The sequence below is a fragment of the Eubalaena glacialis genome, chromosome 6 (assembly GCF_028564815.1).
Source record: "Eubalaena glacialis isolate mEubGla1 chromosome 6, mEubGla1.1.hap2.+ XY, whole genome shotgun sequence".
NCBI classification, from domain to species: domain Eukaryota; kingdom Metazoa; phylum Chordata; class Mammalia; order Artiodactyla; family Balaenidae; genus Eubalaena; species Eubalaena glacialis.
Genome location: NC_083721.1, coordinates 9,195,140 through 9,427,542, shown reverse-complemented (window position 1 = coordinate 9,427,542; position 232,403 = coordinate 9,195,140). Strand labels below are relative to the sequence as shown.

The 232,403-nt window shown below is 43.1% G+C and overlaps 3 protein-coding genes and 2 pseudogenes across 15 annotated transcripts; 4 read left to right on the top strand and 1 right to left on the bottom strand.

Moving 5' to 3' along the window:
* Positions 1 to 39,121: 39,121 nt before the first annotated feature.
* On the bottom strand, positions 39,122 to 176,032 carry SETD4 (SET domain containing 4). 13 transcript variants are annotated; one of them, XR_009701237.1, is made up of 14 exons: positions 175,759 to 176,032; positions 174,010 to 174,179; positions 170,313 to 170,408; positions 166,240 to 166,277; positions 164,012 to 164,100; positions 162,060 to 162,489; positions 159,770 to 159,944; positions 158,198 to 158,279; positions 157,188 to 157,268; positions 154,523 to 154,646; positions 153,267 to 153,433; positions 134,096 to 134,317; positions 94,751 to 94,895; positions 39,122 to 39,173 (listed from the first exon to the last, which is right to left on the bottom strand). XR_009701237.1 is itself a non-coding variant. In XM_061192871.1 (12 exons), the coding sequence occupies exons 2-11, from the start codon at positions 174,080 to 174,082 to the stop codon at positions 153,299 to 153,301; spliced, it is 1,323 nt and encodes a 440-aa protein (XP_061048854.1). In that variant the 5' UTR covers positions 174,083 to 174,179; positions 175,759 to 176,032; the 3' UTR covers positions 133,798 to 134,317; positions 153,267 to 153,298. The 13 variants fall into 13 exon arrangements, 8 of the variants coding, with proteins under 8 accessions (XP_061048854.1, XP_061048856.1, XP_061048855.1 ...); XR_009701236.1 differs by lacking the exon at positions 39,122 to 39,173 and adding an exon at positions 45,904 to 45,936; XR_009701238.1 differs by lacking the exon at positions 39,122 to 39,173 and adding an exon at positions 67,606 to 67,670.
* Positions 69,774 to 70,183, top strand: LOC133093137 (large ribosomal subunit protein uL14-like; annotated as a pseudogene).
* A 7,514-nt stretch (positions 176,033 to 183,546) lies between the features above and the next one.
* On the top strand, positions 183,547 to 189,430 carry LOC133093136 (carbonyl reductase [NADPH] 1). The gene is made up of 3 exons (XM_061192870.1): positions 183,547 to 183,983; positions 184,559 to 184,666; positions 188,734 to 189,430. Exons 1-3 carry the CDS (start codon positions 183,695 to 183,697, stop codon positions 189,168 to 189,170), a joined length of 834 nt encoding a protein of 277 aa, XP_061048853.1. The 5' UTR covers positions 183,547 to 183,694; the 3' UTR covers positions 189,171 to 189,430.
* A 1,294-nt stretch (positions 189,431 to 190,724) lies between these two features.
* On the top strand, positions 190,725 to 196,450 carry LOC133092908 (carbonyl reductase [NADPH] 1-like; annotated as a pseudogene).
* Positions 196,451 to 224,752: 28,302 nt separating this feature from the next.
* Positions 224,753 to 231,986, top strand: CBR3 (carbonyl reductase 3). Its single transcript, XM_061192869.1, has 3 exons — positions 224,753 to 225,183; positions 227,022 to 227,129; positions 231,500 to 231,986. Exons 1-3 carry the CDS (start codon positions 224,895 to 224,897, stop codon positions 231,934 to 231,936), a joined length of 834 nt encoding a protein of 277 aa, XP_061048852.1. The 5' UTR covers positions 224,753 to 224,894; the 3' UTR covers positions 231,937 to 231,986.
* The last annotated feature ends 417 nt before the right edge of the window (positions 231,987 to 232,403 follow it).

Genomic DNA, 232,403 nt, shown 5'->3' with positions numbered 1-232,403 from the left:
ACCTTAAAAAGAGTCTATAGGACAAAATTCCAGGGCATGGCTAGGGAAGGGCAGAAGGGCTTCTGCATCCCAGGTCAGAGTCCTACAGCAATGTTACAAAGATCCTAGCCTTTGTTATTTCTAGCAAATTCTGTAGAAAGAGAGGGTACAAATATTTGGGCGTCTTCCTTTTATATCACCACCCTGAGAATCTTGAGTTTCAAATGGAGAGTCAATGGTGGGGGTGGTGATGAGAGAAAGAACGAAGGAAAATGTCATTCTAAAACATTCTAGAGCTTTCAGGACAAAATGCAAATGTGCCAAAGAATATCAGATAGAAATTGGGCCTATCTACAGTTTTGCAAAATGAATAAGGAGATCTCACAAATATCCATGCGTTTCATATCTTTTACAAATGATGTAGCCCCTCCAACCATCTTAAACACTGTTGGAAATTTCCAACTAACTGGGAAAAATATAGTTCTCAGCCTTTCCTCAAGATATCTGAGGAAGTGAGACTTGACACAGGTTTTCTGAGGTGTGGCAAAAGCCACGTCATGTTTCCGAAGGAAGATGGGAAGAGGTGTGTCCTGCCCAACCACACAGAATTTCTCGGCTGAGAACAGCCACTAGATCTGTGGCCCGGCTGTGAGCTGCCAGAGGATGCTTGCTTAAATGCTAAAAGGACTCCAGTCACGTGTTTTTCCTGTTTTGATAATTACTCGTTCATTTGAAAAGAAAAACAAAACAAAACAAAACATGAGCATCCATCTCACATGTGAGCCTACATTTAAAATCAAGCTTTCATGATGCATCTTTAGAGAACTAAAAATCTAACAATGCAAGGATAGAACCCTCCTGCAGAAAGACTAGCATCTTCCCCAAAAGCTAGCAGACTGTTCTTTCCAGCACTAGAGCTCAAAGTTTATTTCTTTGTTTCCTTTAAAAACTTCAACTTGAAAGAATATACATGATATTCTGAATTTGCATTGCAATCAGAACCACAGAAGTCTAAACTCAAGCTTTAAATAAAAGTGAAAAATGGATATGTGGCCGGCTTCTCCTGCCCCAGATCAGATGATTGAGAAGATGTTCAAGAACCTAATCCCATGAAATATGCAAGGTGCTGTCATGCATCCAACTCTCTTTTACTCTTTCTGAAGACCCCACCTGTATTGCTTCATCTCCTCTACCTGAACCAACTCCAAGCCAACCCAGAGCTCTTTTCTTCTAAGTTTACTGAACCTCGATCTTTAACCCCCTGACATTTTCTTGCCTTGGCAAAAACCCTAAAGCTTTCAGGGTGGTTAACAAACAGTAGGTGTCGGCCTCCAAGGTTAAGAATTCACGCTCCCAGGTGATAATCATCAGTATATTGTTCTGGAAAATTAAATACACCTGGGCCAAGTTTCTTAAGGCTGTACTCTTTGGAGATGTTTCAATTTTTTTAAAAAAGAAGCAGTTCAAGAATGTGAAGTTCATTGTTCACATATATTTTCCTAGACTTCTTTTCTTTTCTTTTTTCTCTGGTATTTCATTATGTGATTTGGGCTTTCCCCAGATTTTTACCTACCCTGGGCCTCTCTGATAAGTGAAAAATGTGCTTGCACTCTGCCATCTTAGTAGGGGCATCAAATGACAAAAGAAACTGTTCATTCGAGAAGGCCTGACTGCACTATCATTAGATTCAAGCAATCTATCTGCACAGTTCTCCAACAACAAGAATGACTCGGCTGGTGGGCGCCCTCACTCAAGAAATGCTGATTTAATCCTTCTACGCACAAAACATTAGGCTCACATCATGTCTCCAGAAAACCTATCAGGATGTTCTGGTTCTCAAGGAATTCACATCTGTTGGGATAATGGACTAGAATAGAGGTGAGCACAGGTTCTACCAGAGGAGTGGACACCCATGGTAGAAGGAAGGCTGAGGAATGCATCACATGATGTAATCACCAGTTCACCAGACGATGGAGATGCCATCATGGCCTCCCAGGCAGAGAAACCAGCAGAGGCAAAGGTACAGAAATGTGAAAGGACATAGGGATGTTTCTAGGTGGCCAGACCAAGCTGTGGGGAAGAGAAACAAAAATGAAACCTAGGAATATCTATGAAAAATGGGTGATGAAAGCTTTGGTGTGTTGGCTTTATTCTGCATTAAGAGGAAGACAAAACACAAGGAGAGCTTTCAGTCTGACAAGGGATTGAACAAGGAGCTGTAATAGGAAGCATGACCAATATATTTCTCCTCTGGCTGTAGGAGAAGTGTATGAGGGGGGAGAAGAGGGCAGAGAAGAATCTTTTTCAGTTGAGGACAGCATGAAGGGAGTTCAAGAGGAAGGTGGCCTTTGAACAACATTTTAAAGGAGGAGCAGGACTCAGACCATGAGTGATAAGAAACAGTGCCCTGATCAGAGCAGGGGCACAGGCTGGCCAGTGGGCATGGCCCGTTCCAGAAGGAGCATGGGATCTGCCAGGGTTGGCCGAGGCTGTTGGAGGCTTAGAGCAGAATATAAGCAGGCAAGTTAGACTAGATCGTGCTGTGGAGGCCTCTGAATGCCACGTTAAGGATACTGTTCTGAAGACAACAGCAAGCCTGCAGGGTTGGTGATGTCCAAGTTACCCCCTCTCTTGCAGTTGGCTGTGATCACGTGGGATGTGATCAGAAGTGCTGGACTCATGTGTCAGATCTTCCCATCCAAGCTGCCAGAGTGCCTCTTCATTGCCTTTTCCTTTCCAGCTGGTGGTGATGATGCTGAGCTCAGAGTATCCTTGAAAGCCCAGTGAACATGACTGAAACTCCATCAGCCTGAATCCCTGAATGAATGGCTGTGTGCACAGATCCATACCATGACCAGCTTACTCACCCAGTACTGTTACGTGAGCAAAAACTAACCATCTATTAATTGTGTGTCATTTTATGCTTTGAGATCTATTTGTTATACCAGCTCTGCCTACCCTACCTAACACTGGCCCCAACTGGCAATGGGGACAGAAAGAGTCAAGAGACTTGTGGACATTAGTCCTCCAGACGTGGCTACCAGTTTTAAGTGCAGGTGAGAGTCAAAGATGGAGCCACCATTTCCAGCCAGAATGGAGGGGAGGATTGAGAGGCCATTCATCTGAGTTACCATGGAAGGAGGAAAAGGTTTTGGAAGAAGGTAATGAGATTTGGGACCTGTAGAAATTGGGGTATCTGCAGGGTCCCCAGTGGAGCTGTCCTGTAGGCAGTTAGGAACACAGGCAAGGAGCTGGACCATGGAAGCCTGGTAGAGCCACACAGATGCTTCCAGAACAGCCCGTGCTACCCAGGAAGCCTCTCTGTGTACTTCCCTCAAATGTTGCAAATGTCTATGTATAAAATAGACAAGGACCTACTGTCTAGCACAGAAAACTCAATATTTTGTTATATTTTGTAATAACCTATAAGGGAAAAAAGGTTGTTTTGTAATAACCTATAATGGAAAAGAATCAGTTATATATACACAACTGAATCACTGTGCGGTACACCTGAAAGTAACAAAACATTGTAAAACAACTATACTTCAATTTTTTTTAAATACTGCAAATGTCAAGGACCGCAGACTGTATTAATCAGTTATTTAAAATATTACTGATAACCTTTTAAGGTGAACTCTAAATGAGTTATGGGTGCTAAATCGTCTTGGGTTAGTAAAAACTCCAGCTCTGCCACTTACTAGCATACCAAGAGATGTCACCTCTCAGGGCCTCCATTTTTCTTCTGTATAAAATGGGGTAATGCCTCTGCCCTTGCAGTGAGGAATAAATGGGCAATGTACCCATTACACAGGGCTCAGCGCCCATACATGCGATTACTGTAAACAAATGACAATAAGTACAGCATTTATTGAATTATTCTAAGTGTGCTACTGGATCCACCCACTTAATCTTGACAAACTCTGGTACAATCACTTTCCCCATTATACAGAACAGGAATCTGAGACCAGAGAGGTTAAGTAACTTGCTCAAGATTACACAGCTAATGGTGAAGCTGGGCTCCAGCCCCAGCAGGCAGACTGTGGCACGTGGGCTCTTCCCTGCCACATGACACAACCATCCTGGGAAGGCACAGTCCCCTCAGGAGCACAGTGTCCCTCTTCCTTCTCGTTCTTTCCTAAGTCATGACCTAGGAAGCATCTCCAGCAGTTGTAAGCACTTGCTCATTGCCTCTATCAAGCAGTTCATCAAGGCAGCTGGCAGTTCTCCGCAGGTTCTAAGTGGTTATGAGAACTTTTGATTTATTCTTGAATAGCATGTTCACAGTAATGGAGAAAAGTCAAGAATTCCCAAAAACAAATGCCAGTCGGGCAAGATAACAATCCCAGGGCTGGGCTTCCCTGGTGGCGCAGTGGTTAAGAATCTGCCTGCCAATGCAGGGGACACGGGTTTGAGCCCTGGTCCGGGAAGATCCCACATGCCGTGGAGCAACTGAGCCCGTGCACCACAACTACTGAGCCTGCGTGCCACAGCTACTGAGCCTGTGCGCCTAGAGCCCGTGCTCCACGACGAGAAGCCACCGCAATGAGAAGGCCGCACACCGCAATGAAGAGTAGCCCCCGCTCGCCGCAACCAGAGAAAAGCCCGCGCGCAGCAACGAAGACCCAACGCAGCCAAAACTAAAATTAATAAGAAAAAAATTAAAATTAAAAAAATAAAATAAACAATCCCAGGGCTTCTATAATGCTCTTAATTTTCCAAAGCATGTCCGTGATCTTCATCTCACTTCCACCAAAGGAGATTGGAACTCGAGCCATTCAAAGGTTCATGGAGGGAAACAGAGGACACTGGCAGAGAAAACGTGAACTGTCCCTCTTGAAAGAGGCTATTTGCTGTACCCATTTTTCCCTGTCTTAGCCAGGACCATCGGGAGCCCAGGAGGACAAGCATAGTAGGGGGGAAGGGGAGATGGGTCATTTCGGCTGCTTGGCTTGGGCCGCAGGACCCACCCCACGTGGAAGGGCGCCTCCCCAGAGGTTGCTGCTGCTGTTCTTCCCATGGGTGTCTCTTCTCCAGGCTGCTCTACTGCGGGTTTCGTTCTGGGGGACAAGATCAGACTGGCGCAGAGGCTCTGCTACAACTTACTGAATGTTAAAGTACCATGAGGTTAAAACTGAAGCAACACGCTGATGCTCGAAAAAACTTCACGGCTTGGGGCAGCTCAGACCCCAGTGCTCGACTTGGTAGAGTGTAATTTCCCACATGGGGAGACCCGGGATGCTGTGCTGCCGCCGTGTTACTGGTACGACACTCCAAGCAGTTGCAAAGCCGAAACGCCCAGGGTACTTCTTGGGAGTTTCTGACCCTGTCTGCAGGAAGCTTAACAGGACCCAGAGGCCTTGAGCATCTCGCTTGATCCGCGCACCCTTGGCCACCTCCCAGCTCTTACTGTTAGCGCCTGCGGAAGCCACGGGCACTGAGAACTTTCCTCCACGGTGCACAGACGTCCCCAGGCTCCCTTCAGGATTCCAAAGAGCTCACGGACCTTCTTCTCCCAGTTACATCCCTTATTCCTAAGCCTTGGTGCCTATCATACCCTCCTTTAAAAGAGGGGAGGGGTATATTATATTTTAAAAACCCCGAATAAAAAAGGGATCAATCAACATATTTCTTAGAAGTCCTTCCAAGAGTCTCCGGCCTCTCCAGCCACAGAGGCTGGCTGTTGCCTTCTTCTTTGCTCAGCCTGCAGCTCATTTAAGGATCATTAGAGATGACTCATGTTCCAGTTCTTAAAATCAAACTTCTGACAAATCCAAGACTCTGAATTTATCCAAATGGTGGAAAGATGCTTTTACCACCCATCCACCAAAATACCTCCCATTCAGATCAACATTATGGCTGATTCAATCCTCTTAAATTTTAAAAATATTCTTACGCCTTCACCATCAGGGCAGAAGCCCTCAGTGTTCCTCACACAGGCTCAGAGAATTCCATTCACAGTGGGGTTATTACTGACCAGGGTTCTTGGCCTTCCTTTTTTTTTTTTTTTAACATCTTTATTGGAGTATGATTGCTTTACAATGGTGTGTTAGTTAGTGCTGTATAACAAAGTGAATCAGCTATATGCATATGTATATCCCCATAGCCCCTCCCTCTTGCATCTCCCTCCCACCCTCCCTATCCCACCCCTCTAGGTGGTCACAAAGCACCAAGCTGACCTCCCTGTGCTATGCAGCTGCTTCCCACTAGCTATCTATTTTACATTTGGTAGTGTATATATGTCCATGCCACTCTCTCACTTCGTCCCAGCTTACCCTTCCCCCTCCCCGTATCCTCAAATCCATTCTCTATGTCCGCATCTTTATTCCTGTCCTGCCCCTACGTTCTTCAGAAGCTTTTTTTTTTTTTTTTAGATTCCATATATATGTGTTAGCATACAGTATTTGTTTTTCTCTTTCTGACTTACTTCACTCTGTATGACAGTCTCTAGATCCAGCCACGTCTCAACAAATGACTCAATTTCGTTCCTTTTTATGGCTGAGTAATATTCCATTGTATATATGTACCACATCTTCTTTATCCATTCGTCTGTCAATGGGCATTTAGGTTGCTTCCATGGCCTGGCTATTGTAAATAGTGCTGCAATGAACATTGGGATGCATGTGTCTTTTTGAATTACAGTTTTCTCTGGGTATATGCCCAGTAGTGGGATTGCTGGGTCATATGGTAATTCTATTTTTAGTTTTTTAAGGAACCTCCATATTGTTCTCCATAGTGGCTGTATCAATTTACATTCCCACCAACAGTGCAAGAGGGTTCCCTTCTCTCCACACCCTCTCCAGCATTTGTTGTTTGTAGATTTTCTGATGATGCCCATTCTAACTGGTGTGAGGTGATACCTCATTGTAGTTTTGATTTGCATTTCTCTAATAATTAGTGATGTTGAGCATCTTTTCATGTGCTTTTTGGCCATCTGTATGTCTTCTTTGGAGAAATGTCTATTTAGGTCTTCTGCCCGTTTTTGGATTGGGTTGTTTGTTTCTTTAATATTGAGCTGCATGAGCTGTTTATATATTTTGGAGATTAATCCTTTGTTCGTTGATTCGTTTGTAAATATTTTCTCCCATTCTGAGGGTTGTCTTTTCGTCTTGTTTATGGTTTCCTTTGCTGTGCAAAAGCTTTGAAGTTTCATTAGGTCCCATTTGTTTATTTTTGTTTTTATTTCCATTACTCTAGGAGGTGGATCAAAAAAGATCTTGCTGTGATTTATGTCAAAGAGTGTTCTTCCTACGTTTTCCTCTAAGAGTTTTATAGTGTCCTGTCTTACATTTAGGTCTCGAATCCATTTTGAGTTTATTTTTGTGTATGGTGTTAGGGAGTATTCTAATTTCATTCTTTTACATGTAGCTGTCCAGTTTTCCCAGCACCACTTATTGAAGAGACTGTCTTTTCTCCATTGTATATCTTTGCCTCCTTTGTCATAGATTAGTTGACCATAGGTTTGTGGGTCTATCTCTGGGCTTTCTATCCTGTTCCATCGACCTATATTTCTGTTTTTGTGTCTGTACCATACTGTCTTGATTACTGTAGCTTTGTAGTACAGTCTGAAATCTGGGAGCCTGATTCCTCCAGCTCCGTTTTTCTTTCTCAAGATTGCTTTGGCTATTCGGGGTCTTTTGTGTTTCCATACAAATTGTGAAATTTTTTGTTCTAGTTCTGTGAGAAATGCCAGTGGTAGTTTGATAGGGATTTTATTGAATCTGTAGATTGCTTTGGGTAGTATAGTCATTTTCACAGTGTTGATTCTTCCAATCCAAGAACATGGTATATCTCTCCATCTGTTTGTATCCTCTTTAATTTCTTTCATCAGTGTCTTATAGTTTTCTGCATACAGGTCTTTTGTCTCCTTAGGTAGGTTTATTCCTAGGTATTTTCTTTTTGTTGCAATGGTAAATGGGAGTGTTTCCTTAATTTCACTTTCAGATTTTTCACCATTAGTGTATAGGAATGCAAGAGATTTCTGTGCATTAATTTTGTATCCTGCCACTTTACCAAATTCATTGATTAGCTCTAGTAGTTTTCTGGTAGCATCTTTAGGATTCTCTATGTATAGTATCATGTCATCTGCAAACAGTGACAGCTTTACTTCTTCTTTTCCGATTTGGATTCCTTTATTTTTTTTCTTCTCTGATTGTTGTGGCTAAAACTTCCAAAACTATGTTGAATAGTAATGGTGAGAGTGGACAACCTTGTCTTCTTCCTGATCTTAGAGGAAATGGTTTCAGTTTTTCACCATTGAGAATGATGTTGGCTATGGATTTGTCATATATGGCCTTTATTATGTTGAGGTAAGTTCCCTCTATGCCTACTTTCTGGAGGGTTTTTATCATAAATTGGTGTTGAATTTTCTCAAAAGCTTTTTCTGCATCTATTGAGATGATCATATGGTTTTTCTCCTTCAATTTGTTAATATGGTGTATCACATTGATTGATTTGTGTATACTGAAGAATCCTTGCATTCTTGGGACAAACCCCACTTGATCATGGTGTATGATCCTTTGAATGTGCTGTTGGATTCTGTTTGCTAGTATTTTGTTGAGGATTTTTGCATCTATGTTCATCAGTGATCAGTGTTGGCCTTCCTTAATCAATTGAAACTTACTAGAGGCCAAGCAAGAAATACAAACAAGGCTTTACTGGGGCCGCTGCTGCAGGAAGGGGGAGCAAAAACAAGTAACATGTTCCCTTACTTGCTCCCCAAGGGAGGAGAAGCTGGTTCCTCATATGGGATGAGGGTAAGGGCGGGTTCAGTGTTCCTCATATAGGATGAGGGTAAGGGCAGGTCTGGGGGTCAGGCCAGAGGAGTGGCTTAGGGGTTTGCCCACCCCTTTGGTGGTGTGTACAGGGGTATGCACAATACCCTGCTTTTGCTCCCGGTACTCTGTTTTTGCTCCCAGCTCTTCCAGAAGTGGCAGTTGGGTTTTTGGTCTTTTTCTTTCTTGTTGTCCATAATTTGCCCCAACTGCACATGGACGCAGTTATTCTTAGTCCCTTATAGTTTCTTTGTATTTTGTTGCTTGAGAAGACGTTTGTCCAGGTGCAAGCATGCCGCAAAGGGTCCCAGGTCCCAGCCTGTCTCAGGGTTACCAATTCACAGTCTGACAGAGTACTCCTATCATGGGCATTTTTAAAAAGCTGACCAGGGGCTCGGGTACGCACATCTTGATGGTGAGATCCTTTGATTCAAGCTCTTCGTTTTGCTGGTGGGAAAGCCAGGCCCATGACATTAAAAGGCTTGCCCAAAGACACATGGCTATGAAGGAAGCCTCCAACATGACACGGATGCTCAAACAGCTCTGACCTTTGCTCTAGATCTAAAGGAGGGAAATCACTTCCTGTTTATTAATTCCTCTTAGGTAAACAATCATTTAGTTCTCTCGTTGGTAACAACTTCTCTCCTTACTAAAGAAGACTTCATGGCAGAGCGAACTAGGCTCAAAGAGGGAACAGCATTTGACTATGAACAGGTGGAAGGGAGGCTGTTCCAGGCAGCAGAAACAAAGGCATGGAGATGGAACTTTCTGAGGTACATAACAGGTCACAGAGTAAGTGGTTCCTTGGAGTGGAGCACAGGCAGATGAAAACGTTTTAAAAAATTGTATCCTTGTAACTATTTTTCAAAAGTAATTACCCTCTCATTACATTAATACATATACAGAGATATAAGTCCCATCATGTGTAATTCTATCTAATTGTACCTTCAAGAAGTCTCCACCCCAAAACATTGAGGGGGAATCAAGTTTTGCTAATCATAGAAGGTAGATCGTAGAAGGTAAAGAAGAATTTACCAATCATTGGAGTTCTTCATAAAAGGCATGAGCTGCCGGGACTTCCCTGGTGGTCCAGTGGTTAAGAATCTGTTAATCGTAGGAGGTTTTGCTAATCATAGGAGGTAGATTTCACGTAAAGAAGAACTTACCAATCATTGGAGTTCTTCATAAAAGGCATGAGCTGCCAAGACTTCTGTGGTGGTCCAGTGGTTAAGAATCTGCCTTCCAATGCAGGGGACGTGGGTTCGATCCCTGGTCAGGGAATTAAGATCCCGCATGCTGTGGGGCACCAAAGCCCACGTGCCCCAAGTACAGAGCCCACAAACTCTGGAGCCCGCACGCCACAACTAGAGAAAAGCCCGCACGCTGCAACAGAGAGCCTGCATGCCACAACTAAGACCCGATGCAGCCTAAATAAATAAATTAAATCAATCAATAAATAAACACAACTGCAGGATAAGTTAAAAAAAAAAAAAAGGCATGAGCTGCCAACAAAGTAATGAGCTCCCCATTGCTTGATGCATTCAAGAGGGGGCTGGATGACCACCTGACTGGAAGGTCAGAGAGATTTTTGCTTTGGTGGGAAGTTGGCAGGAGGACATTTAAGGAGTCTTCCAAGCAGAACAGGTGTGGTCTTTGGGTTAGAACTAAGGATCCCCCTGAGTTTAACTCCAGCTCTGCTCCTTAGCAGCTGGGTAACTTGGCAAAGTAGCAAACTTCTCTGTGCCCCAGTTTCCTTCAAGATAAAGTGGGAATAAATACCAGTACCTACTTCTAGGGTTGCTGCAAGAATTAAATGAGTTCATCCATGTCAAGTGTCTGAGACATAAACAATGCTTGCTAAATGTTGGTTGTCGTTCTTGTTATGAAATTGTTATTATTACTGGTACTCTGAGATCTCAGCCTCTTTCACTCTCCAGCATCATGAGGCCCCATAAGCAGATGCTACTGAAGTATACACCCAGCCAGGTGTATACTGGCTGATGCCACTGAAGTGGCTACACAACACAATGTGACATCCATCCAAGCACAAACCGTGTACCAAATACCCAGTTTCCTTCTAATCGTTCTTTTTCTTCTTTCTTTTTTTAATTAAAAAAGTTCTTATGAAGCAAAAAGAACGGTGAGACTCAGGTTTAAACAACTGGATTAATTTCTAATTACGTTAACACATAGCAATGTAATTCCCATTATGTGTGAGTCTATCTTATTAGTTGGAATTCCAATGTTTTTCCACCCTCAACCCTTTGAAAAGCACTTCTGGTGGGGAGAGTGGAGACTCAGAGAAGGGACCCTTCCTGTGTTCCCACCCTGGCTTCCTGGTGCTGCATTTTTTGGGAAAGTTTCCCTTGAACTTCTATGCACCTCATTCTATCCCCCTGCAAATTTACACACAGAGCACCTTTGTGAGCCCAAGACTGAGGCAGGGAGAGAGCACAGAGAAGGTCTGTCAAGCCAAACAAGTTGATTCATGTGCAAAAATCCCCCAACTGCGTTTACAGATTAAATTGGAAAAACTTCAGCTGCTTCTGGTTGAAAATTCCACTGAAACCCTTTACTGACTGTCTGTGCCTGTAGCACATACAATTCCCAGTGCCTGCACAATAGTCTACACGTGCAAACGCATATGATCAGAAGTATGTGAGTAGCGTGTGGCTTCAAGATGTCTGTGTCATCTGACGGCCTATGGTTTCCTGCATATTTGCTATGTAAACACATCCCTATCTATTATCGTGCTGTAGCCCACAAAGTTTAACAAGGTCTGCGGGGTGGGGCACTTGAATTTTGAACTTAGCAACACTAGATGCTTGAATGCATCAAGCAATGGGGGGGACTTACTTTGTTGGCAGTTCATGCCTTTTAATGAAGAGCTCCAATGATTGGGAGGGAATAGTTATAGATCTGCACTGTCCTATGTGACAGCCACTAGCCACTTGTGGCTTTTGACACTTGAAATATGGCTAGTCCAAATTATGATGTGCTATAGGTATTAAATGCACACCAAATTTCAAAGATTCAGTACCAAAAAAGAGTCAAATAGCTCATTACTAACTTTTTGTGGTATTTTTTATTGAAGTATAGTTGAGTTACAATGTTGTGTTAGTTTCAGGTGTACAGCAAAGTGATTCAGTGATATATACATACATATATATGTATATATATATATTAAATATATTCTTTTTTATATTCTTTTCCAGGATAGGCTAATACAAGATATTGAATACAGTTCCCTGTGCTATACAGTAGGTTCTTGTTGGTTTTCTATTTTATATAGTAGTGTGTATATGTTAATCCCAAACTCCTAATTCATCCCTCCCCCCCATAATAACTTTTTAGATTGATCATATATGTTACAATGATAAATTGTCTATACTGGATTAAATAAAATGTTCTTTAAATGTCATTTGTTTCTTTTTACTTTTTTAATGTGACCACTAGAAAAATTTAAATTGCACACAGGGCTCACATTATATCTTGACTGTACCGTGTTAACTCAGAGTATTTATTAAAATCAGAATCTCACAGAAGTGGCCCAGGAATTTGCACAGTTAATAAGCACCCAGATGATTGAGATCACTGCCATTTGGGGACCCCTGACATAGCAGGCAGTGATGTGGACGATGAGTCATAACACCTGGATTCTAAACTTGATTCAAGTTCCTCCTCATCAACAGAATGAAGGTCTTGGATTAGACCTAGAAAGTCATATGGCTTAAGGCTTCCAATCCCATTACCCACTGATTATACGTCCATCGACCCATAAGATCCCCAGAGACTGACTGGACCCAAATGGATAACAACTTCATGCTATTTTTAACCTTATGAACTATTCATTTCATTCCTCCAAGAGGACTCTGACAAAAGATGTTAAACCAGTCGTCAGAACTTTTAAAATTCATCCTCCAAACAGCAAAAGGGTTTTCACTGGGGAAAAGAAATGACCCCTTCAAAATATTTCTAAAAGTAACCAATGAAATAAGTGAGCAAGGCCATGTGGTTTTGGAGAAGGAAAGACAGGAAGCAGAGAAGGAAGTGGGTAAGATCCACCCCCATCTAAACCCTGAGTGCACTTAGGGTAAGGGTGCGGGAGAGTCTCCAGATCCCTGGCTACAGAGCACACTAGCAGGTGGGCTTTAGATTTGAGAGGATAGAATTTCAAATAAATGTTGGCTGACTCGTGTGTGAGGACAAAGTCCACCAGACTGCCTAAAAGGAAAAGATCCTGGTTTGAACCTTTTCCTTAATCAATGTAAGAATCCTCACTTTCCTCCATCACTTTATTAACACAAAAAAGAAAGGCATAAAGGGCCAGCAACAAGCTGGTCAATGCAAGGATCTTCTATGGCTGGGAATATCCAGCACACATGGAAGGATTGTTTTCTCCACTAAATAATAATGATCCAAGACATAGGGCTGTGACAGTAGATGCCATGCTGAATATCAAACACTTGTAGAAGACATCAATTCCTACATCTGGCTTTGCTAAGGGCTCTCATATTTTCAGCCTCAGACCTTCCTAGATTACATTTTCGTGTTAGTTTGATTCTCAAGCTTGACCTAAATGTTGGCTTCTTCCCACGCTCATTAAACTGGGGCTGGCCTGCCCCACAAGACCTTTACCACTCCAGCCAGACAATTCTTGCCATCAGACAAGAGGAGGAAGACAAACAAACTTATAAGAAGTGAAATAAACTGAACTGGGACCCAAATTATGAGCTAGCACCATGAATAAACACACACAGAGATTCCAGGTAAACTGTGGTTCTGTTTACAGTGGAACAGGATGTTCTTTCCTGGGACATCTCCTCCTGGCTTACCTGATTAGCAGCTCCACGTTCATGCGATCCCCTTCTCAAAAGTTTTCTTTGCTGCATAGGCAGGTAATGGTTTTTTGCACCAGATGAGCTTAGTTAAACAGAGGCAGGGTGATCTAGGTAATCAGCTACATACATTGCCAAAGAAGACCCCTAATAATATCACCAACTGCTATGGCCATCACCTCTTCCTCTGCACAGAAAACAATGAATAGTATCCTTTCTGCTGTCCTTGGATCCCAGCACAGAGAGGAACATCTGGCTATGATTAAAATACTGGTGGTAGAGATGCCGGGTCACCAGGAACCTAGGTTAATGAGCAGCCAAAAAGCTTCCTGGAAGAAGTTGGCCCAATAACTAACTCTTGGTCACCAGCAGAAGTGATTCTGAGTAGACCTTGATGCTTGGTCTGAGCCCAACTCAGCCCAGCCCAGTCTGCCATCTACAGAGGTTGTAACTGAAAACAGAAGTTGTCTTTCACAGAAGGTATCTAAGGCAAGGAGGCTCTGCTTCAGTTACCCTTCAGGAAGTACAAGACCAGGTGAAACAGGAATTCTCTCCACAGAAGACCACACCAATGTGGCTCCTAAGGGCTCTACCATATATATCAGCAGCACAAGCAGAAGAAATGGCACCCAAGGGAGGGGACCTGGGAGGGGAGGTGGCCCTTGTTCCTGGGGGTAGCGTCGCTCTCCAGGAGACTTGGGTGGCACTGGAGAAATCTCTGTAGGCAACTACCCATCTTCAGAGGAATAAAATGGCAGCTGTCACATGGTAACTAAGCCTGTGAGTAATTGGGAGAAAGGTTTCTGAGGGTCAGGCTCCCATAAAAAAGCAAGAAAAATATGGTCTATACAAAATTAAACCTCTTTTAAACTCCACAAGTTGTGTGGTCTTAACAAATTCAAACCTTTTCTGGGACGCAAACATTGTAGACAAACTGAAAGACTGTGGGTTCCTCCAAAGGGCAGCTCAGATATCTCTTCTGCTCTGATCTCCTTTTAGGATTAGGCAACTTAGCTTGTTTAATCTGAAACTTAATGGAACTGAAAGATAAACCTCTCAGGTGAGTAAATGGGATGCAGAACAGAGATCATTAGCTGTCATGAGAAACCAATGCCAAAGGCGTTAGGCCCGTGGGTTCCATCTGTCCAGAGGATGGCCAACTTCACAAAGGAAACAGGAGAGTATTTGACTCTGGGGTCATAAAGATGTGGATTCAAGTCCCAGCTCTGCCACTTGTGAATATTATAAATTTTAACAAATTAGGTGACCTCTCTGCACCTTGGACACCTTAACTATCAAATGGGGATTCTAATAAACATCTTGCAGGACTTTTTTGAAGGTTAAATAAAATATATAAAGCCCCTAATGGAATGCTTGGCATATCAGAGTTGCTTTTTTTAAACAAAGTAGCAATTACTATTAACCAGCCAATTCTAAACAACATCCTTTATACATAAAGAAACAAATGTATGGTTACCAGGGGGAAGGGGGGTGGAATAAATTGGGAGACTGGGATTAATGTATATACACTACTATATATAAAATAGATAACTAATAAGGGCCTACTGTAGAGCACAGGGAACTCTATTCAATACTCTGTAATGACCTATATGGGAAAAGAATCTAAAAAAGAGTGGATATATGTATATGTATAACTGATTCACTTTGCTGTACACCTGAAACTAACACAAATAAATAAATAAAAGCATGAAAACAAATTAGAGATTGATCCCACTGATGGAGGTTCAGGAACAGTAAGTGTGTTTATAAAGCCATGGAATTTGAGAGATAAACTCTCCAGATTACATGGTCCAACCCCCTTACTTTTTGCATATGGAACTGGGGCTGTTAAGTGTCAAACTAAGGCCACACAGTCAATGGGGGACAGACTAGAACCAAAATCCACGCTTGGCTACTGTTGTGGGTTGAATTGTGTTCCCCAAACAAGACATGTTGGAGTCCTAACCCCAGTACTTCTGAATGGGACCTTATCTGGATATCAGGTCTTGACAGAGGAAATCAAGTTAAAATGAAGTCATTAGGGTGGACTCTAATCCAATATAACTGGTGTCCCTAGAAAAAGGGGAAATTTGGACATAGAACAGGGAGAACACCATATGAAGATTGGAGTTATACTACCACAAGTCAAGAAACTACCAGAAGCTAAGAGAGAGGCCTGGAAGAGAACTTCCCTAGAGTCTTCAGAGGGAGCATGGCCTTACCAGTACCTTGGTCTTAGACTTCCAGCCTCCAGACCTATGAGACAATAAATATCCATTGTTTAAGCCACCCAGTTTTTTTTCATTGCAGTATAGTTTATTTACAATGTTGTGTTCATTTCTGCTGTACAGCAAAGTGATTCAGGTATACATATATATACATTCTTTTTTTTATATTATTTTGCATTATGGTTTATCATAGGATACTGAATATATTTCTCTGTGCTATATAGGACCTTGTTGTTTATCCATTCTATATATAATAGCTTACATCTGCTAACCCCAGCCCCCACTCCATCCCTCCCCCACCCCCTCCCCCTTGGCAACCACAAGTCTGTTCTCTATGTCTGTGAGTCTGTTTCTATCTCTTGGGTATGTTTATTTGTGTCATATTTTAGATTCCACATATAAGTGATATCATATGATATTTGTCTTTCTCTTTCTGACTTACTTCACTTAGTATGATAATCTCTAGTTGCAACCATGTTGCTGCAAAAGGCATTATTTCATTCTTTTTTATGGCTGAGTAGTATTCCATTGTATATATGTACCACATCTTCTTTATCCATTCATCTGTCCATGGACATTTAGATTGTTTCCATGTCTTAAGCCAATCAGTTTTTGATACTTTGCTAGGCAGCCTGAGTAAACTAAAACATCAACTTCCCATAGACAAAGCCATCATGCTAGTCATTTTCAAGTTCTGCTATGTAGGACCCCAGGGACCCTGGGAGACAGTGATATGCTGGTAAATGTTTAATAAGTGGGTCTCAGGAGGAGGTGAGAGGAGACCTGATGTGCAGTATTTGTCAAGTTCCATGGTGTAACTACTCTCACCCTGGTTAATTTCAAGCTACCCATGTGAGATCAGTGAATGCAGAGGTGGGAAGAGCTGTAGCATCATCAGCTCTCATGAGCCAGGATATGCTCCCTGGGAGGCACCTCAGGGGCTGCCATGGGACAAGGGAAAAACCAAAGAGGCAGACCAAAATAAGCCCTGTATGTATGGGAGTAATGCTACTCAAAGGTATGAAACCATTGCAGTAGACCATGATCCTCAGAGGAATACATCCAACTTCTATTTTCAACCTGCAGTCCCAGTTAAGTGTCTGCAACCTTCACCAACCTCTGGAGCCCCAGGTAAGTGTCTGTCCAAGGGCTTTAGCGGCCACCCCAAAGGGTTTTTTGTCGAGGTCACCCTCCTCATTCCTGGCCTTTACTCCCTGCCCATTAGAGGTCATGCAGTTTTTCACTGACCTAGAGATGAATATCAAAAAGAATATCTTTCTTTCACATTCACCAAAGGGCCAAATTCTTTACCAAAAAATATCTCTTTAGGGAAATAATTCTAGAACAATCTATTCACAGATTCTGAGTCCTTAATCTAGCTGTCCAGTGTGACAGAACTGAGACACTGTGAAAAGGTTTCCTCTTACTGGGGCTGTTCTCCAGGTCGATGCTTTTTAATAATAACGTTGATGTCTCGAGCCTTCGCAGACCTGTTCAACCAACAAGACTTGGCATTTCTGGTCATTTTATTTAAGCTTCTTTGCCAAGATGATGGATGCATCTCACAGTTCAACTGTCTCTAACAGAATAAATATATAGACTCAGCACAACAAACAATAATGGTGAAAATAGCACAGTAGAAAGAGCGCTGGCTTAGGAAAGAATTCCTGTGTTCTAGAACCAGCACTGTTGTTCATGAGTGTTATGAAGTCTTTTCACTTTTCAACCTCTTTATCTGCAAAAGGAGGGAATAGGGAGTACTAATCTCTGCACAGGTGTGTCGTGTGGATCGAATGAGATGCCAAACACGTTAAACACATTATCATTTGTGTTTTCCACTTACCTGCTTTGTTCTAATGATTTAGGTAAAAGGGTTTATATGATTGATTAATATGAGACAGTATTCAAAGTTTCAGAGTAACTTTCATTGTAAAAAGCAAACTAATCAAGAAAAAGGTAATTCCAAAAGTACTACTTTTTTGTTTAGTTTGAGAGATTACAACCAGATCATTTCTTTTTAAAGGTGAATATTTTCTTTAGGAGTGTGTTCCGACCACCATGCCTTCCAGCCACATCATCACTAGCTCCAGCACACCTGGGCATGTTAATGGGTGGGATACCTCGGTGATAGCTCACCACAGTAAATGACAGCTTGAGGCCCAGGAACAAGCACCGAAATGGACAACAGAAAGTATAGAGAAAACTCAAGAAGAACGAGGAACCCATCTCTCTCTTCTCATTTGGTATACTTCCCTGTGTACGTGCGCGTGTGTGTTTGCGTGTGTTCTCCCAGATTATCTCAAGCAAACTGAATCACCAGCAACTTAGAGTCCAGCGGGCTGACCTCTTGCTGCAGAGCAAAAACTCCAATGCATAGAGTTTTTTGGTTTTCCTACAAGGAAAGAATGAAGAAGATGGTGGGGATGTATCGTTAGAATGCTGTTGTTTAAAGGAGAAAAAGGAATCAAATGAAAGAGTCCCAGGTTCCCTGTCTGGGGGAATAGAGGAATAACAAGGGGAATGTAATAGTAAAAATTAATAATAATAATAATAAAATCACTGTTGGCTCCAAGAGACTCTCATATTCCACTCCAATTCTAAAATTGGAAATAAAAAACTGGAGTGCCACTGAGGCAGGGACTGTAGGTTTGTGAGTTACACGCTTCAAGCTGCATGTGACTTCACCAAGAGAGTAAAGGCAAAGGCTCTAGAAGACACAGTGAGGGCCCCCAGGATGGGAGGGAGATGGGGAAGGCTCAGGAAAACTCAGCAAAGGTAGTCACAACTATGGGTGCCAAGAAGAGGATGGAAAGAACAAATTCCCATCAAAGGCAAGGTAAGAGGGTGCTTTCTACAAGAACAGGTGGTCACTGTGCCAGATGTTGGAAAGAAATTAGGGAAGAGAGACAGAGGACCGAGATACAGCCAATAGTTTTGTCAACGAGGTAGCCATTAGGATTCCTTGGTGGCATATTTGTAATAGAGTGGTGGGGACAGGAGCAACTAGTTGGTGGAACAGTCACTGATAATTACACCTTATGTTGCCTCTAAGCACACACAAGTAAAGAGAGACCCGACTTGAGAAGGCAGATTAGCAAAACTAGGAGGCGATATGGTAGGGAAATCTTCAATCCAAACAAACGTGAGATACGGGGGTATGAACTGTATGGACAAAGGCTGGTTAATTGCAATGGGATGGAAGAGATTTGAAGCGACCCAACCTAGAACTTGAAGGAGTCACTGGGGTGGGGATAGGGTAGAAGGAACTTGGGGGCAGGCCGACCCAGCCTCCGAATCCAGTTCCGCAAGCAGGGCCCAGGGTCCAAAGGGGTTGGCAACAGCCAACCACGAGTCATCCAGGGGGGCAGACAGTGTGGGGACAGGTGAAGGAAGGGAGCAGTCTGTCCACGTGGTGAACTGTAAAGTTTTCCAACAAATAAACTAAACCAGGAGCAGGAAGGAAGCAGGAGCAGGAGCTACTCAAGGAGGTGGGGAGAAAGACAGCCAAACAGCATCAGAGAATCGGGACAGATAAATGGGATCCTGCCAACGGACCATGATTCAGGGGCAAGACACCAGCCCCTGGGGAGGATGGGCGAGGGCAAACAGAAGGGGCCCATCGAAACAGGAGTGGGCGGATTGAGTACTGGGCAGATTCCTAAGAGAGGGATCAGGGCCCCGTCGCTGCGTGGAAGCCAGTGGCAGACCTGGATGTAAAGCAGATCTAGAAGGGCAGACAGAGGGACCGGTTGCAGCCCGGAGTGCTGAGCCAAAACCCCCTCAGCTCCTTCCCCTAGTGGGGCAGAAAGGGCCTAGACCTGAGGCTCAGGAGAGCCCAGTTTCATCCAAAAGATCTTAGCAGAAGAGGGCCACCAAGGATGAGAATCAGGCAGGGGCGAGAGAAGGGATGCTTTAAGATACAGTGGGCCTCATCTTAGAAACAGGAACAGAAAAGGAAGACGGTAAGGGAGAGTCTAGAGATAGTCATGAAGAGTATTTTATGGGGAGGAGATCAAGGAAGATATGGGAAGGAATCAAATTCCCAAAGAATGCGTGTCCTTGCTCCCCCCAGGCCTAACCAGTCACGGACCCAGAGATATCACAGAACAATCATTCATCAAACACGGTGCACCCTGGAATCACACCAAACTGGAGTCTGATCTGCTGTGTGAGGTCCAAGGAATCATCTCTAGATTGTAAAGACCAATAAATACCCACACGAGTCCCCATAAGAGGTTATGAGGGCTCCTTCTGCAGAAATTAGTTTTTCTCAGTGCCCCCTCACCTATTCTGAGATCCTTTTATGGTTCTAACTGAGGGTCAAGAAGTGAGTTTGAGAACTTCACACAGGACAAGGTAACCCCGTTCCTTCTCCTCCGAGGTTGCCAGCTCCTCCCAGCGGCTGGTTTCAGTTTCACGACTCTTCTTGTTCAGGATAATAGCTAAGGTGCCTTTCAGTGAGATGACTGAAAAGGGAGATCTCTTCCTAGCCAAACAAAGGCTTCCAAATCATCAATTCCTATTTTAAACTTTTTAAATGAACCCAAACTCTTAAGTACTAACAACAACTCTTTAAAACTTTCTGACTTTAGGTTGTCCCCTTAAAAATTGTATGCTTGATAAGTGAAGTAAGTCAGACAGAGAAAGACAAATTTCATATGATATCACTTATATGTGGAATCTAAAAAAAGATACAAATGAACTTATTTACAAAACAGAAATAGACTCACAGACATAGAAAATAAACTTATGGTTATCAAAGGGGAAAGGGGGGGAGGGATAAATTGGGAATTTGTTCATTAACAATCTGTTAATGAACAACAAGGACCTACTATATAGCACAGGGAACTATATTCAATATCTTGTAATAACCTATAATGAAAAAGAATCTGAAAAGTTTTATATATATACATATATATGTATATAACCTGAATCATTATAAATCAACTATTCTTCAAATTTTTAAAATTGTACATTTGGTTTTCCTTTAAGGGGAGAATATTTTGGATTTGCTTTTGTCAGCTTCCAAAGAAGGATCTGCACCTTTACATTAATATCTTAACCAAAAGAATAAAACATTGTGATACCTCAGCTGCTGAGTCCAGGAAGCTGGGGATTGCTGAGGAATAATCCAGACAGAACTTTCAGAGGACGAGGAACTAGCACCTGGCAGTCTCCCGTTTCTTTCAAGAGATTAAATCATACCTCCCCAGGTAATCAGACTGACCTTAATAAAAGTTCTCAGTAAAGAAATGAGGAGGACACCTTGACCCAAAAATCTCTGGCCCATGTGTCAGGAATGTGGCAGAGATAAGTGAGGACAAGATTGGTTCCCAACTGTGGTTTATTTTCAAATCCAGTAAAACATAGAACGTGGGTCATTTGCAAATTCCAGTAAAAACAATTCAAACATGAAGTTCCTGGGACTTAGGTACACGTATTTTTGTTTGCATCCTCTCTTTTTTCCCCTCAATGTCATGTATGAGATGCCTGAATGTAGACTCTTTTTTTTTACTCAGTAAATGTATTTATTTACATGGGCTCGAACAAGACACACAGGCATCCAAAACAAAGGAGATAATGAGATACTCGTATTTCTTAAATCAATACAGATGATGTTTTGAAAACATGATTTAGCTACTGGGAATATTTGAGTTCTTGATAAATCTCATTGATAAGAAATTTCAAAACACTTACAGAGAGAAACTCGTCTGTTTCCATGGTTTATAACCCACACACTGATATAGATTGGAAATTGCTCTCTCCATTCCTCCCCTTGCCTCCACCACCTTGCATAATCTCACCTGCCCAGAAGTCCGGAGTGCAGGTGACAGTTAGAGGGGAAAGGACACGGCAAGCCGCAGCTGCTCTGGCTTCACCGGCATGGGTTTACTCCACCACATAGTACACAGTCTGATCTCCCTCTTCCCCCTGTCTGTTTCCACAGTCCCTTCTGCTGGTTGCCTCCACAGGAATCTCCACTCCAGTGGTCCTGGCAGCATCATGGGCCTTATAATGGGGTAGCCCTGGGCTCGAATCCTAACTCCAACATGGAAAAACTGTGGGATAGGGAGGGTGGGAGGGAGACGCAAGAGGGAGGGGATATGGGGATATAGGTATAGGTATAGCTGATGCACTTTGTTATACAGCAGAAACTAACACAGCATTGTAAAGCAATTATACTCCAATAAAGAGGTTAAAAATAAATAAATAAATAAAATACATGTAACATAAAAAAAAAATGTAATGACAATTCTCAGTTCACAGGCAGTACAAAAAGAGGTCACATGCTGGATCTGGTCCAAGAGTTGTAGCTTGCTAACCCCTATGTTACTGTATACCTGTTACAGTTCTAAGGATCCATAAATATTAAATCATTCTAGCGATCCTAAAAGAAAACAAAAGAAAAACTCTGACCCTGAGCCAGCTATCCAAACTCTGAGCCTCAAGTTTCTTGTCTATAAAATGGGCTTATGACACTCACCACTTAGGGTACCCATGAAGATAAAATAAGATCATATATGGGAATCCCGGGACATAAGGGGGTGCTCTGTGAACCTCTGTTCCCTTCCTTCTTTCCTCCTCAGTTTACTTATAAACTTGCACTAAATGAACATGCAAGGAATAATTTGAAAAGACCTTGAGGTACTTCTTGTCCTCCAAGAAATACACAGTGAGTTACAGTATCTTACAGAATGTTCAAAGAATAAGAAAAGTGCTCAAGAGGATGAAGAGGTTTCCATGGGGAAATGAAGGGAAACATAACTTCCTACCTGGAAAGGCACAAGGAGAGACATGTTTAGATGCTACCAAATCTACAAAGCCTGGGCACGGAGTGAACACAGGACATCTGCATCAAGTTTGGATATATTGGAATGTTCCCTGCCCTCTTGGATCTCCCCACAACTGTTTCTTCTTCTGCAAAATGAAGATAACAGTACGTATCTCAAAAGATTGTAGAGAGGATTAACTTCAGGTAATGTGTGTAAAAAACTTAACACAATGCCCGAGTATTAGTTTTCTATGGCTGCTGGAATAAATTACCACAAACTTAGTGGCTTAAACAACACAGATGTATTATCTTATGATTCTGAAGATCAAAGTCCAAAGTCACAGACATAGAGAACAGACTTCTGGTTGCCAAGGGGGAGGGGGGTGGGAGAGGGACAGACTGGAAGCTTGGGGTTAGTAGATGCAAACCGTTACACATAGAATGGATATACAACAAGGTCCTGTTGTAGAGCACAGGGAACTGTATTCAATATCCTGGGATAAACCATGATGGAAATGAATATAAAAAAGAATGTATATATGTGTATAACTGAGTCACTTTGCTGTACAGCAGAAATTAACACAACACTGTAAATCAACTATACTTCAATAAGTAAATAAATAGAGATTAAAAAAAGTCCAAAGTGGGTCTCACTAGGCTAAAATCAAGGTGTCATCAGGGCTGCCTTCCTTCTAGAGGTTCTGGGTAAGAACCTACTTCCTTGCTTTTCACAGGTTCTGAAGGCAGCCTGCACTCCTTGGCAGGTGGCCCCTTCCGTCGTCTTCAAAGCCAGCAGTGTAGCATCTTCAGATCTCCCTCTGACTCTGCTCTTCCCACTTTCTTCATAAGCACATTTGTGATTACCTTGCACCCACTTGGCTAATCCAGGAAAATCTCCCTACCTCAAAATCTTTAAATCAATCACATCCACAAAGTCCACTGTGCCATGCAAAGGGACATGTTCACAAGTTCTATGGATTAGGATGTGGACATCTCTGGGGCCCATTATTCTGCCAACCACAGTATGATTTGTAGTATGTTCTCAACACATGGGAGCTGCCATGGCAAGAAGGAGGAAGAGGCAGCAGAAGCAGGAGGAGGGGCCTAAGGAAATTCATTGCCTAAATATTGAAAACTCGTTCCTAAGTGAGTTCAAATAAAGCCACAGATGACTCATCCGAAAGGTCTGTGAAGGAAAGCTAGGGATATTTGTGGTATGTCATCAACTTTCAAAGGCTAGCAGCATTAGAGGTAACAGCCAACTCTTCTTTAGTAAATATAATATGTCGGTACCATTTAAAATCATCACCATGTGTGGTGATGGATGTTACCCAGACATATTTTGGTGATCATTTCATAATATATGCATGTATCAAATCATTATGCTATGCTGAAACTAATATAACTTTATATGTCAATTACATCTCAATATAAATAAATAAATAAATATCATGAGAATCTTAAGGGTATTTTTCAACTCAGATCAGCATTTAAACTAGAAACCCAAGAGCCACAAATTGAGAAATCTGGCTTAATGGGCATCATCCATCATCACGCTGGGAAACATCCTTCATTTGCCTATGAATTAATAAATGCTCAAGGCATAATTTCATGCCAGAATGGCAGGAACATAGTTTTTCCTGGGCTGAAGCAGGCTGAGGTGGGTCTGGCACTCTGATCTGAGACACAGCTAGAGAATCTGGTACATAGAATGAGCAGCATGTGTCCTAAATCAGCATTCACAGTCCCAATCCAACTCTTGACCGGTCCTCTGTCAGGATTAAGAGCCCTGAAGAGTGGCAGAAGGGCAAGTTGTCCCGTTGCCTAAATGAAAATAGATCCATGTGCTTTGAACTCCCCAAACACAGGTGTAAAGTTAACTCTTAAAGTTTTATTTGATGATATAAATTTAAGAACCTGACCACTTGCTCTGTTGCTCCCATGGGCGTGCACTGGAGTACACAGTGCAGACACAGCAGGCACTTTGAATTCACTCAAATGCCCATGGTCAACTCCGATGCAATGCCCAGGACTATGCTCTGAAGACGCAGGAAGACGAGATCTTAAATTAGAAGATCTTTGAAGGCAAATGGAGGTGGCCACAAGCCTCTGCTACAAAGCTGCTTCATAGGGCCCCTTGAGAATCTCTGACTTGATGAGTCCTGATATGCTCCCAAGATAAACAGGGACTTATGTTCCCCTAGGAAACAAAATGGATTGACATGTTGGATGGAAGTAATTAATAATTATCTCTCTCAGTGCTGAAGAAGGCCTGCTATTATCCTGGCTATCTTTCTGACATTCATCCATGAGGAAAGATGAGGATGATTACAAATAAAAACAGCTCATATTTATTGAGCACCTATTTTCTGCCCTGCATTGATCTTAAATTTATTAGTTCATTTAATTCTCAACAATCAGGTGAGTTATTATTTTGCCTCCTAGATAACTGAGGAACACAGAAGTTAGATTCCTTGTTCAAAATCTTATAGCAAAACAAACAAAGATTCAAACCCAAGCCCTCTGGGTCCTAAGCCTCAACTCCAAACCATTCAGCCCTATTTTTCTCAAGAATTAACAGATTCATTCATAATTGTCCTACTTACATTTTTCAACAGAATCATTTTTGTCTTAATATACTTTGACCCTATTAAAGTTAGCAGTGCCAGGCATTGGGATTTTCTTCTGTTTTGCCTTTCAGAGCAAGGACACAGGCCCATTCAATGCTTTAGTATAATGCTACCCAAAATCAAAGAAATATGATCTTATTTATTTTAACAAAGACAACACTTCATAGTAGAAATAAAAATGGTCTTCTTGCTCATTTACTGAATCACTGCCTTGCCCATCTATTGGCATCACCAACGCCGGGCCTTCAGCCATAATGTGGTTACCTTAGAGCACACAGATGGTGTCTTTATCTTCTAGATGGTTTTCCAAGATGCCCCCAGCGTCTGACACCTCGCTCAGGCTAGACTTCCTCTCCAAAATATGCATGTTGTAAATTTCTCAAATATCTCATGGATTGCATGGGTGGTGAAAAACGGGAGCTTTGATCATAGAACACACCCCAACAAAAAATTTTTATTCTAAAGCTAGAACATTGTTAAGAACAAAGCTGTATAAAGGGTTTCCTCTCACAAATAGAAGTTGATGGAAAAAAGCGGTTCCAGTAACTGGGCTATAAGCCTGGACCCCTCAACTAGGTTGGACTGTCACCAATTTACATGAAGGATTATGTCATCTTTGGAGACTGTCCTGGACAGTCTTGCCATGGATTTGGCTGTCAGCCTCTTAACCCTTTCTCCATGTTTGGGAACTTCTACCTACACATACTGTTTACCTTCATAGCCTATCAATATCACCACCGAAGCTGAAAATGCCTCCACCCTGCCTGCTCCTACATCTGGTGAGGAAGGCTGGTCACATGACTTCTCGTGGCCAATCAGATGCTCTGGCTGGGTTTTTGCCCCCGGACTGAGTGACCCAGGTTTATTTTCCTTCACCACACTTATCACTATGTTTATGAGTTCATTTATTTTATTTCCCCAACTGAATGTAAGGCTCCATGAGGCTTATATTTACGCTATATTCCTAGTACCTAAAATAATACCTGGCTCACAATAGGAACAATACATTTCTTGAACGAGTGAATAAACGGATGGATAGATAGAATAAATGGATACATGTGCAAAGGAAGGTGAATTTACCATTCCCTTTCCCACAAGATCATGCATCATAAAGAAGCTCATGGATGCATTCCTTCATGCAGACATTACCATTGAGAGAAAGAAGACACAAGGGGCAAAACAATATCATGCTACTGTTTTTGTAGAAGGAGGCATTCACCCCTTCCACTTTGCAACCTGTTCTCCTGAGCAGAACTGTACACATTCTTTCCCCTGGCAGTGCATAACCAAAAGGACATTTTTAAAAGGGTAAATATCACCATTTTGAGAACCGCAACTTCCAAAACTGCCAAGAAGAAGAAAATATTACAAAATGATCCAAACATGGCAGATAGGAGGCCACCGTTGGTCACCTTAGAGGACAAGGAGAAGTGTTTAGGAACAGTTAGGCAAAAAAAAAGTCTCAGTACTTTTAAAGGGAAGAGGATTTATAGAATATATAAATCAATACTTAACATCAATCCCTTAAAAATCCACAGCAGATTAACAGTTATCATAAAATCTGCATATTTTAACGCACATATGCCCTATCCCACCTTACATTTCACTCTCCATGCAGGATATCCACGGCCACCGCCACAATTACCTTATGACATATTTTCTAGAACAATCACCATCATAGATGTCCTCCACTTGGCAAACCCTAACTTGTGTATTATAAATTGCAATATCCAGAGCTAAAAAAAGTATCCCAGAAATTATGAGAATACAGAATCATCAATCACCCTTTTCGTATCAATATATGTCTATCAAAGTAGCTCGTGATTTCATTTTTCTTTTAGCAGCCTCTTCATACTGCACATTGGAACTGCTCCTAAGCCAATCACTCCACACTCTTCAAATTTCACAAAAAGATGGAGATTTGGACTACGTGACAAACTTAGTATGTTCACCTAGTTCCCCTCCTGCTCCACATCCTTATAAAAGATAGAAGAGATGGTTTTTTAAATAGTGAAGCCATAAGAGCGGTGAAAAACAAGAAACAGTACCCAACATTAACTAGAAATTCTGACACAAAAAGCAGAAAGACAAAAATCAGACAGGATTAACTTGTTGGAGAAAAATACAACCAACACTTGTGCAGAAGAAGTCTGCTACAGAGAGGGGTCGTTACACTGTCCTCCAAGCTCCAAGGCAATGGATCCAAGAAGCAAGAGGGGCAAATCTGGCAAAAACAATACTGGATCACTGCATTTGCAGCAGCTACGTCTTTTGGCTTCTCCCTCCTCCCGCCTTGAACTGAGTGGTGACCAACAACAGCATATAGCACTGGTTAAAGTGATAGACTGGGGTGCTCAGGCCAGAGAGGCATCATTCACCTGAAGCTATGGCAGAAAGTGGCTTGACACTCACCAAACCCACCTGCCTCTTCCTGGGCACAGGAAAGCTATATTTGCCAGCTTCCTTTGTACTTAGGTTGAGGTCATGTAACTAGTATCTAGCCAATAGGTGGCAATGAAATGTACCCCTTCCAGGCCTGCTTATGAAAGTCCTGTACAATCATCCTCATTCTTTCTTCTCTGAAAGTAAAGGATCCAATGAAGATCTGTGAGGGGCCCCTGGAAGATGACAGTGCTCCAAGATGGAAAGAGCCGGGATCCCGAAATCAATAGAGAGAAAAACAAATCTTTATTGAGTTACTAGGGTTTGGGGGTTATTTCTTACAGCTGACATGAGTTCTCCAACAAATCCCATAGCCAAGGAAACCCTGAGAGGATATGGAGGAGCCACAACAAAAAACACTGCACCAGCATCTCCATCAGGGTGCTTCCAGGAAATGGATGGCACACTCAAAAAGTTGATCAAAGAGATACTCGAAAATGGACTATTTCAAGAGGTAAGGACAGGGCCAAGGGAATCATCCAAGGATGATGAAGCTCCCAGGGGTCAGCACCAGTGGAGAACCATGGCCTTCCCCAGTCCTGAAGGGGGAGGGATGGAGCAGTTACCAGAAACAAGGAAGAGCTGTAGCTTCAGGGGAGAAGTGTCCCTCCAGGACTTCTGACTATAGATAGAAAACACCACCTCTGCCAAAACCAGGATGACAGAGGGAGGACAGGAGAGAAGGGGAGATCAATACTCCAATCTTTCCTCCTGTCCTCTAGATTCAGCTGGAGTGTCCCTTTGGCTGAGCCAACTGGAAGGCAGTGGGCAAGGGAGCCCAGTGATGCAGAGATCAGCCTCCTGGGGGCCCAGAGCAAGGCTGATTAGGACAGAGCGTGGATGTGGAAGACACACTGAGAAAAGCCCGAACACCCTCTCAGCAGCCCATCCTGCCCAACCCCCAGCAGCCCAACCAGAGATGAGCACCTGTAATCAGAAACGGCATGCCCAGAGGGACAAACTAAATGAAGATGAGATGAGCAGATAACAAAGAATCAAAGACTTAAGGAAAGAGCAGCACAGAAGTCATTATGAAGAAGAAATAATACTGAAGGCAACAGAGTTTATAGTGCAAATAGAAGAAGGATTAACAGATTTCATGTTGTGAAAAGATACAAGTGTCTATCAGATCTATAGATTAAGAATCAGCTACTACACAAGAAAATCTGAGAAATCTTAGAAATTGTAAGAATTGACTCAGAAAATAAAACACTCAGTGAATATATGGAGTCAGAGAAAGTTCACAGTTAAATAGTAACTTGTTGACCTGGATAATTGAGCCAAGGGATTATTTAAGAATATATCACCGAAAGGGAAAAATGGAAAAAATATATTTTTAAAAGGTATGAAGTGCCAATATCCATCTAATGAAAATTCTAGAAATAGAGAACAGAAAAAATTCTAGAAATGGAAAAGAACAAGTAATAAAGAAACAAAAAGAAAATTTCCCAGGGCTGAAGAAACATGAATTAAAACTATTCTTCACTTTCCAAAAGACCTACTCTTTGATTTTTTTTTTAACCCCACTGTTGTAAAATTCAGAAGTTCAAAGATAAAAAGAAAATCCTAAGTGCTTCATGAGAGAATAAAACAGGCTACTTAAAATGAATGAGTTTCTGAGCAGCATCAAATTTCTCCTTGACAAGACATGATGCTAAAAGACAATTGAGTAATACCTTAAAAGTTCTGAGGGGCAATTACTTTGAACCTAGAATCTGATTCCTACCCAAATTAACATTGAAAAGGAAAAACAAAATAAAGGCATTTTTCACAGACATTCAAAGATTCACACACAGGCCTTCTCTAATAGATTTAATCAAGCAAGAAAGAGAAATTAATTCAAAAGAAAGGAAAATGTGGTGGGACCCATGGATCAACAGTAAACAGAAAAACTAATAAAACAGAGTTTGCTTAGAAATATCTTTTAAAATTTTTTGATAATAATCTACAACTTAAAAATCCCAGAAGATCTCAACATGGGCGGCAGCAGGGTTGGAGAGTAGAGAGAAATTAGTGAAAACGATCCTAAAGTTCTAGTTTTGTTTGAAGTGTGAAAGAAAAATAGATTAGTTAATTCCAAACAATTAATTTGGAATCAATATTTCAAATATTAATTAACCTAACAATGGGAAAAGGAGCCTAACTCTAGATATGAGATTTTATTAAACAAAAGCAAATAATACTATATAAAATTTTTGAAAATCTCAAGGGCGTGGTTTTCTATAAAAATATGGATTAATCAAAATTGATCCAAGAAGAGGCTGAAAATGTGAATAGATGAATACCTTTATAAAAATTTAATAGGTAGTCAAAGCTTGAATCCGTAAAACAAAAAAATGGCACCAAGACCAAATACTTTTATATGAATTTCTGTTCCATGAAGAAACTGATAATCCTTAAATTATACATCTATCTGGAAGTACACAAAAGTAAAGAGAATCCAGACTCATTCTACACAGCTAACATCAATTTGATTCCAAAACCAGATGACAAGGTTAGCACAAGACGAAAAAAAAAAAAAAAAAAAAAAAAACTCTTCTTACAGTAAAAAAGGATGTAAAATCATGCAGCCTATCACAGAAACTATCATATTTAATAATGAAAGATTAGAAAGTTTCTATTAAGATTGAAAACAAGACAACCATCACAGCTACCATCCTTCATTGTTCCATATAATAGGTCCTATTTAAAAAGAGAGAAAAGTAAAAGAAATAAGAGGTATAAATGTGGAAAAAAAATAAAAATTTTCCTACATGTAGACAAATTGCTGTCCCAAGAGAATTGAAGGAAATACTATTAAAAAATAATATCAGATACAAAATCAATACCTTTATTATACACAATCAATAACAAATTGAATGCCTCTGATATTTTCTTCTAATACTTTCATAGTTTCATTTTTATATTTAGTTATTTAAGCCATCTATAATTTATTCTGGCATAAGGTATAAAGTAGTTGTCTAACTTGAACTTTGTAGAAATACCATGAATAATAGCAACAAACAGATATGTAATAGACCTAGAAATAAACCTAGTGGAAAATGTACAGGAATTAACATTTTAAAAAAAAACTACAAAAATGGTTTTGTCCCCTGGGTGCATATTGGAATCACAACAAGACTAATTAAATCAGAGTTTGTAGGGTTGAGACCCAGGGTAAAAAATCTCTATTACAAAATGTAATGATATTGGTTTTTTTAATAAAGCAAATGCAGTCATTATGGATGGGAAGATAAAAAATTGTAAAGATGTCAGTTCTCCCCAAGTTAATCTATAAATTCAATGCAATCTGAATCAGCATCCAATGGAATTTTTTATGGAATTGGCAAGTTGATTTCAAAGTTCATCATGAGAAGAAAATATAAGAACTTTGTTTTGAAAAGATTAAAGGGAACTACTATTAAATACCAAAACATACTTCAAATCTGAGTTAATGAAAAGAGTGTGCTATTGGTACGGGAATAGAAAAATAAATCAATAAAATAACAGAGTCCAGAAACAGTCCCAGATATACAACATTTTTATAAAGTTTCAATTCAATGGGAAAAAGAAGGATAAACAAATAAATGGTGTTGAGACAATTAGATATTTATTAAGAAAAATTAAGCTAGACTTCCCTTCTGCGTAGAATACTCCAAAACAAAGTCCAGATGGGTTGAAGGGCTAAGCATTTAAAAACAAAAAACAAAAAAAAAAACTATAAACATTAGGAGAAAATACAGAGAATTTATAACCTTGGAGAAAGTCATTCTTAACCAAGACAAAACCAGAATTTCCAAAAACGAAAATTAAAAGATCTGCTATCAGGGCTTCCCTGGTGGCGCAGTGGTTAAGAATCTACCTGCCAATGCAGGGGACATGAGTTTGAGCCCTGGTCCGGGAAGATCCCACATGCTGTGGAGCAACTAAGCCTGTGCACCACAACTACTGAGCCTGCGCTCTAGAGCCTGTGAGCCACAACTACTGAGCCCGAGTGCCACAACTACTGAAGCCCGCGTGCCTAGAGCCCATGCTCCACAACAAGAGAAACCACCGCAATGAGAAGCCTGCACACCACAACTAAGAGTAGCCCCCACTCGACACAACTAGAGAAAGCCCATGCGCAGCAATGAAGACCCAACGCAGCCAAAAATAAAATAAATAAAATAAATAAATTTATAAAAAAAAAAGATCTGTTATCATGAACATTTAATGTTTTCATAAGAAAAGACTCCTTAAGCAAAATTAAAATACAAGAAACAGACTTGGAGAAAATCTTTGCAACAATTAATGAGAGTAATGTCTAGACTATTTAAAGAACTCATACAAATCCGTAAGAAAAAAAGAATTAAAAAAAAAGAAAACAGGAAAGGATGTAAACCAGAAATTCCAAAAAAATATATATACAAGTGTCCAAAAGAAAACGAAATGCTCTGATAATCTGGAAACTACAAATTAAAACAAGAATAACACTTTATTCTCCCATCAGCATGGCAAAAACTTAACAGACTGATAAATGCAGTGTTCATAAGAATGAAATATGGGGGAAACTGGCCTTTTCATACATTCTTGGTAAAAGTACAAACTGATAATATGTATAGCTGATTCACTTTGTTATACAGCAGAAACTAACACAACATTATAAAGCAATTATACTCCAATAAAGATGTTTAAAAAAAAAAGTACAAACTGATAAAGCTTTTCTGGTAATAATTTTCAGAAATCACAATCATTACCTTTGAACCAACAATTCCTAAAGAAACACTCACATGTGTGTTATATATATAAAGATATCTGATGGAATATTGCATGCACTAGCAAAAAAAAATTAGAAACATCTTTGGGGGAGACAGTTTAATAAATCATGATCATCAGTTTAAAATAGTGGGCTTGTATACATGATAGAGAAAGATGTGAAAAAAATGTCCTAGAATATTTATAGAGTACTATCACTTCTTTATTAAAACATGTATATATCTATGAGGGTAGAAAATCTACAGAGAAAGAACTGGAAGCGTGGTTGTATCCCTCCACTTTGGCTATCATGGCACATCATATTCAACTGTATTTATTTGTTTTCATGTCTGTCTCCTCCCTAAGCTATCACTTTCTTGCACTATGTTTTATTTATTTTTCTCTCCCCAGAAAGCACTCTGTAAGTATCTGTTAAATGGCTGCCTGGCTCTCTTACCTCAGCCCTGTCCTACTCAGCATTTTAGAGGTTAAAAGGATGATACAATCCAATATTGCTCAGTTTCAATCCCAGTATTGCCATTTACTATTTGTATGACCTTCGGCATGTACCTAAACCATTGAGCCCCAATTTTCTCATCTATCAGGAGGAGAAATAATGCCTTTGTCATAGCACTGTTAGGAGGATTAAGTAAGAAAATATATGAAAAGTCAGAAGCACAGTGCCTGGCGCTGTTCTTACCACTGTGAATCAAATTGCTCCAGACTGAGTGGTTTAACTCAACAACAACAATTTACTGTGTACACGAATCTGATCTTGAGCAGGGCTCAGTAGTGACAACTCAGCTCTGCCCCACCTGGAATAAGCTGGGGCAGCTCTACTGGGGCTGACCCATCACTTCCAAGGTGACCCTCTCACTTGGCTGGCAATTGTTCTGGCTATTGGTTCCTCCCCTATGAAAGCTTCTCTATAGGGCAGCTTGAGTTTCCTCTCAACATGGTGGCTGGATTCCAAGAATAAGCATCTCAAGAGATAGGAGGCAGAAGCTGCCAGTTTCTTCAGGCCTAGGCCTGAAAACTGGCACAATGTCACTTCCCCATATTCTACTGGTCAAGCAGCTACAGCGCCCAGATTCAATCTGCCTCTGGACACGTATTACATGCAAAATATACTCACTCCTCCCAAGACGAGCCAAAAGTCTCATCCTTGTAAGTCATGTCCAAGTATAAATGAAGCTCTCTGAGTGTGGCTCTTCTTGAACAACTCACTGAGGGTTGTTCAACACCATCGGAATACTACGAACTATAGAGACCAATTATCTTCACCCCTACATACGGACACATACTCCACACACAGTGGTGGGACAAGCAAAACAAAAAAACCACAATAGACGCTCCCATTCAAAAAGGGGAGAAACAGGAGGCTGCAGTCAGCACTGGTCCAAAGCAATTCTGCGCTCCAGCTGCATAGATGGTGCAAGTTTCTTTCTAGGGCCCAGGACTCTCAAGTGGCTCTTGGCTGCACGCTCTGGACTCTTGTCTCTTTCTCTGAGCATCCTTCATTTTCTGTAAGAACACTTGGTGATTCTGTAGCCTTCCCAACCTACTTCCTACCCATAGAAGTTGGGGCTCTATTTCTGTCTCTTTCAATCCAATCTGGTGGTGCTTCCAGTCAATAAGTGTTTACAGTCAATAAATAGAGTCTCTTATTGTTACTGTTATTAATAACATGGATAAAGATATAAAGACACCTTACCAAGCAGGCAACTCTTACAGTATTTTTGCAGGATAGAATTAGATAGGTAAACAGAACAAGATAAAATATGATAAGGGTAAATAAAAGTCCTGCATTTAGACTTTAAAAATCAATTTCATAATTACAGGATGGGGAAGCTTTGGTTTGTTGGCATGCCTGTCTGCCCGACTAAGCTGTAAGCCTTTTGTGGGAGAAAATTGAGGGGATTTAGGTGACAGCAAGCTCACAATGAAACAAAAGCATGAAGAGACACACACTGTAAGTGGCATCCTGACAATGTAGCTTAAGATCAGGATGGTGAGGGAAGTAAAACCACATAATAGGAGTAACTTTTGAGAAAATGAGTGGCTTCGCCTGGAGAAGAAAAAACCTCAGGGAAGTGATACAAACTTAGGGGCAGGTTAGCAACCTCATATGTCTGAAAGGCTGTCACGTAAAAGAAGAGATAGACTTGACTCCAGAGGACAGAATTAGCTTAGATGGGTGGTAGCTCCTGGAAAGCTGACCTCCATCAGTACAAAAAACACCAGAGCCATTGCTCTCAACCTTGGATGTTTACTGGCATCATGGGCAGAGTTTTAAATAATACTGATGCCAGCACCCTCCCCAGAACAATTCTATCAGAGTCACTGAGAGTGAGCCCCAGGCAGTAAGGATTTTGTTAAATTTACCAGGAGTTTACATCGTACTGCCGTGATGGTGTATGTTGGATTGACCTAGCTGAGTGAGCAGACTCACAAAGAACTGACTTACCCATCACCAGAGGGGTTCAAACAAGAGTCAGTATTGTGATTACGGAGAGATCCTGCACCAAGTGAGGGAGCAAATGAGCCTTGAGACCCACTCCAGGACCCAAAGATTCAAGGGTGGAGATGATTTGATCTCATCAGACAACAGAGGACTCAGAGATTCCTCACTGCCAAGGGAGCTGTGCCCACATGTTCGGGCCATGGTTTTTTCCTCTCTAACCTCCTGGAACAGATAGCTGTATTCGCTCCCCTCTATAATGGGGGTCTCTCAGCGTGGACTTCCTTGCCCAAATGGAGTTTGAGTCAGGGAATAACCTGTTTGGAATGGTTAAGAAAATGGAAAGTTTAGGGGAGAGTGAGAGAGAGAGGAAAGGAGGTACTTAAGCCCATGACCTGGGTATTTGAAATTCTATGACCTTATTTCCACAGAGGCTCTCCTATCTCCTCAATTTCTGCCCACTGAGTCCCCAACCCAACTCCAGCTCTTTATATCAAGCTGAACTGTTCTCTTTTTTTGAATCGCATTCTCTTCAATGCGGATAGCTAGTGTTGCCCACAATTTGCTGTTGGCAAAGTCCTCATGAGGTATTCTCAAAAGTCAGAGACTGGAGCCTGAACTACCTAATTCTCCGCCCCCTTCTGAGCTCTCCAGTTCTATTTTTAGACCTTTCTATTAATGAAGTGCACTAGTGTATTAAAACATTCCAGCTGTGTTACCAGCAGCCCAGAATAAGAAATAACCATTTTGGGGCTTCCCTGGTGGCGCAGTGGTTAAGAATCCGCCTGCCAATGCAGGGGACACGGGTTCAAGCCCTGGCCAGGGAAGATCCCACATGCCGCGGAGCAACTAAGCTCGTGAACCACAACTACTGAGCCCGTGCTCAGCAACAAAAGAAGCCACCGCAATGAGAAGTCCGCGCACCGCAACGAAGAGTAGCCCCCGCTCACCACAGCTAGAGAAAAGCCCGTGTGCAGCAACAAAGACCCAATGCAGCCAAAACTAAAAATAAATAAAATAAATAATTTTTTTTTACAAAACACCATTCACTTTATTAAAAAAAAAAAAAAAGAAATAACCATTTCTTTTAGCAGATCATACATCTACCAAAATGGTATTTCACAAACAGAATCCTTCTTAATTTTCTTAAACCTCCCATCATGAAAGAAGACACCACTGCAGCCCTGCATCCCACACACCAAGAGCAGATATCTAGCGTATGTCAGGTGAATATCTTATTTTTCCACATGAACTTGCTTAATTGTTTTTCTATTTTCAGATATGGGTCTCCCTCACACTGAGCATTGACCAAGACAGGTGGCCAAAAAGAAATTTTCTTGTAATTTGAATACAGATTAAAGAGGGGAAAATTGTTATAAATCACAGCACTGTCTTCTGAAGGCCAAGTGCATATTATAAAACTTTCCCGGTCCATTTCAAGCAACCGTTGAGCTCATCAATGCTTTATTTGTGAAAGCAAATGCCTGGCCTTACAAAACATCTATTCAAACATCAATGACTCAGAATTCTGGGACTTTCCTGCTTGTCTGGGAATTATGTTTATGATACAAATGCCGAGTTAATAAAAGCCCGCCTTTCACACGTCAAAGACCTTTACAATCTTAAAGAAAGAGGAAAAACGAAAAAAGCTGTACTTGGCTGCTCTTCTTTTGCTATGTAAATGACATTTGTGAAGTTTCACTGTATTTGAAAATAACCAATCAGAGGATTTTTAGGGCAGTGAAACTACTCTGTATCCACTACAACGGTGGATACATGTCATGATACATTGGTCCAAACCCATAGAAGGTACAGCACCAAGAGTGAACCCTGATGTAAAGTATGAACTCTGGGTGATGATGACATGTCAAGGTAGGTTCATCAACTGTAACAAACGTACCCTCTGGCCAGGGCTATTGGTAGTGGGGAAGCCATGCGTGTGTCGGGGCAGGGGGTGTATGGGAAATCTCTGAACCTTCTACTCAATTTTGCTGTGAACCTAAAACTGCTCTAAAAGGTAAAGTCTATTTAAAAAAATAAATAACCAATCCTGTTGGAAGAAGGTCTTCCTTAGTGCACTCATGGGCTCTGAAAGAATGCTTCCTTTTGAAACACAAGAAAGTATGGGTATATCGGAGAAGGTTACCTTTGGAAATGGGAGATTTTAGGGTACATTGTTACTCCCTTGAGATGTTTACACCTGATGGTCTCCCGACCCTGACATCTCTTCCCCCAGGTCTTTGCTTGACTGATTCCTCCCTGTTACACTGAACTCAGTTGAAATGTCATCTCCTCGGAGAAGCTGCCCCTCCTCTCCTCGCTCCCTCATCCACCTAAAATAGCCCTCTCTTGGTGTCACACCAGCATGTCCCCCTTCCATCACTGCACCCCAGTTCTCCTCGTGTGTAGTAGTTCTTTGTCCCTCTCTTTCCACATTAAAATTTTCCCAGTGCATTCTGTAATATTCCCCAAGAGCCAACAAACTGCCAAAGTGAGGTGTCTGCCTACATTACCAGGACGCTGCCCAGTTGATACAGAGGAAGTCAGACCAGCTGGCTGCCACACGCTGTTTTCATGGGGCGCCAGTGGCCTCCTTGTGGCCTGCTACCAGGTGGGCATCTAGGGAAGGAGAGACCCAGGCAGCTCCATCACTGCTGGGAGAGTCTCAAGGAGGAGGTGCGGACAGACATGGCTGACCCAGATGTAGTACTATTCCCTGTCCGTAAACAAAATGTCCTTACTGCTAAGAGTTTCTGTGAAAGACTCTCATCCCTGGCTTAAATGCAGTCTTGTCTCCTCCAGCTCAAGCTAAGAGAATTGTGCCTGAAAACCATGGAAGTTGCTGACCCAGGAAGCTAGCGGGGGCTTGCCAGGGGCCAGTGAATCAAAAATATAATCACAGGGACTTCCCTGGTGGCGCAGTGGTTAAGAATCCGCCTGCCAATGCAGGGAACACGGGATGGAGCCCTGGTCCGGGAAGATCTCACATACTGCAGAGCAACTAAGCCTGTGCGCCACAACTACTGAAGCCCGCACATCTAGAGCCCGTGCTCCACAACAAGAGAAGCCACCGCAATGGGAAGCCCGCGCACCACAACGAAGAGTAGCCCCTGCTCGACACAACTAGAGAAAGCCCATGTGTAGCAACGAAGACGCAACGCAGCCAAAAATAAATAAATAAATAAATTTATAAATATATATACATATATATATATAATCTCATCACAGATGAAAAGTTTAGGATGTTGTTTCTGTTCCAAAGGAGATCATCATCTAACAGGGCAGCTACAAACTCCCCAACCCCGTATCACAGTGACTAAGCCAAAAAGAACTCTGAGAAAGACAGATGGGAGCATTCTCACTGGAATCTTATAGATAGATACATGAACTAGAATCGTACACATATGGAATCACCTATACTGCTGTATTATTCACTATGTATACTATACATAGTACGTAATATAACAAAATACATTATATTCTTATATTTTAATTGTACTTACAGAGATGATTTTTATATGTAGAATGTAGCCTCCCCCTCTCCCTCTCTCCCTCTCTCCCTCTCTCCCTCTCTCCCTCTCTCTCTCTCTCTCCATATATATATAAAGATTGGCCAAATCTTAACCCCTCTCTGCATCCACATCCTTGACCAGACCATTTTTTTCTTGCATGTTGACTTTGGACTTGGCCATAGGACTTGCCTTGGCCATGGCATGTGGGTGGAAGGAAAGTGTGCCACTTCCCAGCCTAAGCCTAAGAAGCTCCCCTTGTTTCCATTTTCCTCCTGCACCTCTGCCACCACCTGGAGAAGAACCTGCCTCAGCTTACCCCGTGGCTAACCTCAGCCCCAGGGGAGGTCTTAGAACAGGACCATCCTAGCCACATCCATAGGCACAAGAGCAATCAAAATTAATTATAGTTCTCAGTCAATGGCTTTTGGGGTGCTACTATGTGGCATTACATGGCACATGAGAACTGACACATAGGAGATGCGGATATTTCTCCGTAAAGGTCTGAAGCACCCAGCGTACATTTGTCAGTTTGTCCTTTCTTACTGCTCTCCACATCAGCCTTCCAATCCCTCAACTGACATTTTTATGTTTTGAAATTACAGAGGAGTACAGAGAAATTAACAGACACCCATGTCCCCAGTGCCCATAACTGCTTATCATTTTAACATCCATCATTATTTACTCCCAACCATTCTTGATATACAAGATTACCCATAAAGTTCAAGTCTGCTCTGAAGACGAACCAACACATCGCTCCACACTTTCCCAACTTGCCATGTTGTCCACAACATTGGTCTATTTGGAGGTTGGCAGGAGCTGGAAGAGGACTGAAGGAGGGCAAAGAACAAGGGGGAAAACATCATTCAGAAGTTAAGAAACTGCACTGTGCCTTGGTTAGGATCAATAGAATCTACTCCTTACAGAGACATCACGTCCTGAGATACTTATGAAGATTGCAAAATGGATCAAACATCATCACTCCCTTGGGAAAGTGGCTTAAAAACTCAATGAGGCAATTTATAAGCTCACAAGTCTCCCAAGCAATCAGTGGAAAATTTATTTGGAGTTTCCATGATTTGTTTGCCAACTCCCAAGAATACACACACACACACACACACAGCAGCATCCAGACTTCTACAGCTCAAGATCTTAACCTGGTTAGGTGAGACTTGCTAAGTCCCCTTGCTGAGATGGGACTTGCCTCTAATATGCTTTTTCCCAAGATCCATTTTCTGTGTCATCTCCCGTCCCACATTCTACTCCTCACCACTAAGCTACCAAAAAGTACGCAGTGGCTACAGCCATGGTGGAGAAGCCAGGAGACACATATGTTCCCAGGGGATTTATTTGGTTTCATCAGTGCATTAGAACACACACAGGGGAGAAAAGTGAGCAAGCCCAAGGGAAAAGTTTCTTTGATCTTCAGTCTGGAAACAAAACATATTGATGTGAAGCAATGAAAAGCCAGAAATGGCAAATGAGAAACCACAGCTTGACTCTCAGAATTAAACATCATTATCAAGTTGTTGTAGGTCCCCGATGGCCCCTAAAAGCTCCATTTCAAAACAAACCAAAACTATGGCTGGAGCTGAAGAGGCTCTTATAATAGGTGAGTCCATGGTCTGGGTAAGAGAGTCTATGTCTTACTCAGCTCCCCTCACCCAGAGGCATTAACACCTGCAAGCTTCACCCGAAATAACTCATCGCGGCCACTCTTTTTATCTTGGCAGCCTCTGGGAGACTTTCGCCAAGGTTCTGGGCTCTTTCAGTCAACATGACCAATTCCACATCCTTTTATTAATCACTAACCATTTCCCCTTGTAGTCAGCCCTGAAATCCCTGCTTTGATCTGCCTGACATGTCACATGGTGTGTGCTTCTGAACACAACCTCTCCCATAGCTGACTAAGAACCGGCAGGCCTGGCAGACACACACACAAGCAAAGGAGACATTTCCTGGAGACACTAGAAAAAGGGGAATTCTACCAGGAAATCAATGGCCATAAGCAGAGAATTTATTTTGTTCGTTCCCTCTTTATTTATTGATTGATAGCCCTTTGGTATATGCTGAAAAATCAAATTTCAGTGGCTATCATAAATGCCCTACATCCCATCCAATTAGAGGGTCCATAACTTATTTAGTTCAAGAATTGACTGTGATTCTGAAAGTAAATTCTGATGAGCTGAATTAGGTGCTTAACCAAGAAGACTCACAGACAGGCCTTCTGGCAGCTTCCGTTAACTTTTCCAAAGGCACCAAGGCGTCTGCTGCTCCTAACCAAGTCAGAATGGCTTGTGATGAGATGCCTGTCTTGTAACCAAGACAAAGGACATGAGCAGATGCCCTTCATCCAGATCCGCTTTCTTCCTTGGACCACTCTCTATATAAACAGCCTTTATGATATATCAAATTGGCATAACGATAAACCAGAAGCATTTCCAAAGGCACACATACAAATCCATTGTCTCCCTGAAGCCTGACAGCAGATGCTTCCAGGGAAATCTGAGGGTAAGCACTGTACTGAATTTAACAAAAAATAATTGAATTTTTGGAGCCCACCCCAAGGATCAAAAAGAAAATAGCCATTACCATCAAGCATCCGGTCTTACATGAGCTGAAACTGGCCACGTGATTAAAAACATTAAATAACAAATGATTTGCCTTTATTAAGTATTTAGATCATTTCTATTTAACAAAAATGTGAACCTTTTTTCTTTGCACAGCTTAAGATGCAGGTAAGCTAAAGCTCATCTTTACTTCCTCTTGGCAACCCCTACACATACAAGTCAGTCTTGCCTATTCCCCTGCAGTAAAAAAATACCAAGTCGACTCTGCTTCTGCTGAAATTGCTGTCTGGTGCAAAGATCAAAGGGGCCTCTTCCCCCTGCAGATTACTCGTCTATAGTTCCCTGGCTTCTCAGTGTGGTCTCAACTGCTCCCACTCATCCCGGGCTGCTCCAGAGTTAGCAGCCGCCTAGATCTTCCAGCTATACAACTGGGCTTGTAATGACAGTAATTGCTAGTCTGTCAAGTCACCTCCAACCAAGAAGGAAAATGCCCTCCAGACACACTTCTCAGGCCCACCTGAAGAGATAGGAATGAATTCAATAAAAGAAAATTATCCAGTCCTGTTTATACAATGCCACTAAGACCAGCAGGCTTTTTTTTCTTTTTGTTAATAGGGATATTAAACACTGCTGGGCCACAAAGTGGGGCAAAGGTTTTATGTCTGTTCCCTCAAGTGTCCATGTCCTTGACTTGCTTTGACCACCAGAAATCCACCGAGAAGCAATAAGTCCTTGAGCATTTCACACCTCTCCAAGGTGCTGTTGGGCTGGGGATGCCTTTGGGAGGATACCTGCGCAGGCGAGGGGCCACCTGGGTTCTTATCCAAAGTGGAAGATGTTTCATCTCATTCCTTCTCTACCTCTTCTGTTTAAATTTGATCCTTTTTTGTTATTGTAGAAAGACAGGATTGGCATGGCCAAGACCTAGGATGTAAATGATTGTTTTGGTCTTGTTTCTTACCAATAAAGCCAGTTGGATAATTAGTCTGAATAAACATTAACATGAACCTTTTAAATATATTATCCATTAGGATCTATACAACTTCAGAGTTGTATGTATATGCTAGATTATAATGTTTTATGATTCCACAGAGACAGGTTTAAAGAAGTGATATCTTAACTAGTAACCAAATGTATCTCATTCATTAAGTTAATCAAGTAATGTGCATCTACTTTAAATTTACGTAGGATATGTCCTTGGAGACGGGTGCTGACTAGAGTCTTTTGTCCCTCAGTTCCACTCTCGCCCTTCTTTATTCTCCCATCTGGCCTTGGGGCAGAAAACCTGAAAACCACATTTCCCAGGTTCCCTGGCCAACCAGGCCCCTGTTGGGTTCTACCAATGGGAGGCACCAGCAGCAAACCAGAAGGTGAGTGGAAGGGAGATGCTATTTTTCCACCTTCTTGCGGTGCTTCTGGCAACGGTGGCAGCAGCAGCAAAGGCAGTGCTGTGGCTTCTGGGTTTCTGCTAAGTCAGCTCAGTTTTAGCAACAACACTTTTGTGGCCAGGAAAACCAAAGCTGAGAGTCCCGCCATGTTCCTTGTGGCTTCTTCAAGCCTAATGCACTACCATGTGTAAAACAGATAGCTAGTGGGAACCTGCTTTATAGCACAGGGAGCTCAGCTCGGTGCTCTGTGATGACCTAGATGGATGGGTGGGATGGGGGGTGGGAGGGAGTTCCAAGAGGGAGGGGATAGATGTGTATGTATAGCTGATTCCCTTCGTTGTACAGCAGAAACTAAGACAACATTGTAAAGCAACTATACTCCAATAAAAATAATTAATTAATTTCTTTTAAAAAGCCTAAGGGGATAGTGGCTTCCCGCAGTTACTGATCTTTAGGTAACCTTGCCTCCTCATTTTCCCTCCTTCATCCCTCTCAAATCATGTACTGCATAGTCTCTGTATGAAGCACACCTCATTTTATTGCACTTTGCAAATATTGCATGTTTTACAAATTGGAGGTTCACAGCAGCCACGTGTTGAGCAAGTCTATCGGCGCCATTTTTCCAACAGCGTTTGCTCGCTCCACGTCTCTGTGTCACATTTTGGCAATTCCTGCAATATTTCAAATTTTCCCATTGCTATTGTATTTGTTATGGTGCTCTGTGATCAGTGATCTTCGATGTTACTATTACGACTCACTGAAGGCTCAGATGATGGTTAGCATTTTTTAGCAACAAAGTATTTTTTAATTAAGGTATATACATTGTTTTGGGGGGTATAATGCTATTGCACACCTAAAAGACTACAAAATAATGTAAACATACCTTTTATATATGCACTGGGAAACCAAAAAATTCGTGTGACTCACTTTATTGCAAGATTCACTTTATTGCAGTGGTCTGGAACCAAACCCACAATATCTCCAAGATATGCCTGTATCAAATTCCTTCTTTGAGATACCTACAGTGGTTTCTAACAGAAAATTGCACTGATTGGAACCCGATCGATTCACCTTGTCATACAAAACATTTATCCCCGTAAACTGCATTTGCAATGAAGCAAATTTTAACCAGATGTTTAAAGATGATGCTAAAGTCATTTCATTCAGTCTGCCAAATCCATGGCAGAATTAGGAATAAAAGTTTAATTATATAAATTCTCCTTCTAAGACTCCATAAAATAGGCAGTGAGTGGTGCAATCCCTTTTCCAAATAGCTTTGGTTTGGATTTTATGCTTGTTGGGTTTGGGTTTGTCCATGTGGGTCACGTGCCGGCCTGCTGCGGGATCTCAGGATTGTCACTGAGCTTGCACGGCTATTCCCTGACCTAACGAGGCAGATATTGGATGCCAGAGCTTTGATCCACGCACACGCACAGGATATAGACATAAGAGCTCCCCAAACCAGCTGGAGAGAGTCCCCGTGGGAATACTCCACGACATATTAATCAAAGTCAAATGGCAGAGCAAATTGAACTGGTTCATTAATTATGAAAATTCTCTCACAAAGTGACATCTTGTTAACTATGTGGAAGCTTAGCACATTTTCACAAGGTCCTTGCTGCCTACTCAGATCTAAAATGTTGCATTTAGTAATAAATAGACGAGGATTTTTTCCTTGTTGAAGAAAAAAAGCTCTTTTATGCCTAACCCACATCTAAATATACACTTGTGTGCTTCCCTATGCCCACTATGTTGTGGATAGAGGTAGCGTACTGATAAAAGAAAGTTTACAATACCAGAATGTGTTTTACAAAGATGTATAGGAGGAATTAGGAAAATAGATGTTGATTATTTTAAAACCTCTAAATCCATGTCAACTGCCCATACACCTGGGCTTACTGGGAAAATTCAGCTGTCGTACCAAAAGCTGGCCTTATTTCTCTATGAATGCTGGCTAAAATAGTGAAAAGAATCTGTGCCTTCTCTCCACTATCATTCAAAGGAACTTCAGTTCCTTGGGTCTTTTCCTCCTTCAACATGTGGGGATGAGTAGTTTAAGTGACTAAATGTTCCCTTTCAATATTCAGACCTTTTACATAAACTGAGACAGTCATTAGACACAGTTTGACTTACCTCCTATAAGTCTCTTACCTCTCTATAAGATGGGTGTCTCATCTACCCAATCTTATGACAAGGCCTGATCACTGGAAATCCTTTCTAGATCAGTTAGGTTACTGATTTGGCTGCTGTAACAACGGCCAAAGTAACAGTGTCTTAAACTGAGAGAAGTTTATTTCTTTCACATAATGGTCTAATCATAAGTATTTGAAGAGTGCTATGCCACCCCATATCATCAAAGTCCCATCTCTGACTTCCTCCTCTGTCATTCAAAATACATGGCTTCCATTTTGCCAGTTACTGATACGTGTACACCTAGGCCAGTCCACAGAGGCCAAATAACAGCCCCTGTCCACAGCCCCTCAAGGTCAGATCCCATTGGCCAGAACTTAGCTTCACGGCACTCCTCACGCAAGAGAATATGGGAAAGTCTTTGTCCTGGGCTGCCGATCGCTCAACAATACTAAAGAAGGAGGGCAGTGACTGGCCACCTCTGCCGCACTCTCCCTTTTGTTAAGGTGCAGTGTGTCCCTAAGTATTGGCACAGGGAAGGCACAAAATAGATAATTGTTAAATGAACAAATAAACAAATGAGTGGATGAAATCCTTAAGGGAATGCTAATTTAAAAACAGATATGAGGACAGATTGCTAGGATGTCCATGGTTCATTTCTTCATCACTCTCTCAGAAGTGAAATTTAGGTTTAATTAGATAATTAAATTGACTTAGAAATCGTATATTTGTATGTCCGAATCAGAATAGCGATATAAATACCCAATGATGACTCCATCAGATTTTTCTCCAGAATTTCACAAACTCATACGGTCATGGAACCCTTTTGTCAGAGAATATCCACTAACAATTCATGAGACATTCATGAAAAACATTCTCCTGCCCAAAATCTTAGCAGAAAAATAGAATTCAACCATTCATCTTCTCAGGTAGGACCTTAAAGAAATCATTCTATACACAGCAAAATATATATTTTTTAAAAGCAACAACACACAGCAAAACTACTCTGTTTGACATCATAATGGTGGATACACGCCATTAAACATTTGGCCAAACCCATAAAATATACACCACCAGGAGTGAACTGTAAGGTAAACTATGGACTTTGGGTGATTTTGATGTGTCAATGGAGGTTCATTAATTGTAACAAGTATAGCACTTTGGTGGGAGATGTTGATGGCGGGGGAGTCCATGCATGTGGAGGTGGGGGGGTATATGGGAAATCCCTGTACATTCTGCTCAGTTTTGCTGTGCAGTAAAACTTCTCTAAAAAAAATAAAATCTATTTCTGAAAAAAGCAAAAGAGAAGTCTTTTCAGAGCACACTAATAATAGTTCCATGGTATCTTGCCATGACTGCGAATGACTAGACGGGTTGACCTACCACCTTACGTGACATCCTCTTCTCCCCAGTGATTTCCCAACAATCATGGAAGGTTACAAATGGCAGGGACCTTCAAATGTCATCGAAGCCATCCGTGTTCAGATCCTGATGTCACCACAGGACTGGGAGAAAACAACATCAGAATGAAACTTCATGACATGACCTCATTCGTACCCAGGGTCTGGATAACATCACTTCCACTTTAAATAAACACTGAAAAGGGAAGATTATCCAGACAGACGATCTTAGATGCACTATATCTGTGGACTAGGCAACTGCAACCAACAGTCCCAGGAAATCTGGCATTTGTTTGGAAAACACGTCTGGATTTTGAAAGGGCTCTGCCTAACACCTTCAGTGTACGCCCAGAGGTCTTTGAGGAAGCGCACTCATAAAGAGGATGCGACTGTGTGAGGAATTTTGATTGATGCCACTTACATGCTGCAACTCTTGCTCAAAAGGGAAGTTAGTCCAGTTCCCCTCTGAAACAGCTTCTCGGCAGCAGGTGGCCACCAACCACTCAGAAAGCAGGCATGTGAACGCAGCTGTCTTGAAATTCCACTGTTTTGTAATGATTCTCCCTTAATCCATTAAAAGGGCAGGAGAGGGAGGGCACAGAAGGTCGATTTTTAGCAGACAATAGTCTCTTGGAATTACAAAACTCAATATATCATGGAGAGACTGGTTCTTTTCTCCCATTTCGAAGAATTGTTATAAAATACTTGAACTAACTCAAAGCTCAGCGTTGGAGACCCCTCTGTAATTAGCATGGTTTGGAGCAGGACAGTTGAGGAGGAAGTCCATTGAAAATAGTTTGGAGTAATCTATTAGGCAACTCTCTACACTTTTCCACCATAATTTTCATTTTTCCCCTAATGAGTTCTTTTTTTCTCTCAAGTTTCTATATTTAGTCTGGAAACCTTCCAGACTGGGAGATTTTGTTTTATAACTTCCTTTTTAATTGAACTATAGTTGATTTACAATATTGTGTTAGTTTCAGGTGTACAGCAAAGTGATTTAGTCATATATATATATATATATATATTCTTTTTTCAGATTCTTTTCCATTATAGGTTATTACAAGATACTGAATATAGTTCCCTGTGCTATACAGCAAATCCTTGTTGTTTATTTTATATATAGTGATGTGCATCTGTTAACCCCATACTCCTAATTTATCCCTCCCCCCTTTCCCCTTTGGTAACCGTAAGTTTGTTTTCTATGTCCACCAATGAATTCTGAGTCTCCAGAAATTAGAAAAGACTATTTCTCAATTTACCTGGGCAGGAATCCATTTTAATGTAACTAAGTCTGGAGACTGAGGGAAACTAGATAATAATAGAAATAATTGTGCTAATTTTAAAAAGAAAAGAAAAAGAGCAAGGTTAATGTTGGTTACGGTAAATATTAATGAAAAATATGTGTTATTCAAGGTAGTCACTAAAAGGATGGAAATATTTTCAAATGTGATTCATTCCAATTGAAACAGGAAGGGAAGCAAAAGACCAGCATCTGACAAGGCAGTGAACCTCACTAAGTGACAGCAGCTCTGCCCTGTGGGGAGGAAGCCGCCCGCCTCCCAGTGCGGGGCTGGACCAGCTCACTCCAACCAGCAGCCTCTGGAGAAAGAGTCATGGAAACACACACACACACACACACACACACACACGCACACACACACGCACACACAGAGACAACAGCAAGCCAGAAAGTGTGAAAGAGAGAGGGGCTACACCAACCCCTTCAGGGCCACGGCAGCCAAAAGATATCCTTCAAGAAGGAAAGGAATCACGGAAAAGAGCTGAAGGTGGAGGCGCTGGGGGCAGTCCTAGGCCCTTCTGGTTTTGCGCTGCCCAGCTGGAGCAGATTTTTGTTCAAATAAACTTACAATTTTTAAAAAGAAAAAGAAAAATAGTTAATGGATAACTTCGGTCAAAATCTTGTTGGGAGAGAGTTAACCAGTTTTCTGGATTCAGGGGTCCTGAGACAAAAGCCTAAATGTCATCAGCAGGCAATTCAGGTAAGGAAGCCAGAACAGACTTGGAATGAAAGGGAATGGGGGCCCCCAGGAATAACACACTGTAAATGTTCAGGCCTTGGGGATTTGCAACTTGAAGAAAATGGCCAGAAGTTACTTCTGAAAGCTAGGAAAATGTACAGAAAACACAAGCATCTAAAAAAGCAGGGTTGTGAAGTGCGAGAAAGGGATGACCTTGGCTTCTTTGAGTCTATGTGCCTACTTTTAATTTCCTTCACTAAAAAAAAAAAAAAAGTTTGTGTAATGATACTTTTAAAACCCGTAAGTAGAAAACCTAGCTGGGAAATAATCAGTGTGAGCTGGCAGAGCACAGATACAGTAAGACCCCTACATACGAACCTTCACGTTGCAAACTTTCAAAGATGAGAATGTGCGTTCGCATGTCCAATCACTAAGTCAGTTCACGTGCCTGGCGTACACTGTCACGCGTGTGCATCCTCTACAAGCGGTTGTGCTTTTGTGTACTTACATTGTGTAGCTTACTAATGAAGACCTGATGGAACTGGAGGCCCAGAGAAAGGACGAAGAGAGACAAGAGGAAGAAGAAGTAACTGAAGAACTGAAGAGATTCACGATGCAGGAAATGGCAAGGGGATTTTCTTTATATGAGGAGGCACTGTTGGGATTTCCCTGGTGGTGCAGTGGTTAAGAATCCACCTGCCAATGCAGGGGACGTGGGCTTGATCCCTGGTCCAGGAAGATCCCACATGCTGTGGAGCAACTAAGCCCATGTGCCACAACTACTGAGCCTGCGCTCTAGAGCCTGTGAGCCACAACTACTGAGCCTTTGTGCCACAACTACTGAAGCCTGCGCACCTAGAGCCCATGCTCCGCAACAAGAGAAGCCACCGCAATGAGAAACCCACTCGCCGCAACTAGAGAAAATCCGCGCACAGCAACAAAGACCCAACGCAGCCAAAAATTAATTAACTAATTAATTAATTTTTTTAAAAGAAGGAGGCACTGTTAGTTTTTGAGGCACAGGACCCAAATGTAGAACGGTACGCTAAGGTTGCAGCAGCCGTTCAGAACACAACCCAGCGCTACCATGTCATCTTTGACGAGAAAAAAAGAGCTACTACCCAGACATCACTGGATTGTTTTTTTCAAGAGGGTAGATAGAATTGAATCCAGCAAGGAACCAGAACCTGTGCCATCAACGTCAGGCGTGAGTGAAATTGCAGCTTGCCCTCCATCTCCTATGGCTGATGACCCTTCAGCTCTACCATCTCCCACCTCCTCTCCCTCCTCCAGTCAGTAACTCTTGTTGCCTGTTCACTCGATGCCAGCCCCTGGATGCCAGCTGTTGTACTGTACTACTGTACTTTTCAAGGTACTGTACTGTAAGATTAAAAATGTTTTATTTTTTGTGTTTGTTTTTTATGTATTATTTGTGTGAAAAGTATTATAAACCTATTACAGTGCAGTACTACACAGCCAATTGTGTTAGTTGGGTACCTAGGCTAACTTTGTTGGACTTACGAACAAATTGGACTTAACGAACGTGCTCTCAGAACGGAACTTGTTCGTATGTAGGGGACTTACTGTATTCTCCTATTTATCTAACTTTCCTGTAAAAGAAGCCACGGGCTCCACATTACAGAAGGGTAAACGGGTGCCGTTTGTTTTAATTTTTTCAAGATTTTGATTTAATCTAATCAAGATATTGTGGTTTAGGGGGTGGAGTCAACTACCCTAGGAAGGCAGATCCAGTTACAGACTTGAGGTGCACTCAGATCTAGACCCTTCCTCCTGACTTGACTCAGCTCAGCATCACCATCCGGCCGCACTGGGCACTCCACCAGGAGACCCTGCAGATCCTCAATGAACTCAGTACCTTCCCTTCTCTCACCCTCTTTCCTCTTTCACTTTCATCTCCCTTCTCCTCTCAACCTTCTCTGCCACTGTCTTCTGCATCTCAGTTAATGAGGTCACTACCCATCTGATTTCCAATGCTAGGACTATTCAGGCACATCCCTGACTAAATAACTCTGCAACCTCCCTCACCTATAGGATAAAATCCAAACTTTTCCATCTCCATTGAGAAGAGCCTTTCATGTTCAGGTCCCCATCTACCTTTCAAACCCTCCCTACCCTATGCTCCCAATTCACCCAAGTGTCCTGCAAGACTCCACACCCGATCACGTTCCAGTGCCCTTGGACATACTCCCTTCATTTGGGGCACCCTCTTACTCTCCTTTGCCTCAGGAACTGCTGTCCCACTTCAAGGTTCTGCTGAAGCATCACCTCTTCTGTGAAGACCTCCCTAAGTCCCCAGGCAAAGTCTGTCAGTCTGTCTTTCATCCTCTTGGGTTTATAGAATAGCACTTGCCCTGCTGACTGCTAACCATTGTGTTTTTGAGACTCTCTTCCCCAGCGAGCTGTTAGAAGGCATGGAGATCTCTTATTCATCTTTGTGTGTGAGCAGTAAGCACCTTAGTCACCTTTCCTAACATTGCAACATACACATACACACATTCTGCTGTGTTTTCACCATAGCACTAATGTATACACACTTTGCCTGTTTATTTATTATGTGGCTCCCTCCACTAGAATACGAGCTCCATGAAAGCAGGTATTTTGGTCTATTCTGTTCTCCCCTCTACCACCAATTCCCAGAATAATACCTGGCATGTGGTGGACGCTTAATAAATATTTTGATGAATGTGCATCCAAAATGATTAGAATGGTGTCTACACATTCAACGTATTCATTGTTGAATGAATGCAAAAGTCCCACCTGCCTCTTAGAACTTTCCTCGGCTTTCTTCCACCTTTATTCACCTCCTCTGAACTCCTACAATAGCTACAGCGAGGTCCCACTACTCTCAGTACTTTGTTCCATTAATGTATTTTAATCTTGTCTCTCTAAGGAGATTATAAAAATTCCAAGGGCAGGCGCCACATCTTTTAAGAAAGATAATGTTAAATATAACTGGTGCCAGGTGCTTCCAAAGTGATTTATTGTATCACTTAATTATCTCCCAAACATCTACAAAATTAGTGCACTATTCTGATTTGGCATATAAGGTAACTGAGGTGCCAACGTACCCACATTCTCAAGGCCTTTAAGTAGCAAAATCAGGATTCAAACCAGGTTTGACTCTAACTTCTGTGTTCCTTCCACTAACCCACATTGCTTCTGAGTTAATGTAGCTCACTGTTAACTTTTCCAAAAACATAGAAAAGCCAAAAAAAGAAAAACAATCACCCACAAACTCTTCATCCAAAGACAATCACTATTAACATTTATTCTATGACTTGGTCTTTTTTATTCTACACATTTTTAAATAGTTGTGGTCATACTATATCTAAAAAATGGTTATACCAACTTTCTAATTAAGATTTTAAGTTTGTGTCCCATATTTATAATAAATGTTAGGATATGATCATTATTGTCTGTTTATCCATGAAGCTAAACATTTTTCCAAGGTTTTCTTAATGTGTACTTTTTCCCTTTGTGAATTATTTATTCTTTCCCTACTTATCTAGTTGAGGTCTTAATAATTTTCTTGTACATTTTATAAAGAATACTTTCTGAAAATTGTTGAGACATTAGATTTTTAAAATTTTAACCAAAAAAAATTGTAACTATGTGAGATGACGGATACGATGGATACGTGTACAAAGCTTATTGTGGTGATTTGTTCACCACATGTACATACATCTAACCCTTATGTTGTACACCTTAAACTTACACAGTTTATGTACATCATATCTCAGTGAAGCTGGAAAAAAAGAATACTTTCTTACCCATTTTTTCTGAGTTATTTTCTACGCTGTTTCTCAATTCTCTTACCCAATAAGTGCCTAGCATTGTGCTGAGTGCAAAATGAACGCGACAAAAGGGTGCTGATTAATCACTTAAAATTATTTACCCAACCAAGTGATCGTGGTTCACATCAACAGTAATGTCATATTGATATCATGTCTTCCTGATATGAAACAATAAGAAAAGCACTTCATCTCCATGGTCTTCTTCCCCAAAATCCATAACTCCAGTCTCATCATGAGAAAACATCCAACAAACTCAAGTTGAGGGACATTCTGAGAAATGCTTGACCAGTTCCTTCAGAAATGTCAAGGTCTTGACAGATGAGGAAAGACTGAGAAATTGCCAGAGACTGGAGAAGATTAAGGAGACACAATGACCAAATGTAACATGGTATCCTGGATTAGATTCTTTATAGAGAGAGGGCATTAGTGGAAAAGCTAGAGAGATCAGAATAAAGCCTGTAGTCTGAGTAACAGTACTGTACCAATGTTAATGTCTTAGTTTTGATAAGATACCTTGTTAGATGAGATGCTGAATTAAGGGAAACGGGGTAGAGAGCATACAGGAAATCTCTGTACTATCTTTCCAACTCTTCTATAAATCTGGTTATTTCAACATAAAAATTTTTTTCTTTAAATGATTCACTCTGGATACATAACTAGTGTCATTTCACAGAAGAGCACAACTTTACCTGACACAACCTTAGTTCTTTCAACAACCTTAAATGCTAGAATAAAGAACTATTTATTGGCTTCACAATAAATTAGAGGATAGCTGAAACCCAGAAATATAACGTACTGCATGTGAGTTTGCCAAGATGGAAAAGAGACACAGACAACACTTAAAAGTGTGGCCAGAGGCTCAAAGAAGAGATTAGCTGGGGAAGAAGAAGAAGACAGAGTAGAAGAGATTGATAACTTCCATATGCCACAGAATTCCCCCATTTCATTGCCAGGATGATGGTGAGGGTAGCACTGTCTACAGAGACCTTCATTTCCAAATGTAAATATTGTTCATGTATTAGCACCCTGGGAACACAGCAGCTATAACGTGTTTGCTGTATTTTTAAATATTCAGTACAATTATAGAAGACAAGAAAAATAAATGGGGTGGCTGAAACCCAAAGGGTATATTACGTAGATGGTAAGTAAGCTAGTGGCTTGTGCAAGGCAGATGAAATTCATTGATGTGTTCAGTAAACAATGTGTTAGCCGTAGGTAGTGAGTAAGCATATAGCATAATCCAGACGATATGTATATCTTGAAACAGTATAGTCATACAGGATGTATCCAAATATTTCTCTTCTTATAAGCATATCAATCATTTTAGATTAGGGCCCACCCTAGTGACCTCAATTTTTTTTTTGGCCGTGCCTTGAGGCAAGCGGGATCTTAGTTCCCCGACAAGGGATCGAACCCACACCCCCTGCAATGGAAGCATGGAGTCTTAACCACTGAACCACCAGGGAAGTCCCGACCTCACTTTAATTAATTACCTCTGCAAAGACCCTATCTCCAAACATGGTCACAACATGAGGCACTGATGGTTAGGATTTCAACATATGAATTCAACTGGGATGGGAGACACGATTCAGTCCATAACACTTGACTTTTCCAACGTCTAGATGCCACCTGCATTCCTTGGCTAATGGTCGCCTCCTTCATCTTCAAAGCCAGCAGTATAGCATCTTCAAATAGACATCCATCTCTCTGACCTCTGCATCCATCATCACATCTTCTTCTGTAACTCTGATTCCCCAGCCTCCCACTTTCCTAAAAGGACTCTTGTGATTACATTGAACCCACCAGATAATCCAGGATAGCCTCCCCATCACAAGCCCCTGTATCACATCGCAAAGTCCCTTTGCCATGTAAAGTTACATATTCACAGTTCTAGGGACTAAGACGTGGGCATCCTTGGGTGCCATTATTCTGCCTAACACAACCAGTCAGCAGGTTGATTGCGGACCTACAGCTACTGGTTGGACATCTTTCCAATAGAGCAAGGATGTGCTGGTTACAGGCACCTTTCATCTACTGAACACCTTGTTTAACCTCAGCTCTAGTCCTTGTAAGCACACCATGGACAGGCAAGGCTGATGCAGCAGACGGACAGTCAGAACGTAGCCCAGGGTTCCAGAATCCTGGAATTATGGTCTTTCCACCCTGCAGGCACTGGATCCTAAGTGCGTTCATCACCCCATCAATTTCTCCTTGCTTTTCACTGCATGTCTTGAATTGGTTGAATAAACCATATGATTTGAGCATCTTATGTGGTCTGTGAGCCCTTCTGTTCCGTGACAGCCTGCCTGGTAGGGTCTTAGAGGCTGCCACAGCATCAAGGTCATTTTCCACACATCATCAGCTTTCACACAGAAGCGGATTGCTGGGTCTACAGAACACGGTGAAATCTGATGGAGAAGGTATGTAAGCCTTGGGCTCAGAGAGGGTGGAGTTGGGTGGAATCCAGCAATGAGCAGCACAGGATCCCACGAAGGCCTCAGCAACAGAGGACTGGGGGTGACCAAGAATCCACCACGGAGGAGGAAGACCCTGCCGGCCAACTTCCCCGGGCACGCTGCCCAGACCAGCCCTGTCCAACAGTGCCCGAGGCTCATGCCAGGCCAGATTCCAGGGCATTGTGTCATTTGAGGCAGTTAGACGCACCAATGAACATTGAATAGTGTGGGAAATCTGACAGTCAGTATACCAACAGGACGGCCAGGAAAGGAACAGTGAACAGAACTCCTGTTTCCTCTTTTGTGTTGTTTCTGAGCCATAACTTCCATAATTTGTGAAATCCAAAGCACAAAAAGAATGTTAAAAGACCTGTGCATACATAGGTTTAAAACACTTTCTGCCCTTTTCCCAAAATACCAAAATCAGAAGCATTCCAGATTTCAGGAAGGAAATACATATTTAATTTAATTTATTTTTTTTAAAGGAATGCCATTTGAAAAACATTAAGAGGTGCTCTTGTATACCAAAAGCTGACTTTTAGAAATGAATTTATTTTTACTTTAAAAAGGCTTTAAAGAGTAAATATCCTTTTAATTCAATGTCAATCTTTTAAAAATTAAAAAAAGAGCTTTTCTCAATAGTAATTGTCACATTTCAAACCCCTACATTTTGGATTTTTTTGGAAAATGAAAATAAAATGTGTCCTATCTGGTGAAGACATGTGGAGTGTTACAAGGACCACCCCCAAAACTCTGCCCTTTAGATTCCAAATTCTAGATCAGGACGAGCCCTGCGTCTGTCATCTACATTAAGCCACCACAGTGATTGGAATAAAGTGTTTCCTTGAGTGATGGGCATCCTTAATAATTCATAGGTGACCACTCACAGGTCCCTCCAAGTGACAGAAGACCCTCTCAACCCTATAAAGCTGGGTAACTGAGCCCATATAATAGGGTTATGAAAAGCAACCTTTTCTGATAGAACCCTTCAGAGTTAAGTTTGCAGGAAATACATGCTACTGGTGTACGACCAGGAGAAAAATAGTTTATTTTCAAAACAGAACAATCCAGGTTTCCTACCCCTAATGTTTTCTTATGTGAAGAGATGCTACATGAGAAACACTCTCCAGACTTCAGGTACAATCCTAGTATCAGAATCCCCTGATCCAGCCCCGAGTTTATAACAAAAAAGAATACCAGCATATAACAAATAAAACATATAACGAAAAGGATGGAGAATTCTTCCTGAGAAAGTTTGCATTCTGCTTTCATATCAAGAATACATGTGTCCTCCCTTTAATTCCAATTGCAGATATTTATTCTAAGGAATTAATCAGAGATGTGAAAAATGTATATCTAACAATATTTATTTCAGCATCATTTCTGAAGTAAATTTGGAGCAACCTAAGTGTCCACCAATAGGAAAATGATTAAACAAAGTGAAGCACGGGCAAAAGATGGAATAATACGTTACCGTTTAAAGTTGGGTTTTTGAAGAGTAATAATACAGGGGTATGTTCATGATATAACGTAATAGGAAAAGAAGGATATAAAATTATAAACACAATCTGATTTCAATTTTGTTTCTAAAACAGTAAGGATTATTATTTTCATGATACTTTCCTGTTTTTTCCAAGTTTTCTACACTGGAAATGTATCACTTCCATAGTCGAGGGGTGGGGAGTATATATTATTCAAAGAAATGGATTTATCCCAGAAAACTCTTCCTTTTTAATTCTACTGTTTTTTTAATTCTACTGTTTAATTCTACTGTTTTTACAATAGCCCAGCACATGGATGTGAAAAGTGGCTACAATGAAGGCTGCAATGACCACAACCCTGTGGGCTGTTTCTCCCCAGGCCCCAGCATCCCCCATCTAAGACTGCGTCTGCACCCCCAGGGGAAACACTACAGACAGTCCGGGGAACCAGCCCAACGATTTCGGTTACTTTGATAATTCAAAGTTTGACCACAAGGCAGCATTAGTAGAGCGGGTCCTGTCTATTCAACAGCAGACGATCCTGCCCCCCAGTAATCACAGATAAGCAGTTCAACAAATGTACTCTCCTCCTAAACAACACTTACAAGGCTCTAGCACACGTGTGTTGACACAGAAAGTGCCATCAAAGTGTGTATGTGTGCAGGAGCCTGTGAGCAAGAGAGAAGGCCAGGGAGAGAAGAAGGGGGAGGGAGAAAGAGAAGGGAGGGAGAAGGGGAGGAGAGGGAGAAGGGAAGGAGAAGGGGGAGGGGAGGGAACAAAAGGAGGGAGTGTTCACACCAATGACTCAAGTCTGTGCCTGGCTAATTTAAAAATTAGCTGACTCTAAAATTTTCCTAACATTTCCAGGATAGGGAAGAACTCAGAACTAAGAACTCTAATCCCGACTAAAGGAGAATAGCCCCTTCTGTTCCTTCTTCCAACAACTTAACACGAACATCGCCAGCTTTGTCTGTGTACACAAGTCGTCTAGAGCACTTGAAACTGGTGCCCAGCGAAAAAGGAGAATTGAGCCCTTCTTTCAACAGGATTCCCTAGCCCGGACTGCAGGCGTTATCTGCATGCATTAATGCGTATGCAAAGTACCGCCGATCTAGCACGGACAGCGAGAGACATCTAGTGACAAGTTGAGTGAAAAACAGGACAACATACAGACCACAGAGAGGAAGCAATGTGCCATCCACCTGCAACTGTACTTTATTCAATAAACTGTTATTAAACATCTAATGTGCTAGGCACCAAGCTAAGTTTGGGGGAATACGAAGAACAAGACAAACAAAAGAAGAATTTTCCATCATTTGTATCACATCTGTATCAGAATTTTCCATAATTTGTAAATATCCCTCATTAGAAAATGTCTTTCTTCTGCTGTCTCTATTTATGAAACACAAAACAAAGTCCCACATTCAAAACAGAGCATCTCTCAAAGGAAAGCCAAATTATTTGCTTTCCCATGGTAAGACGATGATTTTCCAAAAGCTCTAGGATTAAAAGAATATTCTGTCAGTAATTCCAAATTTGCAATCCTTGCAAAAGGCTGGGTTTTTTCTTTGATTTTTATAACACTTTCCCCATATTCCCTCTCCCAACCCAGAGGGCTGAGCAGAACAGAAATAGTGCTTTTAAAGTGAGTTTATATAAATTTTGTTCTGATGAGTTTAGAAATTAATTTCATAACATTCTTTACTTTAATCAGTTCAAGCATCAGGCTTACAAACTAACCAAAAGAAAATATAAAACTAACATTCTGAATTCAGGTCTCCTTAATACTATCAATAGTTTGTACACGGAAACTTCTCTATACTAAGAGTGGAAAGGTATCTCTGTGTGCATGTGTGTGTGTGTGTTTAATCTCTGAATACCTCCCATCACTAAGAAATATCAATATGTGGAAATTCTAAGCTGTATTTTATCTTCAATTATATCATAATGTATTGCACATATAAAATGGTACATTGCAAATCACTCCATCATACGTTTCTTTTCCTTATAAGAGAAGGAAAACAGTTCCGTACTCTGTACCTCGAGCGCTAGAGAGGTTTGTGAGCAATCATAAGAAATGTTGGTACCTTTCTTCCAGGGAGGGCCGAAGGCAGTCCAAATCACCAGATCTCGTAAGACCCATATAAGTAAAAGCAACTCAACTTAGAGCTTATCCTACTTAGAGGTTTTGGTGAATAAGAAATACAGGATATGCTATTCATTTTAAAAGCAAAGACCAAGAAACATAAAATTATTCCGTAAATGCAGTAAGTGAAAATAAGCTTCCCTTCTACGTTATGCACATTTCAGGAAAAGACATAGTGATGGGGATGGGGGAGTCTGGAAAAAAGACAGATTATGAGACCAACCTGGGTCTTACCATTTGCCATGTGCCCTGAAGGCAGGATGGCTTTCCTTGGGAAAAATCTCAACCCTTTAGATGAAAAAGATGAACAAATCTGGCCAAAATTTTTTAATTAAAAAATATGTTTAACTGTTGCCATTTGATATCTTTTTGTCCCTCTTCATTTCCTTCCCAAATCACCAGAGTCCCATTGCATGCAGCCCTCCCAAACCCCTGCAGCCTACAACAGGGCATCCTGGCTGAGCCTCTGTGATCTGTTTTACAGCCCTGCTTCTCTATCCCAGCAGCCTGTGACATTTCTTTCCAGACCTGCATTGCAGTAAGTGCAGACCCCTTGCACGGTACCTGCCTGCAGAAAAGCCAAGGTGGAGAGCACACTACACTTCCTACCTGTCACAGCTGAACCCCTGCCACCATCTCTTTCTCAACAGGTATCTTCCACCTGGCTTTGAATTCCAGCACCACACCAGGCTGAGCCCGCCCGGGGAGGAACTGAGATAGGGCTTGAGTCACACCTGTTTGACACACACACACAATCTTTGATAATGATAATTTTCTGAGATAACTGGTCAACACCGCTAGGTCAGAAGAAAGGACCATGTGCTTCCAAATGAAAAATACCCAGAGAAATTACTGAGAGAGGTATGGTAATTAATCACATTGGCAGATTTAGAACTTACTTTCAAACAGGCTTTCTCTCGTGCCTCCGTTCACGACAGCACTTGCAGGTCCGTATCGGGACAGCCCAGCGGCCCAGCGACACCTGCGTTCAGGCAGCCCTGGCTTGTGCTCTTTTCGCAGCCCCTAGTAGGGACCATCATGCTGCCCCTCCCCCCAGGGCTGCACCCAGGTCTCTCTCAGCCCTGCAGCCTGCTGCAGGCTAGCCATCGCCCCGTTAGCCCAGGACAGTCCCAGTTTACACCGGTTAACCTGTCATAATGATTATTAGCACCTTCTTTTATTCTGAAAAGAGTCCTGGTTTGGATAATAAATTTCATGGTAACTCACCTTTCGGAAACATTCTCCCCACCAACACACCTTTCCTATCTGTGCAACTGTACAGTCGGCTGAAAAATGGGACTTTTGCACTTGTGTACTCCCGTGATTATATGCCCTGGGCCCATCCATGGTTCCCAGAGGCTGACGTGGGCCGCTTCTAGACCATCTACTGGTCCAAGATAGACAGATCACACATGTTCTCTACCTTCCCCTTTCCAACAGGTTGAACTCTAATCACATCAGATACACTTGTGCATGGATATTCATCAGGGACAAACTCTAACATATGGGGTCCTGTTGATTGATCTGTATTAGAAAATAAGATAACGTAAGATAATGTAAAAATAAGATAAGATAATGTAAGTTAGGGAGGATACTCAGTTGTAAGTCATCATCTGTGAAACCTTTTACAGAGGCTTCATTCAAAATTTAAATAGGATAAAATTCACAAACATCATGATTTGCTCATAATCGTTGGTGACTCCAAAGAAGGTCACAGACCTTCTTCAAGTGACTAATGAGAACTGACATTCAAGTGTCTTTAATGTATAAATGTCATCATTATTCTGTCCAACTGTGGACATGTACCTACCACCACTTGGTAGACACCCAAGGAGTACTTGTTGATTCATTTGTTAACAGAAGGGGAACCACTTCTCAGGCCACATTTGCAGGCAGCACTGCAGGGGTGAAGAGCTGGGGCAGATGGTCAGACATACCTCTCTCTGCAGCCTGGCTCTACCCTCTTAATCCTCTTCTACTTTGAATAGTCTCTGAACCTCTCTGAGGCTGTTTCCTACTCTGTGAAGTAGGGATAAGAATCACCAACCCCCTAGCATTGTTATACTACTGCACCTAACAAGTGAATGGATAAAGAGGATTGTGGTATACAATGGAATACCACTCAGCCATAAAAAAGAACGAAATTTTGCCATCTGCAGCAACATGGATGGACTTGGAGGGCATGATGCTAAGTGAAACAAGTCAGACAGAGAAAGGCAAATACTGTATGATATCACTTATGTGTGTAATCTAAAAAGTACAACAAATGAGTGAATATAACAAAAAAGCAGCAGACTCACAGAGAACAAACTAGTGGTTACCAGTGGGGAGGGTGGGCAGGGGCAATTTAGGGGTGAGAGAGAACATAGCCAGTATTTGGTAATACATAACTGTAAACAGAAAGTAACCTTTAAAATGTATACAAATGTTTTTAATTAAAAAAAAAAAATACTGCACTTAAAGCGTTTGATACAGTGCCTGGCATCTAATAAGCTTTCAATCATTATTTTTATCCAACAAATGCACATTGTGCTTATTAAGTGTCACACTCAGTTCTGAGCACTTTGCAAATACTAATTCATTTAATCCTCATAACAACCCCATGATATAGATAGTAAATATTAGTACTATCTCCATTTTACAGATAAAAACTGAGACAGAGAAAGTTTAGGTCCCCTGCCTGGGGTCCCACAGTTGGTTACCACCCAGTCAGACTGCCTCCAGACACTAATCTCTTCACCGGTATGCTAGGCAGCTCTGCTAGTTTTCCACACTGGTTGAGAGCACAGATGGTATCATTAGGACCCACTGAGGCCAGCCGATCAGTGGAGCTGAGGTAGGAGGTCCACAGTAGCGTCTGGTACACAGACTTGGACACAAGGACACTTACTGTCACCATGACACACCAGGATGGTGACCCACTGAGATAATCAGTAGCCAGATAACTCTAGCTTAAACCCAGATGTGTCCTGCATCAACTTCTATTACACTTTTTTAAAAGACTTCTGTTTTCTCCTTGCATTGATCTGAATCAACACGGAATCAACCTCCAACAGCACAGGTTCTCCAGGTAAAGAACCAATGTCAAATTAATCCTTCAAAATGGAAGTGTTTTGAAGGGCTCTGCTGCTTTCATTTTAGAAAAGACACATAACTCAAACTTCACGTCAGAGATACAGTCAGTCAAAAAACAGGATTTACTGAGGGCTAGCAGGACCTCCTGAGCTCACGTAGGTGAGGACCTTTGATGTTGAATTGTGTCCCCCCAAAAAGATACGGTGGAGTCCTAACACTTAGTACCTCAGAGTGTGACTTTATTTGGAAACAAGGTCTTTACAGAGGTCATCAAGTTAAAATGAGGTCATTAGGGTGGGTCCCAATGCAGTATGACTGTGTCCTTATAAAAGAAGGGGAAATTTGGACACAGAAACAGGCAAACTCCGAGGGAAGATGATGTGAAGAGAGACAAGGAGAAGACAGCCAGCTACAAGCCAAGGAGAGAGATCTGGTATGGAAGATTTCCTCACAGCACTCAGAAGTAACCAACCCTGCTGATACCTTGATCTTGGACTTCCAGCCTCCAAAAGTGGGAGAGAATAAATTTCTATTGTTTAAGCCTCCCAGCTTGTGGCACTTTGTTACAGCAGCCATAGGAAATTAATACAGACTTTGGTATCAGGAGTGGAGTGGCTTAAACTCAGAAACCTAACTGGCAAAGAACTGAGGGGCACCCATGAGACACACAGTGAGCTGATGTGAGTTAGACAGTGGGCAGACGGGGCACCAGTGACCCCAGGTGAGACCAGAAGACTCTCTTCCTTGGCCTCGATTGGAGGGGGTAGGGGGACCCCACATGCTCTGAGCACTGAGGGTCACCTGCCCAGTGGAGCCAGGAGCAGTCCTTACTGTCCCCATCCAGCTCAGTGCCCCTGGCCATTCCAGCCAGGAGCAGACATGTCTAATCTCTCCATGTCTAAACTCTCCAGGTCAGACCCCTGTCTCCTTCATGTTGAGAGTCCTCTCGACTGGCCTGTGGGTCTCTTGATGCCTACTTGACTATGAAGAGGGACAGCCTCAGCTCCTAGAAGATGGGGCAGGCATATGTCAATGTGGGTTCCTCTCTACTTAAATTAACCCTTCACCTAGTTGGTACAGAGGTGTAGCCAATGAAGCCAGTTGAAACTGAGGGTGCTACCCCGTAAAAGCAGAAGTTCTTCCCCATATACTCTTACCTCTGTCCTTGACCTCAAGCCTTGCCTAACAAGTAACCTACTGGCCTGTGTACTCCAACGCCTCTGTGTTGCCTCTGATCATTTGTCTGATGAACACGTCACTCTACCCTTTAAAATCCTAACCCCTCTGCACCCTCAGTGATTATAATTCCGGGTCCGGTGCCATGGAATGGAGGCACAAGTGTAGCAGGGATGGTTTGATCTCTGTAAAATATTGCATTTACATTCAACATCATCTAGAGCTGAACCCTCCAGATTTGGAGAAATCACTTCTCTTACTGAAATTTAATTACTTCTGTGATTTTGGTCTACCAGAAAAAAATACAATGTACAGAATATAAATAAGAAACAGAACAGGCAGTGCCAGATATCTGACTGCATTTTTCCTAATATAAAACATATAGGTCCTAATTCCCTTCAAACATCTCTTGCCCTGTAGATGAAATATAGATACCTTTATTTTTAATAAACAAAGGGGAAAAGGATCCTTTATGCAATATTTTCTTGGAAATACCAAATATCTAGCCATGTCAAGGATCCAATAACCTAAAATTAACCAAATAAAGCCTTAACCATTCCTACTGTAGTCAAAGAATATTCAATAACATGGAGGAATTATTTGCACATCAATGTTAAAGGGAAAAAAGCAGAATTCAGAATTATGTATTTGTAATATATATATATATACATATATATATATATATAATCACACAATGATTCTATACATGTATAGAAAATAGAAAAAAGGAAATGCTTCAAATAATGGTAATTATAGCTGAGTGATAGATACCAGGTGCTTTCTGCACCTTTGTGTATTTTCCAGATTTACTAAAATAAGTTTGGATTACTTTTTTTTTTTACTTTTTTATTTATTTACTTATTTTTGGTTGCTTTGGGTCTTCATTGCTGCACGCAGGCTTACTCTAGTTGCAGCGAGCGGGGGTTACTCTTCCTTGAGGTGTGCGGGCTTCTCATTGTGGTGGCTTGTTTTGTTATGGAGCATGGGCTTTAGGTGCGCGGGCTTCAGTAGTTGTGGCACACGGGCTCAGTAGTTGTGGCTCATGGGCTTAGTTGCTCCGTGGCATGTGGGATCTTCCAGGACCAGGGCTCGAACCCGTGTCCCCTGCATTGGCAGGTGGATTCTTAACCACTGTGTCACCAGGGAAGTCCTGGATTACTTTTTAATCAGAGAAAAATGTTATATTTTATTCTGTTTATTAATAATACACATACTTTATAAAGTATATGAATACCTGATTACTTTGTGCATGTAAGCAATATTAGCCCATTAGGTAAAATTTTATAGCCAAACACAAAAGTCATTATGAGTTTTGTGTCGGACCCCATAGAAGCACACTATACACACCTGTAAATAACAATTAAAGAAAATATATAGGTTGTTATCACTTGAGCAAGTTTAGTTTTTGGTAACTGATTCTGTTTCCATTTGCCACGAGAAATATATCCTCTTTATCTATGTCCTCCCTTGCTTTTTTTAGGTGTATAAAATGACAGCTTATGTGAAAATCAAACTGAGGTCAAATTACCAATATTCTGTGTGTGGCTGGAGGTCAGAATTACCTTTGTAAAGAGCCCTGAGGCCCAGAATGAATTTCTATTTATTCAGCAGTCTACCTCCCAAACTCAGCTAACAAAAAAAGAAGAAAAGGGCAAAAGGTTCCCAAGCTCAGAGTTCAGCTTGTGTTTGCAAATGACCAAGAAAAAGAAAGATGGAAGCAGGCACAACCAGAGAGAATAGGGGCCAGAAGTTCCTTGTATTTGTAAAGGCAAATGCTTGATTGGTTTGATTCAGCTTGAATCATTTCAGTTGCATGATATTAGAGAGAAAAGAAAACTCTACACTGCCAGATGATGAAGAGACCCTTGATGTGCTTTGTGGGCTCCCTATATGTGTGTATGTATGTGTGTGTGTGTGTGTGTGTGTATTTCTTTTTAATTTAATGGGCACCTACTATGTGCCCAGCACAGCACTAGAAGCATAGATGCCGTGACAACTAACTGTGGCCCTAAACCCTAGGAAGAGTCTGGCCACTTCTTTCTCACTTGTTGACCATGTTCTCTGACTATTTTGGGTTTTACTACATGTTATAGAGGCTTAATTCCCCTTCCAGAAATACCTGCTAAGTCCCATTGGTTTAATTGTGTATAATGCTTGTTTTGGCTTCAACAAAGAGACATCTGGATTATGGATTTCTGCAAAGACTGGAAAGTCAAGCCCTGCACGATACAGCCCACGGAGCACTGCCTTTCCCATCATTATCCACCTCCCCCGCTCCTACTCCATGCTGCCTCACTGAGGTCAGTGATTCTAGTCTATTCAGGCTAATAGCATGTCGTTCTTAGTGAGCTGCTCCTAAACAGTGTTGCTTTTGCACACCTCTTGCTACTTTTATCTCATTTGTGCTTTACAACATCTTTGAAAGACGGATGGGAAAAGAAATATAAGTTGAGACGTAGAATGTTCTAAAACCTTGCAACTTAACACCAGTTTCCACTTTGATGCTATTTAGTTCCATAGGCTGCTAGCTTTCTCCTTGCCTTCTCCAGCCTCGTCCCATTCCCACCCATTCTCTGTTATGGCACCAAAGGGCTTTTTCAGAAATGCAAATCCGACCATGATATTCCCCAATCTAATCCTGCCCAATGGCTCTATGTCACCAACCAAGAACAGTTGGAACTACTCAGTGTGTCTTCCTGGCTGCTTCCCTCCTACTGGGGCCAGTGTTTCAGCCCCATCAAAGCTTCTGCATGTGCGTTCTTCCCACCTGGACCACCTTCACCCCACCTCATCGCCAGGAGAGAAACTCCTACTCATCCTCCAAGGGCCAGCACAAGCATTCCATCCTCCATGAAATGTGTTTCTTAGAAACACTCAGCTTTTAATAAGGAAAGACATTTGAGTCAGTACCTTCTTTGGAGGAGACAGGAGAGTGGTCTTGACCTTGGAGAGAAAGTTACACTCAACCTCAGATAACCTGCATCTGAGCTTTTTCTTTCATCCAGTTCCCGTAACTAATGAAGAAGTGGACTCGGTACACCAGGATGAAAATCACGTTGATTTTACTACTAAAGCCCTAGGAAAATAAACAAGTCATAGAACCAGTCAGAGCTGGCAAGATCTCACAGGAAAATGCTCATGGAAACAAAAAATACACTTTGATATCTTCTGCCCTTGCAGAATATTTTTTCCACAGAAGTGTGTCTTTCACTATCATCACTATCCCCAAGAACTTGGGCGAAATAAGATGGTTGGATTTAGGGCCCACCCGAATCCAAGATGATTTCATCTTGAGACACTCAATTTAAGTACATCTGCAAAGACCCTTTTTCCAAATAAGGTCACATTCACTGGTTCCAGAGGAATGTACCTTTTGGGGGACCACCATCCAACCTACTACAGACAGCATGCCTCACTCTGATTGAAACCTTATCACTAACACCCCAGTTCTGAATCCTGGCTGACCACACTGCTTTCCAATTGTGGTTTCATTCCCAGGTAGCATGACCTCTCTGGAGTTCTTGAGACTTCAGCCTCTCTGCAGTTATATTTCTTGTGAAAAATCAATGGATTGGAATTCTGGTTATACACTTGAGTCTCATAATTGACTCAAGTGTATAATTTCACTTGAGTGAAATAATTGTGTATCTGTGCTAGAGAGAGAAGAGCCCACCTCTTAATGTGTCAGCCCAATTCTATTCCTGAGCCTGCAGACCTGGAGCCCAATTGAAGCCTGGGAAATTAAGGTAATTTTCCTAAGGTGAGCCATCTAGGGAGGCCCCTAGAGAGACCGCCTGCCGGCCATTCCACAGATGACCTTCCCTTGTGCCTGGCCAAGTGAGGACATAGAGGCAGAGAGGGCCCGAGCTCCTCGGGGAGCCAGTAGTCCGTCCAGGTCTTTCCACCCAGTTTTGTGCTGACCAGTGGTTTGGCCCTTTGAGTCAGTCTTCTGGAAGATAAGGAGTGGGGCCAGTCAAGATGGCAGAAGAGGTAGTGAAGAACCTTGAAGACCATCCTGAGCCCTAATGAACCATCTCAGTGAGCAATGCCCACTGTCCAAACACAAGCAGCCAGGAAGCCATGTCTAAGAAGCACATACCTCCTGAAGTGGAATTTGACATGCAACCTCGCCTCCTGGAGCAGGTGATGCCATATGCCAGCTGAAATCATATTTTCGAAGCTCTCCCTTAGCTACTATCTAAAAAGTCAGTAGAAACAGATCTACACAGAGCCTTTTTTTTAACTGACGTATAGTTGATTTACAATGTTTCAGGTGGACAGCAAAGTGATTCAGTTATATACATACATATACTTTTTCAGATTCTTATCCATGACAGGTTATTACAGGATATTGAATATAGCTCTCTGTGCTATGCAGTAGGTCCTTGTTGTTTATCTATTTTATCTATAGTAGTACACAGAGACTTCTTAACCTATTGTGTGTTACTGGTTTTGTTATTGCTGTGGGTATTTCTGCATGATTTCCAACGGATCTGGCTTCTTGGAGAAGCTGGTAGTTTTCCAGTGATTAGAACTATTCTCCATGAGAGGAAAAGGATGATAAACTAAGATCTTAAATGTCACGGTGACACTATGTGTGTGTCCTCAGAAAAACATTTCTGCTGAGAGATAAAAATCTTCTGGATGCTTTTATCTCTGAGCTTCTGGCAACTGTAGAAATTCCCTCATGGAGCACGTGGTCATTACCAGACCACAGACACTGAAACAGGGAAGAAGGACCTGATGTGAAAGGATGGAGGTAAGGGCAGGTTTGTGGGACCTGAGAGACAGAGCTAGCAGCAAGGAGCTTAGTGGCTCTAACTGAAGCCATCCTGGATTATGCTTTCTGAAGTTAATTTAACTTAAATTTACGTTCTTCTTTATGTGTGAGGTACATGGGCCTATACTGAGTGTCCTGCCTGGCTTCCCTTCATTCTCTGTGCCAAAAATCAGCCTAAATGCTGTGTCTTCCCAGTCCCCCATCAATTCTGGCCAACCAAGTGGAAATGCAGAGGCAAGGAGTTCCAGCATGATCCTGTCCGGTCTCCTCCGAGTCACCTGTGTCACCAGACATGGATGAGAGATTGTCAAAAGTGACAGTGGTTTCTGGAGGCAAGAAAATGGCTTACCAGTATGAAGGGGCCAGGAAGAGGGCTATGCACGTTTTGAATTTCATTTCAGACCTAACCTTCCCCTCAGTCTCTGCCTAATAGAAAAGAAATAGTGAAAGACTCACAGACTTAGAGAACGAATTTATGGTTACCGGTGGGGGGAAGGGTGGGGGGGAAGGGATATTTAGGGAGTTTGGGATTGACATGTACACACTGCTATACTTTAAATGGATAACCAATAAGTCCCTACTGTATAACACAGGGAACTCTGCTCAGTTTTATGTGACAACCTAAATGGGAAAAGAATTTGAAAAAGAATAGATACATGTATATGTATAACTGAATCACTTGGCTGTACACCTGAAATTATCACATTGTTAATTATAACATTGTTAATCAACTATACTCCAATATAAAATAAAAAGTTTAAAAAAAGAGAAAAGAAAGAGTGAAATATTCTGAAAAAGATAAGCAGTGGAATCATTAAGTGCTTACTTTTAGGAGCAGTGTTCTAGAGACATACCCTCACAGCTCTTCAGACAGGAAATAGCAATATAATTTCAGGAAATATCAATGATCTTCATGGCTTAGTATTTCCTGTAAAGGCGTAGAGAAAAGGGTGGGAAATGACATACTCAGCTTGCAAAAACTGCACTTCTAAAAAAAAAAGAAAGAAAAAAAAAAAACAGCAGCTTCTAACACATGCCAATTCTTACTTATCTAAAGGCTTCAAAAGTCAACCCCAACGTGAATAATGAAACATCCTTGGTTGAGGTTACTGTGTTTATTTTGGTTATTTACAATATTCTATCACACTGACACTCCAAATGCTAAGTTTCCTACAAGGATTTTGGAATATGTCATGTAAACCAACGACTAGTTTATAGTAGATATTTTTGCTACATTGAAGAGTTTTTCATTCTCAGGTAACGATCAGACAAGAGCCTTAAGTGACAACTTTTTTAAAGCTGTCTGCCTTTTTAATGGAAGTTTTCTTTTTTGAAGGTGAAGTATGCTGTTCTTTATGACAGCTTTGTTGACACCAACAGAAATTCAAAGTAAAGCTCTGAAAGTGAATCAGGTAGATTACCTACATGTCCTTGGAATTCAGCTCGGCTTATGGGAAATTTGTCCATTATTTTCATATTCCATTTCCCAGGAAAACATAGGCCATGATCAACAGAAGCTCATTATCCCAAAGCAGCCAATCAAGGAAGCATACCCTGTCACCAGGTGAGATATGGCTACATCTGGGTCAACATCATGAAGAAGTACATTATCAACGTGTAAACATGAGCAGTTTCAGGAAGACAGCCTTTGCATTCCTGCCTTGTGTTTAATCGAAACCAGGACACGGAACTCACGCTTCCAGACAAAAGTCAACTCTGCTTTGACCCTTGCTTCCACCAAGTTCACCGACACTTCAGGAAAGCAGAGAGTTGCCTGGATGAAACCAAAGAATCTTCTGGCAACCCCCAAATCCTGCCCCTGACAGCAGCCTATACAAAGTGAGTCTGAGAAATGTAATACATCTTAGGAATGCACCTGAAAAACAGCAATATTATATCCACCAGGGGAAAAGTCTTCCTGGGGATTAGTGTGGGCTCTGAAACTTGATTCTTCCCAAGCTTTCATAATTGTTATCCCAATTAATGGAACTGCAGACACCATTCTTCTATTCCCAGGTACAATCATGTCACGTTCTTCTGAAGCTCACAAAGCCATTTCCTTCAACACTGCCCTCCGGGAGGGAGTCTTGAGGTTAATGACCCTCCACAGAAGACTATCATTTACGTACTGTACAAGTGCATTTTCTTTGCATTTCAGTCATGCCCTGACCTTGGAGAGGACGATGGAAAGGGGGATGCCTCATTGCCTTCCCATTTATAAACTGATTATTTTCCTATTGGCACCTTCATTCTGCAATCACTGACATAAAATCTTTTACCAAACAAAATGTAAGAAATGAGAAATCGATTGGATTTCTAAAGTTTGCTTTGAACTCAGCCATTAATAAGAGGTTCTTTTAAGAAGAGAAGTCTATAGAAGTGACTCCACACCAGAACCCAGCTGTGCTACTTTCCGAGGAGATGCGGCCACATCCAATCAAAGCGTAGAAACTCTTAGTCATTTTTAACTGAATTGACAGAGAAGTACTATTTTTCTACCCAAAAAAAAAAAAAAAAAGGAAGGAAAGAATGCTTTCACGTAGATCTACGCAAGCTAAACTTACACCAAAAGCTCATGCAAGGTCGATGAATAACAAAGTTTTCTGCTCCCACCACAGACTCCTTGCCATGACGTGGCCCTCCCAGACAATCTTCCCCAGAGGGCAGCTCAGCTGCTTCCTTTCTCTTCTGTAGGTCTTCATCCAAATGCCACCTTCTAGGCAAGGCCTTCCCTAACCACCTGTTGACAATTGTAAAGCCTCTGCCCTACCATGCCCACCTGCTTTCTCCACTCAACTTTCCTTTATAGCGCTTCTATATCTGAGATTCTTTACATTTTATCTAGTCCTTTATTCTGCTTATTGCATGTCTCCCCTCACAAGAAGGGATGCTCCATGAGGACCAGAAGATAACAACCCCTAAACAGAAATCATCATAGAGCAGACACTCCGTAAATATAATGATATAAAATGTTTAAAATGGAAAGTCAAAATAAAATCGCCCAGCTTTTTGTCGCTTTCCGGCATTCAAGATGTCAAAGCAAGGACATGGTGGGTCCTTTGGTGTGAAATTCTGGATTTCCTTGGGTGTTCTGGTTGGAGCCGTGATCAATTGTGCTGACAACACAGGAGCCAAAAATCTGCATATCATCTCTGTGAAGGGGATCAAGGGACAACTGAATAGACTTCCTGCTGCTGGTGTGGGTGACATGGTGATGGCCGCAGTCAAGAAAGGCAAACCAGAGCTCAGAAAGAAGTGGTAATTAGACAACGAAAGTCCTACCGGAGAAAAGGTGGTATGTTTCTTTATTTTGAAGATAATGCAGGAGTTGTAGAAAACAGTAAGGCGAGAAGAAAGATTCCGCCTTTCACAGGACCAGCTGCAGAAGAACGTGCAGACTTGTGGCCCAGGATTGCATCCAATGCTTGCAGCATTGCATGATTCTTTGGTGTATTTGTAAAAAACTAAAAATAAAAATAGTTTGCTCCGCCCCAAAATAAAAATAAAATAAAATAAAATAAAATCGCCTGCCACGAACAAATAACCACCTTCTCTCCACTAAGGTAGACAGTATGGTGAAGCCATTGCCCAGTGAGCCGAGGACGAAATAGGAGGAGAAACATTGCTCATGCCCTGGCACATTGGATACTAAGCCTTGTGCCTTCCATTTCACCTTGGAGCCCTGATCCCTGTGCACACCTCCACCTGAGAGACTAGAGGGAAGAGGGGAGACATTCCCTCTGGTTTCCAGCTTGCTTGTCAACTCACTGGTGAGTTGTATCCAGGACTGACTTCACAGGAACGCAGCCTGCATCATCCCACAAGCCTCCACACTCGGAAGGGGCCCTATGTTTGGTTTAATGCTCTGCTGTCCATACCTTGAAATTCTTAATAATTTTACCTTCCAATTTGTCTTTTATAAGTGAAATTCAGTGGGACAATGGAAGATGCGTATGAGCAGAGGAGAGTCATGAAATAAAGGAAAAACCTTCATATTTTAGTACCTTTAACGGCACTTTTCCCTACTTTTCAACAAGCAGCCCCATTTTCACTTTGCACTGGGCCCCCAAAATTATGTAGTCGGTCCTGGTTGTATCCATGTTATTTCTGGAGAGCAACAAAAACTTTCTAAGGTAGAGGAAATCCATTCTGTCCTATATGGTCTGTTCTCCCAGCTTGAAAGCAATGGGGTCATCTTTTTGGCTGGCAATGACCCCCATCACCAAGCTTAGATTCAATTAAAGTAGAAATTAAGGATAGCATTTGAGGCAATGAGTTGATTTTGGAAAGAAAGAAAAAAATAAAGAAAATTCTGTTATAAAAATAATTACTGAAAATGTTAACAACAGTAGCTTGGAAACTCTTTTTGTTGTCTGAGAACTTTTCAAAAAGTTATTTATTGAAATCATATGACTATATCTACTACAACTACACCATGTACGAAAAGAAAATGGTTTAATCCACCTCTTCCTGGGGAGAGTAGAGATTAGTGACGTTACCCAAGGCGTCTCAAATACTGGAGAGAATTTGGCCATTCGACAATGACGCAAATTAATAAAAGGCAATGCGCATCTTTATTTTCACAACTTCCTAATTTTGAGAAAACTCTATGAACTCACAGGTTAAATTAAGAAAAAATTTAAACGAGCTGCTAAAAAATAAAAGTTAGATGGGTCATTCATAAATTAAATGATCATGACACCCAAATTTGGTAACTTGCAAGAAATAAAATAGTTTAACCTCATATTCCCAAATGAGTAATATTTTTCTAATAGCCAGCCCTTCCCTATGTCTCTATTTCCAGGATGCTGTCAAAGAAGATGCAAGACCTGAGCAGTAAAATCAAACACCTGTAGGGGCCAGACACATAACACAAATGTGTGACTCAGATTAGATACAACATAACAGAGGAGATGGGACAGTAAGAACTGCATGTGTCCCTTATAAAGAGGTGTTTCATTTCATTTTGTTTTGTTTTGAAGGGGGCCTGTGTTAGTCTGGGTCTTCTGAAAAGCAAAAACCAAAAGAGGATTAAATGTACGAGTAATTTATTAAGAGAAATACCTATGAAAGAACATGGGAAAGGAGCCAGTCTCCAAGAGGTGACGGACCGTGATGCAGGTCTGACGTGAGGGAAGGAGAGAGGGAAGGAAGGGAATTTGCATGGATGCCTCCTGGGCTGCCTGGAGCTCTACAGAAAGTTCACCAAGGCCACTGGGGGAGGCCTGAAGCCACCGTCAGAGGCGTCCCATCTCTCCCAGAAATGGACCTGCCTCAGTTTCCTGCCTCACTCAGCCTTGGAAGGCATGGCCTCAGTACCAACCAGTGATGGATGTCAAAGCTCAGAAGCTGGGGCTTCTGAGAACCACTGGAGATACGAGGTCATTCTCACGGCCCTCAGGGTGCCCATAAAATACACCTGCAGACCCGCAGGTTGAGACTCTTCCTGGGCCCAGGTTACAGTTACTTTCTTCATTCTCTTGCCATCTCTCCCTTGATGAACCACTGCTGTCTTCCTGTATCTATACATCTCTTCAGATACAAGGAGAGTTTAGTCATCCAGTTCAGGGACATTGAAAGGATTCATCAGTTGAAAGACAGGACTTGCACTGCCAGAAGCAAACATTTTCAAAACCAGCTGTCCTTATAGATCTCTCGGAAGTCAGTCACTGAAGTTGCCTTCAGGCCAGAAAATTTGGATCAGGTGTCAGATTGTTCCATGTCCCCACAGAGGTCACGGTGCCCTTTGCTGAATGTGGTTCCAGAGCCAGATAAGTTATGTAGGAACAAACAGCATTTTTTTAACCAATTAATTTTATACCAGTTTTTGAAACATAAAGGAATCTCTCATCCTCTTCTTTTTATACAGAAAAGTGTTCCCCTTGGGAAAGTTCCAATGATCTCACAGTTCCTCCCATGGATACAGAAATAGCATCAGTGTTACACTTAAAAAGTTGAGAAGACAAAACTCTGAGCACTACCAGACCCAGGGCCTGTGAAAGTATTAGCAGCAGTGTTGCCACACAGCAGGGCTGAAAGTATCATGGCTGTATTCCCCAAGGGGGCCTCAAGTTAGCAAAATTATTCTGCTGAAGGCTGCAAGAAAATAAAGAAGAAAGCTCCCTGTAAATACAGAACCAGTGAAGAGAACAACAACAAAAGGGCATCCTTTTAAAAACACAAATGAAATATGAAACACGAAGGAAGATTAACAGCTAAGCCTTCACAGGGGGGAACCAGAAAAAGAGGAAACTTTGTTGTTGATATGTCCAAAATGCCACCTGAGAAAGCTGAGTGCAAGGGGCTTATCATGGGGAAACGATGGTCTTCTTCAAGATCTTTTCTCTAAAGGATCCAATGCCCCTAAAATAACATGGCATGCATTTTGGGGAAGAGATGAGTAGAGAAATACTTTGTCAAGAACTAACATGGGGTGATTGCCAGGGAGCAAGCAGACGACTGAATAAAAAGGGGAATGACAGTTATATGAAGGTACAGATTAAAGAAAAATCAACTAAGTGTAAACTTAATACATGTACATTTTATTGATATAAGTTATGCTTCAATGAAGTTGAAAAATCTTAACAGAAAAAAAAAAACTAACATGGGGTATAGAAGAATAAAAATGTGAGACTTGGGTGTGAGCCACATTTTACTGATATTGTTAACCAAGTGTGTGGTTACACTGTGTATTCTAAAAATGGAATCGTGACATGATCTGTGTGTTGCCTTTCCAGGTGATGTGTCTTCTACTAGGACATTCAAACATCCTCAAATCCATCCTGACCCCCAGCAAACAGCCTGCCCTCATGTTTTCTTTCAGGAAATGGCAGCCCTGTCTATTCTGGAAACCTATCCATGTTGGAAACCTTCTCTTCTCCAGCCTTATACAACCATCATCAAGACCTCTCAGTTTCACTTTCTCTTGACTCCGTCTGCTTCTTGTAACCGTAACCTCCATCCTGGTCTAAACGAAGGTCACTTTTTTCCTACTCTCCAGAGACAGCCATCCAACTGGTCCCCTTGATTCGACTCTTTCTCCACACCCCCCATCCTTCTCCAAAGAACAGCCAGTGATCTTCCCAAGACATAAATGGCTCATATTGTTCCACTGTAGTCTCAACCTCTCCAGTGGCTTCCAATTCTGCTTTAATTACAAAGACCCTCATCCTCAACATGCCCGACAAGATCTTCATGTGTGTAGCCCCCCCTTGCTAATACATCCACCCCATCTGCTCAGTCCCTACATAGCAGCAACGCCGCCTTCTTCCGGTTCTTCAAATACTGTGCTCTTCGTTGCCTCGGAGCCTTTGCAAATACTGTTCCCTCTGCCCCCATCTCCTCACCTCTTCCCTCCTGCATTTCATGGAGTTCAGAAGGATTTTCCTCAAGAAAGCCTTCCCTGCCACATCCTTAACTATCCCGTCCCAGAATAACTGAGGTCCTTTTCACACTTTTTGTAGCATGGTTGCCATTTTAGTGTATTTATGGGATGATTTGACTAATCTCTGTCTTTATATCTAGAGTGAGGCCAGGAACCATGTCTGTTTTCTCAATTATTTCCCTTGTGGCTAGTCCAGCACCTGGCACAAAGGTGAATAATTGTGTTGGATGGATGGATGGATAAGTACAAAAAAATTATAAATGCATAAACCAAATACATCTTTCCGGGGCAGAAATAAATTTCCAATGTAGATAAACGCTAATGGGTAAATATACCACATTTTCAATGTTCTAATTGTTTTGAATAGGTAATACATTTACATGCTTCAAATCTAAAAGATATCCATTGAGAAGATTTGTTCCTACCCTGTATCTTTCTATTCCATTCTTCACCACCCCTATAAGGCACCCTACTTCTACTAGTATCTTATATCCTTGTATCTTCACGCAGATACAAGCAAATACATGTTCTTAGTTTCACTTTTTCTTACACAAAAGAGAGCATACCATACACACTGTCAGTTTACCGAGAGCTTCTTACTCTTCTGTACAGGTGGATGGTAGTCTGTTTATTTAACCCTTCCCCTCCTCTCTTTCTTTTCTTTTTTTTTTTTTTTTTTTGCTCTTTCAAACAAGACTGCCATGAGTGACACTGTGCATGTGTCATTTTGCATGTGTCCAGGCCTGACTGTAAAGTCAACTCCTACAGAAGTAGGATAGCTGGGTCAAAGTGTAAATACACTGGTAATTTTGCTAGATTGCCATCTATATGCATGTTAAAGTCTCATTTTAGAAATCTATAACTTCGAAAAAAGGTAAGTTAGGAGATAGTGGGGTAAGCCTTAGAGCCAGAAATGTCTGGGTTTGAATCTCCAGTCTATTATTTATCAACTATGTTAGCATGGGTTAGATAACCTCTCTGAGCCTCAGTTTTGTGGCTTCAAACAACTCCCAAACCTCCATCTGCAGCTGAGACTCTCCTCACTTGTCCAACTGCCAACTGGATACCTCCTCCTGTATGCCCCACATCCTTAAGTTGCAAATATTGAAAACAAAACTCACGATCTGTCACTTAAACTGGATTCTATTCGTGCATTCTCCAGTCATCCAGAGACACAGAGACCTGAGGGTTTTCTTCTGCTCTTTCCCCTTCTACCCACAGTCCCAATCCAGTCACCAAATCCTGGTCATTCTTCTTCCCCAATCTTCCTGGAATCTGTTTCTTCCTTTATTCTCTTTCCCTCTGTCCCATTGTAGCTGTTCATAGCTTCCCAACTGGACTGTTACAAAAGGGACCAGGCTAGTTTTTCTGACTCCGGTCTCAGGGCCTCTTAGGACAATCTCGCTAACCAGCTGTCAAGTGATCATTCTAGAACACTAACCAGGTCTTGTTTCTCCCTGGATGAAAGCCACTTGTTTGTCCTCCACCTTCTGGGGGCAGGTGTCTAAATAAACAGCATGTAAACCGTATGAACCACAGCCTTCTCTCAGCTTCACCTCCAGCCCCTCGCCTGGCCTCTGGCTACAGCAAACTTCTGCCTTCCTCTGGGAACCCATCTCACCCAAACAGATTTCTCTTTGCACAAGGAACTCTTCCTGTATGTTTTTCATTCATTTATTCATTCAGCAAATATTTCTGAGTGGCTAAGATGTGACATTTATCCTTTAATTTAAAAAAAAAAAAGATGTCTGGCATGCCTCAGACTACTGGACCCCCAGAAGCTTCATTGGTGCAACAGATCCCTGAATTTCCATAGGGTAAATCTCCCAGCTCTGCTACACAGGTGTCTTACTAAGGCAGTATTTCTCAACATGGCACTATTAAAATTCGGGGACAGACAATTCTTTGTTGAAGGGTGAGGGTTGTCTCAAGCATTGTAGAATGTACATCCCTGGACTCTAGCCACTAAATACTAGTTACTCACAATCCCCCATTTTTAACAACCAAAAGTGTCTCCAGACATTCTCAGGTGTACCCTGGGAGTTAAAATCCCTTGATCGAGAACGCCTGTATTAGGGCATCTATGATACTTGCAGCACCCTGATCAGTAAGTCCAAGTAGCATGATGTCATTAATAGGTGGGCAGAATGATGTTTGGTAGAATGTCAGGATGAGTAAGGTCCCAGCAGACATGTAGACAGCGAATGTATACTGCTGCCCTTGCCATGTGAAGGCCAACCACTCTAGATTCTCCCCGTTGATGGGGATTGAGAAGAAAGCATCTGCTAGATCAGTAGTCCCATAACCAAGTTTGAGAATGTGTGTTGATCTTCAACATTCAACACATTCAACACATCTGGTACAGCAGCTTCAAAACGGATTATCAACTGAGTAAGTTTAAGGTGGACTAATAACACCTGCCCTAATTCATCTGGTCATTACAGGGATGCAATGGGTAAATTGAATGGAGATATTATAGGAACCACCACTTTGCATCCCTTATGTCTTTGATGGCGAATATCTGTAATTCTTCCCTAGGATACAGTATTATTTCTGATTACCTATCTTGGATAATGGGGGAAGAACAGTTTCAGATAGTTTTATTTGGCCCTTCCTACCATAAGGTCCCACCCTCCACAAGTCAGAAAACCTGTTGGGAGTTCTGCCAACCATTAAATATATCTATCCTATTTGGGAATCTGAGAAATAACCACAGGGTAGTTTTGTGGACCCAAAGACCCATTATAAAATGGACTTTGGGGAAGACTTAATTTGTCACCTGTCCTCCTAAAGCTGCTAATCTAACTATGGGACCAGTATGTGGCATTTCAGATACCTTGGTACTACTGTCAGCTTAGACCTTACATATAGTAGTTCTCAAAAAGTCTGGCTAGTCCCCATTCCCTAGCACTAGTTACTTCGGGAAATATCTACAGATCCCTTGAAGGGGAGGATTCGAGGAATAAATTTTCATGTACACTAGTGAGAAATAGTAATGTTCTTCTTCAAGAGGACCTCAGCCTCCCTTAGAATCTACAGATTCTAGATATGTAAACTGACTTACATTTGAACACCAAGCAAGAAGCCATAATTTTCCACTGCAGGGACTGATGATAACATTCTGCTCTCCAGCTTTCGTTTTTGTTATTATTATACAATTTTAACAAAACCCTAGTCAGCTGTCCATCTGTCTCCTGTCTAGAAACACCACAATCTGTTAGTCATTGCCACAAATCTCGGAAGGTTAAGGCACCCTGACTGCTACTCTGTGGTGCTTCCAGTTATAATAAGCATGGCTACCTTTGCCTCTGGTGGTTAAGAGCTGCCACCTAGTCTTTTAATTGTGGAATCTCATTACCCCCATTGACATTAAGGAGTCTATGGCAATGTTTATCACCATTAAGCTCAGCCTACAGAAGACAGACACCAACCTCTCAAAGATGTCAGTGAGCCCTTAATTTGTGACTTTGTATTGCCTTCAGAGGAAGTGTCCTCCAGTCTATTTCAAGAAACAGAGTTAAGTGGAGGGTTCTTAAGTTTTACATAGTAAATCCATTCTAATATTCCCAACTCTTTGAGCCTACCCTTTCTTCACACTCTTGCACCTCCACTTTATCAACTGTAGGCCATCATCCTGCCTAAATGTCAAGGAGCCACCCCTACAGACCAGCTCCAGGTGACCATGACAATCTAACACCCCCAAGACCCACTCCTACACATCTTTGCTGGTGCACATTTGACAGTTCCTGTATGTCCTTTGACACATAGATTGTTTTCCTTGGAGCAGAGAGCTGTGATCAGACCTGACTCTGGCTATTGACCCAGGAGACAACAACGGATGATAGGGACCGACAGTGAGAAAAACAATGGTCAGCTGTGAAGCATCTCCTCTGGGAGGTCATAGTGTGATCCCCTGGGAAGGGGAGGTTGATCTCTTCAAGTCATTGGGACAGCTTCTGCCAGCCAGGAAGCTTCAGGCCATTTGGGATCCAATATTCTCAGTCTCAACCAGGCACATGTCACCATCCAAGGGTCCCACTTTTTTCCTCATCAGGGAATTTCCTTTGACATTGAGGAGCCACTAAGGCTGTACATTTATTCAAGATGTCCCAGCCTCCTCCGGGGCGGTGGCCTCTTCTTGCTGGTCAGGCTGCATGGAGAGTGGCAGCTGCAGTAATCTGACGTCGTGACCACAGGAACAGAGCAAGTCATTGCTGGCGCAGCTGCAGCCAGTAGGCAAGAGGGAGGTGCAGATCTGGGCGGGTACAGAAGCTGAGTCTGGCACAAGCCCTGAACACTACCCTTGCATTTGGATTAAATAACGTCAATGAGTTGGATCTAAAGGAGGTCATTTCAGCACAAACACAAGATACAATAACATGCGAAATCTTTTCTTATCCTTTTCAAATTCATGTCCTTAGATTTTTTTATTTTTTTAAGAAAGAAAGCTGTATAGCAGCTAAGATGTTGACATTTCCTTAATACATTCATTGAACTTCAGAAACTAACCACAGATTTTCAGGGAATTCTACCTGTTTAACCAAGAAAGTTAAGGTAGGAAGACAGAAATGTTTTAAATTATAAATTCTATGCCACTGGGCACAGTCTAACAGTTCACTACTGCTATTCTGTCAGATGGATTTTTTCTCTAACTAGTCAAATTGCATAAATTCTCCACTTCTATTTGTACTTTGTAGCCAAAGCTCCTTCAGCTTCTTACAGCCTCACCAACTCTCCAGCTGAAGGACGTCTCTGCAGGGCAACTCTACCTGTGTACTGGGGGGGAAGAGTTGACTTGTCCGAAACTACAATTTGGTAAAATACAAGACAAAGGGCTAGAGAGAAAGGAAAGAATTTTTTTTTAAGTCTCCCATTTGTACTAACCGTGAGCCAAATTGAATTTGAGGGACTTGTGTATTTTAATTGTAAAATGTACTATATCTGACTTCATTACAGATTCTGCTCTTAAAGTGACATCATATTTTATCTGGATTAGGAAAATTGTTCTTTAAAGATACTGCAGTGATGAGGAATATGGGATTAACAAACTACTATACATAAAATAGATAGGCAACAAGGATTTACTGTATAGCACAGGGAACTATACCCAATATCTTGTAATAACCTATAATGGAATATAATCTGAAAAAAAAAAAAAAGACTCACTATGCAATATACCTGAAACTAACACAATATTGTAAATCAATTATACTTCAATTTAAAAAAAAAGATACTGCAGCAAATTTTTTATTGCTAAGTGTCCTTTTGTGATATGAAGAATCACGACTTATTTTATCTGTTTTTTACGTTCAAATCTATCCAAAAATCTTTCAGGACAATATCCCAGTATTTCACATCGAACTTAGGGCATAGTATCCAAAACATGCTTCACTTTTGTATTAAATGAATAATACAATGCAATACAAAGCAATACAGACCAAAATCAGGAGCAAAAACAAAAATGCATTCGATGGCATGAGGGCAAATTTGCCGTGGCTGCAACGTCTCCTGTTACAGCCTACCCAACATTGCTGTCACCATATCATTCTGGTTTTGCATTCAGTAAACCAGCAGTCACGTGGCATTTGGATGCCGAGACAGGGCAAAGTTTAGAGCATAATCTTTCATTTTAATCTTCCATCCTCATGAGATGTGACGCATATGCAGCTATCTTTGGACTGCTCGACTTCCAAACGTCCACTCCCTCCCTGCATGGACACAGGCCCACAAAGGAACGAAATTGATAGCTCTGAAGTAGAGACAGCCCACACAAAGTTAACCAGCAATAGGAATATGGAGTGGTTTGGGGGTTTTTTCCCCCAATAAGAGTACCCTCTGTCAACATGAATCTTTAGACGGGATCAGAAAGGGACTCCCTTAAACATCCAAGCAAACAACAGCTACCCTTGGTTCCCAGCCACAGCGCCCTCTGCTGGGTATCGAAGAGGGTCCCCCAGAAGCATACTTTGCTTTAGACTCAACTATTTTTCAATTTATTCACTTTCTGGAGTAAAATGAGGAAGAAAATTACGCAGTTAAGAGCCATGTAGGAAAAAAGACCTCACACAACAAAGGTATCCACTAAATGCTTGGTGAATGAATGAATGAATGAATGAGTCGATGAACATATCTGAGCATGACATGGCACAACAAGCATTTTTTTGAACCTCAGATCCTATGTAACCAGTCAAAGCTTTGGTCAGTTAAACTAAGCAATGTCCTTTTTTTTTTTTTTTAATTATTATTATTTTTTTGTTTGGCTGTGTTGGGTCTTTGTTGCTGTGCGCGTGTTTTCTCTAGTTGCGGTGAGCGGGGGCTACTCTTCGTTGTGGTGTGCAGGATTCTCATTGCGGTGGCTTCTCTTGTTGCGGAGCACGGGCTCTAGGTGCATGGGCTTCAGTAGTTGTGGCACGCAGGCTCAGTAGTTGTGGCACACGGGCTTAGTTGCTCCGTGGCATGTGGGATCTTCCCGGACCAGGGCTCGAACCTGTGTCCCCTGCATTGGCAGGCGGATTCTTAACCACTGAGCCACCAGGGAAGTTCCAGCAATGTCTTTTTCATCTCTTTCTAAAATACTATAAACAGCTATCACACTTATTTTAAAAGTAATAATACTAAAATATGGAAAATAAGAAATGGAAGTTCCCAAAGTCCTATTCCTTAGAGGTTATCTCCCTTAACAGTTTGCTGCATATTCTTCCAGGTTTTTTTTCCCATGCATATATAGAATATACGTAAATATTTTTAATAAATGGGGTTCTAAACTGCATACTATTCTGTAAGTCACTTTTTTTTTTTTTGCCACACCACGCGGCTTCCAGGATCTTAGTTCACCCACCAGGGATTGAACCCGGGCCATGGCAGTGAAAGCACCAAGTACTAACCACTGGACGCCCAGGGAATTCCCTGTAAGTCACTTCTTAAATCTAAGTCTCTATTACAGACATTTTACATGTCAGAATATATAGTAACTATATCTCACTTCTCTGAATGCTAAATAATATTCCATAAGTCATTTAACTTACCCCCTATAGATGAAGTATAATTGTAAGGTCAAAAATATAGGCACTTTTTAAAAATAGATATTGTCAAATTTGTCTCTAAAAAATTATACCACCGTCATCAATACTGAGTACTGTTAGCCTTCTTAATACGTGTAATCTCATGGAGAAAATGCTATTTCATTGTTTTAATTTGTATTAATTTGATTATCAGTAAGGATAAGCATCTCTTCTGCTTATAAGTTATGTATACTTTTTCTTCTATGAATTGCTTTTTCATAACCTTCGTCCATTTTAAATTGGATTGTTAACTGCTCGCTTACTGATTTGAGGGCACTTAGACACTTCTTATATTAACCTTTTTAAATTACATATGGTGAATATTTTTCCCAGCTTGATATGCTTTTTTAAAATTGGGTTATATAGCTTTTAGTTATATAGAAGAGTTTTGTTTCACTGTTATCAAATATGTCATTCTAAACCATTTGACTTCTGGGCCATATGTCATTTTTTTTAAACGCTTTGCTCACTCCAACATAATGAAAATATTTCCTATGCGCTTACTAGTATTTTAAAGATTTTTCTTAATGTTTAGATCTATAATCATTTCAGATTCACTTTTGTATGTGATATAAGTTAAAGATATAACTTTCTTTTTAAATGTTTTATTTCTTAAATCTTAGCTTATTTTTTAATTTTACCAAATTACAGCCAGATGTGTAAACATAATTCGTTGAATAATTTATCCTTTCTTCACTGATGTACAATGCCTCCTTTATCATATACCAATTCTCCATATACAGTTGAAGGCTTTATGAGCAAAGACTAAGGTTTTCAGGAGAAGAAGCAATTCTGCCCAAGACTGCAACACAGAAACCCTGGCTGAGTCTCCAGCCTGCCTGGTCTGCCCTGTGGAGTCTGGACTCAAGACAGTAACATCAGCTCTCAGTATCCTGTTCATCTCTTGGTCTGCTCCTGGGCCAGCATCTCACTCTTTTAATTACTGTAACTTTATAGTTCATTTTCACATCCAGAAAAGTAAGACTCTCCTTCATTCTTCTTTTTGAAAAGTTTCTTGACTCTTCTAGAGCATTTGCTTTTCCAGATTAACTTCAGAATCAAATCTGCAATAGTACAATCATATACATTCTGCCTTGGAAGACTTCCTCTCTTCCTGCATCCAAAGTACACTAACTAGGCCTCTTTTGTGTGTTGGCCATCGTATGTAGGGACCACTTTTGCAATGGTTCCCAGCATCAGAGAGCCGCAATCTAAGATGTCATAGACTAATAAATAATACATTTCCACTGCAGCGGGGGAAATAAAGAATGACCTGGATGTCCAAAGAAGGTCACCTAACCCAGATTTCATGTCAGAAAAGTTTCCATAATAGGTGATATCTAAACATTGAGATAAATAATCTTAGGAGTTGGACAGGAAAAACAGACAGAGGAGAGTATTTTGGGAAGACAGAAGAGCAGGGCAGTGAGGAAGAGAAGGCACATTGAGCCACAAGACCTGAAATGTCCAGTGTGACTGGAACATGGCGGCCACGACCAGGGGCCTAACAAGCTCCATGAAGGCATCTGTGTTCTTTCCCAAGAGCAATGAGCTGCCTTAAAAAGGGTTGGACAGAAGAGAGTAAAGGAAATGAGTCAGAGACACTGAACAGTCATTGAGTGCCCAAGCATCCCCTCTTTTCCCAGTGAAGTGCAGCACTGTCACAGGGGGCAGTACCATTGACCAGTTCTGGCCAATGGGCTGTGAGTGGAAGTGATCGATGGCATTTCCATGCCAAAGCATTTAAAAGCTGACCCTCCCACCCTGGTTGCCCCAGCAACCTGGAAGCCACATACAGAGATCTTGGCTTCCCAATATGGAAGTGGCCTGGATCACCAGGTACCTGAGTGGAGGACAGTGCCCTGAAGACTCGCCTGACCCACACCAGAATTTTCATGAGCGAGAAAGAACTCTTTATTGTGTAAGCCATGGAGTTCTAAGGTTTATTTATTGCTACAGTATTGCTACAGTACAGCCTGGTGCTAACCTGACTAAGAAAGTCTCCAAATACAATCTGATGACAGGGGATCCAGCTTCTCAGAGCTCCCCAACACCACTGAAAGTCCTTGTCTTCAGAAGCTGAGAATACTCCTTCCTCTTTGGGGGAGAAAAGGACTAATATCAACAAGGCCGTCGCTATGCCTTCTTGGGGGCTTACAAGCTACTCCGTTGATGAACACTTCGCTCTACTGAGCAGGCGTGAGATGCTTCCTGCACAGAGAACGTAAGTGATCTGCAATTTTCCACTCTCTCTCCCCTGCTTCATGGTTCTACCTTTCTTTCTTATGTCCCTTTGTTCTTTCATCCCTGGCCTTTTTCCTATCTTTCTTCAGCAGTGAGATGGTGCTGGCTGATAACTCAAGGGTGGCCACGTGGCAGCACAGTCACAAGCAATGTCCTTACCTCCAGCCCCGCTGCACCTCCAGGAGGGAGGACAGACTCCCTAGCACTGCTGCTGCAGGCACAGCAACCCAAGTTCAAATCCAGCCCAGTCTCTTTCCTCTTTGTATGCAGTTTGAGAGTTTCTTAACTTCTCTGAGATTTCATTTCCTATTCTGCAAAATGAGGATAGTGATACTTACTTGAGAGTCTTACGGGGATTATAGGAAAAAACAAATGTAACGTTCCCAGCACAGTGCCTGGCACAGAATATGAATTTCCTACAAGTCTGTTTCCTTTGCCCGTTCTCCTGAGGGAGAAACCGACCCCTCTCAGATCTCCATGGCTTAATCCTACATCTATCTATGTCGGCCTTTTGATGGGCAAAACTGCATTCTTAGGTCTGTGGAGGATACAAATGATCAGACAATGTAGCTGAGGAGGCAAGACATACTCATAGGGAAAAGTTAACAGGTTAATTATTAATTAGATGTGTAAATACCCGAGGGTTTAATATAAGCCATAAGCGCTAAAGAAATCCAGAGAAAGGAGAGACGTGCTTAGGCTCCTGGGATTGAGGCTAAGGATTCAGCACAGGGAGGCGGGGATAAAGAAGCAGCTCCTGCTTTCCCGAAGGCCGGGTCTCCCATCACTGGGTCAGCATCCACTCTAGTTTCTAGTTCAAGATGGGCTTCAGATTGATAGTTGTCCCAATGATGACAGAGCTGGAGAGAGATTCTCGGACAGGCTCTGTCCACTCACAGCAGATACATCTCTGGGTACTACCTATTGATTCGGGAGGGTATAACAAATAAACTTTCTTGAATGAATGTGCCCACCCTACAAAAGATTTTAGAGGGTCCCCTCTGTGTAAGGTACAAGGGTGGTCACTCCAAAGGCTATACTTGATATCAAAGGCCGGGACCATGCCGGGTACCCCTGCCAAGCCAGAAGCTAACACCAGCACCAGGCACCCAGAGGTTACTTACAGACTGTCATAGGAGGTTCCCATGGCTCTGCAAACATGCCTACAAATGCCCTCAAACTTAATAGGCGGGGTCAGCTCCTGATTGGGAATGACACCGTCAGCTTACTCAGCTGCACGTGTGCTTTAGCCTGGACGCACAGTTCCTTTCAAAAATCTCACAAAGGTGGGGATCATTTAGTAAATGTATAGAAATTTCAAATCACTATTGTGTGAACCTGGAACCAACATAGTGTTGTAGGTCAATTATACTTCAATTTTTTTAAAAAAAGAGAGAAAAGAAAGGATGTAATCACAGTATTCTAATAGGTTCTGTCTGCAGTGAACAATATTTACATAATTAGAATGTTGCAAACACTAATTATTGGCATAATTAAGAGTATGATAATTTGGGGGAAAGAATGAGGAAGGAGAGGTAGAGGTATTAAATCTTCATCTCCTATGACACTGATAAATTTAAAAATTGCTTTTTTCTTCTCTTTTTATTGTGTCTATACAAGACAGTAAATGTTAACTAAACCTACTGTGGTTGTCATTTACAATATATATAAATCAAACCATCACACTGTACACCTTAAACTTATAGAGCAATGTGTGCCAACAGTTTCTCAATAAAACTGGGGGAAAAAAAACTAACAAAGCTCCAGTCACCACTCCCAAAGGAAAACATGAATTTTAGTGTGATCCTATCACATTAAGTATGCAAAAATATGCAAAGTTGCATATCAACATAATATGTCCACTGGCTGAAGACTCTCACATCAAATGGCATATTCAAAGGCCAGCATAAAAGCAAAACAAATGAATAGTGACTAGGTTAAAATGTTCACTTCTGCTTCTTTTCAGAACCCTCTGGGTACATGGAAATGTAAGGGAATAACAGGTTGATTGTTCTTTAGACTTTAAGGTAAACACAGGCCAACAGTGTGACACAGCTACCAAAAAAAAATGAGATCTTAGGATGGATAAATTAACAGAAGTATAGTGTCATAAGCAAAGGAGGTGACAGATCTCTGTACGTGAACAATGTGCGGGGTCTACATTGTTACTGGACCACTCCCGCAGGAGGTGAGAGTATTCTCCCTTCGCTCAGAAAGCAGTGAGGACATTCAGGCAGGAGACAATAAGGCAACGGAAACACCAGTGTCATCTTTAAACATTGCAAGGACCTCAGTATGAAGAGAGCTGGATTTTTTTCATATAGTTTCAAAGGGCAACTGAGACCAAAAGACAAAATTGAGAGGGAGACAATTTTCAGCCAAATGTGAAGGAGACCTTTCCAACAATGAAGGCTGTTCAAAAACTGGAACAGTCTCATGAGGTGGTGGGCCTCCTTGCACTGAAGCTTTCCTACAAAGGTGTCTTCCCACTTTTTTGGCTGCATGAAAATTTAGAGGAACATGATATTCTTCAAGTTTCAAGGCAGGTTTTGTAGAAAGCATCCCTTAGGACAGAGAGTTTCGGTTGGGTGGCCTCAAATGACTGCAAAGAAGCTAACCAAAAATTCTTGCTTCCTCAGATATTATTTTCCCCTATTACAAAGGTTAAGAATTTCCCGGGTCAGATTTTAAAGGGGCATTTAATCGGGTCATTAAAGTTCAGTCCTTTTCCCAACTGGCAAGTCCTGTGCTCACTGGCCTTTGTGCGGTTCTGCCCTCTCCTCTCCCACCCCAAAGTCACACCCGCACTCTTGCTAAAAGCTGTGGACTCTAAGCCTCATCATTTATAATGCAGAAAGGGAATCATTGATTTTGTTCTGATTAGTCATCATAATGCTTTTCTCTTATATGTACTTAATCACTGTGGTTTCTCCAAGAATGGAAAGCTTTCCTTTCTATGGAAGAATCTAAATAGCTCTCTAAACAGACAGCAGCTGAGCAAACAGTGCAGAGAATTTCGGTGCCCTGTGATGAGAGCCACCACACCCTCAGCCAAGGCCAAGCAGCTCCTGGCACGGCAGCCAAATTACAAATAGCTGCGGAGTGATGCCTTTTGATCAACGGTGGATGCTTCCATTTCTTAAGAGAATGTTCCATCCAGCTTTGTGGTTAGTCACAAAGCCTGAAAATGATAAATGTACTAGAGAATCAGCCAGTGTTTCCCTTCCAGGACTAGGACCAGACGGAGGCCGGGCAGCACCGCTGCAACAGGAAATGGCCATACAGCTGGCCCCCTGGCAAGGGGCCGGCATGAAATACTTCTCCCTGGAGTCCTCACTTCTCCGCAGCGTTCGCTGCCCACCCTGCCTGGCCCGCTCTGCCTGTCTCTGCCCAGTGATCAGGCCTTTCGTACTTTGCAATCTTAAGCACAGGAAACGCACAAGTCAGCACCCACAAAAGCGCACATCACCTCTTGCTCCTAAGGAGAATTCCCAGCAGCTGTTTAACAGGGTATATGCCCACTCACATTATCTAATTGCTGAGGCAGGATGAGATGGGGTGGGGGAAAAAAAAAAAAAGGAATGAATGACTCCTGTGAGATTGCAGACTGTTGAATAATAACCAGTTGGCATTCTTCCCTTAAGTAATGTTCTAGTGTCAGCAGGGGAGATGTAGGTTTGAGAAGTGTTGCAGCCTCCTCGTGTTCTAGGGGAAGAGGGCTGGCCAGGGGCTTTTGCTAAATAGAGAGGCTCCTTGGGGCTGGCGCTGGGAGGAGTATTTCCAGCTCAAAGCACCAGGGTATGCTGCAGCAGAAGGAAGGGACAGAAGAGTACAGTGTCTTCAAGGCCAAGGCCACCTGAGGTCTGACTCTGGGCATGGTCAGCCTTCCAGAGGAGGCCACAATGAACTTGGAGCCTGTCTCCTTGGGGGCAGGACTGCTTGGCTTCTTGTTCTGTGGGAGAAAGTATGAAGCCTTGTCTTTAATTTGCATTTTCTCATTAAGTGGAGTCAAGCCCTTTTACATCTGTGGATATTGTGGTTGCCTTGACTGGGTAGTGTCTTTACATTCCAAATTCCAAATTACCAGCTACAAACACACTTTTATTTATTTGCCATTTGTCTTTACACAACCTGGAACACACTCAAAGGAAGCTGAGCCTCATGCTGTAAAATCATTATTTTTCCCAGGTTATGCCCAGCTCAGGCTACAGAACCCTGACCGCATTACTAAAGTTGGGTCTACCCGGGCCAGGTCTTACTGCTGAACATTGACCAGAGGCTTTTAAATATAGGACTTGGTGAGGGAAGTTTATAGCAGTACAATTCTACCTCAAGAAACAAGAAAAATCTCAAATAAACAACCTAACCTTACACCTAAAGCAATGAGACAAAGAAAAACAAAAAACCACCAAAGTTAGCAGAAGGAAAGAAATCATAAAGACCAGATCAGAAATAAATGAAAAAGAAATGAAGGAAACAATAGCAAAGATCAATAAAGCTAAAAGCTGGTTCTTTGAGAAGATAAACGAAATTGATAAACCACTAGCAAGACTCATCAAGAAAAAAAGGGAGAAGACTCAAATCAATAGAATTAGAAATGAAAAAGGAGAAGTAACAACAGACACTGCAGAAATACAAAGGATCATGAGAGATTACTACAAGCAACCATATGCCAATAAAACGGACAACCTGGAAGAAACAGACAAATTCTTAGAAAAGCACAACCTTCCAAGACTGAACCAGGAAGAAATAGAAAATACGAACAGACCAATCACAAGCACTGAAATTGAAACTGTGATTAAAAATCTTCCAACAAACAAAAGCCCAGGACCAGGTGGCTCCACAGGCAAACTCTATCAAACATTTAGAGAAGAGCTAACACCTATCCTTCTCAAACTCTTCCAAAATATAGCAGAGGGAGGAACACTCCCAAACTCATTCTACAAGGCCACCATCACCCTGATATCAAAACCAGACTAACATGTCACAAAAAAAGAAAACTACAGGCCAATATCACTGCTGAACATAGATGCAAAAATCCTTAACAAAATGCTAGCAAACAGAATCCAACAGCACATTAAAAGGATCATTCACCATGATCAAGTGGGGTTTATCTCAGGAATGCAAGGATTCTTCAATATACGCAAATCAATCAATGTGATACACCTTATTAATAAACTGCAGGATAAAAACCATACAATCATCTCAATAGATGCAGAAAAAGCTTTCGACAAAATTCAACAACATTTATGATAAAAACTCTCCAGAAAGTAGGCATAGAGGGAACTTACCCCAACATAATAAAGGCCATATATGACAAACCCACAGCCAACATCGTTCTCAATGGTGAAAATCTGAAACCATTTCCTCTAACATCAGGAACAAGACAAGGTTGCCCACTCGCACCACTATTATTCAACATAATTTTGGAAGTTTTAGCCACAGCCACCAGAGAAGGAAAAGAAATAAAAGGAATCCAAATCGGAAAAGAAAAAGTAAAACTGTCACTGTTTGCAGATGACATGATACTATATGTAGAGAATCCTAAAGATGCTACCAGAAAACTACTAGAGCTAATCAATGAATTTGGTAAAGTAGCAGGATACAAAATTAATGAACAGAAATCTCCTGCATTCCTACACACTAATGATGAAAAATCTGAAAGAGAAATTAAGGAAACACTCCCATTTACCATTGCAACAAAAAGAATAAAATACCTAGGAATAAACATACCTAAGGAGACAAAAGACCTGTATGCAGAAAACTGTAAGACACTGATGAAAGAAATTAAAGAGGACACAAACAGATGGAGAGACATACCATGTTCCTGGATTGGAAGAATCAACATTGTGAAAATGACTACACTACCCAAAGCAATCTACAGATTCAATGCAATCCCTATCAAACTACCAGTGGCATTTTTCACAGAACTAGAACAAAAAATTTCATAATTTGTATGGAAACACAAAAGACCCCGAATAGCTAAAGGAATCTTGAGAAAGAAAAACAGAGCTGGAGGAATCAGGCCCCCAGAGTTCAGACTATACTACAAAGCTACAGTAATCAAGACAGTATGGTACTGGCACAAAAACAGAAATATAGAGCAATGGAACAGGACAGAAAGCCCAGAGATAAACCATGCACATATGACCATAAAGGAGGCAAAAATATACAATGGAGAAAAGACAGCCTCTTCAATAAGTGATGCTGGGAAAACTGGACAGCTACATGTAAAAGAATGAAATTAGAACACTTCCTAACACCATACATAAAAATAAACTCAAAATGGATTAAAGACCTAAAGGTAAGGCCAGACACTATAAAACTCTTAGAGAAAAACATAGGAAGAACACTCTTTGACATAAATCACAGCAAGATCTTTTTTGATCCACCTCCTAGAGTAATGGAAATAAAAGCAAAAATAAACAAATGGGACCTAATGAAACTTCAAAGCTTTTACACAGCAAAGGAAACCATAAACAAGACGAAAAGACAACCCTCAGAATGGGAGAAAATATTTGCAAATGAAGCAACTGACAAAGGATTAATCTCCAAAATATACAAGCAGCTCATGTAGCTCAATATCAAAAAACAAACAACCCAATCCAAAAATGGGCAGAAGATCTAAATAGACATTTCTCCAAAGAAGATATACAGATTGCCAACAAACACATGAAAGGATGCTCCAAATCACTAATCATTAGAGAAATGCAAATCAGAACTACAATGAGGTATCACCTCACCCTGGTCAGAATGGCCATCATCAAAAAGTCTACAAACAAGAAATGCTGGAGAGGGTGTGGAGAAAAGAGAACCCTCTTGCACTGTTGGTGGGAATGTAAATTGATACAGCCACTATGGAGAACAGTATGGAGGTTCCTTAAAAACTAAAAATAGAACTACCATATGACCCAGCAATCCCACTACTGGACATATACCCTGAGAAAACCATAATTCAAAAAGACTCATGTACCACAATGTTCACTGCAGCACTATTTACAATAAACAGGACATGGAAGCAACCTAAGTGTCCATCAATAGATGAATGGATAAAGAAGATGTGGCACATATATACAATGGAATAGTACTCAGCCATAAAAGGAAATGAAATTGAGTTATTTGTAGTGAGGTGGATGGACCTAGAGTCTGTCATACAGAGTAAAGTAAGTCAGAAAGAGAAAAAAAAATACCGTATGCTAACACATATATATGGAATCTAAAGAAAAAATGGTTCTGAAGAACCTAGGGGCAGGACAGGAATAAAGACAAAGATGTAGACAATGGACTTGAGAACACGGGGTAGGGGGGAGAAGGGTAAGCTGGGACGAAGTGAGAGAGTAGCACTGACATATTTACACTACCAAATGTAAAATAGATGGATAGTGGGAAGCAGCTGCATAGCATGGGGAGATCAGCTCGGTGCTTTGTGACCACCTAGAGGGGTGGGATAGGGAGGGTGGGAGGGAGGCTCAAGAGGGAAGAGACATGGGGATATATGTGTACGTATAGCTGACTCACTTTGTTATACAGCAGAAACTAACACAACATTGTAAAGCAATTATACTCCAATAAAGATGTTAAGAATGGTTCTGAAGAACCTAGGCACAGGACAGGAATAAAGATGCAGACGTAGAGAATGGACTTGAGGACATGGGGAGGGGGAAGGGTAAGCTGGGACGAAGTGAGAGAGTGGCATGGACATATATACACTACCAAATGTAAAATAGATGGCTGGCGGGAAGCAGCCGCACAGCACAGCGAGAGCAGCTCGGTGCTTTGTGACCACCTAGAGGGGTGGGATAGGGAAGGTGGGAGGGAGACACAAGATGGAGGAAATATGGGGATATATGTATATGTATAGCTGATTCACTTTGTTATAAAGCAGAAACTAACACACCATTGTAAAACAATTATACTCCAATAAAGATGTTAAAAAAAAAAAGTCCCCCCAAATAAATAAATACAGGACTTGATGAAAACAGCAGAGCTAGTAAACCCTCCGTGTAAACGGAAAGCTAAATTCTGTGTATATTGATTCCCTTAGGAGGTGACTTAGGCATTAGTGATTTCCACAACTAAGACTCATGTTTAGAATATACTGATATCAACAAGGGGTGAGGCCCGGAGCAATAAGGAGCTCCCTCCTCTCTCCTTTGAAGAGAGGAAAGGAGTCGGCCTAAGCAAGGGCAGAATCTGTAGAGAGACTGGAGGGGGAGGAAGAGCGGGAGGCAGACGGGGGCTTTGTTCGTGGCATAGAAAATCACATCCCAGCAGAGAGGGTGTCTGCCTTGGGCACAGGTGAACATCCTACGGACACAGATGCTGAAGGCAGCCAAGGAGAAGCAGCAGTCAGTCCTCACAGAGACCCCTTCCCAGCTTCTCTCCACATTCTGCCCTCCTTCCTTCCTCCTCCAGAGCTTCATTGGGAAGCAGCTGCATCGTGGAGAGGTGGTGAAGCTCCTGGTGCCTGTGTTCTGTCTCTGGACACAGCGGGGAGGCCTCTGACTGGGGTCAGGGCAACGCGCCGGCTGCACTGGTTCAGCCCCACCTCTGTGCCAGTTTTCACTTGCTCCACCTGGAGAGCAGCCCCATCCTCTGGTCTGGATCTGTCCCCATGGACCCTGCGCATCCTCTTCTGTGTACCCTGCATCCCAGGACTGACACTGGGCTGTCACTTTCTTCTTCGCAGGGACCTAACTCTTGGTGTCTCCTTATGAGCTGCCCCAAGTCTTCTTTCTGTATCGATTATAGACCTTCATCAATTGCTTTGGCAGAGGTTGGCTTCCCGTAGATTGATAAATGCCCACAGCAACTTTGCTGAAAACCTGAGTAAAACCCAGAGCTCTGGCTCACTCTTCATCCTCTGTCTTCTGTCTGACAACTATATCCTCCACTGCAGTCAGTGCCCTGTGTGTTCTAGGAGAGGAATCACTGGGAAGAGGCGTTTCTCAACTGGGTTCCAAGCTGGAAACGGTTCCCTTCAGCTGGAACCATAAATACCATGACATGTTGGGAAGGAAAAATCGACAATAGCTGGCAATGAGATGTGAAGGGGGAGGGAGGATTCCTGCACGACTCCCCAACTTTGAACTTGGATGACTGGGTAGATGGCAAACGAGGGCAGGAAGACAAAACAGAAGGGGGTGTGAGTGGATATCCATGTGGGATCTCTCCCAAAGGTAACAGCTACCTGGAATATTGTTAATCATCCCCTTGCTTCATCATATATGTGCAGTGATGTGATGGTAAATGTTTAAAAATCAGCTCTCCAAAAATTAAATATGTGCACATATCCTAATAAGTTTGTTATAAATTGTTTGATACAAAGGATGTATAGCATACAGTTTACAAATAATAAAATACATAATATCTTTATTATAAAGCTCTAACATTCAATTGATTCTCACAGAATATTTTTGATTTTTGCCAAACTTTCATAATTGCAACCAACCTATGGTTGCAACAGATGAACCAATGTAGTTTCAGTATGAAGGTTGGTTGATACTTTCGTTTACATTAACAAGAAGAAAGCAAAATGACAAAGACACATGGTAGAAAATCACTTTTTTATCAATTATGTGAGCAACTTCTTTGTTGAATCGGATAATGGTTTTCAAATACTGGAAGGCTGTTTCCTCAATTTCTGTGCTATTCACAATGTAACAGCCGCAGACATGACAAACATTTAAGTTTAATCTGTTAATCATTATTAACATTTAGTCCGTCATTTTGTTATATCCAGACAATCAAGAAAGCAATCACGGGCTTCCCTGGTGGCGCAGTGGTTGAGAATCTGCCTGCCAATGCAGGGGACCGGGGTTCGAGCCCTGGTCTGGGAAGATCCCACATGCCGCGGAGCAACTAGGCCCGTGAGCCACAACTACTGAGCCTGCGCGTCTGGAGCCTGTGCTCCGCAACAAGAGAGGCCGCGATAGTGAGAGGCCCGCGCACCGCGATGAAGAGTGGCCTCCGCTCGCCGCAATTAGAGAAAGCCCTCGCACAGAAACGAAGACCCAACACAGCCAAAAATAAATAAATAAATAAATAAAAATAATATGACTAATACTCTTATTTAAAAAAAAAAAAAAAAAGAAAGCAATCACGCCCTGATTTGTAGCACTGGCCAATTTCTTTCATATAAATAGTGGCCCATTTCAAGCTACCAAGGTGATGTCACTGAACACTGAATTGGAAAGAGACCATGGTAGCATGCCAGTTTATAGGATTTTTACCATACAGATGCAATAGATATAATAACCTCAAAAGCATAGATAATAGTAAAATAAGTAAGATAATTAGGAGGTGATGAGTTAGAGTATTTATTACCATTCTCTTTGCTGTAATTATTTTATTGTAAGCTTATATAATTTAATTTTTAATAACAGCTGTGTTTAACAACTGCCTTGCTAAATTCCTGAAAATTTAACTATTGGATCTCGCAAGTCAGTTCAAGCCGGCTCTGGCATACCCTTGCGTGAACGGCCCAACGATATGCTGTTTAATTTCGTGCTTTATAAAAATGGTACCATGTTGAGATTCCCTGGCGATCCAGTGGTTAGGACTCCGCGCTCTCACTGCCGAGGGCCCAGGTTCAACCCCTGGTTGGGGAATTAAGATCCCACAAGCTGCCTGGTGCAGCCAAAAAAAAAAAAAATGGTACCATGTTGTAGGTAATCTTCTGGGAGTTGCTCTGTCACTCACCATCATGTTACTCTTGTCTAGGGACACTCAGCACTATCGTGTCCCCTTGTTCTCAGCTCTGTCACAGGAAGTAGAATCCTGAGGACCACAATCCCCAGAATCTCTTGCCAACGGGGTTTCTGTTCTATGACCAACGACAGGTGGACGGTGGTACAAGGTGGATTTCACTCTGCCTCGGGCAGCGATGGTGTCTGTGGTAGCCATAGTGGCTTCCTGCAATGTTCTCGTTTCCGAGGAGCACCCCCATCTCTGGATTTCGCCCCCTCCCATCCCTTCCAACAATTTTGTAGGACCTGATTTCCTGTACTAAACCCTTCCGACTGGAAATATATAGAATGGTTTCTGGGCTTAGGATTAAAAGACTGGGATTAATCCACGTTGAGGCATGTAACCTAGGACCATCTTTTCCACTGTGGTATAATATGCCATGCTGTGACGGTATCACATAGAATTCTCCATAGTTAGGCTGCATTTTATATCCTGCCTGCCCACCTTTGATAATTTCAATACAGCCAGTGTGCTCAGAGGATACTACCACGGGCAACAGGAGATCACGCCCTGGTGTTGACCCCCACGGTTCTGAGGCTCACTCACTGGACTCAACATTCCTGCCCTTACCTCCTTCTCCATCTCCTTCTGTAGGTGATCCACTGGATCCTGCTTTCCAGTCCGTCAACCTTGGCCAAACATGCTCTCATGTACTGAAGGAGGGTCTACTGGTGATAAAGAAGTCTGGTTCCTGTGGGCCAGTACAGGCTCCCAGCTACAGCATGGGAAAAAAATCACATAAGAAAAATGTAGCTTGGGTTAGCACATGTAAGCTTTTATATATGGAATGGACAAACAACAAGGTCCTACTGTATAGCACAGGGAACTATATTCAATAACCTATGATAAACCATAATGGAAAAGAATATTAAAAAAAAGAATGTATATATATGTATAACTGAATCACTCTGCTGTATAGCAGAAATTAACACAACATTGTAAACCAAATATACTTCAATTAAAAAATATTGAAAAAAAACATAGCCTATCTGCTCATAGTAAATTACCTTGAGACATAAGTTGACAATAGCATGACATAATTGGCAACAGCCCGCCCAGATTCACTAGTTAATCAAACCCAGCCAGGACTTTTCCAGAGTGCCCTCCCTGTTCCCATACAACCTGTGCTGAGCTGCTCAGGAGATAAGTTAACTTATTTCTGGGAAGAAGAGAGAAATATTCTCTCCCCTTGCCTATGGGTTGAAACCCTATTCACCCTTCAAAACCCAGTTCAGATATCTCCTCCTCCGTGAAGCCTTCTCAAATGCTACCCATCTGAAATACCCTGCTCTGTATCCTCTGCACCTTGTGTATAATTCTTTACACCCTTGAGGGATGGGATAATGTCTTCCCCCCAGACAAAAAACGGGCTTGCTTATCACTTACTATATGAACAGTGGATTCCCCAAGCTCAGCATTCCTCGGCTATGATACAAACCCACTGCACACCTAACATCCACCTGGACCCTGTGGGGCTTGGAGGACAAGGGGAACCCAGGCCATCATGATACTCATTCAGTTTGCTCTGCCATGAATAATGAAGTCCCTTGTATCTGACCCAGAACTCTGTCTTCTGCCAGCATCCAGTGAACCAGTAAGAGGCTAACTCATTAGCTTGTGAGTAAAATCCCAGATCCAAGACTGAGTCTGTGTCTTATCATCCTTGGGGCTCCAGAGTCTACTACAGGCCTGATTAGTACAATATATGTTTGGAATTTCATCAAGTTGAAAGGACTAGATCAAATACCGGGAACTTTTCTTCTACTGAGTACCAGTGAGCCTGGAGTCTCTCAACTTGGGCACTATTGACATTTGGGGCTGGATCATTCTTTGCTGGGTGGAGGGTGGGAGGCGCTGCAGGATGTGCACTGCAGGATGTTTAGTAGCATCCCTAGTCTCTACCCACTCTCCAACTGTGGCAGCCAAAACTGTCTCCAGACATTGCCAGCTGTGCCCTGAGAAGGCAATACCACTCCCCTTTCTCCACCAGCGAGAACCACTAGTGCAGCCTACCCAAAGGGTAGGGGTGAGAGTGGGAATAGCAAGCAAAGGGGCCATCGCTAAGTTATAATGTAGCATAGTCTAAGGTTTTAATGCACCGGACAGAGATACAAAATATTACACAGAGATATAAAATACTGCACTGCCTTTTCACAGCTAACAGTAGACACAACTGTGTGAGCACCACAGGTGCCCTGGGGGCATCAGCTAGATCACCTCATTCACACCCTCCAGCATTTCACTCTGTAGGAACCTGAGGCATGGGTGGGGTAAGCGGCTCACCCAAGTGGAATAGTTTGGACTTGAACCCAGAGCTGAGGGTTTCCAACACTCTTGTTCTTAATTCTTAGCCTCGTTATAATCCCACAAAGAAAGGAGGGGAGACAGACTGGGGCTTAGAAATAAGGAGATGGGAAATCAAAGTTGACCTTAAGAAAAAAAAAAAAAAATCAAAATTGCATGTCAACACCAGTCTCTTAAGGGTTAAAAATACATAACCCTTTAGATATTTTAAGTGGGCAAATAAGTGCCAGAATCTGTATTAACATGTACTTTAATTCCCACATAAAATGTTTAAGTACAAGCCCTCATGAGCTGCTCGCTTTTCTGCATCCAGAAAAATGCTAAGCATCCAGTCCAGAAAGGAGAAAAGTGCCAAAGGCTGTTTTAACGCAGCAAACGCCCTGCTGAACTTCAGTGGAGCACCTCTGCCATCTGGTGGCGAGTTGAAGAACTGTCCTTAAAACACGCAAAGCCACTTGGTACTTTGCGATGCGTGTTTGAATGAGTGCCCACCTCGTTCCCAACTGAGTCAGACAAGAATTGATGCTCCAAACTGGCTACAGGTTGGTACCAGATTTTGGTAATCTGGAGAGCAGAAAAATTACTGATTACCTATGGAATTACAAAGCTTGAGTAACTCCTAAGGAAAAACACTATTTTGACTTTATTTTAAACTTTCCCTGAGAAGCTAACATTCCCCTCATCCTTAATTCTCAGAAATGTTTTCAATGCGCTATAGCGTTGTGTTTTGGAGGCAGAGAAAGACAGCAAGAAAGAAGGAGGGGGAAAGAGAAGAAATGAAAGAAAGGGGACATCACTGCCATATTTGGTGCCGAAAACCACAATTCTATTAAAAACATGCATATTAGTCAAAGATTTTTCAACATCTAAGTCAGTTTCTCTCAGGAATCCTAAAAACATCATTAATCTTTTTATTAAGAAATTAATGATGACTTCTTAGCTAAAATAATAAATTTACTTAAAAGTGGGATTAATGCCCAATACTAAGATACATCTACATAACTCATGTTGATAAAAATAATTTCCTCCCATTATTTTATGTTTCAAATAGAATTGTCTCATGTCTTCATTCCTCAAATCTTTAAACTGTTCTCTTCCTCTACTCAGTAATATCATAGAAAAATCTATAATACATTTTCTTTAATCTAATGAGTATTTTCTTGAGCATCTACTATGTACCAGGCATTGGGATATAGCAGTGAATGAGACATATCCTTACCCCATGGGGCTCACAATCTAACACGGAGAAAGGCGATCCACAGGCTCTATGTAACGTGTTAAGCACCATCTCATTTAATTTTCACAACTCTATGTGGTGGGCCTTATTATCCCCATTTTACATATGAGGAAACTGAGGCTCAGGGAGGTTAAGTGGTTTGTCCAAGGACTCAGAAGACTAAGTGGCAGAAGCAGGATTCAAAATCAGATACCACTTCTCCAAAGCCCAGCTCTTAACACCTGTACAATCCAGCTACACGTTTTCAACAGCGAAGCAGGCAGCGAGCACTGAGAGCTGATATGTTCAGGGCACGATGCCAGGCCCTGTGGGGTATAGAGGAGGTGCCTCCAAGAGTTAGAACAGCATCTGCTTGCAAAGATTAGTACATGAGGCTTCCAGGCCCAAGAGCACACCTCTCCACTCACCAGCACTCATTAAAAATAACGAAGGATCCCAAACTCCACTCTAACATTCTGGGGGAAAAAAATCATTCTTAAAATTATAATTTAAAATGTATAATAAAAGTGAAATTCAACAAAAAGATTCCCATTAAGAGGATCATCAACAGATCCAGCAATTTCCCCACAGAGGGAAGAAAAGTCAGGTTTTGGACAACGGATATCGTGGGGGGCTTCCCCTCCCCCACCCCATGAATTTAAAGTCATGATGAAGGACAAGGGCTGGAATTTTCAGGTGGCCAAATACAGCACCTGAAGTGGAGATCTTGCTTCTGTACCAACAGTGCATTTTGAAAGGCTCCGTGATGTAGAATGTAAAAGGAGGAGTGAGAAATTACAAAAGACACTTCACTTGAACAGACGGAAAATCAGCACTTCTGGATATCACGTGCCTCTTGGGCAGGTATCCTAAGTCTAGGCTGCATCTCACAAAGACCCGAAGCTGACCTCGGAAGCGAAGTCCCGCTGCCTACACCGCTGTTAAAGCCCATTCCCCCCGGCCATTTCTGGCAAACCTCTGATTTCCACTTCTTGTCTGAAACACACTGTTTGCTTGGCCAAAGCCAAAAGACCTGAGAACCTCCCAGGGCAAATGTTGATCTAAAGAAAATGTCCTAAGTGATCGGTGGTATTTATCCAGGTATTATTTCCACCACCTGCGCTGAGTTTACCAAGCAGGTGGGGAGAGCTGCTCTCTCCCGTACGTTCCACTTGAGTTGCCTGGATACCATGTGTTGTGTTCAACAGGGAACATACATGTAATTGTTCCTCTCTTCACTTAAACCATAAGGATTCCAAATTAGATCGTATCGCTGAGCCACAAGAAGGAACCCTGTGCACATGAACTCTGTGTGGCTGGCCGGAGCTGCCCTCTGAAACCAGAGGCAGCAAGCTTTGTAATCGAGAAGATGTTTCAGGGTCTCCCCAAACCAACCAACATTCAAGAATCCCTCCTCTTGGCAGGCGTCAGTTTCGGTGTGATCACTCCTAATTGCTGGTGATATTAAGGAATGGATCTCTGAGGTCTGATTCCCTTTCTGCAGCCAAATTGCTAACGCACATTAAAAACACCCTCATAAACTGTCATTTGTGGGCAGAACCATCAGTGCCCATTCCAAGACATACTTGGCTTCCACAGACTGGAAAAAAAAGAAGAAATCGGAAAAAAATAAGCCCAGAAAAGGACGCAATTATAATAAATGTAATACAAGGAGTAAACTTCAAAGTTGCAGCTACCATAGAATCTTTGGCAAATCTTAAAATAAGATAATGAAACTTCATGGAAACGTTTTAAGGTATCTTTTCACGAAATCAACTTTTATTCTTTTGGTTCTATTTTCATTTCATAGCACTTATCACAACTGTGATTCATGAATTATGCACATAATTTTTTTATTTGATGTCAGACTCCCCGGTTATTCTGTAACTCCCTCAGTGGAGGACCCAAGACTGATTTGTTTACATTCCCTATGCCCCATATATGGATGCGCACATAGTAGGGGCTCAAAAAAATATCGATGCTATCTTTGCAAGAGCACTGCGATTTCATCATCTTGATGTGTCACCTAGCTGTTTCAAAAGCACTCTGCATCATTTCATAGTTTTGTTATTATAGTTAAGCAAGATGTTGCAGGGGTAAAGGGTACATGGTACCTCCCTGTATATATATATATATTTTTTTGCAACTTCCTGTGAATCTATGATTATTCAAAGTCTTGGATTTCACCTAAATAGTGGAATTTCCATTTCGATCTCTCACACGCATGATGTCACAGTGCTCTTGGCTTCCTGGATTTCACCAGTGTTTTCTGGGTTTCCCCAACTCTACTTGCAACAATCGGACATGCTGAGCAGCCGAGTGATAGCTAGAAGCTCATCTTTTTTTCCCTCCAACCCTTGACAGAGCACATCCCTCTGTACAACAGCTACCCCTCTGAGACAGCCAGCCAAAATGCCAAGTCTGATGCCAATTTTCATATCATTTATCCTTCTCTGTCTTCTCCACACAGAGACCACCAAAAGGTTATCCCATGGCAGTAATTTTCAAGAAGAACCAGCTGGAATACCAAGGCTCAGGGAGAGATGTTATGTTGCTAAGCCAATCATTCCCTCAAGATTGTTAGTTGGCAATAAAATCCAGAACGTGTGTGTCCGGATTCCAAGTCGGTGAGCCACACACTCCTAACTCTTCTTTTGCCGCGTCCGTGGCAGCCTTGTGTTACACAAAGAATCAGGCCACCACCGAGCTGCCAAGAGCCTTGGAAAACTGTACAAAGTGCATTAAAATCAACAGAAAGGCTTCCCATGTCCCAGTACCTGGATAACTTCTCACCCCTGCAAGTTCCCCCAAAAGCCACTGGCTGAAGTCTGACACACTGGCTTGAATCGCACAATCAGATTCAAACTTTTAAACAAAGCACTGTGCAGATATTCACTTCCCCGTGAGCCTGGGAACACAGCCCAGCCCCACTGGACGTGAGGACAGATCCCGTATCTAGGGGCAGAGGCGAGTCAGGAGTGCAGAGCACTCTCAGAAGTTGAGTGTACCAGCAGCCTCCACCAGCCCCAAGCTGAGCCCACTCCGGTTCTTCAGCCTCCTAATTAGTGACCTTCTCCAGCAGAAAACAAAAATTCCTGCCTTTAACATTCACATCAATCTCTGTGAGTCAGAAGGCAGAGGCTGTCTGGCTCTCCAACACCTTCACAGGCTCAGAGCATCGTCCTCTATCGACCCTTGTAAAAGCAGATGGCAACAGCAGAAGTTCAAGGAGAAACAGCTTTGAAAGCTACTCCAGCAGTGAGACCGGGCTACCAGGAAAGACAAAAAGAAGTGAAAGCCAGTTTTCATTGCCTCCTGGACCAAAGTGGGAGAAGAGGGAGAGAGGGCCAGGGGGAGGAGAGAGAAATGATCTTCATTATTAAAATGCTTGAATAAGGTAGCATGATCAAGACTGATATTCTCACTGCCAGGCAGTGAGTCCAGAGAAAGACAAATGTCCCATCCTCTCATGGATTTTTTTTTTTGGCAGAAAAGTAATGTCCATTGGTATAGCATTTTTAAATCAATAAAGTACTTTCACATAGAGAAACTCACAAACTCTCAGCAGCCTTGAGCTATTATACCCATTTTGCAGATGAGGAATCTGAGACTCATAGCAACACAGAGTAAGTGGAGAACCAGGACAACCGTGGGAGGGTCAGCAGTCAGTAGGGAGATGAAAGAAGCAGGTGAGAACTGCCTTGCTACCCTTTGGGGGAAAAATAGAATAAAACATAGTCCCCAGATCAGGGGGTGGGGGATTCATCTCCACCTTTGTGGTGGGTCTAGGACTCCAGAAATGACTTCAGAGAGTTAGTTTATTCTTATTCTGACAATTCAAAAAGAAGAGTCCCTAAGCTGATAATTTCTCATCTCAGAGGTGATTCATAGAACATTGTCTACAAAAAGAAATCCACTGAGAAATGTGAGATGAGAGAGTTATAAACAAAGGGCCCCAGCTGCTACTTGAATCGGTTACATGCCTCAAATGGGACAGGAGCTTAGGCCAAAATATTAAAGGGCTTTACAGCGGGGCAGCTCACCTTGAAGTGACTCTGGAATACGACCTGGTCATGGACGGAGACGCAGAAGCTCAAGCCAGGGCCTCGATGACAACAGGAGGTCAAGCCCACGACTCAAACCTCTGACCTCAGATAATGAAAGTCAGGTGGGCCACACCCTCTGGTGCTGATGGAGAAGCCCCTCTGCTCCAGGTTTCATACAGCACCCACTTTCTAAACACAGAGACACGCACCTCTGATTTCCACGTGCAAACAGATGTGGCCTTGGGGGATGGAGAAGTAGGGAGGAGAGAGGAAAGGGTGCTGCAGGAGAAACTGGGCCCTGAGTGCTGACCTACGCTCTGCCCCTCAGAGTCCTGTCCTAACATCTCACCCTCACCCTAACCCTAACCCTAACCTGACAGAGTGGGGATGCAAGGTCAAGCTTGGCCGGTGCCCCTTGAATATATAAAAGTAAAGCTTGGTTCCATGACCTTGGGGAAATGAGTTTTCTGTCAAGCTCAGCCTACAACTGCCTTTAGGAAACCTTTGACAAGGGTTTTCTTTGCCACGTCCTGCTGTGCTCTCTGCAGCCGTACCGGTGTCCCCACAGGCCTTTGAGGAGGTGGGTACCTGCTCATTTCAAATGTACTGAATCCTGTTGACCTGTCCCAGGCTGGGCCACTTGGACTGCATTTCCCCCTTCTGGTAGAGAATTTGGGGACACACTGCCCTGGGCAGACGCTGAGAGCAGAGTGCACTCCCCAAGTGTAAGCACCCAACTCCACCTGGAGGCTGAGAGAAGGGATGGAGCAGCACCACTGCAGAAGGCCCAGCCCCCCCGCCTGGTCCCAGGGTGGGTGGCCCCATGGAGCGGCGACCACCGAGCGGCCCCCCTACTGCTCTGGGACAGAGAAATAAATGTCTGTGTCGTTGAAGGCGCTCAAAACACACACAAACAGGATGGACGGATGGGGCAGCCCAGGACAGAACTTTCTTTTGATGAGACTTTGGATTCTATGTCATGTTTTAATCCACAAGAAATTTGGTCTCACTTCATGCCCTGTGAAATAACAGAGCCTCCCTCCATTTTCCCAGCCTACTCTTCTGAAGTTTTATTCCAGATTTCTCTTTTCATTCTAAAAGTTATAAGGAGGACTTCCCCGGAGGTCCAGTGGTTAGGACTCTGTGCTTCCACTGCAGGGGTCCCGGGTTCCATCCCTGGTCGGGAAACTAGGATCCCGCAAGCCATGTGGTGTGGCCATGAATAAATAAAGATATAAATAAATGAAATTTTTTAAATAAAATAAAAGTTACAACAAATTAGGCCCATTGTGTTGTCCTTTCATTTATTTTTTGAATTGTGGTAAAATACATATAACATAAAATTTACCAGCTTCACCATTTTTAAGTCTGCGATTCAGTGGCATTCAGTGTATTCACATTGCTGTACAGCCATCACCACCATCCATCTCTGGAACTTTTTCATCACCTCAAACAGAAACCCTGTTCCCATTAAACAATAACTCCCCACCCCACCCCCAGGCCCTGGCAACAACCATTCTGCTTTCTGTCTCTATGAATTTGATTCCTCCAGATATACCTCATGTAAGTGGAATCATACAGTATTTTCCCTTTTATGGCTGACTTCCTTCACTCAGCATAATGAAAAGTAACCTTGTGGTTCATCCATGTTGCGGCAGGGGTCAGGATTTCCTTCCTTTTTAAGGCTGGATAATATTCCATTGTATGGCTATACCACACTTTGCTTATCCAGTCATCCGTCCATGGATGCTTGGACTGCTTCCACCTTTTGGCGGTTGTGAACAATGTTGCTATAGACACGGGCCTACAAAGTCTGTTGGAGTTCGCTGCCCTTCCTTACAGCCGCCCAAACTGAGATAATTAGAAATGAACAGGGCATCAGAGAAGACTGTTGGTTTACTATTACGATGTCACTGCCCAAGCCCATCTGAAGCTTGGGCCCAGGGGTCTGTCTCAGCAGCTTCCAAGGCCCCAGTTCCTTTTCAGTGCCCCACACACACGTGACAACCAACACCACAGGCCCAGCCATTGAAAAACACAGACCCCCAACCTTCACACAACCCAACCCTCACACACACCCAACCCTCTCACGGCCCTGATACAGCAGAGGCCCTGTTGTCTCTGGGGACGTCATGGAGCAGCCTCCCACCTGCACTCCAGGACTGCAGCACTTCCCAGCCTCAGGGCATCATCCCCGGGGCCCCAGCATTTCCAACCCTGTCCCCAGCCCTCTCTAAACTGAGTACTTTTGAAAACCAAACGCACCCTGCCTCTGTTGCGTGGACAAGGGCAGCTCCAGGTCTCCTGGACACAAAGCCCTGCTCTCCCCTCGGACATCAGAACTAGAGAAAATATACCCCAGTAAATCATCCTGCACCATGAAGGGTTTTGTGTCCTCTCTGACTCTGGCCTCTTCGGTTCTATTTTTATTACATTAGTTCACTTTGCCTCCAAAGGGAGGAATCGATTAGAAAAACACATTTTAAATATCCTCATAAGATTCTCCCGCTGTCCTTGGGATATAGATGCTACAGGAAGAATATGGAGAGAACTTTTTTAAGGAAGGAAAATGTGTCTAGAAGCTATTCTGTGGGTTGGATAGAAACAGGCTGTGCAAGTCTCATTCACAACCATAGCCACAGTGAAAACAGCTGGTATATAGTTGGTGCTCAATAAATAACCGCTGGATGAGTAAATGAATGAATGTTGGAAGTCAATGGAAGGATGACGGGAGAGAATGGGTACCCCCTTACGCATCCGCCTTCACCTTCAATCAGCCAGGGCAAAGTGCTGCTCAGGATGGGGAGCTTCAGGGAAAACAGGGATCAGTCCGATGGCTCTTGGCTCCTGGCTCGTCACAAGAGCATGGGCCAAGGTGAAATTCACAGGCAGGGGACTCCACGTGCACCTGCCCGGCTCACGGACCTTACCCAGCCTTCCTCTACGCGGCGGCCATGTGAAATGTAAGGACAAGTGCCATGAGAATCACACAGATTAGTCAGGAAGAGCAGTGAGTCTTCCTGGATCCTCTTGACAGTGGGATGGATACCTGCGGTGACAAGAACAGGAGGGGGCGGCAGACGTCAACCTGGACTTCACCCAGCCCCCTAGGGAGGCAGACTCTTCACTCACCGCGCAATAGACAACCCACCTTTCACACTTCAACCTGGGTAGGTAAGCATCAGACGGTCAAAGGGGGGAGAAGGATGCTTTCCCACCCTTTTCAGGAAGATTAGGGAAGAAAAGTCCTTCTGCCTACAGTATCTGTACATTGACTGGCTTTGCCAAGCCTGTGGATGGTGATGGCCACAGATTTAGACAAGATGCACAAGACAAAATGACCCAGACATCAGAAACCAGGCCTGTTTCTCAGCAAGGTACTGAGGAAGGAGATCAAGAGACCAATCAAGTTTTTGTGAAGAAACGTGATCAGAAGCAAGGGGAAAGACACCTTCTGTGCCATCTCTTTTAGATGGGCCTTTTTCTGCGACAGGCCTGCAGTTTCTGTCATCTGAACCAGTGCATTTAGTTGTAACTCTAAAGACCCCTGGCTCTGGATCCAGCAGACTTGAACTTGATACAGGAAGACTGGAAACCATCCTACCAGGAACCAGGAAGACAGGTAATCTACAAGGAGTACAAAACTGTTGCCACCTCTTAAAGAAAGGGTTGCTCTCACTTTATTTAAAACACTAGGGCAAATGCAGAAATAATTACATGCAGTAAAAATACTACTCCCCATTTCAACACAGCAACTGAGACCCAGGAAAGTTTGTCATTAAGGCCCATAAAGAAAAGAAAGGCATATCAACATTGAGGTTTTGTGGTGAGCGGAGATGAAGCCTCCCTAGAGTTTGCTGGTTCTGTCTCACCCGGCTACTTTATCCCAACATGGCTGTGGTTTGGTCTTCAAACAACTTGAAAGATAAGCAAATACCCTTCCTCCCAGGTTACATTTGACTGCCCTCAGCATCCAGTGTGTTTCATGAACGCCAGCGGTATAGTAGAAAGCCACAATTCACCCACACTCAACCACAGAACCTCATCTAGAATAAACCATAACTGGGGCAGAAGATCCCACCCAAACAACAAAATCAAATTTGATTAAAAGGTGATACAGCCAGCCTCTTTCAGCCACTGATTTTTTGATGTGGGAAATGTGAGAGTTAGGGAAATCAGACGGGTAATTCAAACCACTATAAAACACAAGCAGGCATCACAAATGATGTCTTACCATCAGAAACAAACACTCTGAAATGGATTGATAGACTAAATGTGCACTGTCCAATTGAGTATCCCTAGACACATGTAACTATTTAATTTAATTTTTAGTTAATTAAAATGAAATAAAATTTAAAATTCAACTCCTTAGTCATGCTAACCACCCATGTCAAGTGCTCAATGGCTACATATGGTTAGTGGCCGCCATATTGAATGGCACAGGTATCAAACACTTACCAGGAAGTGTTATTGGACAGCACGGAACTAATTACTAAGAAAGGGAGAAGGAAAGGAGTTTTAAAAAGAAATAAAAGCGTTTGTTTTGTTTTGTTTTTAATCAGAAACTTCACTATCTACTGGGTACCTCTCTCAGAGATTCCTGAAGGCGTACTCAAACACAACAAACACATGGATGACTTGATATGCAACTCTAGGACTACACAAGCCAATGCTGCCCCCATAAAAAGGTAGTAACGGTACAAGTGCCATGGGTAATTATTTTTGTAATTTTCATAGCTTTTTTTTTTTTTTTTTTTTATAGCTTTTTAAATAGACTGAGAACGATGCTTTCAACAAAAGGTTGGCTGGAGTTCTCACGCTCATTTTGGTAATGTGTTCTGCATATTATTATCTTTATATTTTTGTTGTGAAAAACTAAAACAATGAAAGCTTCTAGGTTACTCACTGTAGCTCATTTTTTTGGCAAACATTAATACTGTATTTCAATTTTTTAATTTTTTAATGCCATTTACCCAAATTTTTCATACTAAAAATTCATTTCAAGGAATACTTTTCCCTTGCATTGAAAAAAAGAGTTTGTTTCCATTTGGATCTTTTCACCAGGTAAGTTTTCTCTCCCTGGAGTTCCCAGAATAAAATAAAGATCAAGTCATTTAAAATGAAACTGGGTCTGCTTTATTCATTTGGCCCAGAATGGCCAAGGAAGTAGGTGACAAGCTGAACTTTGTTTATCCCATTGGCTTTTCATGTCTTGTGGTCAAACTCTCAAGATTTCCAGCAATCCACCCAATTTTCCCTCTGTTCATGGTTAATGGGATAACAGGAAAAACATAGGTTTTGAAATCAAATACCATCGATAAACTCTGATTTTGAGCAAATTATTTATTCACACAGCGCCTGTTAACTCACCTGAAAATGAGGTTCATAACAGAAACATCACAGGCTTATTGTAAACATTGAGTCAATGTGTGTAAATCACCTAACCTAGTCCTCAGCACACAATAATTAATCTGTATTAGTATTATAATTGTTATTGTTGTTGTCTTTCTTTCTATGGCATTGCTTTTAATATGTACTGTGTTCCTAAAAGTGACCCTCTTTAGCTTGGTCTTGGAAATCCCTCCTCTGATCTGCCCAAGGAGCATCCTAGCTAGGCACAATCTAATGGTCCAAGGTCTCTCCCAAACTCAGTTCCAGCCCTGCGGTGCACTTCAGTCCAGACATTGAAACAAAGGAACGTCAAGAGAAAAGTAGATTCTTTGAAATAGGTAATAAATATTGATAAACTTCTGTAAGTCTGATTAAAGAAAAGAGAGAAGGCATAAATAAAAAAGATTAAGGGGGCTTCCCTGGTGGCGCAGTGGTTGAGAATCTGCCTGCCAATGCAGGGGACACGGGTTTGAGCCCTGGTCTGGGAAGATCCCACATGCCGCGGAGCAACTAGGCCCGTGAGCCACAATTACTGAGCCTGCGCGTCTGGAGCCTGTGCTCCGCAACAAGAGAGGCCGCGATAATGAGAGGCCTGCGCACCGCGATGAAGAGTGGTCCCTACTTGCCACAACTAGAGAAAGCCCTCGCACAGAAACGAAGACCCAACACAGCCATAAATAAATAAAATAAATAAATAAATAAATAAAAATTAAAAAAAAAAAAAAGATTAGGAATGAAAAACAGAAATATAGATGTCCAAATTTAAAAGATAGAAAATTATGAACAATTTTTGCTGATAATTTGAGAACTTAATTAAAATAAATAAATATCCAGAAAAACACTAATTGTCAAAAATGAGTATAGAAGAAATAGAAAATCTGAATGGTCCTATAAATATTTACAAAATTTAATCACTAATTTAAATTCTTTCCTCATCTGAATGATAAATACATGGGGTTTATGATTCTATTCTCTCCACTTTTTACGATCAAAATTTTCAAATATACGCAAAAGTAAAATTAGTAATAATAATAATTTCCCACATAGAAATGTTTTTGCAGGTAAATTCTATCAAACACTCAAGGAAGAGGAATTCTACTCTCTCATAAAATCTTTCAGATACTAGGAAAAGAGGAAAAAGCACAACTCATTTTTTACACTAATAAAATCTTGAAGTCAAAAGCAGACGAGGATGAGATGAGAAAGGAAATTTTAGGCCAGAGGAGCTACCCTGGGAACTGGTGTGTGTCCATGCAGAGGTTGAACTCCATGGTGAACTTGCCCTTCAATTAAAAGAAACCCACATTTCACATTAAAAGCTTTATCATCCTTCACCTTTTACACTGTGATTTATTGTAATTAAGCTCCAATCCTTCCATTAACACCTGATAAATCCACACACTTGAGGGTTGTGTTGTGGACGAAAGTGAAGAATAAAGCCTGTGCTGCACCCACCACCCTGGCTCCCACAGACCCAGAGAGCACATGAGGGGCCTCTAGCCTGTGTGTTCCAGGTGGAAATCATAAGCAGAGTGAGGGGTGAGGATGTAGGTGACTCCTATTGGCTTTGCCGCTGCTCAGGTCCCATCTCCAGGTGACTACTCAATGAAATGATCTGATGTGGACAAATCTTATGAATCAGCCAGGGACACCCCACAGCAGCCCCACGGCCATAGCTCAGGACAGGCGGATGCCTTTCCCCTCCCCCTCTCATCAGACATGAAGCCCACTCCTCACTGTCCCTCCGACAAAGGTGTTACATAAGAAACATCAGAGGTTTGAGCTATCAACTACTTCACTCCTCTGTTTCTCCTGCTGGCATTGTGACCTCATTCGTATCATTAGCCCAACTATACAGTGTCTTGCTAATAAGTGAGACCAATTTTAGTAACTTCAGGAACTAACATTTTCTTGCAGTCAGTAATCTCCCATTTTCCAAGGCTAGATCATTTTGAACAGAACCAGGTAAGCGCAGATGGGCATGAGGTATTTAAGGGACTGTGAGATTACCAGGCTGATTGAGGTAGAGAGTAATTTGGGGAGTGCTGAAAGGTAAGTTTAGTTATACCAAGCTAGACCAAGATGAGGGTGATTTTACTTGTTTGAATAAGCCAAGGGGTTTTCCAGCTTTTTTTTTAGCAACAGTGCAATTTTTATAGATTCTTTTTTTTAGAAAAGATAGTGAGGGTTCTTTGGGGTTTTTTTAAATTTCTTTATTTATTTTTTTGGCTGCGTTGGGTCTTGGTTGCTGTGTGTGGGCCTTCTCTAGTTACAGCGAGCGGCGGCTACTCTTCATTGCAGTGCACAGCCTTCTCATCGTAGTGGCTTCTCTTGTTGCAAAGCACGGGCTCTAGGCGCGCAGGCTTCAGTAGTTGCGGCACGCGGGCTCAGTAGTTGTGGCACACGGGCTTAGCTGCTCCGCTGCATGTGGGATCTTCCCGGACCAGGGATCGAACCCGTGTCCCCTGCATTGGCAGGCAGATTCTTAACCACTGTGCCACCAGGGAAGTCCAGCAACAGTGCAATTTTGATGAATGAAATTTTATGTAGGTCTTCAATATATAAAATCAATCAAATCAGAGCTGGTCTTCTTACAGTAGGAGGATGGAGATTCAGGGATTCACCCACTGGACCTTCTCGTATCCTCTGAGTCAGCCCCACCCACAGACCCTAGACCCCAGCCCTCAGCGCTGTGGGCTCTGGGCACACGGCTCAAAATCCACTGCCATGAGCCCTAAATGTCAACTTAAAACCTTCGCCATAAGGTCATGCCTAATTTAGAGGCAGGAGGTTTATGTAAACCAAACCCTTCATTTTACCAATGAGAAAACAGTGGGAAGAAGGGTCTTCCTGACTTGTCTGAAGTTCACAGCTATTCAATGGCAGAGGCAAACATAGTATATATGCACCCTGATCCCTACCTCCTCCTATTTCTACCACATCGCACTGATGCAATTAAATAGAATTGAATTTTTTTTTTTTTCTGGCTGCATTGGGTCTTCGTTGCTGTGCGTGGGCTTTCTCTAGTTGCGGCGAGCGGGGGCTACTCTTCGTTGAGGTGCGCAGGCTTCTCAATGCGGTGGCTTCTCCTGTTGTGGAGCACGGGCTCTAGGCGCGCGGGCTTCAGTAGTTGTGGCTTGCAGGCTCTAGAGCGCAGGCTCAGTAGTTGTGGTGCAGAGGCTTAGTTGCTCCGAGGCATGTAGGATCTTCTCGGACCAGGGCTCGAACCCGTGTCCCCTGCATTGGCAGGCGGATTCGTAACCACTGAGCCACCAGGGAAGTCCCAGAATTGAAATTTTTGAACTTGCATCCACTAATGACTCCTATATTATTACCTATCCCCATACCTGAATGATACGTGTACATACTTCCGCACAGTTCTAAGGATATGTGTAGCAGAAGTCCTTGCTAGGCTGTAGATGAAGCTTGTGGAGATGGCTGGACCACCCAGACAGGTGTCATCCACTAAGTATCATGGGGGCCCAAAGCCTCCCAGAAATTACCTTAATATCTGTTGAAATTGGGGGCAGGAAGAACAGGGTCAAGCAAGGAGAATCAGTAGAGGGTAGGAATAGGAGAGACTGTGAGGTTCCCTAGGAAAGAGCAACCATGCTGGATAAAGGGATGGATCTTAGGGGCCAATTTCACCAACAGGACCTAAGGGATAGAGGGGAATGGCGATTCCAGGTGTGACAAATGCGTCTGCCTAGATGCTGCCCCAAACTCAGTCACGATGACAGTGTGTACATGACTTGGGAAAGAAAAAGGGGTATGGAATACAAACACTTAAGAAAACTGTAAGTCCTAAAAGAGCCAGCACCCAGCATCTCCGCAGAAGGACCCCCTCCAGAAAACAGAGGTTGGAAAGGTGTTCATTACCAGTAAGAGGGGAGTGAGCCTCAGGACATGACAAGACCCAGAGGCAACAGACACTGTCTTCTTCCCCCACTCCTACTCGCCACCCCACCCGCAAGCAAGTATCAGCAGCCTGAAGGAATCTTAGAGCAGACTCGGAGTTCCAAACAGCAAGCTCTCTCTGCAAGTCCAATGTATAAATATACAGAAAACAACATTAATAGGCCCTGCTTGTGTCCCATGACAATGCCTGGGACCAATCACCAGGGTGGGAAGGATAAGGTACCATGAGTGGCACACACCTGAGTCAGATGCCCAAAGGCCAGCCAGCAACACATGATGGGGGAGGAATGGCAGGACCCCAAAGGCGAAGAGAAGCGCTATTGTTGAAGGGATGGGTGCGAAACAGACCAGAACAGCAGATATCTACCAAGACTCTTAGCTTGAGAAATTTCTAGACCATTACCTCAAGATCAAGAATTAAAGGTTGGAATAAGCTGAAGTCATTTTAGAGACAAGTATCTGAAAAAGAAGATGCAAAGATGAAAATTGGGACTTCCCTGGTGGTGCAGTGGTTAAGAATCCGCTGGCCATTGCAGGGGACACGGGTTTGATCCCTAGTCCGGGAAGATCCCATGTGCCGAGGAGCAACTAAGCCCTCGAGCCACAACTACTGAGTCCACGTGCCACAACTACTGAAGCCTGCGCGCCTAGAGCCCGTGCTCTGCAACAAGAGAAGCCACTGCAATGAGAAGTCTGTGCACCAAAACGAAGAGTAACCCCTGCTCCCCGCAACCAGAGAAAGCCCGTGCGCAGCAACAAAGACCCAACACAGCCAAAAATAAATAAATAAATAAATTTATTTAAAAAAAAAAAAGATGAGAATTTAATAAGGTAACTATCACATCTGAGGGGATAACAAAGAAAAAGACAAGTAGCTGAGCCAACCGAAGACAAAAGTGCAGGAATGAAGATAAAAGGAATAAACTAAAGAATAATCAAAGTGACCATGTGGTCTCACCTCCTAGCGCTACGTACATTGTTTCATTTTATCCTCCTAACAGCCCTGCACTGTAGAGTATCTCCCCCACCACCCTGTGAGAGCTGAGAAATCTGGCTTTCATAAGGTCAAATATACCAAGGTCATTCAGCTGGTTATGCGGCAGAATTGTTCATCAAACCTAGGTCTGAAGACCCAAAACCTCTCCCACCGCCTTTCACGTCTCTCTGCCCCCTCACGCCCACTCCCAGCACCCTCCTACACCACACTGTCTCCCTGTAGAGCCTGGGTGGGCTCTTCAGGGGACACCAGGCAGGAGGGAGGACTCCCCTACGGGGGCATGGGCATCATCTGGGCACTGATGGCTTGGCCATTAAATGGAGGCATGAAGGCCAAAAACAAAAAAAAAACAAAAAAAAAATTGGGGAGCTGGTGCAAACATTTTTGAACACACAATAATAGTCATATTAGAGGCTAGTGAATCAATCACTACTTAGGGTGAGTCTCTTAGGGTGAGAAGAGAGTTGGGAAAGCAGGAAGTGAGTCTCAGACATTAATGCTGAAAGCACCTCTGGGTCCTCATCCAGAGATTTGGATTCTTTGGGCCTGAGGTGAAGCCCAAGAATGGCAGCTTCAACAAGCACCAGGGATTCTGAGGCAGAAGAGCGTTCAGAAACACTGGTGAGAGACCAGGGAGAACTAAGGATAGCAAAGTGTGGTAAAAATGGGAGAAAGATGTACGTGTTCTAATACTGTGAGAACTGGAAAAGAGGAAAAAGAAACGTGCCCAAGGCCACCGCTAAACCCACTTACCTGCATTTGAAGATGGATGTAGTCTTTGTCCCAGAAAGGGAATATTCTGGAAGAGCCAGGCAACTGATAAAGGGAGGGGGGAGGGGGGAGGTACCTCCTGCATCACTAAGTGGCAAAGGACCAAACCTAAGCTAAGGCTTAAAATAATTATTAATACTTGATCTAAGGTTATAAAAGAGTAAGGAAAGAAAATAAGAGGAAAGAATGCACTAAGTCAACGTTATTGATTTACACTCTGAAAGAAATGCCAGAACTATTATTTAGATGTCAAAATAACTCCAAGAAGAGTACAAGGCTGTTTTGATCATTTGAAACCAAATACCTGCCTTCTTTGAGATGGGGCTTTCAGACAGAGAGCCTCCTTAAATACCACTGCGATGTTCTGAACAGATCACATTTCCCCTTCAAAGGTTATACCACTTTAAATTATATGCAATTTCAGAAAGAACAAGTCATTGTCCTACTTTGAGTCCCCGTCTCTTAAAAGCGTGTTTTGACTAAGATTAATTTATAGCCCAAGGAGATTTGGGGAAAGGAAAAAGCCTTGAAATTGCAAGTAAAAATAACTAAGAATTCCGGTCGCTTCTTAAATATTGAGTGACGTTGTTTGGGGAATAGGACCAGAACTGCACAGAGCTACAGGTAAATGGGCCGACTGTGGGATCTGCAGTATCCAGTAGACACTTGAAGGGGAAAATTCTAGCTGGCTGGCGTGCTCAGGGAATAGCCTTAATAGGAACCTAACATAGGGCAATCTGCTCATCAAACAGAAGTGAGAGAGTAGGAAAAAGGAGGGCAGAGAGAGAGAGCATCTCCTTGTGCTTGTTTGTGTTTTCTTTCTCTCCAGGCATATATCCGGAGAAAACTGTAATTCGAAAAGATACATGCACCCCAATGTTCATTGCAGTACTAGTCACAATAGCCAAGACATGGAAGCAACCTAAATGTCTATTGACAGATGAATGGATAAAGAAGATGTGATATAGATATACAATGGAATACTGCTCAGCCATAAAAAAGAATGAAATTTTGCCATGTGCAGCAACATGGATGAACTTGGAGGACATTATGCTAAGTGAAATAGACAGAGAAAGACAAATACTGTATGATATCACTTATATGTGGTATCTAAATTTAAAAAAACATACAAATGAACTTATTTACAAAACAGAAATAGACCCACAGACATAGAAAACAAACTAGAGGTTACCAAAGTGGAAAGGAGGGGAGGAAAAAATTAGGAATTAGGGATTAACATATACACACTACTGTATGTAAAACAGATAATCAATAAGGACCTACTGTCTAGCACAGGAAACTATACTCAGTATTTTGTAATAACCTATAAGGGAAAAGAATTGAAAAAGAATCTATATATCTGAATCACTTTGCTGTACACCTGAAACAAACACAACATTGTAAATCAACTATACTTCAATTTCAAAAAGTAAAAAAGCATCTCTTTGTGCTTTTTTTCTGTGTTTTCTTTATGCATGTGAACAATCTCTTCGTCTTTCACTTCCATAACACTTGCTCTACCAAATCAATAAAACTCATTATTAAGTGAAGGGACCCCAGAAGACCCTACACAGCCAATAGAACTAGGGTTCATTCACCCACCAAAGGAAGAAAAACTTCTCATACTTCTCATCTTTTGCACGTAGTCACTTTGGTAATTCCATTTTCCATCATTTTTTTTGATTCTTCAGATGCAAGTTACTGAAGGGAAAAGATGTTTTCGGTGGGATAGGGGATTAAGTACTTGCATTGTGGCTTTGATCTGTTGGAGCATTTCCTGAGTCCTGGCCCAACACTTATTTCCTTAATAAGAGGATCTATTAGCCTGCCTGGGCTGCCATAACAAAATCCCACAGCTAAATGGCTTAAACAACAGGCATTTATCTTCTCACAGTTCTGGAGCCTGGAAGTCCAAGATCACGGTGTCAGTAGGTTTGGTTTTTCCTGAGGCCTCTCTCCTTGGCTTGCAGACTGCTGTCTTCTCACTGTGTCCTCACACGGCCTTTCCCTGTGCACACATCCCTGGTGTCTTTACCTCTTCTTAGGAAACCAGTCCAACTGGAATAGGGCCCACCCTCATGACTTTATTGTATTAGTGGAGTTTTCCAAAGAAACAGAACCAGTAGGATAGAAGAAGAGACTTATTATAGTAATTGGCTCACATGGTTAAGGAGGCCAGGAAGTCCCACAATCTGCTGCCTGCAAGCTGGAGAACCAGGAAGGCCAGTGGTGTAATTCTGTTGAGTTGAAAGGCCTGAGAATCAAGGGGCTGGTGATGTACGTCTCGATCGGAGTCCAAAACCAAGAGAACCAAGAGTGCCAATATCTGAGGTCAGGAGAAGATGAATGTCTCAGCTCAAGCAGAAAGTGAATTCACTCTTCCTCTGTCTTTTAGTTCTACTTAGGCACTCCATGAATTGGATGATGCCCACCCACACTGGGGAGGGCAATCTGCTTTACAGAGTTCACCAATTCAAATGCTAGTCTCCTCTAGAACACTCTCAGACACATCCAGAAAGAATGTTTTACCAACCATCTCAGCATCCCTTCTCCGAGTCAAGCTGACATACAAAATTAACCATCACGCTCATTTAGCCTTAATTATCTCCTTAAAGATCCTATCTCCAAATACAGTCACATTGAGGGTTAGAGCTTCAACATATGAATCTGTGGGAACACAATGCAGACCATAACAGAGGATATACCAGAAATATTAACAGAACCAACTGTTAAAATGCTGTAGAATGGGGACTTCCCTGGTGGCAGTGGTTAAGAATCCGCCTGCCAATGCAGGGGACACAGGTTTGAGCCCTGGTCTGGGAAGATCCCACATGCCGTGGAGCAACTAAGCCTGTGCGCCACAACTACTGAGCCTGCGCTCTAGAGCCCGTGCTCTAGAGCCAGCAAGCCACAACTACTGAGCCTGCGTGCTGCAACTACTGAAGCCCACGAGCCTAGAGCCCGTGCTCCGCAACAGGAGAAGACACCGCAGTGAGAAGCCGCAATGAAGAGTAGCCCCCGCTCGCCACAACTAGAGAAAGCCTGCGCGCAGCAATGAAAAACCAACACAGCCAAAAATAAAATTAATTAATTAATTTTTTTAAATGCTGTAGAATGATGGAGAAGTTTAAGGTATTACTCTCTTTTAACTTGACCCATAAAACCATCAATGTACAAATACCATGGGTTAAACCATACCCCTGAAATAAATCAACTATCTATCTACCTATCTACCTACCTATCGACTGATCGATAGACAGGTAGATAGATATAATAAAAGCACTACATTTATGGAAAGTAAATTCTCTTCCTAACCTCTATCTTTTAATATAATTTAAAGGGGCTTCCCCTCCACCAGAAACCCTTGGATATTCATTTCAGATCCAAATGATAAAGTAAGTCAAAATAAATATCTTAGAAACCATCTGTATTTAGCTTCTGATGGGAAAAAATGCAGATACAGGATTTAATAAATAAGAGACAAGGGCTTTTCACGCAATGTCCTTATGATCTGAAAAACTGCTGTTCTTAAATTTAATAGCCGTTATTATTTCAATAAGCAATGAGACAATCCAGAAGGCACTTAGTCCAAGATCATAAAATCTATGTAAATCATCAAATGTGACTAGCCAATGAGGGAATTACAGCTTCTGGCACTGAATCACTATTGGCCCATGGTACTTATTATTTTTCTTCATCAAGATGCATGACTCTACAACTCCCTGAGGACTGACAAATAAATATCTGTTCTGCAAATGAGATAACACAGCCAAGAGGCAGGTTATAACATGGGATCATTGAAAGGAGGGATAAGTTCCAGGAAACAGCCTTAGGTTGTACTAAACAGCATCTTAAAACACATTTAACCAAAACCTACTGAGAGATTTTTTCTGAACCTCAGAGTGACCAACCTTTTTTGCAGCTCATGACATTTCTATCAGCTGCCCCACACCTGACATCATCAAAGTAAAAACGTGCCAGAGCCTTCTTAACCAATACTGTTAGCTTAAATTGCCCATATATCTTTTCATTCTTTATCATTTTCTCCCTGTTTCCAGCATTGTGTTACTTTCTTTTAAGTCCCCAAGCCATGCTACTTTGTATGACTAAATCTTCATGCAATATGTCTGAACTTCCATGGAAGTTTTCTTTCAACTTCTCTGCTGCTGGAGTGTTACGGTGATGAAGATCTACTAATAATTATTAGCAAAATGGGATGGCAGGGGGAAAGGTACAGTTGTGAGGGAAACACAAGAAGGAATAATCCATAGAACAGATTTCTTTGTAGTAAAGATATCTGTAGATTTATGATATATTTTACCATAAGATATCTGATTCAACACAAATATGACTGGTAGCAGCATCATAATTGGGGAAACCCTCACTTAACACTTCCTCTAAAGTGGGAAGAATCATGGCCAAGTGCTTTCTGTCAATGACATCCAAGCTCTGAAGCGCTTCCACAGATAGGACCTACTCTGTCCAATTTCTTTCCTGATTGCTGTTTCCAAAATATTAACCAAAACAGCATACTATAGGTCAGGACCTATATTCTCCTACTGCCTAAAATAGTAAATTGTATTTTACTTCAGTAAGGAATATTTAAGGTGAGCAGTACAAAACATTATATTATATTAAATTGTCCAGAGGAAACCATATGCTCACTTGGTTTAGAGTGAAGACGGCCTTAATGGTTCCCTCAGGTTGACTTAAGTTTAGACAACCTTATTCCTCGCTCTAGGGTCCGGCCTCCTATTACTTAGAGCATTTTTTCTAGAAAACTTGTCATTGTAAATTCTTTCTCTGCCACTTTGAGAGATATATAATCTTTTTTAAAGCCTGTTGCTAGTTTTACAACCCAGGGATGTCTTTCTCAAGGACCTGGGAGCCATTCCCTTAAAATGTAATCATCAAGGAAGAGAGTGCCCTATCTCCCAGTCTCTGTTGGGAGGGTGGGAGCCTAATTTGATGGTCTTAATCACAGAGAAAAACATTTGCAAACTCAGGAAATAACTCAGTGTGCTCGACACATCCCATTGATCAACCTCCCTGCTAACTTCCTCCAGTATATTTCCACTAGCTCATCCCAGCCCTTTAAACCCCCCCTGCCTTTTACTGCAGTAGAGTTGAAGTCAGACTTAGTTCTAGCCTCTCTCCCCTGTTGCAATAGCCTTGAATAAAATCTCCCTAGCCTGTTTAACTTTGTACACTGCAATTTTTGCTTTGACAAGGGTTTATCATTTCTGTAACTCTGCTCTTCATGGAAAAAAGGTAAAAGCTCCTTTTCTTTCAGCTTCAAAGAGTTACTTATTTCACAATTAACAAAGGATCCATAATTTCTTCAGGGTATAATGTCTATAAGACATCTATTGCAAATTGCTGGCAAGCTGTTTGAGAAGTACATATATATCTGTTTATAGGGACCTCTACTGATATTCTTCATCATCATCATTATTCAACAAATAGTTATTGGAAATTATGCCTGGTCCTAGGGATGCACTGGGAAGCATGCAGACACAATCCCAGCCTGCAGGAAACTTCATTCCAGCATCAGTGTTACAAGGGTAGCAGTTTGGAAAGCATTAATATGCTTTTCTCTTTGCTCTGATCTTTGGAGACATCCCTCTGCTTGGGAGGGGAAATGAGAATTATATAAGGAAAGCAAAGAGATAGGCCAAGGTAACGTTCACCTTCATGCATTAAAAATGATGATTTCGCAGCAAGAGATAACCTTTCAGGCTGGGCTGCTGACCAGAGAAAGGATGCCCAGCTTTCCCTGTTTCCCCATTAGTGTATCAAGAGCCAGGCCTGGAGGACTAAACCATGGAGTGTTTATAAGGGAGACCTAGACAGGACCTGCCCCATCTGGCCCTGGGGGAAGTGTGGTGAGGAGAAGGGAACCAAGAGGCAGGAGGTCAAAACAACTGCCTTGGTCCATTCTTGCTGCTATAACAAAAATACCATAGATTGGGTGGCTTAGATGACAAACATTTAATGCTCACAGTTGTAGAGGCTGGGAAGTCTGAGATCAGAGTGCCAGCATAGTCTGTTTCTGGTGAGAGCTCTCCTCCTGGTTTGCATCCATCCATTTTCTCGTTGTGTCCTCACACAGCAGAGGGAGAGAGAGGAAGCTCTGGTCTCTTCCTCTTACAAGGGCACCAATCCCATTATGGGGGCTCCACTCTCAGGAGCTCATCTAAACCTAACCACTTCTCAAAGGCACAAAACCATCACGCTGGAGGGTAAGGTTTCAACGTATGAATTTGCAAAGGGGCACAAACACGCAGTCCAAACCTACAAGCCAACAGGTGTGCTATCGTTCAAGTGAGGATACCCAGGACAGGGAGTTCTGGCTTTACTACGTGTGTCAGGCTATGAAGGAGCCACCTTACAGGCTGCCCCATATTCCAATCCAGGGCCCAGACACACCCTAAAAATTCTGGCAGCACAGAAAGCGTGGTCATTCTGAAGGACGCCTTGAAGACCAACTGTCCTGGGCCACACGGATCCCTGGCCTGGGGTCAGCTAGAGTGTCAAGCTCAGGGGTCTGCAGACAGCAAAAGCCAGCAAGGGAGAAATAGCAGATGTGTCCCAAAGGTACTGCCTGGGCCCAAAGAACAGACTGCAAGTTCACCAGTTCCAGGCAGGAGAACCACCACAGAGGGCAGAACACTAAACACACAACGCCCCTCCCACCCAAAGCCATTTTAGGCAAAAGACCAAGAGAGACTATTGGAGCAAATTTCACTTTGGGCTATTGCCTAAAGGAGCTCTTTAAACTCAACCGTGGCCTTTTAAATTAGATTGGATGAGACGATATAAACTGGACGAGACTAAAAGCAAAATTTTACCCAATAACCCGTCAGGTGGGCTCACGGAGGATCAGGTCATGCAGCCAAAATGAAGGCATCACATTTTCTCGGCAGCGAAATTGATGCCCCTGCACAACAGCCAGGCCTGGCTGCACACGGAGGTACACGTCATCCTTCCAGCAGCCCTCGGACATCAGTGCTCTGCTTGCCCACATTTACAGATGAGGAAAGGAAGGCACAGGATGGACATAGACTTTCCAGGGCCACAGAACTAGTGAGTGGTGCACAGGACCCAAACCCAGGTCAAGGCTGGGGCCCAGTCTAGAGCCCATGCTTACAACCCATACCCCACACGGCCCCTGATCAGAGTACAGTTAAGCAAGAGGCCCACGTCATTAAAGCAAAAGGAAGATACCATACAAAGCTTTCATATCAAAGCATCAAGCAAAAGTGCTCTTCCAGCCAGCGAAGCTAAGTGACTTCAAAGTGCCTCGTGTCAGGTGACACAATCCGCCCTCAGAACTAAAAAACAAAAAACAAAAGCAAACAAAGAAACACAGCAGCAGCAATAATTAAAGGTGAGATGAGAACAGTTAAAGAGAAAAAGCAAGCTGGAACAGGTTTCCTGTGAGAGTTGTATTTTGAGGGAAGGAAAGGGAGAAGAATGATTTTTCTTTCCATGACTGGATCAAACTCTGAGGTCTGAGTAAAGAAATGACCTTGAGCCACAGCAGAGAATTATAAAAGACAATTTCCAGTAAGCATGCTAGCTCAAATTAATGATTTACTTTTTATTTTTAAACTCAATTCAGTAGAGATTTACATGCATTAGGTTACGGTGATTAACATTTGAAACTTGACCTTGAAATAATCTTTACATTGTAAATTCTTAATGATCAAAACAATGTTCTCAGTGATTAAAACATATTAGTAATTAATGATTAAAGGAGAATAATTGCAAATATACACTCCTAAAATCTCAAGGCTTTTAAACCATTTGTACAAATGACTGGACATTTTTTACATTTACAAAAAAAAAAAAACCTCCATCTGATTCTCATTTTCATCATCAATCCAACAACAACAAAAATGGTACTTCTCTGCCTCTTCTGTTGTCTTGCAAACTAGAAATGTACACAACTACCTTCGATCCCATCAAAGCCAAAGAAAGAAAATTGTCCCCTAATAATCTGTAACATTAAGAAATAATCCCAAGAACTTTCTTAAGTAAGGTTGATAAAAGGTCAGTGGTTTTGATGATCACTTGTCTTTAAAAAAAATCACTTTGTAACACAGTTTAATAACATATAGTCAGGACACCGTCTTCGAGCTCCACCTAACAACCACGAGTGATGCTCAAACTGGTAACAGGACAAGTGGAACTTACCTAGCCAACTGGACTTGCCTGAACAATTTTTCCTGAGTAATAAGGTTTCAAGAAATAATTATATCCCATTACAAAGAGAAAAAAATTCAACCAGGTATCGGTCCCGTGTATTTTAAGCAATCTTTCCCAGTGCTGCGGCTTTCCTTAACTTGGATGCTCTTCCCTGGAATAGGTTTCCTCCCGATAGAAGGAACCCGCAAATGTGTACAAGCCAGCGCTGATTGTGGCTTCCACTGGCCAAGGACCAGGACAAGGGCCTCTCAATGCATTGGCCTCCCAAGGGCTGATCACACCTAGCCAACTCTCTTGGAGAAGATGAAAAAGTATCCCCTACACTCTCCTTGTCTGTGAGGTCCCATCAGAAGTGACAATGTTTAATGGAAAAAAAAAAAAGAAAGAAAGAAAAGGCAATTTGCTGGGGCATTTGATTTATGTAATTTCCTGAGTTGCCAAACATTACTTTTAGTAATTTACTTTATGTTGATCACTAACATATTTTTTCAATATAAAGGAGCGATATTTGAAATGTTACCTATGTTAATTTTCTACTGCTGAATAACAAATTACAACAAACTTAGTGGCTTAAAGTAACACAAATGTATTATTTCACAGTTTCTGTAGTCCAAGATCCAGTACCCTTTAACAAGGTTCTTTGCTCAGGGTTTCTGCTATGGACTATGTTTGTGTCACCCCAAAATTCATATGTTGAAGCTCTAATCATCAATGTGATGGGACCTCTGGAAGGTAATTAAGATTAGATGAGGTCATGAGGGTGAGGCCCCCATGATAGGATTAGAGCCTTGTAAGAAAAGGAAGAGACCAGATTACATAGCAAGAAGGCAGTCACGTGCAAACCAGGAAGAGGGTCTTCACCACACACAGAATCCACCAGCACACTGATCTTGGACTTCCAAGATCTCGAACAGTGAGAAATAAATGTTTGTTGTTTAAGCTACCCAGTCTATGGTATTTTTGTTATAGCAGCCTGAGCTGAACAAGACAGTCTCACAAGTCTGAAATCAACTTGTTAGCCAGGTGCATCCACATGTGGAGGTTCAATGAGGGAAAGATCCACTTCTAAGCAGCCTCGGGTTGTCGGCAGAATGCACTGCCTTAGAGCTATAGGACTGAGGTCCTCATTTTCTTGCTAGCTGCCAACTGGGGACCACTCTCAGCTACTTGAGGCTATACTCTAGCCCTTGCCACACGGCCTCCTCCACAGGTCCCCTCACACTTCAAATCTACCTCTTCAAGAAGGACTTGGTCCCTTTTGAGGGCTTGCCTGATTAAGTCAGGCCCACTCAAGATAATCTCTTTGGATTAACTCAAAGATAACTGATTTGGAGTCTTAATTATATATTGCAAAATCCCTTCACTTTTATCATATAGCATAACCTAGTCATGGTATTCATAGTCCTGTCCACACTTAAGAAGGAAGGGGGATTATACAGAGTATGTACACCAGGCAGCAGGAATATGGGGCCATCTCACAATTCTATTCGTTTGGTTTTTCTGGAGAACCCTGACTAATACACCTGTTCATTCTGTGAGTTACAATTCGGGCTCGACAGTATGTCTCTCCAAATTCAATCTGTCCTTTATATTACCCACGTTCATGCAAGGGGCAAAAACGGTAACCCCTTGAGGGTTTTTTTAATGGTCATGACATCCTAAAGAGCCCTGGCAGAGCTATATTCCACATAACCTTGAGACTGTACTTGGTTTGTTTTAAACAGAATCCAGTGACTGTCTAGTCCCTCTGATGATACCTTTCTGCAGGCACAATATGTCTTAACCCAATGACAGAGAGAGTGGAAGAAAATTTAAAAAACAAGGAATGCTCCTATTGCAGAGGATACAATAATAGCTATCAGATAGATATTTTTAGCTGCAAATAACTGAAAACCTAACCAAAAGGGGCTTAAACAATAACAAAGACATGTTACTTCACATAACAAGAGACCTGGAGACAGGAGGTCTCCATACTCATAAGGAGTGTGTATTCTTTCCTTCACATAACAAGGAAGGAGACAGGAGGTCTCCACACTCATAAGGAGTGTGTATTCTTTCCTTCTTTATACTCTGCCATCCTCAGGGTGTTGACTTGGGATGACTCCCTTCATAGTCCCAAGGAGGCTGCATAGATCCAGGCATCATGCAGAGATGACAACATCTAGAAGCACAAAGGGGCTATTCCTTCTCACTTGCCTCTTTCAACATTTTAGAATGGAGGCTGAGGAGATCTACATTCTGCTGTAAAATACAGTGAAAAACACCAATACTTCACAACGTCTTTCAAAGAAAAGAAGAGGAAACACTTCCAAACTCATTCCACAAGGTCAGTATCACTCTGATACCAAAATCAGACAAAGATATTACAAGATAAGAAAACTATAGACCAATATCCCATAGGAATACAGATACAAAAATCCTCAACAAAACATTAGCAACATAGAAAAAGGATTATGCTCCATGACAAAGTGGGATTTATCCCAGGAATGTAAGATTAGTTGATATGAAAGTCAATCAATGTAATACACCTTATTAAGAGAATAATGGACAAAAACCATGTGATTAGACATGGAAAAGGCATTTGGCAAACCCCAATACCCTTTCATGATAAAAACACTCAATAAAGTAGCAATAGAAGGGAACTTTCTCAACCTGATAAAGGGTATCTCAAAACCCCATAGTTAACATCATGCTTAATGGTAAAAGACTGAAAACTTTGCCACTAATATCAGGAACAAGACAAGAAGGCCCCTCTCACCACTTCTATTCAATATTGTACTGGAGGTTCTAGCCAGGGCAATTAGACAAGAAAAATAAATAAAAGGCATCCACATTAGAAAGAAGTAAAACTTTCTCTCTTTGCAGATCACATATATAGAAAATCTTAAGAAATCCACAAAATAAACTATTAGAGTTAATAAAGAGTTCAGCAAGGCTGTAGGATACAAGATCAATATACAAAAATCAACTGTATTTCTATACAGGGCAATGAACAATCCAAAAATGAAAATAAGAAAACAATTCCATTTACAATAACATCAAAAAGAACAAAATAGGTAGGAGTAAATTTAACAAAAGAAGTGCAAGACATATATAATGGAAACTACAAAGCATCCTTGGAAGAAATTTTTAAAGATCTAAGCAAGTGGAAAGATATTTCATGTTCATGGATTGGGAGACTTAATATAGTCAAGGTAGCCATGATAGTCAGTTTTATGTGTCAGCTTGACAAGGCTATAGTCCCCAGTTATTCAATCAAACACTAATCAAGGTATTGCTATGAAGGTATTTTGTAGATGTGGTTATCCTCTATAAACAGCTGACTTTCAGTAATCGAGATTATCTTAAATAATTCGGGCGGGCCTGATTCAATTAGTTGAAAGTTGTAAGCATAGAACTGAGGTTTCCAAGTAGAAGATATTCCACCTGTGGACTTCAATTTCTCCTCATGTCCCAGAGTGCCAGCCTGCTCTTTAGACACCCTGCCTTGCAGACTTCAGACTTGCCTAGCAGGCCCCACAACTGCAGGAGCCAATTTACTGCTGTGTGTGTGTGAGTACGTGTGCGCCTCCTACCAGTTCTGTTTGACTGATAGAACCCTAACTGATATAATGTTACAGTCCTCAAATTATCTACAGATTCGACACAATCCCTCTCAAAATCCTTGCTGGCTTTTTTGCAGGAACTGACAAATTGATCCTAAAAATCATATGGAAATTCAAGAGACTCAGAATATCCAAAAAAAATAAAATCTTAAAAGGAAAAACAAATTTGGAAGGCTCACATTTTCCAATTTCAAAATGTACTACAAAGGTACAGTAATCAAGATAGTATGATATTGGCATAAGCATAGACATCTAGATCAATGGAAAAGAATTGAGAGTCCAGAAGTAGACCCGTACACTTACGAGCAATTGACTTCCAGCAGAGTACCATGACAATTCAATGGGGAAATTATAGTCTTTTCAACAAATGGTGCTGAGACAATTAGATATTCATACACAGAAGAATGAAGTTGGGGGACTTCGCTGGCGGTCCAGTGGTTAAGACTCCACGCTTCCACTGCAGGGGGCACAGGTTCGATCCCTGGTCCGGGAACTAAGATATCGCATGCTGCGTGGCACGGCAATATAAACAAATAAATAAATAGAATGAAGTTGGACCTTTGCTTCACACCATATACAATAATTAGTTCAAAATGAATCAAAGACCTAAATGTAAGAGCTAAAACTATAAAACTCTTAGAAGAAAACAGGTGTAAATTTTTGTGACTTTCAATTAGACAATGGTTTCTTGGATATGAGACCAAAAGCACAAGCAATTAAAGAAAAAAAATAGATTGGACTTCATCAAAATCAAAAACTTTTGTGTTCCAAAAGACACTATCAGGAAAGTGAAAAGATACCCCACAGAATGGGAGAAGATATTTGCAAATCATATGTCTGCTGAGGGTCTAGTATACAGAATATATAAAGAAGTCTTACAACTCAACAATAAAAAGCAAATAATCCAATTTAAAAATGGGCAAATGACTTGAACAGACATTTCTCCAAAGAAGATACACAATGGTCAATAAGAAACATGAAAATCTGCTCAACATCATAGGCACCAAGGAAATGCTAACAAAAAGCACAATTAGATACTATTTCATATTCACTAGGACAGCTATAATCAAAAAGATAGACAGAACAAGTGTTGGTGAGGATGCAGAGAAACTGCAACCCTCATACATCGCTGGTGGGAATTAAAATGACGCAGCCGCTTTTGAAAACAGTTTGGCAATTCTTCAAAATTCCACTTCTACATATATACCCAAGAGAACTGAAAACACATGTTCACATAAAACCTCGTATAGAAATGTTCATAGTAGCAATGTTCGAATAGCCCAAAAATGAAAATAACCCAAATGTCCAACTGATGAATGAATAAACAAAATATGGTATATCCTTATAATGGAATATTCTTCCACATAAAAATTAATGAAGTACTGATATATGCTAAAACATGGATGAACTTTGAAAACATTATGCTAAATAAAAGAAGCCACTCACAAAAGGCCACCTGTTATATGATTCCTATTACATGAAATGTCCAGAATAGGCAAATCCATAGAAACAGAGTAGATTAGTGGTTACCAGGGGCTGAAGGGAGGGGAAGTGGGGAGTGACTGCTAATAGACCAGGTGTTTCTTTTGAGGGTGATGAAAATGTTCTGGGATTACATAGTAGTGATAGTTACACAGCTTTGTGAATATACTAAAAACGACTGAATTGGATAGTTTTAAAAGGTGAATTTTATACATAAATTGTATCTCAATTTTTAAAAGGACAGTGAGAATTTGAAGTTCCTAAGAGTGTTCCCCAAAGGATGTGAAGAGAAAGAGGAAGGGAAAGGAGGAGGAGGGGGGTGACATGATGAGAAGCACGGGTTTCTCTGGGGGTGGGGTGCAGTGGGTGAGAAAAGTTTGTTTTGCAGGAGAACTTATGGAAAGGAATCGGGAATCAAAGACAGAGGTCCAGGAGAAATCAGGAAGGGGCCTCAGGGAAGGAAGGAGGAGTGGAGGGGTTTAAGAGGAACTAAGAAGGGAGAGCAAGGCACTCCACAGAAAGGAGAGGAACCTGGGGAGGGATTTGGTGCCCAAGAGACTCAGATTGGACAGAAAAACATGTTTGAGGAAGAGAGTTCTTCTGGGCAAAAGAATGAGAGAAACAGAATTTTCTTAGGAGCCACCATGAAGTATATTCGTGGATCCATTTAAGATTCTTCCAAAAACTCTAGTAAGACGGAAACTCCTATTGGGATTGTGCTTCCTTAAACAGCACATCTCAGGCCACAGATGTGAAAACAAAACTTGTCAGGGATATATTATATCTAAACTATTACGAGTCCAAATTGATGGAATTTTACTGCAAAAATCATTTAGAAACAGATTCTTTACTCACTGCTCTTCTGAAAGGTGAGCAAATCAATCTCACTTCCTAGATGTGTCAGATGGGCAAAATTACACAACAAGAAATACAGACGAACTGACTCCCTGACAGGCCTGAATGGAAATTCAATCCACTGCTTCTCCATCCTAAATTCACTGTGCTTCAATCCACTATTTCTTTAAAGTTGCTCAGTACAATGTTGGACACGATTCCTCAAAGTCTCAAAGCCCTGCACATTCAACATCAATTTAAAAAAGATGTAAGACATTGGCCTTTTTCTTTTTCTGTATTCAAAATATAGAATTTATGCTCCTGTAATCAGAGGATGTAAAAAACTGTGATGCTGTTTTGTAGTCATGGCATCAATCATGAGAATTCACAATTTTGTGTGCGAGGATTTCTCATATTTGATAAATGACTTCATTATTGTGTACTACTGGTTATTTGCTTTTCAGATACATTACAATTGTTGGAAACATCCATTAGCCAGTATTTATCCACATTTTAGGGATTGATTAAAGTGAATCAGTGTTTGGGGAACATAGAGGAACCACCTGTGCTCTGAAGACAATGAAGACATCCAGTAGATCCTTTGGGACGAGAACAAGAATCTGGGGCCACCTATTACTGTCATTTGTTTTCTGCAGGTTTACCAGTAAGCTCTTCACTTTTACCTGAAAGTAGCTCAGAAAGCAAAAAAAGTCAAGGGGAGAGTACAGACGCAATCTAATGTTATAATACAAGATCACCACTTAGATTGTGTCTCTAGTTCATCTTTGCTTTTGGTTTCCATCTTAATTTTTTAATTGGGGTCAGCAAACTTTTTCTATTTATTCATAGTAAATATTTCAGCTTTGCAGGCCTGAGGGTCTTTGTTGCAACAATTCAATCAGCCTTTGTAAGAACAAAGCAGCCACAGACATTGTGTAAATGGATGGGTTTAGCTGTGTTCTCATAAAACATTTATCAAAAAATGAGCATCAGGCCAGATTTGGTCCATGGGCCATATTTTGTCAACCACTGGTTTACACTCTACTAGAATCAAAAGTCATGATTTATGCTTTACAATTGATATAACTGTTGTGAATGATTATATTTCATATTTCTCCTACTTCAGGCAAATCGTGTATTTTTTTTCTCTTTGCACATTGCCAAATCACATGGCAATGTTATGTCACAGATTTGGAGGTGCCACATTTTAATGGGAAGGGAACGTGGTGATATGGAGACAGATACACATCACTCCAAGTCTTCCCAACTCTATACTACGGCCTTTCTCCATCCCTCCTAGCTGCAGACACACAGTTGAGCTCCCAAGAATACAAGATGATTGGGAAGAGTAGAACAACTCTTGGGTAGAAGCTGCGAAGCGATTATAAAAACCCTCTGCTTCTCTCCCACAGTCCTTAACTTCCTTCCCTCTTCTCCTTTTGGAGTAGGATTTTGCGTGGTAAGATTTGATGAGGCGTGTTCTGAAATTAGGTGTGCTTTTCATTGGGAGCCAAGGCAGGGCCCCAGGGGTGTGAAGTGGAACACTGGCTTCCGCCGTGTGACAGCAGGTCACAGGTCCCTCCCTGTCTGCAATGCCCTTTGGTGTGCGCTCACCCCGCCTCCACCTGATTATAGATGCTGGAGAGGCTGCTTGTTTCCTTGAAGTCTTCTTATCCTAATTCTAACACGTTCTCTGTTTCTCCATGATCCACTCCGAAAATCTCACCTCAAAGGATCAGTCCAGCAGAGTGGGGCTTGCATTGCCCTGGCCACTCCCGTTCCAACCCGTGCAGCTCTAGACAGCCCCAGAACTCCTAGCGCCTGCTCTGCAAGCTTTCATATAAAAGCCCCCACCACCACCACCACCCCCCCGGCTTTGTCCTACTCTTTGATCTCTCTCCAGAAAATGTAGCTGTGACTCCCGTTTCCGCTGCTGTGTACCACCGGGGTGCTCTGGCTGGAGAAGCCCCTAATTTTTCAACAGGGAAACCACCTTGCATATTAAGTTCAACCTTCACATTATCCCAGGCAGCCCGAGGTGTGCACAAATAACTTGTTATTAATAAAAATGTAACAGCTCTGATATAAAATTATTCTTTCAATAATTTAGAGTGGATTTAATGTTACTCCTGAAATAATGTCATTTTTTTAAATCAAGAAATAATGATGCACTTTCCCAATTAAAAAAAAAAAAAAAGTTGGCTTAAAATGAAGGAGAGATAGTTAACTACTGTCCCACCACTCACAACCCAAAAGCCCATGATACAGTTGACAGTTGTGGGAACTACAATTTATACTGCTCATGAGGTGTGGTTTTATAGTTTCTGTTGTTCTCTTTTGAATTTCACTCAGGGATATATTTTCAGTAAGAAAGACATCAAGGACAAGCAAAGAATGTGTCGGCAGCCTCTGCATCACCACGGAACAGAATGCTACCACGCCCCTCCTCAGAGCAAGTCAGCGTGCTAGAGAAATCTGCAAGCTGGCTATATTCATTATTCTTTACTTTTTTCCAATACGATTATTTCAAATTTATTTTCAGGCATGTATCACCAAAAAAAAAATCAGACAGCTTGAATACGACTGTGTCCCTTATAAGCAGGGGAAGCCACCTACAGATCAAGGCCATCACGTGATCTCTCCCTACTAATAGCATTCAAATATCTGTGAATTCCATTTATCATGATTTTTAACAAAATGGTCTTTATTTAAACGTATTTATTGTAGCACGTGCCTACTGAATTATCTGAGGAATACAGAAGGAGAACAAAATCAATACTCATTTTTTTTAAATCTGTACCATAAAATACATTTTTTAAATAATTTTCAATAATCACATTAACAATTTTTTGCCTGCAAAGTGAATAGTTTTTGAGATCGTCACATGGCTGCTTTATTGAACATGTGGATAAATGTATTTATAAAAGTCACCCAAAAAAGCACAGTGTCATCTGCCTTATTTCCCTGCAAGATTTTTTTGTATTTTCCAAAAATCTGAGTCCACTCATGGGATGTGTCGTTATATCAGATGTATATATATCTATACAGCCTGGATGTGAATGTCATCCATTATATGTATGGTGGGTTGAAGGGTGTTGAAAGGGATCAGAATATGCCACCCCAAAATACGCCACTTTGGCATAAGGACTCTTTTGCGCTGAAGGCAACTGAGACACAGCAGATGCAGGAGGAACTCTGCACTCCTCCTTTTTGCCTAAAATCAGGGCATAAACTTCCATTTGTAAAGGTGTCGTGTGTCCCCCCCACCCCCCCCACCCCCCACCCCCCGCAATACCAGGAAGAGGAGAACAACTCTTAATACCCAGAGATTCCTATCACTGGAGATTGCCAACTTGGTCTGCATAACAAACCTTACTAAATAGCCCTCATCTTCCATTAGTTTCCCCAAACATTCACCTTCCCACAATTTACCCTCCCCCCAGAAGTACAAACCCCTTTTCCTTTGTCTACTCTTTTCTCTACAGTATATCACCTTTTAAAAAAAATGACATATAAGCTCTGAAACCTAACTACATTTTGGAGTTTTCATTTCTTTTCTGTGTGGCCCTTATGTTAGGGAAAACACTGACTGAAACTGCCTGCCCTGGCCAGGCAAAGACAGCAACAATTTGCATGAGTTATTTTATGACAGGAGATCCTAGTGAGGAACACGGAACTAACAAGCCAACACGAACCGGAAGAATACGGGAAAGGTCAAAAGAAGAGAGGAGATGCCAGTCCATATGTCCTACCAAACTCCCAGAATCCTTCTCACTGGAATCCATCTTGGCTGAGTGGTTGCGTGTGCCACCAGAAAGGACCCTGAGTCAGAATGATTGGCCAGAGACAACCCAGAAACTAATCCCATCACCATAAAACCTGAGACTTCGAGCCACGTGGCAGAGCAATCCTCCTAGGTTCCCTTACCCTGCTGTTCTCCTCCTGGGCGCCCCTTCTCAATAAAGTCTCTTGCTTCGTCAGCACGTGTGTCTCCTCAGACAATTCGTTTCCGAGGGTTAGACAAGAGCCCATTCTCGGGCCCTGGAAGGGGTCCCCCTTCCTGCAACACTTACATGCATGCAAAGTAAATCTTTCTCCTGTTAGTCTGTCTATTGCCAGTTAATTTGCAAGCCTCAGACACTGAACCTAAGAGCGCAGAGGAAACGTTTTTCCCTCCTCTACTGTGTCCTCACCGCCCCCTCATAAGAAAGGTCCAAGTCCTAAGCGCCAGTACCTATGAATATGACCTTATTTGGGAATAGGGTTTTTATAGATGTAATTATGTGAAGAATCTCAAGATGAGATCACCCTAGATTAACCAGGTGTACCCTCAATCCAATGCCAAGTCCTTTTAATGGAAAAGAAACAGAAGCAGATACACAGAGAGACACAGGGAGGTGATGTTGGCCCTAGCGGCAGAGATTAAGGTGATGCTGCTACAAGCCAGGGAACCCCAACGATTGCCAGCAACCACAGGAGCAAGGAGAGAGACCTGGAACAGATTCTGCCCTAGAGCCTCCAGAAGGAACCAACTCTGCTGACACCTTGATTTCAGACTTCCAGCCTCCAGGACTCCTTCCTTCCTCCAGGACTTCCGACTTCCAGCCTCCAGGACTCCTTCCTTCCAGGACTTCAGACTTCCAGCCTCCAGGACTCCTTCCTTCCTCCAGGACTTCCGACTGCCAGCCTCCAATATTCTTTATTGAGAGAATAAAATTCTATTGTTTTTAAGCCACCAAGTTTGTGGTAATTTGTTACAGCAGCCGCGGGAAACTAAAACATATGTGTTGGGGCAAGAAAAAAAAAAAAGTGTTGCCACAGCGCAGATCATACTTGCTCTAGGTTTTAAGAGAGGGAAAGAACAGGACCTCATTATTGTTAGTCCAGGCCCTGGGAGGAGAGCAGATGTATTAGGGCCAAAAGAGCTTGTCTGCGGTTGGAGCATGCCCAGTGTGATACCGAATACCAGGTACCAAATACCTGGTAAAGTGAGTGCAAGATACCAGGTAAAGAACTAAGCCTTGTTCAAAACCAGTTAGCAGGAGACGGAACTCTCCAACAGAACCACCAAAGAAAGTACATATTTGATTAGATCTAGAGCAGGAGTCAGCAAACTTTTTCTGTAAAGGGCCAGATGGTAAATATTTTCAGCTTTGTGAGCCATCTGGTCTCTGTCACAACTACTCAACTCCACTGTTGTAAACTCTGCCATAGAGAATCGGTAAACAAAGAGATCCAGCTGTGTTACAATAAAACTTCTTTAACATACTCCTGGGTATATACCCAAAGAAAGTGAAAGGAGATGTTCAAACAGATACTTTCATATCCAAGTTCACAGCAGTGTTACGCACAAGAGCCAAGAGGTAGAAACATCCCAAGTGTTCATCAACTGATTAATAGATAAACAAAATATAGTATATACAGACAGCAGAATATTATTCAGCCATAAAAAAGAAGGAAATCCTGTCACATACTACGACATGGAGGAACCTTAAGGACACGATGCTGAGTGAAATAAGCCAGACACAAAAGGACAAATACTGCTTGATTCTACTTACATGAGGTATCTAAAGGAGTCGAACTCTTAGAAACAAAAGTAGCATGGTGGTTCCAGAGGCAGAGGGGAGAGGGTAAAGGGGAGGTGTTATTCAATGGATATAGAGTTTCAGGTCTGCAAGATGAAAACGTTCTAGAAATCTGTTGCATGACACTAAATACAGTTAACACTATTGACCGTACATTTTAAAATGGTTAAGATGGTAAATTTTATGTTATGTTTTTACCACAATAAAAACAAAGCAATGATGCAAGGCGAGTTAAGTTCTGAAGATCTAATGTGTAATACTGTGACCACAGCTAACAGTATTGTATGTGTTCTTCAAATTTGCTAAGAGGGTAGACCTTAAGTGTCCCCACCACTAAAAAAAAACAGGATAATTTTAATTTTAATTTTAAAAAAGATGGTAACTGGGCTTCCCTGGTGGCGCAGTGGTTGAGAATCTGCCTGCCAATGCGGGGGACACGGGTTCGAGCCCTGGTCTGGGAGGATCCCACATGCCGCGGAGCAACTGGGCCCGTGAGCCACAACTACTGAGCCTGCGCGTCTGGAGCCTGTGCTCCGCAACGGGAGATGTCGCGACAGTGAGAGGCCCGCGCACCGCGATGAAGAGTGGCCCCCACTTGCCACAACTAGAGAAAGCCCTCGCACAGAAACGAAGACCCAACATAGCCATAAATAAATAAAAATAAAAAAATTAAAAAATTTAAAAAAAAAAAGATGGTAACTACGTGAGGTGATGGATATATTAATTAGCTTGATTGTGGCGATTCTTTCATAATGTATATCAAATCATCAAGTTGTACACCTTAAACACATACAACGTTTAATTGTCAATTATACCTCAATTAAGCAGGGGGGAGCAATGAAGTACTGACACATGCTATAACAGATGAACCTCAAAAACATTATGCCGACTGAGATAAGCCAGACACAAAAAGACAAATGTTATATGATTCCACTTCTACGAAATATCTAGAATAGAAAATTACAGAGACATAAAGTAGATGAAAGGTTACCAGGTGCAGGGGGGGGCGGGAGGGAATGGGGACTTATTGTTTAATGGGTACGGAATTTCTGTTGGGGTGATCGAAAAAGTTTGGAAATAGATAATGGTGATGGTCACACAACATTGTACTCAATGTCACTGAATTATACACTTAAAAATGGTTAAACGGCAAATTTTATTATGTTACACCTATTTTACCACAATTTTTTAGAAGTTTGCATTTAGAAAAAAAATTTTTATTTACAAAAATAGGGGCTGGCTGACCCCTGATCCAGAGTTTTCTGTAAAATGTGTTCTTCAGTCTAACACTCTCCCAACTGTAATATGTGTTCTATAACATGTGTGTGTTATGAATCCAGAATTATCCCCGTGTCACAGATTCGAGGTGGGAAGCTCTGGGGTCCTCGTCATTGGTCTGTGCCATTTCCTCATAGGTACACACTTATACACATGTGGAACATGGAGAAAGGCAAATTTATGTTGGGTTGTGTGACCTTAAAAAGCCTCCAAACTATGTCATTTACACTCTGCTGTGTACCTAAGAGGGCCTGTCTGATACAGTATGAAGACTTACGGGTTGGGAGACCTGTCACCATTCACTTCCTGGCCCTCAGATGCATCATTTCTGCTCTCTGGGACTCAGTTTGATCAGACGATTCTCATTTGCTGGTTACATGATGTCCTGCACCAGAGAAGCACGTAGCCTCCAATGGAGCCCGCGTGAGAGGGCATCCCAGCATCCCAAGGATGGCCGCCACCATCCTTAGTCGTATTTTTATCCAGAAGAATAAACATCCTAGTAGAAGGAGACATGAAATGCGAAGCTTGAAGTCATAATTCTATGTACAAGAACCCGCAAACCGGTGCAGGTTTATTAGACGGCTAATAAAAATAAATCATGGTCATGTCTTTAAAATGACTTCTCATGTGTTGTGGTTACTTCTCGGCATACTGTAAATTAGCTGTGAAGGGCTACTTCCTGCCGGGATTTTTTTTGTCCCTCAAATATAAAGGGTTATAAGGCTAAAGAATGCAGACACGCATCATGTCTGCAGAAATCGTAAAAAAAGATCAAATGTAATATTTTCTTTCAACATAGACAACGGCTTTGAGATTTTCCATTCAGGCAGCCTTGAACACAGCCTCCAGCATTTGCCAATTACTCCTGACAAATACCATTTGGGCCTGAGTGATGTTGTAAGTGAAATAAAACAGTGGGAGGAAAAAAACCAGAGCATGATAAAAGGCATTTTTTTTTGGTCTGCTGAGAACTTACTGTAAGTTATACATTCACAGGGGAAGGCCTCGCTTCCTGCCAGTGACAGGCCCCATGTGATCGAGAGTTCTAAGGTGACTTTTGTTTGACAGTAATAGGAAGAGAAGACAAAACTCAGTTTTCATGTCCCTTAAAAGGGAGTCAGCTCTTTTTTTCCCCTCACAAAGAAAAATATGTCTATAAACAAAGGAAAGGACACCAGGCACTGCCCCACATCCCATTCTGCATAATATGAGCTAATGGGTGAGAACAATGCCGTGAAATCAACCTGGCCAGAATGCCCTGGGCTGCCAGCACCTCCGACTGGCTGGGATCTGAGCTTGGAGCATGTCAGAACCTGCAGGGAACCCAGGCCACAAGAAAGAAAAGGCACAGCCAGCACTCAGAGTGCCGCTGTCTGATCCTTCCCACGCCCCATCTCTCCCGAAATCTCCTCGGCTCCTGAGGTCCTTCTGTCCCAGAACCCATGGGTGGCCTCAGATAAGCAAAGACCAAATCCATCCCCAGCACCACCACTGCCTCATTCTTCAAGGCTCCAAGGAAACTCATCCCTCCACTCAACCTTAGTGCTGTAGGGAATCAGAAAGCAGCTCATGGAAATGGCCAGAAAGAAGCTGTAGGTGTATGAAGACTCCTTTATACTCCTAAGTTAACACCATGGCCCGGTCTGAAAGTCCCTGGACTCTTCCACTCGAGGCCCACCAGCCCCCATGCATTTGCAGTGGCTCAGTGAATTCAGAACCACACCGCTGCACGGGGATCTATTTTTTCCCCGTGAATGTGAACCTCAGAAATGGATGTTAGGGAGACTGGGGTTCCACGGCTGACTGCCCAGCAGCCGCAGCAAGGGGTGTGGGTAAGGAGCTGGGTGGCTTCCGTCGGGCCACCTCCCCTGGCACTTCCGAGGAATTTGGGAACAGCCGTCCCCCAAAGTCAAGGGGGCAAAACTATGATAATCTCCAAGGATCTGGCTTCATGGGTCCTCCCAGCAGAGCCCCAGGGCCCCGCGAACAGCGCCCTCATGTCAAGGATGGGCGTCCCCCAACTGCGCCAGATGGCTTGCTGATGGTCAGACCGACTGGTCCAGGAGACTGGGAATTCTCTACCACAGTGGCTTGGACCTCAGAGCCAGCCACACTTCGGCGGCACTGCTTCTCTAGCTCCCAGTAGGTTCCGGGCAGGGCCTGAGACTCTGCATTTCTCACAAGCTCCTGGTACTGTTGATTCTGTTGGTCTCCAGACCAGCTTTTAAGGAGCAGGGTTCTAGGGCAAACCACCCCAATAAAACATGCTGACAGTGCTTCGATAGCTTCCTGAGGGACATTTTCAGTGGCAGTGGCCTCCCCCATAGACTCCTGCCACTAGCAAACTATAAAAGAAAGATGATGAATTCTAACAGTTGCTCACTGCCAATATTTTGTTCCTACTGGTATGAGAAACACTGCCTTGTAAATACAGAGACAGAATATTTCCTTTTTCATACAATTTCGGCTGATGGCTGTGTCCATGTGCGCCATGGCTCCCAACCTGGGCTACGGTGTGGTCCCCTGGCCTGAATATTGAACCACAACAATCACAGAGAGCTCTTTATCCCAACGTGAATACTCTGAAGCAGGATCTGTTTCCCAAACAGCCAGCCACCGCCAGTAACGCAACTCCAAACAGAAAAACTGTCATCTGTAGTTTACTCCTCCAAATAAGGGGAAGAACTTCAATACCATGGTAAGGGCCTCATCCAGGTCTTGCTAGCACGCTCTAGATGAAATGCCCAAGAGAAAACAAACACCCACTCAAGACAAGGCTGGGATGTGTATAAATAGCAAGAGGGGTGGAAGGAGAAGAGAGTGAGAAGGGAGAAACCGTGATCAGAGCTCCCCTGATCTGCAAGTTGAATTCATCTTGATGGAAGGACAGATCACAGAGGCACTGGGAAAGTCCAGTGGACCAAAGAGATCGTTTCAAATGAGGCCCCCCCCCACCACACTGTGCAGTCACTAGGTGATGTGTGCTGGGTCACGTCACTGCCCCAGCCGTGTGGGATCTGGAGCCTGTCAGTCACCTGTAGACAGAGCAGTCCAAGGACACCCTGGTGTCGTTTTCACTCTACTTTGAAGCTCTGTCCTCAGATCAAACGCACGCCTCTAACAACAGACAGGCAGCCCTCCCGTTGGTTGGGGAGAAGTGGCTCCTTTCCAGCTCTCCACCAAATGGACCACTTTCTAATTCTAGAAGCATCTGGCAGAAGAGGAGTCATAAGAGTAGCCCCCTTTCTTTGTGTGGGTGGTCAGTTTAAACTCCAAAGCGACCCTTGCTCTTTTTGCCTGTAAGTCAGGACCTGTCTCCCTGCTCCCAGTGATGATAGAAATTAAAACCTGCTACCCGGTGTGAAAAATTAATTAAAACCTGCTACCTGGTGTGAAAAATTCTGGCCAGGTCCCTTCTCTGGCAGCTATCACCTTGAACTATTGTTTATCTGTCTGCGTTTCTCACCCAAGGAGATCCAATGGCCCACAAGAGAATATGAACTCTGCATTTTATCCCAGTAGCAACACATAGAGTTCTTTTTTGCCTTGTCTGGATCCTAACATCTGAAGAAAAAAAAAATGACACTCCCTGTTGCCTGATTTTGACGGTAGCCTCAAGGACCTCGTCAGCATCCTCAGCCCAGCGGTCTTCTTGCGCCATCCAGTGTTCAAAGATGGAAGTGTCTCAAGCTCACTGCAAAGTCCCACAGATTCAGAGATCCGTTTCATATTTTTCAGGCATCAACCATAACACTTGGGACACTTACAGGTATAGCTTGTTTTTAAGGGAGACTTGTGAAAAGAATTAAAAAGTACTGAGCCCCTGTTGTGGTCTGGCCACTCATATTTCACTGTCCTGGCTAAACTGAATGTTAAAGCATTGGTGCTTTGGATTAATCTGTACTCAGCATGGATTGGTACTATTTTAAAAATTATTTAGGCAGCATAAACTTGTTCAATGGTACAGCAACTGGCATTCTCTCTCCTGCCTCCCAAAACTATTGTAATTGTGGGCTTGAAAATCCAGAATGTTCCAGCTGGGAGAAGTTAAAGGAGCTTGTTCCTGTAGCCCAGAGACTCAGAAAGGAAACTCTGGTGAAGAGCAAAGTCACCTGGGAGCTTTAGGACCCCCAGGATATTGGCACACCCCAGACCAATTAAATCAGACCCTCGGGATGGGACCCCGGCCTCTGCAGTTTTTAAAGCTCTGCATGTGAGAAGGAGATGACATCAGCAAGGTGGAGGGCTAGGAGGTCCCAATGTTCATCTCCTCACAAGAATAAACAACTGCAAACCAACAAAAATAGCTCAGGGAAAGCTCTGGAATACAATGAAGAAGCATCAAAAATCCTGCAGAGCTCAAAAACCGAGGATGGCCATGTAAAAAAGTACAGGAAGCATTTTACCTGTGTTACCCCATCCTCAAGTCAAGAGCATCTGAGTGCCAGGGAGATCACCCCCAGAGGAATTCCACTTCCTGGAGAAAAGGAAAGCAGAAGCCCAGCGCCTCACCACTGTGTACGTCTGCAGCCTTTGCTACTGAGGTCTCCCCTAGTCTACACCAACGCTGATCCCAGCTGACAGAGCTGCCCGGAGTGCCCACAACCATGTCCCCTCCCTAGGGCTGGAGCTGTCACTGGCCTCAGAGGCCCCAGGCACTGCTGTGCCCCACTCTCTGGGATCAGGACCTCACAGCGCATCATCGTATACATGATGGGAGCCACGGCTGCCCAGAGCCCTGCTCTCAGTCTCAGGTCACAGCTTTGTGCCACCATTTCCGGGGCAGCCTCTGCTGCCCTGAGCCCCACCCTCTGGGTCCCAGGTCACACTCTGACCATTACCAGTACCACACTGTTACTGCCCTGAGCCTCACACCCAGCTCCCAGGTCTTGGCTCTGAATCATCACTGATGGGGCTGCCCTGAGCCCCAACCCCACGACTCAGGCCACCACTCTGAACCATCATTGCCAAGCCACACTATCAGTGCTCCCAGGCCTGCCCCTCGGTCCCAGGTCAAAGCTCTGAACTGTCATTGCCAGAGGCACTGCCACTGCCCTGAGCCCTGCTCCCTGGATCCTAACACAAGGTTTTAACAAGCCACCACCAGGTAGGTGCTACTACCGTCCTACAACTGCCCTCTGGGGTCAAAGTTGGGACTTCAACCCACCATCTGCAGGCTGTGCTGCTACTGCCCCCTGCCCCCTGGGGCCGAGGACCAAGCCATTGCTGCACCTTGTCACCCCAGGGTCTGTGCCACTGCTGCATCACCACCCCCCGCCAGCCAGAGTCACTGTGGTGAGACCCAGAGACCCAGACCTTGGTTCCACAGGCCATCTGTACATGCCCACACCTTAGACACAAGGGATGCTGCCTCAGCAAGTGGTCCCAGGACTCCAGCTCCACTTCTACTGTTTGCCAGCACACCAGACCAGAGCCAAGAGGGATCCCATTGGCTAGAACTTCCTCCCATGGGAAAAGCAGAAGACCCCAGCAACCTTCACCTCCAAAGTTCCCAAAAGCCTTTGTTGCCACTCCTACCCATAGGACCTTTGCAGTCTTGGCCACAGAATATTCCAGCAGTCTGCACCTACGATGACCTCAGCTGACAGAGCTGCATGGAGACTATGCTGCTGTGTCTTCCAAGAATGAAAGACACTGTATCCCACCAGGCTAGCACCCTTGCAACCACATTTAGGTGAAAGTCTTTTCCCACTGAAGCCAGTCCAAAAAGTGAATGCACCCTCAAATGCACAGACATCAATGCAAAGCCATCAGAAACATGAAAAAGCAAGGAAACATGACACCACCAAAGGAACATAATGATTTTCCAGTAACCAATCCCAAAGAAATGGAGATCTGAGAGTTATCAAAAAAAGATTTCAAAATAATTATTTTAGGAAGTTCAGCAAGATTTAGGAGAACACAACTTAACGAATTCAGGAAAACAATAAATGAACAAAATAAGCTCAACAAACAGACAGAAATCATTTTTAAAAAGAACCAAACAAACTCTGGAGCTGAAGACCACAATGAATGGAATGAAAAAATGCAATAGAGAGCTGTTGAAGCTCTCAGGCAGAATAAGAATCTGTGAACTCGGACTTCCCTGGTGGCACAGTGGTTAAGAATCCGCCTGCCAATGCAGAGGACACGGGTTTGATCCCTGGTCCAGGAAGATCCCACATGGCGCGGAGCAACTAAGCCCATGTGCCACAACTACTGAGCCTGCGCTCTAGAGACCACGAACCACAACTACTGAGCCTGCGTGCTGCAACTACTGAAACCCGCGAGCCTAGAGCCCGTGCTCCACAACAAGAGAAGCCACAGCAGTGAGAAGTCCGCACACCACAACGAAGAGTAGCCCCCGCTCTCCGCAACCAGAGAAAGCCCGCGCGCAGCAACAAAGACCCAACGCAGCCAAAAATAAAATTTTAAAAACTAAAAAAAAAAAAAAGAATCTGTGAACTCGAAGATAGATTTCTTAATATTATCCAGACAGAGGAGAAAAAAATTAGATTGAAAAAGACTGAAGAAAACTTATGTGAATTATGGGATACTATCAAACAAAACAAAACAAAACAAAACAAAACAAAAGAAGAGAGAGAGAAAAGGACAGAAACATAGTTAAAGAAATCATAGCTGAAAAATTCCTAAATCTGGGGAGAGACACGGCCATCCAGGTACATAAAACCCAAAGGTCCCCAAATAGATATAACCCAAAGAGATATTCACCAAGATACATTATAATTAACCTCTCAAAAATCAAAGACAAAGAGAAATTTTAAAACAGAAAGAGAAAAGAGACTCATCACATACAAGGGAATCCCAATAAGGCTATCAGCAAATTTCTCAGCAGAAACCTTGCAGGCCAGAAGAGGGGATGACACATTCAAAATGCTCAAGGAAAAAAACTATTCACCAAGAATACTTCATCTAGAATAACTGTACTTCATTAATGAAAGAGAAATAAAGACTTTCCCAGAAAAACAAAAGCTGAGGGAATTTATCAGCACTAGACCTGCCTTACAAGAAATGCTAATGGGAGTTCTTCAAGCTGAAACAAAAAGACACTAATTAGTAACATGAAAACATGGAAGTATCAACTTTACTGGTAAGGGTATAGTAGAATTCAAAATACCCTAATACTGTAATGGTGGTGTGTAAGTCACTTTGAACTCTAGCATATAGGCTAAGAGACAAAAGTCTTAAAAATAATTATAGCTACAATATTTTGTTAATGGATACATAGTATAAAAAGTTGTAAAGTGGGACATCAACAATATAAGTTGAGGGTGTGAGCAAGAAAATGTGTAGAACACTTTTATGCAACTGAAGTTAAGTTATAAGTTTAACAGTTATAACAACAAGATGTATTATGAAAGCCTCATGGTAACCACAAAGCACAAAGTATCTATTGTATAGATACATAAATGATAAAGAAAAAAAGAATCAAAGCATACCACTATATAAAAAATCAACTCACAAAGAAAAACAGCAAAAAAGGAAGAGAGGAACAAAGAAACTACAAAACAATTAGAAAGAAATTAATGAAATAGCAATAGTAAGTCTTTGCCTATCAATAACTACTCTAAACGTAAATGGTTTAAATTTTCTATTTAAAAGGCAAAAAGTAACTGAATGGACAAAAAAACAAAACCCAACTATATATACTGCTTAGAAGAGAGTCATGTAAGCTTTAAAGACATAGGCTGAAAGTGAAGATATTTTATGTAAGTGGAAACCAAGAAAGCTGAGACAGCTATACCTATATCACACAATATAGACTTTAAGTCAAACATTGTAATGAAAGACAAAGAAGGTCATTATATTGTTATAATGATAAAGGGGTGAATTAATCAAGAGGATATAACAACTGGAAACATATATGCACCCAGTATTGAAGCACCTAAATATATTAAACAATTATTAATAAAGCTATTAATAAAGGCAAAAAATAGATAGCAATGCAATAATCGTGGGTGATTTCAATACCTCACCTTAAACAATGGGTAGATCATCCAGAGAGAATCAATTTTAAAAATAGACTTGAAAGACACTTTCAATCAAATAGACCTAATAGACATGTAAAGAACATTCCATCCAACGTTCTTCTCTAGCACACATGAAACATTCTCCAGGGTAAATCATGTTAGGTCACAAAACAAGTCTTAAGAAATTTAAGCAGACTGAAATCATATTGAGTATCTTTTCCAACCGCAATGGTATGAGACTAGAAATCAGTAACGAGGACAGCTGGAAACTTCACAAATACGTGGAAATTAAACAACACACTTCTGAACAACCAATAGGTCAAAGAAGGAATAAAAAAATATCTAGAGACAAACAATAATAGAAACACAGCATACAAAAACTTATGCAACGCAGCAAAAGTGGTTCTAAGAGGGAAGTTTATAGCAATGAATGCCTACATTAAGAAAAAAGATCTCAAATAAACAACCTAACCTTACTCCTGAAGGAACTAGAAAAGGAAAAATAAACTAAGCCCAAAGTTAGCATAAGGAATGAAATAAAAATTAGAATATAAATAAAGGAAATAGAGATGAGAAAGATAATAGAAAAAGATCAACAAAACTAAGAGTTGGTTTTTTGAAAAGATAAATAAAATTGACAAGCCTTTAGCTAGACGAAGGGGAAAAAAACAGATTACTCAAATTAATAAAATTATAAATGAAAGAAGAGACATTATAACTGACACCACAGAAATTCAAAAGATCATAAGAGACTACCATGAACAACTATATGTTAATGAATTAATTTAGAAGAAACGGATAATTTCCTAGAAACACACAACTTACCAAGAATGAAACATGAAGTAACAGAAAGTATGAACAGACCAATAATGAGTAAGGAGATTAAATGGGTAATCAAAAATCTCCAACAAATAAAAGCCCAGATGACTTCACAGGTGAATTCTACCAAACATTTAAAGAAAAATTAATACCAATCCTTTTCAAACTCTTCTAAAAAACTGAAGGGGGAGGAAAACTTCCAAACTCATTTTACAAGACGAGCATTACCCAGATACCAAAGCCAGACAAGGACACTACAAGAAAAGAAAACTATAGGTCAATCATCAAAGGATGAACACAGATGCAAAAATCCTCACCAAGATACTAGCAAACTGAATTCAAGAACACTCTGAAATGATCACAAACCATGATTAAGTGGGATTCATCCTTGGGATGCAAGGATAATTGAACATATGTAAATCAATAAATGTGATACATCACATTAACAGAATGAAGGATAATAATCAAATGATCATTTCAATAGATGCAGAAAAAGCACTTGACAAAACCTAACATCCCTTCATGATAAAAACTCTCAACAAATCAACTATAAAAGAAACGTTCCTCAGCATAATAAAGGTCGTATATGAAAAGTCCACAGCTACATCATACTCAATGGTAAAATTATAAAGCCTTTCCTCTAAGATCAGGAACAAGACAAGGATACCTACTCTCACCATTTCTATTCAACATAGTACTGGAAGTCCTAGCCTTAGCAATTAGGTAAGAAAAAGAAATAAAAGGCGTCCAACTCAGAAAGGAAGTAGCAAAATTATGTTTGCAGATGATATAATCTTAGACATAGATAACCCTAAAGATTCACCAAAAATCTGTTAGAACTAATAAATAAATTGCAGGATACAAAATCAACATCAGAAATCATTTGCATTTCTATACACTAATAACAAACTATCTGAAAGACAAATTAAGAAAGCAATCCCATTTATAAAAGCATCAAAAACTATAAAATACTTAGGAATAAATTAACCAAGGATGTGAAAGACCTGTACTTAAAACTATAAGACAGTGTTGAAACAGACTGAAGAAGACACAAATAAATGTAAATATATTCCATGTTCATGGATTGGAAGAATTAATATTATGAAAATGTCCATACTACCCAAAGTGTTCTAGAGATTCAGTGCAATCCCTATCAAAATTCTAATGGCATTTTTCACAGAAACAGAAAAAAAAACTACCCTACAATTTGTATGGAACCACAAAAGACCCTGAATAGCCACAGTAATCATGAGAAAGAAGAACAAAGTTGGAGGTATCATATGTCCTGATTTCAGACTATATTACAAAGCTACAGTAATCAAAAAAGTATGGTACTGGCATAAAAACAGTCACATAGACCAGTGGAACAGAATAGAGAGCCCAGGCGTAAACCCACACATATATGGTCAACTAATTTTTGAAAGGGTACCAAAAATCCACATTGGAGAAAGAATAATCTCTTCTAACAAATGGTGTGGAGAAAACCAGATATCTACATGCAAAAGAATGGACCACTATCTTACACCACACACAAAAATTATTTCAAAATGGATCAAAGACTTAAATGTAAGACCTGAAACTGTAAAACTCCTGGAGTAAAACATAGGGAAAAAGATCTTTGACAGTGGTCTTGGCAATGACTTCTTAGATAAGATATCAAAAGTACAGGCAACAGAAGCTAAAATAAACAAGTGGAACTGTATCAAACTAAAGAGCTTCTACACAGCAAAGGAAACAAGCAATAATTTTAAAAGTCAGCCTACAGGATGGGAGAAAATATTCACAAACTGTGTATCTGAAAATATACAAAGAACTCATACAACTCAATAGCAAAAAAGCAAATAATCCAATTTAAAAACAGGCAAAGGACCTGAATAGACCTTTTTCCAAAGAAGGCATACAAGAGTTATATGAGAAGGTGCTCAACATCACTAATCATCAGGGAAATGCAAATCAAAACCACCTCACACCTGCTAGGATGGCTATTATTTAAAAGACAAAAGATAACAAGTGTCGGTGTGGATGTGGAGAAAAGGGAACCCTTATACACTGTTGATGGAAATGTAAACTGATACAGCCTTTATGGAAAACAGTATGGCGGTTCCTCAAAAAAGTAAAGATTTAACTACCCTATGACCCAGCAATCCCATTCCTGGGTTATATCTGAAGGAACTGAAATCAGTATCTCAAAGAAATATGCATACACCGATGTTCACTGCAGCATTATTCACAATAGCCAAGATATGGAAACAACTTAAAATGTCCTTCAACAGATGAACGAATAAAGAAAATGTGGCACATATATACAATGGAATATTACTCAAACATAAAAAAAGAATGAAATCCTGTCATTTGCGACAACATGGATGAATTTGGAGATAACCCAGATCGAGAAAGACAAATACTTATGTTATCACTTATATGTGGAATTTTTTTAAAAATCCAATTTCATAGAAACAGAAAATAGAATGGTGGTTATCAGGGGTTGGAAGGAGGGGGAAATGTCAAAGGGTATAAATTTTCAATTATCAGAAGAATAAGTTCTGAGGGTCTAATGCACAACATGGTGACTAGTTAATAATATGGTATTATGTACTTGAAAGTTGCTGAAAGTAAATCTTAAGCATTCCCACCACACACACACACACCCCCAGGCACACAATGAGTTAACTGTGTGAGATAATAGATGTGTTAATTATCTTGATCTTGGTAATCATTCTACAATGTGTATGTATCAATATATCAAATCATAACGTTGTACATTTTAAATACATACAATTATATTTGTCAATTATTCCTCAATAAAGTTTTTTTAAAAAGGCTCCACATGTGATTCCCTTGAATGGTTAAGGCTGCGAACCGCTGGTCCCACCTTCACTATCTGAGGCTCAAAGGCCAGTCACCCAGGACACTGAGTCCCAGAGATGACCTGAGAATCGAAGGTCTGTGCTGCCCATCTCCAACATGCTCTATACTTGACCGGCTTCCTCAATGACATCCTGAAACCCCCTCTCCTCTTAATCAGTTTAGAGTCTCCCTTTGTGAAAAGGGCAAAGTTAGAACTGCAATTACTTACTGCCCTAATAACTGCTTAGTAGATGCTTTGCAGTCCTGGGTTTTGCCTCACCTCCTGATTCTAGGCACCAGAAGGCGTCCAAAGGCTTGTGGCCAGACCTGCAGAGCTGGACAGGGACCCTTGAGATCAACAGGGACCCTCACCCCAGGACAAATTCCTCCGGAATGGGAGAAGCCTGCCTGGCGGGACCATTCTCCCCTTCTTGCCCCTCTAATAACACCTGCTGCCCTTTATGGGATGTGGGTCTTCACGGTGAGTGGGAGAGGCTGGAAAACTGAAATTCGACCATAAAAAGTAAGGCTGCAGGGAGAGGGCTTGGCCCGCAGGGACTTCCGGGCAGGCCTTCTTTCTCCTCAAAGCTCGGTGCTGCCGGTTCCTTGTGGCCAATGAGGTCGCCCATTATAACACAAAAATGAGACACAACAAAAACTGCTCTGAGGTGGCCCATCCCTACCCTGCACCCTAGGCTGCCCATCTTTGGAGGCAGAAACAGGTGTGGCTGACAGGTGACAGACTTGAACTCAGACACTCCTGGGGTCAAACCCCAACTGTATGGTGTGGGATAAGTCCCCTGACCCCTCTATGCCTCAGTTTCTTCACATCTAATAAAGACGTAATACGTGCGTCTCAGAGCCACCGTGAGACCAGAGGAGGGGCTGAAATGAGGACAGAGGCCAAACCCAGGAAGGACTCAGCTCCAGCGCGTCCCTTCTCCAACCCTTCTCAGGCTGATGCTACCGTTTGCTTCCCTTTCTCCTCCAACAGCCCCGCTCCCACTTTCTGATTCTTCCCTGGAAGAATACAGTTTGGGGAGTTCATTTGGGACAGTATCTGGATCTTACACTCTGGAAGGAGGATGCAGGAAAGCAGAAAGTCTGCTAGAAACAGCAAGAAAATGTGGGTTCTGATGCTAAGTCCATGGCCCAGAGCAAGCTTCTCACTGTCTGGGAGCTTCACCCACAAAATGAGGGGTCAGAGTGGATCACCCCGAGGACGTCTCTCACCGCCACCCTCTGATGCTACACATATTCAGAGGCCCAGGGTCAGAGTCACACGATCGAGGCTCAGGTCTGTCTAACACTTCACCTCAAGAACCTGCGAAATGACAACTGAAGCCCTGGGACCAGGGACCAGGGCTCAGGGTGAGGGCGCAGCCCCTCCTCTGGCGTCTCTGGGTCAGTGGTTTGCAGACAGTGCGCCCTGAAATCACCTGGGGCCTCAACAAATACACATTCCCGGACCTACCTCCCAGAGGCTGACTCAGTGGGTCTGGACTGGGCTCGCGCACCCTGGCTGTTTCCTGATGCCAGGGTCAGGGGACCCCACTGTGACAAATGTGCTCCTAATAAAGGCCCCTCCTGCCTGCGATGGAGCGCAGCCTCACCGCCACCCTCACGTCACTCCGCATTCCTTCTCTCCTCGGAGCCTGCTTCCTTTTCTCTAAAACGTGGGGGTCAATGTGAAGTCAGGTTCCCTGGGCCCTGAGTCTGCTCTTCCATGGACTAAGGCGTCTCTGCTTGTCAAGAGAAGGCCAGTGGTCAAGCCAGGAGGGAGCGTGCTTAAACAGCAGGACCGCAGATCCCAGCCCTCCAAATGCCTGTCCAAGGGCGACCACTCCAGCTCCACTTTGAGTCCACGTGGTCCTAAGCAGGTGAGGGCAGGTGCCCACCTAAGCCTGCCCGTGCTTCACACAGTCACAGCGGCATGAACTTTAGGAGAGTGGGGTATGGAGGTTGACCGAGGTTTGAATCCTAGCTGTGTGACCTCAGCAATAACTCTACCTTTCTGAACCTTTGTCTCCACATTTACAAAATCAGGAAAGTTATTACCGCACAGATCACTGTAAGAATTAAACGAGGTGATAAATGTCACGCGTGGGGCAGAGGACCTAACGCTGCCAGGCCTCTACCATCGTCATCAGACTGACAAACTCTAGCCCTGCCTGTGAAAAAGTGTTAGCTGAGCATGAGAAGAGGGATAGAATTGAATTCCCTGGCGGTTCTGTGGTTAGGACCCTGCACTTTCACTGCCGAGGGCGCAGGTTCAATTCCTCATCAGGGAACTAAGATCCCACAAGCCGCACAGTGGCGTGGCCAGAAACCAATTTAAAAAATTAAAAAAGAAAAGGGATAGAATTCTCCAATAGGTACTAACCCTACTTTTTTTTAAAAAATAGCTTTACTGAAATACAACTCACATGCCATACCATTCACCCATTTAAAGTATATAATTCAATGGGTTTTACTATATTCAGAGTTGTGCAACTATCACCACAATTTTAGAACATTTTCATCAACCCAAAAAGAAACCCCCTACTCTTTGGCTGTCACCCTCCAATCCCTCTAGCACCCTGCCCCACGCCACAGCACCTGCTAATCTACTTTCCATCTCTACAGATTGGTCTATTCTGGGAATTTCATGCAAATAAAATTCTATGTGGCTTTTTGTGACTGGATTCTTTCATTTAGCATAACGTTTTTAAGGTCCATCCATGTGGCATGTGTTGGTACTTCATTCCTTTCTATGGCCGAATGATATTCCATTTTATGGGAAGACCACATTTTGTTTATCTATCCATTCATCCACTGATGGACATCTGGGTTTGGGGCTGTTATGAATAATGCTGCTATGAATATTCATGCTCATGTTTTTGTGTGGACATATGTTTTCAATTCTCTTGGGTATGTACCTAAAGGGGGAATTGTTGGGTCATAAAATAACTCTATGCTTATCAACCTCTTGAGCCACTGCCAAACTATTTTCCAAAGGAAGTACACCATCTTCCTTTCCCACCAGCAGTGTGTGGGGTTCCGATTTCTCCATATCCTCAACAACATGCGTTATTATCCACTTTTTTATGATTGCTGTGCTAGTGGGTGTGAAGCGGTAACCTTACATTTTTCTTAAATCTTACTATATTTCTGTGAGCAGGTTTTTTTAAATTTTACTCATAGCCTAATGTTAAAACTACATGGAACAGAAAGAAGTTAAACAAGAAAATATCCCCTCAAGGAAAGGTTACAACAAAATGATGAAGACAGAGAAATGCCCTCTGCAAGGTGAGCGGGAACAGCCCTGGAGAGACAGCAGATGGCACTGCTGTACATGACACATTGTATCGTTGTATGTGGTACAATGATCCTGGTGTATGTGGTACAATGACACCGTCGTATGTGGTACACTGCATTGTTGTATGTGGTGTGACATTGTTGCCTGTGGTACAATGACCCTGGTGTATGTGATACAATGACACTGGTGTGTGTGGTACATTGGCAGGGATGTAGAAAAGTGCATCAGGCCTTCCTCCTAATCTTCTTGTTCCCTTTAATTCACACGTGACTTCCTGGACCTGTAAAACAAAGCTCTTTTCCAAGTAAACCAACATGGTGGCATTCCTGACAAAGCTCTATATTCAAATGTCAGCTGACAACCCAAAATAAGTTTTGTTATACTTTCCTCCTCGGGACAAAACTTACTGCGGCCCAACACTAATCTACCACAGAATATAGCTGCTGTTTACCAACTAAAGGAGGAGCTAAAATAAGTCCCCCATTTCTGTGCCCGGACTCCCCTCCAAGGGGGTGTCCATGTGTTTCAGTGAAAGCCATTTTCACAGCATTACAGCGCTGATTTCCTGAAAGTCATTGACAGTCTCCGCCTTCAGGCAGAAGCACTTAAGGTGCCCCAGTCCGAGGAGAGTCTCCTCTATTTTTAGCTTGCAAGATTTCAGGAATGCCTCAAATCATCCTTCACTTCTTGGTGTCTGCCCCCTCAGGCCAAGGCAGCAGTTGGAGGTTTACCACCCACAAACTCCGGAACCAGATACCAACAGGTGGGTGTACTACGAACCTCAGGCCTGCCCAAGGCCTAGGAGAGAGAAAACAAAAAAGGGGAAAGGAGAACAACGGCAGTGGTGGGGAGGGGCGGTGCATGGGAGAAGGGAGCAAACAGTTCTGCTGGTAAAGGACAGTGCAGGCTGCCCCCCCTGTGTGGGCAGACGCGGGGTGCTGGCCCTCACAGGGACTGGCAAGGGCGAGCCTAGGGAGGCGGTGTGTGGCCTCCCTGGGGTTCGCCCTGAGGGCCAGACTGTCCACAGGAGCCACGCGTTTCTTGCAAAGAGTCTGAATGCATTTATACACCAAGTGTCATCTGCAAAGTGAAAGTCTTACACTGCTGTTTTCTTTCTTTTTTTTAATTAATTTTTATTGGAGTATAGTTAGTTTACAATGTTGTGCTAGTTATACATATACTTATATCCACTCTTTTTTAGATTATTTTCCCATATAGGTCATTACAGAGCATTGAGTAGAGTCCCCCGTGCTATACAGTACGCCCTTTTTTTTTTTTTTTTTTAAACATCTTTATTGAAGTATAATTGCTTTACAATGGTGTGTTAGCTTCTGCTTTATAACAAAGTGAATACAGTAGGCCCTTATTATACTGCTGTTTACAAATCAGAGTAGATCTGTCATGGATGATGAAATAGCTCTCATTTGTCAATGTCTCTGAGTAGTTGCTTCTTGTCATTGCCCATTTTTTCTAACCACGGACAACTAAAGCACAAGTACCACATGGGTCTGCGAAGTTTTTCCTGTTGGGGGGCGAGGGGCTTTAATTTCTAAAGGTATAAAGCACTCTCAAGTAACAATTAATATATTTAGGTCCTAAATGTCCACGAATACGGGACAGGAAAAATAAATGATGCTGTAGTGCAGGGTCAGCACCCCATGGCCCGTGGCCTGTCTTGGTAAATCAAGCTTTACTGGAACACAGCCACGCGTGTCTGCACATTGTCTATAGCTGCTGTGCACTACAGTTGGGACAAAGACCATATGGCCCAGAAAGCTTAAAATATTTACTATTTGGTCCTTTACAGAAAAAGTTGGTGAATCCCTGGTATAGTGTATCATGAAACACACTACAGCTATTAAAAAGCAGAGTCAGGGGGGACGTCCCTGGCGCGTCCAGTGGTTAAGACTTCGCCTTCCAATGCAGGGGGTGCGGGTTCAATCCCTGCTCGGGGAGCTAAGATCCCACATGCCTCATGGCCAAAAAACGGAAACATAAAACAGAAGCAAAGACTGTAACAAATTCAATAAAGACTTTTAAAACAATGGTACACATCAAAAAAATCTTTAAAAAAAAAACAAACAACAACAACAAAGTCAACCTCAACTGCATCCATGAACAGGGAGAGATGCTCAAGATACAATAATGAAGATGTTTTATTTCTAACTCTGATCCCTGAGGTGAGTGGGCCCCGTTCACTTGTTTTTGTTGAGCTTCACAAGAGGAATTCGCTTCTGGGGAAGGCTCAAAACAGGGCAGGGAAGACAGGACTCTGGGCAACAGAAACGCCGGGGCTGGGGCAGCCTCTGCCCCCCATGACCCATCCAGGGATCCCCGAGGGCTGAGGAGCGTATACACCCCCTTCCCACGCTAGTTCTGAAAAGGATAAAAAATACTCCTAGGTAAGGACAGAGGTCAAAATATGACCATGGCCTTAGGTCAGTTTCCCTACACAGAGGCCCAGAATCAAGCAGACGTCCCCACTGAGGCACGGCTGCGCTGGGTGGAGCTGGGTTCCCCCAGGGGCGAAACTGAAAGAGCTGCGCAGGGGGCCCAGCCCTTCTTCCCAAACGGGCAGTCAGGTAAGCCCTGCCCAGCGAGGTGCGGGGACCCGCCCCGTCCTCCTGGAAACCCCCAGAAGCCTCCTGCAACGGCCAGCTCGATGCGTCCACGCCGGGAAGGCACGCGGGCCGAGACGCTGGGCCCACGGAGCACAAGGGCCAGCCCCTCGCTCGCCGGGCAGGACCCGCTTCCACCCCGGGACCAGCCACGCTGCGCCTGCGCGCTCGCGCCTTCCCGGGGAGGGGCTGGCGGTGGGACCCGGCGCGGCCACGTCAGCCGGTGCAGGGACCGGCTCCCGGGATGTTTCTCAGCACGGCTCTCACATCGCAGGGCGGCGAGAGCGAGGCCGACCCCGTCGCGGACTCCCCAACGAAACCTGCAGTGCAGCCGCGCGCCCACCAAGGCCTGTGGGCGAGGAGGGCGAGGAGGGCGAGGAGCGCGGCCGTCGGTGAGGATGGGGGAGAGGCGCGTACCCGAGTCCGGAGAGCACGGGGAATTCCGGACACTGACGCCCCCGAGCTGTGACCCGTGCCCCCCGAAGGGTCGGCTGAGGGGGCACCGTCGCTCTGCCACACGCTAGGTGTGGGATCTCGGGCCGTTTCTTCCCGTCTTTGTTTGTAAAATAGGGCGGCTGTCAGGCTTCCGTAAAACTCCGCGCATCAAGGCCCGAGCACAGGGCGTCGACCCAGCGACGCTAACGTTTAATAAACGTTACTGCCGTATGTTTCAACAACGTCCAGTTTTTATAATACGCACGTATTTGCTTCTGGGATATATGATGACACCCGCTCTGACCCCTTCACAGTTGTTAATTGACAGGCATGAAAACGCTGTGAAAAGTATAAATCCAGAGCCAAGATCTAAAAAGTACTAATTAAAGCACACTTTATATAAAAACTATACTCAGAGTGCCGTCAACAGCCTAAAGTGCTTATATTTTTTTTAAAAAAAAAGAAAAAAAAGGAAAGCAAAGCCTTAATTCAAAATGACCAAGTGAGCACAAAACTTTATCTCCTATTCCTCCCAATACCCCCATTAAAATGAAGAAAAGGAGCAGAATAAAAGGGCTATTAAACACCCACCACAGAGAATGGGAAAGGGACACGGGCTGACCAGAGATTTGAACACATTCTGGGAAACTGTAAACAGAGGGAGGACTGGTGAGGCTCCACGAGTCTCCTGCTCGACAAGGACGAACTCACTCCCTGTGCACAGAAATCACAGGGAGTCGGGCTGGAGGGGCCCTCCCCGTGAGCTAATCCCTGGTCCTCAGCGGGCAGGGGAGGCGCAGACGGGGAGGGGCAGCGCCACCCGGGCCTGTGCCGCAGGACCCCCGTAACAATCTCGTTTCCGGATGGGCAATCAAGGACGGAAGATTCGAAGTGCGTCGCTCTAGCTCAAAGCGGCGGGGGCGGAGCCCGGCTGGGAGCCAAGACTGCTGGGCACTGCCCCACACTGCCCCCTCCAAAGCCACCCAGCCACTCACCACCACATGCCACAGGCCCCTCAACCCTAACCCGCTGGCATCAGAGCATAGAGCAGCACGACGTCTTGTGCTTTTACGGCCGCTGGGTCAGGTAAGAAGCAGGACGCCCAGAGGAAGACCACAAACGGAGCCCCGGGCTGACGCCGGCTCCCTCCCAGCCTCGCCCTCCCGTGACAATTCATACGTTCCTCGGACGTCTTCCTCCAGGACTGCTATTTGCTTTGACAGCAACAGAAATGCCGATGGGACGGAGTCCCCAGGACCTGCTCTGCCCCTGCAGATGCCCTTCGACGTCCCCAGGCGGCCACCACTCCACCCCACAGACAGAAGCAGGAGGAGCAGGATTACGCAGATAACTGTTTAATAGAAACCGTTCATTGACTGTAAATGAGTCTATATAAAATAAACCTTAGTTTAAAAATGTTTAAGAAGTCACACCCACCATTAGAGGTGATCACCTGCACTTCGGTGAAGTTACGTAAAAGCTGTCTGCAAACTGGTTAGGGTCTCAGCAGAGGCCTGGAGAATCTTCAGCTCTTCTGTCCACAGTGTTTCTACCAAAGTTAGTTGGTTTATCAAAGCCACTTCTTCATCTTTCATATGAGAAACCTGGAAGTTATTTTTAAATGATTTTCTTTAGTGTAGTAAAATATACATAAACATAAAATTTAACATTTTGACCATTTTTATATGTACAATTCAGTGACACTAAGTACATTCACAGTGTTATATAACCATAGCCTCCATCCATCTCCAGAACTTTTTCATCATCCCAAACAGAAACTCTGTACCCATCAAACATTAACTCCCCATTTCCCCCTCCCCAAATCCCTGGTAACCTCTACTCTACTTTCTGTCTCTATAAATTTGCCTATTTCAGATATCTCATTTAAGTGGAATCATACAGTACAGGGTATTTGTCTTTTTGGGTCGTGGTTTATTTCACTCAACACAATGTCTTCAAGGTTCAATAAAATTATTTTTTTTAATCCTAGTAATATTTTCATTCAAATAAGCTAATTCCTCATTTTATTAAAACACTTATTAAATAAAAGGGAAAGACGGGACTTCCCTTGTGGTGCAGTGGTTAAGAATCAGCCTGCCAATGCAGGCGACACGGGTTCGATCCCTGGTCAGGGAAGATCCCACATGCCGCGGAGCAACTCAGCCCGTGCGCCGCAACTACTGAGCCTGTGCTCCAGAGCCCGTGGGCCGCAACTACTGAGCCCATGCACCGCAACTACAGAAGCCTGTGCACTCTAGGGCCCGCGTGCCACAACTACTGAAGCCCACGCGCCTAGAGCACATGCTCCACAACAAGAGAAGCCACCGCAATGAGAAGCCTGCGCACCGCAACGAAGAGCAGCCCCTGCTCACTGCAACTAGAGAAAGCCCGCGTGCAGCAACGAAGACCAAACCCAGCCAAAAAAAAATTTTTTTAACTAAAAAAAATTAAAAAATAAAAGGGAAAGAGTACCTTAAAAATCTATTACCAAGAATTCATGCAATAATTTTACCCATTAAAAGGTGTAGACACATGTTAACAGTCAAAACACGGATTACATCAGTGTTCATTTATTAAGGCATTAACAACACCCTAAGAAGGTGGACTATCCCTATCCAACAAGTATCAGTACAAAACAACTTCTTCATCAAAACACTTCCTTAAGAAAAGAACACAATATTCTAGAAACATACCTTTTGAAGCACAGCCTTACTCTCCTTGATGAAATAATGGCATATTTTCTGGGCTATGTCCAAACTTGTCTTCTCATTTGTATCTGAAATTACTTCCCCAATAAGTACTTTTTTCCAGCATGTCCTAGAACCAAAATATTCAGTAAGGTCATTTCAGCAGGTTTTCAAAAACAAAGGCGGCTTTTCCACTTGAACACTTCTATTTTTCCGGAAACATAATAAAACTCATTCCATCAGCACGTTCCCTCAAACCTCCCACCACATGCAGGTCCTGTGTTGGAGCAGACAAGGTATACAGGAAAGAAGAAGGAACGCTGAGGATAAGAAGCGAGGGAACTGGCGCTCTCTGCAGGCTGGGCCTGAGTTTTATTAGCACCACAATCCTGCGTCTGGCACATGAGTAAGAAGAGTCACGTCCACCAGCCACGGGAAGAGAACAAGGGACAGACAGGAAGGTGAGTCCACAGCCAAAGTACTACTGACTAAGGAGCAAAGGCAGAGGTTTCCCTTTTCTTCAAATGACAGCCTCTCCTAAACAAAATGGCAAACTGAACAGGACATGTTTCACAAAGTAAAATGCTCTGCAGATGGAAAGAGGAATCTACAGTGAAGCCTTTCTCTACACGCAGGTCCTTCCAATTTTACACTAAGGAAGTCCGTAGGAAATGGGGCTCAGTGGGCTGGCGGGGCCAGCTTTCTGCAGGGGAGGCAAGAGGGGGCCGCGACCAAGGTGCCGAGCAGGAGGGGCTGAGTCAAGCCTACAGGCCGGCGAGGAGCACTAACCAGGGAGGAAGGGGGCGGGGGGACAGATGCTGGATGCACAGAACGCGAAAGTGCACGTGGCTGAGGAGGGAAAGGCCACGGTGACGGCTCTACCATCCCAGTGGAGGGCACAGAAGTCGCTGAGAAATTCAGAACAGCCCAAAAGCCATACAGAAAATGAAGTCTTAGATGTCGTCAGCTTCAGGGATGATGGTAGCAACCCCAGGACCAGGTGAGTTCTTGGGAAAGAAAGGAAGTCAAGAAATAACATTTGGGACTTCCCTGGCGGTCCAGTGGTTAAGACTCCGCGCTTCCACTGCAGGGGGCACGGATTCAAACCCTGGTCGGGGAACTAAGATCCTACGTGCGCGTGGCGTGGCCAAAAAAAAAAAAAAAGAAAGAAGGAACGCCGTTGCTATGTGCCAGGAACAGCGCTTTATATGCAGCCATTATCTGTGTTAATCTTCACAACCGCCTAGCAAAGAAAGCATCATAATCCCCACCTCAGACACAAAGAAACTGAGAATCCGGAAGAGTAAAGCACTCACCCTAAGTGACGGAGCTAGCGAGAGGCAGAACTAGCACGCAAATGCCCGTCGGGCAGAACCCCAGACGCGCGCCTCCTCTGCCGGGCCACTCAGGTAGTCAGAGAGCACTCAGAGGGAAGGAAAGACGCCTCAGGAGGACCTCTGCGAGACATCCAGTTGCTTTATTTAATTTGAGGCTGAGGTTTAAGTTGTGTCTCCAAGAACGATTGAAAGAAACTTATGTGGGTACACACGAGATAAAATAAAACACAAGATGAATGGATAGGGAAAACAAGATGACGAAAAGATGAGAAAGAAAGGTAAGATACAGCCAGGAATGAGTCAGTGATAAACTGCATGCCTTAGAATCCTGCACACATGGATGGACCACAAATTTGCCTCTGAGTTTTCTAGTGAGCAATAAAAAGAAGGAAACATATCAGATACAGAATTCAGTGTCTGTACGACAAAAACACACCATCTGCTCAGAAGAGACACAACTGCTTCTGGTGTTGAGACCAGGGGATAGTTTTTCTCCCCAAATTCCAACAGAAAAGGAAGTAAGCAACATCGTAAACAGCAACATCACGGGCACGATGGAATGAGCACAAACTACTTCTAGGCACCGTGCTGAGGGCTACTTCTGGCGTTATCTCACCTGATCCTCCCAACTGCTCGAGGATGGGGTTCGCCATCTTCAGGAAGTCCTCCCTGGGGTGTCTCTCACCTGAGATTTGCTGAGTAGCGGGCATTACTCCCCGACTCCCTCGCAAGGAGCTCCAGGGCTGGGCGGCGCACGGCCGCGTGTGTGACTATCCTTTCCACGCTAAGGGAAGGACCAACAGCCTCTCAGGAACAGTGAGGACCTGACCAGGGTGCGTGTCGACACCGGGGGTTCCTCCACCTTCCTCCTCTATGGAAACATCCAGGCCTCTCCTTGAGCAGGCATCTGGATCTGCCCCCAGGACAGAACCGGGGGGGGGGGGGGCCTGGCCAGTGGTCAGGAGCTCGGTCTGTTCCCAGGAAAAACCCACCTGCTCAGAGGCTCTCCTCTGACCAGGGCCAAGGCGCACGCTTTTCGAAGTGTTTACCCTGAACAACGAGCTGCAGGTCACCAGGGGGATACGTGTGAGGAGAGACCAGTTCTCAGGCCCGTGTACTCTGACTATGACTCTAAAACCAGAATTCCAGAAATGGTGCAAACCTAGAAGTGAACCACTCCCCACACGGGCAAGTTACACAGAGAATAAGCAACCCCAATATACAAGGGCATTCCTTTCTCCTCTGAAGTTGGGCCTTTGAATGTAAGCCCCAAAAAAGCCAAAGTTATGTCCAAATCGTAACTACAGCTCATGACCAACACACAGGGAACTTACAATTCTTCAGCCTCCAGACATAACAACTTAAGAGCTGTGAGTAACCGCCAAGACGGTCCATCCCATCCAAACGTCAAATTTCTAAAGTAGAAAAAGAATAGATATATGTATAACTAAATCACTTTGTTGTACACCTGAAACTGACACAAGATTGTAAATCGACTACACTCCAACATAAAATAAAAATAAAATTAAAAAAAAAAAAATTACCGATCTGTCATTTCGGTACTTCATTACATCACGGTAAATGACTAAAAAGCCAAACATTTTTTTAAAGGGGCCACTAAACATTGCACAACCCGTGGTCGTAGTCACAAAGAGAAAAGTAAGTCTGCAAATACTTAAGAATAAAGCCTGAGTAACAGAAAATTCTTTGTGTTAAAAAAAAAAAAAAAGTAAAAAGCTATTTTTATTTGGTAAGAAGCTGAACTTGGATGAGGGGGCCGCAGTGAGATGAATGATGAAGAATCTGGATGATCCTCAGGATCAAACAAATGGCAGCCACCAGAGCTAGTGTCCCTCACAGTGTTGCTGGATTATTTAGAACTTAATTTCACTTACAGAAGAAAATCTGAAAGGGAGGGTCTCAAACCCAGTTTATCCCATTTGGCGTGGAATCACCTAGGCTGCCCCCGTCCCAAGAGCCTGCATCCTGTTGCCGGGTGACTGACGGCCAGGCTGGCCTGCGGTAGCTGATGCCACCCCACCTGACCACATGTTCGCCACAAACACACTGGGCCACCGATCAGTACGTACGGGGCTCTCCCGGTACAGTAACTTGAGACTTCAAGCTTGTATCTTAGGTCCCCAAACAAGTCTCCTGACCAGCATCTTGCCCTCCTGTGAATCCCACAACATGAAGCGCGATGTGCCGCACGTAGTAAGTGCTCAGTAAGCAGCTACCTGTCACGGGACACAAGTTGGGAGGCAGCTCACACCTGTAAAAACCCCAGCTCTCAACTTCTCATCAAGATTTCCTGAAGGAATAATTTCTGGAGAGAAACACTTACTCTATAAAGTCGTGATCCTCTAAAATGGAAATCTTTTGGTTCATCCGTTTATCTGTTGATGGAAGATATTTAACAAGTATATCTGCATTAAAAAAAAAAAAAAATCAGGCTGAGATTTAGGGTATAATTCAGGTGGAAGGGAGGGGGGACCCTTTCTTCTCAGCTTACTTTCCTTCCCGTCAGCAATAAAGACATGTGTAAACAATTTTACCCATTTCACATCAAAAAAATCTAGTCTTCAAGTCCAACTCAATGAGAGTATGATTCAGCCCTTTGAAAAGCTACAAGAATTCCAAGGCAGGGCACAAATCATCTGCTACCTCAGCTCCTGCTCCCACGAAGCAAATCAACCCACGAAATCGGGTAATGAAGACATTAGCAGGACTGCTGAGAAATTACACCCACCAAAAGTACAGACTCCGTACAAACATGAGGAAATGTTTCCAAGACTCAGTTTTTAAAAGCCAGAATTCAAAACTGACTGGATATTAGTGACTGTAATCATAAACAACTGAAAATGAACATGCAAAAATTAACAAAGCTTTCTGGGGTCATAGGATAATGAGGGATTTTTCTATTTTTAAAATTTCTTTTTACATTTCTCTACTTTTATTTTTTAAATGCAGAAATAATGAAAGTGTGAATTTTGTTCAAATTATTTAACAAATCAATACTTCATGGTCATCAATATTAAAGTTATTCTGATAATATAAGGCTAATTTCAAAGCTAGCTTTCTAAGAGACCCAGCAAGGCCCAGTTTTCGCTTTTCCACTTCATTTTGAGAAATAACATTATTACTTTGGCTACTAATAGGATGGAGTAGTATCACCTTGACCAAGTCTCTATTTCCATTAGAACTTATATTAAAACTACCTCAAATTATACACTCAGTAAATCTCTAGTCATTTCTTCAATGCCTAGAAAACTATTTCTCTGCTGCTTCAAGGAAGGGGGAAAAAATCAGCCCCCTATGTACTATTTTTAATACTATATTTGAAATTTTCACAGCATAAATTTAATAGGTAAATCATTAGTTTAAAAAGAGTAATCCCAATGATGATGCTAGGTAACAAAAGAACATAAATGGAATGCGTATTTTATCATGCCATTGAACCGCCCAAAGAAGGACTGTGTAACATATTTACCCTGTGATTGGTACAGCACCTTACACACAGTGGGTGCTTCATAAATATTTTTTACTTGTTGCTCTCTAATCCTATTTTATCTTTAGTGACAATGTCTCAGTACAAAAATTTCCATTTCTTGCCATCTATTAATACTCTATTTATTTCCCTAGCGGTTTCTCTTTTCTTCCATTCTACTGTCTGACCTAATGCAATAAAAGTCTTCTCAGTTCTTCTTATCCTCAATATCGATCAAAGCTTTGCTGGTTTTACTTCAACACTGAAATGACGTGGTCATCAATAAGAATTAGGCTAGCCCTGCCTAGGAGAAAATAAATGATATACGCTTTAAGGTTTTGCCACTGTTACAAAAACTTAACATAACCACAGATGGGGGGGGTGAGGAATTCTATCATCTTAGTGATCAAAACCAAAGTTAATGCCAACCTTTTGAGACATAAACACAAGCATGAGGATTGCGGATGGAAACAAATCCATACTCGAGGAGCAGGCGGTGGTTATCGTGAGGGCCATAGCAGATGAGCACCTCTTTGTGTTTGCCACAGCTCACAGCTGTTCTAATTTCATAACAGCGAGTTTCCTCATTAAATGCTGCTTTTACCTAGAAAAAAGAATTGTAAAAGATGTTTTTAAAGCAAAGCAGAAAACTAAAAAGATTAAGTGATCGTATTAATTTAAGCAGGATGCCGCTTTCAAGCACTCATCACGGAATTTATCCACATGGAGAAAAAATGCCACGTCCGCACTTTGGCCTCTTTGGTTCTCCTCGACTTCACCCCATCGGGGTGGGAGGGAGTCCCGCCTGCGGCCTCTGAGGATGGCCAAACACACGACACCTGACATCGGACAGATGACTAACGGCAGTTTATTGTAAGTCACCCATACAGCCCGGGGGGAGGACACAGCACGCCACACAGGGCCACACAGGGGCTGCGCCTGGGAGCGGAGTGACAGCAGAGGCCATGGGAAGCAGGCCTGCAGGAGCAAGGGGTGACACCCTGGTTCCCCTGGGGCGATGTGATTTGCCTGTCTGAATAATTTTGAGGGCTGGCAGGGAGATGACACGCATTCGGTTGAGGACCAGGTGGGCTACAGCCAGTCCGGCTGAGGGCAACTTCCCGCTGGGTGGGAAGCCTTGCCCGCTGGGTGGGAAATATCCGGAGAGGGCAGAGGAACTCACGGTCAGGCCTTCGGGGCCCCGCGAGGCCCAAAGACGTCAAGGCTGAGCATGAAATTTCAGGTCCTGTGATACACAGCCTTTTGTGAGCAGCATGATGTTGGCTGATACTGTCATATGGATTTTGTGACAGCTTTGTTAGGTAATAGGCAGAGAGGAAAAGACCAAGGAGACCGAACTGCTCCCACAACAAGCGGCGGGTACAAGCACCGAGGCCTTCTCACTAAGCGGCAAATTGCAGTGAGATGAGGATAAGAACAGGCTGAAATTCTACCTTGAGGCATCAACAAGAGATCAGGGCCAAGGCTTGCGCTGTCACGTCAAAAGCCAGCTGCAGCGCACTTTCGACCAGGGACTGGCGATCTTTTTCCATGAAGGGCCAGAGAGTAAGTATTTTAGGCTTTGCCAGGGTCCTGGGACCACGTGCCCTAGACTGTAGTTTGCGACACCCTGACATTCAACTGTAAAATCCCTGGTTTGGAACATAAATGCACTAACAGCCCAATAAAAAGAAAGTCACGCCAATGGGGACTGACCGTGTCCCTGTGGCCAGTACCCTACTGTCCTGTACCCCCTTGACTTTATTTCAGCAATATCAGCCACAGAAACACCCATCTACCCTCAGTCTCCTTTGTTTAATTTTGTTAGAAATGCATCTTTCTAGAAAAGCAACGAGCAGACAGGCACGGCAATGGCCGCGGCCTAAGAAAGCACAGGGAGGGCCTCCCCTCCACGCCCACGCTCTCCTCTCATGGGCACGTGGGCTTCTCAGGGTGGCATGGGTCACGAAGAGGACGGCGTGGGTGCAGGTCCTGTCAGTGCGCCTGCAAGCGCACCCTGCACAGGCAACAGGTTAGCTGACACACAGACATCCTGTGCCCTCATGCCAGGCCTTCAGCCCCGTGTGCCCCGCAGATACAATCATCTCCTTTATGTGCTGGAGCAGAGAAGCCTGGGGAAGAAGAGATCTCCAACTGACTCCCAAAGTGGGACCCCTTAACGATTTCCCACAAATAGCCATCCAGCCAGAAACTGTTGATTGAACACCTACTACGTGCCAGGCCCTGTGCTGAGCACTGGGGTTACAAAAAGTACAAGGCAAAGTCCCTGTCCTCTAAGACTGCAGAGCTCCAACGGGGGAAGGAGCAAGTCCCTCAGAGATCACAGCAAAATGCTGACAGCGATGCCACCAAGTGTGAAACGGAAAGAGACAGGAAAGCAAGCGAGACTTTAGCCCCAGGTCTGAAAGGAGGAAGAAGGATACTGCACCATGGGGAGGTGGGGGAGGGCTAGGGTTCGGGCCATACAGGGGACAGAGCACCTGCAGGCCTGCAGAGCAGAGCAGGGAAAAGTGGCAAAGGAAAAGGATGCTGGAGGGGAAACAGGGTCGGGAAGAAAGAGAGGAGCCTACCTGACAGCAGGTGGGTTGACCAGCTGCACCTCTCCCTGTGGTTCTGCTTGCTCTTCCGAGTCACAGGTTCTACACGTTAGAGCCCGTCCTACTGAAACCAAACACGGGTCTCCCGGTTAACGTCTCACCTGGGCGTCGGGGCTGTGGTTCAGCAGATCGAGGAACGGGGCGAGCACGCAGGTGTCCGGCTCTGCGGAAAAGCACTGCCTCGGCGCGCGCTTCCTGTACACAGCCCTGGTGTTGACGGTGCACCAAGCCCACAGGAGCGCGCTGTAGCTAAAGATGCTCTCGACGGCCTCCGAAAACAGAGGCTGCAGGGAAGAGAAAAAGTCTCTGGAGGAAGAAACGAACTCCTGCACGTGGGTTCTCTGCTCTATGGCCTTTGCTTTCAAAGGTTTGGGAAGAAGATTCACCACTTCTGGCTCCAAACAAACAGGGCAGGTGTAGGCCTTGGGCAAAACCTCCAGGTAAGGCTTCCAGGGAGACCGGTCCCCAGCATGCTTTTCCGAAACTAAAAAGGTGCAAAGAGCCAGCACAGGAGATGGAGGAGGCTGCCACCTTTTAAAATGAAAAGCAGATTAAAGGAATTACTTTCATTCAAAATATGGCATAAGCAAGAGATACAGACATCCTAGGGCTTAGTTCTGCTCCCAGAGGGACTGTGGCCAAGTTCACCTAATGCACCCAAGAGAGGTCTTCCTTCCTCAAGGCTTTCCTCCCCGGATTGCACCCCAGTACAAATGCAGTGAACCAGTCACACTGATACAAGAACTGGCTCACTAACCCGAGTTCCAGCTTTGTTTGCCAGAGATTCTTTCTTGCAAAAACCTCTTTGTTTCCAACTTGGTTCTCCAGTGTTAAAGCTTTTGCTGGAATTTCACTTGTTTCTCTTGGTTAAGGATATAAATCTTGGGGGTTGGAGGGCAATTGGTGGAAAGAACCTAGATGTGCCCCATCCAACACAGTAACCACTGGGTACATACAGCTATTTCAATATTTTTTTTAAATTAAATAATACTGAAAATTCAATTCCCAGTCATACGAGCCACATTTCAAGTGCTCTTGAGCCATATGTGGCTGGTGGGTACCATACCAGACAACACAAGGTAAAACAATGCTATCATTGCAGAAAGTTCTATTATATGATACTAACCCAGGCAGAAAACTGAGTAGGCTCATTATATACCTGTTACAGATCTAAAGCTTTTGTCTTAAATTTACCCATGCTATTGAAAATTATACATTGCAGTATTTTTATTTGTTACCAATAAAAAGATCACATGTTGCATGAATGTATTTAGGAAAGTTTTCATTAATCCTTCAAAGTCCAGATTCCTAAATTACCATGCATTCTACTCAAAATTTCAGAAAATGTTAATACTAAGAGCATCCTTGCCTCTACTCAGGCCAATGAAAATACACCAGCCCTCTTACAAAAGTAAGCCAGGGGAAAAAAGTCCAGAACTTACCGTGGGTTGAGAAACAATACAATCTTTCAACCTTTATAATTTAGAAACCCCTTATGCTGAGGATCTCCCTCACACTGTCCTCAGAAACCCACCCAAAACAGAGACCCCCTATCACATAAGCCAGAAAATAGTTCTCAGCTCCCATGTTGGCCTCCTCTCTTCTATGCCAAACAAAACTAACTCTCTCATACTGTCAAGAGCTCTTCATAGCTGAAGGGGAATTCAAGCAAGTACAATAAGGGTAAAAATAAAAGAGTAAATAGAATTTGTCAAGACCTACTACAATGGAGGAGAATGGACTGTCATGAGTCAAGGCACTCAGCCGTGATTTACATCTATTATCCCATTTAATCCTTATTTTCTAGTAAGGTTAGATCAGGATTCAAACCCACATCCCAAGCAGCCTATTAAAACCTTTAAAATGCAGTTTACAATGAATTAAGAACCAACTTCATAAAACAGAGTAAACCTTTCAAATCATTTCAGATATTTATTAGCTACATGAAAGGGCTGGGTCCTAATGAACTATGTCTTGGACGACATACTCTCCAATGATATAAAGTTTAAAGGAGAAGCACTTGCCCCAGACAAGAAGGTGAGCGGTCACTTACTTGGCAATATATGCCCCTAAGTAGCTTCTAAGCACTGTGTCCGTGGTGAGCAGGCAACTCTCAGGCAATGAGATAATCATCTGTCCCTCCTTGCCAAAAAGAAAGTAAAGTTTAGGACATCCATGCTTTGGGAAGGACCTGAATGAGTCTTTAAAGTCCTTGATTCCACAGTCATCTAATAAGAACCCAGCAGAGCCCAACCACAGATGAACGAAGAGCCCTCAGTGGATGGGTTCCCCCGTTTAAGTCAGCAGATGCAGGCAAGGCTGCTCCCACGCCAGGGATAGATACTACATCCCCAGCAAGAATTAAAGGTTAATTGTGTGACTGACACCCACCACCAGTCAACCTTCCACCAGAAAGGAATGTGGAAACACTCTGACAACTCAAATCATATTATTCCTTCATTTTCTGACACCAGGAAATAGTGCTACCTATAGGCAACAGACAGAAACCACTCCAAAAAATTCTTCCAGTGAAATCCATGTGTCCAGTGACTATTCCCAGCAATGGCCTACTCGCCATATAACCTGCGCCAAGTGGCTGAAGAAAGAAGGGCAGCCCCCCCAGCACAAGGGTCTCATTTGACCACCTGCCAAAGTATAGCTTTCAGTTTCTCCCACTGAGACAGAAACATAGAAAGAAAAATCAAGATGTCAAGGAAGAGACATCAGAAACAAAGCACTTAGAAGCCAGATATAAGATCCTGCTTTCATCATAACTGGCATCTAAGTTGGTTAAACATCACAGCCAAAATCTCCTGGGTTCAATTTCTGGTCTCCTCATCTGTGATTCAAGATTGAGTTGGGATGGTCACTACACTCCCTTCCTGCTCTGACATCCCATGACTTTCTGATTTAAAAAAAGGCACTTAATAAAATGCTCTATGTCTTGACTGGGGTAAATGTCTTCATCATCAAAACTCATCAAACTGGACACTTTAAATCTGTGCATTTCACTATGTGTAAAATACATCTCAATTTTCAAAAAGTTTTCACAAAAAAGCCACATTTGAAAGTACATGTAAAGCAACTGCCAATTATCATTTCATGATCTAAACAAAAACTACCCATAGTCACTGCTATATTCATGAGAGGTATATTTCTCCCACCAAATTCTGCTACAGAATGAAGTCATACACCTCCCCTCAAAAAGAAAAATATTGCACAACAATGTTAATATACTTAATACTATTGAACTGCACACTTAAAAATGGTTAAGATAGTAAATTTTATGTTATGTAAATTTTACCACAAGTTTAAAGGTTTAATTAAAAAAATTAAGATAGCATAATAGAATTACAACATTAAAAGCTACCATTCTTTAGGCTAAAGATATATACACAGCTGGGTTTTTTTATAAATTAAATTAAGGAACTAAAAATAAATTAAAACAATTTTGAAATAGAAAATTAAGATCATTACAAATAAATTAAGGAATTAATTTCTAGCTTTACAGAAAACTGTGCATTAGATACCCTTTAAGTAGCACAGAAGAACTGAAACAGACCTTGGAGAGCATCCGCATGACTTACCTCCCGCTTTCCAGGTGAGGAGACGGAAGCCAGGAGGGTTAGCAGCCGGCTGGGCTGCCGGGCTGTACTTACCATGGATGCTCAGATTCGAGCAGCTCCCTTCCACCCCCACCCCATCCCCAGCACATTTAAAATATGATCCGATTTACAAAACCTGCTGCGGCAGAGACTGCTAGTCGCCTACCCCAACACGCCCTCCCTGCTCCTCCTCCTCCCCGATGCAGTCCCACCTGAAGCGTGCAGGGTCGCGGCAGCTGGGAGCTGGCAGACGAGACGGAGCTGGAATTTCCGGGATGAGGGGAAGCCTGCCCTTCCTCACGCCTTGCGCCATCCTGCTGCTCAAGCTCCTGGAGCTACACCCTGGAGCTGAGGTGTGGGGCTCCCTCTCAGAGCGTGGATAAGAGCTGGACGGAGCCCAAGAGACCAGCGCACCAGCCCAGGTCTGCCTGTCCAGGCTTGTTTACGTGACGGCATGAGACACTTGCGCTCTGTTACCTTGGGTTTGTCTCTTATACGCTGCAAACTTAATTCTAACTGACAGAACTGTATTCAAAACTATCCATTAAGTAAAAAAAAAAAAAAAAAAAAAAATCTGTATGTCTAAAATATTTTTAATTCACTTGATTGAACCACAAAAACAAAAACAAAGCAGCAAAATCTACTTTGGGTTTCAAGATAAGAGAGAAATTCTCACCCGTAGGGATGTTTTGCTCATCAGCCCTCTTCCTGTACCTAGGAATGCAAAGACAGAAAAAGGGTAAATCCTACTCTTTCTTCAAGGTCTTAGAGATACTATTTTGCATAAAAGATGTGGGTGAACTTCAAAATTACACAAAGCTGAAGCTGAGTGTCTCGCATCCTTTGACTCCCAGGAGAACCAGAGGATCAAGAAGCTATTCTGGGGCTTCCCTGATGGTGCAGTGGTTAAGAATCCGCCTGCCAATGCAGGGGACACGGGTTCGAGCCCTGGTCCGGGAAGATCCCACACGCCGCGGAGCAACTAAGCCCGTGCGCCACAACTACTGAGCCTGCGCTCTAGAGCCCGCGAGCCACAACTACTGAGCCCACGTGCCACAACTACTGAAGCCCGCACGCCTAGAGCCTGTGCTCCGCAACAAGAGAAGCCACCGCAATGAGAAGCCCGTGCACTGCAACGAAGAGTAGCCCCCGCTCACCGCAACTAGAGAAAGCCCGTGCGCAGCAACAAAGACCCAATGCAGCCAAAAATAAATAAATAATTTTTTTTAAAAAAAGAAGCTATTCTGGAAAATGGCCCGACCTCCTTTTGGGTTTATAATCTTGAAGGGCAAAGTCAGCTTCAGAGTCAACACCTAAAGATCATCACCTTCAGGCAGATCTGCTGCTGGGCCTCTTACAGGAAACTTGAGGCTGGCCTCTCTCCCCGGGGGCTCACCAGCGGGGATGGAGCCTAACCCTAACGCCCACCCGACCTCAGAGGCTGGACCCGCAGGCCACTTTCACCCACTGCCAGACCCAGCCTTCCCCAGTAATCATGTCGAGTCTTTGACCGAATGACCAGTAAAGCCCACTCAGGTCCCACAAAGCCTGAGGCCTACCCCCTCCCCACCCCAGCCAGGCAAGCCTTAGCCACGCCCTCCTTGACCGGACGAGCTCAGCAGGGTAGATCCAGGGCCAGCTGCTCCCCGTGAGCCAAGGCCTGGGCCAGAGCACATTCACCACACTAACCTCCGCAGCAGCTCTGTCAACGCCACCAACACGCAGACGTCTACCCCTCTGTGCCCAAGGCTGCCCTCCTGCAACAGTCAGACGACAGCTTCTCCGGCAGCGATGGGCACAATATGTATGACCTGTAACTATCATACGGAGTCTCTCTAGTCACCTTCTCAAATCCACAGTTGTTGACTTTTTCTCTCAGCTAGGAGGGTATATAATTCGGCAAAGGTCAATGCCCGCGGGACTAATGGGAGCTGCAGGTTCCTGGAGGGAATTCCCGCCTCGGGTCCCGAATCGGGTGTCTGGCAAGCTTGATTTGATGAGTCATCTCCCTACCCAGAAGCGTCTGTCTGCTCAAACACATGGTTTTGGTTTTAAGAACTTATTTAATTTCTTCTGTGTGTCCCACGGTGGAGTTAATCATCCCTGTGGGCCAGAACCCTTCCTGAAATCAATTACTAATGAGAGGATTTTCTTCTGTGGGGTCACCCTTTAAAAAAATTCATGTGCTAATTTAAGTGGAAATTTCTCTTCGAGCACACATGAACAGAACTTGGCATGTGGAATAAATCCGGAAGATACTTTACCTGTATGTCTAAAATATAGTATTCAGTAGATCAGAAAGCAGATCACAGTAACCTGCACTTACTAAGGCAAGGTACCAAGTGGCCATGAGGATCTTATTACAGACTTCTCCCTGCCTTATAATTTCTGCTACCATCCATCTACCCGGGAGGCCCCGATTTGGACAGTGCTTTTAGCATTAAAAGGAAATACAAAGGTCAGCTCCTAAAGCATAAATCAGGTCAGAGTCTAAAGACTGAATCCTGCTTGCAACCTGGGAGCCTTGCCTTGCCCCTCCATAAACCAAGACTAACTCCCCAGAATTCTGTACATTCTGACAGACTCCCATCAACATGCTCTCCTATCATACACTGATTAAGAGCTGAAGATATAGAAAGCACTTAGGGAAGGTGTTGCAGACTGCATGCTTGTGTCCCCCCAAATTCATAGGTTGATTTCTCAGCCCCCAGTGAGATGACTTTAGGAGGTAGGGCCTCTGGTAAGTGGCTAGGTCATAAGGGTGGAGCCCTCATGAATGGGATTCGTGCCCTTATAAGAAGAGACAAGAGCGCCTGCTCCAGCTCCCAGCTCACCACCATGTGAGGACACAATGAGAAGATGGCAATTTGCAAAGCAGGAATCGGTCCTCGCTAGACACTGAATCTGCCCACGCCAGATCTTAGACTTCCAGCCTCCAGAACTGTGAGAAATAAATGACTGTTTTAAGCCACCCAGCCCATGGTAATCTGCTACGGCAGCCCGAGCTAAGGCAGAAGGTTCCCTGACCCCAGAACTGTAAGCACTGGGTTCTGATCACTGCCAAACCACTTTGCTTTAGCTCCTCCAAGACCATGAATCTGGAGGTGGGCCCAGAGGAAGCTGCTCCTACTTTTAAAACCGCTAACTCTTCACTGCTCCAAACCATAGACAGATTACTTATTTTCAGGGATTCAATTGAAACCATATGCCAATTCCTGCTTGATAATTTTAAACCTACCCTTCTTAAGGCAAAGTGACACCCGAGGAGTAGGCAGGCCTTTGGCACAGCAAGTCCACTCCTGACACTACTTTCCCTTGATCATCTCATAAAGAACTCCATCCAGTAAAATCTAAGAGTATGGTTTTTACTGACCGTTCCTTGACACACAAAAACAGAAAGTTAAACATTCTGTTAGAGGCTGATAAATATGGTCCACCATCATAAAGAAGGAGCAATCCTAATAGAAGATAGTTCAAATCAAGTATTTTAGCCCAAAGCCATCATGTATAACTGACACATAGGGAACAACTTTACACACATCGCCTCACTGGACCAGGGGCACACGTGGTAAATCATTTATCTTGGGTGATATATAAGGAAGTTAGTTTGCTCAAAGTTAAATTACCTAATGGGTACTTGAATGACCATTTTAATCGCCAAGGGAAGCATTCAGAGGCATATGACTTAAATATTCTACAAGATGAAATGCTACAGCAGATCTGTAGCACAGAGACAGGTGGTCCTCTCTGTGGTTACCTCAAGCCCACTTGTGGACAGAGCTGGGTTGCCTTGTATGCAGGCACAAGCCCATAACAAGCTGCCCAACTTCTGTGAGAGAATGTTCCGGAAGAGAATGCTAACCCAAACTCCATGACAAGCTCCTCAATTTTCAGAAAACAATGTTAATCCAACCTCCACAGCAAGCTCCTCACCTTCCAGAAGAAAATGTTCACCCGCCCCTGTTCAGGTGACTGTGGACGCCAGGGCCACACAGGGGCTCCTCCTCCAACACTCGGGGGGCAATACTGCTGAGGCCTCCCTAAGGGCTCCTCTCCTGGAGCCACCCCCCAGGGACCAAGCACCTCTGCTGGTTATTTGGAACCCCTCCCCTTAGAAAACTACGGTGATGCTCCTGAGCTAAGGGATAATCCCATCAGCCTGCATGGCTTGAAAATCCCATGAAATCACCATAAGCAAGTTGATGGGGACACCAGTCCCCACATTACACAATGTCCTCCCAGAAAAGCCCAGTGAAGATGTTTCCCTCAGGTCTAAGTTCCAGAAATACCTGTACTTCTGATGAGTAAACAATTTAGCTGTGTTTACAGAACACTAAGATTCAGATAATTGATCATATACATTGGGCTGCTGGAAAGATGAGTCAAATCTGTAGCTCACCTCTGACAGGGGTACGAAATTTCATAATCATGGCTTTTATGTGTTATCCTTATCCCTGCCTTCGTCTTATTTTTCTTTTCTCATTTCCCTTTTCTAACTTTTAATTTTATTTCACCATTTTGGAATTTCTCTCCACAAGCCACTTAAACTCATTTTTAGAATAAGGTCAAGTAAATATTACACCTACAAGGCAGGAAGGCTGCCACACAACAGAAGATGTTAGATATTTTTTGTAGGGTTGAGGAGATATGCCCCCAGAAAGAATACAGCCCACTTGCAAGAATCACCCCTGCTTTCCTACCACCTGGGCCCACATGTGTCTCGTGTGAGAGTTGAATGCCAGACCTTACCTGGAAAACGAGCAGGTATTAAGTTTGTATCTTCAAACTTCCTATCTTTCAGCCACTTCTTAAGCTCTATAAATTCAGGCTTGTAGCTCTCATTCACTAATCAAGAGAGGAAAGAAAAACTGGTGATTAAAATCACTATATAATCAGATCACCATTTAAAAAGTAAATCTCTGATGAACTGTCTCAGACAGTCGTATCATAAAAGGGAATAAATTTCAAAACATGCACAAATAATGTAAACTAAAATAGAAAAACCACAAGATCATCTCAAAGATGCAGGAAAAGCATTTGATAAAATCTAGCACTCATTCCTGATAAATACTCCCAGCAAACAAGGATAGAAGAGAACCTCCTCAACCCGACAAAAAATATCTAACAAAAACCTACAGCTGACATATTTAAAGATGAAAAACTATGTGCTTTCCCCCTAAGATCAGGAACAGAAGAAGGATGTCCGTTCTCCCCACTACTATTCAACACTACACTGGTTCTAGCCAGTGCAAAAAGCAAAGAAAAATAAATAAAAGGCATCTATTATGGGTTGAATTGTGTACCCCAAAATTCCTATGTTGAAATCCTAACCCTCAGTACCTCAGGATACGAGCTTATTTAGAGATAGGGTCTTTACAGAGGTAACCAAGTTAAAATGAGGTCATCAGGGTGGACCTGGATCCAGTAGGACTGGTGTCCTTATAATAAGGGAAAATTTGGACACAAGAACAGAGGGAAGATGATAGAAGAAACACAGGGAGAAGACAGCCATCGACAAAGCCAAAAAGAGAGGCCTAGAACAGACCCTTCTGTCACAGCTCTCAGAAGGAACCAATCCTGCTGACACATGCTTTATAGATGAATCCTCAGGGCATTACTGAAAGTGAAATAAGCCATTCACAAAAAGACAAATACTGTATGATTCCACTTACATGAGGTATCTAGAATAGCCAAGTTCATGGAAACAAAAAGTAGAGTGGTAGCTGCCAGGGGCTAGGGGGAGAGGGGAATGAGGAGTTATTATTTAATGGGTATAGAGTTCCAGTTTTGCAAGATGAAGAGAATTCTGGAGACTAGTTGTACAACAATGTGAATGTACTGAACACTACTGAACTACACTTAAAAATTGTTAAAATGGTAAATTTTATGTTACATGTAATTTTACTACAATTAAAATTTTTTTTTAATTTTTGTAAGATCTCAAATCAATAATCTGAACAAATGGAGAGATACATCTTGCTTATGGGTTGGAAGATTCAATATTGTTAAGAAGTCAAGTTCTCCCCAAATTGATCTATAGATTCAATACAATCCAAATCAAAATGTAAGCAGGCTTTTTTGTAGAAATTGACAAGATGATTCTAAAATTCATATGGAAATGCAAAGAACCTAGAATAGCCAAAACCACTTCGAAATATTGATTTCAAAACTTTTTATTACTATAAAGCTACAGTAACTAAGACTATGTGATACTGTCATCAAGACAGACAAAGAAATCGATGGAACAGAAAAGAAAGTCTAAAACAGACCCACACATATGTGGATAACTGGTTTTTCACAAAATGCAAAGGCAATTCCATGGAGAAAGGATAGTTTTTTCAATAAATATTGCTGGAACAATTGAAGTAAACAAATCATGGAATATTATCAGCAATAAAAAAGAATGACCTACTGATACACACAACAGAGAATTATCTCAAAATAATTACGCTGAGTAAAAGAAGGCAGATAAAAAAGAATGCATACTATATGATTAAATAAAACTATAAAACAAACAAATCAATAGTGAAAGAAAGCAGATCAGTGGTTGTCTGAAGATGGAGGGAGGGAGGGTTCAAAGAGGGCAAGATGAAAGGATTACAAAGGGGAACAAGGAAACTTCTTGGGGTGATGAATATATTCATATCTTGATTTCGATAATGGCTTACTGTGTGTATACATATGTCAAAATCTATCAAATTATACACTTTAAATATGTGACATTCATTGTACGTCAATTATACTTCAATGAAAGTGTTTTCTAAAAAAATACATGATCCAAAATCTAAGGCTCCTAAAATACGTTATCACAACCTAGAGAACAGAGTTTACAGCAAGAACATTTAATAAGCAACTACTACACTCCCAGCACTGTTAACCACTGTGGAGAGCGTTCAACATGTTCCTCACCCTCAAAAAGTTAACATTTTAGTTGGGGAAACAAGACTTCCACGAAAAACAACTGGAAAACCATAGCTCCTAAAGAATAATACCCAATAAGCATGATAACCCAGTAACATTAGTGAGAATTGGAAATGGCATTACCAAAAACATAAGATCTCAACTCAGCCTCGAAGGTTAGAGAGAAACTGAACAAGCAGGGAGAAGGGAAGAAAGACGTTTTGGCTGAAGAATAACTTTGAGGAATGGCAGAGGTGGAAATGTGGGAGGTGTGCTCAGGAAATGGTGAGCAGAGAACCTACTGCCAACACAGGGAGTGGGGCAGGGGAGCCACTTAGAAAGGGAGTTGATGTCAGGCAGGAGTTCAGAGAGCACACAAAAGAGAATGAGGGGGACTTCCCTGGCGGTCCAGTAGTTAAGACTCTGTGCTCCCAATGCAGGGGGCACGGGTTCAATCCCTGGTTGGGGAAGATCCTGCATGCTGCGTGGCACGGCCAAAAAAAAAACAGAGAGAGAGAGAATGAGGATCCTGGAGGCTCCTAAACCAAAAAGGCTACGTCCCTTAAGAAAGTTAGACTGACAGTGACAAATGGAACAACCAGCAGGGAAGAAAACAAGAATGTGGTGAACCAGCCAAGAGCTGGCTAAAGTCATCTCTGGGTAGAACAGAGGGGGAGAAGTTAACCTAAGAAAGGCCAGGTGAGAGTTAGTAGGACATGGGCTCCAGAGAGCAAAGAAGGATACACAGTCAAAGATTACCTCCATGGTGCTGACATGATGGGGGTCAGCTAGGAGGAGTGCTATTAATTTTGATGAAAAATAACAATTGCATTTATGTAGTACTCGCCAGTGGGCCAAGCACTTTCACATACGGTATCTCGTTCAGACTGGGTTACACTGAACTTGAAATGATAAATTTACATCCAAACATTGATATCCTATAGGTAGCTAGAGGTCAGGACCAGAAACAGAAACCTGGGAGTCATCCCCAAAGAAGACATAGTTGAAGCAATATATCTGTATTTCTACAAGGGTTTAAAAGAATATAATGGCACTATTTAAAAGAATATTCTTTAAGAAGTATTCTCTATGAACATTGCTCATGGGCTTCCCTGGTGGCGCAGTGGTTAAGAATCCGCCTGCCAATGCAGGGGACACAGGTTCGTGCCCTGGTCCGGGAAGATCCCACATGCCGCGGAGCAACTAAGCCCGTGCGCCACAACTACTGAGCCTGCACTCTGGAGCCCGCAAGCCACAACTACTGAGCCCACGTGCTACAACTACTGAAGCCCGCGCGCCTAGAGCCCGTGCTCCGCAACAAGAGAAGCCACTGCAGTGAGAAGCCACGCACCGCAACTAAGAGTGGCCCCTGCTCGCCACAACTAGCCCACGCGCAGCCAAAGACCCAACGCAGCCAAAAATAAATAAATAAAAAATAAATACATTTAACATTGCTCATGTGCCTCTGAGAAAAGCTATGTGTTAATACCAATCAACAAAGGATTCCTTTTTTTCATCACTGGCACCAAAAGAATCAAAACTGTACCTCCTCTTGATTCAGAACTTGTGAAGAGTTTTCGTCTTCTGATTCGGCTTGTTCTTCCACCTCCGTTCTTCATACTAAAACTGCAGTTTCTGCTTAATTGCCCAATCTAAAATAAAAAGCATTTTCTTTGCCTTTCTTTCCAGCTGTATGATAATCACTGTTGTTTGTACCTATAAGGATTTAAATATACAAATGTAACTATTTAGTAAACCATTTCTTTAAAGTGTTTTTGTATACAAATTGTTTATACTGAGCTATATCATGTGCAGTAATGGAATGCCCATTATATTGGTCCCTCTAAAACAGTTTTCTCTTGAGGTCCTACTAAATGTTGATTAATCATAGAAATCCTCATAACTGATTTCATAATTGTGTGCTTTGGTGACGTTTACATCAACGATAATCAACATTTACTAAGCACCAACCTATCTGTACTTTGAATAAACAGTAGTCCTGAAGCCCCCATCTGCTAGGAAGTCTTAGAGAAAAAAACCAAATCCTCTTTCAGTGTGAAGTAAGTAATGATTTGTCCTTAAAACCAGCATCCTGAAATAAATATAAACTAAGCGGGGGTTTGCCACAGATTAGGGAGAAAATGAGAGCCAAGAGAGCAGACAAAACAAAGAGATGATAAGAAAATCTAAAATGACTACAGTTTCTATACGTTACTTCCTCGGAAATATAAAAATGAAATCTATTAAACACACCAGGATGATCAGATAATGGAGTGGCCTACTATATGAAGCCATTAATAGTAAGTATGCGCTAAGATGTGAAAATGTCCAAGATATATTACAAGAAAAAATAAAGTTGCAGAACAAATTCAATGATCCCTTATGAGTTTGATACTGTGCACATTTTATGTTTATAAAACAAGAGGCTTTAAGGAAGGATATTAAAAAATATGCACGGGGAGGGGACTTTTACTATTACTTCTGTATCCTCCTAGTCTGTGCCTTATATATGTATGAGTACATAAGTGACATAATATGAATATTACTTACGTGCATATGTATGTGCATTTTAACCATACCACTGTTTTTTAAAAACCACTAAAAGCTACCGAACTGAAATTAATAACAAGACACGAACTCCAAGCCCTATTACTATCCCACCCCAGCAATGGAAGGTTCACTATTTGGTCGACCCGAAGTTGGCAAGTCCGGTCCCAGGGCCACCGGCTGCTCGTCCCCTCCGGGTCCCCAGCGCCCCGCCCGCGCACGGGCCGAGACGCGTCCACACTGAGGCCCGGCCCGGCCGCGCGTGGGTCCCGGAGTCCGGCGAGCGGGCTGTGCACGTGGCGCCAGGGCGACAGCACGGCTGGCCGCACTGTCCTCGCCCCCAGTCCTCAGCCCCTAGACGTGAGGCCGCCCCACAGCTGCGACACACCCCGCCCCTCCCCCGCCCCCGCCGTTTTCCGGCCGCGGGGTTGGCTGGGCAGGGGGCGAGCTCAGACGCCGGCTAGTTACAAACTCCCCACCTTAGGGTCCTTCGCGCCTGCACAGCGGCTTCTCGGGTCGACATTCGCTAAATGAACGATTCCCAGATAACGGGGGGTGGGGGGGTGGGGGGGTGGGGGGGGTGGGTACTGTAATGAGCAGCATCATGCCAGGCCTGGCGGGGGTAGACTATCCGAACTCAGCTCTCTTTTTGACCGCCAAAAATTAAAATATATGGAAAGCTCTGGCAGGAGCAGGTTCCCGTTACCTGGGCAACGGCAGGCCCCGGCCCGGAAGTCGACCCGCTCACCTTGGCACAGCTTCAAGATGGCGGTGGGCGGGCCCACGTGGAAACCCAGAACAGCGCGCCAGATGCTCGCGAGTTAAAGAAGCGAGCCGCAGCCGCATGGGGAGGGATAGAGCGCCGCCAGGCCCGCCTCGAGTCCCCACTGACCCACGCCCTCAGTCGCCAGGCGGAGCGCTCTTTCCGCCGCGGGCCTCCGCCTCTCGGCGTGCGCATGCGCATTGTGTTCCGGAAGCGCCACCGCCAAAACCGGCTGGGGTCAGAGCGCCCCAAAGCTGGACCCGGGCGCCCGGGGGGAAGAAAACCCTGTGGTCCGTGGACCGGGAACTGCGCTCTGAAAAGCCGACCTACGGAGTCCTTCCGTACTACCAGGGGAGGAACCGCCAAGTGCGCGCATCCCAGAGCGGACCCCCCCCCACCCCGCGCCTTGGCCCACCAGCTTCCGCCTCGCCCCGGGGCCTCTCAATCCCGGACCTTCCCCCACTTCCTGGCCGAAGTTGCCTTGACCCCGCCCTGCCTCGGGCCACAGTCCGGCCTTAACCCGTTGCAGGGCAGCCCAGCTCCACTTCACCCTGCTGTCCCTGTTGGTGTACGTGTCCCAGGATCAGCCTAACTGGAAAGTTCCAGTCGTTTATGTAAATATGCCTCCCTACAGGAGATGGGGCTCAATCTCTGCCCCACCCACCCCACCTTGATTATCTCTTGCTTCCAAGACAGCCCAGCATGGAAAGGAGGGAAAAGTAACTTTACAGTGGAGAAACTTGGCAGACACTGCCTTGGCCAAGTGATAAAGGTTAGCATTATGTTGATTGCGGAGTTCCCAGCTATAGGAAGGGTACTTCACCTGACATTTGGAGATGTTACTCTCCAAAACCCATAACCCTAGTTCTGTAACAGAGAACAACCTGGCTCTATATTGGATCTATTCCTTTAACTCTAACGGTTGTGTTGTTGCCTGTGCTTAGTCATGCTGGCTCTGCACTTTTGTGTTACGAAACGGAGAAAGAACGTTGTCCACAGCCTGAAATACACATAATAGTCGTTCCACGAGGCTCTGCCTCCCAGGCTTCCATTTTAAAGGCATAACACTTTTCATTTGTATAGAGATTAAAAAGTTGCAGAACTTGTTGAAGGTTTACGAGAACATCATGACCAGACCTACTGTGAACAGCTGCAAGAACAAAGGATTATCACACCCCTCTGAGTCTGGCCAGTACCAAGGGATCTGCAACAACCAGCCACACCCCCTCCCCTTTTGGTATAAAAGAAGCCTGAATTCTAACTCAGGTAAGATGGTTCCTTAGGACACTAGTCCGCCAGCTTCTCCGTCTGCTGGCTTTCCAAATAGTCACTATTCCTTGCCTCAACACCTCGTGTCTCAATTCATTGACCTGTCATGCACCAAGCGGTACAAGCTCGGACTCGGTAACAGTTCTTCCTTGAGAATAACATGAGACAAACCCACAAACACCTGACCAGTACAACCGGCCCTCTGTATCCACTTCTATGGACTCAACCAACTGCAAGTCCAAAAATATTAGGAAAAAAAAATTCAGAAAGTTCCAAAAAGCAAAACTTGAACTTGCCACACACCTGCAACTACTTACATAGCATTTACATTGTATTAGGCATTATAAGTAATCTAGGGATAATTTAAAGTATATGGGAGAATGTACCTAGGTTATATGCAAATACTAGACCATTTTATATGAGGAACTTGAGCATCCCAGGTTGTTTGTATCCAAGGGGGGTCCTGGATAACAAGGGACGACTGTACTCCTAAAAGCTGTCAAAGTTTGTGAAAAGCAAGTAAACTCTGAGAATCTGTCATAAACCAGAGGAAACTAAGGACACATGACAGTTAAATGTAATGTGGTATTCTGGAGAGAACCTTGGACTAGAAAAGGGATATTAGAGGGAAAAACTAGTGAAAGCTACATAAAGCACAGAGCTTAATTAATACTGTTCCAGTGTTCTTTCTTAGTTATAACAAATGTACCATCATAGTGTTACCAAACTGAACTTGGGTCCACTCACCCACAGCAAAACCAATTTCTGACAACAAGTTGTGAAGGAAAGTACAGCATGTATTGCAGGGTCCAGCAAGGAGTACAGGCAGCTCATGCTCAGAAGACCTGAACTCCTCAGTGGTTTTCAGGGGAGCGTTTTTAAAGGTAACATTTGATGGTGAGGGCTGCAGAATTCATGACTTTCTTCCAGTTGTTTGGTGGTGAGGTCACAGGGTGGTGTTTCAGGAATCTCAGTCATCAACTTTGTGGTTCCAACCAGTCTGGGGTCTGGTGCTCGTGCTCAGCATGTAGTCACCATCCTCCGCCTCTGGGGGTGGGGATGGGGTCTTAGTTCCCAAAGAACAGTTCAAAGATATCCATCAAGTTGTTACGTACATACCTTGGGGAGAACTAGGACTCTGTTTTATCACTGAACTATTGTCGTTAGTTTTCTTATTTAACTGCTTTTCCTTTGTTTCTGCATTCCCTCACTTCCCTAATTAGTAACTGCATGTGCCTGCTCTTTGGAACCCAGGGAAGACCTAGGAGACTAAAGCCTTTTACTGCAAACAAGAAACAGGGGACATGGAGGAGCTTTTGTACGTGAGAGTGCCTCACAGTGTCCCACTCAGTTTCAATAGTCAGATGTTAATAATAGGGGAAATTTGATGTGGAGTACATGGGAATTTTCTGTACTGCATTTGCAACTTTTCAGTAAATCCATTCTAAAATTTAAAGTTTACTGAAAAGCCAAGGGGGGCTGGAAATAGATGGTTCCAGATTTGGACCCATGAGTCAGTGATGTCATTAAAAATCAAAGCTCTTCCTAATTTTCCACAGTACCATCCTTAGGGAGTTGGCTAACTTCTTAGTTTGTTTCCTTATGATCTCAGGATAGTTGCTGCAGCTCTAGGCATCACATTCTCATTACAAATGCATTCAAGACAGAAGAAAAGGGGTAGATAAACAGGTATTTTCCTTTTATGAGGGAGAAAAATCATGTATACTCCCATTTTCTAGAGGGGAATTGACAAAGATTCTCTTCTTGACCAAGCTCTAGCCAGTCTCTTCCAAGCCCTCTTTTCAGTTAGGCCTCAGCCTGGGCCTATAACACCTACTGACTAATGATTTCATCCACTCCCCCACCAACCCCCATGTTAAAAGACTTAAACACTAACACAGTTTCTAATAGCTCAAGGCTGTGTCACTAGGATGACCTTTGTTCCCCCTTAATGAGCTCCAGGCTGCCAGAAGAATTTACTATTTGTTCTAGCCAACACCTGACAAGAGGTCCTTTACTACCCTTTCTTAGAGCATTTACTAAAAGAGGACTTAAAATTTGTGAATTCTTCCTCTGTCCATTTGCAATATGTATGTATCTCCTACAACGCAGGACCTGAGTCTTTCTCAAGGACCTGAAAGCCATTCCTTCGAAATGTAATTATCAGATAGGATAGGACCTCTGTCTCCCAGTCTCTTTATAGCCCTGATGGGCATTTACACGCACCAGGCCTTTATAATTTTCCCCTGACTCTACCCAAGCCCCTCCATTCCCCCTGCCGACTCCCTCAACTTCTCTTTAAAACGTCCAGTCACCTCTGTACAAATCCAAGTTGAGTTCAGTTCATACTGGACACTCTTCCCTACTACAATATTATAATACTGATTAAAATCTGTCCTTACCACTTTAGGGAAGGTAAGTTGGTGCAGCCACTGTGGAAAACAGCACTGTATTTCACAGACTTATGCAGAGTTAAAGTTAATCCAATTGTTAGGTTTGTGGTCAATTACCTATATCCAGTACTTCTGGGTTACCTTGGTGGATTTCTGCACTCCAGGGCTCTAATTGGAAGCCGCTTAGGCCACAATTGATATTACTAGAGGGGACTCCCTCACTTGGCCAGTTAATAATACCTGCTCTGACCCTGGCCATAAATATGAATTTTTCTTTTAGGGTCACTCAAGCTCAATCAGAACAACCAACTGAATCACAGTCGAAAACCATAACCTCCCTCAGTTACAGGATGGATTTATGTGGTTAACACCAGGCTATGGTCATTTAAGTTTAAAGGCTCCTTTATGTTAGAAACAATAAAAGCATACCAAGGATAACCAGCCTAGTAACACTAGAAAATTGGGCTGGGTGCCTTATGAACAGTGCCAATATATCATCTCCCTTAAAGGTAAGGATTGATGTGGAACACGACCAGAGATACTGAGACACACGTAATGGAAGTTCTTGGCTTAAATTCTTACTCATGACCTTACCAATACTACTAACTATATTACTTGTATTTTGCATGTTTTACAAAATTGTTGTTTCTTGCATTACCAAACGTGTGGCTAAGCCTTTAATAAAATGATGACAGACGATTTAAAGCAGTTGACCAGATAGACAGTTCTATATAGATCAATGATTGTAATAGTGTTAACTCTAAATATGAGAAGAAGCAACCAGGGGGAATCTTTTCCTGGATCATAACAGACTAATAAGAGAGATGGTCCAGAGACTTTTGACTACTGTTAATAGAACCTAGTCCAGTAATAGTACATTGAGTGGCCTATCAATGAAACCCTCACCTGACCTAGGAATGAGCATTTCTAACACTGTAGGACAAAATGGTCATTATATGTCTCCCAGGGACTTCTCTCATGGTCCAGTGGTCAAGAGTCCACCTTCCAATGCAGGGGACTCGGGTTCAATCCCTGGTCAGTGAACTAAGATCCCACATGCCACGGGGCAACTAAGCCAGCACGCCACAACTACTGAGCCTGCACGCCACAACTAGAGAGAAGCCCACGCGCCGCAGTGAAGAGCCCACGCACCGCAATGAAAGATCCCACATGCTGCAACAAAGATCCCGCAACTGAGACCCAGCGCAGCCAAAAGTAAAATTTAAATTAAAAAAAAAAAAAGTCTCCCAAACCATGGTCGAATTTATGACCATGAGGGTACCCTGCCAACTAAAAATTTTCACTTGCTACCTGGTTCTATAAGAATGAAGTCACTAGCCACTGCAGTCACTGACCTTCAACACACCATTTAGGGAAGGAGTTGGTGCAGCCACTGCCTGGAAGGAGTTCAGGGCAGAGATCAGGAATGAGGCACTCTGTGCTCTGGGAAAAACTGACAGAACAGGCCTCCAGATAGTTAGATATTTTCGGAAGATTTTTGAGCCCAATTTCTTGCATCTTCTCATATCTAGAAAAGCAGTAAAATCTTTAATGGAGACATCTGCTCCTCGTGACTAGCAGCAACCTCCTTGTAAATAGCAGTAACCTTTTGCCAAAATGTGTGCTTGATTGCACGTACCCCCCCTTCACCAAAATCACATCTGTACTGACCTCCCCCCTTACCTATTCAGAGCAGTTCCTCAGAGCTATCTGAGAGGCTATCTCCCAGGCTATAGTCCTCATTTTGCCCCAAATAAAACTTAACTTACAACTCTCACGTTGTGCTTTTTTTTTTTTTTTAGTCGACAATAATATGCTTAATTTTTATTACTATATTATACTGTATATTCTGTATTTTCTGGAGCCTCCTGCCCCATCAACCTGTCAAACCTTGTGTTGGTACCAGTGCTAAAATGATAAACAAATCAGGCTGAAAATCATGATTTGTGGCTCTCTTAGAATTTTCCTTTTGAAACAGCAGGCCCCTCACCATGCCTAAAGTTCCCTGAGCACCATGCGCTATCGCTGAGTGACTCTCTTAATGAATTTAACCCATCCCACTTCCTTCTGACACTGGCTCACCCCAGCTGTGGAAGAAAGTAGCTACTGGTGTGGAAAGAGGAGAGCAAGGGACAGGACAACCATACCCTTGGATAAGGGAGAGAAATCCAAAACAAAGCTCGTAATTATCCTGAGTGGAACAAAACCAATCCCAAAAGGTTACATACTGTACCACAACAACTGTGTAACATTTTTGAAACAATAAAATTTTAGAAATGGAAAAAAAATCAGTGGTTGTCAGGAGATAGGATTGGGGGGTGAGGGGCAAGAGAGAGGTATGTTTGGTTATGAATGGACAACAGGAGACATCATTGTGCTGATGGAAATGTTTTATATCTTCTTGATAAACAAAATCTCCACATGTGATAAGATTATATAGATCCAGACACACACACACACACACAAATAAGTAAAACTGAGGAAATCTGATTATGTTTGGTGGATTATTTTGATGTCGATATCCTGATTGTGACATTGTACTATAGCTTTGCAAAAATATTACCATTGAGGAAAACTGGGTAAAGTATAAGGAATTTCTGTATTATTTCTTACTACTGCACATGACTCTACAATCATCTCAATAAAACTTCGTCAAAAAAAAAAAACAGAGGTCTTTCCCTGGTGATTAGTTTTGTTTTTCGCAACTGATTTGAAAAATCCCTTGAAATTGCAATGTAATTGGAGACTATCTAAAATATAGCTGTTCAAGAGAACTTTCTGCACTGATGGAAAGAAATATCTGAACTGTCCGATACAGCAGTCACTAACATGTGACTATGCAGCACTTGAAATGCAGCTAAAGCAACTAAAGAACTAATTTTAATTGTATTATTTTGATTAAAATTACATTTAAATAGCCACTAGTAGCTTGTGGATACCATAAGAGTGTGGACAAAGAATGTTGCCTGCCATTTCAGTAAACAAAGGATCAAGCCATCAGCCACAGCGGCCGACTGCACCGGTGCACACTGAAGGGAATTCAGGATGGAGAAAAACAGGATACTGGCTCTAGATGGTTCAGGAGCACATCAAAGGAATAATTTCAATAAGCCCAGACTCTTGCATCTTCCCATACATCGAAAAGTGCTAAATTCATTAACTTGAGATGTCTGGTTTTCTTTAATTAGCAACAATCGATGTTCCGACTACCTGGGTTGTTTTTATGTTTTGTTTTGTTCTGTTTTTGCAAAAACTCCTACATATCCTGGCTCCTCCCTTACCTCTTCAGAACAGTCCCTCAGCTATCTGAGAGGCTGTATCCCAGGCTTAAGTCCCCTAGGTTGTGCATTTTCTTTCAGTCGACAAGAGACAGCACAGAAATGAAAATGATCTTATAGACCCCCTAATTCCTGTTTTAAGTGGTAAATAGTAAGGAAGAAAATTAATTTCCCACCACTGAGCTAATTTATGAACTTTCTGAGGATCCATTTCCTCGCTTGAAAATGGAGATAAGAAGATGCATCCTGATGAGTTATTTTGAGTGTGAGTGAGAAAGGGCTGCAAAGCCCCTTTGCACCTGTGCACTTCAGGACCTGCATACAGGTAACCTGACAACCCTGGAAGTATCTAGTGAGGCAACCCTATGATGATTCAGTAAACACTCCCCACTAACACGTGAGAATCATCCAAGGATAGGGCAATAGGTTGGCTTTCACATACTTACGGGAGAAAGCAACACACACTTGATCCCTACCATGTTCTCCCAACTTATTCCACAACTCTAGGTTACAAAGACCTCAGTTCGAGCGATATTTTTCAAACACCACGAAAAACAAAGTCTGTACAAATGACCCATTTCTTCAAGCGCAACCGCGAAGAGTTGAACATCTGGGTGAATAGGAGGAGAACAAAGGATAGGGTTCAGTTTAAACACAGTCAACACAGCCAATCAGAACGATTCTCTGATACCAGGCAGGAAGTCGCCACCAGCGACTTTTCAGCAGGACTGTCCTGCAAACTTGCCTGATGACCCTTCTCTACGTTCCCTGCACCACGGAGAGGGCGCCGGCGAGCCCAGCCCTGAAGGGGCGGAGCCTGCGCCTGCGCTTGCGCGCTCAGCCTGGCCGCTCCGGGCGTGGGACCTGCAGGTGCGCGCTCTGCAAGCCCCAGATTCCGCGCACTCTGACGCGCTGCGCCATTGGGAAAGCACAACCGGCTTGGCTCTCCACCTAAGGGCACCGCACGCCCAGCACCCGGCCATGTCGTCCTGCGCCCGCGTGGCGCTGGTCACCGGGGCCAACAAGGGCATCGGCTTCGCCATCGTGCGTGACCTCTGCCGGCAGTTCACGGGGGACGTGGTGCTCACGGCGCGGGACACAGCACGGGGTCAGGCGGCCGTGCAGCAGCTGCAGGCCGAGGGCCTGAGCCCGCGCTTCCACCAGCTGGACATCGACGACCTGCAGAGCATCCGCGCCCTGCGCGACTTCCTGCGCAAGGAGTACGGGGGCCTCGACGTGCTGGTCAACAACGCGGGCATCGCCTTCAAGAGTAAGGGGCTGGGTGCTCCCAGGCGAGGCGTTCACCGCCGAGCATCTGCATCCGGGATGGGCCGTATCTGTCGGGGAATCGCTGCGGTGGGGCTTCTCCCGCCTATGGGGTCCAGAATGACTTCCTAGGGAACGAGAAGGGAAAGGGGGAGGGGTGCAGCTAGAGCGGAGTCTGCAGGGAATTGGATGCTTTCTAGCCAGAGGGAACTTTGCTTCTTTGGCTCGGAATCCTGGGGACCTTTTCTAGATTGCCCCACAGACTCTTTCTGATTGGACTTTGGGGTAGTTGGGTTAATTTTTAATGCATTTTGAAATAAACAAATTGCAAAAACTGATGCACAGAGATCCCGTGTGTGTGCACCCTTTGGGCAGCCCCCCCCCCGTAGTGGTGCCATCTTACAAAACCACAGGGCATTATCAAACCCCGAAATTCACACTGGCACAATACTACTAACTAGACACCACTTTTACACAAAATTCAACAGATTTCACGTGCACTATTTTCTTTATATCTTCCTATAGAATGTTACTTGATGGCTACTATTTATTCACTCAAGTTTTCTTTTCTCCTAAAAGCTGTTGATTCCACACCGTTTCATATTCAAGCAGAAGTGACTATGAAAACAAACTTCTTTGGTACCCAAGCTGTGTGCACAGAGCTCCTGCCTCTAATAAAACCCCAAGGTGAGTCTGATGAGGAGCCCAAACTGCAGTGTTTCTGGCAAGATCTGGGCCCCGCCTGCCTCTGGTCTCATCTACAGGCCCCCCTACCTCTCCTGCTCAACTCCACTGGCCTCCATCTGTGTCGCCATCCGGCCAGGTGCCCTGAGGCCTCAGGTCCCTCTACACACTGCCCAGGTCGTTGGTGCTCTCTGTCCAGCTGCTGTTTGCACATCTGGCTCTTTCTTCTCTTTCCATTCTGAGCTCAAAGGTCTCCTCTGAGAGGCTCTTGACTTGCTCCGTGCCCCTCACAGCGGCGTTCCCTTAGGAGTCCATCCCAGACCTTCTCTCCTCCGTCCCCCTCTCAGAGTGATCTTACTCAGGCTAGCGGGGTTTTCTACTCCCACCAGTTCATTAGGACCTACTAAAATCTGTCACCTGCCTAGAACATTCCCAGAGCTCCAGGCACACATTTTGTCTTCTTGCCTCTCCATCTTAACCTGATTCCCATCCTTCCTCCCCTGAATCCCCCCACCTAAAACAAATATTTCCAAAGACTCATCCTTTCCCCAAATCATCTTGGTCACTGATCCCATCATCCACCCACCAGGATCCTGGAGGTCACCACACCTGCCCACTTATTGCCATTTACCAGGTCCTAAGAGTTGTCCTACTGATTTTCTTCCCAGGACTTCACCCCCATCCCAGCTCTACAAACAGGCCCTCAGCTGTCATTTCTAGACAATTGTAAACTCTTCTAAGGGACTCCCCCCGCATCTTGAGTCCTTTGCTTTCTGGGCATTCTCTATACTCTGCATGCTCACTCCCCCTCCCAAAAATCCTTCAGGTGTGAAATCCAGGCCCTTAGCATGACTTGTAGGGATCTCCATAATCCGACCTGCCGAACACCAGGTCCATTTTAACTGCCCTTCAATTTGCTCCATGTTTCAAACAAAACAAACTCTCCTATTCCTTTGGGTTAAACTACTATAATACTTACCCCGAAGTAATGGGCCAGGAGGGGAACCACCACCCATTAAACATACCAAATAAGGCAAGCAGATACTTTTAGAAAGATTAAGAGGCATGGCTGGATGCATTTACAATTTACACTCAGCTTCTGCCCTGTTTCCCCATCCTGTCCTCCTGGAAAGTTCTACTACTTCTAAGAATTGGTTCACTAGGACCTAAAAAGTCAGCTCTTTAGAGTGTCACCTAATTCCTCCACTCGTCCCAACACTTGAGGGCTGCAGTGGGGTTCCCTGTGTCAGCTGCATATGCTGTATTCTTCTTGGACCTCGTGCTGATGACTTCTGGCCCACCACTTTTCTTACTTAACTGGGCTGTTTCTTGCTGTGTCTGGGCTTTGTCCAGAAGGAGGAATGAGTACCCTCCGGATGTGCTAAGGCAGCCTCTGGTTAACAGTTTATCTTGCCTCACGAAAGCTGGAGTAAATGGAATTTTAAATACATGCTATATTCTCAGTATGAGTGCAGCAAGGTTTACTTGCCTTTTGAAATAGGAGAATTCTTGTTTTGTTGGGGAAAAGCTACAGCAGTTCATGTTATCATGACTTAATCGAGCGTCTGATTCTCTTCTGAGTCTACAGTCTCACCTAGTTGGGAGGAGAGGGTTCCAGGTGGCTGGCTCTGATCCCTGGGGATCCAGTCAGTGGGAGGGGCTGGCATGGAACACACTGGGAAGATGAAGCAGCCACATCCAGGAGTTTATTACCTGGAGAGAACTTTGGATCTCCTGGTCAAGCTTCCCTAATACGGGTTAGTATTTTCACTGCTGATTCTAGACTTCCTGGGGTAGACTAGTTAACACAGAATAAAAAAGGTTGTCATTTGATTACTGATTATAACCAACCTAGAAGAAGTTGATAGTATTTCTCTGTCTACTGTCCAGGTTGAAGACCCATGAAAAAAGTAATGTCAAGGCCCTTTTATTGATAGTAATATAGCTGCCTTTCCCGTTTACCAGTTAACCATTCTGACTTCTGCTCCTGCAGGTTTTTTTTCTTTCTTTATGCCTTTCTATATTTTGCATTTTTAATTCATGAAATATGTGTTATTTTTGTTGTGAGAGAGGCTTGGTCATGTTTTTGAGAGCGAAATAAATTATCCTAAATATAGCATCTCTGGTGCTTACTGCAACATTTTGACAAATTGGTTCTATTCTATCTTAAGGACAATGTCATTTCTATTAATTTACTAGTTGCTTCTTACTCTTTACATGTTCTAGATTAGAAGGAGGACATGGAATAATTGACCCGTTTCAAAAATGTGTTCATCTTAGAAGAATGCCCAGAAGATTAATATGGCAATTTCGCTAAATCAGTTTATGTATTTCAGAGAATCATTGAATGGGAGTCCTAATGCCATCTACTAATTTATTTGTTGATATTTTCTGAACTTCCAAACCTTTAGTGGGATAGACATCAAAGCTAACTGACTATGGCAGCATGACATGCCATTTCTGTTGCCACATTTTTCCCCAGAGAAAAAAAGGGTTTAACATTTTTGTCCATGCCTGGTAATTTTTGGTTGGAAACGGGACATTGCAGAATTTTATAGCTACTCTTGCTATTAGACCCTACCTCCCATGGGCTTGCGGTTGTTATTTGCTTATTTGTTCAGTGACTGGCTAGATTATTTTTTGAAGTTGAGTCTCCGCCCTCCGCCCCTTGCAGTGTGAAGTTTGTGATGTTTCATCTCAGAAAGTACAGCCTAGCTGAGACGCACAGTCACACTGGGATTACTGTGGGTTTAGCAGAACACTCTTTTGCTGTCTTTTTCCTGGACCGCACCCAGCTGTTAAGCTCCATTACTTGCTGGCTGATGACTCCACTGTTTTTAACAAGGCACAGCATAAATTGCTTCACAGATGGATCTCCATCCAATTAAATTCAGGCTCTTTTGAAAGGGTGGTTTTGGTGGTCTGTTCTGCACCGAGAAGGGCTCTTCTCCTTATCTTTCTCTAGTTTTCTCTGGCAAACTTGCTGACTTACATGATTTAGTTTATATTTCTAACAAAGCTACCAATCTCCTAATTGCTTCTCAGCACGACTTCCGTTGTTTTTGAGAGTGCCCTTAGGGTCAAACTTCCCCACACTCTGTTTCAAATGAAATCACATCCTTTGGGGAGAGCGTCAGACCTCTCAGTTTTTATGTCCTGACTCTTTCCCCCTCTTGTGCAAAATCTCTAAGCCACAGGTCTGAAGATAGAGGCAGGGATGATGACACTTCTCTTTGTGACACTCCTGCTTTAGGAGCTGGGAGGGAAGAGCAGCAGTGGTCTCTGGTCTTCTCAGCTTGCCTCTTTGCGTGATACTTCTGCCTTACAAACAAGCTGGGGAAAGGGCAGTCTAGGCCCCAGTGTTCTCAGGATGTCCAGCCCAAGGTAGAGCCTTTGTCCCACAAGTGAGGGCTGGGTCAAAGAAGGAAGTCCTCACCTCCTAAATGCACTTGCCAGGAACTGAACCTCTGCAACAGGTAGCTGAGAAGCAGGATGAGAAATGCTGATGTCCTACCCATCTTGGGAAGATACAATAGTCTTGTGTTCTCAGATGCACCATCCTAGAGTGAAGTTTCCATTGTTATGGCCAGAAAGGGGGAAAGGAAGGAGCAGGTCATGGTTGAAATACCACAGAACAGACTGTTCTTACCTGAGTTGTTGGAGATATTCAGGAATAAAAGTTTCTTCATTTGCTGTATGCCCTCAGGACCATTACCAGAGACTTTAAATAGTTCAGTTTTTAAAATAATTTTCACAAGTTGTTCTGGGTAGTAGATTCACAGAATTCTTCCCATTGTCATTACTTATTTCTTGAATTTAAGTGAAATAATTCATTCCTGTAATTTTCAAAATAATTAGATGTAATTTTTAAAAACTTTAGAAATAACAGATTGTTACTTATAATAATAAAACAGATAAAACCCAATGAGTAACCCCCTCCCAAAATACGTTCTCTTCCTTCCCTAATGTCCTCTTACAAGAGGACATGAGGACATAAATCCTGTCCCAAATTTGGCATTCATTGTTCTCGTGCTCAGCCTTTCTATGTAATGACTTGTGTTGTATTTTAGGCAGAGTGGTGAACGTGTCTAGCTTTGTGAGTGTCAGCTCTCTTAAAAAATGCAGCCCCGAACTGCAGCAGAAGTTTCGAAGTGAGACCATCACGGAGGAGGAGCTGGTGGGGCTCATGAACAAGTTTGTGGAAGACACAAAGAAGGGGGTGCACAGGAAGGAGGGCTGGCCGGAGACCGCATATGGGGTGACGAAAATCGGCGTCACGGTCCTGTCCAGAATCCAAGCCAGGAAACTGAGTGAGCAGAGAGGAAGGGACAAGATCCTCCTGAATGCCTGCTGCCCAGGGTGGGTGAGAACTGACATGGCGGGACCCACAGCCACCAAAAGCCCAGAAGAAGGAGCAGAGACCCCCGTGTACTTGGCCCTTTTGCCCTCGGATGCTGAGGGGCCTCACGGACAGTTTGTTTCTGAGAAAAAAGTTGTGCAGTGGTGAGCTCACTCACAGCTCTACGCATGGGCCCGATTATGTTCCTGTCCCAATTTCACGGAAAGGACACTTACACTGTCAAAAATATCCCTATGCAAAAAAAAAAAAGAAGAGGAAGAAAAAAAAGAATCAAAATATCCCTATCAAGTCCTCACTGGGAAATGGCTACTAATTCTGTGAAGCCGTTTGTGTTTCCTTCTGTGATCCCAAGGGAGGCAAAGTGGGATGGATGACAAATAATAAATAAAGGTCAATAGATGAATAAATAGTTCTTTATAAATGTCCATTTATGCAGACTCTTAAAGGCTGAACCAGCTCAATTACTCATAATTGTTGGACCTACTTTGGAGGACAGATGGGTGTCCACTCTACTATTCATTCTACTTTTCTGTTTGAAATCTTTTCAAGGCAAACATCTGAAACCAAAAAGTCTTGGTTCTGCCACCTTCCTGCATGACCTTGATCAAAATACTGTATCCCCTCAAATGTAAAATGGGGATAATAGTCATAGGATTGCTGTGAAGATTAATTGCCCCTATATAGGTGACAATGTTGAAATCACATTGGAATTGCACAAGTGTCCTGTATCACGAGTCCCTGTGAGGGGGGCCCAACACCACCGAGGGCAGTGACGAGAAGCTTCGTACTGCCCAGCACCACTCCTGGCTTCCACAAGGCCCCAGGGACTGTCCACCACATTCCCTCCCTTCACAGAAGCACTCTGTGTAAAATTCCGTAAAAATAACACATAATTGGGTATGCCACTTACCAAGCTGACATAAAACAAAACCAAAATATAGGCACTTTTAGCAATCCTAAGGATTATGTAACCATCCTAATCAGTGCCTGGCACAGAGTACGAGCTTCATAAACAACCCTCCCACGTGAGGGCACACTGGGAATCCAGAGAGCTGGCTACCCTGCCCGCTGAAAGTCTAATCACAGGACCATTTGCCCTACTTCTTTGTTTTGATTTTCTCTTAAGCAGGCTGGGGGAGCTACATGCTCAGAAGCAACCGCCCTAAGTAATTTTTTTTTGCATTTTAGGAAAAAGCAACCATTCCCATTCTGCAGGGGATGATGGGCCTGGCCCAAAACAATTACTCTGCACACTTTTTCTCCTTTTGGAGATCTGCCTAATACTTTTTGGTCAACTGCCAGGAATCCCTAGCTCCCTATTAACCCTTCACCCTCCAGTTTTGCCTGGGCAAAGCAACCTCTACACCCTGCAAACCACTATGCCTCTCAGAGCTGGGATCAAAAGAGGATTGTGTATGGTTTGGCTGAGGATGGGCGTGGGGCGGACAGGAGTTGGTCATTTGGAACCTTCTGGAACATTTGGCCCCTCCTTCCCTCCTTGGAAGGAGGGTAGGAGGCAGGGCTGAGTTCTCTAGGAGTCGTGGCACTGGATCCCAGAACTCAGGTCTTCCTGGCTTCTCCCACTGTTACCAAGCCCTGACCACTGCACTGCCCGCCCCCCTCCCTACCGCCCAGCCCGCTCCACGCAAGACTCGCACCACCCTCAGCTCGCCACACTCAGCTCACACCCCGGGCCAGGCCATGTCCTCCCCCACCCGTTTGATGCTGGTCACCGGAGCCGACAAGGGCATCGGCTTTGCCGTCGTGCGTGACCTGTGCCGGCAGTTCTCCGGGGACGTGGTCCTCACGGCGCGGGACGCGGCACGGGGCCCGACGGCCGTGCAGCCGATGCAGGCCGAGGGCCTGTGCCCACTTTTCCACCAGCTGGACATCGACCTGCAGAGCATCCGCGCTCTGCGCGACTTCCGGCACAAGGAGTATGGGGTCTTGGGGTCTTGGGGTCTCGGTGTCTCGATGTGCTGGTCAACAACGTGGGCATCGCCTTCCAGTGTAAGTGGATGTGAGCTGGTGGGGAGGCGGGGTGCAGCCTCTGTGAGAGCGGCCAGACTGGGCGGGTGGGGCTACTGCCTGAACCTCCGATGTGGGATCTAGAACCCACTCCCTAGGGAAGGAGGACAGACGGGAGGCCGAAAGGAGAGCAAAATCCTCTAAGATTTGCAAGCCTTTCCAGCTAGAGGGCCTTGATCAGACTGTTAAGGATTGCCTCCAGGTTTTCACAGTATCACTCTGATTGAACTTTGGAGCAGCAGGGTGAACTTTTAACTTACTTTGAAACAAACAAACAATTGCACAGAATGGTACACAGATGCCATATGGGCTCCCTTCACTCAGCTTCCCCTGATGGTGCCATCTTACAAAACTACACAGCGTTATCAAACCCCAAAATTCACACTGGCACACTACTGTTAACTAACAGAGACATTATGTAGATTTCAAAGAAAAAAAAATTGTGTCAGAAATGCATTTTTACCGTATGGCTAGTATTTATCAACTCTGTTCTCCTTGTGCCCTAAAAATTGGCGATCCCACACCGTTTCATATTCAAGCAGAACTGGCTACGAAAACAAACTTCCTTGGTACCCAAGATGTGTGCACACAGCTCCTGCCTCCAATAAAACCCCGAGGTAAGTCTGACTGGAGCCCAAGCTGCAGTGCATCTCAGCCCTGCCTGCCTCTGGCCTCATCTACGGGCCCAGCTACCTCTCCTGCCCAGCTCCACTGGCCTCCATCTGTGTCTCTACCTGGCCAGGTGCCCTGCAGCCTCAGGTCCCTCTACACACTGCCCAGGTCGTTGGTACTCTGTCCAGCTGCTCTTTGCACATCTGGCTCTTTCTTCTCTTTCCATTCTGAGCTCAAAGGTCTCCTCTGAGAGGCCCTTGACTTGCTCCGTGCCCCTCACAGGTGGCGTTCCCTTAGGAGTCCATCCCAGACCTTCTCTCCTCCGTCCCCCTCTCAGAGTGACCTGATTCAGGTTTGTGGAGCTCACACTACCAGCAATTCATTAGACCCCCCTGAAGTTTCTTCTGCATCTGGTCACCTGAGTTTTTCTTCTTATCCTACTGGTATTGTGTATTACGTATATTGGTTTCTAGATGATAAACCAACTATACATACTTTGATACTTACAAGTTCAGGAGGTCCCTAGACTATCCTCAGGTTAAATAACTCACCAGAAGGGCCCAGAACTCGGCAAAAAGTTGTTACATTCAAAATAACAATGAATGTAGAAAACGGAGAGTGATTCAGTTCAGCAGTGGTAAAGGCCTCATGGCACAGGGTCTAGAAAGACCAGGCGTGGAGCTGCCACTTGTCCTGTCCCAGCAGATCCTGGGGGCCGCATGTATTTCTCCCCAAAACAACCTGTGACAGGCATGTGGAGTATTACCAACCAGGGAACTCACCCAAGCCTTAATATCCAGTGTTCTTGGTGAGGGGCGGTCACATAGGCATGGCCCACTGCCCTCTTGGCTGACCTTACTCTCCAGCCCCTCCAGAGGTTCAGCTGATACCAGGTAGCCTAAGGCACCCACCATAATCAAGTGTGAACATTGATTATGTAGCCTGAGCCTAGAACACCATATAAACAAGGACAGTCTTCTCAAGCAGGACATTCTCAGGGCTTAATATCACCTCCCAGATGGCCTAGAAAAGGGCAGAAGCTTCCTTTGGCCAAGCTTAGTCCTTCACTTACAGAGAGCGCCCTCTGGACCTTCACTAAGACTCCCTTACATCAAAAGAATCCTTGAGGGGCTTCCCTGGTGGTACAGTGGTTGAGAATCTGCCTGCCAATGCAGGGGACACGGGTTCAAGCCCTGGTCTGGGAAGATCCCACATGCCGCGGAGCAACTGGGCCCGTGAGCCACAACTACTGAGCCTGCGCGTCTGGAGCCTGTGCTCCGCAACAAGAGAGGCCGCGACAGTGAGAGGCCTGCGCACCGCGATGAAGAGTGGCCCCCACTCGCCGCAACTAGAGAAAGCCCTCGCACAGAAATGAAGACCCAACACAGCCAAAACAATAAATAAATAAATAAAATATAACAAAATTAAAAAAAAAAAAGAATCCTTGAGCATGTAAATTTAGTACAAAATTTATTTTACAGATACAGAAATACTATCAGAAATATGCCTAACATTGGGAGGAGCCAGTGTGGGAGAGGAGTAGATTTAGAGGAACAGATAATTCAGCCTATAAAGCCACTGCTTCCATTTTCATGTGTTGGTACAAATTTGATTCTCCACTTGTTCAAACAGCAGTTGCTATTTGTACCTTATTTAGCATACAACTGTTTGTGCAATCTATTTCGTATTGTTAAGAGAGAAACTGAGATGTATAAAATTTTAAAGATTATTTGAGACAAAAATCTGTTTGAATGGGAAACCACCAAACTAGAAGTGGTGAGGATGGCTCCACCGATGGGAACTCAGGAAGAGACTGTTATGGAGAACAGGCTGAAGCAAAGTAAGGAAATTGTTAATTGCCTGCAGCTTCTAGCCCAGGTGGCTGTTGGTGATGGGTGGTCCTTAGGTTCGGATTTTGTCACCTTGAGGCATTTACAGGCTTAGATTTTGGTTTGTTTACATAGGCCACAAGGGAATTAGAGTCAGCTCAGCCTAATGGCCTCCTTGTTTAATTAGTTTACAGCATGGAAATGAGCTGTTAGCTACACCAGTTCTTCATCAACCAGTCATTTTCCATCAATATTACATCCTGTGGAGACTTTATCTCCCATCACCCTTGATCATCAATACCAGTATCTTCCTGTGACTCCTTTACATATGATAGTTGAATATTACCAACAAGGCCAGTGTGACACCATGTCACGGGATGGTAGTGAATGTGACCTGAAAACTAAGACTCAAGAGATGCTGGCACATGAATAGAGTCCCACTCAGTCATAAACAATTCTTTCAGTTCATCACCACGTCCTATGACCATATCCCACAGTGATGTAACTCAGATTCCAGGGCTTCTGCTTGACATTGTCAGGTCACAGAGCAGGAGTGGTCTTCACAAAATGTGGCTTCACACTATCAGGCATCTGTGATAGTTGAGCTAAGAGAGGATATCACCTCCTGCTCTCAGCCGCTCCAGGCACCAGTGTAGTATTGATTTCTCTTGCTGCATAACCCATTTAATCATCCTTTACCCTCATTTCATTCCCCTGCTCCCCATTAGTCATTAACCTTTAATCAAACTGTCTCACCTTCCAAAGTGATGTTAAGTTCGGCCACTGTGCTCATCCTGATTGCCCACAACAATACTAGCCTAACAAGTACCTCCCCTTAGTCCACTCCCATCATATAGGTAGGGTTACCCAGGCCCAGAATTATTGGGTTCTCTCGACTAACAACTAGTCAATACAGCTGCATTTGCTGTCATTCCAAATTTGCCAAATTGGGTGAAGACAATCCACTCCATCAGGTCCTTAAGAATTCTGACAAAAAGTTTAAATCTATAGTTGAGTTGCTTAAGGATTATCCCCTGCCTTCTATATCGGGAGTAGCAGCCCTGGTCCCAGGACCACGGTCAGGTCAGAAAGAGGAAGGTTGAAGTGATGTGGGGAAAAATTTGTAGAGTTGCCCCAGCATCCTCCCCACCCCCTCTTCCCCATGTCCTCCGGAGGAGAGAGGAATCTATCCAGTGGGGACTCTTCCAAGGCCCCCATCATGTCGACTGTGAGCATATGCTCATGAATGTGTGTAAGCCAGCGTGCATACCTTTCCTCCTCAAGTTTGAGACAACCAGCATTTCATTTCCTGTCCCAGTTCTGAAGCAAACCACTACTCTGAGGATGGGAGTGTGCTCCTTGGCCTGAGGATTAGATCTTATCAGTCCAAATCGGTGCAGTGTCTTCTGTTCCAGTCCCCTGATGTAACTTGGACACGTCGATCTACTGCCGGGTATGCAGAGCCAGGTCCAGAAACAGCATGTCATCTCGTCAGGACCCTTTGTACCTTCCCAGAGCTACTACCTGCAACCTGTTTTGCCAGCTCTGTGCCAGGCCTTGGCCTCAAGGAATCTGTCTCATACCCTTCTGCATGCAGTCTATGTTTTTCTTGCTGACAGATGAAACATTCTCTGGCGTTTTGTGCCTCAGACGATGCTAGAGTCATATATGACAATTATCCCATCCGTGTGTTACTACAGCGCCCCATTCCACTCATCTCCTGGACCCAGAGAGTCACTTCAAATAAGCACAGCTGAACATCCACTTGCGGGTTCCAATCCCCTTCCAGTCCAGGAAGTGGTTCTTCTGATGGGCATTAAGTTGTCCTACTTTAATTCCTCCTAACTTCCCATTTGACTCCCAGAGTGTCATGCTTATGTGGGCATCCCTTAAATAATCCAGTTTCCACTGCCCTCCTCGGTCATCATAGAGCTAGGGCTTGAGTCACTACTCCCGAGCTGATAAAAACCCAAACCCAGAGAAAATAGCATGCAGTTCGGCCCACTGAACTGATTTGATTTCACCTTCCTCCATCCGAGCCTTCCTAACTGGATGCTGTCCGGTCACCCTGGAGCTGCCAGCCACAAACCCATCAGCTCTTTGTTGGTCAACAGGGACCTGGCATAGAGCACTGCCCAAGTGACCTAAGATCCTCAGCTGGTCCCAAAGGATGCCTTTGAGGAAAAGACGCTGTCTACTCCTGGGTGCAATGAGCACTCCTCCCATTCCCTGAGCACTTTCCTCGATACACCTTTTTCATTTTCTTTTGGAAATTGGGGCACTGCCCTCCCCATTAGAGCATTTCTTTCTCTACTATCATCCTAGACATCATGGCTCGGACACGTTCCAAGACTGTTTCATTTCCTTGTCTCATAAATGCAGCCTTAATTCATCTCATAGGAAACTGGTGATCTCCAGTGGAAATTCGTGGTCCAACATCCCAGAGAACTGGGTATTCATCCTGCTTGTGCTCACCTTTCTAGGTAATGGTTTGTGTTGTGCTTTAGGTAGAGTGCTGAATGTGTCTAGCAGATAGGGCTTCAAAGCTCTTGAAAACTGCAGCCCTGAACTGCAGCAGAAGTTTCGAAGTGAGACCGTCACGGAGGAGGAGCTGGTGGGGCTCATGAGCAAGTTTGTGGAAGACACAAAGAAGGGGGTGCACAGGAAGGAGGGCTGGCCGGAGACCGCATATGGGGTGACGAAAATCGGCGTCACGGTCCTGTCCAGAATCCGAGCCAGGAAACTGAGCAGGGAGGAGGGGACAAGATCCTCCTGAGTGCCTGCTGCCCAGGGTGGGTGAGAACTGACATGGCGGGACCCACAGCCACCAAAAGCCCAGAAGAAGGAGCAGAGACCCTCGTGTACTTGGCCCTTTTGCCCTCGGATGCTGAGGGGCCTCATGGAGAGTTTGCTTGTGAGAAAAAAGTTGAACAATGGCAATTCAACTCACAGCTCTAACCCATAGGCCGAATTTTGTTACCTGTCCCGATTAGACCCAAAAGACACTTACAGTGTCAAAAATATCTCCTTGTGAAGAAAATCAAACGTCCCTACTGGTAACCAAATGTCACTGTGAAATGGCTACGCATTCTGTGAAGTCTTTTGTGATTTCTTCTGTGATCCCAGGGAAGTGAAAGAAGAATGGATGACCAATAATGAATAAAAATCAGTAGATGGATAAATGGTTCTTTATAAATGTCCATTTGTGCAGACTGTTTATATGCTGAACGAGCTCAGAAATCTAATACACCAGAACAAAGGTCAAGAATAGTGACAGTATTACCTGGGGAAACAACCATTATGGACAGGGCAGATAGGAAATGTTTTCAGCTTTTCAGGTCTCTGTGGGAACTGCTCAGATCTGCTCTTGCAGCATGGAAGTAGCCAGAGACAATATAGAAGCCAGTGAGCGTGGCCAGATTGGGCCTGCCGGCTTTAGCTGACCAGCCTCTAGTATAACATGGACACAGCATGAAGAAAAGACATCTGCTCTGGTGTCTTTAAACACCAAACTCATTGGGAAAAAAACAACTATAAAGTGTGAAATGTGAGGGGGCGCTTGTATGAAAGATACATCCTTAGGAGACTCTGAGACAATGGGGAAAATTGAGTATGGATGGGTATTAGTGGATATGAGAGATTGGTGTCAAATCTCTTCAGGGTGAATGTGTCATTTATGTGGGGATGAAGTATCAGGAGGTCTGCAACTTTAGCGTGGTTCTGCAAAATATACGCAGAAGAGGAATACATAACTAGAGTAACATATTCATAATGGTTGAACCTAGTTTGGAGGACATGTGGGTGTCCACTCTACTATTCTCTCAACTTTTCTGTTTGAAATCTTTCAAGACAAACATCTGGAACCAGGGAGTCCTGACTCTGCCGCCTTCCTGCATGACCTTGAGCCCAATCCTGCATCTACTATATCCCCTCAACTGTAAAAGGGGTTAACGGTCATAGGATTGCTGTGAAGAGTAATTGTCCGGATAAAGCTGAGCAGGTTTAAATCACATTGGAAGTGCCAAGTGTCCTGTATCACGAGTCCCTGTGAGAGGGGCCCAACACCACCCAGGGCAGTGACGAGAAACTTCGTACTGCCCAGTACCACGCCTGGCTTCCCCAAGGCCCCAGGGACTGTCCACCACATTCCCTCCCTTCACAGAAGCACTCCATGTTGTACAGACGCCTCTACCATCATGTTATTTGTCACTTTTCACATCTGATTCTCAGGCTTGGGGAAGTGAAAAGTGACAGCCCCTGAAGGCAAGTGTGGAACCCTTACTTGAAGAGTCAGGTTTACTTTACAAGTGTTTCCCTTCAACTAGGCTGTTAGTTTCCTCTTGTTATTTTATTTTTCTAAACTGCCAACAGAGGATTATCAATGTCTAGATCAACACCATAACATCTGAACTACTAGTTTGGAAATGGACATGGGGATCTTAAAGATTTCTTTCTTAATTCCATAAAATAACACCTAACTACATATGCCACTTATTGTCTATGACCTAGGACAAACCAGAATGCAGGCACTTTTAGCAATTGTAAGGATTAGGTAACCATTAAATAAAACATTCCAATTAATGACTTGGCACACAGTAAGAACTTCATAAACAACCCTCCCACCTGGGAGCACGCTGGGAATCCCACAGGGTTAGGTTCGCTGCCCGCACTTAAATAACAAGGATTGTTGAGGGTGTGGAGAAAAGGCAACTGTTGGAGGGAATGAAAATTGCTGCAGCCACTATGGAAATAGTATGGAGAGTCCTCAAAAAATTAAGAATACAACTACTGTATGATCCAGCTATCCCACTTCTAGGTATTTATCCAAAGAATATGAGAACACTAATTCGAAAAGTTATATGCATCCCTGTGTTCATCTTGGCATTATTTAAAATTGCCAAGATATGGAAACAAACTAAGTGCCCATCAACAGATGAATGGATAAAGAAGATGTTATACACACACACACAGAAACACACACACATGCATAATGGAATACTACTCATCCATAAAAAAAGATGAGAATATTCCCATTTGTGATAACATGGATGGACATTGAGAGTGTTATGCAAAGAGAAATAAGTCAGATGGAGAAAGGCAAATACTATATGATTTCACTCATATCTGGAATATAAAAAGCAAACAAACAAATAAAATAAATGAACAAACCAAACCAAACACCAAACACATAGATACAGAGATCAGAGTAGTGGTTACCAGAGGGGAAGGGGCAGTGGGGAGGGTGAAATGGATAAAGGGGATCACTGTATGGTGATGGATAGAAACTCAAATTTTGCTGGTGAGCACGCTATAGAGTATACAGACATAATACTATCATACACTTAAAACTTATATAAAGTTATAAATCAATGAAAATTTTTTAATTTAAAAATTTTAAATTTTGGGGACTTCCCTGGTGGTACAGTGGTTAAGAATCCGCCTGCCAATGCAGGGGACACGGGTTCGATCCCTGGTCCGGGAAGATCAAATGCGGAGCAAGTAATCCTGCGAGCCACAACTACTGAGCCCACGCACCTCAACTACTGAAACCAGCGTGCCTAGAGCCCGTGCTCTGCAACAAGAGAAGCCACTGCAATGAGAACCCCGCGCACCGCAACGAAGAGTAGCCCCCGCTCACCACAACTAGAGAAAGCCCACACACAGCAATGAAGGCCCAACGCAGCCAAAAAAAAAGGTTCTTCAAATTATTTTCTTGGCTTAAATTGGACACATTTGGTTCCTGGCTTAGAAGTAGACTATCAACTCAGTGTTTGTCACTGTTGCAATGGTCAAATATTGGTTCTAAAAAATCTTAAGTATTGCACATAGCTGCTCTTTTATCAAATGATCTTGCTGATAGAAGCAAGAAGGTCTAACATCAAGTGAAACTCCTCAAGTGACCTCCATCATGACCCTTTACTTAACTCAGTGATATAGGTATAGACAGATCATCTAGACAAGGATGTGGTCTGTCCCATAGACATGGTTGAAATATGATCCAAAAATTGTGACTGAAAGATAGAAACGTGAAGCAATTACATCTTGTCAACTAGATAAACTACACAGAAACCAAAAACTTAAAATACAGAAAGACTGTTTAAGTTCAAACAGCTCAGGCAACAGTTTACATGGCAGAGTCGTGTGTTTCTGAAAGATAAGCTCACGGATAAACTGTTCAAATACAAACCATTTCAGCAACTCTCTTGGTTTACAAATTCTGACCAACCCCAGTTTAGATCTCAATTTCTAATTTCTGCCATGTGACTAACAATTCAAACAAATCCTTGTGAAACCCAAGAGCTCAACACTCTAGCGGAGTCCATTGGATGGAATTCATTCAACCAGTGGCTTCCTTGGCTGACAAGTTTCTAATAAACTTAGGCTTTTATTATTTTTTTTAATGACCACAAGTTTCTCTGATGGTCCCATATGGGGTCTTTGACAGCTCATTGGGTGATAGTCAGGAAAAAGTAAATAGGGCTTTTTATTCCCTTAAACTAGCTTTCCTCGATACTCTTTATGGCCAGTGATTCTGGGATGGGGAGTATAAGAATGGGAAAGTGGTCTTCTGAAATAGCATATTCCCTCACTTTCCCCAGTCTCTAACGAGATCCTGCTATGCAGCTCAAAACTGAGAAACACACGTGCAGTAGCCCCTGTCAGTGATGGAGGCATAGTGCATCTCCTAGTAACGCTGGAGAAAACGCGTTGAAACCACTGGATTATACATCACCAATGCAAACCCACAAAAGTAGGCGATACGACAATATAAGTTAAAATAACTGATTTTTTTAAACTATGACTACTTTTTTAAACCATGACTTCAAGAAGTCGTAAACTATGACTCCAAGTCACTGCTCCCATCTCTCTCTTTCATGTAGTATCACCTGCTTCGTGGGTGGGTGAGAGTTGTGTGTGTGTGTAGCGGGGGAAGGACACACAGGGTAGAAACGCCAGAGGCAGGAAGGTCACTGGAGGTGGGATGAGGCAACCCTGTGCTGTGGGACCTGACGCTGGCCCCACCCCAATCCCATGTCCAAGCTCAGCGTCCCTAAAGCACTGTTGCCCTTCAGGCACAGCCACTCCATGCTAAAAGCCTTGAAGAGCAGCTACCCCCGGAAATATAACCACGCCCCTGGCAGATCTGGTCTTTGACCGGACAGTTATAAAGGACACAGAAGCACACAGCTTCTAGGAAAGTGTTGGTTTGCAAACTGGCCCCGGTACTCAGAGGGCAAGGAGAAACCAAAGAAGGAGGCAAAGCACTCCAGATTGGTAGGTGGCAGGTTTAATAAGCAAAGGAACTTACTTTCAAGGCTTGTCTTGGGCTGTAAGGTGAGTAGATCTCAGCACCCACCTGAGAGTATCTTAAAAATTTCTGTAGAGACTTTAACTGGGTTCAACTGTGTGCACAGTAAGGGTGGCCTCCACACCATTTACTCTCTCAGCTGTGTCCCTGCAAACAGCCCCCACTGTGCGGACGGCGGGCAGAGCGTACATGCCATGGACAGGGGAGGGGGCAGGCGCCCCAGACGGCCTGGGTCCATCTGGAGGGTCAGCTGGTGGTCACGTCACCTCGATTACCTCCTCCAACAGAAAGCTGCAAGGATTCTCAGATTCTTGGAATCTGTGCATTAACTTGCATCTCTCAGAAGGAGAGGATGACCGAGCGCAGGGAAACTATCCTGGTATTCAGGAGGAAGACCACAAGTTTCAAACAGAAGACACAAATCCAGGAGGCAGTCTACAGGAACACATATCCTGCAGGATTCAGGTTGCTGATTTTGGAGAACACAGTTCTGAACCCAGCTTGTGAAGTCCACCTAATGCTGTGGATCGTCATTCACTACAAGGTACAAAAAAACCCAACAAGGAAAATTACTGAACTCTCAGTGTTTTTGACCAATATGAACAGAAGCTTCAGAACAATGTTCTAGGCTCCAAAGGAGGCCTGACCCAGCCTGTTGCCATTTGGGGCCGAGAAACATCATCGTCACAGCATTGCGTTTGGGACAGAGTAACCTCATCCCCCAAATCAGGAGCATCTGCTTCCGGACAGGTAACCCAACGGCAGAATTCAGATAGTTGATCTGAATTGCAAGGGTCACCTTAGGTCAGTGCTGTCAAGACCAGCTTTTGGAGGCCTCAACCTCTCAAGCCATTGTCCCTCACGAGAAGCTTCCCATCCAGGTGACCAGTAGACACAGCCCATCAGCGGCCAGCTTCAGCTCGAGAAAGAAGTCTTTGACCCAGCAGGTGACATCTCACCAAAAAACCAGGGTTTGCTGCTGCTCTAGGGCAGCTCCTCTGCTCCATCCAGATGCACGGGCTGACCTGAGCATGAAGATGACCATTCTGACGTTCACAGGCTCCATCTCCAGCAACTACTTCCCCACAGACCAGAGGCACCTAGGGCGTTTTCTGCCCAGGTCTCCATGCCAACCAGGCTCATGTTTTCAGCACTAGCAGGAGATTGGGGTCATCAGTGCCAAGGAGATTCTAGGGGTCAAACCCACAAATGAAATCCGGGCCCCAGCTGTGCTAGCCTCTGTGAAGGATGCTTCAGACTGCCCCACTTCCTCCCCTGCGCAGTCAGGGTCTCCAGTCCTACAACCAGCAGTCAGGGGCCTCTACCCACTGCTCCGACATTATCTGCCCCCATGACCACCAGGCTACCACCATCCCAGGCACGGTGGCTTTTTTAGAATCAATCTCTTTCAGCCGTTCTTGGATTCCTCCCAAGTCACATTCTTCCAGATCTTTGTGCTGCTGGCTGGAACTCTGTGTTCTTATTGACCCAGGAATTTACCACTCAGCTGGGCTTTGCTCCCATCACTAGCCTGCAGCACAATGAGAGCCGTTTTCCAAGGCATCTCCAACATCACTGCATGTTCTGGCTCCAGAGTATTGTGAGGCCAGCCTACCCTCCCCATTAATCAGCTCAAAAATTGAGCAAATAAACTGAGTCCTCCCAGGGACAGCCTCAGAGATTTGCATGCCTCTAACACAGTGACACCACATTGCTGCACCAGAACTGGCCCCAGAAGACCCAAGCCTCTCTTGATGCAGATTTCACTGTCACATCTATTTTGACAGACCTATACTTCAGTCGTGCTCATTAGCTCATTTTTATATGTAGTAGCTTTAAGATTTTTTTTGAGTCCTAGGAACTCTTTGCCTCAGATTTGATCCATGATTGTCTGAGGCTTCTAGGCATGTGCAAAAATTCTTCCTTGATCGCTAAAATCTCTTCCAGGACCCTTTCTAGAAGCTCCATTTAGAAGTTTTCAATAGATAAAATGATTGTGGTCAGTCTCAGAGAAAGAACTAACTATTTTTGTTGTTGGAATTCTATTTCTCCCCAGTGAAAAAATTTTTCCCCACCTTGGCTGCTTCCATAGAGAATTAGGGGAGAGAAGAAGCATGAACAGCTGTCCTGAAGGAGCTCCGGTTATCAACTCAGGGAGCTTCAAAATGCATGGCAGGAATAAACAGCCTCTGTCCTCAGCTTCATGGCCAGAGGCCAAAAAGCCACATGACTGTTAAGAATCAAGCCTTTGTTTTTCATGGTCTTTTGGGCTAGTGTGAATCGAGAAATCCAGTTTCCTCAGTTCAGCCTTTTGTAAGTTATGGTCTCAGCCAGCCCCCAGGGGTCCCCCAATCTTCTTTCCCATCACACAGGAGCATCTGGGGTTGTTCCCAGGGAGTGGCCTTGGTCTGGGAGAGAGGGCTTCATTTGCTGCATTGAGAGGCCATCATGGTCTGCCTGTGAAGGAAGATACTGTGTTATGTGTCACTCTTTTTGTACAATTCCAACTACCTCTGCAGACCCGAGCTCCCAGGGCCATGGTGTGGGACGGCCTCGCTCGCAGGCAGCTCGCCAGGCTGCAAAACATTCTAGGCAGCTGCCCAGCTGGCACCAGACCTCAGCCGGCTGCCCTTGCACAGAGAGGAGGGCTGGCCCAGCAGGGGAAGCCCTTTTTCCCCCCGAGGAAGGGATTTACCAAGCTGGGGGGATGGCGGGAGCAGCAGAAGGGAACAGAAGTTCCCTCTCTTCCAGCCTCCTCCCCATTCACAACCTCCGAAGCATTCAGAGAGTGGTCCCCTCTGTTCTTGGATGCTGAAGAGCCAGTGGGTGGCTGGATGTCCTCACAGAGCTCGTGGCCCTCTGCCCACTGCCTTCGGGAGGGTCTGGGGGCCCAGCCAACAGCCAGAGTTAGCAACAGAGAGATGTTGGTTTGGAAAGGTCCAGTGGATTCTTTTTTTTTTTTTTTTAATAAATTTATTCATTTTATCTATTTATTTTTGGCTGCGTTGGGTCTTCGTTGCTGCGCTCAGGCTTTCTCTAGTTGTGGCGAGCAGGGGCTACTCTTCGTTGCGGTGCCTGGGCTTCTCATTGCAGTGGCTTCTCGTGTTGCGGAGCCCTGGCTCTAGGCACGCCGGCTTCAGTAGTTGTGGTGTGCGGGCTCAGTAGTTGTGGCTTGTGGACTCTAGAGTGCAGGCTCAGTAGTTGTGGTGTGCGGGCTTAGTTGCTCCGCGGCATGTGGGATCTTCCCAGACCAGGGCTCGAACCCGTGTCCCCTGCGCTGGCAGGTGGATTCTTAACCACTGCACTACCAGGGAAGCCCACTCCAGTAGATTCTGGAAGACAAAGTACAAACTTACCCCAATCCTTGGAGCTAAGCTACTGGATTTGTCTTCTTATGCTAGCAACAGAGAATTACATATGAACTTTTCTGTTTGGTTTATTTAGCAAACCTCTGTGACAGGCTTAAAAATGCCCCCCCAGAGGTATATTCACTTCCATATTCCCAGACTCCATATTACCTTTGTGGCAAAAGATGTGATTAAACTAAATATCTCAAGAGGAAGAGCATATCCTGGATTATCCAAGTGGGCCCTAAATGCCACCACAGGTGTCCTTATGAAAAAGGGGCAGAGGAGAAAAGGAAGTAAAAGGTTTCCAAATTGGAAGGGAAGAGGTAAAACTGGCACTATTTGCAGACAACAAGATACTCTATGTAGACAACCCTAAAGCCTCTACCCCAAATCTGTTAGAACTAATAAACGAATTCAGCAAGGTTACAGGATACAAGATTAATATACAGAAATCTGTTGCATTTCTGGGACTTCCCTGGTGGTCCAGTGGTTAGGACTCTGTGGTCTCACTGCCAAGGGCCTGGGTTCAATCCTGGTTGGGGAAGTAAGATCCCGCACGCCACACAGCGCAGCCAAAAAAATAAAAATAAAAATAAATAAAAAGTGTAAAAAAAAAAAAAAAGGATTTGTATAGATGTTTCTCCAAAGGAGATATACAAATGGCCAATAAGCACATGAAAACATGCTCCAAGTTATTAGCCATAGGGAAACGCAAATCCAAAAACCACAATGAGATACCACTTCATACCCATAGGGTGGCTAGAATAAAAAAACAGACAATAACGTGTGTTGGTGAGCATGCAGAGAATTTGGAACCCTCATACACTGCTGGTTGGAAAGTAAAATGGTGCAGCTTCTGTGGAACACAATTTGGTAGTTCCTCATATAGCTAAACCTAGAATCACCCAATGACCCAGTAATTCCAGTCCTAGGTATATACCCAAGTGAAATCAAAACATACGTCCACACAAAAACTTGTACATAAATGTTCACAGTGGCATTATTCATAAAAATCAAAAAGTAGAAATAACTCCAAGCATCAACTCCAAGAGTTGAATGAATAAAATGTGATATCCATGGTATGGGATATTATTTGACAATAAAAAGGAACCAAGTACTGATACATGCTACAACATGGACAGACCTTGAAAACATTAGGCTAAGTGAAAGAAGCCAGTCACAAAAGAGTACGTATTGTACAGTTTCATTTGTACTGTGTCCAAAATAAGCAAATCTCTGGAGACAGAGAGTAGATTGGTGGTTGCCTAGGGCTAGTGCAATTAGGGGGAGATGGGGAGTGACTGATACCGAGTACAGGGTTTCTTTTCGATGTGATAAAAATGTTCTCAAGTTGATTGCGGTGATATTTGTGAATGTCTGTGAATATACTAAAAGCCATTGAACTGTATACTCCAAATGAGTGAAGTTATATGGTATGTGAATTATATATCAAAACTTTTTTTTAATTCAGTTAAAAGGAAGATTAAATAGGTGAGGAAATGGAGGAAACATTGGTCATGATTGGCAACTGGTAAAAGTCGTTGGTATATAATGAACCCCACATTCCCCTTTGTCTCTGGTTTTATATACATTAGAAAAATCTCCATGATAAAAACCTAAATGAGTTTCTATTAACGAAAGGAAGAAGGAGAGAATATTATTGGAGAGTGTTAGCAAGATGTCACAATAACCGTACTTTTTAATACAAATAAGTCTTTTCTTCTTCAAGTAATCACCTCGGCAAGCCATGCACTGATCACAGGACTGCTTCCCCTGGTCAGCTTTTTTGGAAGTCCTCTGAGTTTTTTTCTAGGCTTATATCCGTCTCCTTAATTTCTCCAAATGTGGGGAATCTATCTTTTAAGAGTGAATTTGATTTTTAAATATGTTTACTCCTTGAAAACATTTAAAGCAGTTATTCTACAGAATGAGATCAAGTCAGAAAGTACTACTATATGAAAGATTAAAATGTTTCATCTAAAACATACTCATAGATGAGTAATTTAACTCCTACTTTTCAATTTTCTCATCTATAAAATGGGAGCAATAAGACTCATCTCATAGAGCTGAGGATTAAATGAAATAAAATATTTAGCCATTATTACATTATGACATATCGTTGATAAATTATTTAAATTACTAGTTCACATCCGGCTGTATTTGACCACAAAACTTTTTCCCTCATGAGTTTCAATATAAAGATAATCTTTCGTATCTAAAATCTTACTTCCCTGTTGTATTAGGAAACTCTGTATTTCTCGTTCTGTAGGAAATTATGGAAAATAATTTTTTAAGCTATTGCAAGGGTTGTCTGTTAACCTTTATAAAGTACAGACTATAATGAGTTGGAGGAAGAGAAAATAAATTCATATATTTAATGAAAACCAAATCTGCTTGAATCAACTGATAAAATTAGTATTTATTGCTTGGCTGGGTTGAAGCACAATTTAGAAAAAGTTTACTTCAATATGGTTGTAAGAAACATCTCAAGATGGGGCTCCTTTCCTTCCAGTTCCATGTGTTTTTACTTTGTTCATCAGTCCACACACTCACATCTGAGTCTGTTGCTCTTACTCTATCACCTGGAGCCTCCTCCAGGCCATCCTTCCCTTGGGTCCTCCTGTTGCCCTGTTGTTACTTCTCCGGGCACGAGAAAGCCATGGTGTGTGAGTGTGCAGGCAAGCCAGGAGAGTTAGTGTGTGTGTGCTTTACCTACAAGGGGGCTGAAATTATGGGCTGTCTGGTTCATTACCTACTGAAGATTCAGGGGGTATATTCTAATTCAAGATGTCCCAATCATAAATCCTGAAAAGAGATAACCAGATATCATGTTACTCCTGATGGAAGTACATATATATTTGAAAGAGTCAGATTAAATAATTTAACCTGAATCTGATTATGCCTATAGATACAGAACTATTAGTTTACAGAAAATAAAGGAAGCCAAAGAATACTAAGAGCAGCAGTCGGCAATCTCCAGACTGTGGGAAATTCTACAGGACAAATGACATGCTTCTGTCTTTTTTTTTTTTTAAGTTGGGATGGTAGGACAGGAGAGCCATAGGTTAAAGAGACTTAAGAGACATGTAGATGAAGCACAATGTGATTATATGAACTTGGATTAAATCCTGGTTTGAACAAAACTCTAAAATGATTGAGACAATCAAGAAAATTTAAGCACTGACTGAATAATCAATACAGAGAAATTACTACCTTTGGGTGTGATCATTGTATTTTTAAGATGAGTCCTTGGGACTTCCCTGGTGGCACAGTGGTTAAGAATCCGCCTGCCAATGCAAGGGACACAGGTTTGAGCCCTGGTCCCAGAAAGTCCCACATGCCACAACTAACTGAGCCTGCACTCTAGAGCCCGCGAGCCACAAGAGAAGACACCGCAACCAGAAGCCCGCGCACCGCAGCGAAGAGTAGCCCCCACTCGCCACAACTAGAGAAAGCTCGTGTGCAGCAACGAAGACCCAATGCAGTCAAAAATAAATAAATAAAAATAAATAAATCTATTAAAACAATTATTAAAAAAATAAAAAATAAAAGATAAAAATAAAGAAGAGTCCTTATCTTTTAGAGGTATATATTGGATATTTAGGAGAAAACAGCATGTCCTTGATTTTAATACAAACCTGTGGGATGAAGGAGGAAGGGGTGGAGAGAGGTATTTATGAAACAAGAGTGTCATCTATTAATAGTTACTGAAGCCAGGATGACAGGGAAACGGGTTTCCTTACATAACAGTAAAAGGAATAGACTGTTTTCAAATATCCATAATCTCTTTGCTAAATATGAACCATTAATCAGAGAACTCTGTACTAATTAGCTAATTTTGCTAGAAGAATACTTTTATTAAGCTTATCTAAGTAAGATAAAACAGTTGAGCCAATAGTAATTACACTAGTCCTTGAGTAAGTCTTAAGAAAAAATAAACGGGGGTGGGAGAGAGTAGGAGTGGGAGTTTGGGATTACCAGATGCAAACTGGTATATATAGAATGGATGAACAACGAGGTCCTACTGCAGCACAGGGAACTATATTCAATATCCTGTGATAAACCATGATGGAAAAGAATATGAAAAAGAATGTATGTCTGTGTACAACTGAGTCACTTTGCTGTACAGCAGTAATTAACACAACATTGTAACTCAACTATACTTCAAAAAAATAAATTAAAAAAAAAAGAGTGTAAAAGTTTTACAATATGATCACTTTCTGACAGATATGAGGGAGGTAAGATGAGAGGGTGCGTGGTCCCCACTGCCCACGGACCAGAAACTCCCTTGAGTTTTGCCTGTTGTGGAGTCACCTGACTTTGAAACATTCAAGACCCAAGAGTTTTAAAAGATTCTTTGGAGACTGAGTTCCTAAAAGATTTAGGTGAATTTTTGGAAAGAATATTGGCAGGTGACAAGAGGACATTTGCATAGCAGAACTGCAAAAAATGTCAGCTGGACAAGAAACTATTGATACAAAGCAAAAGACTGATTTAGTGCACGTACATGTTGGGGGTGTGTCTATGTATGAAGGAAGCTGCCTGAACAAAAGAAGATACAGACGAAACACTGGGGAAAGCATTTATAGCCTCAAAAATAGGAGTTAATATCCTTAATAATATAAAAAGTTTCACAAATCAGGAAGGAAAGGGTGACTGTGGTGGGCCCAGTGGACTACCACTTAGAAATCCCTCCAACCTGCTTCTGCGGGCCTTCCTGTAACTACAGAGGCCAGAAAGGGAAAAGCCATTCTACAGATCAACTACTGTTATGTAACAAACCACCCCAATACTTAGTGGCTTAAAGTAGCAACCATCTATCATAATTATAAAAATCTTTTTTTTAATCAATCAATTAACTAATTTATTTATTTATTTTTAGCTGTGTTGGGTCTTCGTTGCTGCGCGCGGGCTTTCTCTAGTTGCGGCGAGCGGGGGCTACTCTTCATTGTGGTGCACGGACTTCTCATTGCGGTGGCTTCTCTTGTTGCGAAGCACGGGCTCTAGGTGCGTGGACTTCAGTAGTTGTGGCACATGGGCTCAGTAGTTGTGGCACGTGGACTTAGTTGCTCCGTGGCATGTGGGATCTTCCCGGACCAGGGATCAAACCTGTGTCCCCTACATTGGCAGGCAGATTCTTAACCACTGTGCCACCAGGGAAGTCCCTAAAAATCTTTTTTTCTGATTGTAAAAATATTTTAGACCGGCATCATATATTTGGTCAAGTGTTAAATATCTCTGACTGTATGCATCTCAAAGCTCTAAACTTGCTTCTCAGGACCAACCACCTGCTGTCTTCAAAAAATAAACTGCTACAAAAAAACAAAAATTGCAGCTGGAAACATAGCTTAAGAGATTTAAGCAATTGCGATGAATGTACCATATTTGGATCTTATGGCAAATAAAATATTTTTAAATGAGACAACTGTGGAAATTTAAATGCTGGCTCGATATTTGGTTAGCAACTGTTCATCTTTTTAAGGTTAGATAAGGGTTTTGTGGTTATGCTTTAACAAGTGTTATCTTTTCCACATTAAAACACACACAACTGCCACTAAGACACTCAACAGACATTTCACCATGAGTATGCAGGGAGAAAGTGGTGATGTACCTGAAAAAGAAGAAATGATAAAAACTTTTCCCAGGAAGGAAACTATTATATTTAGCTGGAATTTATGCCAAGTAAGTTGGATGATCAAAAAGATGATTGATAGAATGTCCTTGAATAAGGATCAGTGAGAACTAAGTCCTCAGACTGACAAAAGTCCCAGAGAACTGGGTGGGGGAGCATTGTTTGAGCACCTACTATGTGCTTTACCTTTGCTTCTGCCTTCAATTTCAGGTCCTGATGCCTGAGCTTTTGAGCTTTTTAAAAACTCTATTTTCTGGTAGACGTCTGATTTTCTGGTATGCCTTAACTTTATCTTGCACGCAAATTAGTTTTGTGGAGCTGGCCCTGATTTGGGGAAGTCAGAGTGTAGATCTAGAATGAAGTATTGCCTGTAAAGCTAAATACACGTGGTACAGTTCTTTCTTGTCTGAATCTAATGTTTGAGGCATCCAAAGACTGGTAAACTGGGACACAACTAGGAGAGTTAGTGGGGAAACTGCCTAACCAGGGAGGTGGACGTGAACATCAACAGCTAACATTTACCCAGTGCTTACTAGCTGTGCCTCTCTAGATATGTTTGTGCAGATTCTTGTTTAGTCTTCCTAACACTTCCATGTGCTGGTACTATTATAACCCCTATCTTACAGAGGAGGCAACAGGCTTCAAATGTAATGGGATTGTAAAGATATCAGGGGAACTGAATGCATCAGGTCTGTGTGCTGAAGCCTACCATCATTCATCCTTGCTGGGTTCAAGATGAGTGAATGCAGGCAAGGTCAAAACCCTGCGACCAGGACTCATCAGAAAGACTGAAAGGGTACCATCGAGTGACCCTCTTGGTGTTTGAAAGCATTTGATTGTCGTTTTTTTAAATCACTTGGTATTGAAGACACACAAAACAAACAACACTGATGAACCACCACACAGCTTAAGAGCTTTAAATTTTTCTTCCCTTATTTTAAATAAACACACGCACATTGATTAAAAATCAAAATGAACAGAAGGATATATATACAGTGAAACGTCAGCCTCCCTATCCTCCAGCTACCCAGTTTCTTATGTGCACTTCCAGAGATAGTCTGTTTAAATAAATATTTTTTATACAAAATGGTAGTATACTATGGTAGGCAGAATAATGCCTCCTCCCCAAGAGGTCCACTTCCTAATGCCCAGAACCTGGGAATAGGTTACCTTACATGACAAAAGGGATTTTGCAGATGTCATTAATATTAGGAATTATTCAGGTGGGCCCAATGTCATCATATGAATCCTTAAAGCTGACAGCTTTCCAGGTTGTGGTCAGAAGAAAAGGTAACTATGGAAGGATGGTCAGAGATGCCATGTTACTGGCTTTGAAGATGTAGGAAACCAAGGAATGCAGGCAGCCCCTAGAAGCTGGAAAAAGAAAAAATAAAGAATTTGCCCCTAGAACCTCCAAAAAAGAATGCAGCCTGACTGACACCTTAATTTTAGCCCACTCAAGACTTGCATCAGATTTCCTACCAACAGAGCTGTAAGATAATAAATTTGTGTTGTATTAAGCCACTAAGTTTGCAGTAAATTACTGCAGCCGCAATGGAAACTAATATACACCCTATACGGTACCATGCTTTTGAGTAGGAGATATATATGCCCCAGGCTGAGCAGCTGCAACTGGTCTCCCGCCGACACTTCGAGATGGGATGCCAGCAGGAGCACTGGGCCCTGACTGGGTACTTTCTTGTGGATTTCCCAGCCCAACACATGTGCAGAGAAGGCCCTCAGTCTAGGGGAAGGACAAAAGGAGGGAGAAGATGCCAGCTGGAATCCATCTTGGCTGAGAGCTGCGCACCCACACCAGGACCAAATGTGGAGATGATTGGCCAGAAAACGGCCCCTATGTAAGCAACCTAAGCCTCCCCTACTGGGTGCGATTCACTCCAAGCTCATCTGTATGCTCTTGCACACGTACTTTTTTTTTCCCACAGGTACTTTGCTTCCTCTACACATATTTTGTTTTTTCTACACATACTTTGCTTCTAATAGTTGCTTTTATCTTTTTCACAATCTTGGTCTCTTTGCTGAATTCTTTCTTCAAAGAAGACAAGAACTGAGGTCCTTCTTCCAGCTTTTCACTGCTGGAATTACTTTTCTCATTTAATATATTTTGAAGCCTCTTCCTTTTTACTACATTTAGAGCTGTCTTATTCTTTTTAATGGCTACATAGCATCCCATCATATGGCTATTAAACCATTCTCCTAAGGACAGTCATTAGGCTGTTGAGTCTCATGGGAATAAATTATAAGTAAGTCTGCAGTGTAGTACTTCCCAATTTTTCTCATCTGAAAGCACACAGATATGCTAATGTTTGTTTAGCACATTGAAGCAAATTGGAGGCACGGAGGCCATTTACACTGAGCTGTGATAGTAAAGGTTGCTATATTTTCTTTATATTACATACTATAAGAATAAAATATGAAGCACTTGGGAAAACATTAAATATTGAATTTGTATAAAACTTCTAGGGCTTCCCTGGTGGTGCAGTGGTTAAGAATCCACCTGCCAATGCAGGGGACACAGGTTCGAGCCCTGGTCCGGGAAGATCCCACATGCCACGGAGCAACTAAGCCCGTACGCCACAACTACTAAGCCTGTACGCTAGAGCCTGTGAGCCACAACTACTGAGCCCGCGTGCCACAACTACTGAAGCCCACGTGCCTAGAGCCCGTGCTCCGCAACAAGAGAAGCCACCTCAATGAGAAGCCCGCGCACCACAACAAAGAGTAGCCTCCACTCGCCGCAACTAGAGAAAAAGCCCGCGCACAGCAACAAAAACCCAATGCAGCCAAAAATAAATAAATTAATTAATTTTTTAAAAAAAACTTCTAGTCTTTTCAATTTTTTAAGCAACTTGATTTTTTTCCTTTAAGTTTTTGTTGTTAATATGAGGCTAAATGCTTGCCACAGAGTTGATTCTCATTGTTCACAGTATAAAGTAGCTGCAAATACTGCATTAGTGGATACTGAACTGTTGCTTCCTGGGGTCAGGTTCCTGCAAGCCTCTGGTCAGAACATTTTTCACCAAAATTCCATTTGCATTACAGGAGTTCATTTTTCAACATCCTTGTAAAACGAGCCAGTTTTATTAACATTGAAAACACGCTCTTCCACATAACCCTTTCCTTCTGAGACCTGCAAGCCAGCCAGTGCTAGCCAAGAAGGGTTTAACAATTTTCCTGATCCTGGATAATGTGACTGCAAATGTCTTTGGCTTTAGCCTCACAATGATGCTCTCTCCTACACTTTGTAATATAAAAAAAAAAATGAGTTGTCATCTTGTAAATTCACGAGTTTAGCCACCTTTCCATCTTTTCCTTAGCATCGATACACGCTACAGGTTTTACCTGAGCACTTTCCAGAGAGGCCTCACGTACAAATCGGCAAATTTCCCCTTCTTTTTTCTGGTTGTAACTTATTGTTGATTCAACATTGAACTCACAGCCTAACAGCACTAAAACTTGAAGGTAGCAGAATATGCCACTCCAAAATATGTCTGTAGGGGTTCAGAACATGCCATCCCAAACTAGGCCATATTGGTATATTGATTATTTGGAGCTGTAGGCACCGTAAACAGCAAATGTGGGAACAGGCTTCCTGTGAACGCCCCTTATGCAGACAGACCCCCCAAAAATGTCATCAATCTCCTCCCCAGGAGTGTCATCAGCTGGGAAGATTGACTCTCATCACAGGAGAAGAGAATGGAAGTGGACACCACACCCAGAGAAACACTGTCACCAACTATCATACCTCCCATCTCGTCTCCTAAGGGCCCCTTCATCTTTCCTAAAAGCCATTTACTCTGCCCTAAGAGGCCTATATCCATCTCCCCTTTCCTTATAAGATGGTATTTAATTCTGAATTCTTACTCATTTTTCCCTAATTATCTCCCATGTATACATGAGGTAGACATGTTAATAAACTTCTGTTCGTTCTTCTCCTATGGATCTTTTATTACAAGGGTATCAGCTAAGAACTCAGAAGAGCGGAGGGGAAATTATTTTTCCTCCCTGACAGACTCATGCCTGAACAAAGCTTATCTAATACAGGTATTTTCTGGGAATTCCCTGGTGGTCTAGTGGTTAGGACTCCGTGCTTTCACTGCAGTAGGCCCAGGTTCGATCCCTGGTCAGGAAACTAAAATCCCCGCATGCTGTGCAGTTCAGCAAAAAAAAAAAAAAAAAAAAAAATGTTTAACAGAAGTATTTTCTCCATAAGATGCATCAAAGCCTCTTGTACTTAGGGGACACTGGACAGCACTTCAGCTCTGTGCTTGGGCCATTTCAAAGAGCAAAATCAACAACAAAAAGGCAAAAAATATGGCACTAACTAAACCACAATAAGGACGCTTATTTAAAGGACGGGAGAAGAAACAAGAAGGCAGAACGTCCTGTTTTTTGACCTCAGCTGGGAACCTGAATGTTGGCCAACTCATATTTTGACCACTCTGCGCATGTCTGCAGATGACTGTGACAGCACCTTGAGGATGGATTGGACAAATTCACAAATAGGAATCCACGAATAGTAAGGACCAACTATACAGGCAATTCTTGATCAAGATGACTTTTTTTTTTAAGGCTTTCTTCTTTTTTTTTTTCTTAATTGAAGTGTAGTTGATTTACAATGTTGTGTTAGTTTCAGGTGTATAGCAAAGTGATTCAGTTATACATACATATACATTTATATTTTTCAGATTCTTTTCCCTTATAGGTTATTACAAAATATCGAGTATAGTTCCCTGTGCTATACAGCAAGTCCTTGTTGGTTATCTATTTTACATATACTAGTGCGTATGTTAATCCCAAACTCCTAATTTATCCCTCCCCCTTTCGTCTTTGGTAACCATAAATTTGTTGTCTATGAAGATGACTTTTTTAAGATGATCTCTTCAAATTTTTTAGAGTTATCATTGATGAGAAACTTTATTTGCTCGAGTAGATAGTAATAAACAGGAGACTTTTTCCCCATTTCCAAAAATTGTCTGTTCTCACCATTAACCAGATATCCCAACATTCGATCTCTTTAACTCATAGCTCAAGGGAACAATCTATCCTTTAAATCGAGTAGCTTTTGTTTTTATTCAGAGATTAATGTTTTCTTATGGTATTGCAAATGGATTTTAAATTCCATCAGATTTTTCCATTTCAAATCAGCTCCCTCCAAAAGAAAGAGAATGTGAGCCACAAATGCAAGCACATGTAACTTTAAATTTTGTAGTAGCCACATTAAAATTTTTTTAAAAAAGGATGAAATTAGTGTTAACATTTTATTTAACCCAACACAATCAAAATATCATCACTGCAACATGTAATGAGTATGAAACTTGGTGAGATAATTTATAATTTTGCATACTAAGTCTTTGAAATTTTAACATTTATGGCTCATCTCAATTTAGACTACTTCGATTTCAAGTGTTTGATAACCACATGTGGTTGGTGACTACCATACTAGACAGCATAGTTTTATTTCAAAATAATGATACAGTCTTTCCTCAAGCATGTGCAGATATCACACTACTAACTGTACAATTCTTCAGGATTCAATTTATAAGATTGACTAGGGATTGCTAGTATACAATTTTAAACTCGTTTTCAAAAGTTGAATTTTTGCTTTAAATGCACAAACTTTAAAAATATACATACACAGGGACTTCCCTGGTGGTCCAGTGGTTAAAGACTCCATGCTCCCAATGCAGGGGGCATGGGTTAGATCCCTGGTCGGGGAACTAGATCCTGCATGCCTCAACTAAAAAGATCCCCCATGCCGCAACAAAGATCTTGCACGCCGCAACGAAGATCCCGTGTGCTGCAACGAAAACCCAGCACAGCCAAATAAATAAATTTTTTTAATTAAAAAAAATAAAATAGGGCTTCCCTGGTGGCGCAGTGGTTGAGAATCTGCCTGCCAATGCAGGGGACACGGGTTCGAGCCGTGGTCTGGGAAGATCCCACATGCCGCGGAGCAACTAGGCCCGCGAGCCACAATTACTGAGCCTGCGCGTCTGGAGCCTGTGCTCCGCAACAAGAGAGGTCGCGATAATGAGAGGCCCGCGCACGGCGATGAAGAGTGGCCCCCGCTCGCCACAACTAGAGAAAGCCCTCCCACAGAAACGAAGACCCAACACAGCCATAAATAAATAAATAAATAAATAAATAAATAAATAAATAAATAAATAAATCCAAAGTTTAAAATAAATAAATAAAATAGAATATACATACACACAAACACAAACACACACTGTAAACCAAAATCTCAGAAACAAAGACCTGACTGAAATAAAGAGGCATTAATTTGGGGTTTGTTAGGACTGCAGCCAGGAGACACAGATTCAAGAAGTACTTGAACTGTGTACCACTGGCCTACAAAATAGCAGCTTATAAAGGCAAAAAAAGTAAGGCCCCAGTTACATAAGTCGTTTGTCAAGGATTCTGATTGGAGCTGGAAAAAAAAAAATAAAGGTGCTTGTTAAACAAGGATTGGTTGGGGTCTGATATAGTTACAAAGTTGCAAGGGGAAACCTTGAGACCACAAGGTTGCAGCTAGCAGATGTATCCTTGGGTTTGGTACAGTTCAGAAAGTTTCAGTTCCCAGTGGTGCAGGGGTGTATCCGAGTCCGGATTCTCAATGGCTGCCCAACCCCATTCTGTGTGCCTGAACTATGATTACTATGACTTCAATCTGTCATCAACACACACGTATAAAATATATTTTCATATGGTCCATGCAGTATTCTTTAAGTTCAGATGTTCAAATGTTTAAAAAAAAAAAAAAGGCCAGTGTTGACCTAATCTTTACCTAATGACTGACTTCAGATTATTCTGGGAATAACTGTCAGTCTGGGGAGTCAGATGACTTTCCAGCTCGTAGTAGCCAGCCAAGACCGTCCCATGACGCCTGCCTCCTATTCATACCCTTTGTAGTCTTCTCCCACATTAGACCAGAACTGGCCTGTGTGACCAACAGACATAGCAAAGTAATGGTATGTAACTTACGAAACTAAGTCATAAAAGACAATTTGGCTTCTGTCTTTCTCACTGACCCCTGGATCACTTGCTCTGGAAGAAGCCAGCAGCCACGTCTTGAGGATGCCCAAGCAGCCTACGGAAAGGTCCACTTGGCTAAGAACTGAAGCCTCCAACCAAAGGCCATATGAGTCAAGGGATCCTCCAGCTGCAGTCATGTCTTTAAAGCTGCAGCCCCAGCTGACATCTTGACTGTAACCTCACGAGCCTTTAGCCAGAACTACCCAGCTAAGCCACTCCCAAATTCCTGATCTACAGAAACTGTGGGAAAACAAATGTTTCTTGATTTAAACCACTAAGTTTGAGTAATCTGCTATGCAGCAATAAGTTACTAATACACAGTTTTAATTTTAAAATTAAAATTGGTAATGGAAATCTATCTGTAAAATTCTATTTAGATATAAATTATTTAAGGTATTGAGGACTTTTACAGCTTTCAAAAAATATATTTTAAGTCAGCAATTTCTTAGCACTTTAAAACAAATTTTTAAAATTAAGTTAAAAAAAGTAAAATAAATTAAGTATAGATGAGCAAAATAGAATATTGAAATGTTTTAATTAGTTAAAATTCTGAAAATTTGACCACATTTATATTTATTTATAGTTTTTAAAAACTGATTTCTAAAGCCATAAAGTCTATAATGCCTTTATTGCATCAATTTTACTGTGTTCAATTAATACCTTTAGAAATAAATATTTCTATGAACTAAAAGTTCATTATAAAAACCCATTAAAAATCAGACTTGCTAAATGTGAAGTTCAAAAGCCAATGAGATACTACAACACAAATAAACCTTGAAACATAATGTTACGTGAGAGAAGTCGGTCACAAAAGAGTACATATCTTATGATTCCATTCATATGAAATGTTCCGAATAGGCACGTCTACAGACAGAAATTAGGTTAGTGGTTGCCTAGGGCTCGGGGGGAATGGATGTAACTACTAACGGGTATGGGGTATCTGGGGGGTCATGAAACTGTTCTAAAATTGTGGTGATGGTTGCACAGTTCTGTGAACATATGAAAAACCAGTGTGCTTTAAATGGGTGCATTATTCAGCATGTGAATTATCTCTTAATAAAGCTGGTTTGTTGTTTTTTTTTTTAAGGGAAGGTTCAAAGAACAAGAGTTGCTAAATAGCAGAGGATAAATATGTCTTTTGACAGCAGCACAAAGATTCTTTCCCAAGGAATACAATGTCTCTGGAAAATGATTTTGCTAAACAATCTTCTCTTCTATAGACCGCTGATAACTGGATGTACCCACCACCAGTTGAAACAGAGAGGAGCAGAAAGCAGTGAGACGGCTGTGAAAGAACATCAGTGTGGCTACCTAGGTGCTTTCAAGTCTGCTTTCAAAAGGACTCCCCCAAGCTTGGCTCTACAGTATAGCAAGCCTCATCTTATAATAAAAGGGGTTGCAGTATTAAATGCTGAGAGCAGGAACTCAATAAAGATTAGCTATCATTTTTTAAAAAGCCAGGAAGGGAGGGAAGGAAAAGAAAGTTAACAATCCAATCAAGTTCTCTTTAGAGACACCTAATGCCAGATAACAAAAAACAGTAAAGATATCATATATAATTTCTATGATGATAGAAAAAAGTATGACTATAAGAGCAAATTATAGCAAAAGAAAGCTACATGTTATACATGTAGGCAAGAATCCTTACTTACGATAAACAAGTCGGGAATAAGTCATTGATTATACTAATTGAAATGAAACAACAGATTAGTTTGTTATTTAACAACTACTAATTTAAAGATTAGTAGTAGGTTGGATGATGTCCCCACAAAATTCATGTCCACCCACTACCTCAGAATGTGACTCTATATGGAAATAGGGTCTTTGCAGATGTAATTAGTTAAGATGAGGTCATACTGGGTTAGGGCAGGTCCTAAATCCAATGACTAGTGTCCTCAGAAGAAGGGGAGAGGACACACAGAGACACATAGGGAAGAAGGCCATGTGAGGATGCAGGCAGAGATGGGAGTGATGCTGCCATAGCCAAGGAACTCCACGGAGTGGCAACAACCAGAAGCTGCAGGAGGCCAGGAAGGATTCTTTGCGAGAGCTTTGAGAGGGAGTATGGCCCTGACAACACCTTGATACAGGTCTTCTGGCCTCCAGAACTGTGAGAAAATAAATCCCTGTTGTTTAAAGCCACGCAGTTTTGGGTACTTTGCTATATGACAGGCACAGGAAACAGATAAACATGCATGAAGTGTAGCCACCAGGCCAGCAGAGGGCACTGTCTACCACCAATTACTACATAAACGGGCCCAAAATAATTACTGAGGTTTACAGAGAAAGCCATACAAACAGTGTTCAAATATAATTTAAACACTTGTACCTTTCCCATGATGATAAACAAGTTAAAATGTATCACTAAATAATTTACAACCATTATCATCTTACTGGATAACCTGTGACCTTTGCAACAACTTGGCTGGGAGCTGCTTTTCAACAACATCCTTGTCTGGCATCATTTCACACCCACAGGAGGTTACCTGTAGGATAAATTCCCCCAACAATTTCCCTTCCAGGAAGAGGTGTATATTTTAAATTTCAATAGATAGGGCCTAATTCCTCTCCAAGGAAGTAATACTACATTACATACTCACTAGAAATGCACAAAAATGGCTGGTTTTCCCCAGCCTTGGCAATACTGTTCTAGAACCAGCAGTGACGTGGGTCCCAAGAACAGGGCTAAGGGCTCTTAGACCCACATTTCTCAGCGCTTGTGCTTCACCAGCCTGATGGTACTAAAGATCCCCGACCTCCCCAAAACCTTTCTCCAGCCTAGCATGGGCACAGCTGATGCCCTTTTCAGGCACAGAGCCCAGCCTTTCAGACACCACACTGAACTGGTTCATACCACATCTGCAGGGAGAATGTCTTGCTCCAAGTCAGCAATGTTTACAATAAACAGCACCCCTTTTCCCTGGGTCACTGTGAACATAGAGGCCAGAAACCAATTCCAGGATACCAAAGGGACAGTCACTATGGTGGCCTCAAGAATAGCTCTCTCACCCATACATATACACTTGACTAATATTTGACAAGAATACTCACCAGAGAAAAGACATTCTCTTCAATACATGGTGCTAGGAAAATTGATTATTCACGTTTAAAAAAAAATGAAACTAAACTCCTATCTTACACCACTCACAAAAATTAACTCAAAATGAATTAAAGACTTAAATGTAAGACTAGAAACCATAAAACTCCTAGAAGAAAACGTAGGGGAAAAGCTCCTTGACATGGTTCTTGACAATGATTTTGATGGATTTGAAACCTAGAGCACAAAGCAACAACAACAACAAAAAGTGGGACTTGTTTCAAACTTAAAAGCTTCTGCCCTGCAAAATAAACCATCAACAAAATGAAAAGACAACCTACAAAATGGAAAAAAATATTTGGAAACCATTAGCTTATAAGGGGTTAATATCCAAAAATACATAAAGAACTCATAGGACTCAATAGCAAAAAACAAATAATCCAATTTTTAAATGGTCAAAGTACCTGAATGGTCATTTTTCCAAAAAAAGATATACGAATGACCAATGGGTACATGAAAATGTGCTCAACATCACTGATTATCAGGAAAATGCAAATCAAAGACATGAGATATCACCTCTCACCTGTTAGGATGTCTATTATCAAAAAGACAAGAGATAACAAATGCTGGAGAGGATGTGGAGAAGAGGGAACCCTTATAGACTATTGGTGGGGATGTAAATTGGTGCAGCCACTATGGAAAAAAGTACAGAGGTTCCTTTAAAAATTAAAAATAGTACTGTCACGTGATTCAGCAATTCTACTTCTGGATATTCATCCAAAGGAAATGAAAACATTATCTCAAAGAGATGCGTGCACTCCCATGTTCATAGCAGCATTAATTACAATAGCAAAGACATGGAAACAACCTAAGTGTCCATTAATAGATGAATGGATAAAGATGTGGTGTACATACAGTGGAAGATCATTCAGCCACAAAAAAAGAACGAAATCCTGTTACTGTATTTGTGACAACATGGATGAACTTGGGGGCATTAGGCTAAGTGAAATGAATCAGAACGAGAAAGAAAAATACTGTAGGATCTTGTACATGGAATCTAAAAAAAAACCGAACTCATAGAAACAGAACAGATTGGTGGTTGCCAGAGGGGAAGGGAGGAATGGTGAAGGGGGTCAAAAAGGTATTAAAAAAAACACCAGAACCCATCACTTCTGAATAGGGCACAGAGCCGTTTAGATGGTGGGTATTTGGATATGGCAAAGAGCCTACTTCTGCTCAGATCCACCAACCAGGTCATGAGTCAGACGGTGTCAAGCAGCTTTTTCCCTTTAATTCATTTCACCTCAACCCTCAGGAAGGTATCAAAGTTTTTCCTAAACCAGTATTTTCTTAAGATTTGTTCTCAATTCAAATCCTTTGTGTGATGCCATACTGGGTACAAGTGAAGGGTGTTTTCACTCCGTCCTGGAGGTAAGGGGAGAATCCTCCGTGTTAACTGTATTCGTTTCTGATTGCTGCTGTAACAAATTACCACAAATTTAATGGTTTAAGACAACACAAATTGATCAACTTACAATTCTGGAGGTTCGAAGCCCTAAACTCAAGACATCAACAGAGCTATGTTCTTTCTGAAGGCTCCAGAGGATAACTCATTTCCTTGCTTTTTCAGTGTCTGGAGGTTACCTGTATCCCTGGGTCCCTGGCCCCTTCCTCTATCTTCAAAGCCAGCAATGGGAGCATCTTCAAATCAGTCTCAGTCTCCTTCCCTCCCTCCCTCTCCCTGCTTTTATCTTATATCTCCTTCTGCCTCTGACCTTCCTGCTTACCTCTAATAAGGAGATTTGGGATTACATTGTGCCCAGCAAGATAATCCAAGGATATCTTCCCGTCTCAAGATCCTCAATTTAATCACATTTGCAAAGTCCCTTTTGCCATACAAAGGGACATCCACAGGTTCTGGGGATTAGGACTGGACATCTAGGAGGGGGGAGGGGACTGGAGCCTGTGCCATTTTTGAACTTTCGAACTTTTCTCCTCCTTTCTCTCAAAAACCCCTAGCTCTTTTTTGAAGATTGTATCACTTTTAACCAATTAACTCTCCTCATTATGTAACCCAGTGTTCCCCAACCTTTGCTGCACATTGGAATCAGAGAGCTTTTAAATCTCCCAACGCTTGGGTAACACCCCAGCACAATTAAATCACGATGTCTGCGGATGGAGCCAGACATCAGCACTTCTTTTTTTTTTAAAAAGATCCCCAGGGCATTCTAATGTGAAAAATTTGGGAATGACTGCTATGAGCAACAGACTTTCTCCAAACCACCCTAAACACCCCTTCATTGACCTGCTACATAATTTGCGGGGCCCAGTGCAAAATGAAGATGTGGGACAAGTGTTTTAAAAAAAAATCAAGAATTTCAGGACAGTAACAGCAGAGGGCGCAGACCCTGAGGCCAGCACATAGTTCAGCATCTTCTTCCCTCCTCATCTCTGAGGAGGTCAGTAGCTATGCGCAGGATCCATCCAGTGTCCTGGCTTCCCAGTCCCTTGACCTCCTTCACACCAACAAGATTTCCCTGTCCCCTTCATGTGGTTCATCTGTGCAACCTCTGAGATCTGGATCTCAAAGCATCCCACACTGACCCCCAGGACCCAGCTTGGCTCCAGTCTCCAAGCTTCGCCTCCAGGGGTGCCCTGCCCTCAGAGAGCTCTGTTCCATCAACCCTACTGTGTTTCCCCTATTATGAATTTCCGACCCTCTCGTGTCCTTTCTTCTGTCCTTAGAGGCCATAGCCCTACACTACAATCCTTTCCTTGCAAACATCTTTCCCTGTGCTGTGTGAGCCTGGCAAAACACCAACCCTCCAACTTCCTCCACCAGTTGCACTAGGGACTGGACAATGCTGGGGGGAAACTGAAAGAAGCCGATTGTGCTGTCTTGACATTTATGACCACAGGTCTCATATGGGCCCCCAACTCTGCTGGTCAATGCTGCCTAATTCCCTAATAAATTCACTTTCCCATTCTGCAAGATGGCTATGCTTTCCTCAAGTTTCCTAAAATAATCCATCTTGCTAATGACCTCAAATCACTCATTCTTCAAAGAGAAAATAGTGCCCTCAAGGAGAGCCACCCAACATCCTACAAGTAGACCCACACACACTGATGTTTAGATGATTACTATTGTATAAAAACATGCTTTCATCTCTCTCTCTCCCAGCTTTAAAAATTCTTTTAAAAGAGTTCAAGTCATACAAAGTATGTTCTCGACTACAACAGAATTAAGAAATCAATAACAGCAAGATATCTGGATAATCCCCAAATAGTTGGAAGCTAAAAAATATACTTCTAAATATCCTTGGTCAAAGAAGATGTCAAAAAGTAAATTAGAAGGTTTTTTAAACTGATTGAAATTGAAAACACAACATATCAGTGTTTACGGGATGCCACTAACATAGTACTGAAAGGGAAATTAATAGCCCTTAATGTCTATATTAGAAAAGAAGATCTTAAATCAATGATCTCAGCTTCCATGGTTAAAAAACAAAACAAACAAACAAACAAAAAAACCCACAACACAAACCAACTAGAAAAAGAGCAAATAAAACCCAAAGTGAGAAGAGAGGAAATACAGATTAGAATGGAAATATAATATAACCAGAAAAAAATATCAAAGAAACCAAAAGTTTTTCCTCAAGAAAATAAATAAAGAGTTCTAACCAGAGAGATCAAGAAAAAGATATGAAAGACACAAAATACCAATATCAGGAATGAGAGAAGTGGTATCACTCTTGATATTAAAAGGATTGATAAGGGCATATAATGAATGACTTCATGTCAGAGTCAACAACTTAGGTGATATACACAAATTTTTTGAAAAACATGAATTAAGCTCACTCAAGAAGAAACAAAAAACCCGAAGAGCCCTATATCTTTAAAATAGAGTTCCAAATAATCTTTAGGAGAAAAAAGAAAATACTGGGTGAGCCCCAGCAGGTGCCCACCTTCCTGACCTCACCTGTTGACTTGATGGAGAAAGTGGAGTCAAGGTGACAGACACAGGCAGGTCAGCCAACCTGTGCTTGGGTAGAGCTGAGTCATAATGAGATGGTAGCTCTCCATAAATCTAAAAGTCACTAATCAAACACACTCAGATTACACTAAAGAAGGTGGGTGGGAGAGTTCTAATTGCTTGTCCACACCGTGACACACCTTTGGAGATTCATTTTCAGTTGAACTTTGTGGGCACAAATTTCACTGAGAGAAAAAGATGCATATATGTATCCTCCTTGGACAAACCTAAAATGCACACACGTAGCACCCGTAGGAGTTGTGTAAGATGAATAAAAATATCCCGGTTAAGAGGCTTCACCCACAATGAGAGTTTCATAAACATTCTCTCCCACTTGGGGGCGCACACAGCTAGGATCGCACACAGCTAGGTACCCTGCCCACACCTGTAAATCTGTTCTTGGGACCTTTTTTTCTCTCATTCCTCTCTTGAGTTTCTCTTAAGCAAGGAATGGGATCTATGTCCTGAGAAGCAGTTACCGTGTCGAAATAATTTCACTGTAGTCAAGGAAAAAGGGAACACCCTCATTTTGCAGTGGATGACGGACGCACGCCCAAGAAAATTACTCAGCACTTGTTTTTCTCCTTTTGGGGTTCTCCCACAATAGTTTCTTCAATCCAACTGCAAGGAATCTCTAGACCCTATCGACCCGTCACCGTCCGCTTTTGCTTTAGGGGAACAACGTCTCGACCCCGCAGACCACAGCTTGGCTCAAGAGGCGGGATCAAAAGCGGGCGCATCGCGGGGAGGGGGCGGACCCGGGAATGGGGCGTTACCAAACCTTCAGGAACAGACGGCCCCTCCTCGGAGGGGAGGGACCGAGGACCGGAGCCTCGTTCTCTGCAAGTCACAGCGCTGGATCCTAGAACACAGTTCTTCCTGGCTTCTCTGACTGTGGCCGGGCCTCCGCAGCGCGCGCCGCCCGTGGCCCACGGCCCGGTTCGCTCTTCACCCAACAGCCCCGCGCGCCCGGCACCCGGCCATGCCGTCCTACTCCCGCGTGGCGCTGGTCACCGGGGCCAACAAGGGCATCGGCTTCGCCATTGCGCGCGACCTGTGCCGGCAGTTCTCCGGGGACGTGGTGCTCACGGCTCGGGACGTGGAGCGGGGCCGGGCGGCCGTGCAGCAGCTGCAGGGCGAGGGCCTGAGCCCGCGCTTCCACCAGCTGGACATCGACGACCTGCAGAGCATCCGCGCCCTGCGCGCCTTCCTACGCAAGGAGTACGGGGGGCTCAACGTGCTGGTCAACAACGCGGGCATCGCCTTTAAGAGTAGGTGTGGGGGGCGGGAGGTCCCCGGGCGCTCCGAGGGTGCGAGACAGTGAGCCGCATACGCCCCCTACCCGCCCACTTAAGTTATGGAAGGCAGAGCCCGCCCCTCGGGATGCACTCAGCTCTCGCCTCCCACGGCTTGTTCCCGCTTCCCACGGAGTCGCGGGAGCGGTTCGTTTAGCTCAAGACCCGCCCGGGCGCCGGGCACAGTGTGCCCCGCCCGCCTGCCGGCCTGTGCGGGCCTGAGCACGCCAGGGCTCAGCCCAGGACCCTCCCAGAACAGACAGCTGCTGAGGTTTGCAAGAGAATCGGTCTCCTGGGAGGGGACCACGCCCTGGTAAGCTCATGAGCTTTCTAATGCAAGAAACATTTTCTCTGCGAAGGGTCTCCAAACTCACTTTGGGCTTTCTCTTTCCGTGAAAGGGCGCATTCATAGATGCGGGGAGGCATCTGCTCGGGACAGGAAGTGAATCTCGGGAGCACGATTAGCGCGCACGTGCACGCGCTAGTGGACTTGAGAGAGCTTTAATGGAGCTTTTTAATGGAGAGCTTTGATAGGCTCTGGCAAAAAGGAAGCGAGCGTGGTTCCCACCCCCAGGGAAGCTATGTTTGTTATCAAACATATATAAGTGTGGTTTGAAGTAGCACCTTCCTTTGGGGCCGGGGGACGGGGCGCGGGAGGGAGGAGATCAAGGAGATTACTTACTCTTATTATTCGAGTTATCGATCTGCCATGTGCTGCGGGTAGAAATAAACAGGCCACCCTCACTTACAACCTAGTGGGGAAGAGAAATCTAAGAGGCAGAGCGGAGGAAAACGAAGCTTTGTGAAGCGTTAAGTCTTCATCCCCTTGGCCTTGGGCCCTCGGCAGCGCCGTGCACCTGCACCTGCAACTCGGTCTGCGGGCTTTCTGGGAGCGCAGGCGGGAGCGGGGGGCGGGAGGCGACTGACAGCCCCTGGAGCCGACGGCTGGGGAATTGGTGGATAAATACCCGGCTTCCTGGAGGACACACGGAGGAACACTGACTTCAGCTGGAAGCTCTTGCCCCTCAGAGTGTGGGCTGTCGGCCAGCAGCGCCTGCCCCCCTGGACACTCGCTGGAATCGCAGAATCCCAGCCCCGCCACCACACGTGCTGCATTATAATCTGCATTTTAACAGGATCCCCAGGTGCCTGCTATGCCCAACCAAGACTGAGAACTTTGATCACTGCTGCTCAGAGTGTGGCTCGCAGACCAGTAGCTGTAGCGTCACCTGGGAACTGGTTAGAAATGCAAATTTTGGAGCCTCACCCCGGACCTTCAGGATCCCAAGCTCTGGGGGCGGGGCCCAGAATGCTGTGGTCTAACAGGCCCCGCAGGTGCTTCCCATACACGCTCCAAGTTTGAGAACCACGGATCTCGTAGTTTAAAAATTGTTTTAAAGGTAGCTTGTTCGGGGGACTTCCCTGGTGGCGCAGTGGTTAAGAATCCACCTGCCAATGCAGGGGACACGGGTTCGAGCCCTGGTCCGGGAAGATCCCTTATGCTGCGGAGCAACTAAGCCCGTGCGCCACAACTACCGAGCCTGCGCTCTAGAGCCCATGAGCTTAGAGCCCGTGCTCCGCAACAAGAGAAGCCACCGCAATGAGAAGCCCGCGCACCGAACGGAAGAGTAGCCCCTGTCCTCTGCAACTAGAGAAAGCTCTCCCGCAGCAACGAAGACCCAACGCAGCCAAAAATAAATAAATTTATTTTTTAAAAAGTTAGCTGGTTTTGTCTTTCATTAGAGATAAGATCCAGTTTGTCTTATGAATTTCAAGAGGAAATGCATGACTTTGTTTCCTTCTCTTTTTGAAAGTTGATGATCCGACACCGTTTGACATTCAAGCTGAGATGACACTGAAGACAAACTTTTTTGCCACGAGAAATGTCTGCAGCGAATTACTGCCGATAGTGAAACCTCATGGTAAGTCCAGCTTTGTGGACTGTCAGGTTGCCTCCCCTCGGCAAGGCGTGACCCCCCCCCCCGGGGGGGTGGCCGGGGGGCTGTCCCTCAGGAATCACCCAGGGGTGCTATTTCTCTTTAGGGGGAAAAATAGAAAACTGCATTATTTTCTCAGAGTATCTGGCTCCTCACCCGAACATTTCAGCTTTGTTGAAAGATATGTATACCCCACACCAAGTTTATGGAAGAATTAATTCACTTTTCCTCCAGAACTTGTATGTTTGTATGCTTGTATGCATGCAGGCATGAGCGCACTTAGGCGTGTATAGATGCATGTATGTTTAGATACCTGATTCATTTGAAGTCTATCCTTGTGTAGGAAGGAGATGGATCTAAATGTACCGTTTTTCATATGGCTACCCAGTTTTTCCCTCAACATTTATGAAAAGTTCATCTTCTCCCGCACCTCCAAAAAGAAAGATGTGTATGATACATGATGATGCTCTTGGGTCCCAAGTCATGGACTGAATCCTAGAAGGATAAGGTGTTTCAAGTCCCCAAAGGCCTCTTGCCTTTGAGCAACTTCAGTGAGTCCTTCTCAATTCCCCAAGGTGGCCGGGCCTCACCCAGCTCACCCGGGGCTTGGGGAAAGGGTCTGTTCTCTCATTACTATGAATTTTCCTCTATTCCTTTCTTCTTGTACCAACCTTTGCCAAGCTGGTTCAGAGCATCCAAAAGAAACTTTATTAGGAAATATCTTTCCCACACTTTCAAGTATTCAATGAATAACTTTTATTACTTTTCCCACAAACATTTATTGAGCACCTACCATAACCCAGGCATTACTCTGGTGCTGGGAATACAGTGGTGAGTATTGTGGGCATGGACAGTCCTGTCCATGGAGCACAGAGTCCAGCGGGGAAGACCACTGCTGACAAACAATCCTAGCTGTGTAAATTACAACTGTGCTGGGAGGTGGGGAGAGAAGCCTTGCTTCCCTGAGGATTCTCTTTCCCAAGAAATCAACTGTGATTCTTAGGAAGAAGAGCTCTGTGGTTCTTACTAGAAACATGCTTTTCTTAATTTAACATTTTGAAGAAAGATGATCTCCAGTGCAAAAATATTTAAATTTAAAAAGATGCATGGTGAGAGTTCCACCTGTCTGCCCCTCCCCATCCTCCACAGGTGATTCTCGTTACTGGTTTCTTGGTGGGATGGGATCATAGAAAGCTCACAGGTAGAGTTTCAGGTACTGGCTCAAAGAAGCCTTGGGTCCAGGGGCATGGAGTTGGTGAGTGTCCAGGGTCAAGGGGATGGAATTTTTAAATGCAAATCTAAGCAAAAATAAATGTGTGTGTGTGTGTGTATATATATATATATATATATATATATATATATATATGCTTCCCTTTTTACAAAAAAAAAAAAAGGACATTAAGTATAACGTTTGCCACCTTGCTTTCTTCACTTACTATATCTGGGACTCTTATTCTTTTTTACAGCTGCATAGTATTCCATTGTAGCTGTGTCTTTTACCAAGTATCATGAAATCTTCTTCCTATGGATTTTAGAATCAGAATTTGAAAGCTGCAAAGTATTGAAAAAAACTTACATTCCTACACCTTCACTTTATAGAGAAGGAAACTGAGCCCCAGAGAAGTGAATACAGCCAGATGGTAATAGAGCTATATCCCAGTTTCCTAACTTCACCCCTCAATCAAACCAGGATAATTAGTTCCAGTGAGGGATGTATTATAGCACCAAACGATTGTGAACCAACCACTTTGAAAGGTAAAAGAAGTCTTTGGGGAGGGTGGGGCTCAGGGACCAACCCAGTGCTGGTGAATCACTGTCTTTAACCAGTTTTCTGTAACAGTAATTCCCAAAGTGGGAATCTTTGGTTTACAACGCATTGAGAATAGTGGTGACTTTTCAATAAACGTCACCCTGGAGGGCAAAACGCTGAGCATCTGCCCCTTAGTTTGTAGGGAGTCACTTTCTCCACATTCAAAGCTGATTTAAAAGCCACTCTTTATTTAGCTTTATAATATCACTTTAAAGAAAGTTATCCCGCTTGCTTATTGGTTCAAGATTGAGTGAATATGGGCTTCCCTGGTGGCGCAGTGGTTGAGAATCTGCCTGCCGATGCAGGGGACACGGGTTCGAGCCCTGGTCTGGGAAAATCCCACGTGCCGCGGAGCAACTAGGCCCGTGAGCCACAACTACTGAACCTGTGCGTCTGTAGCCTGTGCTCAGCAACAAGAGAGGCCACGATAGTGAGAGGCCCGCGCACCGCGATGAAGAGTGGGCCCCGCTCTCCGCAACTGGAGAAAGCCCTCGCACAGAAACGAAGACCCAACACAGCCAAAAATAAATAAATAAATAAATAATAATTTTAAAAAAGATTGAGTGAATAGGTTAAGCAGCTGTTGAGCCACTAGGGGGAGCTACTTGCCCACTCTTGCCGGAACGCAGTAGGGGTTGTTTCCGGACCGTGGAGCCACCTGGACCTCAGCAAAGAGTGGTGGTGATGGTGTGGGCTGAGCCCTTCTCAGGGCTGATTGGGCCCATTTAGCTGTTGCAACTGTCACCCCTTGGCCTCTCCCCCAGGGGTGTGCCTTGAGATCAAAGAGGACGCCTCTTCCTCTTAGGAAGTTTTTTTTTTTCCATCGAAGGCATAGAGTAGCTCCTGTAATTTGTTTTTTCTTTTCTTTCCTCCTTTCCTGTTTGAATTTAATTCCTTGTAGCAGCCAAGCGTTTGAGTACAAAGCTGCTTAGCAAGTAATGAAGAGCATAACTTTAGCAAAGCAGAATTCCTGGCCAAAATATTGAAGTGAATCTAATCATAAAAAAAAAAAATCATGCCAATCCAAACTGGGGGAAATACTATAAAATAATGGCTTAGAGTCTTTAAAAAGATCACTGTCAACTGCTCTAGTCTAAATAGACTAAAGAGATAGGACAATTAAATGCAATCCATTTATCCCTCCAGGGTCCATGCAATCCATTGGACCCAGGATGAAAACAAACAAAAAACCTATAAAGGAAGATTATTGAGACAATTAGGGACGTTTGAATATGGACTATAGTTTAGATAATAGTGTTGTATCATGATTAATGTGATCACATTTGCGGTTTTGGAAGGGAATGCCCTTCTGTATACTACAGTGTTTTAAGGTGAAGGTTTATCGTATCTGTCTACAATTAAGAGAAAGAGAGAAAGCAAATGTGGCAAAATGTTAACAATTGGTGAACTCAGCTGAAGGGTATATATATGGGTGTTTATTAAACCATTCTTGCAACTTCTCTGTAGGTTGCAAAGTTTTTCAAAGTTAAAAGTTGGGAAAGAAATATGTTATTACCAGAGAGAGACAGAGAGAAGGAAGGAAGGAAAGAATATACTGAAGAGTCTTGGGTCCCTGCGGGCTATGTGAGATGCTTATGTACAAGGACAGAGTGAGGGCATCTCTGTATGGGGCTGGGCCCACAAGAATCTCCCAGCACGTACACACCCCACCGACAAATGTGTACCTGTGGTGAATGCCACTCAGAAAATGAAATAAAATCCAGTTATCCTGTTGGATGCAAAGAATATGGATTCAGGATAATATGTGAGAAAAGAACCCCCCAAATTTGGTGCTTTTTGATGTTGGACAGAATGTGTAAATTTACACGTTCACTGGTTTGGGGATTTCTATCAATGCTTCAAATTATTTTCTAGTTTTTGGCCTTCATATTTTATTTTATGGACAGATCTGTCTCTTTAGTAGCTGTGAATCATTGCTAATATGAATATTAACTCACTAATTATATTTAATTATTTGTTAACTATGGGCTAAAAAAAGCAATGAAAATCAAAACTGGGATGGAGAATCAACCCATTCCACATGTGAAAGTATCCATCATTAAGGATAGACAAGGGTCATTGGCAAGGGATTGCTTAAACCTGATTTTGGCACTCAGTGGTACAGAGGTGGCCCCAGGACCCTAGGAAATAATCTAACGGTGAGGGCGCTGTCCTCCGGAAAGCAAGTTCACAAGTACCTGGAAATGTGTGTGTGTGTGTGTAGGAGGGTGTGTTTTATAAATCTACCTGGTGATTCTACTACAGACCTACCTTCTGCTCACCTAATGAATCCCTGCTCTTTAGCCCCTGTTATTGACAGAAATGTGTTCTTCCTTTTGGGAGAACAAGGGACAAAAAGTTAAAACCCACTGGTGCCTTCTTGAGGCATTTTTGAATGCCTTTGGAGGTTTTCTTTTAATGCCTTCTAGAATCATTTTTTAAATCAGCAATTACACCTGCCCCATGACTCAATCATGTTTGTCAGTAGTCAACCAACGATTGTTTATTTGTGACATGCTTCTATATTTTTGTTATTCTGTTTCAGGCAGAGTGGTGAATGTCAGTAGTTTACAGGGTTCCAAAGCCCTTGAAAATTGCAGCGAAGACCTGCAGGAGAAGTTCCGATGTAAGACACTCACAGAGGAAGACCTGGTGGAGCTCATGAAAAAGTTCGTGGAGGACACAAAAAATGAGGTGCATGAGAGGGAGGGCTGGCCCAACTCTGCTTATGGGGTGTCCAAACTGGGGGTCACGGTCTTATCGAGAATCCTGGCCCGGCGTCTGGATGAGAAGAGACAAGCGGACAGGATTCTGCTGAACGCATGCTGCCCCGGGTGGGTGAAGACGGACATGGCGGGGGCTCACGGCTCCAGGACCGTGGACGAGGGGGCTGAGACTCCCGTCTACTTGGCCCTCCTGCCTCCAGATGCCACCGAGCCTCACGGGCAGCTAGTCCGGGACAAAGTCGTCCAAAACTGGTGAATGTCTGCTTTGGCACTTGAGGCTTAATAAATGTTTGGGGAATGAATGAATTCTGGTGTTGTAGTCCAATTCTGTTTCTGTCCTTGCGGGGCGTCGATGAGAAAGTGTCTAGTTCTGGGACTTCCCTGGTGGCTCAGTGGTTAAGAATCTGCCTGCCAATGCAGGGGACACGGGTTTGAGCCCTGGTCCGGGAAGATCCCACATGCCACGGAGCAACTAAGCCCCTGCGCCACAACTACTGAAGCCCGCACACCTAGAACCCATGCTCTGCAACAAGAGAAGCCCATGCCCTCAACGAAGTGTAGCCCCTGCTCACCACAACTAGAGAAAGCCCGCACACAGCGACAAAGACCCAACACAGCCAAAAATAAATAAATTTATTTAAAAAAAAAAAAAAAGAAAGTGTCTAGTTCTGGAATGGAGCTGAGCAATTTTGCTCTGCCCAAGCTCTAGCCTGAGAGGGAGAT

Bases quoted from the DNA above. Each gene is read 5' to 3' on its own strand.
- SETD4 (XM_061192871.1), bottom strand. From the start codon at position 174,082: ATGAAGAACGGAGGTGGAAGAACAAGCCGAATCAGAAGACGAAAACTC. The intron at 166,278-170,312 runs GTAAGGTCTGGC...TTGCATTCCTAG, and splicing joins AATACCTGCTCGTTTTCCAG to GTACAGGAAGAGGGCTGATG. The intron at 154,647-157,187 runs GTAAGTTCCCTG...TTTTGGTTCTAG, and splicing joins TGTCTGGAGGCTGAAGAATT to GACATGCTGGAAAAAAGTAC.
- LOC133093136 (XM_061192870.1), top strand. From the start codon at position 183,695: ATGTCGTCCTGCGCCCGCGTGGCGCTGGTCACCGGGGCCAACAAGGGC. The intron at 183,984-184,558 runs GTAAGGGGCTGG...TTCTCCTAAAAG, and splicing joins CGCGGGCATCGCCTTCAAGA to CTGTTGATTCCACACCGTTT. The intron at 184,667-188,733 runs GTGAGTCTGATG...GTTGTATTTTAG, and splicing joins GCCTCTAATAAAACCCCAAG to GCAGAGTGGTGAACGTGTCT.
- CBR3 (XM_061192869.1), top strand. From the start codon at position 224,895: ATGCCGTCCTACTCCCGCGTGGCGCTGGTCACCGGGGCCAACAAGGGC. The intron at 225,184-227,021 runs GTAGGTGTGGGG...TCTTTTTGAAAG, and splicing joins CGCGGGCATCGCCTTTAAGA to TTGATGATCCGACACCGTTT. The intron at 227,130-231,499 runs GTAAGTCCAGCT...ATTCTGTTTCAG, and splicing joins GCCGATAGTGAAACCTCATG to GCAGAGTGGTGAATGTCAGT.